Source organism: Ictidomys tridecemlineatus, chromosome 13 (assembly GCF_052094955.1).
Source record: "Ictidomys tridecemlineatus isolate mIctTri1 chromosome 13, mIctTri1.hap1, whole genome shotgun sequence".
Classification (NCBI taxonomy): Eukaryota; Metazoa; Chordata; class Mammalia; order Rodentia; family Sciuridae; genus Ictidomys; species Ictidomys tridecemlineatus.
Window position 1 is genome coordinate 25828046 of NC_135489.1, and position 258138 is coordinate 26086183.

Genomic DNA, 258138 nt, shown 5'->3' on the forward strand with positions numbered 1-258138 from the left:
CATTATCCATTATAAATATGCAGTTAACAACCTGATGATCTTGTTGATTTTGAATCATAAAACCTCCGGTCATACTTCTACAGTTTCCCTAATACCTTAAGACAAGAAAAATAAATAAAACATGGACCATCCAACCAAAGCCAACAGGGCACCAGAGCATGGAATTCTGTCTGCCCTTTCACTGTGGGCTGTCTTAATGTTTGTCCAATAGCAAACCAAAGCTTCTGGAACTAGCCAGACAGCTTTATGGTAAGGAAGGCATAGCAAACCAGCACATTCTGATTTAAGAGTTCTAGTTTGGTTCGGTGTCATCTGAGATGCAGAGCATAAGTTAGCAGACAAACATGGAAACAGGAAGATGCTTTTATATATACCTTTTAATAATGAAACTGCACTAAAAATGTCTTCCCTTCAGGGTGCAGTAACTGTCATTTTACTTGTTTGAAAATTATCTGCCTGTGTGGCACTCGGGTCATCGTTCTGTCTTTTGTTTTATTCCAGGTGCACACATCCACTTATTCTTGTTCTCTTTGTAAAATACAGCCTGCCACTGAGCACTTCTGACCTGCAGAAAGACTGCACACTGAAAGGGCTTGGGAATCCAATACAAAATCAGGTTCAGGAGAACCCAAGGACAAGTGACCTCAAAGCAGCATGGACAACCATGTAAAATAGACTGTAGCCATTCATTAGTGGGGGGAGGGGGGAGCCAACCAGAGCCGTCAATGCTTGTCGCATCTTTTGGTGGAACCAAAGTTTGAGTATTTGTGTTTTTAAAGGACAACCGAACCCAGAGCGTGGGAAGTGCTGTTAGCCAACTGGCTGGGTGGGACATCCACAGACGGTCCCAGGAAGTCTCAGTGCTGCGCACAAGGAGAGAGAGCAGCTCTATACAGTTGTCTTTTACTTTTGAAGAAGTGATTCTTAGTGGAAAGAAGACAGAAGAACTGTCCCGGGAGTGGGGATCGTGTTTCTTTTGACAGACTGGGAAGATGTCAGCTCTACAAACCTGCTTTTCATGGCAAACTGGACAGACACACGTGGCCCCTTCCTCTCTGGTCCTTTGCCTGCTGTATGAATGAAGATTGTATTCCTCTGGAAATATTTTACAATTTAATATTGAGTGTAATTAAGAATATAATCATGTTATCAAAAATGGTATTTAACTCTGTTGTAGTTTCTTTAACATTCATGTGGATAAAAAGTCTATAATAAAAAAAAAACCTATGAAGTAATGGTTGTGTTTGTGTAGTTAAGTGCACATTTGCTTGGGGGAAACTCATGAAAGTTATTATATTTTACAATTATTTTAGCATAAAATGTTTGAATAAATTATTTTTAAAAGTAGAATTCCTTCAAAAATGATTACTAAAAGCTAAATTAGCCTCTCGCTCTAATCAGCATATGGAGACCTCTCCATCATGTTAGGATCTTTGTATAGGTTAAGTGATGTTCTAAATTCCTGCCAGGTCTTCCAACACTGTCAGGGAGAGAGTTGATGTTGTGACATTAAAACTAAGTCCATGCATTCATGTTGTGCCATACATTCAGCCTGCTGGATAGGATAAATAGAAGCATCAAAATAGTGACCCCCTTGCAGTCAAGATTTCTAAGGGAACTCTGTCCTGCAAAAAAAAAAAAAAAAAGTCCACTGTGAACAACCTCCCAACCTGAAGTTACCAAAGACTATCCTAACTGAAGATGCATCTCAATACTGACATCCTTTGGCAGATTTCAAAAGAAATTTAAAGGGCAACGCCATGATATTTAATACATTTCCCCCACCAACTCTATTATTATAAACTAGCCAATGAAGTTCCACAATTTACCTTTGAGCTACATAAATGTCTTTATCTTGGCTACCACATTTCGTTAGCTTTTCATTACTGTAATAAATATCTGAAAAAATCAACTTATAAGAAAAAAAAAGTTTGTCTTGGCTCATGGTTTCAGAGGTTTCAGCACTAATCTGTTGGCCATGCTCCCTTTGGGCCTGTGATGAAGTAGTGCATCATGGTGGAGAGTGTATGGAGAAGGAAACTGCTCACCTCACGGCAACCAGGAAGCAAAGAGAAAGATAAGGGGTCAGGGTCATGTTAGCCCTCCAAGGGAATGCCCCTAGTGACCTAACCTCCTTCCACTAGGCCCTACATCTTAAAGTTTCCACCACCTTCCAAAAGCTCCACAGACTGGCCTCCACTGTTGAGAATATAAAACTTCATTGATGCTTTCCAGTTCTCCATCTAAATCCTAAGCTCCAGATCTCTCCAATCTGCACATCTCTCTCTGGGGTCATTCAAGATCCAAACTACAGTACACATTACTAAGGAAGGAAGAATACTCACTTGTGATTTTCTTCCTGTCTCATGAAGGATGAGAAGACGCATCAGGGAAGGGCTGTAAACCAAGTACTAGAATATGAGGACAGGTTTTTATTGCCTGCTAGAGGAAATTAATATGCAGATGCTGTGACAAAGGATATTCACTCTGAGCTACTCTTCCAGGGCTTGGAATGGCACATATTTTTAAAACTAACCAAAAGTGTCATTCTTTTATTTCTAATACAACTTTAAGTGTCTCAGAGTTATTAGAGCACAAATATCAGTAAATGATTTTACAGCAAATGGGAAACTAGAATCAGATAAATCAATAGCTATGTCTCTAGAGTCCTGGAGTTGTTAACCATGGCATAGCTCTGAATTGGGTTAACAGCCATGTCCGGTGCAGATAAGACCGTTGGCTTTCACTGTTGAGACTATAAAACTCCACTGATGCTTTCCAGTTCTCCATCTAAATTCTAAGATCCAAATCTTTCCCTGCTTAATATCTCACCCTGAGGGCTAGAGGAATCCTGAAGTCCTTATTCCCATAGCCTTAGAACTTCGTTTCTTAAAACATTTTTATCCGGCCCAGTCTGTGGGCTGCTACAAACACAAGAACCTAAATCTCTTCCATGCAACCATAAAGTGATACACTTTGGGAGATCCAACATATGACGTGGAAATGTGTCATTTACTCCTGCACATTTTCTCATCAAGGATAGTGAACACCTTTCCTTATTCTTGTAATGCTCAATGCTTTTAAGCTGGAACAGAAAGAATTTCTTCCTAAAGCTGGATATGACTGGGTTATCTGAGCTGTCTTTTAGAAACAGACAGGACATCCATCTAGACTGCTGCACGGAGCTAAAAATAAAGCCACTCTTCAGAAGGACGAACAAAATTCTTGGCTCTCCAAAATGACAGCAGAAAAATGCTGTGCTCTTTTCTTTGACTATTTTGTCAGGACAAAATTCCAAGGTCAACCCAAATACTAGCTAATGAAGAATATAAACAATGCAAACAAAATTCTCTATTTTAATTTCAAATTAAATTAGAAGATCAAAAAAGACCAGAGCAAATCAAAGCCAAAAAAAAAAAAAAATCTGGCCCAACCAATAAAGTCTTTTCTGTTGGGGCAAACTAGACATTTCAGACTGATGCCTTCAATCCTCAGAATGCCTGAGTAATTGCATGTCTGTTTGCCACAGGCAAGGAGAGAGGGACATCACATCCCAATTTCCTAAGATTCTGCAATGAGTGTGGCTTCAGCTCTGTGGAAAACAGAAGGAGAAAGTCTGCTAGCTACAGGGGATATGGTCAAACTGACAGGAGCTCTGTCATTTAAGAATTAAGACAGCTTTGATCAGAGAAAAGCAACACTGTGCATGGTAAGAATGTGTGACCATGTCATCTAATGGGGCCCTCTGGCAGACCCCAGGCCCCAGGGGGTGAGTGCCTTGGTCTCCCTCTTCCAAGATAAGTGCACAAAGCTGGTTCACCCTACAAGGGTGAACAGACACCCCAAACCAAGTTTATAATTCTACCCTCTTTGGTGGGGAGATCAGGGGTATTTCAGCTCACCATCTTCTGCTAATCTTTAGCATGGTTTCTGTCATATTGTAGCTTCACAAAGCATTTTTTTGCCAACTGAGTTAAGGGAATCTCATTTATTTTATTTGAGTCAATCTTCGTAGCAGATCATTCTATTGTTATTGTTCCGAATTTTCTCTCTCAAAGAACGTTGACATTTCATTTGGTTTCAAGTGACCATATGTGGCAAATTGCTAGTTGCCATCCATTGGTATCCACACTCAGGTGGCAATGTATTTAAATAAAGACTGCCTTTCCTGGGCTTACCTGCAGTTAGATGTGGTCATTGACTGTGTTCTGGCCAATGGGATACAGGTAGAAACAAGGAACTTTTAGGAAGGTCTCTTCAAAAACAGTTGATTCAGTTAAGAAGTGTTTCTTTATTCCCTTCCCTTTCCTTATATGTGACATATTGGTCACAGTGATGCAAAGCTGACTAAAATATCAGGTAAAGATACAGAATGAGGATGGATCTAAATTTGGTCTGCTTCCAGGGCAAGACACGAACTGGGTTGGCAAGGTACATTGTCCAAAGACTTAATGGATTCAGTGTAATACAAGCAGAGATGTGACCAGGTGCATAGGCAAGATCCAGCGAGGAAACAGAGCTCAGCAGGGCTGGCAAGCTCAAGAGCAGTAGGTGGTTGGTCATCATTATTCACAACAAGGAGATCCTACTACTGTTTGCATGGCATTTGTGGGCAGCTTCCAGCCTTGAGAAAACACATCGCTGAGAAGAAAGTGGGGTGACAAGAAGTAAGCCCAGTCCTAGACTCCAGGATGTGATAGGCAGAGAGCTCTGGCTCAGGGGCACAGAAGTTCAGCAAGGTAAACTTGGAAACTCAGGTGACAGCACAGGAATCCCAAGATTTGAGCTGGTAACCTCCACACAGGACCAGGAGAGAAGAGCTAAGACTTTCTGTATGCAGCCTGACTCCAGTCTTGATTTGAACTCTGAAACTGAGCTGCAGTTTGAGGAGGAGGGATGGGAAGTAAACTGATTTGACTTACCACAAAGGGTGCTGGAAAACTCTTGAGAACCAAAAACACCTTCCTGCACATGGCCATGTACTTCCATGCCAGGACGAATATACAGATAATTTAGAAATAGTAAATTCAAGTTACCTAAAGTAAATAATCATTCTGAAAAACCTTGATTCTGTACTGAATTAAGAATTTCCCTGAAAGCATTGTTAACGCCTAGAGTTTTCAATAATAAAACTCATCCAACTTTTACATCATCTCACTATTAAGGACAGTGGCTTCCTGGATGACTGTTAATGATGGTTTTCTTTATTATATTTTAGACCATTTAGCAAAGTTTATTGATTTATATTTCCTTGTAATTAGTTGTAGTGATTAAAATAGCTTTTATGGCTCTCTAGAGATTGTCTTTTTAAAAGAATTGACATTTCCCCCAAATTGTGTGCTTTAAAACATGGTTAAATACTGTTTGAATTCAGTACTAAACCATCATTGGTGAAACTGTGATTTTTATATGTTCTTTTCTCCTCCCTCTACTTATCTGGCACTATAGTACAATTACTTGGCAGCCAATAATAATAACGGCAGCCAACTTTCATCAAGTGTTTACAGGAAGCTGAACATTGTGCTAAGTGTCTTAATGCATTATTTCATTTAATCCTCCCAACAACCCTATGAAGTAGGGATGATTTAATTGAAACTTGGAGTTAAGGCACTCAGTGCATAAGTGGCAAAGCAGGAATTCCAGTATAGGGCCACTGTGACTTCAAAATCTCTGCGTTTAACCACTCAACTCCACTGCTCACTGCCAAATGAACCAAGCAGAAACCTATCTACACAGAAGTGTATCAGAAGTCCCCAGGTTGACATCATTTGAATGGTGCTGGAAAATCTCTTACCAATCTCACTTGAAGCTGAAATTCGATGCTTACATGATTACTGAAAAGATAAACACTCAAAGACAGTGTTACTCAAAAAGTAACAAAGAGCTAAAAATATAATCTCTTAGAAGAAAACATATGAGCATATCTTCTTGAACTTGGGGTTACATATAACATCAAAAGCACTGGAGAGGAAAAAAAAGAGGTAGGTAAATGGAAAGTAATGTACAAGGATTCCAATTTCCCCACATTTTCACCAACACTTGTTACTGCCTGTCCTTCTGATAATAGTCATCTTAGTGGTGTACAAGAGTATTTGATTATGGTTTTTGACTTGTATTTACTGAAAGACTCTTGGTGTTGAACATATTTTTATGTGCATATATTTTCTGAGGAAATGTCTATTCATATCTTTTCCTATTTTTTAGTTGGATTCTTTATTATCAAGTTGTATACCTAGATGAATTCAGTACTAAGCCATCATTGGTGAAACTGTGATCATTTATATGATTTGCAAAATACTGCTACATATTACTAGTAAATGCCTAGAGATCAAAAGCAGATTGGTGGTTTCCAGGGTCTAGGAGGAAGGGAAGAGTTAAGAGACCCCTCTAATGAATACAGAGCTTTCTTTTGGAGTAATAAAAATGTTTTGGAAATAGAGAGTTCCGAGTTTTCATAACAAACCAAATGTCACTGAATTTGTACACTTTAAAATGATTAGTTATGTGAATTTCACCTCAACACAAAAATGCTTAAGAATAAGTATACCAAAAGATGTGTAAGACCTGTACACTGAAAAACTCAACATGCTGGGTGCAATGGCTCATGCCTATAATCCCAGCAGCATTGGAGGCTGAAGCAGGAGGATCATAAGTTCAAAGCCAGCCTCAGCAACTCAGTTAGACCCTGTCTCTAAATAAAATACAAAATAGATTTGGGGATGTGACTCAGTGGTTGAGTGCCCCTGTGTTCAATCCCTGGTACCCCTCCCCCCCAAAAAAAACCCACCTCAACACATTTTTTAGAGAAGTTTAAAAGACTTTTAAAAACTAAGAAGGAAATTGTGTACATGTATAAATATGTAACAACAAATCCCATCATTGTGTACAACTATAATGCACCAATAAAAAATGTGAAAAAGCCTGGGGTGTATATCATGGACATGAGGTAAAGAACTTATTATTGTTAAAATGTCCATTCTCCCTAAATATATTCATAGATTGAATTCAATTTCAATCAAATTCTCAGGAGGACTTTTGAGAGGAACTGTGAAGCTGATTCTACAGTTTAAATATAAGTACAAAGAATCTAGGGTACTCAAAAGCATTTTTGAAAAATAAGAACAAGGTTTCAGGATTTTACATTACCTGATTTTAAAGCTCACTATAAAGCCATCACAATTATCACAATGTGTAGCCTGCTTTAACAAATGGCATAAACACCCTGAAACTGAGTAAAAAGTCCAGAAATAAGATTACTCCTACATAGTCATTTTATTTTTAACAAAGATGCCTGAGTAATGGAGAAAAAAATCTTTTCAACAAAGTCATGCTGAAATAATTCTGTATCCATCATGAAAAAAAAAATAGAAAACTTCAACTCCTATCCTATACCTTTTATAAAATTTAATGTAAAACTGATGATAGGCCTAAATATAAGAATTAAAATCATATAGCAAAGTCAAGTCTAGTGGTATACAACTGTAGTCCCAGGTAATTGGAAGTCTGAGGCAGAAGGATCACTTGAGCCCACAAAATCAACTCTGGTCTGAGCAACATAGTGACACTCCATCTCATGACTATGAGACAAGGTAAAAATTTCTTAGACACACAAAACATTAACTGCCAAAAAATATAAATTAGATTAAAATTTGCTCAAAATTAAAATTTGCTCATCATAAGTTACCAGTAAAAAAAAAAAAATGAATGTGCAAGCCAACAACTGAAAAGAAACTCTGCAAAACATGTCTAACAAAGAACTTGTATCTAGAGTACACAAAGAACTCCTTCAACTTAATAATAAAAAAACTTTTCAATCCAATTTTTCTTCTTTCTCTCTCTTTAAGCAGTGCTGGAGGATCAAACCTAGGGCCTCACACAGCCTAGACAAGCATGATGCTACTGAGATACATCCCCATCCTTTAAACAAAATTTTGTTAAATCAATCTTTTTTTTTTTTTTTTTTTAGATGGAGTCTCCCCACATGCCCAGGTTGGTGTTTAACTCCTGGCTCAAGCAAATCTTTTGCCTCAGCCTGCTGAATAGCTGGGGTTCATAGATTGAATACAATAGAATTGAATACAAGTGCAAGCCACCACATCTAGCTTCAATTTCTTAAAAAAGAGCAAAGTAATTGAATAGAAAGTTCACAAAAATGTACAAATAATTCATATACATATGAAAAAGGGATCAACATCATTAATTATCAGGAAATGCAAATAGTTCCACAATGAGCTACAAGTATATCTAACAGAATGACTAAAATGTAAAAGATTGACAACAGCAACTTCTGCTGAATCTAGGTGGTAGGCATGTGGGTGTTCCCTTCAAAATTCTTTGCAATGTGTCTGAAATTTTCATGCAACAAGGATAGAATGGTATGGTAGCCCCAATTTTCTGTGTATGCTAGTCAGGAGTTACCTGTATCTTCTTTGCATTCTCCACACATATATTTTAAATTCCCCTCACATTCTTCTGGATATTTTCTACCATGTTGGGCTTAGAATTCATAAAAAGACTCTTTGAGATATTTCTTCTACTAACACTGAATGAAAGAAGTTGAGAGTTTTCCCTTTCATAATGTCCTCAAGTGAATCATTGTCAGTGTTAAATCTCTTCTTGAAGGAACCAATAGTGTATTAGATTCCCCATATAGACTGATGTCTGGTGAATTTGTCACCATGGCTTGCTCTGACTGGTGAGCATGTAGTGCAGGTTCCAACTCATAAATATGGGCTACTGTGACTCCTCTGCTCAAGATAAAAGTATGAGTAAGGTGGGAAGATAATTCATAAATGTACATCAATAAGTACTTTCTTTATTATTTCAAACATACTTCTATCCTACCCAGAGTCCAAACAATTCCTCTTCTTATGGACTATTTTCTCCTGTGAGTCCTGATGACCCCTTTTAGTTCTGTGTCTTGGCCAATATCAGCTGCACATTGGAATCTTATACATCTTATATCTGGGTTTCACCCCAGAGACTCTGATTTAATTGGCCTGGACTGCACTGGGTGGGGGGGGCATGCGAATGTTATAAGCTCCCCAAATATTTCTATTATATTGTTGAGGCTCATATCTAGATCCTCTCAAGGTTCATTATCTTACTTGGAAGGTGAACCTACAATAACCACCCCTTGACAAACAAATGCTGAGCACACCATTCATATTAATTTGTAACAGTCCCGGTTTTGCTTATGTCTATGTCTACACACATAATAAAAACGATAATTTTTGTGTTCCTTGCTTAGGGAAAAGAACATTAGAAGAAAACCATGTGATTTTTTTCCATTATTTAGAGAAAGGAACACTATTTAATAATAGAAGAGGTTTGCACATCCCTCAGTCTCCAAATTCTTCTTAATATCTATATTCATTCTTCCTGATATATTTTGTTTTTTTCCCCTACCTCTGCCCCCAAGTATCTTTGTATCATTGACTCAGTGAAGATTAATAAGGCGATATTTATAAAGAGAGATCTTTTCTTTAATAAGCTACATAAATAACAAGAGACATAAGGAAACCCTTGGGAGATATGAATTAATTCTCAGAACTCCTAAGAGGTTTTCTTCCTTTAGCATTAAGTAACAATGAAGGAAAAACTCTTGACAACAACAGATGGGTGCTCCATCTTCTGGAACAGAACTTTTTATTCTTAGCTCTCGATAAGCCAAGGCTAATTGACCCTTGCAGCTATTCCAGAACTATATGTATTGAGACAATATTCTCAAATATCCAGGGGCTCAAAAACCAGTACTAGCAAAAAGAAATATAGTCTTGTGCCTTGTACCACCACTTTTACCTTGAGAATTTTTGATGCTACCTGTCTACAAAATAAAATCCAAATCTTTACCTGTTGTTCAAAGCCCTGCGTAATTCAGACACAATCTACATTTTCTATCTCGTATCAGGACTCTTGTCCTAGGCTGGCCTTCTTGCCTTTGTTGACAACATTTGTCCATTGAGAAGGTCCTTTCCCTCTCTTCTTCCAGAATTCCACCCAATTCTCAAGATATTCTTCAAGTCTACTCCAGACCCTGGTTCTCCAGACTCTTCTCTATATCTTGTAAGGGCACTTGGTTTTCTGTGAGAGACTAACCTTGCACTTGACTGAGTTAACTCCCCTGCTGGGTGATATGGCCTCAGGCATCCATGCTGCTAAACTGCCCCTCTCTTCTAGGGTTCCAGTGACTGTGTCTTCCCACCAGTCATCTTCCTACAGCCCCATGGGTGGAGCTATGCTCACCTGTTCCTTTGTAATATAACCCCTTGCCCTGTTTAGGATAGAATCTTCCATGGAAGTGCCTTGTGTGTGACCCCTTCTCTTACTGTGCACTTGGGTGTGGCCTACCCAGGTGTCAGTCAACCTGCTGACAGTGGACATCATGAAGATAGACTCAGCCCCCTGAAATCTGACCCCTTGCCTCATTTGAATAGCTTCTCCTCAATTAAAGGGGTCAGCACGGGCTCTCACTCTCTTTCTTCCTGTGGACCCTTAAGGTCAGAGGAGCCGTCACAGCGACCCCAAAGAAAAAGGTATTTGGGTCTCTTGTGTGGTTATTTTGCCCAGTTAGCCCAGTTCAACTGGATTGACCCCTGAGCCTGAACAGAAACCCAGCAGTTTTCTGCACTAGTCATTTGGCACCCATTGGGTGCTTGCTGCTTTGAGTTTTTATTGCTCTTTCTGTCTTAGGTGTGCACAAGAGACTCTAAACTCCTTTAGGGTAGGAACCGATAGCCCCTGTCCTACCTATGCTCCTCTTGGCTTAGTAAATGCAGCGCTAAGTGTTTTCCAATGCAGATGACTTGGAGACCTTATGTACTCTCAACTTGTGTACAGGCTATCAGAATTTGGGAAGACCCAGCCTACAGAAAAGTGGCCAGCCAAGCTGCTCTCCTTCCCTAGCCATGCCAGGTTCATGATCACCACCTCTCCCCTTCACAGACTCAGTCTCCCCTCTGCTTATACTTAAAAATGCTTCTTGACTTTTGATTTTCCAAATGTTCTATAAATTGGCTCCAGATGCAGAATAGGTTTAACCCTGCCAACGCCAACAGAGGATGGGCAGGTAGGTGTTTGTACAGAGTTATTGGGCTTAAGAATAAATGGACTGACCACAGTCTTTCTTGATCTCTGTCTTCTCTCCAAACTCGCTTTCTCCCTTCCCTCATTGCCAATTCCTTTTATTTTCATTCTTTGCAGATTTATATGTTCCTTGGAACCTAGCTTTTGTATCATCGGGGGCTACCTATAGCTTGATTTTGTATTGGATCAAATGTTTGTGGTTTCACATTTTGTTGTGTGACTCCTGATTATACTTCTTTTGTTTCTTATTGGGAAAAAAAAGGTGTTTTTTTCTTTAAAACCATATTTGTATTTAGGGTAAATTAAGAAATGTTTAATCAATAATTTAAGTAACAAAAATGATGCACTCTCAGTCAGTGACTTTATCAATATGAAAGTTTCTTTCTTAGGTAGAAAGAAATCTTCCTAGCTCTCCATGGGATCAATTCCATCCAACCAGCCCACAGAGGAAAAGAGAGGCTGCAGAGAAGACTTGTTTTTTTTTTTAAATTATTATTATTAACTGCCTTAGCCTGAAAGCAAAATTTAAATTCGATTGGTCAAAACCCAATTGCACAGTCCCACCTAATTGTAGGGAACTCTAAGAAATGTAGACATCTGGTGCACCTGGGAAGGATGCAGTTGGATGCTAAGGAAGACCATCAGTGACTACACCTCATAGCACCTGCGTTTTCCACCTGCTTTCTCATTTTACCTACTAATGGGGATCTATTTTAAATTTCTTTCTTTCAATAAGAGATTTTTATGGAGCACACTGACTTGTTTTCATTTGGACCAGTGCTTTGTGGGAATGTGGCCTATCTCTCATCTAAGATTCTTTCCACTGACTGCTTGGTCTAGTTCTGCCTTTCTTATCATTTGTTTTCTTGTTTCTTTCTTTCTTTCTTTTTCTTTTCTTTTTTTTTAATCAGTGTATTGCTGGAGCACATTTTCAAACAACTTTCTCAAAAATGATACATAAAACTGATCTTCATTAGAATATTTCATGAAGGCCTTTATTAAATTTATTGTGGTTATCACTATTGCCTAAAAGTATGCACAAAATAGGTACTTGATAAATATTAGCTGTTTATGTGAAATCTTTCTGAGTCTTTTGCATGTTTAAAAATCTTTTCAAAGCATAATTTTTGCTCAGAGAATGTTCATTCTTGCTTTTGTTTTTAAAATCTTTATTTCACTCTATTAGTAGATCATTTAGCTATTGATTTTTAGATTCAGAATTATTTTCCTTCAAAACATTAAAATAAGTATGCTATTGTCTTTTACATTTGGTACTGGTTGGCTCTTATTTCTTTTCTTTTCCTTCCCTCCCTTCCTCCCTTCCTTCCTTCTTCAGTGCTGGGGATCAAATTCATCCTTACACGTGCTAGGCAAGCATTCTACCACTGAGCTACACTCCCAGACCTTGTTATTCCTTTCTCCCTTGAAGCTTTCAGAATCTTCCTATTATTAGACTCTTTGAATTTCATAAGGATGGGTGTAGGTAATAAATTTTTTTAAAAAAACTGTTTATCTGAATTAATACCTACTAATTTTTTATGAACACTCTTATTCTTTTCATCTCTGGAAATTTTAATCTATTATTTTTTGGTCCATATTCCTGTCCCTATGAAAACCCCATTTTTCTTGTTTTCTGTAGCCATGTTTTACTCTTAGAGTTTTCTTTATCTTCCAGTGTAAGTTTTTAGAGGACTATAAAGATTTTAATTTTGAGAATTCTTTTTCTTTATTCCTATAAAATTCCAAAAATTTTGCATAAATGCCACTCAAATCACTTTTGCTTTACTATTTTTTTTCTTAAATTGTCTCTGTCCTTTTCTGAGGTTAGTTTTACTGATTTTTCATCTTAACCTTTCTTTTTCACTTTGCTGGCTTTCATCACCTGTCCTGATTGCCTGTCCATATTTAATAGCAATGAATGCAAGTGCATAGTTATATAATTGATGTGAGGAGAAATATCTAACTGGAAACTCCAGGAACTTATGAAAGTGTAGAATCATCAGTTTAACTGTTAAATGGTTTGGACTAGTGAAGCTATCTGTCTCCCAAATGACAAAATAAAAACAGCCCTACTGTAGAGCAGCAGTGTTCACATTAGGAGCCTTAGCTCCTAAAAGAAATCCCTTTCAGTCTTGCCCAAGGCAATGACAGACTGTCTGCCATCTTGTCCAAAGGGGTTTGGGAGTCAATGCTGGGAAAGCTGATTAGTTCACATACAGATCATCAATTAATCCACCTATTTTCAGCTCTGCTTTTTCTTCTAGACTTCTGTTGCATCCACTGGTTCTGAATCAGGAGTTTTGGGGCAATTCTTCAGGACAATGATGTCCACTTTCACTGCGACCCTTCCATGGTTCATTCTGGGCTAAGATTTTATCCACTGTAGGTCATCCATCAATATGTTTCCTTCTTTTTTTTTTTTTAAATCTTGAAGAGATTGTTGAAATTGCTTGTGTTTCTTCATATCTTTATCTTTATAAGTGCATTTTTCTCTTTTTAATCCTTCATAGCTTAATAAAGTCTCAGAAAGCAATGCAGAGAAATACATGTACTTGGTGCACCATCTTGAACTAGAAGGCAATCACATATGCTTAAACATCTTGATGTTTTTGATGATTAGTTAAGTTTAGGAGACTTTGTTCTAAACTATACGTTTTTCTCATGTTCCCTGTTTTTTAAGCATTGAGAATCTACTGTCTTGTAACTCCCTGCATTTGATGACCCGCTTTTGTTAGTAGTTGATCCTTTTAATCAGAGCAGGAGTGTGTCTGTGATTTGGGCTTAGCCTACTGTACCTCAACCACCCCTTTGCATGATGTAAGGCACATTGTAAAAGTTCATTAAATTATTGTTGAATAAAACAATTAGAAAATGAATGAATGAGTGATATGTACTCAAGTTAGTAGTTCCTTTATGTTTTTAAGTTCTGATTTTATTTACTCAGGTGGTATTTTTTAAAAAAATAAAATTAGCTCAATATAGCCATTTAGTATTAATATCCTTTTAAAATAGATGCGGTGACTCATTTTTATCTTTTAAAAAATTTTCTATTTCCAAGAGCCCTATTTCCAGAAACACTTCCTAATGTGCAAGCTTTCAACTTAAAAATGGCTTCATTTGAGTCTCCTACCAGAAATAGCTTGTATGAGTCCAAAAACATGAATGAGACATTTCTTGTGGGATTTTCCTATTTTGGTCCAATGCTGACCTCAAATAGAATCCATTTGGGTAAATTCTGCAGCCATAAGCCCATTTAAACTCAAGGCTGCTATGTAAATAAAAAGGTTAAAAGCAAACATACCTCAATCATCATTGACTCATATCTCAGACACAGACAACAAAACAAATAGATCTATGAAAATATATTAGCAGGATAAAAATGTTAAAAACCATAATCCATTTTTGTCAGTCTTCAAAGTGAATCTAAATTTTTAATACATAACATGCATCCTCTTTATCTTCATGAGCTATTTTTTAATGTTTGCAGGAATTGAGATGCTGACATTTAAAATAAGAAGAGAAAGAGAGCAAAGTCGATGAATTTTTTGAAGAATTATTCTAATATTTGATTTGTGAAAAAATATTTTTTAACCACATAACTGATACTTCTTCATTATTAGTGGAAAGATTCAGTCAGTTTAAATAGTAGCTGCTTTCTTCAATCAGCAAGTGTTTTCTTTTTTTTTTTTAACAGATGATTTGAGTATTATGTACCACAGAAAAGTCGAACAGGAATGTAGGGGATATGATCAGCATAATCCAGAACGTGGGAAGCTCTACAGGAACAAAGGACCCAGTGCTCTCAACAAAAAACTCGCTTTCATTATTTGGTTTGAGAAGAGATACTCCAGCTACTTTGGGGACAATGAATAGCAGAAAAACAAGAATGGAAATAAGGAGCCTACCTTATTTCCATTGTGGTAGGAGGCTACCACACTAACCTACACAAGAGATGATAATGATGGCTTGGACCAGGATTTTAGCTGATGATTTTAGTAGGAAGTGGTCAGCTTTAAATATAAGTTGTCCTAGTCCATTTTGTGCTGCTATAACAGAATACCACCAACTAGGAAATTTACAATGAGAAGAAGTGTGTTTTCTTATGTTCATATATGAATATATGACCAGTGTAACTCCACATCATGTACAACCACAAAAATGGGAAGTTGTACTCCATGAATGTATGATATGTTCAAATACACCCTACTGTCATGTATAACTAAAAAGAACAAATAGAAAAAAATTTAAAAAGAAAAGAAATGTGTTGCCTCAATAGTTCTGGAAGATAGGAAGTCTAAGATTGAGGGACCAGTGGTTAGGGACATCTTGCTTGGTTATCCCATGGCAAAAGGGCAAAGAGAAGGTAAGAGAGCAAGACAGCCTGGCCAACTTGCTCTTTGAAAATGAACCTGCTCCCGAGATAACACATCAATCCATTCATGAGGGCACAGGCTCATGGCTTAATCACTTCTTAAGGGTTGCTGCTTCTACTGTTGTTACAAGGGCAATTAAATTTCAACATGAGTTTTGGAAAGAAAACTGAAACCATAGCATGCGTTGAAGTGAAAGTTAACAGGATTTGCTGGTGGATGATATCTAGAGGGTGAGAGAAAAAGAACCAATGATGATTCAAATAATTTCCCCCTGAACCACTGGAGTCACCATTAACTGAAATAGAAGAAGTAGGTTTCAGAAGTAAAATCAGGAGTTCAGTTTTGGGCAAGATAAGTTTGAAATATCGATTAGGCACTCAAGTGGTAGTGAGCTGGAAACATGCCCCAAGAGCTCCTGAGTGAGTTCTGAGCAGGAGACATGAATTTGGGAATCTTCAAGGGATATCAATGTTTTAGGCCATTAGTCTAAATTAAAATAAAGTGAATGACTGTAGAATCAGAAGAGCCTGCTGCTTCTAAAGCACTGCAGAACCAACAGCACTAAAATTGAGTGACTTAAAACAATAAGCACTTATTCTCATGGATCTGTGATTGAATGAGTATTGATTGGTCTAGGCGGGGAGGAGCTACGGTGATTTGGATCTGCTTCACAAGCCTCTCCTGAAGCTAGTAAACTAACCCAAGCTTTTTTTTTTTTTAATGGAAATATAAGAAACATGTAAGACCTTTTGAGATGTCATCTCAGAACTGACATATTATCACTTTCTCCTCATTTTGTTGGCCAAAGCCAGTCTTATAGCTGAACCAAAGTTGTAAGTTAAAAAGTAGCAAAGTTATAAGTAAAAGACATTGACAGTGGAAAGGGTAAAAAAAATTGTGTTCAAGAACATAATCTCTCAAAATGTATAAGGGACTGAGTCCCGGAGCATTTTAACTCTAAAAGGTTAATCAGAGGCCATATGTGAAGATCCTCGACCTAATCGTAACCATTGCTCTCCCATACCTAGGGAACCAGTTGGTTATTGAAGGCATCAGTTCTTTGATTCTGTTAAAGCAATGAAAACACTGATTCCATATTAATAGTTAAAAAGAATGTCTTTGTCAAGATGGCCTAAAATGCCAAAATGGGCCATCTATCATCCCAGAGAGAAAAAACAAAACAAACCCAAATGAAACACCTCGAAGAAAAAAAAAAAAAGATAAGGAGACATCTGTATCTAAATTTAGAAGAACAAAGTTCATCCCCAACGGAAGTATCTCATAGGATAACTAGCAGAAATGCTTAAATCCTTATTAAACAGACATCAGAAGCTCAGCGTGAAGCAGCAAGTTCTAACTTTAAATGAACCACAACCATTAGATTTTGTTTCAAGCTTCTAAGATTCAGAATATAAATTAAACCTATTTTTCTTTGTTTTGAAGCAGCGTTTTCTTCTGTGATAGCTCTTATAAATATATGATAAGATCTTCAGGCTTTTGAATGTCTTTAGAAGTAAAGGCATCAGAAGAACAATACTTTTGAAGTATATAATCTGTTACAGCTTAGACTACAAGCCTAGACTTTTGAAAAATAATGAATCAGATAGCCTGATACTAGCACAAGTATACTATCTTATAAACTGCTTTTGCTAGATCCGGAGATTTTTTTTTTTTTTGAGCTTGAAGGAGCTTCAGATATGGTAATCATCTAATTTTATAGATGAAATAACAGAAGTTCAAAGAGGTTAACCTGATTCTTTTGACAATAAGAAAATCAGATCATGTGACTTGTAACCCAGTGTCAGCGTAAGGAATAACTGTGGGAGACTCTACTCCTGCCTTCACTCCATTCGTACCGTAATCTCTAGCTGTCATCTATTTTCTGTTGCTGTAACGAAATACCTGAGACTGATTAATTTGTAAAGAAAAGAGGTTTTAAAGCTCAAGGTTCTGGAAGTCCAAGAGCATCATGCTGACATCTGCTTAGCTTCTGATGACAGCCTCTTGGTGTAAAAGAGCAAGCAGCCACATGCAGAAGAAAGGTAAGAGAGAATCAAGGAAAGGTAAATTCACTTTATAGCATCCAGATCTTGTGATCAACTACTTCATTTTCACAGAAACTACATTAACACCTTAATGAGGATAAAGCCCCCTAATTACCTTACAAATATACCACCACTTCTTAACATGGTTACATGGGAACCAAGCCTCAACATGTTTGGGCAGGGACAAACTATAACCTCCCCGCTTTAACGCTCTTCACCACGTAAGAATTATAATTGCACAATGAAAACGTCTAGACAAGTTCCCCTGGCTATCCTTTCCTTTACTCATCCCAATGTAGACATCCTAGAGTGGCCATTCTCCATGTTCAGAAATAACTTTTCTTCACTATTGTGGATTCAATGATTGTGTGCCTGCAAAAATCCACAGGTTGAAACCTTTGCCCCCAATAGTATGGTATTACAGGTTCAGTTTTTAGGAGATAACTAGGATGAGATGAGGTTGTGATGGTGGAGCCAGTGTTCATACAGCCCAGGAGAGCTTGCTTCCTCTACACCTTGTGAGGATAAAATGAATCAGCCAGCACAGGGAAAAAGCCTGTACCAGAAGCTGATCTCAGACCTCCAGCCTCTAGAACTGGGAGAAATCCATGCCTATTGGATATCCAGTCTCTGGTATTTTGTTATAGCTGGCTTAACAGACTAAGAACCTCACCATCGTCAGTGTCTGGAGTTATAGGGTCCTTGAAAAACTGGAGGATTTGTTGATATCCTACTGTTTCCTTTATTTTATCTTCATGTGTCTATCTACCTGACTTGCACTTTGGACTAGATTTTGGAGCAAATGTTTATTTACATCTGTGGGAAATAATATATCTCTTCTTCCTAACTAGTTGGCCTATTTAAACCTAATTTCTTCTTGGGAGTTTAATTATTCCTTGTTCATTCAGGTTCTCTTCCAGCACTAGCAACACACAGGCTTCCACAGTCTGGAATTGAATGTGGTATTTTTCTCCTCTACTCTCTTAGGGAGCCTTAGGAATCATCTTCAGGAAGTGATTACATATTTGTTCTCAAACCATCTATGGAATTTAAACTAAAGTAACTCAGTCTCTTACTATACTGTCAAAGACAAAGCCAGAAATTAGAATGATAAGGGCATATTTTAATCAGTAATATACTATTGGAGGGCCCAGTGTGAATTGAACTCAACTCCAGAGGTGACTGGAGTTTGTTGTTGTTTGATACCAGGAATTGAATCCAAGGGTGTTTAACCACTGAGGCACATACCGAGCCCTTTTTTATAGGTTATTTAGAGACAGCCTCTTGCTGAGAGACTTAGGGCCTCGATAAATTTTGAAACTGTCTTTGAACTCATGATCCTCCTGCCTCAGTCTCCCAAGCCACTGTAATTACAGACGTGGATGCTGCAACTGACTGTTTGGGGGGTGGTTTAGGAGGTAATAAGGAAGGGGGACATGTGGGACTCAATAGTCAGGCAAGTGAAATATTTCAAAGGGCTGGTCAATGTAAATGCAATTAGGCCAGCTCTGTCTGCTAGCTGGCAATTATTGAAGTTAGGATCCTATCCTCCCAGAGAGACAGGGAGACAGAAGCCCTGTCCTTTCTGGTGGTTACATTTTAAAGGCATGTTTGTCAGGTCCTTGAAAATAGTTCCCAAGTTATAGAAGGTACAGATACATCTTAAAAAAAAGATTGATTCACAACTGTAAGCCTCTTTCAGTAAGTGCAATAAGAAAGGGTGATCAGAGGCCTGCCTATCCTTAGATGTAGGCTATAACAATTTTTATTTTATTTTTTTGCAACCTTGAGCTTTATCAGGCAAGCACTTTAAATAGGGTTAGGTCATCTGGGAATGCAGCATTGAACTGTTAGAAACAGTTAAAACTGTTCATTTGTTGTGACAGTAAGTGGGTGGATGGAATAATTTGTGTTGAGATTATAAAAGTTCTAAGCCAAGATGGAGACCCAGTCCAGAAGAAGGCTTAGAGGACCCTAGCTAGAGTTTGGTCAAGGTGAGGATATCTCTCACTGAATCATGTTTCATTCATTCATTGCCATGCTAGTGATAGACGCAACCTGATTTTCTCTCAAAATTGGGAGCCATCTCGCCACAAAGCCATGAAAAGCTAATTTCGGCTTTACTATAAATTACTGCAAATTCTGAACCTGCTTGGAATGCCTGCCGGTGCCTTGAACTCACCCATGCCTGGCTCTCTGTCCAGATAGCAGCCCTCTCTGAAACTTTAGTGACACCTCATAAATATTGGCCTTCACTGGCCAGACAACGACCCTCTCTGAGGCTCTAATGATCCTCATAAATTCTGATGTTGGGGCCAGCAAAAAAATGTAAACTACCATTAGTGTTATGCTCCTCAGAGTTCTGTTATCTGTAACCCCCCTTTGTGTAATTTTCTGGGCTATAAAGCTGAGCTGCAGGAAAGCTACTGCTGCTGTCTTGTTCCTGTGGTTTTGGGAGGGAGAGGCAGCCCGGCAGGTCGAAATAATAAGCTTGCTTTAATTTGATTTCAATTGGAGTCAGTGGTCTTTTCTTGCGTCCTGGTCTAACAGCTAGGAGTCAACCAAGGGCCTTGCACAAGCTAGGCAAATGTTGCACTACTGACCTACATTCTCAACATTTATTTTTAATTTTTAAAAATGTTGTCAAAGCCTCTATTTCCTCTTTGGTAAAATTTGGTAAAATATGAACATCTCATGTAGCTCTTGGGAGCATCTGGGTCAGCACTGTTCAGTAGAAACACAATGCAAGCTTCATATGTCATTTATATGCACTCACAGATAAAACTTATATAAGTAAAAATAGATGGCAAAATATTTTATTTACCTCCCTATATTTTTAATGTCATTTCAATATATAATCAATATTACAAAATTATGAGATATCCTCCATTTTTGTTTTTGCTCTAAGTCTTTGAAATCTTAAACTTGTGGTCCCTCTCAAGAGGGATCAGCCACATTCCAAGCGTTCAAGAGCCACAAGCGGTCGCGCCCTGTGACGTAAACGTGGAAGGTTCTAAGCCACACGGGGGCGGAGCTTTGCGGAGAGCGCGTTTTGGGCCCCACGGGTTCCCGTAGGAGAGCGGGGGTGGTGGCGGCGCCACGTCCGCTGCGGCGGCGGCGGCGGCGGGAGAGGGTTCAGTTGGGCCTCGTGAAGGCTCCCGGTGACCATGGCCTTTACCCTGTATTCGCTACTTCAGGCAGCCCTGCTGTGTGTCAACGCCATCGCCGTGCTGCACGAGGAGCGCTTCCTTAAAAACAGTGAGTCATCGCGAGGCTCGGGTTGTGGGGCGGCAGACTCGAGCCGACGACGTGCGGGGCAACCTGGTTCGCGACCGGCAGCGGCCCTGGGCGCTGCTCGGGCGAGGGGTCGGCTTCTTTGGAGGGTTCCTCTCACCAGCGCTGAGCTCAACAACCAGTGGACGTTGAACAGACCCCCGCGGGGTCCAGGGTCAGGGCTGGGAGGGGATACTGCCCCTGCCTGCCATTAGTTTAGCTCAGTAATTGCAATTCCCTGTGACCGATTTTAATGGTCGAAAAGCTGGGGTCTGAGTTTTGATCAAGAGTTGGGGATGGAGGAGTGGGCGTGGCTCATGTTGGAGCTTTGCTAATTGGGAGGGTGGACTGGGCTTTGGGATAATAAGAAAGGGAAAGTGTTGGAGTTATCAGGACTTCCAGCTACCCACGTTCCAAGAAGTTATTCAGTACAGCTGCAGGGACCTCACAATCAAGCCATCTCCATGCCAGCCTGGGCAGGCAAAATTGAGACAGGATACTGCACTATGTGAATCATTTGTGACTGTATACAACGTGCATCCGTGTGAATCATTGAAACTCAAAAGCACGGCCCAGATTGATTCATTTCACTTATCACTCAAGAAGAGATTTATTGACCATAAATTGTGCCAGGCCCATGTAGTTGGAGCTGAAATTAGAGCCGATAACCCTGCCCTTCTAGTGGAATTTAATCTAAATAAAAACGAATGAGCATCAAGTATGCAGAATAAAGAGACGTGCAGGTTGATAGTAATTTGTGAATTTGGAAAAACTTATTGGAGGAAATGTGTCTAGCTGAAATCTAATGAGTAAACCTTAACTAGGTGAACCGGAAGGGTTGGAAGAAGTTGAGAGGAAGGAGAGCTGTATGCAGATGTAGAGCTGGTGTGAAAATGCTGAGGCAGGTAGAAACAGTCTTAAGCAAGGCAGTGAAACTCATGACCAGATTTTTGTTTTTGACTATCCCTCCAGCCACAGTGTGAGGAAAGATTAGAATCCAGAAGGCTGGATGTGGGAAGAACCCTTCCAAATAGCACAAGTAGACATGGATGGGTGCAAACAAAACAAGAGCAGATACTTAATGTAGCAGTAATTATGTGCAGGATCTGTATCAAGTACTTTACATTTACTTATTTGTGTAACCCCAACAGCAGTTCTGAGACAGTCATTGTTTTCATTCCTGCAGTACACATGGGAAATCTGAACCACAGAGGAGGTAACTTAAGATCACACAGGTAGAAAATGGTGGAAATAAGCATTCTGACTTCAGAGTCCATCTCTTTACCACTGTACTGCATAGAAAAGAATGTGTAATCATGTTATGTTATGTCTGAAGAAGACATGTTGAAGACTTAAGCATTGGTATCTGTGGCTGTGACCTTATTTGGAAACAGGATCTTTGCTGATGTAATCAAATTAAGATAAGGTCATTCTGGGTTAGGTATGGAGCCCTAGATCCAATGACTGGTGTCTTTATAAGGAGGGTGAGATACAGAGGCTCACAAACACACACGGAGGGAAAAAGACCATGTGACAACAGAGACAGAGGTTAAAGTGACGTGGCTACAAGTCAAGGAACCCCAAGATTTCCAAAACTACCAGGTGTTAGGAGAGAGGGAGGATGCGATTATCCCCAGAGCTCCCAGAGCAAACCAGTCCTGTTGGCACCTTGATTTTGGACTTTGGGGCTTCTAAAAAGAAAAATTTCTGTTGTGGTAAGCTTAAGTTTGTGGTACTTTATTACAGGTAGCCCTTAGAAACCAATACAGATCAAGAGATATTTTAAAGGTAAAAAAAGGCAGAACATACTGTTGGACATTGAGAATGAGAGAGGAAAGGATAAAGTCAAACATGTCTCTTAGTTTTCTGGCTTAAGCTACTGAATTAAGGATAGTACCTTTATTGTTAGAAAGTATTGGAAGAAAATTGGAGGTTTTGGAGTGGCTAAGGAGGTAAAGGTTAATGAAGTAAGTTTTGAACTGCCTGAGTTTCAGGTTTCTGTGAGATATGCAAATGGAGATATAGTATAGACATTGGGTTTAAGTCCATAAAATAAAACATAAGCCAGAGGGGGAGACTGAAATTTGAGTTTGTCAAGCACAGATGATAAACAAGCCATGTGAATAGATAAAATTATTCAAGGAAGGAGTAGAGTACAAAAATAATCCATGCTCAGGACAATCCTAGAATCTCCTCTAGTATTTAGTGTTGAACAGAGGTAGAAATGCTGGTTTGAGGAATTAGTGACAGAGAACCAGGAAAACCTAGAACTGGGGTTTCAGCAAAGTCAAAAGAAGGTATGAAGAAGGAGGGATAGTAGCATGGTTCAATGTTGCTGAGGTGCCAAGTTTGATAAATATTGAAAAGCTTCCCAAGGATTCTGGGTAATTGGGATCATTGATGTCTTTTAAGTTATAGCAGTGGGTAAAACCCAGATGGGAATGGGCTAAGAAGTAAGTGGAAAGTAATAAAATGGAGGCAACAAGATTATCCAGTGTTATCATTAAGTTGGAAGAAAGAAGAAAAGATAGCTTGAGGGAGGATATATTGTGGTGGTGGTTCAATTTGCTTTTATGCAGGAAGAGCTAGAGATGTTTCAGCAGTGACAATGAGAACTATCCAGCTCTCTTCAACAGTCAGTGCTTGGAATAAGTGGGAGATAGCAGGGGTGACCAATGAGGTGAGAGAGAGGGGGGGGGAGGGAGGGGGGAGAGGGAGGGGGAGGGGGGGAGGGAGGGAATAAGAATGAATGTGTTTTATAAGGGAGAAATTCTTTTTCTTTTATTTTTTTTAAGAGAAAGAGATTTTTTTAATAATTATTTTTTTTTAGTTTTCGGCGGACACAGCATCTTTATTTGTATGTGGTGCTAGGGATCGAACCCAGGCCGCATGCATGCCAGGCGAGCACGCTACCGCTTGAGCCACATCCCCAGCCCCAGGAGAAATTCTTAAGCAATGTGTAAACCTTAATGGAATCCTAGTTCAAAAATATTGACTGTAAAAGTCATTTTAGGAATGTTTGGTGAGATTTGAATATGGCCTAAGTACTAGATGACATTAAGGAATTACTGTAAATTTTTTTAGTATGCTAATGGTGTTATGTAGGGAAATGTCCTTAGTTTTCAACATGCATACTGAAATATTCCAAGTACCTAAGCAGAGAAAAACTGAAGTATATATTTCAAAAAGTGAGCAGTTGGCCAGGCGTAGGGGGCGCATATCTGTAATCCCAGTGGCTCTGGAGGCTGAGGCAGGAGGATTGAGAGTTCTAAGCCAACCTCAGCAATAGTGAGGCACTAAGCAACTCAGTGAGCTCCTGTCTCTAAATAAAATTCAAAATAGAGCTGGGGACGTAGCTCAGTGGCTGAGTGCCCCTGAGTTCAATCCCCAGTACCCTGCCCCCCAAAAGTGAAGTTGTTAAATTGAGTAATAAATGTTCTAAAACCTTCAAAATTAAAAGTAAAGAAAGAATTGCCAGTGGAAAAGATCTGGTAGTGAGAATAAAGTAAAACATCAAAGAAATGGAAGGATTCTGAAAAGGTAGAAGAGGGATGGATGTAAGTCACAGGCAGAGTAGATGGCATTAAGTAGGAACTAGGGTACTTCCTTCATTGATAAGAGATAGCCAAAAAAGGGAAGTTTCCTAGATTTGATAGCAGAAGAAAAACTTCCAGCAAATGGCCAATTACTGTCAGCTAGGTGAAAGGGAAATAGAAGTGAAGGTAGCACCATATCCCTGTTGTCTCTAGCTTTCAGCCTAATGGAGAGATAGATGTTAAAATAATGACAGAAATGGATTGTTGTGTCTGGGAAAAATGCTTTGAAAGAAGCAAACTGGGTACAAACACATAGGAATGTAAACTGGATAAATAACAACAATGTTATTCCATTTAAAGCTGAGTCCTGAATAAGAATAGGAATTAGTTCATGATACCTTTAAGACTTTCAAGTCAAGATGTCTTGAAGGCATTTGAATATACAAGTCTGATACTCAGAAGGATGTCTATGCAGGACTTCTGTTTAGGGATTTTCAGTACTGAATAGTAATTTGAAATAGTTGGAATGAAGATGGCCTTACAGATACAAGGATAAAATTCTGAAATTACTCATTCCTGTTAGGGTTCTTGGTTGCATGCAAAGAAACTGATTTCTGGCTGATAGAGCAGAAGGGAATTGAAAGTTTTTTGGACAAGTAGAACAATAAAACAAGCTAGAGAGTCCAAATTCAGATTCATTTTTTACCAACACTTTATGATAAAGGTGATATAGTGAAAAGGAATGTAAATAGAGCTGGTGTCTAATATATTGTAAAGATGGCCCTTTCAATAAATGATTCTGGGTTAAATGGATACCCCCAAAGAAATAAATGACTCTTGTGAATCTAAATGGGAAAGGTAAAACAAAGCTAAAAGAAAGCAAAATTTTTCTTAAAGGGTCACATTATAAATATTTTAAACTTTGGAGGACAAGAGGCAAAATTGAGACACATACACATATATAAGTATATATGTCTATAAATATGTACTTATTTATTTTAAACACTTAAAATGTGGAAAATTGGTCTCATTATATTGTATGCATGTATGAATATATAACACTGAATCCCACCATTACATACAATATAATGCACCAATAAAACTTATGAAGGGGGAAAGCCTCCAAAGTGTATTACAACCTCTGATGACTCTTCTAGAGCCAATCAATATCACGACTTTTACAATACCTGCTGGATTTTATCCTATGTTTGCAATGTCCTAAATAATGTAATTTAGTTTGATCTGCTTTGCATATACATATTTATTGTACGTATTTGTGCTTTACTTCATTTGCTAGTAAGATGTCTATAGGGTTCATTTAGCTAATTGTGCATAGTTGGGAAATGTATATTATACAGAGTAAAAACAATTTGCTCAAAAAAAATAAAAATGTGAAAACTATTCTCAATGGAGAGCACTTTGAACATGATGGACCTACCTGGGCCTACTTTCTAATGAAATAGCTATAACTGGAAAAAATAATTTTTAAATTGTTATGGTTTGGGTCTGGAAGGTCCCCCAAAAGCTCATGTGCTGAAGATTTGGTCCCTAAAGCCACAATGTCCAGAGGTGTGGTTTTAGGGAAGTGACTAGATCATGAGGGCTGTAACCTCATTAGTTCATTTGATAGACTAATAATTTGAATAGACTACTGGGAGGAGGTGGAAACTATAGGCAATCGGGCATCATTGAAGAATAGATCACTAGAGGCATGCCCTTGGGGACTATATCTTGTCCCGGGCCTCTCCATCTCCCTCCTGCCCCTGGCTGCCATGAGTTGAATAGCTTTCCTTCACCATCCCCTTCCATCCTAATGTTTCTGCCATGGAGCCAGCTGACCATGAACTGAAACCACAAGCTAAAATAAACTTTTCTCCTCTAAATTGTTCTTGTCAGGTATTTTAGTCACAGTGATAAAAAACTAACACAAAAACTAAACACTCAAAGCTTTTGGGAATTCTCATAAGACCATACATCAACTGAAGAACTTTTAAAAACATTTATTAAATCTCAGAACAGTGACAGTCTCTGGCAATTGAGTCTCAACCTGTTCTCCTCACTGACCACACCCCCCCTTAAGCAAAATAATAATAATAATATAGTGAAAATTAATGAAATAAAGTGGAAAAATAATAGAATACAAAAACTAGTTCCTTAAAAGGATGAACAAATTTGATAAGCCTTTAGCTAGACTGACCAATAGAAAAAATAGAAAAGATTAAAATTACTAAAATCAGGAGAGAAGAGGCATCTTTATTTTTATTTTTTTATTTTTTAAAGATAGAGTGAGAGAGAGGAGAGAGAGAGAGGGAGAGAATTTTTAATATTTATTTTTTAGTTCTCGGCGGACACAACATCCCCGTTGGTATGTGGTGCTGAGGATTGAACCCGGGCCGCACGCATGCCAGGCGAGCGCGCTAACGCTTGAGCCACATCCCCAGCCCAAGAGGCATCTTTACTGACCTTAGACAAATGAAGAGGACAGCTATATGCCAACAAAATAAATAATTTTAAAGAAATTGACAGATTCTGAGAAAGATTGAAACTGACTTAAGAAATAGCAAATCTGAATAGATCTATAAGAGATGGAACTAATAATTTAAAAACTTTCCATAAAAATGTCCAGTCTTCAATGCTTCATTCTACCAAACATTTAAAGAAGACTTAATACCAAATTTTCACAAGTTATTTCAAAAAATGAAGAGGAACAAACATTTTCCAATTTATATCATGAGGATAGTAATAGTTTCATTTGAAAAACAAAGACATCACAAAGTACAAATATAAATGCAAACATTTTCAACAAAATACTGGCATATTAAATCTAGCACAGTAGGATTATTCACCAGGACCAAGTATAATTTTTCCCAGGAACACAAGATTAGTTCAGCCTTTGAAAACCAAATAATATATACATTATGTTACTAAAATAAAAACATTATTAAATTAACCAAAATAATATGGTTATTACAATAGATACAGAAGACGAAATTGATAAAATCCAATTATCATTCATGATAGTATTTATCAGACTAGAAATAGGTGGGAACCTCCTCAATTAGATGTAGAGCCTCTCTGAGAAACCCCTATTTAACATCATACATACTGATAAAAGACTGAATGCTCTTCTGATCAGGAATAAGATAAGGATATCCTTTATTGCCGTTTCTACTTAGCATTGTACTGGAGATTCCAGACAAGAAAAAAGAAATGAAGAGGCCCGTATTATGAGGTTGAAAAGATAAACTGCCTCTGCTTACAGATGATATAGTCTTATATGAATGGAAAATCCTGAAGAATCTACTAGAAAGTTATTAGGCTAATAAATTTGATAAGATTGTAGGATAGAATAGTATGTAAAAATCAGTTGTCTTTCTGTACATGAACAATTGAAAATGAAATTAAGGAAACAATTTATACTTAGGAATAAATTTGACAAAAATACAAATCTCATGAAAACTGCAGGGCATTTTTAAAAGAAATTAAAAGTTAGAGATTTTTTTTCAAGAATAACTGTGTTGGAATCAAACTAAAAAGTTTCTTCACAGCAAAGGAAACAATAACATGAAGAGAGAGCCTACAGAATGGGGAAAAAATCTTTACCACGCATACCTTAGATACAGCATTAATCTCCACGATATATAAAGAACTAAAAAAATTTAACACCAAAAACAACCCAGTCAATGAATGGGCTAAGGAACTGAACAGACACTTCACAAAAGAAGAAATGTAATCAATCAACAAATACATGAAAAAAAGGGCAACATCTCTAGCAGTTAGAGAAATGCAAATAAAAACTTCACTGAGATTCCATCTCACTCCATTCAGAATGGCAATTATCAAGAATACAAGGAACAATAAATGCTGGTGAGGATGTCGGGGAGAAGGTACACTCATACATTGCTGGTGGGACTGCCGATTGGTGCATTCACTATGAAAGCAGTATGAAGATTCCTCAGAAAACTTGGAAAGGAGCCACCATTTAACCAGTTATTCCACTCCTCAGCATATACCCAAAGGACTTAAAATCAGCATACTGTAGTGACATGGCCACATAAATGTTTATAGTAGCTGAATTCACAATAGTTAAGTTATGGAACCAACTTAGGTGCCCTTCAACAGATGAATGGATAAAGAAATTGTGGTATATATACACAATGGAATATTACTTTGCCTTAAAGAAGAAGGAAATTATGGCCTTTGCCAGTAACTGGATGGAAATAGAGAATATCATGCTAAGCAAAATAAGCCAATCCCCAAGAACCAAAGGCTGAATGTTTTCTCTTGTATGTATGAATGCTAATTCGTAATAAGGGGAGAGTCTAGGGAAGAATAGAGGTACATTGGCTTAAACAGAGGAGAGTGAAGGGAGGGGAGGGGGTAGGAGGGTAGGAATGATAGTGGAATGAATCTGACATTATTACGCTATATGCGTAATCATTATATATGATTACACAACCTATGAAACTCCACATCATGTACAATTAGAAGAATTAGAAATTATCTTCCATTTATGTATGTTGTGTCAAAATGCATTTTACTGTCATATATAATTAACTAGAACAAATTTTTTAAAAATTAGAGTTTTTTATTATTAAAGGTAGAGACATCTCATGATGATATAATCTTGTTGAAATGATAGTTCTTATTACAGATTTAATGCTATGTCTGTCAAAAATCCCAATTAGCTATTTTGAATAAACTGATAAGTTGATCGCAAAGGAAATGTAATGGAACCCAAATAGCCAAAACAATCTTAAAAGAGAAGAACAAAGTTAGAGCACTCATACTTTCTGATTTGAAAGCTTTCTACAACTATAGTAATCAAAACAGTGTGGCATTGGCATAAGAATAGACATACAAATCAATGAAATAGAATTTAGTATCCAAAATTAACTTGTTACACTTATGGTCATTTCAAGGATCCCCAAAACAGTTCCAAAGGGAAATACTGGTACTTCATGAGTCTGATGAGGGACAACTGTCCAGAATATATGAAGTACTAATTCAAAATGATACATGAGCTAGTTGGATATGATAAAGTTCTAAGTTAAATGGGGTTGATATATAAGACATGTGCATTAATTCATTTCATTCCTTTCCCACCACTGATTTAGGAAAGTATAGATTTGTGTGATGTCCATAGCATCTCAGATTTTCTAGAATAGCCTCAATCATATATTCAAAGCCATTGTCCCAATAAACCAATGGTTCCACATGGAAGTATATGCAGAATCATTAGAGGTACATTTAAAAAATATAATGCCAGGCCTTACTCCAAACCTTTTTTCAAATTTTCTAGAAGCCAAGTTCAGCACTGTGTCTTTTCCAAAATTTCTTCAGGTGATTGAGACTTGTGCCCCTAGGTGAAAACTTCCATATTTCCACTTTTACCCAGAGGAAGCATAGAAGTATTTGCCTGAGCATGTGATTTGAACATGGTCTTAGAACTAAGGGAAAATACCACAGTGGCTTATAAGCTCTTGTTATGAGGTATCTAAATACATTTTAAAATATTTCAAGTTGCCGCAGTCCAGCCGCAGCAAAATAACCCGGGGGTGGGGGGGTGACGAGCAACTTGTGTAGATTGATACAGCAGGAGTGGGAGCTGTTTATTGTAGGACAGGAGGGGTATTTGTACATTCCACACAGCTTATCTAATTAACATAAACTAGATACAGCAGTCAACCAATAAGGAATCTCCAGGTGCCATCCAGACTTGTTTACACCCTAACATCAAGTATTTATTAAATATTGTTTATATGAGCTTTTAACTCTTGTTGCCTAGATTTCTGTAGCAGCCTATTCAATGGTTGCCCTGCCTCTAGTTTTTCTATGTAATATTCAGACTCCTTGGGTGATTTACAATCCCTCCACAGGGTGTCCCTTCCTCACTCTTTCCCCCTCTTTTCCCCTCCCTGATATTTGCTATGCAACATTCTTCCCATGATGTTCTTCCTCACTGCTGAGCCTTTATTCATACTACACTCTGTCTACAGTGACGTACCCTCTTTTTTAACTGGCAACTCCTCAGCCTGTCCTTTCAAGACTACTTCTTGGCATTCTCTCTTCCACAGACCATCTCTGACCTAACTTCATGGGCCACAGCACCAATGCAGTTTCTTTTCTGCCTCCTCTAGTAGACTGAGAAGGATTCTTTTATCTTTATAGTTCTATCAATCAATGGGTGTTTTCTGAATAACCAAGTAACTTTATATTATCATATTTTAGCAATTCCAGATTTAAAGGCTATGTATTTATACAACTAATTTAGTCAGTATTTTGGTAATAGTACACAGAAATGCATTGTTTCTTCTAGTTCTATACAATAATATTAATAAGAAAAAAATAACAGTGGATTTTAATGTCTGCAAAAATTGTTTTTTACTAGAGTTTTGTGGGGCTTGGTATCAATTTGACAAATATTTACTAAAACCAGTTGTAGGTTACATATGATTACATACAATTCAAAATAAATATTAAGCAGTGTATTGGTCAGCTGTGCCTGCTATAACAAAATATCATAACCCAGAAATTTATTTTCTGACAGTTCCGAAGGCTGGGAGTTCAGGATCAGGGTCCAAGCATGGTCCAGTTGTGGTGAGCGCCTTCCTCCTGGCCAGTAGTCAGCCCCTACATGGCAGAGATGTCATTCTCCTGTAAGACTATAGATGTATTGGACTAGGACCCCGCCCTTATGACCTCACTTCATCTTAGATTATCCTTTTTGAAGACCCTGTATCCAAATACAGTTAAATTGAGGTTTAGAGTTTCAACACAAAAGTGTAGGGGGAGTGTAAGACACCCAATTCAGTGCCTAGCAAATGGTTAAAATATCATAAGCTATTATTTGATTCAAGATCTAAGTGCTTCAGATTAATGTAAATCATCTAGAGTTTAGAATGTCAAAGTTGTGTGAGCTAGAGCAGTAGGGAGAATTCTTAAAAGGGTAGATCTTAGTAATTTGAGTTTGTTTAAATTGTTTTGTGTTTTGATTGAAACTTTTTGGCTAATTCATGTCCTTCAGTTATGGAATATTTTCTGTCAATATTTCTTTAATTGTTTCAGGTTTTTTTCTTCTGTCTTCTGGAACTTTGATTATTTTGACAGATCAATGCTCTAATTTTCTTTAATTTTGCTTTGTATTATTCTACTTGATCTTTCAATCCCTTCTTTTCAACTACGTATCCTAATACAGCCAGAGCTGCTTCTTGGTCCCCAAATGTTGCTTTTTTTTTTTACAGGATTTTATTCTTGTTTCTTAGTTACAGTAGTTTTTCTCTAAGGATATTGTTTTTTAAAGTTTTCTTCTACATCTTCATTCTCTCTTCCTTGGTCTCCTTTTCTGTTTTTTGTTTCCCCATTTGTTTTGTCTTTGCATGTTAAGAATGGTTCCCTCTTAGTTGTGAGTTCACCTTTAAGTGTATAGCAATAGAAGACTTGTTGGAAGCTCCATGTATGGTCAAGTCTTGTTTACTGATGAACAAAGAAGATGATCACCAAAATCTGAACAAAGAAGTTGGCTATTTCACTGAGGTGAAACCTCTCAAGTGTCAGTACCTGAAGCCTTTCTTTCTGAGTAGCTGTCCAGTTTCTAGAGTGATTTTCTAGCTCCTTGCCTGCAGAAAGTGAGCCTTATACATTCAGACTTACCTGAGAGACAAGCAGTGTCTTAACACTTTAGTCTTCAGACTTTCTTCTTTTATACCTTTCTGAGATACTCAAGGTCTAGAGCTTCTGTTTTGGTCTCTGCTGAATATACAAGAGAATAGAAGGGGGAACAGAATGTTCTGTTTTGTGTGTAATATCTCTTAAGTGTTCTTTGCTGAGTGTAGACTTAATGAAAGTAAACACTCAAAATCCATTTTTTCCCTTTGGTTAATTAACTGAATTGCTGGCATAAATCTCCAGGTCTAATGGGTAAATTTATTCCATGACTTAAATTATTTCTAAAACCTGTTCCATTGAGCAGGTGGTATTGAATACTTGTTGGTGACACCTGAATTAGAGATGGATGATCTTTAGTTTGGAATGTGGCCCTGCAGCTGGACCAAGAAAATCTACCAAGGAATGTTAGTTGATACTTACTTTATATAAATAACTAAAATATTTCATACTTAGAGATGATGTTCTTTCAGCTTAACAAAGAATTGGTGTATGAGTTAAATTTGAGCCTCTAAAAAGATTTTTTAAAAATCAATTGAAGGCAATCCCATTTTTCACATGCCATGAGTCATACAAATTTTAAAAGAGAAAAGAGACTTTGGCCTGATGGCATTTTTCATGTAAAACATTACAACACACCTTCATGTTAATTTAGTGTCAGGACATTACCCAAGTCCTCACTCTACTGAGGAGAAATCATGGCAGGATCTGGTGGGGTCTCCGCTGAATATACAAGAGAAGAGGAAGGGGAGACAGAATATAACAGCTCTGACATAAACTCTCAGTGAACCTCATTTTTATCCCAGTGCCCACATTGACATTTTTAGGGTTTTCTCACTTTTCCAGGGCTCTCAGAATGAGTCATATCAGGTTTTTTTTTTTGGTTTGTTTGTTTATTTATTTACTTCATTGTGTATTCCTCTCAGAGTTTAGGTTTCAGTGTTCTCTGCTTAAATCAGTCACTCTTTTTCTGATTTTGATTGATTTCACTTGCCTGGAGACTCTGACTTGTTATCTTGTTTCTTTATTGCTATTTATTTGTAGAACTTCTAAAAAAAGATATGAATAAAGTCTATATGCATCATATTTAACCAGTACCTTACTGCTTTCATATTGTGCAGAACTTTTATATTAGGTTTATAAGAGTGAATCTATTAACTAGTTGGAAAATTACCCTATTCCCCTTTCTCATGGATATTTTCCTATAGCAATTACATAGTTAGGAAGATGGAACAACTGATAGTAGTCATTTATGTGCATGTATGACTCGGAAGACTAACATGAAATAGTTTTTACCGTGCTATAAGTACTTGAAGGTCAATGTTACATCTTTGACTTAGATTACAAAAAGAGCTTTGCCACATAGTGAAGAATACTCATTCAGCTACTTCTTGTCTGAAAGAAAGAAGTTAAATTTAAAACTTTTTTGGTATCAGGGATGAAACCCAGGGACTCTTAACCACTGAGCCTCATCGCTAGTCCTTTTATATTTTATTTTGAGACGGTCTTGCTCAGTTGGTTTTATGTAGAAAAGGCCTTGCCAATTGCTAAGGCTAGTTTTGAATTTGTGATCCTCCTTCCTCAGCCTCCCAAGTTGCTGGAATTACAGGTGTGCACCACCATGCCCAGCTTCAAACTAATCTTTTAAAAGATGGCTAATGAGGGTTCAAGGTTAGCCATAATAAATTTTAACATAGTTAATCATCTTTATGTTATACAGTTGGCTGGGGAACGGACCAGGGAATTGGTGGATTCGGAGAGGAACCAGGAATTAAATCTCAGCTAATGAACCTGATTCGATCTGTAAGAACTGTAATGCGAGGTAAGAAGAAAGACTTGAAGAGCATTTTGAAGTTTTAATTTTGTGGTTTAAGTAACAAAGCTCCTGAGTATGAATAACTATTGCATACCCGTTTTGTAGTAGAATTTTTTGATTTTCTCTCTAACCCAGCTTTACTCTTGAAAGTTACTGGCTTCTTATTAGTTTGCCTAAGAAAAAACAATTACACAAGCTTGAAGTTTTATAATATGGTGCATTTGCTAATGTTCTCTTTTATAACTATTTACAACATGATAATGATGACATATTGTATTTCCTTCTTTCCTTTTTAGTAGTTGCTGCTACTCAATTTTTTTCCTGATTTTTCTTTATAGTAATGAACTTCTGTTTTTCCTTTGCAGTGCCATTGATAATAGTAAACTCAGTTGCTATCGTACTGCTTTTATTATTTGGGTGAACAACAATGGGAGAAATGGAGACCCAGAAGAAGAGATGCCAGTGAAGTTATTATTTCAGTCATTACTAGAATATTCATTTCTTAGCAGGCTGATATTTCACTTGACAAAAATGTAAAATTTAAAATAAAACCAGAGTTTCTATTTATCTGACTTTTTTTTTGTTTTTAAATACTGCACTTGCAGTTTAATTACAGAAAGATCAAGTCACCAGAGGTGGTAGCTGTCCAAGATTGAAATACATCTGATTACTGGCTATTAATAACAGTTTGTGCTATGGTAAAAATTGTTTAAAGGGTACAAGACTCTCTCTCTGGGTTGTTTGTTTGGGTTTTTAGATGTTTTTCTCTCACTTCTCAGGGATGAATTTTTTTTCCAAAGTTTTGAAGTTCCTTGTGACTTAGTTGTGATGTGAGAGTAATTATCCCCCTAGATTAAATTTAAAGAATTTTTAAGTAATTATCACATGTAAATGGTAAATAAGTAATTTGGATAATTTAATTTTAAACTGTTGGTTAAATAGTCTATATGGTCTTGTTATGAAGAATTAAAATTTATACATACTATAAAGGATAATACTCTTTGATTTCAGGGAAAATTCTAATTTTATAAGTCACCTGATGATTGTGGTCTCAAGTTCTTTTTATGCATTTTATTAATTGGCCTGAATAATGAGATCAAGCCAGTATCCGAATTTTCATTGGTAGAAAAATCTGTATAGAAATGTCTGTACCCTTTTTACAATGATGATGACTTATTTTATAAAATCAGCATAAATATTAGCCTGCAATATCAACCCTAAATAATCACAACTAAACCATCCTATGTAAGAAGACTGTTTATTGTGAAGCCTTTACCTCCCAAAATATTATCATGTTTCCATTTCTTGGTGGAGCAGCACATTAGAAAGTGTGATTCTTGATTCTTCATTCTGTCAATAGAGCATTCATGCTAGATGTTGTTTTTTATTTTTTGTTTATATGTCTTGAATCATCTTGTAAGGTTGTTTGCTTATCCCATAATATGGTTTTATGTAGAAAGGTTTAAACTATGTAAATGGTTTTTGTGAAAATTATCAGTTATTTTGAAGGGGTGGAATGGCATCTTTGTTGATAGAACTTTTGTAAATAAAGTTGAATTTTCAAATCAAGCATTTGTTTTTGTATTTTAGCATAAGCCTGTCAGTATTAATTATACTAATCTGTTTTTTTTTGTGTGTGTGTGTGTGTGTAATATCTCTTAAGTGTTCTTTGCTGAGTGTAGACTTAATGAAAGTAAACACTCAAAATCCATTTTTTTTCCTTTGGTGAATTAACTGAATTGCTGGCATAAATCTCCAGGTCTAATGGGTATTACTCCATGACTTAAGTTATTTCCAAAACCTGCTCCATAGAGCAGGTGGTATTGAATTACCTATTAGTGACACCTGAGTTAGAGATGGATGATCTTTAGTTTGGAATGTGGCCCTGCAGCTGGACCAAGAAAATCTACCAAGGAATGTTAGTTGATACTTACTTCATATAAATAACTAAATATTTGATATTTAGAGGTGATGTTCTTTCAGCTTAACAAAGAATTGGTGTATGAGTCAAACTTGAGCCTCTTAACAGATTTTTTAAAAATCAGTTGAAGGGATTCCCATTTTTCACATACCATGAATCATACAAATTTTATTTAAAAGAGAAAGAGACTTTGGTCTGATGCTGTTTTTCATGTAAGACATTACAACACACCTTCCTGTTAATTTAGTGTCAGGATATTACCCAAGTCCTCACTTCACTGAGGAGCAATCATGGCAAGGCAGGGTCTGAGTATTCTGCAGCAAAGTAATTGAAAGTAAAGCACTGGACATCAAAATATTTCACCTCTGGAAGCCACTTATACAATCCCAGTTTTAATGTGGCCAAAGGGAAATCAACATACTTTCAGGTAGTGGTCCTGATTTTCCCGAGCAATTAGAATTCAGAAACCATAGGATCTTATTTTAGTAGACTAACTTAAGTGCCTGATTGCCTGCTTATATCTTCCCCCTTATCTCAGGATTAACAAATTTGTGATCATTCTGAACTCCAAATATCATGTTTGTGGTCTTTATGTGTTCAGGCCTTATGTCTTTGTGCCTCTGAACTATCTGAAGAGCCTTGGCTCTACTCTGTAGATACTAATAAAATCTATACCCTAATCCTTAATCAAGTACAGTTTTCAAATTTTGGTTATAAACAGAAGAATCAGATTTACAAAGAAATTCCAAAATAGAACTATAATATTTAAAACATGAAGGCAGACCCATTTTTAGTTGAAGTTGGGCTGGGTTCCAAAGGCCCACTGTTTAGCCCCCTCTTCCTTCCAAGCTTCTCAAGATATTCTCCAAAATTCTAAATTCTCAAAAATACGGCTAAAAGTATTTTTTTAAATTCTAGCTTTAGATCTATCAGGAGTAGAAAATGTGGTATGTGTTCAGTAGGTACAGGCAGTCACTTGGGTTTATATGTGTATGCACTCAAAATGAGAGAGAGCAATATATGTGAATAGTAAAAAAATAATAGGATATTACTAATGCCAAGCAAAACCTTTTTACCATTTCACTCAATGCAAACAGACTTTCTAAGATCTCAGTAATTTAAGGGTTGCCTCATCTTTAAATTTGCTTTCTGAACAGCAGCTGGAAAAATATGGGGAAAAATTTGTGACCAATTTTTTTGACCAATCTTTGATATCTTCAGTGAAAGATAAAGAGATGTCCACCCGAAGTAAAATGGTTTTGGTGAATTAAATCACTTTCTCATTGATTTATTAGTTTAAAGGTTATTACCAAAATAGTTTTGTTATGCAACAATATAACTATTTTACCAAAAATTCCCTTGCTCCAATTGTTCATTAGAGATCATGTTATGAAAACATTTGCAATGACCTGGGACACCATGGACTATGTCCAAGGGTATTAATAATGATCAAGATAAGTTTTGGAATCATACTGTTTTTACTGTAGTTCATATACTGTTTCGTTTTTGCTTTTTAGGGTAATGGGGATTGAATTCAGGAGCACTTGACCACTGAGCCACATTCCCAGCCCTATTTTGTATTTTATTTAGAGACAGGGTCTCATTGAGTTGCTTAGTGCCTCGCCATTGCTGAGGCTGGCTTTGAACTCAAAATCATCCTGTCTCAGCCTCCCGTGCCATTGGGATTACAGGCGTGTGCCACCATGCCCGGCTCATATACTGCTTTATGTCTCCACTCCTTTGGGGGTTTTGCCCCATCTCTTTTCCAAATTTAGCTTTTCCTTTTTGAGGCTCCATCCTTTCATTGCTCATCTTGCCCTTTGACAAGAAAAGCCTTTTGAAGAGGAAGCAGTTAAGTCCAGATAATATAGTCAGTGACCCCACAGTTTACTTGATTGTTCAAGCCTGGAACCTAGAGATTATTTTAAGGCCTTCCTCTCCCTTGCCCCCAATCTAACGTATCACAAATTTCTGTTTTACCTCTGAAATCTTGCTCCCCTGCGAACAGGCAAGTGAAGCCCGAGGAGAGAAAGCAGAAGGGTGAGAAAGCTGCCAGCAAGGTTATAGAATGGCTGGTGTGAGAAACAATGGCTGGTGTCTTGCCTGTGATGGTGGGTAATGGAGACAAGAATAAATGCCAGATGCTTTTCAGTAGCAAAGGAGGAAATGACAAATTGGACACTGGTTGTTTCATGGAAAGTGTCTAGCAGGCGAGTTCTGAGTTAGCCCTCGGGAATGCACAAGAAATGAAGCAAGCAGAGACTGTTACCCAACAATACTTGGTTAGCAATGGTCTGTGAGATGGAAAACGGCTCCTGAGCAAAGGCAGAGGTTTTGTTTTCCGTGGTGCATCCGGACCCAACCGGCCGCGCCCCTGCCGGAGCGGACCCTTAAAACAACGTCCCCTCTTCCCCGGGGCGCGGTTTGGTGGAGACCCCCGACAGTGGGAGTCTCAGGCCCAGAGCCCCAGCCGGATGGGAGGAGCCCGGGGCGGGACTTCCGGCGCGGCCCGCGCCCAGTGTCCGGTGTCCCTTGGGCCGCTGCTGGCGCGTGAGACGGGTTGCGGTGCCCTTCGTCTGTGCGGCTGGGTTGGCTCTTGACGACCGCACGCGGAGTGGGGGTGAGGAGCTGCTCGGAACGGAAGAGAAAGAAGTGGAATTAGGAACGATGGCGGCACGCCTGTTGGAAGAGGCATTTCTTGTGACAGGGTTGGGAAAATACCGACGGCGTCTCTAGACCACTACCCTCCCTCCAGGCCGGGCCCAACCCAAACTGCGCGCCCGACCTGGGAGGACGTCACACCCGGTGGCAGCAGCCCCTCGGTTGCTGCCGTCTGCGCGTGCGCGGTTCAGGCACGTGCAGTGCGCGGCGTCTCCCACCCGGTGGTGACTGCAGTGGAGGGGCTTGAAGCGCCTTCCCTGCAGGAGACGGGGATTGGGGACGGGGCGCGGGGTATCGATGTTGGTTCGTACTGGAGGATCCAGTCGTAGGTCCTTACAGCTCCGAAGATTAGATTCTTGAATTCAGTCCACTTTTATTGAGCGTTAAGTGATGCAGTGGAAATGGCAACATAGTCTCTTTGTGCAGAGCTCACAGTTTAGGAGAGGGCCGGGCAGATAACCAGGATAGAATGATGCTGACAGTGGGACCATTTGCGGCACCTAACCCTACCCAGAAGAAAAGGAATTGACCAGAGGGAAAGGAGGATGGAGTGGGGTAGGAGTGGTAGTATTTAGGGAGTAAAAGTGATTTCAGATAAAAGTCCATTGATGGGGGAGGTGCACTGCAGATACCCGAAAGTCTCGGGTGTCAATCCATTTACGACAAGAGTTTGAAAGAAAAGAAAAAGATGTATTGATTTGCTAGCAAAGAGGAAAGGCGGGGCCTCCCAGAGACTGAGTCTCCCTGTCAGTGGGAACATAGGGCTTTTAAAAGAGAAACACAATGACCGGGATCTAAATGTTATCAGTAGATATGTAGTTAATTAGTGTCCATTAAGTATCCTTGAGAGAGCCTTTGTTCCAGTTGCCAGGTTTGGAGTTTCTTTATTCTTGTGGGCAGTGACACTTTCCAGGCAGCAAAGGACATTGTATCCTGGGTGGGAAAAATGTTAGTCTTGTTTTCCCCAATTGCTGGGGAAGGGGAGGGGGAAGAAGAAAAAGTAAAATCAGTTTTAAAATAAGTCACCCAAGGTTGAGCAGCAAGGTTTTTAACTCAGCATAAAGTGGACCCCAGTTACAGTGCCTTGGAACCTGGGTGTGGAAGTAGATAAGTGAATTGGAGAAGAGGACTCTGTACTCCAGTGTATGCTGTTCACACTTTAGCCTGAGGGCATTAGGGAGTGACTGGAAGAGTGAACTGGGGAGTAACTGAATAACAGGACATTTACTGATTACAGTGATTCTAGGCTTTTGTGTATACCATACAGGGAAGGAAAGAGAATTTTTACTCCCTAGAGCATCTAGGAGGCATATTCTGAAGAGCATCAACCTCCCAAGAGAATATTTTTCTTAAAATTTCTTGTTTTATCTTAAGTATTTACACAAATTTTGAATTATATGCCCCTGAACATATTTATATTGATGTCCTCTGGAATTCTCAGGTTGTACTAATGCTCTCAGACCTTGCATTATATTTATTCTGTGATTTTTGTAGCCCTTGAAACATCATCATGTGCTTTTCCTCCCCTACCCCCCAAAAACATTACCCACCCTTTTCTAAGCATGGAACACTGTTGACAGTAATTTACAGGGATTAATTTCTATAATACTCTTCAGTTATTAGAGGTGTTTTTCTAGGTTAGCAATAAAGAAACAGGCTGAGAGATTAAGGAAATTGCCTAAGTTCACATAGCTAGAGAGTCAGGATTCATACCCAGGAGTTTACCTCCCTTATTCTTGTACTTTGCTACACTATTGCATTCCAGGGAATGGATTCATGGCTGGAAATAGGAGATGGAAAACAGAAAACATTTAGGAAGTTGACAGGTTAGACAGGAGATGATTTCAAACCTGAGGTAGTTTTAGTAAAGATGATGAAGAGTAAGTAGATTCAAGACTGAAGTGATTTGGCGTTGGATTGCTGGTGCTGTCATTTGCTCATAGAGATTGCAGGAAAACGAAAGCAGCTTTGTTGGATTAAGATGCCCTTGGGATATACAAGGGACAGCTGTCCTCTGAAGTACCTAGAAGAGTTCCTCTTGGGATGAAGGGAACACACTTTTCTTTGCATTGAGAAGGTACCATCAGTTGTTTATGGCTCTTCTAAGGGATGTTCCATATAATTCATTCAAACTATGGGAAGTGGTAGATGTGGACCCAAGAGAAATGAAAAACATGGACTGCCTTTGAAGCCTTTATAATTCTTTTGAGGATAATACTGATGTTTTATAATTAAGAGGTGACCCTCCATATCTGCAGGATATGAAACCACACATTCAGTTGACCATAGAACAAAACTCTTCCCCCCCCCCGCCCCGCAAAAAAAACCAAAAAACTGTACTGAATACATATAGGCTTTTTCTTGTCATTACTCCCTAAACAATATAACAACTATTTACATGGTATTAAGTATTACAAGTAATCAAGAGATGATTTAAATTATGCAGGAAGATGTGCATAGGTTGTGTGCAGATACTATATACCACTTTATATATGGGACTTGAGCTTTCTGTTGACTTTGGAACCAATTCCCTGGGGATACTGAAGCATAATTATATATTTTACCAAACACTAATTTCATGGTTCAGGTAATGAGTATTAACAATGGTTTGGCTGAGAATACAGATCATGGAGGAAATGGTTGAGAGCTAGTGAGATCACCTAGAAAAGTAAATGAATTTTGAAGTTCGAGTGGTATACCAGAGTTTTGTTCTAGGTCTTGGTCAATCACTGTCAAATATGTGATATTTCAAAAGAGCCATTTTAGAGTTTAAAAAGAATGATCTTTGGGACTGACAAAGAACATAGGCCTTTTTTTTTTTAATGTTTTGGAAACATTATGCCTATATGAATGCTTTTAGTAAGGATTAAAACTATCAGAATTTATTAGGACAGTTCCCAGGCAGTAGTTGGACAGTTTGGATTTTTATTTTAATAAAGTATAATTCTTACTGTTATTTTTCAGTCTTGTTTCTATTTTGTTCTTTTATTCACTTTTGGGTGATTTTATAGCACCTTTTAGGTGTTTCAATAAAAAAAGTTTTTATTGAATATTAAGTGTTTCATAAAAGTTGGGTTTTGAGAAAAGCAATTTTATGTTCCTCTTATATGAAATGACAGTGCTATGTCTTCATTTTGTTCATCTTTTTTTGTGGTGCAATTAGCATGTTTAAAATTGAAGAACCCTTTAACTGATAAACATCCAAATGTAGACCCTGGAAACAGTCTTGGCTTTTGACTTGCAAGCTGTTTCCCCACGAGGCAGGAAACAGTTGATGCCATTGTTGATATAATCCTTGATTTCAAGATCACAATAAAGACCATGAATAGAATAACATAAGGACTATTGTAAAAGGGATGATTTTGTAGTTGAAACTTGATTAACTAAAGCTCCTATATATATTTTTTTTTTTTTTTGGTCTCAGCACTTTTTTTTTTCTTTTTCAGCAGAGACATTAAAGACAAGTAGAATCAGGGTTTTTCTTAAAATTCACAATGACTTGAGACTGGGAGTTTTTTATGCCAAGTGTATAATAATTGTCCAGACTAATTTTTATAATACAGTTATGTAAATATAGAAATGATTGACTAAAACATAATAAGACTATTTTTTTGTGTGAAATATATATCATCTATACAAAAGTATCTATAGCTGTAATTTCTAATAATTATAGTAAAATTAAAAACACCTATACACTCACTATAAAGATTGAAATGTAAAACATTGTCAGACCTTAGAGGGTCTCTTTGTACTCCTCCTGGTTTGCACTTGCTCCCCGTCTCCCAGAGAAAGTCACTATCTTAACTTTTTGATACTCATTTCCTTCTTTTTTTTAATGTTATTGCCTATCTGTTCATCCCTATTTTTTAATATTATAGGAAACCATACCATGTGAATCATTTTGTGACATATTCTATGGTTGATTTCTGAGAGTTGTCTAAGATGATGTGTGTAAATTTACTTCATTCATTTCCATTGCTTTTGGTATTCTAAACATGAATGTACCACAATTTATTTACCCATTCTGTTGCTGGTAGACATTAGTGTTGTGTCCAGTTTCTGGCTGTATACCAGCAGTACTGCTGTGGACGTTTTGTTTCTGTCTCATGGTACTAAATGAGAGAGTCCTTCAAACTTGTAATATCTGGGAGTGGAATTGCTGTGTTGTAGAGTATTAGTGTTGCCAAACTAATTTCCCAAGTGTTTATAATGGTAACAAGATCTGTGAATTCCTGTTGACAATATGTTGTATTTTCAGACTTAATAATTTTGCATGTCTGTTGGTTTGGTGTGGTGATCTCATTGTGCTTTAAATATGCATTTCTCTTTATTACGAGTGGATTTTGAGCATCTTCATGTTATTTACTAATGAGATTTGTTCTGCCCCACTTTCCCCCGAGAGATGCTCTAAACCAATAAGAACTTGCCCAAAATGCAAAGCCATCACTACTATTAGGATCTGGCCCTCTGGCCTCCCCCAGATCCTCACACAGTTTTCCAGACACTGGATTCTCAGAGCAAGCTAAGGAATCACCCAGAGCACTCGCCTTCTCTGTTGCCGACAAACAAATCATCTCCAAGCTATCTTTAAACAATGCTATTGTTTCCTTTGCTCATGAGCCTGCAGTTTGGGCAGTACTCAGCAGGGATAGCTTGACTCTGCTCAACTCCACCTTGCTTAGGGTTGGTGGTTTGATGGCTGGGGCTGTAATCATCTGAAGCTCATATAAATATCTAGTGATTGATGGTTGGTTCTGGCCATCAGCCAAGACCTTCATTGGACCTATTGACTGGGACACAGGGGCATTCATCCAGTAGGCTCTGTGCTTCAGTGAGATGATTCAGCCCATGATGGCCAGCTCCAAGGCAGAAACATCATGGCAGAAGGGCAAAGCATGTTCTGTCCCAACGGAAGATTCCTTTCGTAAATGTAAATGTAAAGCCTTAGCAGAGGGGAAGCAGAGAGACAGAGCTCAATTGTGTTCTTTCATAGTGTATGTTGAGGTCTTACTCCATTTTTCTCTCTGGTCATTTGTCCTTTTCTTTATAATTATAGTTTGTATTTCCTGGAGTCTTGTCCTTTCTTACATGTTAAACACTGTTCTGAATATTTTCATTCACATTCTGTTTATACATAGTTGAAACATAGTTGAATTTATCTGTCTTTTCCTTTATGGTTTCTGCTTTTACATCTTGTTTTAAATAGCCTGTCCTGTCCTCAAGTCATGAAAATACTCTCCCGTCTGAAAGTTTGTTTTACCTTAAACATGTGGTTGTTTAATTTATTTAGAAAAAAAATGTTGAGTATAGTATGATACTAATCATTGGCCAGTACTTTCCAGCAGTTTGCTTCTGTTCTGAGGTTGACGGTGGTTTTATTTTGTATGTTTGTTCTTTGTGTTTGGAGGGAGATGGCTGACTTTGAATGGGAGCAGGGTCTGGGGACAATGTTTAGCAGAAATGCTAAAAGCCAGAAGCTGTGAAGAAATCAGGGGTCATCTTTGCTATCCCTCTAAGTTGACAGGACTGAATGTAAGGGAAAACAGTTATTTCAAAGGATAGCACAGTTCGATCTGGAGTTTTCCTGGCAGCCTTGGGAAGTTGGTCCTAAGGGCATTAGCAAACCAGTGTTGAAGAGGAGAAAATTAGGGATTTGGGGAGTCATGCCACACCTTGATTCTTCCAACTCAGAACTCCTAAGCAATAGGTAAAGCTCAAAGCTTCATCCTGCCTTTGTTCCTGTATAAGGAGAATCACAGGCCCAGAGAGGGTAAACTTGGCCATCCACAAATAATGAATTTGAGGCAGAACCTGGCCAATCCTTAGTCCTGATAACTGCTGGCTGCAAACCCTCAAACGCATCTCAGAGAGAGAGAGTTGGGCAGGAGAGGTCTTCCTCCCACCGATCTTCTGTCCCAAAGGAAGATTCCTTTCGTAAACTACTCAAAAACTCTTCCCAGAACATTTCTCCCAAATCTTTGGTAATTGTCTGCTTCCACCTCCCAGGTTTTTTCTAACCGACTTTAATCCTTTCCTTCTGCTTCTAATTTTAAAGAGGTGGCTCTTCTAGCTTTGCTATTATACCAGAGCTAAACACATAGTAAGTGCTTAGTAAACATTTGCCCTATAAGGATCCAAATGAATAAGGCAACTTAACAATACGGTGAGGATGAGCGTCCACCTTAAGATCCAGCAAGACCCCAGAGAAATGTTCACGCGTGTGTCCACCAGGAGATGTGTGCAAGGGTGTTTACAGATGCACTTTGTGGTATATAAGACTACCTGAGTGTTCATGATTAGGAGAGCAGATAAATAAGTTAGGGTGTATTTATACAATAGAATACCATACAGCAGTGAAAATATATGAATGTAACTACGTATGATAGCATATACACATCTCACAAAGATAATGTTGAGTGATAAAGCAAGTTGCCAAGTGTACACTGAGTATCCTTAGTATAAAGCTTTGAATATAAAAAGTCAGGAGGGTGGCTACTGTGGGAAGGGAAAGAATGGCAGTGCGTGAGAAGAGGTATAGGGAAAACCCCAGCTTTATCTGCCTCATTTCTGAAGCTGAATAATGGGGAAATGGGGTTGTTGTAATATCCTTTCTATTTTTTGGTATGTGTAACATACTTCCTTATGAAAACAGCCAAATAAGAAAAAGAAATGACTGAATAAATGGGTTAGTTTTTTAAAAGTATAAATCAATCCCATCCTTTTTCATTAGCTCCCATGCTATTCTTGCCTACACTTTATTATCTTTAAACCACATTTATCTTATGTTCTATAGATGCTATAGCTCACAATAGAAATTATCTAAATGGAAAATATGCAAAAGGAAAGTTGTAGATTGTAAGGCAATGAAAATATCTCCTTACTTTAAAATTGCTATGAAACTTGAAATTTCTTCCTTGGTGACCCGTAAATACTGGTAGCTCCTTAGCCACGTGTGCCATTTGGGGACATAGCAGTGGAGATGGGCAATTAGAATATTTTTAATTATACATAACTCATGATGAGGAAGGTCTTGTTGAAGTCGTGCTTCTACCACCCATTCTTCAGAACAAACATATCATTCTCATGTTTTAAAATAATTATTCATCAAAGAATTACTTTAAGAAACCTGAAAGTAAGCAATAATATCTCTTATATCATTTCTTTTTCTGTAGATGTAATTCAACCTTTTTAAAGTAAGCATTACACAAGTTTTATAGATCAAATTTTGAGTTTTTGATTTTTAAAAACATTTCTTTTTCCAAAGGCAAGCAGCTTAACACTAAGCAATATCTTTCTGGATGTGAATGATATTTTTGAAGACTTATCAGTTTTTAATTGTCCATTGTTTCTGAAGCTGTATTTTTAATTTCATTTGCTCTCTCCTAGGGAATGAATGATGGCAGTTCGCCGTGCATTAAAAGCTGTTTTGGTAGATCTCAATGGCACACTTCACATTGAAGATGCAGCTGTGCCAGGCGCACAGGAAGCTCTTAAAAGGCAAGCTATCCTCCAGGTTCAGCTGACAAATATGTTTGTAAGTGCCATTTTACCAAGGCAGATCATTAGCTAAATGGATGGCCTTAAGATGGCATTTCACCAGCTTACCGTATATCTAGGAACTGCCTTGGGTTTAGCGAGAAGATGTATGCATTATAATATCCTTTGAACATCATTGTCTAACCCTTTATTAGGTCTGGACTTTTGCTGTAGTCCCTTTGTTCTTTGTGTGTATCTTTCTAAGTCAGTAATGTAAATTCAGGAATGAAAACTCAAGTTTCTAAAATGTGAAATAAGTAGCATTAGAAAAGTCACAAATAAATTCTGGAATCAAAATGTAGCACACTCACATACAAGGCATTTTCTGCCCCCTCTAGCTTTACCTAACATCTAACATTGAATGTGCTCAAATAAATTTTGATTACGGGACTTGGAATTCTATGGGATATACAATAAAAGCATGTTCAAGTGAACTGAATGTGTATGTTTGCTTCTAGTTATCCTGAAAAAAAAAAATACCAGCAAAACAGAATAAATAACTGGCATTAAGCATCTTCATCCTAAAAGAAAAAAATTAGGGAGGTTTTCAAAATCAGCAATACTTAGCATTTGGTGCCTATCATTTTCCAACCTTAAGATGTTCACTATATGCTGTTAATCAGAAAATCTGATGTCAAGTATCACAGCACTAGGAGTTAGGCAAAAGATTGACACAAGACTTTGTAGTCTCCCAGAGAGGTTACTTTCCATTTGGAGAACCAAGAAATACAAACAGATTTGTGTATCAATTTCGTTAGGAGTTATGATGACATTTTACAGGTAGAAAAATGATGAACAGTGAGTGTATTGCTTAAAGCCCAAAGAAATCAGACACACAGCTGTATTTTCTCTCACTGCTTGACATGCTCTTGCTCAGAGTTAGGCTTTCTGGAAACAAAGATGAATCTCTGTTGATGAATCTGCTCCTGTGGACAGAGCTCTTACTGCTTTAAAAAATGAGCTTTCTGCTCTGGACTGCAAGAAGTATTTTTGGTGAACAGTGACTTTTCTAAAGTAGCTCTGTAAACTCTGAGTGTTGCCGTTCTTCAGAGGCAGGAGCCGACACATTCTGTCACAGGCACTGGCAGGTTTCCCTCCTGGAGAAGTCACTGTACTGGTACTGCCAGTTTGGTTTCTATAGAAACAAATAGACTAAAGAAAGTTGAGGGACCAGTAAAAGTTTTTTAAAGAAACTCATTAAAAATGATGTGGTTATTTCATACTTACTCATTTTTAGGATAATAGCTATGTAGAAGTAATCAATTTCTTTTGTAAAGTAAACCACCAAATTTAATGTGTTTTGTAGAAAAGCTGCCACACAGATGTTATAGAGGTAATCATGATTACAGGGAATTATGTAATCATAAATGTATTTAATGCTCTTTTAGGCAAATACATAGAAATCTCTTTTCTGCTTTATTTGGCTTGGTTAGTACTTTCATGCCTTATGGCTTTTGGGGGATTGATTTAAATAAAAAGCAACAGGATGTTAATAAAGAATTCTAAATTAAAACTAAATTCAAATTATTTTTAGATTTTTGAATTGAAACATTGTAAAATAAGAAAAAAATTTTCCATTTTTAAAGAAGGCTAAATGAATTATTTCTCTGATATCATGCCAGTTTGTTTCAAAAGCGAGCCATGGAATCAGATTAATCTTGCATGTAGGTTGTTCAAGGGGAGAACCTCTTTTGATATATAAAAAAAGAATGTCTTTTCGAGTTGTCCAGGTAGTTTCTGTTTATAAATTTAATAACTCATTAGGGCTTAGGCAGTGTCCATTAAAATCCTGAGGCATCTGTTGTCTTAATATAGGTGATCATTATCCCAGGACACAGAAGATTTCTGTCTCAGCCCTTTTGCTTGCTAGCTGTATAAAGCTAAGAGGTCACTTCTTAGGCCTCAGTTTTCTCTCTTTAACAAAGAGAAGGTTGTACCAGTAGATAATCTCTAAGATAACATTCACCTCTTATACTGAATAACATTCACCTCTTATACTGTACTGAGTACAGTGTGGCTTTTCACTTGTTTACTAAACCTTGCAGTATATACAAAGTACAGAAGGCCTCAAAAAAAGGTAAAAGTAACCTTTTCTGTCTGACTTTGCTGTTTTTAGAGGTGATAACTGCCCACAGGATGTAGATAATTTATAAGCTTTCTAGGCAAAAGAAAAAACAAAAACTAAAGAACTTTTTATCCATAAACATAGTAACCTTTATCTTCTGACATTTGGCACAGTTCTACCAAATTATAAGGTTTTATGGGACGAGGATGTTAAAAATTTCCCATTGACTCCTGAATTTTCCTTTTCCAGGTTACGCAGTTCTTCTGTAATTGTTAGGTTTGTGACCAATACAACCAAAGAAAGCAAGCAAGATCTTTTGGAAAGGTTGAAAAAACTGGAGTTTGATATTTCTGAAGATGAAATATTCACATCTCTGACTGCAGCCAGAAGTCTAGTAGAGCAGAAGCAAGTCAGGCCCATGCTGCTGGTTGATGATCGGGCATTACCTGATTTCAAAGGTGGGAGAAAGTTGGAAAAATTTTAAAAATTAGTCATAACTACTTAAAAATCATTCATAAGGAGTGTTTATTCTGATTTCCATCTGTTATTGAAATGGTTGACACTATGGATAAGGAGTTTAAATATGAATTGGTTTTTCTCAAACCTTTTTTGACCATAATCTACAATAAGGGAAACACATTGTATAGTAATATTGTGTGTGTGTGTGTGTGTGTGTTCATGTTACTTACTGTATGAAGTATGCTTTATTTTCCATTTGTTGTACTTAATTGTTTGACTTTGATGTTACTTAGAGCCCTCCAAATTTGTTTCATGATCTATTGATGGATCATGACCCCCCAGTTTGGAAAAAAAAAAAAGTTCAGCATTATTTTGAGTATTATAACCCTCAATCCTGGAGCCCCTCTCTAAACTTGATTAAGTAAGGTAAACCAAAATCTCCTCATTTAAAAATAGATGTCATGCTGGATAGTACAGAGATTATGTAGTGCAAAGTATTTTTCAACCAAGAAAAAATAAAATTGCTTTCAAAAGACAGATTACAGCTTATTTTTTTGTAGCTGATACTCAGATCGGAATGACAGAAAAATAGATATGAATATGTTCGCTAAAAATATCATGTGATAACTTTACAGATAATGATTAGGGAAGCTTAGTATATACACTGGAGTAGGACCTCCACAATTGTACTATTGAAAAAATATACCAGTGTATCAATTAGAATTATTACTTGTAAGAAACAGAAACCAACTTTGGCTGAATTAACTGGCAATAAATGTATTAGGAGGATCTTACTACTGATGAGAATATAAAATAACATAGCTCCTATGGAGAGGAATTTGATAGTAACTAACAGAATTACATATGAAACAGTAATTGGTGGAATCTATCTTGAGATATAGTTACAAAACTATACAATGACATATGAACAAAGTTATTCATTATAGCTTTATTTATAATAACAGAAGATTGAAAACAACCCAACTGTTCCTTGGAAGGGACTGGTTGAATAAACTATAGTATAGACACAAAATGGAAAGCTTTGTATCTGAAAAATAAATAATGACAAAGAGTTCTCTCTCCTGATATGAATGATGTGATGAGTGATCTTCATAGGATATATTAAGTGAAAAAGTGAGGTATAGAAAACCTTAACATTTTCTGTTTAGGAAAATCAGAAGGAAATTAAATATATATATTTGTCTTATATTGGTAAAAGGAAGCCAAAGAAAGATAAATAAAAGAACACTAAAAATGGTTATCTAAAGGGGAAGAGAGGGTAGGGAGGGGGTCAAGAGAAGAACCTTCTCTAAAATGAGCTTAACTCTACATCAAGTTGGTGATGTAACCACTCAGAAAGAATTACTTCACATGACTTGACAGTGTTTTGACCTGTTCATTTATTTTGGGATAAATTTTTAAGGTCAAAACAACTGCAAAGAAAGCTTGAACTATGTTCAGTAGTCTTATTGTTCTTAGTAATATTGGTATTATAACTTTTTAAATTAGAGATATGGATAAAACAAAGTAGTAACTGTTCAGTTATGACTCAAAGATTTTAAACGTAAGAAAAAATTACAAAAAAATAATAAAAAGGAGATACGAATATAAAATAATCAAGTAAATTAAAAGCTGAGTATTCCTAACTAAATTGAAAATTTCATTACTAACTCCTTTATTCTTGTACTGAAAAAATACATCTCATCTAGAGCTTCTACTGAGAACATTAGAAGCAGTGATAACCCAGTGCTCAGACTGTGGTGCCTACTATTATTTCTCACTATAGTTCTAGCTTAGCTTTTAATATAAAAAGCTAATATAAGCAAGGAAACTACTAAGATTGATGAGGTCATGTCTAAAGAACTCTGGAGCCAACCTGCAATGATAATTTGAGCATCAAAAAGAGTAATGATTGCAGGGGATTGAAACACATATATAAAAAGGCATGAGTTCAAAGTGATGCTCAGCCCCACAAAACTCATGGGTCACTGTTAGAGACTGCTAGGGAAGTAACTCATTACTCTGAAAGTTGACAAATTAAGTATTTTTCTAATCTTCCCTGTTGAGCTGTATTTTAGGGTAACCAAATATTTGTTGAGGGTAACTTCTTTATAGTAGAATTCCAGCCAGGAATGCAAAAGAAATGACAGAATTAGAATGTCACCATTTGGCAAGGAAATAGATAATATCATCAATTGTTTTTATAGCACAGCTGAAGGGCTGAGGGGGATCTTCAAAATGGAGGGATTTGGTGATCAACCTTAATATCACTAGAAGGAGAATAACCAGAATTCTTGTGCTTCGTGATATAATAAGAAATGTATCGCATTGGCTATGAAATAAACTTCCTAAAAAGTATATGTGACAGGGCCGGGGTTGTAGCTCAGTGGTAGCGCACTTGTCTCGCCCATGTGAAGCACTGAATTCCATCCTCAGCACCACATAAAAAAAAAGGTATTATGTCCATCTACAATGTAAAAAAAAAAAAAAAATATATATATATATATATATATATATATATATATGTATGTATTTTTTTTAAAGTAGATGTGAATCAATGAAGACTCTAGATCTAATTTCCAGTATGCAAGAAAGATCAGGGTAAAGGAACATATTATACTGTAAATAATCAGCCAAATCCAGAATATGGGGCCTTCTCCAGGATTAATGATCTAATTTTACCAATAAAGGGAAGGAATGACATTTTAGAATGAGAAATAAAAGATAAAAATCAAATGCAACATTGGGCCTTGTTGGGATGCCAGTTTAATATACCAAAAGACATTTTGAGACATTCAGATACAGACCAAGTATTGGGTAATGTTAAAAATTATTCACTTTTTTTTTATCGGTTGTTCAAAACATTAAAAAGCTCTTGACATATCATATTTCATACATTAGATTCAAGTGGGTTATGAACTCCCATTTTTACCCCAAATTCAGATTGCAGAATCACATCGGTTACACATCCACATTTTTACATAATGCCATATTAGTAACTGTTGTATTCTGCTACCTTTCCTATCCTCTACTATCCCCCTCCCCTCCCCTCCCATCTTCTCTCTCTACCCCATCTACTATAATTCATTTCTCTCCTTGTTTATTTTCCCATTCCCCTCACAACCTCTTATATGTAATTTTGTATAACAATGAGGGTCTCCCTCCATTTCCATGCAATTTCCCTTTTCTCTCCCTTTCCCTCCCATCTCATGTCTCTATTTAATGTTAATCTTTTCTTCCTGCTCTTCCTCCATGCTCTGTTCTTAGTTGCTCTCATTATATCAAAGAAGACATTTGGTATTTATTTTTTAGGGATTGGCTAGCTTCACTAAGCATAATCTGTTCTAGTGCCATCCATTTCCTTGTAAATTCCATGATTTTGTCATTTTTTAGTGCTGCGTAATACTCCATGGTGTATAAATGCCATATTTTTTTAATCCATTTATCTATTGAAGGGCATCTGGGTTGGTTCCACAGTCTAGCAATTGTGAATTGTGCTGCTATGAATATCGATGTGGCAGTATCCCTGTAGTACGCTCTTTTAAGGTCTTCAGGAAATAGTCCCAGAAGGGCAATAGCTGGGTCAAATGGTGGTTCCATTCCCAGCTTTCCCAGGAATCTCCATACTGCTTTCCAAATTGGCTGCACTAGTTTGCAGTCCCACCAGCAATGTACAAGAGTACCCTATTCCCCACATCCTCGCCAGCACTTGTTGTTGTTTGACTTCATAATGGCTGCCAATCTTACTGGAGTGAGATGGTATCTTAGGGTGGTTTTGATTTGCATTTCTCTGACTGCTAGAGATGGTGAGCATTTTTTCATGTACTTGTTGATTGATTGTATATCCTCCTCTGAGAAGTGTCTGTTCAGGTCCTTGGCCCATTTGTTGATTGCGTAATTTGTTATCTTATTGTCTAATTTTTTGAGTTCTTTGTATACTCTGGATATTAGGGCTCCATCTGAAGTGTGAGGAGTAAAAATTTGTTCCCAGGATGTAGGCTCTCTATTTACCTCTCTTATTGTTTCTCTTGCTGAGAAAAAACTTTTCAGTTTAAGTAAGTCCCATTTGTTGATTCTTGTTATTAACTCTTCTGCTATGGGTGTCCTATTAAGGAATTTGGAGCCTGACCCCACAATATGTAGATCGGAGCCAACTTTTTCTTCTATCAGACGCAGAGTCTCTGATTTGATATCTAGCTCCTTGATCCACTTTGAGTTAACTTTTGTGCATGGTGAGAGGAGGGGATTCAGTTTCATTTTGTTGCATATGGATTTCCAGTTTTCCCAACACCATTTGTTGAAGATGCTATCCTTCCTTCATTGCATGCTTTTAGCTCCTTTATCAAATATAAGATAGTTGTAGCTTTGTAGATTAGTCTCTGTGTCCTCTATTCTGTACCATTGGTCCACCTGCCTGTTTTGGTACCAGTACCATGCTGTTTTTGTTACTATTGCTCTGTAATATAGTTTGAAATCTGGTATCACTATACCGCCTGATTCACACTTCCTGCTTAGAATTGCTTTTGCTATTCTGGGTCTTTTATTTTTCCATATGAATTTCATGATTGCTTTATCTATTTCTACAAGAAATGCCATTGGGATTTTGATTGGCATTGCATTAAACCTATAAAGAACTTTTGGTAATATCGCCATTTTGATGATGTTAGTTCTGCCTATCCATGAACTGGGTATATTTTTCCATCTTCTAAGATCTTCTTCTACTTCTCTTTTTAGGGTTCTGTACTTTTCATTGTATAAATCTTTCGCCTCTTTTGTTAGGTTGATTCCCAAGTATTTTATTTTTTTTTGAGGATATTATGAATGGAGTGTTTTTCCTCATTTCCGTTTCAGAAGTTTTGTTACTGATATACAGAAATGCCTTTGATTTATGCGTGTTGATTTTATATCCTGCCACTTTGCTGAATCCATTTATTAGTTCTAGTAGTTTCTTTGTAGACCCTTTTGGGTCTTCTAGGTATAGAATCATGTCATCCACAAATAGTGATAATTTAAGTTCTTCTTTTCCTATTTTTATGCCTTTAATTTCTTTCGTCTGTCTAATTGCTCTGGCCAGTGTTTCGAGAAGTATATTGAATAGAAGTGGTGATAGAGGGCATCCCTGTCTTGTTCCAGATTTTAGAGGGAATGCCTTCAATTTTTCTCCATTCAGAATGATGCTAGCCTGAGGCTTAGCATAGATAGCTTTTACAATGTCGAGGTAAGTTCCTGTTATCCCTAGTTTTTCTAATGTTTTGAACATAAAGGGATGCTGTACTTTGTCGAATGCTTTTTCTGCATCTATCGAGATGATCATATGGTTCTTATCTTTAAGTCTATTGATGTGGTGAATAACATTTATTGATTTCCGTATATTGAACCATCCTTGCATCCCAGGGATGAATCCTACTTGATCATCGTGCACAAATTTTTTGATATGCCTTTGTATCCGATTTGCCAGAATTTTATTGAGGATTTTTACATCTAGGTTCATCAGAGATATTGGTTTGTAGTTTTCTTTCTTTGAGGTGTCTTTGTCTGGTTTCAGAATCAGGGTGATGTTGGCCTCATAGAATGAATTTGGCAGAGCTCCCTCTTTTTCTATTTCCTGAAATAACTTGAAAAGTATTGGTATTAATTCTTCTTTAAAGGTTTTGTAAAACTCCGCTGTATACCCATTCGGTCCTGGGCTTTTCTTGGTTGGTAGTCTTTTGATTGCTTCTTCTATTTCATCCATTGATATTGGTCTGTTTAAATTGTGTGTATCCTCCTGACTCAGTCTGGGCAACTAATATGACTTAAGAAATTTATCGATGTCTTCACTATCTTCTATTTTATTAGAATATAGGTTTTCAAAATACTTTCTAATTGTCTTCTGTATTTCTGTAGCATCTGTTGTGATATTGCCTTTTTCATCCCGTATGTTAGTAATTTGAGTTCTCTCTCCTCTTCTCTTCGGTAGCTAAGGGTCTGTCGATCTTATTTATTTTTTTGAAGAACCAACTTTTAGTTTTGTTAATTTTTTCAATAGTTTCTTTTGTTTCAATTTCGTTGATTTCCGCTCTGATTTTAATTATTTCTTGCCGTCTGCTGCATTTGCTGTTGTTTTGCTCTTCCTTTTCTAGGGTTTTGAGATGAAGTGTGAGCTCATTTGTTTGTTGGTTTTTCCTTTTTTTGAGGAATGACCTCCAGGTGATGAATTTCCCTCTTAAAACTGCTTTCATTGTGTCCCATAGATTCCGATATGTTGTGTCTGTATTTTCATTTATCTCTAAGAATTTTTTGATTTCCTCCTTTATGTCTTCTGTAACCCATTGATCATTCAGAAACATATTGTTCATTTTCCATGTGATGTAGGATTTTTCCTTCCTTCTTTTATCATTGATTTCCAGTTTCATTCCATTATGATCAGATAAAATGCATGGTATTATCTCCACCCCTTTATATTTACTGAGGGTTGCCCTTTGGCATAATATATGGTCTATTTTTGAGAAGGATCCATGTACTGCTGAGAAAAAAGTATATCCACTTGATGATGGTTGATATATTCTATATATGTCAGTTAAGTCTAGGTTATTGATTGTGATATTGAGTTCTATAGTTTCTTTATTCAACTTTTGTTTGGAGGATCTGTCCAATGGTGAGAGAGAGGTGTTGAAGTCACCCATAATTATTGTGTTATGGTCTATTTGATTCTTGAACTTGAGGAGAATTTGTTTTATGAACGTCGCAGCACCATTATTTGGTGCATAAATATTGATAATTGTTATGTCTTGTTGGTGAATGGTTCCTTTTAACAGTATATAATGTCCTTCCTTATCCCTTTTGATTAACTTAGTCTTGAAGTCTATTTTATTTGATATGAGGATGGCCACCCCTGCTTGCTTACGAGGATCATGTGCGTGGTATATTTTTTCCCAACCTTTCACCTTCAGCTTGTGTATGTCTTTTCCAATCAGATGTGTCTCCTGGAGGCAACATATTGTTGGATTTGTTTTTTTAACCCATGTTACCAGCCTATGTCGCTTTTTTGGAGAGTTTAAGCCATTAACGCTTAGAGTTACTATTGATATATGGTTTGTACTGCCAGCCATGTTTGATTATTTATCTTTTTTTTTTTTTTAATTTAGTTTGTTTCTCCATGATTAGCTTTCCCCCCACCCACTGTCATTACCGAGGCACTTCCCACTGATGGTTTTGGTTGTTGTTTTTCATTTCTTCCTCGTGTAGTGTTTTGCTCAAGAGGCTTTGCAATGCTGGTTTTCTGGCTGCCAATTCTTTTAGCTTTTGTTTATCATGAAAGATTTTTATTTCGTTGTCGTACCTGAAGCTTAATTTTGCTGGATACAGAATTCTTGGTTGGCATCCATTGTCTTTCAGTGTTTGAAATACGTTGTTCCAGGATCTTCTCGCTTTCAGTGTGTGTGATGAAAAATCCGTTGTTAACCTTATTGGTTTACCCCTGAATGTAATCTGCCTCTTTTCTCTTGTAGCTTTTAATATTTTCTCTTTGTTCTGTATATTGGACATCTTCATAACAATGTGTCTTGGCATTGGTATACTGTGATTTTGTGTGCTCGGTGTCCTGTATGCATCTACAATTTGTATATCCGTTCCCTTTTTTATTTCTGGAAAGTTTTCTGTAATTATTTCATTCAGCAGGTTACTCATTCCCTTGGTTTGAATCTCTGTACCTTCCTCTATCCCGATGACTCGTAAGTTTGGTTTTTTTATGTTATCCCATACCTCTTTGATGTTTTTCTCGTGATTTTTTACCAGCTTTTCTGAGTTGGCTAGACTCTTTTCAAGATGATATATTTTGTCTTCATTATCTGACGTTCTGGCTTCTACTTGTTCCACTCTGTTAGTGATACTCTCAATTGAGTTTTTAATTTGGTTTATCGTTTCCTTCATTTCTAGAATTATTGTTTGATTTTTTTTTATAATCTCTGTCTCCTGATAAAGATGCTTAACTTCTTCTTTTATCTGTTTATGTAATTCATTTTCATTGTGTTCTTTCACTGTTTGGATTTTCTGTCTCATATCCTCTTTAAGGTTCCATTCCATCTGTCTAAGGTTGAGTTCTTTATATGACCATTTTTCTGATGACTCTAGGTCCTCCTGAATATTTAGGCTGTCCTTCATTGTTTGTATTCCTTTTCTTCCTTGCTTTTTTATGCTGCTCATGTTACTTCTTGTTCTGTTTGACTGCTGAGTTACTGTTTACTCTTATAAATTTATTTGATGCTTGGGAGGAAAGGTATTAGAAGGGAAGGGAAGAAGTCACTAAAGAGAATGAGAGTAAACAGGTAGAATTCAAGGAAGAGGGAATAAGAAAATTGAAAAGAAATGAGAGGACAAAAGAAAAAAAATAGAAAATAAAGAAAGAAAGAAAAAAAATTTTTTAAATAATAATGATAATAAAAAAATGAAAATTAAAATTTAAAATAATAATAATAATAAAATTAAAAACTTTAAAAAAACAATTTAAAAAAGAGTTAAAGAACAACAACAAAAAAAAATGAAAATGAAAGAAAAAAAACTCAAATTAAGAAAAATAAATAAATAATAAATGCAGTCATAGAGTTAGATTAACTTCTCTTCCAGTAGGTGGAGCTGTGCCCACTGGGCCAAGCTTCTTGTCTCAATAGGTGGGAACCAATCACTGTGCAGCAGCTCTTCCTCTCAGACTGGGAGGGTCTCCAATCCTGAGTGCCTAGGGCCTTCTCTTGTGTTTCCTCAAGCCAGGCCCTGCTCACCTGTGATGCTCACCACAATACTGGCTACATGCCAGGTCTGCTGCTCCTGGGAGCCCTGTTTTCATGAATGCCTGGGCACACTCTCCCTGTTTGCCTCCCTCAGACCCTAAGTTTGTAGAGCTTGGGGCTGAGAACTCCCAGCGAATTTGCTTGCCCTCCGGTAGCCACGCCCCCGGTAGCTGGTGCAAGGGACCTCAGTTGTCAGCACTGGTGGGAACGGTAGCCACGAGTTCCACGCCTCGAGTCCCACGCCACTCCTGATTCCCTCGGTCTGGCTATTGTGCTCACGGGAGAGCTGGGAGGGGCCCTTAAGTTTTCCCCGCTGTGTGGAGAGGCATGGCTAGGGGATTACACACCTGTTGCCGCTGATTTCAGTGAAGTTATCTCCTCTGCCCATGACGTCAGTTCTCTGCCATGGTGGTATCCCATGCAAATGGTGACCGTTCGTTCCCTTTGCCAGGTGACCAATGCAATGGGTGGGTCCTGACTGTCTCTCCCAAGCCCCGTTTCAATCCTGTGGCCACTGCCTATGAAGGCTTGGTTGGCTTTTACCTCTGTAAGTTCAGAAGGGCCGACCAGTTATTTCAGCGTGATCGTTAGTGCTGAGTCACGAGAAGCAGGAGAACCAGAGCTTGAATGCAGCCGATCCGGGCTCGGTGTGTGTTCCGAGAGGCCCAGACTGTTCGCCCCAGATCCACGTCAGCTCAGCATTGCCTAGTGTTCCTGTGCAAACAGCATTTAGACAGTTTACGACTCCCTATGCCCGCGCAGCTGAAGGGGTCAGAGACTTGATCTCTCCGTGCCTGCTGCCATGTTGGATCTCAAATTATTCACTTTTTATGTAATAATGTTACGGTTTTTAAAAAGTCTTTATTGATTAGATATATACTTAAGTATAAATGAGTAAAATGACACAATATCTGGTATTTGTTCTATAAACATTTGCAAAAAAATTGTAGGGGATGTTTGGCAAAATATTGATGGTTGCAAAAGCTGGGTGCTGTGTGGTATATCAGAACTTATAACGCTAGTCTCTCTACTTATATATTTTTGAAAATTTCCAATGCAGACAAACAAAAAGCTGTTTAGGTGACCCACTGAACTGCCAAGGATAGTTGGAGAGTTAGTCTTAAGGGCTATGCAGCCCAGAACAATGTACACCATTGCCCACAGAACTGACAAGGTGCCAAGGGAGTATAGAAAGCCTCTGGTATCCTCAGCCTCTGTTGTGAGAGTAAGCTCCACCCCTTAGCACTCCAAATGAGCTGATGAGTTCCCTAATTGTGAGAATGGCATGAAGAAACTGGGCAACCAAAAATAATGACAAGTATCTCCTACAGTGTACATATTTATGTTTCTGGACAAGCTGAAGGACTATAGTACAATGTTTTAATCTGATTTTTTTCTTCTTGACTTCAGATAGGTAAGAAATATTACAATTCTGATTCCAAATTTGTGCTAGAATTGGAATATATAAGCTTCTGCTTCTCCTTGGTCTGAAAGAAATTTATCATTCAGTCTAGGACTATACTTGCAACATTTCTATATACATAAAAATTGCCAAGGTAGATGGATTTTTGAAGGGAATGGAGATAACTTTGCCAATGTGGAGCATCTTTGCTCCAGTGGTGGATATAGATAATAAAAAAAATTGACACACGTGTACCCACAAAACCCTTTTATTCTTACTGTAGTCAACAATTTTACTTTGTTCCTTCAACAATTTAACCAACTTCTTGATACTTGTGGCAACTAGTAAGGAGGAAATTGGAAAACTTGGGCATCTGCAGGCAATAAGAGAGGCAAATAGGAATTGGCATATGGATAATCCACAGAACTTTTAATCAGACTTTGAAAAACTGTATGGTGAGTGTGCACGTTTAGTTGTCATATCTGACATCCTGTTATCAGATACCAAGGCCTTACAACATGCTTTAATTGTAAAATATGTGAAACTAAAAGTAGATGAAAGGGCTGGGGATGTAGCTCAGTTGGTAGAGTGCTTACCTCACATGCACAGGGCCCTGGGTTCAATCCCCAACACCACAAAAGAAAAAAAGTTCTGAAGAGTGGATGAGGCCTCATGTATAAAACTGTAGAATCTGCAGTACTTTCCATATTCATTGTGAATGTGTTAACCTTGACAGTGTCAATTAGAAAGTCTAATTTCCCTTGCCTCTTAGATTCTCAATTCCTCATCAGTTGCTATTGATCTGCTGGCTCCTAAGGAACTCGTAGCTGTTCTTGTTGATTGTAATCAGTAAAGCATTTTGAAGTTAGAAATTACTTGCTTGAGAACATCAAGTTACCATTTTCACTTCAGTTACTAAGTAGCTATGAGAATATGGAAAAATATTAGTAGCCCTTTCCACCTTCTTGTCTTCAATTCTTTCTCTTTCACTTTCAAAGTATACTAGCAAGACAATCTCTTAAACTTCAAATATGGCTGAGCAAAAATGTCCAGTTAATTGATTAAAACTACTTTGTTATAAAATGTGGCATTGCTTTTAAATTTGCAGTTTTTAACCGTTATTTTTTCTACTCATAGGAATACAAACAAATGATCCTAATGCTGTGGTCATAGGACTGGCACCAGAACATTTTCATTATCAAACTCTGAACCAAGCATTCCGGTAAATCTATTTTTTAATTTTTCACCTTGTCATACACTCCCCCCCCTTTTTTTTTAAAGTCTTTTTCACCTAAAGTCTTATGTGTTTTAGTTTCTGGCTGCCTAGATTGTACATAAGGACAGACATCTTCAAATTACTTTAAAGTCAATATCAAATAATATTGTTTAATATTCTTAGTTCTGTTTTTTTTTTTAAATAATCAGTATGTTAAAATGTGATGATCATTAGGGTTTTTATGGTTCGTGAAATCAATATTCTGGAGTAGAAATTCATAATAAAATTTCAACTCTAAAGCTAGCAATTTTATCTTGTATTATTACTCTTGTGATTCTCTTCTGACTACATAAATCTCTGCAGATATCGTCCAGGCTAACCTAAAAACAATAGATGTATTTTCCCTCCAGGGAGAATCCAGGCAATGGAAAAATTCAATGGAAAAGATCTGCACATTTGATCACACTTACAAAGGAATTACTCAGTGATAATGATAATCTGACCTGGAATTGTGGCAGTAGGGATGAAAAAAAAATTTGGATAGTGTCCTCATGATTTGCTCTATGATTGGGTTGGGATGGTGAGGAAGAGTGAGTTAAGAACATCAGATATCTAGCTTCAGCAAGTGAATGAGCACTCTATCTGGGCTCTGGGAAATGATGAGTGGTTGGGGCCATTTGGCCTCTGAGATATCCAAGTGGAGATACATCATTGGCTGTTGGCAGAAGAAGCACAGTTAACAAATAAGACATGTGAATCTGTTAGCGTGTGCATTTCACCTACATGAACTTCTTGCTGCTACTTCCAAAAGAAAGACTCTACATGTTTTCATTCTTCCTGAGATAATTTGGATCCAAATTTACTTGCAGATCTTCTTCCTTGAAGTTTTCATATCTTGGCTTTTATGTCTTGTCAAACCACAAAATACTGTAAATTTATCTTTGAATTTATGACAAATTAATAGTTCAAAATTTTGCATAGGGATATATATTTTTAATGGCATAGTAAATTTTGAGTATTTAACTATAAAAATATTATTTTTAAAATTCAATTTTTCTTACTAGAACAAGGATCTCTAAGAATTGTTCTTTCTTATATTTTTTGTAGAATTCATTTTTGATGTATATATCCTACAATCAGAATATTTGTAGGAAACTTTAAAACACAATACCAGGTTCACACATGTGGCTGCATTATTTGCTGAGATCTTAAAAATGGCTAGCCTCATGTAAAATCTGTGTGGCCAAAAATAGCACTTTGAGGACAGCCACCTTTTTCCTATGTGCATGGTCATTTTTGATACTCAGTTAATGGAAACCACAACTACTAAATGCACTTTCATTTGTGATTCTCTTAGTGTGGTATTCAGCCTTTGTTTAAAACTAATTTACTATAATTATTGCCTGAACTTTCATTGCTATACCAGATTGCTTAAAAATGTGCTTTAAGAGTATATGGTATTGGGTAGGTATGGCGGGAAATACCTATAATCCCAGTGACTCCGTAGGCTGAGGCAGAAAGAAGACAAGTTTGAGGCCACCTTCAGCAGCTTAGCAAGACCCTAAGGAACGTAGTGAGACCCTGTCTCAAAATAAAAAATAAAAAGGGATAGGGATGTAGCTAGTGTTAAAGCACACCTGAATTCAATCCCCAGTACCAAAAATAAAAAAAGAGTACATGATTTTAAAATTCCTTTTGCTTCACTTACTTCTATTATCCTGCTTTAGTTTCTTAGAGAATTCCTGTCTGCTCCTCAAATAAGGCCTACAACTATACTAACCAAAGTCAAGTCAGTATTCACTTGAAATACAGAATCTACATTATTATGCATTATTTCTTACTTCTGAATTTACCCCTGCTAACTTTAATTCATTCTCTTAACCACAGAATTCAAGGAGAAGGTATTGATTGATTTTAGCTCATAATTTGGGAAGGACATATTTAATAGGAAGTTAGGAGGTCTCTGTCTTAGATGAATGCTAGACTCAGGGTAATAAAAATGTATGTTGACATAATACTGTCTTTGTAATTGCTCGGATGCTGCTAATTAGTATACTTTCCTAATATTGATTTTTTCAAACACCACATTTTAAAGCATTACAGTGTACTTATAGGTCAACTCTAATTTCACAAATGCACTTAACAGCTGAGTGGAGAGTTAACAAAGATTTTAGGTCTCGCCCTTCTTTGCATATTGATGTTTCCACAGAGACTGTGCCTTCCAACCAGTGATAGCAGCTGTTTCGATTGTATGTAGCAAATATAGTCATCTCAAATGAACCAATGATTAAATTACTATTCAGGTTGATAATGAGAATAAACACTGATGTTGAAGCCCATTGGATAGCTGCTTTGAGTGCCAGTTTCAGGGGCATGTTTGTTAAGGCAGATAGTCAACCTTCAAATATCACTACCTCTTTCACTGTGTTTTTAATGAGCAAACACTTCCAAAAGTGCATAGTTCAGTGCATCTATACTGTGCAAAGTATGTGACCAGATAAGTCTTAAATGCCTGAACAAAATTGGGAGTGATTTTAAAGAATCTTGGGAAAGAATATGAACCATTTATAGGAATAAATTCGATTTGGGTTTGGATTGTCTAAAACATTCAAACACTAAAAGCCTTTAGTAGCTTTTTCCCCTTTTATCTAATGCTAAAAGAATAATGTCATGAATGTTCACATACCTATCAAGCCATTTTAAGAAATAGAAAATATCAATATTTGATATCCCTTACAAATACTTCCCCAATTTCCAAACCATAAGTAATAAGATTTTGAATTTAAGTGTTCTCATTTACATGCATTTCTTTACACTTGTGATACATATATGTAGATATCCCTAAACATAATACAGAATTATTTTTGCATGTTTTATACTACTAATATTCATCAGTCTACAACCCTAACAATACTATGTAATTCATCAGTATGAATAACCACAGCTCTAGTTCATTGATTTTTTTCATAGCAGTATTACTAGCTTATACCAAGGTCTTTTTAAAATCTTCTGATCTGAGTAAAAAAACCCAGAGCTGGAGCATTTAAATAATGGACCAATCATAAATTAAATTTAATGATCACAGTTAGGAGGAAGACTATGTAGGCAAAGAGATTTCTTAATAATTTTACCCAAACTTGGTATTAAGACTAAAAAATATCTAATCCCAAAAATAATATGACTTCATTGTGGAAAAGTTTTAGTGCTAAAAAAAAAAAAAAACTAAAAAACTAAAAACTATCTAATCCTGTCACCTAAAGAGTATCACTGTAAACATTTTAGCAAATAACTAGTTTATGTGTTTCTATGCACATACATATATATACACACAATAATATAAACTCTGTATAGGCTATGCAGTGACTTGCATTTTAGCAACCCAAAAATATATTATGTATGTTTTCTGTACTCTTTATTCTACAACATTTTTTATTCCTATAGCAAATTCCATTAAAAAACAAATAAATTGTTTGGCCATGAGTTTCCTATTGTTGGTTTTATTCAGGTTTTTGAAGTTATATTTGAATTTCTAAGAATGTGTCTGTTGAGTATTTAAGTTTTTTCCTTATTTTTGCCCTCCAGAAATATAATTCTCAAGTCAAAAGAGTTTTGAGAAAACCCTGCATGGGATTGTTTAACCTAGAAAAAGGTTCAAGGTTTTTTTCCCTAAATTAAAAGCAACTGATCACCAGCTTCTAGAGGAGCCTATTAGAATGTCCTTGTAGCTGAAGATAAAGGGCATCACAACTGTCACATTTAAATACACAGGGAAGCCTGTTTTTTTTTAATTTTTTAAAAAATAAATGACAACAGGATGCATTACAATTCTTATTACATGTATACTGCACAATTTTTCATATCTCTGATTTTATATAAAGTATGTTGACACCAATTTGTATCTTCATATATGTACTTTGGATGATGATGTCTATCACATTACACCTTCCTTGCTAATTCCCTGCCCCCTCCCTTTCCCTTCCACCCCTCTGCCCTATCTAGAATTCTAGATAGGGAAGCCTGTTTAAAAATGCTGCTTTGAAGCTTTGTGAATGATGTCTTTCCTGCGATTATTAAAGGGTCTGAGGGTGCTTCAAAAGTCATAGATGAACAGAATTCCATTATTTTTGGGTTTGGGGATGACATACTTATCATAAATGGTTTCTGTTGAATGTTAGATTTCTTGCTTAGGGGCATCTATTTCTTTTAAAAAAATAACAAGTTTAATTACTCCAGTAAATTTAATTCTTTAGTAAAGGAAGAAGAGAAAGGGAAGGGGAAAAACCAACAGTAATGGCCTCTATTATTACTGCATTTCTATAATAACTTCTGAATATTTTCTGAGTGTTTAGAACCCTGGAGGTGAGGAATTTCAGAACAATGTGGCAGAAGGGCTCAAATTAGAAATATTTATGTGGGCTTTTTCACTTTTGAAAGAGCTAACTGCTATGCAGTCTTCTTAATTAAAGTCCAAACAATAAAAATAAAGTACTTTGGAGATGAGAAGTTGTTTCTAGACTTAAGTGCTTGAGGTATTTAAACTTTCTATTAGTACATGGCAGAGAATAATTTTATGTACAAATTTGAAAGTCAGCATACAAAATTAAGTTGAATAACAGAATCACCACCATTACTTTGTAATTTGTGGATAAATTCTTTTTATTAAATATATTTTTAGTTGTAGGTGGACACAATGCTTTTATTTTTATTTATTTATTTTTATGTGGTGCTGAGAATCAAACCCAGTGCCCCACTGGTGCTAGGCGAGCGCTCTACCACTGAGCCACAACCCCAGCCCCTGGGGATAAATTCTTTTATGATTAAGGCAGCTCTTGCTACTCTCTAAATAAAGGTTTCAGGGGGAGTAAGTTACAAAAATACATTTTGTTACTGATTTTTCTGAAGTACACAAATTATACAACTCAGTAAAATTTTATACATAGATAATCTATGTACCCCCCTTGTGTTCATGATAAAGAACATTCCCATGAGGGCTCCCTTTGCTAGTCTGTCCACTCTTCCCCAAGAGAACTACTGTTCTGACTCCATCAGTATTGCAAGTTCTTGATCTTCACATGAATGAAATCATACTATGGTGACATTGTTTTTTAATGTGTCCTGCGGTTATTGGGCTCTGAGTTGCTTCCAGCTTTGCTCTTATGAATACAGCTACTATGAACATTCTTCTACATGTCTTTGAGAGACACATGCATTCAGTTCTTTTGGGTATAGATCTGGAAGTGAAATTGCTGGATAATAGGATAGATAATTGTTGAGCTTTTGGAAATATTGCCAAACAGTTTTCCAAGGTGACTGTACCAAGCTATACATTCTCACTAGCTACAAATGAGAGTTCAATTATTTCACATTTTCCCCAGAATATTAACAGTCTGTGTAATTGTGGCTATTGTTTGGTTTAGATAGTGGTGTACTAAGTTTCAATTTGTATTCCTCTGATGAGTAGTGCTGAAACCCTTTCATATACTTGTTGGACATTGGATGTTTTCTTTTGTGATGTACCCAGTCAAATTTTTCATCCTTTATATTGTATTATCTTTTTCTGTTGATTTGTAAGTTTTTTTATGTCTTATAAATGTCTTTGTTTGAATATATGTACTCAAGGTATTTTTATTTTTATTTATTTATTTTTGTACTGGAGTTCACAGAGGCACTTAACCACTAAGTCATATCCCCATCCCTTTTTTTAAAAAAAAATATTTTTTATTTAGAGACAGGGTCTCCCTGAGTTGCTTGGAGCCTCTAATTTGCTGAGGCTGGCTTTGAACGTGCCATCCTCCTGCTTCAGCCTCCCAAGCCATTGGGATTACAGGTGTACACACTGCACCCAGTTCTACTCAAGTATCTTCTTTCTACCTATGGTTTCCCTTTTAATTCTCTTAAGAGTATGAGAACATGAAGTTCTTGATTTTGATGGAGTACAATTTGTGACTATTTTCTTCTCTTATACTTTGTTTACCCCAAGAACATGAAGATAAGTCTCATGTTTTCTTCCATAAGCTTTATTACCTTACCTTTATTAACAATTAGATGTAGTATCTCCTTGAAGTTTTTTTTGGGAGGGGTACTGGGGATTGAATCCAGAGGTGCTTAACCACTGAGCCACATCCCCAACCCTTTTTATATTTTATTTAGAGACAGGGTCTCGCTATGTTACTTAGGGCCTCTCACTAAGTTTCAGAGGCTGGCTTTGAACTCATGCTTCTCCTACCTCAGCGTCTTGAGCTCCTCGGATTATAACATGCACCACCTAGTTCCCCTTGAGTTTTTACGAATTGTATGAGGTCACATTTTATCTTTTTCCCATAGGCATCTAGTTCCAGCAATATTTATTGCAAAGATCCATTCTTTACAACTGCAAGAATGGGATCCTAATTAGAATAAATTATATTCCATGTTTGTATATGTCAAAATACACTCTACTGTCACGTATGTCTAAAAAGGACAATAAAATAGTGGAAAAAAAAGATCCATTCTTTACCTCCCACTGAATTGTAGTTGTCCTTCTGACATAAATTAAGTAACCATATACTATATTATGTGGCTTTGTTCCCAGTATCTTGATTACTATAGCTTTACAATAATTCTTAATAGCTGTCAGGGTACATCCTTCAACTTTATTTTTCTTTAGGATTACCTTGACTGTTCCACATGCTTTGCATTTCCATATAAATTTTGGAAGCAACTTGTTGATATCCATCCAACATTTAAAAAAAGTTTGCTGGGAGTTTGATTGATACTTTATTGAATCTGTGGATATGGTAGAATCTGCATCTGAACATAATGTCTTTCCATTTGTTTATTTATTTATTTATTTTACATGATCTCATCAGTGTTTTGTATTTTTCAAAGTATGGGTCTTAGACATATTTTATTAAATTATTCCTTGTATTTCATGTTGTTTGGTGCCATTGTAAGTAGTACTTCACTAAATTTTATTTTCATTTTTGTTAATATGTAGAAATTTCATTGGGATTTTGTATATTAACCTTGTATTCAGCAACCTTCTTACATTTCCTTGGTGATTCCAGTGACTTATTTGTAGAATCTTTGAGATTGCATTTTCTACATAGACAATTGGGCTTTCCATTAATAATTACAGTTTTACATTTCTCTTTCCACTTCTTATATTTTTCTTTTTCTTGCTTTATTGTAAGGTCAGGATCTCTACTATAGTGTTAAATAGAAGTGATGATAGTAAGTAGCCTTATCTTATTTCTGAATTCAAGGATAAAACTTTAATATTTTACCTCTTTTAATATTTTGTACCAGCTCACTAAGCTATATGAATATATTTGCTTTTCACTTTTGATCCTAACCAGAAATAGCAGTGTTGAGCTTGTCTTAGATCTTCTGTTTTGTCATTTCATCACTTCTCTCAATATATAGTATTCTCAGAAGATTTCTATTTCATGGGGATCATAGAGTCCCTGAAAACTCAGTGTATTTTTTCAGTAATTAATGAAAGAATGACTGCATCAGTGTGATATTAGAGGGTTTCAATTAAATATTAAATATTAATAGATATTATTAAATTAAATATTAATAGAGTTTTCCTTTGATGCTTTTTATGATTCACTATTGTTTTAATTTAAACTTTTGTCATTTGTGTTTGTATTTAATTTTTTTTTAGTTGTAAGTGGGGCAAAATATCTTTATTTATTTTTATGTGGTGCTAGGATCGAACTCAGTGCCTCATACGTGCATGGCAAGTCCTCTACCACTAAGCTACAGTCCCAGTCCTTGTGCTTGTATTTTTGATAAAAAAATACTTGAATGTTAATACTTTGGCAGTTCTTGTTCAGTGATTCTCATTTGGCAATGCCTGGAGACACTTGGTTATCATAACTGACAAAGGGTACTACTGGCATCTGGTGGATAAAGGTCAAGGTGATTTATGAAACAGCATTTTCTAGCCCCAAATGTTAGTAGAACTGATACTGAAAAGCCCTGATGTAGTTCAACCCCTTCATTTGAAACTGAGGCCCACAAATATGAAGTGAATTGCTGTTACCTATTTTAAATAGTGTAAGGACTGTATATCCCACATTTACAAATAGTTGTCATTATTGTGAGAAACATACTGTGAGAAGGTCTGCTTGCATCCATTGTCCCTGTTAGCTCCCAGGACAGTATATATTATTCCCTGTGTTTTAGGCAGGGTACTGGGGCATACAAAGGTTCATCTGTTAACTAATTTATTCAATAATCATTTTGTGAGCAGTGCTAGACCTTTTTTTAAAAAAAATGTCAAATGCAGTGACTGCATTGTGGAGATTATATATTCTAGTGAAGAAGACTGATCAGACAGTTGGAAAGGATTGAAAATTATGACAAGTGATATGAAGGGAAAAACGGGAGGGATGAGATAGAAATGAAATGTGAGGAAGAAGTCCGCTTTATTTAAATAGGGAGACTGGAAATGGCTTCTTTGTTGTACTGAGATTTAGCTGAGACCTGTCAAATGAATAGAAGAAAGTTATGTGAAAAGTATAGGGCCATTCAGGTGGAGGGACCACCATGGGGGTTGAAGCAGGAAACAGTTTGATCTTTTTTTAGGAAATAAGAGCAGACAGCTGTGATTGGAATACAGTCCACAGTAGGGAAAATGACTTGAGATTGGAGATGTGGACACAGTAGGTGCAGGAAGATAGTGCAAGCCCCACAAGCCATGCGAAGGACTTTGAATTTTATGCTGTTTGCAATGAGAAGTTATTGAAGGATTTTCAGCAGGGGAGCAACATGGTCCCATCTGTGCTTTTTAAAACTCCTGCTATTGCCTGTACAGTAAACTGGAATAATAGGACAAGAATAATGTCCTATTATTGGGAGTCTATAGCAGCAATTCAGGTTGGAGAGTAAAACAGATTTGAAACATTTAAATTTTGTTTTGAAATTATAAATTACTGGATTTGATGATTAACAGAGATGTGTGGATGGTGAGGGAAAGTGAAAAATCAAGGATAACTACTAGGTTTCTGGATGAATTTTTTGGGATGGAAAAGATTGGGGGAGGAACACTTTGGGAGAGTAGGGTGAAAGAGACCCGTTAGTTTGATATTGAACAGATAGAGGTGTCTGATGGTGACTTAAGCTGCAGGATGATTTCATTTCTACATGCTCCACCTTCAGCAGAAATGGTGGCAAGTTGATCACTTTCCTTGAGAGGTTAAGTTATTTAGAAAGATAATGGACTGTGTGTGGAAGAGGGCTCCACTGGTTTTCTTAAGTTCTGGGTTATAGCACTGGCTCTAGAGCTCCCTGGTTGGTACCACTGAGCTCAGCCAGCGTCTCTGGATGGTTTCTTCATCTGTGAAACGGGGCATGTTGGCCTAAATGTGCCTTAAGTTTCCTTGCAATAATGTTTTGTGGCTCTGAATTTAAATTATCTCCATGGCTTTTTCTCTCATTGCAATTGTGGTCCTGTTCCCTGGCTAGGAATTTTTAGCTTACCTGGAATTTATAGCCAGAGATTTGGTGTCAGACCTCTTTTTGCATTTTTCCTTTGCTTCTTTATACTCAACAGGCTTATATATTTCCTGCTGATGTGTTCCTTCTGGTAACAAAACCAACTATTTGTTGCCTGTTTAGTATGTAAAACCACTACCAAGTATTGGGGTGTCTATTTCTAATATTTTTTAAATATTTAACTGTGAAAGATTTTTTAATCTGTGCCCTATGAAATGTTTCCCTTTTAGTTCATCCTAAATATGCCTCAGCTCTTCCAAGATCCAGTGAAGCTTATGCTGTGCAGAGAACAGTTAAGGCAGGAACCATTGCCCTGAGAGATGCTCTTCTCTGGACTAGTGCAGAACCAGTTCCCACTTAGGAACGCACTGTTCCAGCCCTTCCAGGGAAAACACAGAAGTGCTGCCTTGGAATTAAGTACACACATCAATCAGGCTGATAAGTCTTATCCCCAGTTAATATATAATAAAATATTAACAAAGCTAAATCAAATGAGTTTTTAGTTTAGCTATATAAGTGGAAAGCAATTTTGAGGTCTGTTGCATAAAGAATTCCAGTTCCGTGGTAGAGAAGCAAATAAATGGGATTGGGGTGGGGTGAAAGAGGGGGATGGATGAATCACCCATTGCTAACTCATTGCTATCAGCTGTGGTTAAGGCCAAAGGAGAGGCTTTGCAGATTTCTTAATGCTGGATTTCAAGGTCTGCTTTCAGAAATAAATTTGTATTAATATTAGTGAACAAATTTGAAGGATCTGTGCTGTGAGCAATTTGTAGTAACTAACAGTAAGTCCTTGTAATAGTCCAGTATGGGTTTTTACTTAATAAAATATTTAATCACAAATGTCTGAATTCTGCATCTCCCACAGGAAGTTATTTCCATGCCCACTGACAAGAATAATTCAGCAGTTTCATAGTTGAGCGCTTAATTACTCATAATTGTGAAGGGTAAGAAGTGATGAATTCTTCCTCCATGGACATACTAAATATTTTAACTAAGTAGATGACTTAAAGTAAATTAAGCTAGTGAGGTCATTTATTCCGTTGGTTTGGAGCAGTTTGAGAAATATATCATGTCCTGTATTCCATTAGATAATTATTTGTGCATGACTACTTCTGGGTGACTGAAGGTGACATTGTTGGGGTGAGTGGCAGATCTGGGGGTGAGAGGCGAGTGTTAAGTTCACAGAGATTTGTTTTGTTGTATTTTACTTGAGTCACAAAGGAAGATCCTTAGCTATATGTTGAGTTTTGTTATCAAACTGACAGGAAAACTACACCTTTGTTTGGTGTGAGAGTTGTTTGTCCTCTATCGGAATCAAGGAAGGGACTTGACCGCAGGCTGTCCCCTTAAACCTTGTCAGTATGTGCTTTGGGAAGATGGCCTTATTTGCAAACACCATTGAAAGCAGTTAGGTACAATGAAGGGGTGAAATTACATGCAGAAACTCGGTAAAAAAAAACAAAAACAGTTAAATAAATTTCTGAAGTAAAAAGAAACTTACATTTTGGAGGCGAGGAAACAGGAATTCAGTATTTCTGAAGTGCACTTCCTAAGTTGCCTCAGCAACAGTCTAGCAGCGTTTTCAGGCTCAGGAGCCTCCTGCTTACCATTAGGGAAGGCTGAAACAACACGTCTCATTAAGTTAAGCCTCTTCCCTAGAGTGCCTTATTTAGCTTTAGTTCTCTTAATTCTCTTTCCCTGGTGATTTGGGTAAAGTGTCTGAAACCACGAAAGGTAAAAGGTTGAAGCAATCCCAAATTTAATAATCTATCACCTTTCTTTAGTGTATCTGAATGTAATTCCCAGCAGTTCTTCGTGAATTCATTAGAAGACAGCAAGTCATTAAAAGTTAATAAGAAACTATTTGTTTCTGTGAGTGTGAGTAAAACCACTTCGCCAGTCTGACATTCTTTTCCAGTTATAAAAGCCTTGCTTTTAGCCAGTTTTTGTTTTTCTGGTCTCTCTAGGTTACTCCTGGATGGAGCGCCTCTGATAGCGATCCACAAAGCCAGGTATTACAAGAGAAAAGATGGCTTAGCCCTGGGGCCTGGACCCTTTGTGACTGCTTTAGAGTATGCCACTGACACCAGCGCCATAGTAGTGGGGAAACCAGAAAAGACGTTCTTTTTGGAAGCATTGCGGGGCACTGGCTGTGAACCTGAAGAGGCCGTCATGATAGGAGATGTAAGTAGAAGAGCCCAGGAGATGCCCTGCACTCACCTCTTTGCTAGGACGGCTGGCTTTGAAGCACTGCTTTAGGGAAGTGGACTTTTTGTTACTCAAGAGAAAAATAGTCAGAAGCAAGCTTTCCTGTAGATGTTTGACAGTATTCTTGTAAGCATTTGAAATTTTGATTGTTTTTGACAGTTCTCCAAAGTGTGAGGGCATGTATAATTTTAAAAAATGTTTATATTGCAAGTCAGTTAAATGCTTTACATTTTTTTTTCTGAAGAAAATCCCTATCAAACCTAAAGTATTTTGAGCATTATGCAGAGAACAAAATATAACTAAAGACTTTTATAAGTAGTGATCCTCCAGCCTCAACCTCCCCAGCTGCTGGGATTACAGGTGTGTGCCACCATGCCCAGCTTCCTTCTTATTTTCTTTTTCCCATTTCCCTTCCTCCTCTCCCCATCCCCATTTCTTCAATGGGCAAATTTGACTATAATGGAAAAAGCTTTTAAGTAAGACCTTAAACAAAGAGTTTGACATTCTGAAGGTAATTTCTAAGGGTCATTGTTGAACAAACTTTTTGTGGAAAAAAATCTTCTTTAGGCATAATCTGAATGAATCCTGCTTGTACATATGAGATAGCAGGACTGATTTTCTTTTTCTTTTTTATTATTATTTTTTTCTTAGGACTGATTACTTTACCAGGCCTTGGAATTTTAATTGCCTTGCATTCATTGTTACATTCAACCAAGTATTTATTTATCTTGTTTTATATTCTGTTTTGGTGGGTTTCTTACTATTTTGTTAGTTTTGTTTCGTTTTGTTGGAAAAGGTCTTACTATGTTGCCCAGGTTGGCCTCAGACTCCTAGGCTCAAATGTGATCTTCCTGCCTCACTCCCATGTGCTGGGAGTAAAGATGCACGCCACTGTGCAGGTGTGTTTATCCCTATCTTGAATAAGAATTGGACAGGGGAGCTCCCTTTACAGATTGATGTGTGATTCCCAAATTTAGTGAAGTAAACATAAATAGTTACAGTCTGATTAAGTATACTGCTTTGATTTGATCCTATCTATTATAGACAATTGGATGGAAATTAAGAGTAATATATTACGAGGGCCACTAAAAAGTGATCTTCTAAATCGAGTTCATTCACTGTTTACAGCTGAGTTATTCACTGTACAAGCTGTCAAATGCATAGAATGCTTTTTTCCCGGTGATCTGTTTTAAGAAGAGATAGGTATACTTGTGGCAAGGCATAGACTCTTCACTGTTGTCCGTGTTCAGTTACTGGAATTCCTTACGCTAGTGTTTGCTTTCCACCTCAGCAGCGCTTTCTTCTCCAAATATGGTTCTCCTCCTCAGAGTATTTCATGTGGAGTCACCCCTTTTCACCTTCTCCTCTTTCATTTTGAAAATAAAAAGCAGGGGATTCCAAGTGGCGATCCCATCCTAATTAATTGTTGGCAGAGTGTGTTGGCAAGCAACAAAAGACTCTGGACTAAGTGCCTTTTTCTGCTTTTCCAGGATTGCAGGGATGATGTTGGCGGGGCTCAAAATGCTGGCATGCTGGGCATTTTAGTAAAAACTGGTAGGTATCTTCTGTATACCTTTCCAAATGCCTTTCCAAAAACAGGGTGGTAGAGTTCACAGTTGCCCAAAGAATAGCTTTTGTCGAAATGGTAGAACTCTGGGCTCTAATTTTCTTTCTACATGAAGAAAAATGAAATGGGCTTAGGATTAAAGGGAAAAAGACCACAGGGGTGGGGGGAACATGCTGCAAATAGGTGGGAAGATCAGGGCTCGAGGCCTGGTAGTACCTGCCCTGTTCACCATGTTGGAATGGAGCAAGGACCATGAATTGTGGTGCTCTGAGAAAACATTTGTTTTATGCCAGCTATCTGATGATAAAGTTGATTTATTTAAGAACTGGTCATCTGTGTGCTCTGATCCTCTATCTTCATGCTTGCATTTTAAAAAATATATACCAGCTGGGTGGGCATGACACACACCTGTAGTCTCAACAACTAAGGAGGCTGAGGTAGGAAGATCGTAAGTTCAAGGCCTGCCTCAGCAACTTAGATTGTCTCAAAAAGAAAAAAATAAAGAATACAATAACAGAAAAAAAGTGGCCTACTCTCAATTTTAATCCTCAGTACAGGCTAGAGTTTGAATAGAGTTGGGGGAAGGTGGTGTGAAAATATATACATACCAGCACACGCATAAAAAACTTCTTTATTTTCATTTACTGTTTTTGTTGACCAAAAGCTTAGGAAGTATTTCCTACACTAAAATTAGGTTTACTTTATATGATCTCTCAAATTTTAAGAAAAAAGAAAGACCTTCTTGGAGACGATTCACCTAATATGACATATTTTTTTTAATATTTTTTTTTTAGTTGTGGTTGGACACAATACCTTTATTTTATTTATTTATTTTTATGTGATACTGAGGATCGAACCTAGGGCCTCGCACAATCTAGGTGAGCGCTCTACCGCTGAGCCACAACCCCAGCCCCCAATACGATATGACTGATTCAGTGTCCTGTATTCTGGTCTCATTTCTGTGCTGATTTGCTGTGTGAAACTCTGGTCATGGCTCTTTTCCCTGTGGGCCCTTGAATCTCCTAGTTGAGGATCCCTTAGGTAGTCTACTTGTAGTCTCTTCAAGGTAAAGAAGAAACAGTCATGGGAGTTGTGAGAGGGTCAAATATTTTTGCATGGGGAAACTTAATGGGTTTTTCAAAAGATAATGAAAGGTTCCCACCCCACCCTCAAATGGCACCTGCTGAATTCAAAACTAATAGCACATAATAATGGGAAATCTTGTCCAAGAATTGCCATCAGGTTTTTGTAAATCAAATAACACATAAACAGTTGTGTACACATCTCTGAGAGCTCATTTGCATAGTTTCATGTGATGGTAGTGAAACTATTTAACAGACTGTTCAGAAAAGGTAAAATTGAAACATAAAAGTCATAGGAGTTTTACCATGGGAAAATCTTTTAGAGAAAGTGACTATGACCTGAGTTCAAGAAAATTGTGATTGCGGAAAAGTTACTTTAAAATTAAAATGGGAAAATCTAGATGGAGCTAGAGTTGAATAAGAGGTACAGAGGGAAACCCCACATCTGCTAGAGCCTGAGCTCTGGAGTGGGCCCACCGATAGTAATACCAGTCACTGCAGGATTAACACAATGTCTTTTTACATTTCTCCATCAAAAGGATTGTCACCTACCCGGGAATGTTATGGCCCTGTGATGTAAGTAGCAAGAGGAAGCATTAACCAAGTCAGGAAACACAGACCACATCATCCTCTCTGCGTCTTTGTTCTCACTGTTCTGCCTTCAGTTTTATCCCATTAAGGGATCCTCAGATAACTATTTTTGCTTGTGGGTATTATTCCCATAAACATTTCCTTTCTTGAGCTCACATAGCTAAGGATTTATACCATCTATCAAAACTGGACCTGTGCAGTATCGTGAGTGGCCTGTGTGAAAAGCATCCAGTTAGTCTTAGGCTAACAGCCTAACGGTGAAATCTAAAATGTGTAACTAATAAAGCAGCTAAGTCTATCTCATTTCTATGAGATAGAAATAGGCCCTCTTGTACCATTGGGTTTTTGGTCACAAAAATCCAGAGTAAGCCCACTGTTCTAAAACTGTGAGCTCCATTGATAAAATTTAGCCCAGTACTATGGACAAGCACTGGGCTTCACAGTGTTTAAAACTACTAAAATATTTTAATTCATATTCAGTAAGAAGTACTATTTATGGATAGTCTTGAGCAATTTTTTTCAATGGGTAGCATATGGTAGATACATAATATACATTTTTTAGTTATTTTTAATAAAGATTTAAAATCTTAATAAGGATTTTGACTTGTCCTAACCAGAATTCATCTCTGTTTAACTTATAAAGTAGTCATGTAGAAAGAAATGAGCTTGCCCTTTGTCTTATAGCATCAGCATGGCTTCCTAAGTCCCCCCTGTTCATTTATTCACTCACGGAGGCACAGGCTGCTGCAGTGAAGTCAGGCCAGGGATGCTGCTTCATTCCTCTTGCTGACATTGAGCACCTGCTGTGTACAGGCTCCGTGTGAGGTGCCAGAACTGGAACATATGCTTGGGCCACTGGTATCATCTGTACTTTGTAGAGACCTCACTGGCAAAGCCAGACAAGCAGAAACATTCTAGAAGCCCTTAACTCTGTAGTTAAGAAACTTACTTGCCCCTTACACCATAGATCTAGGAAGTAGGTAACACAGCAAGTTATTTATTAACATACCTATGAGACCAAGCAGAAACCTTGAAGAGCAGCTTATACTTAAAGGACTTAAGCTTGAGGTGGGGGTGGGGGAAACGGAAACTGCCAGTAGAATTTTCCATATGGATCATGCTATGGAGAAGTGACTTGAGGGTGCTAGAGTAAGTGAGGTATATGCCAATTACCTAGATGTACATTTAATGCTGATTTCTTTTTTTTTTAAGAGGGAGAGAGAGAGAGAAGGAGAGAATTTTTTAATATTTATTTTTCAGTTTTTGGTGGACACAACATCTTTATTTTATGTGGTGCTGAGGATCGAACCCAGTGCCCCATGCATGCCAGGCAAGCGCGTTACCGCTTGAGCCACATCCCCAGCCCTGATGCTGATTTCTTCTCTGAAACAAATCAGTCAGTAGGATAGGATAGTACATATCTTCTCCAGCACAGTGCAAAGATGTGGAAGTGGGGTTGAGGTTTCAGGCTTTGCGTTTGCTAGGTAAAGCCCTCTGTTTAGTCAGCTGTTCATCACTGTGACCAAAATATCTGACAAGAATTTAGAAGAGGAAAAGTTTACTTTGGGCTCACAGTTACAGAGACTCAGTCCATGGTTGTCCAGCTCCATTGCTGTGGGCCTGAGGCGAGGCAAAACATCATGGTGGAAGGACGTGGCAGAGGAAAGCTGCTCAGCTCTTGGCAGCCAGGAAAGAGAAAGAGAGTGCACACTCACAGAGCCAAGGACACCCCCAACCCCCATCGTGACCTGCTTCTTCCAGCCAGGCCCAGCCGGCCTACAGATAGCACCCCGTGGTCCACCATTCACTGCTCCACTGATGGGGTTACAGCTGTCGTGATCAAACCCCTTCACCTCTGAACATTCCTGCGTGGCCTAACATGAGCTTTGGGGAACACCTCATATCCAAACCATATCACCTCCTAAAGAGGGAGTTGTAGAAAAGGTGGGCCTGTTGTTGGGGCAGCTGGATTTAGGCAGAAAAAAATTGAATAAAGCAGACAAATAAATAGCAGAGATAACAGAAAATGGAATGAGAGAGCAAAAATATAAGTGCAGATAAGTAGCCTCCTTCCTGTGGTCCTCCTGCAAACCCCCCCCACTTCTCTTTTCCCTGCCCACCTCTTCCCATTACTCCCTCCCTCCTTTTATTCATTTCATTTATTCTTTTAAAAAAATATTTAGGGAAGGTGTGCTGGTGTTGATGTTTGTGCTGGGAATCTACTGGGGCACCCGACAGACAGTCTCTGCTCTGAGGAAGCTTACAGTCCTTTAGATGCGAGGCAGACATTAAACAAGCAAATGCATTGTTGCACGCTGCCATAAATGTGGAGGCAAAGAACAATGTTCTAGGAGAGAGAGAATAACAGGGAAGAGCTTTTCTGAAGGGCACTGGGGCCTGAGAATTATATTTAAATAGGGACCATGCACCATCTGATTCACATGTGTGAAAGCTCTCCATAACCACTGTAGTGGAATGGTTCCTCTGAGTTGGGGTGTCGAGTTGTGTGCCAGGCCCAGGAACAGCAGGCTACCTGGAATTCCAGAGTCAAGAGAGTCTGGCAATGTTCCTGTTACCTAATGCCTACCTGCTACCCTGCCTGGCACTGCCCTGGGAGCACCCATTACTTTCCTTTCTCCACCCCCAGGCTTCCAGGGTAGAGACAGCAGCACGTTCCAGTCACCCTCAGAGCCTACAAGGTCTCTGCCCTCCAAGATACGAATTTCTATTTAAAATCATTGATTTAACATCCTCTCTATCTTAAGGGGTGGGGTGGGGAAGGAAAGTAATTTCATTAGTGGTGATTTGAAGGGAATCTTAACCACCATGTGACCTGTGATTGTCCCTTGTGAGCAACCAGAGGACCTGTGACAACACTGAATGTGACATTTCTTTGAACTGCCTCCTTGCATCCTGAAACCTCAATAAAAGGTGCTTTAGGGGATGTGGATCCCCTAATTTACTAAGTAAATGTAAGGGTGGACCTGTGCTGGCCAGGTGCTCAGGGGGCATGATTAATTTAGCATTCTAGTAGTAAGCTCTGTTCACTGGCTTTTCCTTCATTTCAGGGAAATACCGAGCAGCAGATGAAGAAAAAATTAGTCCACCTCCCTACCTAACTTGTGAGAGTTTCCCTCATGCCGTGGACCACATTCTGCAGCATCTCCTATGAACCCTCCTGTGAATGTGAAGCAACTTGACACACAGCTTTCATTGTCTGGAATAGATCCCTTACCAACTTGGTGCAGCATCAGTAGCCACGAACCATTCAGAGCTGATTATGCTTTAACCCTCTTTTATTGTGCATTAATTAGAAAGAAAGGTATTGAATTGCATCCAGCTACTAAGCCTTGCTAATCTCTTTTGTTTTATTTTGTAAAAGAAGATGAGACCCGAAGAAAAGAAAAGCTGAGATTTTATGCCATTCCCTCTAAAATATTCATCAGGTTCGCAGGGCTGGGAGAGAGAAGCTCCAATGGGGAATGGTGTTCTCTGCTGTCTCCTGCTGGAAATCGGGAGGGGGATTCAGACTGTGAATAAAGTTGAATGGTGGTTTGTAAATTATAAAGTGATGCGTTGAAAGGTGCATTAGCCTCATGTTTTGAAATTGAGTTCAACTGTGAGACCTAGCCAAAGAGCCAAGTGGAGTACAAGACAGAGGCAGCAAAATGAATTGTCCTTCAGACTGTCGAGTGAATTTACTTTAACAGATGTTGAAAACTAGATTTTCTGTTGAATTCCCAGCATGGGTGACTTCCTTTCTCTTCATTAGCCAGAGATGACTAATTTAAATTTAGAACCTGATTTTAATTTAAAATAATATTTCCATTAATAACCTATTCATTGCAGATACCTATTATACTGTGTAACAGTTGTTTTGGAAATTTTATGTAAAATTAAAACTATCAGTATTTTACAGATGTTTTAATTAGACATTGTTATTAACAGGAACAGTGCAGAAACTAAAATCAAGCCTTTAATGTCTTATAGACCATGCATTTTTGAAGTTAGTGTCCACCAGGGTCCTATTAACTGTACATTTGCAAGATTTCATTATTTTTGCCTCTGACACTATGGGAAAAATCTTTTAGAAGCTATTGGGACAGATTCAAGCTTTTATGTACTTGGTTACTACAGCTGTAAAATGAAATCTCGTCTTGTAGCATGGATTATTCTTCTCATGTTAAACCCACCCAAATGAAGGGGACTAAGTAGGTAATGATTTTCCTAGTGCATTTGCATACTGTGATAATCCTGGGCCTTTGCAATTGTTTTACAGGGCTCTTGGGCATTGAATTATTAGAATGTAATTGTACATCATTGTAGTGTTCACCTTATTGAAGTGCACGCTGATGTTAATGAGCTTCGGGTTTTGATGCTTGTTTAGAGATCAGCTCGGTCTTGGATGGGAGGGAGCAAAGCTAAATAAATGATAGTTGGGCAAGCACTTTTCTTGTTTTTGCAAAAGCCCCAACTTAATACTTATGTCTAGAAGCAAAAGACAGACATGGAATGACCAAGCCCCCAGGTCAGCAGGCTGTATGGAGTGGCTGTGAGCAGAGCTTCTGGAATCCCACCAGCATACACCAAGCCCTCTGACCTTGAGCAAGTCACCTTACCTCGCAGGCCTCCTGTCTTTATTTGTAAAATGGGGATAATGGCAGTGCCTACCACACAGGGTTGCTGTCGAATATTAAATACTTGAAACACATTTAAGTATTTAGACTGGAATGGGGCAGATTAAGTGCTATGTGTCTGCAGTGGTGCCGAACGGGTGAAGGGACTATCTGCCAGTAAGGGGCTGTCTCTGAGAGAGTCTTCCTGAGGATTAAAGGAGATATGATGCTGCACTTGGGCAGTCTCAGGGCAAAGCTGCAGCAGGAGAAGCCCAGCATGCAGGTAGAAAGCACTGCCTGGTGGACAGGCCACAGTCAGCTTTGACTTTGACTTGTGCACTGGAGTTAGGGATTCCTTGCCTAGGAGTTTATCAAATGTTTGCCAGTTGCCGTGTGCTAACTGGTGTGCTATCCCTGATTTTTATGGGAAGCAAGCATATAAGAAGGGTTTTGCCTTGATCCCTTCTAATCAGGAGCTAAGGAGAATGCACAAGTCAGGAACACCAGGAAGACAACTCCTGTATCTCTGATGTCTTCCCTGCCTGCAGACTGGAGCAAGATGCAGCCTCCTTCATCCCCAGGTGGCACTTCTTATATTGCCCTTGTGTCTTCACACTTCTCTTCTCCCCACCAGACAAGGCTGAGTCATTTTCTATACTTGCTGCAACACAGGCGATCAGTTATTGAACCAATAAAACTAAATACTACAGGAATGTAATGCTGGAAGGCATAGCTTTGGTGGGGGCATGGAATGTTTCAATGTAGAGTTACTGCCTTAAAGATGCATATCAGGGAGGCTGCATTTGACATTTGGAAATAATGGAGTTGATATCTGGAGACAGCTTAAAGCTAAGGCAAGACCTCATGATGGATCAGGAAGTTAAACAGTCGCAGGCATAAGTGAGACCTGAGCAGACATACCCGCCCCAGAGAATCGGCTTCTGCCCTTTCCTCCATGTTTGAGATGTTTATTTAACAAACATGGCTTGCTAAGTGACCTGTCCACAGAGAGGTCCATGGAGGCAAATAAAAGTCTCATCTTAGATCAAAATAGCTACAAATACTCCAAGTGTTAGTCTTAGCTGGTTATAGGCCACCTTGAGCCTCACAGAGGAAGTACAAGTAATTCAAGCATCTGTAGAGTTTCCTTCTCCACCCATCCCACAATTAGAGGATCTTCTTGTGGTATTGACCACAAGGACAGTGTCTGTATAATTTTTACTGTAATCCTATCCTGTGCCAGGAAAGGGACCAAGTGGCTGACACCTTGGTTCTAGAAAAGTGATGAGAATACCCACTGTCAGGAGATGGCTGCAGGGCATGCGCTGTGAGTTGGTGTGCAGAGGACCGGGAGGCTCCACCGCTTTTCTCGCACCTCTCCGTTGCTGAGGCTGGCTTTGAACCCAAGATCTTCCTGCCTCAGCCTCCCAAGCCACTGGAATTACAAAGCATGCACCACCGTATCCAGCTAGTTAAGAATTTTTAAAATACATTAATCTGTTTCACCAAAGGCTCTGTCTTGAGTGGTAGACACCCTTTTCATACTAGCAGTTGTTTACACAGGGCCTTGTTTGCATTATCACGCTTAGTTGGTCTAAGTCACAAAGGCCTTTTCAGCATAAATGCACAAGGCCTTTACTGACTTTATTACACCAGCCACCAAGGCCTACTAGCTGAAAGCATGTTACTCTCTTTAAGGAGCAGTAATGAGGCACCCGGAGTACCAGAAATCATTTATCATAACAAACTGCTTATCTCTCCATTTGAGTACCTTACATTTTCCAATGCTCACCTTCATGTCATACGCATCTAAACTGTTTGTTTCACTGGCTGATGTAGCTGAGAGAATCATATTTATATTAAATGCTTGCTGGGTAAAGCATAAGGAAGACAGTGGAATGCTGCTCTGACTTCTGTGATGTCAACCTTCTAGGTGGGGAATTGAAGCATATAAAAATACATCTGACAATATGCAAAGGGTTCTAACAAGTTCAAAATGGTGTGTAAGTCCTCTAAATGAGAAGTTCTGTGCAGCAAGGTATGTGCTATGGAACAAAAGTCACAAATTCTGTGAAGCAAACGCTGCTCAGATAGCTTTGACCTAAGCCATTTAAAAAAAAAAAAAATGTTCATTCATTCAATAGCAGCCCAGAAAGTACCACAGTCAAGGCTTATATTTGAGGAGGGTAAATGGACAACAAAACACATGCACAAATACACGACTACCTACTATAATGAGAGATTCATATAATGACAATTAAAACCAATAAAAGGGAGGGGTGGGATAATCTGGTAATTCCAGATAATCCCAGGTGCATCGGATAAGGCTTCTGATGGGAATGAAGTGTGAGATGAATGTGAGTTATACAGGCAGGTGGTCATCCTTAGTTGTTGACATTTGAGAATCAGGAGATTCAAGTGCAAATCAATTACTGGGTTTTCTAGGAAGATTAGAAGATCTGGCAATGTTGGACCAAATTCCCACATTCATCTGAGGTTGAATCATTCATTGCTGTGCCCTTCACAGTTTCCTTCATCCCCAGTTCTCCAGACCCCCGTCTGTCTTGAAGAACCACACTCAGCTTATTTTACTCATTGGGTATCAAGTTCATTGTTTCTGTGGGTGTTTGAGTCATGACCTCTTGCTTTAGAAGAAAATAGCACACATGGATAAAGTCATTTTTCACCAATAGCCAACTTCCTATATAAATTTAAATATATGTGTGTGTGTGTGTGTGTGTGTGTGTGTGTGTGTGTGTGTGTATTTGTTTGTTGAGATAGAATGTTGCTAGGTTGCTGAGCCTGGCCCTGAACTCAAAATCTCCCCGCCTCTGCCTCACAAGTGGCTGAGACACTTTCAATCCACTTTCCAAAAAATAACTAGATAGACTCTATAGTACATGACACATAAATATGTATTAGTTGGTCTTTCTCAAAACTCCAGTAAAATACCAGAAAATAAATAAAGAAGTTATAAACCCACAAGATCAACCAACAACAGAATGTCAGAGAAGACGTCTGTGAATAAAGAGATGATAATTTGGATAATGGAAGGAAGACGGGTATTGATCATTAAAATCAGCACAAAGAAAATACAACTAAAATGTATCCAGTGGAACAAACTCAAAGACTCGTCTTCGAGGCAACAGGTAGCAAGGAAGAGAGGTTGAAAGCAGGTTAAAGGTGAGGAATTGGCTAAAAGCTGATAAATGTATTTGTTGGAGTTCCAGAAACCTTTCCCTGCTGAGCAGCCAGATGACCACCCACCCCTGGGCAAGGCAGGAGTGTGGAGGTTTTCCATTATACTCTAGAAACATGGAACCATGCAAGTTAAGGCCTTGGGGACAATGGGCATGATTATAGGCGAGGATGGAACACAGGGCTGAAAATGGGGATTAGGTGCAAATCTACTTACCAAGGTGCAGTTCCCCCAAGACTAGCAGGGACCAAGGGAGTAGTGAGGGAACTGAAAGTTGACCTGATTGTCCATTTAGAAAAGAATACTGATGAGTATCTGGCAGATTTAGGAATGTGTTGCAAGAAAAAAATAAAAATGAATACTTAGAAAATCTTTCTCTTCAAAATGAAGATCCCAGTTCAAAAACGAGCAATGCTACAGGATATTGTTCATCAAAATTTTATGGAGTCTAATTGTGAGAAAAGTCTCCATTGCCTGACCTAATAGCACATATACATGTAATTGAAATCTTCAATACTTTGCTGACATCTATGATGAAAAATTAATGAACATGTCTCATATTTCCAAAACAATAACAGTTGTCCAAATTAATCCAGTGTTCAAGAATAATCTCCTTTTCTGTTCTAATCATGATGTTCTTTTCCCACTTGTATTAATAACCTAGAGGACCTCTGCAATTACCTCTGTGGCCAGGTCAGGATAAGTGTGGTTTCAAACAGACTCAAACTCTCTTTGCCAAGCCAAGTATCTCGGAGTGAGGTTCTTTGCTGAAGGTTTGGTATGAGCCAGCACATCCAGAAAGTCAGCAGTGGTCACTGTTTCCAATTGGATCCCAGGAAAATGGGTACTCTCTAGATGAAGACAATAGCAACAGCACAACCGTCGACGTCATGGCACTGGGGCACTTGAAAGGCTAGTAGACCTTCTTTCAAGACCATGCATACTGCAGCATTCTTTTTAAAAAAATTTTTAAATATTTATTTTTTTTTAGTTTTCGATGGGCACAACATCTTTATTTTATTTTTATGTGGTGCTGAGGATCGAACCCAGCGCCCTGCACATGCCAGGCGAGCACGCTACCACTTGAGCCACATCCCCAGCCCACTGCAGCATTCTTAATGGTTAATGCAGTACAGCAAGACTAAAGAGGACAGTGGAAGAAAGTCTCTACTGTGCAATTACCTTAGCTCCTAAAGTCCAGACCATCCCCCCAAATAGTGACTTAAATGTATTGCTATCAAAGCATTATTTAATATTTATACAGTGTCTCAAGTGGCTCCATTACAACATCAGTGTGTGCCAGAGAAGTAACAGCCCAAAGCCTAAGAAGTTTATCATCAGTGGGCAAAGCAGACCCCACACTAGGCACCCAAGGAGATATTGAGTGCAGGGGGATGATTTCACCAGAGCCTGCTACAAGTGGAGAAGGCCACCAAAAATAGGCACCTGGCTCCATCTGCTGGTGAGAGTTGGAATTTTAAACAGACATTTCTCTGACAGATCACCTTCACTGGTTTCCCAGTCATACCTGAATGGTGATTTTCAAGTATACTGAAGATCTTCCTCACAGGCCTCATGGCTGCTTCCCTGCAGACCAGCTTAATGTCTGAGCCAGAGTAACCCTCAGTCTCCTGAAACAATGGCAAAGCCAGCCATTTGTCAGCAGGCAAAATGTGGGTGGCAGTTATGGTTTGACAGGCAGGACCCACCATCCCTGGTTTAGATTCTGTTGGCCTCAAACAAACACTGTACACAGAGTCCTGGGTGGTAATGCAAAAGATGCTTCTACAATGTCTGGATAACCTCAACAGCTGGGCAGCAGCTTCCTAACTCCATCCAAATACACTGTAAGAGCTGGCAGAGGACTGGGCCACCAAGCTAGTCTAACGGGGCCCTTGGGCCCAAATCCAAGGATAGTCAAATTTGGTAGGCATTTTTGTTCTTGTAAATTTTACAGTTCCTGCCTTTGAGGAACCTCAGAGAACATTATGTTCAAATATCCACCCAAAGTAGGTAACATGGTTACAAAACTCTGAGAATGGTTCACAATGGGGGGAAAACAACCTGTACCCAGAACTTGTCTGTTTGGAAAGATTCATTTCATCATCACATCTGTGACTTGTCTGCTAACCATTTTACAGACGGAGACATTGAAGTTCCAGAGTAAGTGACTTCCCTGAGGTCACAGCTAATAAGTAGCAGGGCCTGGATTTGACCATAGATTAACTGTGTCCAAATGTCATGCTATTTCCACCAGCTTGAATTGCTTCTGTTTGAATGTTCACAGATAACAAGGAGCTGATTTTTTTTCCATGAAGAAGAGGCCCACTGCATTGTGGGGCAGTTTGGATCTTTTCTATGTGTCTCAAGAAAGCTGCTTCTTAAGTGACCCTGTCTTAGACTGTCATGTACGTGTTGGACCCTCGACCAACACAAGGGCTGCCCACCTGGCTCAGCTTGCTGTACTCCAGCTCTGTGCGCAGCTCCAGGGCTCTGCTCTTGCTCACGGGGGGCAGCCAATGGTGGATCATGGCCTGCCTGGCCTCTTGGCTGGGGAGATCAACCAAAATCCTCTTCTCCAGACGACGTAACATGGCACAGTCCAGCTCCCTGAAATTGCCACAGAAACAGAAGAAGTAGGCAGGGCGGCAAATACACTTCTTAAGCAACAACTATAATTTCTACTTTTTGCTGTTATTATTTATTGATTTTTAAATTTTTTCCCCTTTTTTTGGTACTGGGGATTGAGCCTGGGGTACTTAATCATCGAGCCACAACCTTGGCCTTTTTTATTTTTTATTTGAGTCAGGGTCTTACTAAGTTGTTTAGGGTTTCACTAAGTTGCTCAGGATATCACTAAGTTACTGAGGCTGGCTTTGAACTTACCATCCTCAGCCTCCCAAGCCACTGGGATTATAGGCATGACAACCGTATTTTCAGAACAATTTAGCACTGCAGGAAGCAATTTTGCATTTTAACTGTCACTTTACATCTGTGCCTGAGTGGATAGGACAATTACATCGTGTTTGGAGAAAGAATGGTGAAAGGAAGAAAAAAAGGGAAGGAAGAAAAAAGAGAAAGGAGATAAATAAAGGAAGTAGTAAGAAAGAAAGAAGAGGGAAATGGGGAAGGGAGTGAAGGGGGAACAAAGGAAGAAATTTTAAAACTTTCCATGTAAAGGAGGTAATTTTATGTGACAGTGTAGGGCAACTAACAACTAAATTGCAGTTGGAACAAGAATTCTTAAACCTGATCTTGCCAGTGAACACATTATTTCTGACAATAATTTGGCACTCTGGGAAGTGCAGTAACTCTTCCCCAAGTCTCACCCATTCTGGAGTGAACAGCCATCTCACCCCAGTGCTCCGGTGAACTCAGCACCAATATACTCCTTCCTGGGTGCCCAATGCCGACATGGCCCTTTGAGATTCTCTGGGACCAGGTTTATGTAATTTTGCATTTGCAAACCATTTCCCTAACTTCTTAATATGAGATTTACAAGAAAATAAAAAAGTAAAGTAAAACAAGGAAGATCTATATACCTACCATCTTGATTCAACAACAGTTAACATTTTGGCATATCTGCTTCATATTTTATCTGTGTATTCTTGCTAAATTATTTCAAAGTAAATTACATCAAGAAATACCATCCCAAAATTATTTAGGATGCATTTCTCAGAAAAAGGACATTTCCCCACATAGGTACATAGTTGTGACACCTGGCAAAACTGACCCTGATTCCATAATGTGTCTATCACTCAGTCCATATTCAAATTTCTCCAGTCATTCCAGAAATATCTTTTATAGTTTATCCAACCTAAATAGTTTATCCAATCTAAAGAACATGTACTGCTTATGGTTATGTCTTTTAAATCTCTTTAAACTCTAAACCAGTCTCTTTGCCCTGGTCTCTTTTTAAAAAGATCAGGCTGATTGTAGTAGGTCTCACATCCTGGTTTTGTCTGGTATGTTACTCATGGTGTCCTGTTAATGGTTCCTCTGAAACTGTCCTCTAAGAGGGAAGTCAGATATAAAAGCTTAGTTAGATTCAGGGTAAACATTTTTGGCAAGCATATTTTTTAGTGATGCGTTTATTCACGAGTGCGTGTCACTCTGTTAGTGACGGAGGTTCTGGTAACCGACGTCGTCTGGTGACGGTGAGGCTCTCCCTGATGAAGGAGACATCTTCTCCTGGCAAGACTTAAGGATTCTACATACGAGACTTTGGGTCCATGTGAATACCCAGTTCCCATCCTCTCTTAACCAGTCGTTTGAGCACCCGTTAATGAGCTGTCTTTGAAGCAATTATCTCATGAGAGGTTACAAGTAGTAATTTAATTTTTTATCATTCCAAATATATTATTTGGAATCATTATGGAATTGTATGGCACTATTATGTAAATTAAAACTTCTTGTTAAATGGAACTATCTGGACACTGTGGATTAGCATTTCTATTATTAATAATTAATTCTGAGGTTGAGTCTGTGAACTCCCCTGGCCCATCCCTGGTTGTGAGGATTGAACCCAGGGGTGCTCTATCACTGAACTTTTTATTTTTTATTTTGAGATAGGTTTTGTTAAGTTTCCAAGGCTGTCCTCTAACTTGAGATCCTCCTACTTCAGCCTACAGAGTTGCTGGGATTACAGTCCTGTGCCACCACACCCGGCTCCTATGAACTCTTTATATATTAAAATGTCAAGCTCCTAAAAGGGCAGGTTTTCTGATTTACACACTAGGGAATGCCTGTGTGTTGATCCTTTGATAAGGAGTAACAATGGAAACATCATCACCAGATATTTGTCATTCACAAAAACACTGAGCATGTCCATTCCCTTCTATTTTTCTTACTCTCATTCTGAATTTATGTCATGATATTTTCCTTTAAACTGGAAGAGTGAAACATACTTTCAGGGAGCATATCTGAACCCTAAATTACAGTGAGCAGATTCCTTAGAGATTGTGTCTGTTCTTCACCTGTTAGCCCTCTCACCCTGACTTGAGAATCTACAGCCCAGCAGTAACAGGACCTATGTCTTCTTTTCTGCATTTGTTTTTTTTTTTTTTTTTTTTTTTATCAGCTTTACCCTGTTGGAACTCATCCCACATCAGGATCCAGGCATCTCTTCCCCTCACCATTTTCCCTCTCCCAAGGCCAACATTTATGCTCAAGAAGAAGAAAAAACTATGCTTCACAGGAGAACATTCATGACCTTGTGCTCTAATTCACAACGTGTATGTCTTTGCTTCAAATGGCTCCTCCTTGTTCACACACAGACACCAAGAGAGATGCTATTACTTTGGATCGGTCAGTACCCCTACCACACTGGCTTTTCAATATACTGAGCATCACCCCTCCACCTAATCAAAATAGATCCATTGTCCTTCAACTGAAGGCTGTTCCAACAGAAGGCCATCTGTGACATAAAGGTTGGAATGGAAACACTTCATTGTGGATGAATTTTAAGATTGCACTTAAACTTGAGGGACAATGAGCACAGTCACCTCTACTTGCTCCTGAAACACCCAAAACAATACTGAAGGGTTTTGGAAGTAGCATAACCTACAAAAGCAAAGAAAAAAACTATCTGGGATCCAAAGTCCAGAGGGTCTGACACAAAAAGAAAAATTAAATCTTCAGGATGGTGAGGTGAGAACCCAGGATCTCTACACATGAAACACAGCGAAGGCTCACGGACCTCAGAGCCTGGCCCGCTGGGCCTCTGCCCACAGCTGGATAAAGTGTAGCATCCCCAGCCACATCAACAATTTACATGTACCCCAAAGCCTTACACCTGAGCATCTGTGTCAAAAACTCCAGGTACCTGCCTCAGCCCTTGGCCAGTCTGCCCTGCTCTCCCATGGGGTTCCTGGAACAAGCCCCACTCCAAATTTCAAATTTCGAAAGCAAATACAGTTCAAGTTTGTTTCTTCAATAACAGGAACAGTAAGTGCAGAGGACAATTTGAAGTTCAATTTGAAGCTGGTAAGAAGGCCCGGGAAGACCTGTTTTGCAAGGAGATGAAATTGACAGAATGACGTATCTGAAGGTACGAGCATCAGCACGGACAGCGCTCACTTCTTCTTGTCTCCACCTGCTGCAGAGCGACTTCTTCACAGGAAGACCAGAACGCCCCAGGAGCATCAAGTTGTGCAGAGGGAGGTGGGAAAACAATCCCTCACCATAGATGCCTGTATTGATCAACTAATGCCCTAAAGCAAGAGATTCACCTCAAAACGGCTTGTGGGCACAAAATAAGTGCAACTCTCTGACAGCCAGGCCTGATGAATGCACTTTTAATGACATCAATAATAATACAATCATAAAAGGGAGGAAATAAAGGACAAATGGAATGTACCCAGGAATCATTCTTTATGCCAATATATTTATATAAAAAATGTAACTTGTGGCAACCAGAAGATACTCCCCTTGGCTCCAGCACTTTGATTTTTACACTAGTTATTCTGTTCTCGTGACTCCCTTCTTCTTGGCCCTTCCATCACTGAGAGGTCAGGACCACTGGCGAGCATGAGAGATAGAACATGCGTGACACAGTGAGGCTCCCACACCTCAGAGCCTGGCCACTGGGCCTCTGCCCAGTGCTGGGTAAAAGGTGCAACATTTCCGGCCACATCAACAGCCTACATGGACCATTTGAGCACCTGCACCAAACTTTCAGGTACCTTCCACAGCCCTTAGCCTGTCTTCCCTGCTGGACCATGCAGTTCCTGGAATTTAGAAACCAAATATAACTGAAGTTACTTCCTTCAATCGTCTACCCAAATTGGAATCATTTTTATTAAGGTCCAGAGAAAGTGCTTTGTACCCAGTAAAGGTTTTTGGTTTATTTTAATGTCTGTCATCAAAAATTGCTCTTTCTGTATAATTTTATGTTACGTATTATCTGTACTGATATAGGTGTTGGCTATATTGGTAGCTCATAGTTATTTGTGTTCACATCTCAGGCATTGTCTCATCTGATCAGTTTCCAAAGACCAAGGATAGAGGACCATATGTCTTGGACTCCCCATCTCTCCACCAGGCAGCACACTCAATGGTGGCTCAAGAAGTACTTTAGAGGGATGGATGATGAACTTTAGGTGCAGGGCTGCTGGCGTTTTATAGAATGGCCTGCTTTCTTCAAGTCCTGGAGTTTTTTAAGAGGGTGAATATCCTTGGTTGGAGATTGGCAGCACTTCCTAATCATCCTCAGTTACAATGAATGAAGAAAAGCCGCATCAGCTTGGGCAATGAGAATAAAACACTGTATTTTCATCTTTAGTGAAAATCATAGAAACAATGAGACTCTGAGATGATCCATCCAACGCAGCTGGCTGGGCAGTGCTTCTGAAGACGATTTGAAAGACGCAAGCTCCGGAGGCTCCCTTCCCACTCTGAGCAGTGAGCTCACAACACAGGACAAGGGAATCCAGCAGAAGAGTCTGGAGCAATCAGCACAGGTGTGGCCAGTGATGCATGGGTTAAAAGTAATGTTTTTGTGTGATGAAGAATGCAAATGATTTCCCAATACTACAATATCAATTATAAAGATAGTTTCCCCAGTTACTGTTGCCATAAAATTTATTCCCAATAATTGAGGGAAAAACATTTGAAGGCTTTGTTTCCAGTAAAAAAGGTGAACCAGATACCCATAAATCCCCCATTAGGCCTATCATCCCAGCAGCTAGGGAGGCTGAGGCAGGAGAATCTCAAATTCAAAGTCAGCAACTTAGCAAGGCCCTAAGCAACTCGGCAAGATCCTGTCTCTAAACAAAATATAAAAAGGGGATTAGGATGTATCTCAGTGATTAAGAGCCCCTGGGTTCAATCCCTGGTACTAAAAATAAAAATAAAAAATAAATCCCTCATTATAAAGTCCCCTGCAAAGCTCAGTTAACTACAGGAAACATTTTTTTTTTCAATGCACAACTGAGCCCACAGGAGGCAGGGCCCAAATTCTCAAGGGCCAAAAATGAAGAAGCAGAAAATCAGAATTGAGCAGTTGATGATAAAGCTATGGCTGATTTGGAGATGTTTGCCTCGTGATTACAAAAAAAAAAAAAAATGGGTTTAGTTTCAAAGGCTTAGAAGGCCTTGGGCCAGTTTAAGTTGGGAAGTGGAGTCAAAGCCACCACACAAAGCAAAAGCCCAGGAAGGCACAGGCCTGCCATGGAAGGACACCTCCCCATTAGCAATGGAAGGCATCAAGGAAACTGGCCTTGGACTGGGAAGACTTCTCGGAGGGTCAAGCCTCTCAGACCTGCCCGCATTGCCCTGGTCCAAAAGGTCTGAAGCTGAGAAATTAGCTGAAAGTGGTTCTAACACTGACACAGTCCAAAAAATTGACCTCCATAAGGGACAGGGGGAGAGTCCACTTCATTAAAGTGAGTTCACCATCCAAAATGACAACACACAACCACCACCACAAATCAGAGTCAACAGAAAAAAAACAACCATGGAAATGCACTCCACCAATGCAGAGTATCAAATAAGCTATATTTAAAATGCATGAAGAGGTAAAAGAGGGAATCCAACATATGAAAAAAAGACTTTCACTTCTGGACATGACAGAGGGGTCCCTTCCGGAAGCTCTAGTCCATCCTCAGACAACAAAAATCCCTGGATATTGCACACAAATAACAGAGGGAGACAACAGAAGGTGAAAAGAGGTCAAGGACCGTGGCACTTAAGAAACTACTTGGCAGTGAGGGCCCTGGTCTTGTTGTTGTTTTTGTTGTTTGTTTTTTTTTTTAAATATTCCTAATATGTGCTGGAGAAACATATAACTTGGAACTCAGATAAAAATATCCCAAGAAAAGAACTGTTCTCCCTTGCCATAAGACCAGGAAAAGGAGATCTGGCAGATAGAAAACCTTTCTATAATACCTGCTCTAACCCATTCCAACACCAAAGGCAACCCTCATCCACTTTGGAGCATCATGGGACCCAGCTGAGGGCTGAGACATGGGAACAGGGAGGAATAGGTTTATCAGATGGAAACCATATTAAAACCTTCCAGAAAAAGTAAATTCAAATCATACAGTGAAATTCTATGTGGGATTAAGTAGGTTTTCAGAGTTGTCCTCAATATCTCAAGCCTAGAAAAAAAAAAAACCAGCCAGAGAGCAACATTCTATCCACACACAGCACAATCACATTTCGGTTAGTGGGTGTGTATTCTATACACATCCATGCACACACCAAAAAGAGTATGGAAGGATTTATATTATTCTCAGGGTGTCGTTACAGGACTATTCACTTTCAAAAAAAAAATACTAACATACATAATGAATATGTTTTACTTTAATAAATAGTTGGAACAATAAAACATTTTCCCTCTTGGGAAAATGAAGTTACTACAGAAGGATACACAGGCAATAAAAACAACTAACCAAACCATTTTCACCAGGAGTATAGAACACAAACATAATAAGGCTTGTCATGGTGAAATTATGAGTATTTTTTTTACTAGTTCTCAAATTTTCTATCAAAGACTTGAGAAATTTTATAATTTTTAAAGTTTTTTTTTAAATTTATGGTTCACACATAAGTCTGCATCCTATTAAGAAGAAAAAGCAATGTCAGAGTGGGCCAGTTAGGAAGCTATTTGGATCTGATGGAATCAAACAAACTGAGCAAGGAGTGAATGGGGCCAGGCAAAGCCACCGATTAGAAACTTCTTTCTGGTCGGTCACCTGCTGCCCCACTGGACCTCCCAAATCCTGCCACTCCTTTGTCCTGGTCGTATCAGTAACACCTGGAGCCATACGTAGAAGATCATGGACTTGATGCGATGGGGGGACAATTTCCAGGAAAACAATCTGACCACTGTAAGCACAAAAATGCTGCAAAAGATGAAACCTTGGTCAAGGACTGAAAGCAATTGTAGCAACAGATGCTTCCATCAGACCAGGCAACATTAATGTAAATCCATGACCCCCAAAGGGTTGTAAAGGAGCACTGGCCTTGTGAGTTGGTCCATAATGAAGGATTTGGGGTCAAATAAGTGTGAGGTGTGAAAAGTACTGCTTTGTCCTTTCTCATTTTGGGAGAGTCACCATGCACAGTGGCATCTTGAAGACACACAGCCATGAGTTGAGGGAAGCCAGCTGAACTTTTGAGGTTGGCATCTCTGGAAGTTTCAAACAGATGGGTAGACCCTGTTTCGGCACGGTGCTTACCGACCACATTTGGAGACTGTTGATCCAGTCAAGGCTCAAGGCTAACAGGTAGGACCTAAGAAGGCACAGCTTCTCCTGGAGCCCAGAAAAGCCTGGTGATTGTGGAAAGGACCAGGGTTCTGTCTACAGACGACTCTGATTGCAGGCATGTCTTAGCATGGAAATATGTTAGCAACGAGGGAGTCCCTAGACCAGTTTACACAGGTGAGAGAAAGGCAGCCAGGTTGGCGATATTCCTTGGGGTGCTTCAAATCTGACTGAATAGTGAGTAAGTAGAAGTCAGGCAGTAATGCACGGGGTCGGGAGGCCGCTGCTCCCCAATGTTCCCCCAAACACACCGAGACAATTCCACTCCCAGTGCAGTTATCTCTTGGCTCTCATACTTTCTCCTAAAAGTTAGAAGAAAGTTCTCTTTTGGTTTTTTGATCCAGTGCTTGGTCATACCAAGTATCTGATTTTTAAGAGTGTTCCTGAAGTTTCTAGCTCTTTTCCAGTGCTACCATGCTTCTCACCTTATTTGTACAAACTACCCGAGAGTTAAGTAGACATCTAAAGATGGCATTTGCCTTAATGGCCTATTCAGTACTTGGTTTCCCTCTGGACTCCCAGGCCTGAGTTTGTGAATATTGAACAATCAAGGCTGGTCAAATTAGCCCTAATTGTGCTCTCGCTAAATCCCTTACGTGGCTATTACTTTAAGTGGTAATATTAAAGATGCAACATTTGTTATGTCTCTTATTGCTTATTTACACATCAGATGACACAGATGAGCTGTTATTTCTTGCCTCCTTGCCCTCTCTGAAATGCTGCAGACGTGGGAGGACTCTCTACTCAGAAGAGAAAAAGGCCATGCACCATCTCACTACAGAGAACAGGAGAAACGACTGCCCCTTTGAGACAGAATGGATGTCTCCAGGGACAATGGCAAGTAAGCAAGCAGGGAAGGAGAGCCTCGTGTCCTCCAAGGGGCTACAGGTGAGAACCAGTACGGACAGGAAGTACTTCCTTTGGAATTTTAAGGCTGAGTCTTTACATACTCTGGTATGGTTTGGTTATTTTCCTGCAGGACAGGCTACTTGAATCAGGTAAGTCTCTCCCCCCATCTAAGATCCTGAAGCCAAGAAATAGTCTGTTTCTATATTCTTGATAAAGCATATCTGTTCTTCATAAAATCTTTCCTTAGAGAAGGACTTTGGCAATATGTCACAAGGGATATTTTAAAAATAATCTAGATCCTTTGATGAGTAATCTAATTTCCCCATGTCTATCCTAAGAAAACAGCCAGGACTTTATTCAAAGGTTTTTAAGCAAGGAAGTTCATTTCAGTGTTATTTATAATAAAGTTTGGGAGTATCATATATGTTCAACAGGAAAGGAATGATTAACTAAATTATGGTATATTCACTTGTGGGAATTTTGGCAGCCATTACAAAATCCAATTTTCAAGGATTATTTAATGACATCGGAAATGTCCTTACTATAAAGTTAAGTAATGAAAGAAGGACACTAGTGGGAATGCAAAACTGTACAACCTCTATGGATAGAAATTTGGCAGCCTCTACCATAATTTCATACACATTAACCCTTTGGCCCCAGAAATTCTACTTTCAGAAACCTACCCCAAAGACAAACTGGCAAATACACAAAGTGATATGCACACTTATTCTTGAAGAATTTTCTTTAAGAGCAAAAGGGTAGGAATAAGCCAGATGCCCATTATTAGGTAACTAATGAGATAAATCATCATATACACAAAATGGAGCACGATGCAGCCACCAAGGGAGTTAAGGAAGAACTTGTGCACTTATCTGGAACCATCTCCAAAATATTTTGATATTGTATTAAGAGAAAAAAATCAAGATAGAACAATTTGTATAACATGTTGCCTTTTGCTTAAGAACACCAAGTTCAGTTATTTTATGGGATTCTTTAAAAAACTTGAAAGTTTAGCTGTGAAACATGTAACAACTTTCCTCTATGTATTTCCTGGCAATTCTTTCCACAAGTTCAATGATTACCAACTGGGGTGATTTTGCCCCTCAGGGACCTGGTAATGTCTGGTGATGTATCTTGGTTGTCACAACCTAGGGAGCTTCTAGTGGGTAGAATCCAGGGACACTTCTACACATTCTACAACTCACAGGACAGCCTCTATGACAAAGAGTTATCTGTCTCAATTGTCAGCCATGCGGAGGTTGAGAAAGCCCGCCTTAGCTCTTCCTCTCAATTAGGCCAGATTTGTACCATTTTCCTCATCAGAATGTTACTGTCAGCTGGAGATGGTGGCCCATGCCATAGTTGACTATGTTTTCCTACTGCAGAGTGCTACTGCTCCCAAATAAACTTACTAATCTTTGCTGAATTTTTCTTTGTTTGTTATTTAGGTTGACAGAGGGAAGGAACTCATGGCCATGGCTGGGAGAAAATACTTACAAATCATATATCTAGTAGAGGACTTGTATCCAGAGTATACTTACTCAAAAAAAGAAAGAAATTTTTACATAAACAAAAAATTTGAAAAAAACATTTCTCCAAAGAAGATGTGCAGTTGGCCAATAACTACATGAAAAGATGCTCAATGTCATTAGTCATCATGGAAATAATGCAATCAAAAGCACAAGATACCACATCCACTTGGATGACTGTACTATACTCAAAAAGAAAATAACATGCATTCATGAGGATGGGGAGAAATTGGAATCCTCATCCATTGCAACAGGGAATGTGAAATGGTGCAGCCACTTTGGAAACAGTCTGCAGTTCCTCAAATGATTAAACATAGTTACCACATGACCCAATAATTCCATGCATAGGTATAAAATAGGCAAATCTATAGAGACAGAAAATAGATTGGTGGTTGCTTAGTGCTGGGGGTCGAGGAAGAATGGGGCAATGGCTAATGGGTAGAGTTCCTTTTGGGGGCAAAGAAAACTTGGTTTAAAATTGATTGTGGTAATGGTTTTAAAAATCCTATAAATTCACCATAGCCAAGCACCACATAATGATGTTTCAGACAATGGTGGGATGCATGTATGACAGTGGCCCCAGGAGAGTGTAACTGAGCTGAAAATTCCCACTGCCTCGTGATGTCATCATATTATCGTGTGATTCAATACTCATGTGCTTATGGTGATGCTGGTGTAGACAAGCCTACTCCATTGCCAGTCATATAAAATAGAGCACGTAATATTACAAACAATACTCAATACTTGCTAATGATAATAAATTTACTGATTTACATATTTAACATTCTATACTGTTTTGGTACTGGGGATTGAACCCAGGGGCACTTAACCACTGAGTCACAACCTCAGCCCTTTTGTATTTTATTTAGAGGCAAGGTCTCACTGAGTTGCTTAAGGCCTCGCCAAGTTGCTGAGGCAGGAGAATCACGGCTTTGAACTTGTGCACCATTGTGCATGGCTCTATTCTATACTTGTTATTATTACTTTCGAGTGTATTCCTTCTACTTTTTTTTTTTTTTAACTTGGCTGTAAACAGTGTGCTATTTCACAGGCAGCCGCCATATACATCTCTCATTTGCCAGGTCTCCCAATTGCATCCAGAGCCACACTGAATGATTGACCTAGGTTTGTGTAGTACACTCAATGACATTCATACAAAAACAAAAATCACCTAATTTTGCATTTCTCACAACATATGACATGGTTATACTTAACACCATTAGACTGTTCCCTTTAAATGGGTGAATTGTGCAATATGTGAGTTATATGTCAATAAAGTTTTTTTTAAAACTCACAAAACTAATGGAATTATACAACGAAAGCCATGAAATTATAGTGATAACAGAGGGAGGGAGGGAAAGAGAGGCTTATGCTGATCCATTGGTCACTGGGGAGGTGGCTAAGATATCACCTTGAAGCTCTCAAAATCAAAGAGGAATAATGCTGCTTTTCTAGTATGAACTATACTGCAAGGTAATCTAGTAACCCTGCTGATGAGGGGGAAGTTCTTGTTGTAGAGAATAATCCCATAATTCCACCTATCCAGCAGAAGGGATAACAGAATCACATCCAGAGTGAAATAATGGATTCTGACAAAGACCATCAGTGGATACTGAATCATCAGTAGGAATGTATAGCAGAGGAGTCAGATGGACACACCTGTGCCCCCAGGCCAGTCTCAGAAAGCCAAAAGTGGAGGAACCAGCCATTGCAAACCTCTGGACAGACGCAATGTAATGTACACTGTGTTGCCTATGAAGTAGATTTTCCCCAAAAAGCCTATTAATGCTGAATCTGATCAATCTAGTTTTTAGTCTAGAGTAATTACAGGGATAAGAACAGCAGCTAACTACTACCATGAGGATTCAATGAGCCAAATCTAGGAAGTGTGGACATTCTGCAGGACAATCTCCCTAGCATTCAACAAGCCAATGGCAAATGGCACATGGGGAGTGAAGTCTGTTTTAGATTAAAAGAGATGGAAGAGTATAACCAATTACAAAGTGCAAATGTGTTTGGTACCAGTTCAGTAACTCAACTGCAAAAAGACATTTTCGAAACATGCCCATCCCAGTGGACTCTCACGGTCACCCTGAGGCTTAGTAAAGTGGTTATGTTCAGTCCCATCTCAAATGGATGAAGGAGATTCCTTCCCTAAAGGATTCCATTCATCAAATCTCATTTATCAATTATAACAAATTAGGTTTAAAGATCTTTATTGGCTTTGAGATTCCAGGATCAGGTAACATATCATAAAATATAGTAAGTGTTCCAGTGAGCTCAGCAGAAGGGGCTGATTTTTATAGATAAAGGTTGAAGAAAGCAGAAACAAAGAATGAAAAGTGGATTGATCATTTCAAAATCACATTTTTTTTTGTTTCTTTTTGTAAAGCAGAGATGGGGAGCAGAACAATAGGAAAGCAAATGGTTAATATCACATTACTTCAATTATTTTTTAAATTGTTTCTGTTCTTTTTTTTAATTTTTATTTTTTAGTTGTATACAATTCCTTTATTTTGTTTATTTAGTTTTATGTGGTGCTGAGGATCGAACCCGGCCTCGAACATGCTAGGGGAGCGCTCTACTGCTGAGCCACAACCCCAGCCCTTACTTCATATTTTTAATTATTAAAGCAAATTAATTTCATCCTTATACCAATCAAAACTGTCTAGTTTGGGAATTTGGGTTAGTATCTCTATCTCTTGATTTCTCAAAAGGGCAGATTACAGCTCAGTTCCAGTTTGGTGACTTGGAATTACCATGGGTGACTCTATTTTGATTTTTAGTCTGGTCTATTTAGATCCATGCAGGAGTTTAGTCCAAAATAATAGCTTACAATAATTTTTACTTAAATTGATATTTAAATGACAGTTCTCTGTTTAACTTCACCTTAATATTGTGTGTAAATATTGATACATCTTCAAAATGTAACATTCAAAATTTTCTATTGCTTTCTATGTGAACATAATACCACACTGCTTATTTTCTTTAACTGACATGAGTGGCTTTGGTTGCTATCAGAACAGAACCTGTTTTACAGCCACTGGGTCACTGCTGTGAGTACCACTCTTGTCATGAGAGCAAAGCTCCTAACACTTGAGAGAATAATGTTTGTTTTTGTTCTGGTTTTTTTTTTTTTTTTTTTTTACATTTTGAAAATAATTGCTCAACACCTAAGCACGATAAAGTCTTATAAATGCATAGGGAGGTGGAGCCAATTTTAAATTATGAATACATTTTAAACAACAGATTGCATGTGAATGCCATGATTTCTTCTCAGTGAATTCTTGTTTGGGATCCCAGATGATCAGCATATACTATGAAAGAGTTTTCTCTTTTTATCTTTGAATGTGGAAAAAGAGATGGAGAGTGAGGGCAGGTGGGCAGGTAGAGGCAGAGTCACAAATCCCAGCTCAGTACAACATTGCTGTTGACTTTGAGTAGATTGACCTCTCTTGACTTTGGCCCCCCTCTGAGAATTGGAAAAGCAACATTTCCTTTATCTGTCTCCTGCCTCACCTGTGGCTCTTAAAAAAAAAGTATGTGAAAATATTCTTAAAACTATAAAGGGACTATAATTATTTTTTAAAATATATTTTCCAAGTAGATATTATTTTTCCCTAGTCAACATCTCTTATTTCCCAATTCCACCTCTGGAATTGTTCTTAAACCACTCTGAGATGCAGTTTGAATAAAAGACACTGAGAGTAGATTATATTTTCAATTAGAGATTATTTAGCTTTCTGTTTACTGTACAACATGAAAAAAAAAAGATTTTCCTCCTAAAAGTTTAATTTTTGCCGCAGTCCGGCTGCAGCAAAATAACCAGGGGTGGGGGGGGTGTGACGAAAAACTTGTGTAGATTGATACAACAGGAGTGGGAGCCGTTTATTGTAGGACAGGAGTGGTATACATACATTCCACACAGCTTATCTTAATTAACATAAAATAGATACAGCAGTCAACCAATAAGGAATCTCTACACTTAATGGTTTGCTGGCGTTACTTCACAAACCACTCCCTCTGGCAAAATGCCAGGCGCCTTCCAGACTTGTTTACAGACTCTAACAAATTTTCATGCTGATAAAATCCAAACATTATTTCTGGAATATTCTTTGAGACCTGGAGATTTGAAGCCTTTGAAAGTACCATGCCAAAACCCTGCTTAATTTAAACATAGTATAATCATCCCTCTGATTCCAAGAGGGATTGGTTCCACACCTCCACGCCCTGTGGATACCAAAATTTGAGGATGCTCAAGCCCCTTATATAAAATGGCACAGCATTCACACATAGCTCATGCATATTCACCTACATACCTTAAATCCTCTCAAGATTATCTGTAATACCTAATGCTATGGAAATGCTAGGTGAGTCACTGTTAGATAATATTGTCTAGGAAATGATGACAAGAGAAAAAAATCTGTACATGTTCAATCCAAACATAATTTTCCCCCAACATTTTCAATCTGCAGTTGGTTGAATCTGTGGCTGCAGTACCAGTGAGTACAGAGACTGACTATATATAATTTAGCTTTAAACTCAAAATGTCCATTTTAAATATTGCCAGCGGTAGCCCAGGCCTGTGTTCTATTAAGGCAGATTCCTTCCTGGTACAGATAGCAAGGACTGGGGCCATGAGCAGTAAGCCTTCCAATTAATCTTCCAGGGCTGGAACCAAACAACTAGGCTTTGCCTAAAGCAATCACTATAAAATCTTCACCTGTACTTAGTGGCTCATGAAAATGTATTCAACATGTACTCTCTTGATTTCTTACCATGGCAGGTTAGAAGCTGCTAAGACAAACACGAGATCTTCTGAGCGTGCCAGCCCATCCATCTGCACCAGTAACTCTGTCTTCATCCGAAGGCTTCCTTCATGTTCTCCCCTATAGAGGGACAAAAAAGACATGATTCTCTCAAGTGGCAGAGGTTTTGACCTCATGACAAGAGTGGCATTCACAGCAGTGACCCAGTGACTGTTCTGATAGCAAATGAAGCCATTCAAGTCAGTTAAAGAAAATAAGCAGGGTGGTATTATGTTCACATAGAAAGCAATAGGAAAAAAAGTAAACAAATAGAATGATGGTATTTAAAAGAAATCCAAAGATTAGCAGTGACTTGGAAAATAACTGAAGGGTGAACAGTGCCAATGTGTAGATTAAATATAGCCCGGCTATGTCTACCTGCAGCATCGTTTACTGCTTTGAAAACTGGAATAATTAAGAATAATCTCTTTTATTTATATGGTAAGCATAAAAGCACTTTCACACAGTATTACTTTTAGTATAATTTATAGATCTAAATTTTTCAAGAGAGGTGAATTACTATACTGAATCTGCTTTGTTCTCTTCTAATAAGAGGCAAGATATTGACATAGAACCTGTGTTTTCTTTGCACAGCAGAGTGGAGGCACTTTTCTGTGCAAATTTGCCCTCTAAGCCCTCTATTGCCTGAGATGTTATCACTAAGAAAGAACAAGTTATAAGAACCCAACCAATTCAAACTGGATGGAAACACTGACCACATTCAGCAGACTCTCTTTCCTCTTCACTTGCATAGATTTAGTTAAAAGTATAAAAAAGTACCTTTCTTGGGCAAAACGGCATTCAGCTTTCTGTGCATGTACGGGGTGGCAACTCAAACTAAGTACAGTGTGAGTATTCTTTATTTAAAATGTTTTGATCAGAAGTATTTCGAATTTCAGATTTTTTTTGAATTTTGGAATATTTGCATATACATAATGAGATATCCTGGGAAAAGGACCTGAGTTTAAACATAAAGTTAATTTGTCTTTCATGTATACCTTGCACACATAGCCTGAAGGAAATGTACTCAATATTTTTAATAATTCCATGCGCGAAACAAACCTTCATGGTGTAGAATTTTCCACTTGTGGCATCATGTTATAGCTCAGAAGTTTCAGGTTCTGGAGCACTTCAGATATTACATTTTCAACTTGGGGATGCTCAACCTATCTAAGGCTTCTTAGGATCTATGCCTCTTAGTACACAACTATCATTTCCTAAGAGAGAAGGCTCTTTTATGGTACAGTTATATGTTTATTTAGCATTTGCCCATAATTTTGATTCTTTCACTTCAGAGTACCTGACATTACTTCCTGACTCTCTGAAGACTCTAGCTTTAGAATCTTCAAGCTTCAGACAAGGAAACTGAAACTCAGGGCAAAACTTGGAGCCATCAATGCTGTGGCGACCCTGGGGGAGAAAAACCTATACGGCAAACATAAGAGCTAGTGCACAGGTTACCACTGCAGGGCAGGGCACATAGGGCTTGTTTTTGCAGGGGGGGAATAATTATGGGATGGTCAGGGGCTCTCTGCTCCTGGCAGGTTCCATTTAGAGAAGCAGAGTGCCGAAGCCTGCGGCTGACAAGCAATGGTTAAACCATGGAAAGTGTCCCACTTCAATCAATTGCATGAATCTCAACTGACTTGGGTGCATCCTCATGCTTGATTTTCCCTGCCGGAAAGATGACTTACAGTGCATAAATGTCATAAATTATATTCTAGTTATATTTTCAACAAGCACAACTATTATGCTTTTCATTACTATTCTGCGTTAATGGTAGACTATTAGAGGTCATTAATAAATGCAGCTGTGTTGAGATTTTCCAGACCTTTTTTTTGCAAGTCAGGAATGCCAAAAATAATGAAAAGTTTCAGAGAAAAATACCTCTGATCAAAGACAGAAAGACTTCAAATCAAGCAAACAAACAAAAAGAAAACCCTACTTAGCCTTTTGAAAGCATAAACAGAGGCTTATTACAGTCTGAGAAGTGTTCCTTCCTGCTGGGGACATTAGCTGACACTTAATCTTTACAAATAACATATGTGACATATTTAAAATCAGACATGCTGAGCCGCAACCTGATGTCAGAGAAACAGGGGCTTCCTGGCCTCTCACACTGACAAGGACCGCCTCCAGGGAGTGAGATACAGACTTGGCCCATTGCAGGAGCTGAGTGGGCAAGCCCCATTCCCCACGGGCAGCCCTCCGGCTCCAGAGGAGGGGGTCACAGGCAGCTATTTTGAGCCAGTGGGACCACTGTGGCAGCCTGGGATCCTGGGACTGGACGATCTTCAGGCCTCCGAACCACTCTGTGGGGTGGGGGGAAGGGAGAATGATATTTCCTCCGGTTATAAAAACTACTTAAATCAGCTATTCAGTTAACAGGATCTAATTTAAAGACCTTTCCATGTGTCTGCAGAAAATTTGTGGGCTTATTAATAGGCTCATTCTGCTGGTAAATGTCGATGGGCTTCCGACCATCAAACACACTTACAAGAGGGGAGAAATGATGACCAAAAAAAACCCCGTCTGTTACCCAGGAGCCATGCCTCTCTGACTCATCACCGACTCCAGCTCGTCCAGGAAGATCGTGGAGGGGGCGTGATAACGGGCAAGTTCAAATAAAACCTGGGTGGGGGAAAAGCAAGCCAAGTTCAAATTCATATACTTAAAGTCCTCATCATGCACATAAGTCAAAGTCCTCAGACGCTCCCAGAGACTAAAAGCTTAGAATGACTTTAATAATACGCATTCATTCTGCACTCTGTTATTTCACAGTAACTTTATAATCATTACCGTTATTTCTCCCTACTACCACCCCAGGGGGTGGGATGGTCCAATTATTTCCATTTATCACCTGATAAAATTAGAGCCAAAGAGAGTGTGGGGTTAGTTCAAGTTTACTAATCATAAATGGGAGAATTGAAGAGAAAACTCAAGTTTCCCTTGGTTGGTTAATGTGGAGGACACCCTGCCAATAGCATGTTCCATATAGACACAGAGCCTTAGGATTTGTAAAATCATTTCATGGTTTTTCACTTAATCTGTGGGGACAATAGGAAGGTCTTTCTCAGAAGGAAAGGGAAAGGATAGGGTTCCTGTCATGGTTGACAGGGCTGAAAAATTTTGCCCCTTTCTGTTTCCTAAATTCCTCCACACTGCTGCTTGGTACAATCAGGTACATAAAGGCAATTCTTGGTTGAGTAAGATGTGCTATTCCAAGATGAAATATTATAAACTGAACAAGAACAGGAAAGCAACCAGCAAAAGAACAGACATATAAAAACAAAATAAAGAGCTCTAAAGGGAGACATGGCGGTGATGAAAACAGTATAAAAATCTAAACCTTTTTTTTTTTAAACCCTGAAACTGATCTCTTGAGCACCATATACAATTCTTCACTGGTTGATCGGAGAAAGCAGAAGAGATTTAGAAAAGAATAGAGATTCTTTAATAGCCACGGGGGATTTATTCTCTATGTCACTTAGCACTAGCAAAGCATCACAGAACAAATAAGAGAGGAGGGGCTCAGGAAAAGCTGGATTGTGGCTTTCCAACAGCAGCAGGTTATCCCTCACAGGCCTTCTTTCCTGGAGTGGGGCATTCCTCACCTTTGTCATTGCTAGGGGAACGGGTACATGCAAGGCCATGTGTCACCTTTTTCCTTTCAGAGAATCTCAGTCTAATGACATGAGAGAATCAGGGCAATGATTGGACACTTGCCTCGAATGCTTTTTAAATACACTGGAGCCTACCTAACTGGAAGAAAGTAAGTTTTTCTTCCTTGTCTCACAAAGGAAAGCCCCAGTACATCTGACATTGAGGGTGATTACTACAGCATTGATCTTCCCAATGGAAAACAGAACATTAGAACTATGTGATTTTTAAAGAACTCACTCAGGAGCAAGAGAACAATCGCCTCAACTAGATCAACTGCCACCCAGTTGCAAGGAGAGCCACATCGAGAGCCTAGGTCACCGTACTGCTCATGTCACTGTTCTTCCCACTCCCAGAGAATAAATAGAATCCTGGGTAAGTGCTTCTGGAAGCATTAGTCTAAAATTTTCAGAGGTACTTGGAGGAAGTTAAGTCATACAATTGGTGGGAGGCAGTGAAAGATGTAAGCACCAACAGGTATATGCATTTGCTAAAGAGATCACTCAACTATTCGATAGTGCTCAACTCCTAAGAGGCATGAACATTAGAACAAGAGGGAGGAACACAGCCCAAAGGTTCCCTATAAATAACTCTTAATTGGAATAGAAAGAGAAACAAATGTCAGGAAAAGCTTCTCTGACTTAGGGGAAGGTCCTAAAGGGCTTTCTTTATCTGAATGCTTCACAGGAAAGGGCTTGACAGCATGACCAAGGTTTTCTAGGTGAGGATCTCGCCAAGATTTCCAAAAATAAGGATAAGGTTTCCTTTGTGTTATGTTTTTTTTTCTTTTTTGGGAGTGGGGGTACTGAGGATTGAACACAGGAGTGCTTTACCACTTAGCTACATCCCAGCCCTTTATTTTTGTATTTTGAGACAGGGTCTCACTAAATTGCTATGGCTGGACTTGAACATGAGATCCTTCTGTCTCATCCTCTCAAATCAATGAGATTACAGGTGTGTAACACCACACCCAGCAGGAGAAAACAAAGTAATTTATAAAAGGAAAAGAGTTTAGATCCTTCAAGGTTGGCAGAAGTTACCTATTTGTCCTTGGATTATTTTTTTGAATATTCAAGTAAAAATGCACTTCATTAAAAAATATATTCTAAACCTATAAAAGATGCTCAAACTCATTTCAAATCAAAGAGGAACATACAAGTACTAAAATACCGAAATGCATAAACACTGAAACATTATTTTTCACTCAGATTGATAAAGATTTTTTAATTTTTGATACTACACAGTATTGGTCAGAGTGTGGGGAAGCAACTCACACGCAAAAACTATCAATGGGCCTGTAAGTTACTACAATCTTGTGGGTGAGTAATTTAGCAATCAGTGATGTTCATTCCCTCTACTTTGTAGCAATTGCCCTCTGTACTAACATGCACAGACATGTGTATAGGAGACTGTCCTCTTAGGTCTGTTCATAATCACAGAAGACTGGAAGCAACCTAAATGTCCATCAGTAAAAAACAGGTTAAAGACACTTGGTACATCCATGCAATGAAGTACACCATGTAGACATATGAAAGAATGTTTTTAAATATAATAGTCTAGAACCATATCTAAGTTATTTTGTAAAGTGTTGAGAAAGCAAGGTCCAGAAGGCAATGTATAGTGTATTCTTACTTGTATTTAAGAAGAAAGAGAAATACACAATAATGTTAATAAAAGTATATATGCGTGTTCTGGAAGGCTATGCAAGCATCAGAGTTCACTCTCAGAGTTCTAACAAAATAATCCTGAAGCAAAAGCAAACTTTAGCTAAATAAAATGCCCACAGAGAGAGTTCTAGTTAATTGACTTTTTTAATCAGTTCATCATTAAATAATAAAATCCATTTAGCTTCAAACTCTGTTAAAAGTATTCATTTTATAAGAATATTCATAAAATATCAGAATATAGTCTTCTGCCTAGGTAAGTCTTATCTGGGAAGTACAATGAATCTTTCTTTAAGAATTTGGCAATGTCTTGTGTCTGTGGCTCTAAATACCACTCTTTATGACAGGAGATGAATCTAAGTAGATTCTGGGGTACGTCTTTTAAGGGTTTTGTTGTTACTCAGCATACAAAAGTGAAATATCTCCCCAAAGGCCTCAGACTACATGGATTGCAGTTAGTTGAATTTCAGCTAATTGAAATCCAGTGGACCATAATCCCGTGGAAATAGCAAATGTAGGAACAGACAAATACTAGCCCCATTTTTGAACTTGGCACTAAGTTAGACTCAAGGTAAAGATCAAGGTAAATGTCAATGAATGTTTTCACAAATTATAGCCCTGAAGGGGTGATAAGAATATACAATGGTGGCTTTGGTGTGGCTCAGTGGTAAGGCACTTGGCTCCCACATGTGAGGACTGGGTTCGATCCTCAGCACCACATAAAAGTAAATGAACAAAATAAAGATAAGTTAAAAAAAAAAGAATTACAAACACATACACAAGTGAAACAACTTGAAAATAAAATCAAAACAATAAATAATAGGTTATGTTAGGTAAATCAATTCTTTTAAAATATTCCATTATGACTTTCAAGTAGACCATAATCTTTTGGAAATGAGTCATTCAAGGGAACGTAATTTCAGAGTAATATTTTAGGGTAATTTCTTTTCAGAAAATACATAATACTTTATATTCACTTAGTATTGATTACTTATCAGTCTTCTACAAAAAGCAATAGTTTAACAGGATTTCTGGAAAGGATCCACCTTACATTGAGGCATAAATCACAGACACAAATTCTCTTAAAGTGACTGACTGGAAGATATAGTAAATTTTTATAATGTAAAATGTGTCCAAGACTAAGAATGAAACATTGTAAAGATTGATACAACCCTTTAAGGAAGGTTAAAACCCTCAGGCTGTGAGCACAGTGCAAGAGATTTGCTCAAAGCATCTGAAAGAATAATTAAGTTTTAAGCCTCCTGATTTTTCTATAGAGTACTTGGCATAGGAATGAACATACAGTGGTAGCCTCTGAATAAATGTTGACTGAAACTACTGCACATACTTAATAATGAATATTTCCACAATAGGCCACTTCAGAGATCATTCCCCCACCCCCAGGTTCCATTCCTAAGTTGCATCAATCAAAAAAAAAAAAAAAAAAGACTGTTGGTAAAATTCCAAAAGAAAGGAGATCATGTTCTGCTGATGAAGCAAGATTAACAGCCACATAAAATAGTCAACCCATTTCCCCAGCTTTTGGTAATCAAGACCCAGGACAAAATCTAGCACAGGTATCATCTAAAAACAAGTAAGCTTGAACATTATTTTTTTTCGGGGGGAGGTGTGCTGGGAATTGAACCCAGGACCTTAGTGCATGTGAGGAAAGCACTCTATCAACTGAGCTATATCCCCACCCTCCTAACACCATTTTATTTGCACTGTATTCTACAAGAACTTGTGTATTAAAAAGATACAAAATTAAGGATTCCTACCCGAACAAGTTTTTCGGAATCCCCTCTCCATTTGCTGACAATGGTAGATGCAGAAATGTTAAAGAAGGTTGTTTTACATTCGGTGGCCACAGCTTTGGCCAGTAAGGTCTTTCCTGTACCTAGAGACACATGGGGATAAACATGAGCCGATGCTTAAACTCCAGTTTCCCTGACAGGCGTAAGTCAGGCTCACACAGGGAAGAGGCAGTGGTCAACAGCTCTCAACTGCCCCAGTCCTCAGGAGGACACAGTAGCAACTCATCCTCTGCACACACACTTCCTACCAACCCAGAAATGGGAAGCTGTGTTACCTGGAGGGCCGTAAAGCAGTAGTCCTTTCCAGGGGGAAAGAATTCCTGTAAATAGCTGTGGATACTGTGGGGAAAAGAAACAGGGAACAATGAGGAGGTTTGGTATCAAGGCACCAGCTGGTACCCCCTTAGCACAGAGAATTGGTACTGCTAGAGCAAAACACAGCCCAACTCTACAATTCAGGGATTCCTTTTGTTTGTTTAAGATCTGCTTTTCTGTATATATTATTTATCCCAATTTTATTTCCATGCTGGATAAGAATGATTGAACCTGTTTGTGAATTCTAAAAGAGCAATCTTTTTTTAAAGAAAAAGAAAGGCCTATATTCCCCTCCAATATAATAGTTTTTTTAAAAAAAATTTATTCTTGAATCATAATTATACATAATAGTGGGATTTTTTGTTACAAATTCATACAGGAGACATTTTTAAATCAATACTTATTTCTTACATGCACAATGTCATTTCTCCTATAGTTCTATGTGTAGAATATTTGGCTATCTTTTTAAATTTTTATTAATTTGTTCTTTTTAGATATACATGACAGTAGAGTGTATTTTAACATATTATACAAATACATGGAATATAACTTATTCTAATTAGGATCCCATCCTTATGGTTGAACAAGATGTGGAGTTACAATGGTTGTGTATTCATATACAGTACTTGGCAATCTTTTGAATGTTGTAAAACAAGTAAGATCTAGAAGATAAACAATAGAACAGGGGTGGGGGACACACAGTGGTGCAATCCTGTAATCTCAGCAGCTCAGGAGGCTGAGGCAGGAGGATCACAAATTCAAGGCCAGCCTCAGGAATTTAGCAAGGCCCTAAGCAACTTAGGGAGATTCTGTCTCAAAAAGAAAAAAAAAAAAAAACTTGAGATGTGGCTCTGTGGTTAAGTGCCCCTGGGTTCAAGCCCTTGTACATAAAACAAAAACCAAAACAAACAAAAACCCACAAAAGAACCCATAATAAAGGTGTAAGTGAGTGAAATACAAAGCTCTGGTGAAGCCTGAGTTAGAAGTGAGAAGCAGTCAGGTGTGGAGGCAGTCAGGTGTGGAGGCAGTCAGGTGTGGAGGCAGTCAGGTGTGGAGGCAGTCAGGTGTGGAGGCAGTCTCCTGGAATCCCAACTATCCAGGAGGCTGAAGCAGGAGGATCACAAATTTAAGTCCAATCTGAACAACTTGGTGAGACTCATCTCAAAATAATTAAAAACAAAACAAAAAAACTTTGGGGGTGTCACTCATTAGTGGAGTGCTTGCCTAGAATGTGTGAGGTCCTGGGTCTGATCCTCAGCAGCAAATAAATAAATAAATAAATAGGGATCATTCAGTGACAAATACTTGAGGAGAAACTGACTGCAGAAGGGCATGCATGGACCTCAGTGAGCCTCTTCTTTAGTTCAAATAATCTGGGCAGTGGGTGGGATCTGCAGAGAACAAGGGGAAGGAAAAAGAATAGTAAAACTGCAGCTGGCTCTTAATTTCTTGCTAGTCCTGATGTCAAATCTGAATATCATCCCATGCCAAGTTTAAAATGCTGTCACACATCCAGAGAATTTCAATGAGATGTTCTATCCTTTCTAAACGTTTTATACCATGCTTCTACTTGGAGGAAAAGATGAGTAAATTTCTATTAACTTCAAACACCAAGGTATTTCTTACTCCCATATCTGAAGTCAGGAAGAATGAGGGGGAAAGACAATCAATTTATTGATTTTTGTCTTCTTAGAATAAAAGCATCCAAAAAACAAAGGCTTCATGGGCTCCCAGGTAAGAATAAGTAGGTTATTCAATAAAATGATTCTGGCTGCAGGAGATTATAGGACATGGCCACAGACTCTTTGCAGCTCTTGCCATGAAGAGGTAGAATCTGTTTCTCCACCACTGGATCCTGGGCCTGGCCTTGTGACTTTGGCCAATGGGACATTGGCAAATATAATAAGAAACTAAATAAGTATAAGAATAGCAAATTTAAGCAGTGTAAGAAGAGATATGAAAAATGCTAAGCACATAGGCCTTGCCCTTTCTTACCTCTTTCTGGGAGCCTTCTGTGAACAGGACTGGACTCCTTTGCTAAGGGAGAGAGGCCCCAACTGACCCACTTATCCCAACCTTTCCAGTGTCTCTGGCTGATGCCCTGAACATATGGTTGAGCTGGGTCAGCAGCACCATATGAAAAAGAGAAGAGCTGGCCCAGCTGCCAGCCCAAACTGCCAACCTTCAGAATTATAAGACAATAAATGGTTATGGGGCTGAGGCCCTAAGTTGTGCCTTATACACTCTTTGGGTCTGTGATGCAGCAAACACCATGTGATTCCCTGACCTCCTCCTTATCCTGTTTGGAGAGAATTGTTTTTCTATTCTTCTACCTGTTTTGTGAGCCATGCAGAAATTTGTCAGGAATATATAATGAGCACAGCTTTCTGGCTCTGCTGGCTCCTGTCTGGGAAGGTACTGTCTGCCCTTCACAATCGGCCCAAACAATACTGGTAAGGGAGCACCTATAGAAACCCTGTGAGAGGTCCTCTCCTACCAGAGCTATTTCTTTTTTTCTTTTTCTTTTCTTTTCTTTTTTTTATAGGAAATCAAATTACTTTTTTATTTGTTTGCAGTACGGGAGCTATTTTTACCATACTAAGTTTATTTTTAGAGAGGGAGGCTCATTGGAGCCAATGTGTAGTGGCTGACAAATCAAATATACAAGACAGAGTCCTAGATCTTCAATGATCATATCAAGCAGACATCTGCTTGGAACCAATATGAGACATGAGTTTAAAGTGTCCAGAATAGGCTAGGCCTGATGCCTTAGTGTTGACAAAGTGCTGTGACAGGCACCAAGTTAACTTGTGGACAGAAAAATCATCCTGGCCTGTCCTTCCTGAAAGGTGTGTGACACACAGCTTGTCCAATGGATAATGAGCAGAAATACCCCCACCCCCACCCCTTCCATTCTTACCCTTATAGGATACACAACAGCTTCTTTCACTAGCTGCTTGGCTGCATCCAGTCCAATAATGTCATCCCACTTTATGTTTGGATTATGGAGATAAATGTCCTGCAATGCACATTTGATCATTTTGTTAAAACTAATTTTTTTCCTCCATAGCTGTAATAAACATGGGAGCAGAGAACTTGACTTACAATAGAATATAAAGGGCTGGTGATCAAAATTTTTCATATTAGATATATGTATATGTATACATTGTAATTTGGGGTTAGCTCACCAAAGGGATATAATGAAAATATTCAACGATTTTCCCTGAAAAAGATATTGATGATATGATTCTTTTAAAAAGGAAAAAAAAATCTCCTAACAATGGACTCTGTCTTCAGTCAATAACACACCATGCTGATTTATGACCATAATCAAAGAAGCTACAGAATCTGCCTTAAAATTACACTAATTTTCACTGCAAAACAGTTCCTTATAGTTGCCTGACTTCTCTCTTGCTCTTTGATCTGGCAAACACTTTGTTAATTTGTTGCATAAAAGAGATGATGCTCCTCTGAAACCAATTTCTCTTTTTTCCCTAGTGATAGCTCCCTACTTTCAGCAGGAGCAATTGCTTCTGCAAAATTCAAGGAAGCCGACAACCGAGCCAAAGCCGTCCCCTCTTACAGGAGAGCCCTGTAGCAACCATCGAGGGTAATCAATTAAGGTAGCTTTTACTGATAACTAATTTACAGTTTTCAAACTCCAATTTCACAAGACGCCTCAGAACAGCCACTCAGGGGCCTTTCTGTGTAGGAGCTATTTCAGGCAAACAATGTCTAGGGTGTTACATTAAAAAAAAAAAAAAAAAAAGCCTCCTTTCCAAAAGTCATGCAGAGTGACTGTAGCATGAATCTGGAAACTGCCCTTTTATTTATCTAACATGAGCCTTTTTTTAAGTATATTTTTAAAATGTATTAGGCATGTTAAATGTATTAGCCCTACCCTGCTCCCCTTCATCGAGTTTCCCCCAACACAGCAGTGCCACGTCTAAGAGGGAAACTATGTATAGAAGTGGTTTGGCTCATGTGTAATGTGCGTGATCCATTTCTGGATTGGATGACAGAGAAAGGACTCAGTCTTCCAGAACCTTGGGAGGCCCACCCTGTCTTTCAAGTCTGTACCTGCAGGAAGCCCACCGGTCACTCTCATTCTTATCTCTGCCCTTTCTGCAGGACATCTTTGCATTTGCTGAGGCTTCGTCTACCTTGGTATTCAAGGCATCCATTGAGAATAATATTTCTGGCCCTTTTCTAGAGTTGACACTGAGTTCCACAAAATAGTGTTTAATTTCCCAGCCCCAGTTTCTCCTCTATTATTCTGAAGTTATCAGTCAGATAACTGGTATCAACAGGCCTCATCAGGTGGTCATCTCTCCATGCCTGGAAGTATTCAAGCAGGGGTTGAATGGCCATATCCATGGGTTCCATGGAGAGGATTCCACACGGAATCCTCACAGGTCACTTCCTATCTGTAGCTCTATCTTCAGTCAGGTTATTCTTTTGCAAAAATGGTAATGAGTCTATTGAGTTTTTGTGAGTCTAAAAAATATTTTGCTCTACTCTCTTGTGCATACCAGTCACCACAATATGGCCCAAACCCCCATCTCCCCTCATTGGTAAAAATCTTGTAGCTGACCTTCCCTCTCAATTGCTTTGTCATCCATCCACCTCACTGCCACTAGTACAAATTATCTGCAGGCACATTTGATGACCCCATCCGCTGAGAACATCAGTCAAAAGATCCTCGTCTCTAGAGGCCAGTTCCTAGCCCTAGTACTGCTTGGGTGCCCCGCCTCAGGAACCCTGCATCTGCAATCCCATTTCCTTCTACTCTCTGCTTCTTACTTGGATTCCCAGAAACATGCATAAGTGGTACCATTTCACTTAGTTGTGCTTTTACCCTATCTTCCTCTCTTTTTCATTGAGCTTTTTCCTAGTGTCTTCTTTCCCCACAATACCCGTTCTTCATGCTCAAAGTGCACTTGCCCACATGACCAGAAACTCTTACAGGCAAGGACTGTGTCTGACCTATCCACCTTTGTGTTTCCAGACCTAGAACATGCCTAATACATTTCAAGCCTCTCCCTGAACCAGCCTTGATTTCAGTCTTCAATTAAAAACAAGATCAGTGGAAACTGAAAAAGAACCTGGACTAGGAATCCATTCTAATCCCAGGAAACTCATTCAAAGTCACCCAGCTAGAACGAAAAGGATTTTGAAATCAAATGCTGGTCAACTTACTCCAAAGCTTATGTCATTAACCATCAAGCTTCACTGCCTTTATTTAGATTCTGAGGCATGAGCTTGAGAAGTCTCTAGTCTGGGTGGTAAAATCTTTCGTTACTAATCTGTTTTTCATGGAAATTTCCAGTTATGAGATCATCGGACTCTCAATCTCCCTATGTGTTTGATTTTTGAAACAAAATGCAAATATGTTCTTTCCTTCTCTAAGAGGCTTCTTTCCTTGACTCTGGGCCCTGCTATAAAAACCTTTCACCTGTCCCTTCTTTCTAAGTCTTTTTGTCTTTGGGTTTTCTTGGCCTCTACACTGAGATAGTGGGCTTTTTATATTGTAATTTTATGATTCTATAATTTATTTATCATGCATTATTGTGCCTCTAAACAATATGAGTGCCTTCGCAAGTGGGGGCACTTTATAAATAAATGATCATATTTATTGTTATTAATAAAAGAAGCAGCCCACAATGCTCTAGGAGCCCCAGTTTGCCTCGGTAAATTTGTGAATTGAACAGCGGAGCTTACCCGGCTCACCACGGCTGCCAATTCTCGCATCTCACTGTTCATGCCAATAAATGCACTCAGAGGTTTCAGCAATCGTTCCTGATGAGAGGAACAGAAAGGCTCACATTACAATAGTGCTTCATAATTTAGGAAGAAAAACAGGATCTTGGCGAAACAAATGGTGACAGGCTGCTATGACCTCTGACTTGATCACAAGCTTTCAGTGTACCCAAAGTGCTGAGGATGCTTCCAGGGTCCCCCTGGATTTGGGCAGTTCGAGAGCTGGATGGCACATCTTGGCCACTTACCGAGGGGTCTGGGTTACAGTCGAAGGTGTTCAAGGCAAGTTCACCAGTTGCTCCTCTGATGGCGTCTGTGAGAAGCCCTCGGAAGTCAATGATTGGGCCCTGAAAGGGAGCTATGGTTATTTCTGCCATGAAGACATGCAAGATTATCCGTTGTGGCCCAGTCTCAGCAAAACAAACCACATCTATATCTCCTGGTACCTGGGGCAAACTTAATGGCAGGCTTTAGAAAAACCTGCACTAATACTGAAAACAATGATGACCTGAAATTGGGGCACTGTGAGGAAACGGTCAATAATTCTTAAGAATGAAGTTGATTTGAATAAAAATTCACCAATGCTTTCCCCATTCCTAGCACATGCCATCTGCTTTCCCTGTCTAGTCTCATTCTTTTAAAATGTGACCAGCAGAGGAAGAACTCACTGGTACAAGAGAAGAGCCATGTCCTGTCTGCATGCCTCTCTCAGTAGTGCCTGGTACAAAACGGGTGTACAGGACACTCTGGGAGGATTGTTTCTGATTCTTGCAACCTCTCTGCTAGTGAAGAGTGACATCCTGGTTTTGCATGTGTGGAGGCAGGCAGAGGATTCAAGTGATTCGCCCAGGGTGGTAGAGCTAAGTGACTCAAGGCCAGGATTCAAAACCATATACCTTCCAAATCCACCCTGTCTCTCCTAGAGTCAGGAGGGCAAAGCAAAGATGCAAGTATTTCCAGTAGTCAACGTTCACTGTTTATCATGTGACAGACAGGCCCTGTACTAAGGCTGTCCTTTCATTATGATGGGCATGACAATTATTTCTTCAAGTTTGGAGAAATTATAGGCAACTTGCCCAAAGTCACACAGCAGGGAAATGTTGTGGCAGAGTGTACCCCGCAGGCTGACTCTGAAGCCCCTGCCCTTAAGCATAGCACACTTGTGAAATTCAGTGTGCTGGGGAGATCCTGAAGCCAGGGTCCCTATCGTGGCAAAGACAGACCCACTGGGGCTCACCCCTGGGTATACACCCTCATTCAGCCTGTGTGCACTTAAAACACTGGGGAGAAAACCATTCACATTTCACCCCAGGACATTTCTGATGGAGAAAGAATTATAGCCAGACTGTTTGCAAGGTTAAGTGCTGGGTTAAATCGCCCCTTCCTTGTGAGCCAATCAGAAACGTCCGTTTATATCAGTGTAAGCATTCACAAAAGAAACCAAAGCCACAAAAGACTGCCAGGCACAAAGGGACTGAAAACATGGCAAAAGCAGAGAGGGTGAAGAAGGAAACCTTGCTTTCCGGGGGGACATTGACTCGAGTGGCATCATCTCCAGCAATTGCCCAGATCATTGGGGCCCTTAAAGGAAGTCAGCTCAGGCCAAGGGGGAAGCACCCCTTGATTTCCAGGGAGAGGCTCCCTGCCACCCCTTCTCTCCCTCTCTCTCTCTCTCTCTCTCTCTCTCTCTCACACACACACACACACACACACACACACACACACACACACACTAGTTTGCCAGAAGAGCTGGCCAGAGCTAAGTCAGCAGTCCACAGTTTCAGATCTGACTTAAGATTGAGGAGACTCCTGAAGAACCCCCGCCCTGGAGGGAGCAGTCAAGTGGAATGTGGTGCTTTCCACTCCCAAAGGACATGGCAGAGCTGCCTTTTGACTGCATTCACCCAGCCTGGGTCTTCTCTCTTTGAGAAACTCTCATTTACAAATCCAGACATGGCATTCATAATGACAAGGGCAGACGTATCTATCAAGTGAGGTTTCCTGGTCCACGTGGAATTCCACGTAAACCTGGAGCCACATCCCCAAGGACCAGGGTGACTGCTATTCAACTACCTTGTCAGAGTCTAAAGGAACGAGCAGGAGGCCACAGCTCAGGCAGCACCGCCAGCCAGTGTTTATGGTGATACTCCACCCCTTCCAAACCCTAAGTGTATTACAAATAAGGAACAAAGGAGCTCCTTGGAGATGGGGCAGCTGGCTGCAGACCATTTCTCCACAAAGGCAGGAACCCATTTTCTCATTCCCATGCAGCACTCTTACCAGTGTACCTCACAGCCAACATTTGATCATGAGGTTTTAACTTCCCTGTTTGACAAAAAATACTGCCTTGTGTTCATTAAAAGACCCCCCCCCTTCAGTGTCCTGAGTTCCACTTACTCTTCGTGGGTGGGCACTTTCCTCTCCACTGTCTTTGTGGATTCTTGATATGTTTAAGCCAAAGTCAGGGGTCTCCATGTGAGTGTTATTGGTGCCCTGAGGACAGAGGGACATGGTGAGCAGCCAGCTGTGGGAGCTGCTTAGAGTTGCCAGTGCCCCTGACAAAACCACAGGCCAGGTATCCTGTCAGTGGGGAGCCAGACCTGTGTGTTATTTAGCCACATCTGTGACCCAGTGAGAGGAAGTAACTCTACCTGTGTCCTGAGGGAAGCCTTGAGATCCCACAGGCCATGAGCTCCGAGCAGCTTTTCCAGTGGAGGAAATAGCTGTGCCTCAACCCGTCCCCACTTGCTGACTGGTCCTTTGTCCTGTGCCAGAACGTCTGTGGCAGGTCTGGCCAAGTCTGGAGACACAGCAAGATCAGCCAGCCTCCTGTGTGACTGGCCTGTCCCAGGTCACCTCTCCTCCTCCTGAGTCAGTCCCAGGAGGCCACAGCATAGACCCTCCTTGAGGGTAAGGGATTCCTTTTCACCAACTGAATCTTATGATTATTCCTTTCTATTCAAGGAATCTTCTAGCCAAGAATCTTGGGCATTGATTCTTTCCCATTCCTTTTCTGGGTTTCTATTGCTCTTCTTTCTTTTAAAGCTGGGAAAGTTTTGTCCTAGTTAAGAAGGTTCTAGATATGGATCTCCTGAGTCAGAAGGCATTGATTTCCCACCTATCAGGTTCTTTCTTTTTACTGTCTTTTCCTCCTCTAGAAATTTCAGTATGGAGGTCTGGGATAAGCCCAACAGGAGATTCTGAGATCCAGTCACACTGGAGATATCCCTGGTCTCTACTTAAGAACCCAAGGATATGCTTAGATACACTGAAGTCCTGTCGCCTGCAGTTACCTCAGCTGGGAAGCTGGAGCTCTGCAATTTCCAGGCCCTACCCTCAAGCCCCTCTTTCCTGCACTCAATCTAGGGGAAATATGGGGGGTGGGGGGAGACAGGAAGGAGCCCTCCTGCTCAAATTAAGAAACACTGGAGAATCTGCAGATTTGTCTATGGTTTTCATCCAGCATAGTAAAAGTCTACAACTTTCAGAGAATTCCACAATTCAATTAAATCATATAGCAATTTTTAAAAGATAGGGCCTCAAAATTTTATAAAAATGATATTTTTTTCTTGGGCTTGTTTCTCAGCTAAGTGTAAAACTACCAACATCTAGCAAAGCCACCTCACCTGTTTTGGTTGCTCCTTGTTGAGAGATTTGTTGTCCCCCATCTTCCCTGCCATGGTTTTGGATCGTGGCCTCTGTTGATTGATCTTGGGAAGATTTTGACAACTGTCACTCATCATCCTAAGGAAGGGAACAAAAACCTTGGAGGAGATTATTCTAAACACTTAACCTGAGGTAAATAAACATTTTTTTAGTAATCTAGAGCACACAGAGAAATTAAAGATCCTATTTAGATAGGTTTAAAAAAAATGGGGCTGGGTGACACACAGCTGTAATCCCAGCAACTCAGTAGACTGAGGCAGGAGGATCACAAGCTCCAGGCCAGCCTTAGAAAATTAGTGAGAACCTATCTCAAAATAAAAATAGAAAAAGATCAGGGATGTTTCTCAATTACAAAGTGGCCTTTGGTGTAATCCCCAGGACCAAAAAAAAAAAAAAAAGTAAAAATAAAAATGGAAAATAGAATTCCTTGGGTTCTCTGTGTGCCAGGCACTCAGTATGGGACAGAAATTTGCTCCATTCTTATAAATAGCAAAGCCAGGAACTGGGCCTGGGTCTTTTACCCTACGAGGCCCACACTCCACATGCTACATGGCCTAGAAAGACAGCATCAGTCTATGCAATTATTTGCAGTAAAACCAGAAAAACTAACAAACATTGGTCCATGTTCTGGACAGATGTAACTTGAGGGTATCCCATGGCTGAGCCCACTATGGTCACATGACCATAGTTTGGTATTGCTGGTAGTTGGCCATGGAGAGGCACTAGAGATTCTTCTAGAAAGATCCCACATACTCCCAGAGTTGAGTTGATCACGACAAATTATTATTCACTCTACCTTCTGGTCTTCCCTCCACTTCTTGGTGGTAAATTATTTTCTCCTGTGGCAAAACAAATATTGGGAGAAAAGGAAAGAATTTAATCTTAGGAGACAAAGTAGTTTTGGGTACATTTCTCCTTTTACATCGTTCTAAAAGTTTGTTTTACAGTCTTTTGGACAAGATACTCAGTCTGATCTAGTGAGAAGTGAAATTGCCAAGGAGGAGGAAAAAAGTCAAGCTCCCAGGCATCTCCACACAAAGACCTCAAGTCCTCAGACAGGAAATATGGTAGACAGCGCATGCCATAAAGGCAACTCCAATTCAGGTTGGCTTGACAGCTGCCATTTCATTGAGTTTTCATGAACCTGACATCATGATGTGATAAAAAAAATTATATCTATTTGCTGGGGTGCAGAGGAACCCCACAAAAATTATGTGAGTCTGGTAAGAAACACATAAGTTATACTCTCCTAGTTTACCTTAAAATCAAAACACGGTGTGCAAGATCACAGGAGAATGTGGGGACCAGGATGACAGCCAGCCATCTAGAAATCAGATCATGTGTCTAAGAGTCCTAGCAGCCCTGTGCTTAGGAGGCAAGGCTAACTCAAGGTCCATACCTAACTAATGGCCAAGAAATCCAAGCTCTGAACCCTGCATTGGAAGGAAGCTCAGACAAAATACCTCTCAGACCCCTTTCAGCTCTGAGATTCAGGCTTGGGCTATTTTTAAATGACGTTCCTCTCTGTTTCCTGGTCCCTACATGAAATGTTAAAGTCTGTGGCTTAACAAGTGCCTTGTAAACAGGACAATGATCTCCCTTGGTTTATAATTACTTCCCCCACTTACAGACTTCTAAGTCAATGTTACTACAAAACCTAGAGCCCTGGCTTTAGATCTCCCCTCCAGCCAACCTCCTTGAATGCTAACCTATATCAGGTCTTTGCATTATATTGATCATTATCTGGATTGATGGCTTTCAAAAGCATTTCATTATCTATACATGAGCTATTAGCTTCACCAATACTCATTTTCATGTTATTTTCAAGATAGATAATAGGTCTTCCTAACAAGAAAAAGTCTTTGTCATTCATCCTCTTCCAAAAGCCCACTCTGTCTCTGCAGAAATTAATGCTGGTCTTATAAAGAGCACCTGCAGTACTCTTGGGTTTTGCTTTCATTGTCCTAAGACATACATTCCTCAAACAAATGCCAACATGACTAAAGGGACGTCAATATCCAGATGGTCGTGTACAGGTTGTCTGCTCTGGATCAAGAGGCTGCATGATCTTTCTGGTCTCCTCTTACAGTGCAGGGTGCAGAGTGCCATCTATCTGACAACGATGCAATAAAAAATTTATATCTAGAAAATAGTCATGTACCTGTATCTGATGCCTTTTTAACAATTTTGGGGTATTTCTGGAATTTTACAAAATAATAACTCTCATATTCCATCAAAATAGTTTCAAGATCAATGTTGTCACAAACTTCAAAGCGTCGTAACCCCAGTTTGGTTTCTTGCTCCAAAGCATTGGCTGCATCAATATATCTGGTAGTTTTATAGAAGAAAAAATAATTAACTTTGGGTACAAAAAAAAAGGAAAATAGGCGTTACAAGTCCAAAGAGACTCAATACAGAGAGTTAGCCTTAAATAGAACAGCAGATGAAAACTAGAATATGTGAGGTTTTTCTAGAGAGTAAGGACCTTAGACATGTTAAGTTCACCCAAATATGTCTTTCAAAACAGTTGCCTCTGGAAGCTTCATACTTTCACAAACGATGTCATCATTGCTCAAAAAATTTTAATTTGCTTTAAAGTCAAATAAGTGAGTCAACTAAATGTCTTATAAATTATTTTTATTCATCTTCAGCCAAAAATGGGTTTGCCTAAATTTCTTACCTGTTTATTTACAAGTATTCATTTTAGGTAATATTTGGAAATTGTTAAAATCCAAATTCAATCCCCAAAGGAAGATTTGTCTCCATTAGGACAATTCAAAGCAATGTGTCATGAGCCCTGAAGGAAATCCCAAGCATAAGTCAATGAGTATCACTGAAGAAATTTAGTGTGAGAAGATGTCATCTGCTTGGACGGGTATTTCCAATAATTTGAGTTAGTCAAACATTATACTAAAGGTGCTTCCACGTGTAAGTAGCTTCATCACCACTGTTCTGAACTGTCATTTTTGACTTGTTTTGTGGTAAGACTGTCCAATGTAAGTGGATACCATGAGAAGCAAGGACTCAAAAACCTCTGAAAGTAGAATGACTCTCCAGGTCTCAATTCTTAGTTATTAATTTCTTTTTAAAACTAATGATTTTCTCTTTAAACAGTTTTCACATGTGCAAATACACATAAATTACTATACATTTTCAAGGTCTTATCCAAGGACCTCAGGTTAAGAATTCCTGCTGCAGGGAGGCGCTGGGGTTGTGGCTCAGTGGTAGAGTGCTCACCTTGCACATGCAGGGCCCTGGGTTCCATCCTCAGCACCACATAAAAATAAATAAATAAAATATTTATGGTAAATAGTATGGTGTCCAACTAAAGCTAAAACATAAATATTAAAAAAAAAAAACAAGAATCTCTGCTACAGGTTAGAGTTTTTTCTCTTTGATTCAAACCTGGGAAGGCAAACTTTCTTTTTTATTATGTCCTCTTCTCTCCACAAGATTCAGGTCAATTAGAAAATTTATTCTTTAAAGAGGTTGCCATGATTATTGCCAATGACTTTTAAATGTATTTATCTCTCTCAAGCTATTTTTTTTTATACTAGGAATTGAACCCAGAGGTGTTTTACCACTGAGCCACATCCCTGGCTCTTTTAATTTTTTATTTTGAGACAGCATCTCAATGAGTTGCTGTGGGTCTCATTAAATTGTTGAAGCTGGCCTTCCGTCTCAACCTTCCAAGTTGCTAGAATTATGGGTGTGCACCCCTGTGCCTGGCTCTCAAGCTAATTTTAAAGAATTCACAAACCACAGTCAGTCAGTTGACTGGGGAGTTAGTCAGCCTATATACTATGCTGTGTCTTAATTCCCATTTTACAGGGATTGAAAACAAAATATGTTTTTAAAATAAATAATTTTTTTTAGTATAAAGTAATACATGTCCATTTAGGAAACAACTAGAACATACAGATAAGTCAAAAGATGCTCAGAGATGATTCAACATCTTTCTGTCTTTTAAAATGACTAAGTTCACGTATGCACCTATAAAGCAATAAATAAACAAAGAAGGAAGCTAAGGACATGCACTTTAGGTTGCTTGTAGTCCTTACTAAATCACATTGCATTCTGAACTATTTCCAGGATTGTGGAATTTTGACTTAAAATTTTCTAGAAAAGATGAGTGCAGGCCCCATGCTTCCTAGGCTAATGATCAGAGGAACAAATTTGCTTCTGCGGGTTTCTAATATATTCTTTGAGCTGGAATGAGTTCTGTCATGGCACCACTTGGGTTCTTAGTCAACAGAGTGACAGGACAGAATATCGGAAAGAGCAGTAGGCTACGAGTGGACCATAGCATGTAAGACTGAACCAGATGCAGGAGAAAGGCTGTCACATCATTCAGGCCCCAGAGGCTGGATGTGTGGGACTGAAGACCAGCATCCATGACCTCCAGAGTCTGCCTTCACTAATTCCCACTTGCAGATTCAAATGCTGGTCTTTAAGGGTTCCACTTGTGCCATGCCCCTTCTTCCTCTGCACCTCTGCCTGTCACACTTTTTTATGTATATTCTACATATCTATCAAATCCTGATCACATCACCTCTGCAAGACTTTTCCCCGTTGGTCATTCCAATCTACAATAATCTGTTCTCTTTGCTGAATTCCCAGAACTTCACTTAGGAAATATACATATTTTTTTCTTTACATTGACATGTCCTTTAAAATACCTATTGTTCACTTTTCATCTTGATAACCCACTCTTTCACCCACTTCCCTGCAGGTCTCAGGAAAATTATCAGCTCAGGTAGAATTTTCATTGATTTGAAATTTAAAGTGCCATCTAGTGGCCAGTTGGGGAAATGCATATGTTTTAAGCGGTATACAGTAAATTCTGGCCATAATAAAAACTGAAAAAGAGTTAGTTGTACTGACTTACTAGTCTTTTTGTTTCTACAGTTCTTATTTATGAGACAATTTCTTGAATGCAAAATACATTGCAATAAAAATCAGGGATTGTCTGTGTAAATATATTTGTCTTGCTTTCTATTCTACCCATCTACATTCTAGTAAGTTCCTCAGTGGTTACTCAGATGACATTTATTGAACAACTATTAATATTATGCTCATAGTTCTGAGTCCTAGCATGATGAGTCTAAGTTTCATATGAGCCAATTAATCTGCAAAGACAGCATTCTCAAAGTGTTCCATAGAAAAATAGTCTCTAAAATAGTCTCAGGAAAAAAAAAAAAAAAGGTGTTCCTTGGCCAAGTTTGGTTTGCAGAACCCTAAATACCTAGTATGTTAGCACAGATACTCCCTCTGCACATAGCAAATCAGATGGTTTGAGAAGTCCTGAAATAAGGGGGCTTGTTTACCTTAGTTTAACCTAAGTTCACCTGAGTACAATATTAATTTAAGTAACACTTTTTCTCAAAATTATTGTTTCCAATGTTCTACACACTTCTGGGTTCTTTAGATAGAACTGATAGTCCATCAAAAGATGATGTAAAATGGACCAAATCCTCATTCTATATGTTTTAAACCATGTTGTATATAAAAATGGTAAAATCCAAACCCATCTCCTCTATAGTAAAAATAGCAAATGCTCATAGGAGATTACTTTGTGTCAGGTACTATTCTATTCTAAGCATGGCACATATTTAATTCTCATTAAACATGTGGTCTTGGACTAGGTAACTAGATTAACAAAGAATAGCAAAGATAGATTAGCAAAGAACAGAGCAGGCATTGAACATAAAAATGGACTGGCTTCTGCTGGCCATGGTGCCACATGCCTATAATCACAGCTGCTCAGGAGGCAGAGGCAGGAGGATCACAAGTTCCAGGCTAGCCTCGACAACTTCGTGAGAACCTGTCTCAAAATAAAAATAGTTGAAAGGGCAGGGGATGTAGCTTGGTGGTAGAGTGCTTGCCTCACATGGGTGATGACTTGAGTTCAATCACCAGCACCACACACAAAACCCAAAGTCTAGCTCCAAAGTCTGTGCACTTACGTAGGAAGCTTTCCCTACCTTAATGAGCCACATACTCATGTCTTAGAGTAGACACCTGGCACTTTCTCCTATACTGCCCCTAGATTTGCTTTCCTTAGGGACTGGAGAATAACTCAGAACAACCCATGGACCATCTCATACTGCTTGGCTCATCAAATTCAAGAATATCCTGACATTGCAAATGGCGACATAGAAAGGACTGAAATCCAGGCCTGTTCTTCTCAGTTTATTGCTTTCTCCCTAATGCTATGAGTGGATACAGAAATTCAGCTGTTGAGCATCAGTTGATGGCCGGCCCACTCATTTCTCTGGTTTAAGACTGTTGGTGATGGGGAAAGAATTGTTATGATTTGGATGTGAAAGTTCACATGTAAGACAATGCAAGAAGGTTCAGAGGAGAAATGACTGGGTTATGAGAGTCTTAACCCAATCAGTGAATTAATCCCCTGATAGGGATTAACTGAGTGGTAACTGCAGTGGTAGGGTGTGGCTGGAGGAGGTGGGAATTGGCAAGTGGCTTTGGGGTATATACTGGTATCTGGCAAGTGGGGACCTCTCTCTCTCTCTGCTTTCTGATCATCATGTGAGCTGGTTCCCTTTGCCTTGTTCTACCACCATGATGTTTAGCCTCATTGGGGTTCCTGGGGAATGAAAATGGCTGTCTATGGACTGAGACCTCTGAAGCTGTGAGCCCTTAAATAAACTTTTCCTCCTCTACAGTTGTTCTGGTTGGGTTTTTTAGTCATAGCAGTGAAAAGGCTGACTAAAACAGAATGAACCATTTTCTCAATAAAATTTAGATTCTAAACATCAAAAAGTGACGTCTGATAAAACTGTGTTTCAAAGTAAGTGAGGGTGGTGGATGTTTTTGTGTTAAAGACATTGTAGTAATTTCATCACCTTTACTAGGGGAGAAAAGTCATTATCAAAATTTTGATGTTAAGTCACATTTTGCAGTTAAACAGCTTACACAATTAAACAGCTTACAACATTGTCAATTAAGAGAAAAAAAGTAAGTCAACAACAAAGTTTGTTCAAGGTGTAGAGTGACCAACATGCATGCATCTTAAATTTAAACAAAACCAAAACGAAACCTTGAGTTTTTCAGTGACTTAAATAATAAAAGAATGCTTAAATACACTTACAGAAATTTCATTTTTTTTATTTTAAAAGACTACCTTTTTAAAAAAATCTCAAAAAACATGGCCCACACATATTTTGATTTTTCAGAGGTGACCCTGAATCAAAAACAAATCTCCAATATTTTAAGGAAAAAAATAATTAAGAAGAGAGTCATTGCATTTCTATGCTATCTTTAAACCTGAAGAGGAAAGGAGAAGTATTTTGTGTACTAAGTAGATCTGTCAATAAAGTTTTCAATGCATAATGTGAAAAATATGTAGGTAAATGAGACAATGTAAGTATGTCGAACGACAAGAAGACAAGAACGACAAGAGGGAAGAATAGGTGAAACATAGAGGATTTTTAGGGCAGCAAAATAATTCTGTATGACAATGTCATCATGGATGCATGTCACTCTGTATCTGTTGAAATGAAGAACTAAGTGAGGCACACTGGCGCAAGCCTGTAATCATAGCAGCTTGGGAGGCTAAGGAAGGAGGATTGGGAGTCCAAAGTCAGACTCAGCAAAAGTGATACTAAACAACTCAGTGAAACCTTGTATCTAAATAGGGCTGGGATGTGGCTCAGTGGTCCAGTGCCCCTGAGTTCAATCCCTGGTACTCTCTCACAAAAAAAAAAAAAAAAAAAAAATCTCAGAACTGTACAACAGAGAGTAAACCTGATATGAACTATGGACTTTAGTTAATAACAATGTATCAAAATTGGTTCATTAACAAATGTACCCTGTCAATTCGAGATATTAATAGGAGGGTTGGGAGTGTAGCGCCCCTTCTTATAGGCCCTGGGTTTGATCCTCAGCACAGCAATAATAATAATAAGCTTGCCTGGCATGCACAAACCCCAAAGCCACAAAAAATAATAACAATAATGATAAAGGAAGCTAGGGGAAGGAGTGGGTGTGTGGGGACTCTACCTTCTACTCAATTTTTCTATAAATATGAACCTGCTCTTTTAATTGTGGCTGGAAAAGCAGAGGTCAGAGAAAGAGAGGATCATCTCTGTAATGTTCGTAATGTGACATACCCTTCTTGTGTTAAGTAATGCAAAATCAAAATGAGAAGATTTTTTCGGCGTGCTTCCATCCTCATCTCGCACTGTGAACAAAGAAGAAAATTTAGATGGAATGACAAGACCTAACCCGGCTTTTATAGCAATAAACCCTTGAAGGTTACAGCAACCTGTCAAACCAAGCGGCATGACATAAAGGCTGGGAGCACACTGAAGTCTCTAAGGATATATAAAGTTGTTTTCCACCGTCTTTTTCTTCTCAAAGCTGCTTTCTGAATTGTAAACTTCAGGGACAATGATTTGAATTAGGATAGCACTTTACCAGTTGAACTTCCTGTCAAGCTAATTGGCCTTTTATTGCTTACAACTAGGAAGAGACAAATATACTCCTGCTATTTGGATCAGGTTAAGGAAAGTGATTATAAAAATAAACCCATGAGCCAGAAATCAGCTGTGACAACCTGCACTTACCTGCCACTATATCTTTAATTTGCTCAGAGTCCCACCCAGTCCCTGCACAAGTGCAGAGAAGAACTCCAATAAACCTTCTAGGGGTGACTGCGTGGCTAGACTGCATGCTGAGGACATCAGAGGCCATACAACGGAAATTCCAGCATAATAAAGTCCTTATTCAAACCAGATGCATTTGCACCTTTATTCCCAGTGTTAATGTGCTGTGTTTAGTAATCTGGTATCACAAATTCTCCTGAAATGCATCACAAAATACTTCATTTGATACTTCCTTTAATTGAAAATAACTATATCTAAAGAGAACACAGATGAGAACTGGAAAAAATTAAAGTCCCAAAATTTGTCATGAAATATATATACAAACACTTATGTGTGTTTGTGTGTGTGTGTATGTACACACACACACACACACACAATTGAGAACTTCCTAAAAATAATTTTGTAATAAACATGCATCTAATTATTTTAAAAATTAAATAGTAATAATTTTATGGTAGTCTTTTTTTAGCAATACAAAAGATAAATATTTATTTAGAACAAAACTTTTTAACAATTGATTTTACATTCTAAGCCACAAGGAAATAGCAAAACATATAGCAAAAGAAGACAAAAACTAAAAAGCAATGTACTGTCTTTTCTACTTCAACTTGATAATACTTAGTTGGCCCATGCCCTCTTGCTTGGCCTATCTCCCAAGTACGTTTTACAGTTAACAGCTCACTCATAACTGGTGAACGGCCTTTCTCCTGAGGGTCATGAGGTTTCTGATGAGCTCCAGCTAGCTCCTTCTGTAGGGTTTCTAGCTACTGAGGCTAAGGTGCAAATGTAAACCTTTGGTAGGTGTCTTTACTCAGGGGCACCCCCGTTTCTCACTGGTGTCAATGAATGAGGAAGGAGGAGGCTTCCAAAGGACCTTGCACATTAATTCAGATATGACCCTCCAGGGAGCAATGAATGCACCATGGAGTTTGTGCCTTGGTCCCTTCCCTATCTCCCAAATATTCCAAAAACCCTGCCAAACCTTCTCTTTCTGTTCCCTCCCCCAGATTGCTCAGCTTTGCTCTGGGTTTGTCACTGTGGAGAGAGCAGACTTTCTGGGCCCTCAAGTGTTGAGGAAATTGTTGTGAAGTGTGAGAGGTAGTGGGATGAGCACCGGGCTTGGAGTCTGGGGACTCTACTATGGGCTGGCTCTGGCACGCAGACAGCTATGCAACTTTGACCCAGTCATTTAATCTCCAGATGAAGCTGAATGAGATTTCCAATCTCATTCAGCTTCATCTGCTGAAAAACCAAGGAATTGGTCTAAACCAACTCTGAGGTCCTTTCCAAGCAGGAAAAATTCTAGATTCCATGATTTTATGAAAAATGGTTTCTGAGCCACCGGAAGAGCTGCCACAAAGTCCATGCATTTTTATGCCATAAGAAAGGCCCTCAGCCACCATTCAGAGCTTATTGGTTCAGATTATATACACTTCTAACAACACTGGTTCCACAAATTCTCAGACCTCAGAGATTAGAAGCAGCAAATTAAAAAGGGGACGAGGGAGAGCTGCAGAAGGTAGACACTCTGACAGAAGCCACGGTCAACAATGTTTTCAATTCAACAAACACCGATGGAGCGCCTACTGGTGTTGGGCCCCACACCTGAAGCTGGGGCATAAAGATGGGCAAAGGCAGCCCAAAGGGTAAAAATCCGGGAAGAAAAAAAGGTATAGGGAGGGGCCAGTCAAAAGTACAAGAAAAAACAAAACAAAACCCCCAAAACAAATGGAAAAAAAAGGAATTAAAAAAACCTTCAAATACAAAAATGAAAATAAATTTTAAAAAGGGTGGGGGGCGACATATCTGCACACTACATTTCTGGTAAGAGCCACCAATTCGGAACAGCCTGAAATGGAGTAAACTCGGTTTAAGAAGGCATAGAGATGTCTCTGGTAGGTTTTAAAAAAAGATAAAAAATGGTTTAAAAAAAAAGTTTTGGCAAGAGGGGTAAGCTGGCTGTGTGTTCACCCTGGCAGGCGGGTGGGTATTCAGTGGCCCACCATGCGGGTTAACTGAGCCGCCACGGCATTGTGAACTGCTTTGGGTCACTGGGCAAAGGCGTGTCCCCGCTTGCCACAGAGGTTGCACACGATGCCCTTCCGGCAGTAAGGGCTCGGGTGTTCCTCTTCCCCACACCTGAAACACCTGTCCTGTGTGCAGCTGCCGCTCATATGGGTGCAGGAACCACACTTGAAGCACGTCTTGGGCTGCCCCTTGTACCAGCTGTTCCCCCTCTCGGCTTATGGTAGTCTTTATTGTGGTAAAATGTATGTAACATAAGGTTTACCATCTTAGCAATTGTAAGTGTACAATTCAGTGGAATTAATTGTATTCATGCAGTTGTACAACTATCGCCACCATCCACCTCCAGAACCTTTCCATCTTTCCCAACTGACACTCTGCCCCTAAACGTGAATTCCACATTCCCCACCCCCCATCCCCTGGCAACCACCCTTCCACTTTCTGCTTCTGTGGATGTGCTTATTCTGAGTCCCTCAGTAAATAGACTCATACGGTGTTTGCCTTTTTATGTGTTTGGCTTATTTCACTTAACATAATGTCCTCAAGGTCTATCCATGTTGTGCCATGTGCCAAAATTTCCTTCCTTTTAAGGCTGAAAATAATATACTACTATAAAACTTGAAAGAAAAGCAAATCTGCCCTATTCCATTACCTCACCACTCACTCCCTAGAGAGAATGATCTTAATTATTTTAGCCATTTCTGCTGATATTTAATCCCATACATCTAAATAATGTCACAATTTTATGACATATGATTTAAGTATAAACTATTCACTTCCTATGTGGGTAGAAGAGAATTAAGCTGTTTTATACCCTTCTTCTCCTATCCTTCCCTTATAGTTAAATCAATATTCAGTTATTGTATTATTAGGATCAGGTAAATATCACTCACTGTTGAGCCAAATATTTCTATGATTATTTTCCTTTTCCATACAACAATATTTTGGGGAGCAGGGAACACTGGGGATTGAACCCAGGGGTACTTAGCCACTGAGCCATATCCCCAGCCCTCATTTGTATTTTATTTAGAGACAGGGTCTTGCTGAGTTGCTTAGGGCCTTGCTAAATTGCTGAGGCTGGTTTTGAACTCTCTATCCTCCTGCCTCAGCTTTCTGAGCCACTGGGACTATAGGTGTGTACCACTACAGCCAGCTGCAACAATTCTTTTTGAATGAATAATTACTTCATTTTTATTGGGTTACTTTCCACATACCTATTACTAGTTACCAAACACCAACAAGTTATGTCCCTTTTCCCGCCATTGATTACATCAGATAATGTGTTCATTGCACCCCCAGCCCCTCCACGGCCTCCCTCCTGGAGCCTCTGCCTTCCATCTGTGCTCCTGGATGAGCTTGTTGTAGGGACCGATGCTACAATTTCCTTTGTAACTTTCCTTAGTCAGATTCCCTAAAAACTCAGGTTTCCCTTTTCTGGTCACTCCATTGTTTTAATAGCACACATTCTTTTGAGAAAAGATGGATGGAAAGTAAATATTGTTAAATATTTGCATGCCTGAAAGTGTTTTATCCTTTAAATTTGATCATTTAAAAGGGCATGACAAGGAGCCAGGCACAGTGGCACAGGCCTGTACTCCCAGTGACTTGGGAGGCTGAGGCAGGAGGATAACAAGTTCAAGACCAGCCTCAACAACTTAGTGAGGCCTGAGCAACTATGCAAGACCCTGTCTCAAAATAAAAAGGGCTTGAGGTGTGGCTCAAATCCCCAGTGCCCCCCCAAAAAAATTCCCAAGGTCATGATATTATCATATTTTATCCTGATGCTTGCATATAATGAGTCCCCCTCCCCCCCACACTTCTATTAAAAAGACAAAGCTACAACAAATCCAGTTTTGCAGATTTTTCTTAATGATTCTAGAATCTATCAGCAGTCTGGATCAAAAAATGGTTCAGAATGTCCTCCACCTCACCATACGGGAGGTTATATTAGAGAAAAAGAAGTGATGTACAGAAAATGGAAGTGATTTACAGAGAAAGCCCATTGGTTGCAGCTTGCATGTGCTTTACGTGAACACAGTTGGAACTGGCTGCTTGTGATTCATTGAACTTCAGTGCTTGGTTCAAGACTCAACTACTCATGCAGTACTTACTTGCTTGTTCACACATCAGCTTAGGGTATGGTTCCCTGTGTACCAAGAAACCTTTAAAACAAACTTAAAATGCATAAAGTCAGATTTCAACCAAACTTCACATTTCCCTGGAAGCTTTTAGGATCTCATTTAGATCACGAAATTACTTTCTTTAGTTTGAGTCTTTTTTCAATAACTATATCAGCCATAGTTAGAAATTCCCACATTCTCATTCTTGGGAAGGTTTTGTTTTATTATTATTAAAAACCCCAGACTCTACAGGAGCTATGCCTTTTTTCCTGAGAGCTGGTCCATTTGGTGCCTGTACTGGGTATCTATACTCTCACTCTTTCTAATAAACTCCTGTTTGCACTCTGTGTGACTTGATGAAACGCCTCCTGTGGGATCACAAGCATCAGTGCATCCCTGGGATGACTTCGGTCCAGAGTTCAGGTCTCTAAAACACTGATACCTCAATAAAAGAAGATATATTAGATGGCGAATAAGCAAATGAAAAGAAAATATCATATGTCATCAAGGAATGGCAAATTAAAATAACAATGAAAAACCCAAAACACCGACAACATCAAATGCTGACGAAAATATGCCGGTGGGGATGTAAAACAGTGCAACCACTTTGGAAGAGTTTGGCACTTTCTTCAAAGACCAAATGTGCTCTTAGCATCTGAGTCAACAGTCACACTCCTTAGCATCACCCAAATGAACCGAAAGCGTATGTTCACAAATCAATCTGCTTACAGATGTTTATATCAGCTTACTCATTAATGCCTCAAACTTGGAAGCAACCAAAATGTCCTTCAATAGGTAAATGAATAAGTAAACTATGGCACATCCAAATAAGGGAATATTTTTCAGTGCAAAGAAGAAAACGAGTTATCAAGCCATGAAAAGGCATGAAGGAAATATAGATGCATATTAGTAAGTGAAAGAAGCCAATTCGAAAAAAGGCTACATACTGTGTGATTCCAGCTCCAAGGCACTCTAGAAAAGGCAAAATTATGAAGACAGTTGATGAATCAAGGATTTCCAAGGGCTTGAAGGAGGGAGCGATGAACAGGAGGAACTCAGGATTTTTAGGGCAGAAAAACTATTCTATTAGGTGATACTATAATAATAGATATATATCATTTGTCCAAACCTACAGAATATGTGTAACAAACACTAAGAGTAACCATAATGGAAAATGGACTTTGGACAATAATAATGTGTCAGGGTAAATTCATTGATAGATCAACAGGATGGTGACAACGGAGAAAAGGCAGCGGCAGGAGGTATTGAGAACTCTGCTCAATTTTGCTCTGAACACAAAATTCTCTAAAAAGTGAAGTATTTTTTTAAAGTAATAAATTGTTTTTGAACAAATTTGTCAGACTTAATGAAGTTGACCCCAGGTATTGATAGAGATTGACTCCAAGACTCCCTCCCCCGACACTCATCTACCTGCCATAGATGCCAAAATTTGAGGATGCTCAAGTCCCTTATATATAATGATGTAATATTTGCCTATAACCCACACGCATACTCCTATGTGTTCTGAATCATCTTTAGACCATTTTTAATAACTGCTACCATGTAATGCTATGTAAATTGTTTTATTGTACTGTTTAGGGGTTAATGACAAGATAAAGGTCTGTTCTCGTATAGTAAAGACAATTTTTGTCCTAATTATTTTTGGTCCTTGGTTGGTTGAATGCAAGGATTTGGAACTCTTGGATCAGTGAGGTTCACAGCACATTTAAAAGAATGTTTTCTCCTTCAAAGTAATCCCTTGGCAGGTCCTATCATGTTGTTCAAAGCATTTCTGAAAGTCCTATTTTAAAATTGTTTTCAATATAGATTTATGATGAGTCTTTCTCTAGTCCAAATTTGAATCCCAGTCTAAGATATTGTAAAGTAGGTCCTTTTCGAATTAGTATTGGACATCAAAGGCTTCCTTTTTTTTTTCTAATTTGATTCTCTTCGCCAATAGTGCCATCTAGTGTAGTAGGAGAGGGGAAGCACTTGATGAAATTTAGAAAGTTCCAAAGTGATTTTGTTTGAATAATAAAGATGATCATTATTATAACATTCAGTCCAAATCAAGTTTTCAGAAGAAAAATATAATGCTCATAAACAGAAAGACGTGATTCTGCAATCTGCATTTGGGGTAAAATTGGGAGTTCATAACCCACTTCAATCTAATGTATGAAATATGATATATTAAGAGCTTTGTAGTGTTGTGAACAACCAATAAAAAAATAAAAAATTTTAAAAAAAGAGTCTAAATTAAAAAAAAGATTGATATTCTATGTTTCTAAATGTATAAATTCTCATACCCGTATATATGTGTAATAAGAATTGTAAAGCAAAAAAAAAATACAAGTATATGGGGCTGGGGTTGTGGCTCAGTGGTGGAGCACTTGCCTAGCATGTGTGAGGCACTGGGTTCAATTCCCAGCGCCACATAAAAGTCCACCAACAACTAATAAAATATTTTTTTAAAAAAATATGTATAAAGACATGAATTGGTGTGAACATACTTTATACAAAGATATGAAAACTTGTGCTTTATATGTGTAATAAGAATTGTAATAGTCTCCGCTGTCGTGTATTTTAAAAAATAAAATCAATTTAAAAGAAAAGAATTGAGAGGGAAACCTGCAAAAACAAACAAACAAACAAACAAAAAACAACAACAACAAACCAACAGCAATTTCAGGTAGAGCTGCATGCCTAATTTTAATCATTATAGATTCCATTTATTTCATTCTTTTTATTGCTGAAATAAAAGCTTCTACTCTGTGATTAAGAGGCAAAAAAACCAAAAACATAAAGAAATGAGTTATCCAAACAAAAATTCACATACCCATGCTTGGAGTTTGGATTCAGGAATTTTAGAGGCTAAAAGGTACATGGAGACCATTGAGTGTCAGAAACTCCTGATTCAGAAGAGTTAAGAACATTAGGAAGAAGCAAGATTGGGAGCAGAACCCCAGATCCTGGGGCTGATTTCTTTCCCCCTTTATGAATTTCTCTTCACTCTTTGCTCTACCTCTTTATGTTCTCTTTAGATCAAAAGAGCTATTTTAACTTGCCAAAACCTGACTGCCAAATTAGCCAAAACCAAACAGCTGTGGTTTGCTATATGGTCTTCCTTAATTGCCACGATAACAAATGAATCGTGTATCTCACAATTCTTCAAGTCTAGTCTCACACAATGTTAGTGACTATTTTGAACAACGACTGGCTAGACTTCCTTCAAAAAATGAGTCACCTGGGGCTGGGGTTGTGGCTCAGTGGTAGAGTGCTTGCCTAGCAGGTGTGAGGAACTGGGTTTGATCTTCAGTACCACATAAAAAATAAATAAATAAAATGAACATTAAAAAAAAGAATGCTTAAAAAAAAGAGTCACTTGCTGCAACAGGAGTAGTGTATTCCATAGATTATACCTTGTAATTTCTGAATATCCATAGGCCTGCTATAAATAAAGCTAATCTATCCCACATCTGTCTGTCTATCTGTCTATATATAGAAAGATCTATGTGGTATACTGACTTGCCCATGTCTTATCATCTTCACACCCATCCACAGTTAGGGGGTCTGGTTTGGTGCTCTGTACCTCACACGGGGCAAAGCCTGGGAAGCACTTTGCAAGCAATGGGGTGCTATGCCAATTTAGGGACAGTGACTGGTGGATGCACAACAGCTGTGAGTTGCTTTGTTCATGTATTTCCACATCTCTCCAGCCTCCACTCTGGACGAAGTTGCTTTTTCCTAATGTCAATAAGTACTTATGCAAGTGTTCTCTAAGACTGGGTTGCTGAGAAAAAAACATGCAAAGAGTACTTGAGTTGAGCTCCCCCACAATGTACATGCTGCACTAGATTTGGCTGAATTTCCTAAAGATGAGGAGGATCTGGAGAAGGCCAGAAAACTCATTAGAGGGACAAAAAATAGATTCTGGGACAGATGTCTAAAAGGGGCTTGGGGCTGGGGATGTAGCTCAGTGGCAGAGCACTCACCTAGAAGGGACAAGGCCCTGGGTTCAATCCCCAGCACTACAAAAAAATAAGTTAACGGGTACAGAGTGTTTTTGAGGGGCTGATGAAATTTGTTCTAAAGTTGATGGTGGCTAAGGATGTTAACTGTGCATAATACTAACAGCTGTTGAACTGTATATTTTAAATGGGTGAGTTGTATGGTATGGGAATTATAGCTCAATAAAGCTGTTTTAAAATGCAAAAAAAGAGGAGGGAGGGGCAAAGAAAAGAAGGTAATAAACTTGTTAATAGATAATAAAACGAGCATGGGCATTTTTTTAAAAAAAATAAGCTTAATCTAATTTTAAAATAAATTATTATTTACCCCAAAATATAGTCAAGACTGAAAATGGAAATCATTCTATTCAATATTTTGAAGTTGTTCAATGTAGAAACGGTCGAGGTAAAAAGAACTGCTTACCAGTCACACCACCCTCAGAGCCTGCTCCTCATCCCCAAGATAGCCTGGCTCTATTTTGGCTTGTGACAATGACCTCCTTTCCTTACTCTGCTTGCCGTACTTCTTACTCTGAATTTTACCAAGCTTGCTATACCGAGGTGACCATAGGAATGGACTCACCAGAGAGAAAACAAAACACAAGGTCATCTAGATCATTTCTCTTTAGTTTTTATAATAATTTGTAACCCACATAAAAACTGAAAATACCATCTTAAGTATTGTTAGTACTTCTTTGGTTCATTAGTATGAAAAAAAAAGCTTCCTCCAATAAGAACCTCAAATTTTTATGATGTGCCTGTTTCCAGCACTTGGAAGACTGAGGCCCAAAGGTTCAAGACCAGCTCAGGCAACTCTTTAAATGAACCCATGGATTCTAAAAAGAAGTAGGAAGGATATAATTCTATTATTCTCCAGCTCAAGATCCCATCTCAAAAATAATAATAACCATAATAAAAATCTCAAATTGTCAAAACTTCAGAAATTTCTGCATTTTTAACATCATAAATCGACAAGAATATGTAGTCAGATACCATTGTTGAAAATATAAATTCTACAACGTTTCATAGAGCAAACAGTTGACTTCACAGCTTCCATACCAAAACTTGAGCTGGAGCATTAGAGAATCATGTCCTTCACACTTCTTTTACATCTGCAGTGCCAGCGACCTGGGGAACACACTTGATCAGGACCAGTAGGAAGGCATAAGCTCTAACTCTTGGGGTGTTGTAGTAGCCATCTTTATATCCCTGTGAACAAAACAACTGACAAGACCAACAAATAGGAGGAAAAGTTGATTATGGGCTCACAATTTCAGAAGTGCAGCCCATTGTTAGGCAGCTACAGCACTTTGAGCCCGAGGAGAGGCTCAACTCATGGTGGCCAGGAAGCAGAGAGAGAGGGGAAGGGGCCACAGGGAAGAGGCCCCCTTCCAGGTATGGCCCTAATAATCCACCTTCTCCAGCCAGGCCCCACCCATCCACCACCCAATCAATCCATTCAAACCAGGATGAATGGATTAGATTACTGCTCTGGGAATCTAATCACCTGCATTAACATTCCTGCATTAACACGGGACTTTGGGAGGGTATGCCTCAGATCCAAACCAAAAATATTTCCACAGTTTTGTTGGGTTTTCTTTTTCACTAAAATCATAAAGTTTACCAGAATCTTTACTTCTATGTCAGATGATAGGGAATGAAAAACACCTTTTGGTTCAGTCATGTTGAATCCTGTTTGGTAATGAGGCCATTCAGAAATGGCTTTTACATTTTGGAGACTGTGAAGCAGCTTGTTCCTAGGGTGGCCGGGCCTTGAAATGATAATGTGACTTATTTTCAGACAACTTGGATGGAAATTCACCATTTATTAAGAGCAGAAAAAAGGTAGAAATGAGAAGACACTCAAATACCTAGCACTAAATATTTAAGACAAGCTTCTAGTACTTCATACACAGAACACGGTCTTACAGACTTGTTAATTAAAAGTGTAAAATTTTCCAGATTTACATCTTTCCACCCATGCCATTCAAATTAGCATAGAAAATCATCTTCTGAATTAAAAAACTAAGAATGAGCTACCATCAAATGGTTGATTTAAACTGTTAAGAGATGGTGAGCCCCTGAAATGGACACAATTAGATGCTCAATTAATTTCTGTCTACCAAAGAAAGGAGGCCCAGAAGTGAACATCTAATCTAGGGGTCTCATTTGCCTGTTTCAATAATCTGACTGTTTACTTCTTCCTTCATTTCCTTTGTGGGCTATTGTACTACAAAAATGCCTCCATTATCAGATTCAAAATTGAATCCTATGATACTGTAGCCTGAGGAAAAGGAAGCATTGAATATCATTCCCAGTTTTAGAACCAGAAGATATTTAGGAAATGTTACTGTATATACACCACATGCAACATTAGTGCTTTTAATTTCCTTTTTACGGGTGCAATGGAGATTAATTTGCATGAGCTTATTTCAATTTCTATAATGAGATCCAAATTTTGCACTGAGCTTTCTATCTCAAAAACAAACAGTTAAAAAGGGCACATCTCCTCTTTTAAATGTTTTTATTGTAGTTCTATTCTATAGCCCCTGCATCTAATATTCACTTAAAAGCTTGAATATATATACCCATAGCTTCTAATTTGTTTGTTGCTTCCTGACTACCTCCCTATTCTACCAGGAAACTTCCTAAATTTCGAAGGCTGCATAACCTCACAAAATGCTAGAACAATCTAAAAGAGTGCTTGAAAACCCAGGAGAGAGATTTACTGCATTTAATACAAAGCTGGGATTGATCAAGCATGCTCAGGGACAAAAGTACAAGTGCTCCATGAAAAGGACATTTGCTTTTAATCATGACTCTGAATTGGTCATAGAATTTGGTACTTCAGAGAGGAAGTGAAGAGTCTATTGAAACACAGGGGACTTTCCATACTATATTATTGATATTAAAGATGGAACAAGCCAGGTGCATGCCTATAATCCGGAGTACCATGTCCGGTTATCTAATAAAGAAACAAAGAAAACCACACCCACCAACCCAATTCCCTCAAGAATAACCACTGGCATTGGCATCCGAAACAGAGAAACAGACCAAGAGAACTGATCTGACAACCCAGAAACACTCCCCCAAGCCCATGGAAATACGGCGGGAACACGGATCTAATAAGGGTCTTGGGATAAACCACAGGACCCTGACAAATAAGAATGCAAGCTTTCCTTGTGTGTGTGTGTGTGTGTGCACACGTGCGCGCGCAAGCGCACACACACACATACACACACACACGGGGCCACACACACAAACACACTCTCCCTGACCAGTTTCACATGCATTCCAAAACATAAAGCAATCAAGAAAGAAGATGTTTTGGAGAGACTGAGAGAGATGTCTCTGTGTCTGGAAAGGAGAAGGATGGAGGCTGTGAAAACCACTGAGTTGCCAAGGGTAGGATCCATATAATGACCCCCCACCTGCCTTGAAATGAGGAATTCTAAGAAAGGTACATTGGTGCACACCCAGAATTTCAACTCCTGGGGAGGCTCAGGAAGGAGGACCGTTTGAACCCAGAAACTCTCGAGAGAAGCCTGGTTTGTAGAGGGATGCCCCATTTTCCAAGCCACAACAGCCAGGCCAGGAGGCTCACAGCCCTTCTCCCAGCAGCTCACGCCTATAATCCCATCAGCCCGGGAGGCTGAGGCTGGGGCATCAGGAGGTCAAATGCAATACCTTTAGGAACTCACTGACAACCTCTCTCAACAGAGTGCACAATAGGGTTTAGGATTGGGCTTACTGCAGGAACGCTCCCATATTTGATATTTGGTACCCTCACCTAATAGATATGAACTTAATCAAATAAAACAGATGTACAGAATAAAATTAGGAAATTTGTGTTGATAAATGATTCCATATCTGGGCACCGTGGCATATTCATGAAACCCTGTGGCTCAGGAGTTTGAGAGTATAGGATCAAGAGTTGGAATCCAGCTTCAGGAATTTCTCAAGGCCTTTAAGCCACTTACTGACATCCTCTCTTTACATAAAATATTTAAAGGGCTGGGGTTTGACTCAGTGGTTTAGCACCCCTGGGTGGTATAGAAAAGTTCCACAAGTTTTCTGCCATCCTTCGGGAATTAAAAAGACCCTGTTTTAATAAAGGGGGATTTGGGGTCTGGTTTTTGGTGTCTGGTGACGTATCTCAGTGTTATAGTCCTTCCCTGACTTGTGTGACACCCTGGATTTGATCTCCAATTAAAAAAAAGGCAAGAAAAATGCAAAAATACGTAAGTGTTGGGCAAGGTTATTATATAACTATAATTCATGTAACTCTGGAAGCTTCTCCAGCCACTAGGATTACAGGGATGCACCCCCACCCAGCATCCTAAAGCATTCCTTCTGCCTAACTGGTTGTTACCAGATTGAGTTCTTTATGGGATTCAGGACTGGGGCTAAGTGCTGGGAGGTGTTCAGCTTATGTTTCCCTGGTAATTGGTCTTCCCCAACTTCATGCCTATCTAGCCTATTTATGTGCCACAAATTGGCATTAGGAAAAAATTCAGAATTGTGGAACTCTTTCTTTGCATATTTCTCTCCTCTCTGTGACTCTTTCTTCTCAATTCTAGCCAACCCAGTCTTGCCAAACCTCAATCTGTCTCAGCAAACTCCTGTGCTCTTCTTAGGCTTTCTTTCCTGTGCCAGGGTCCAGTGACAGCTTCCCAGACCTTCTCTCGTGGCCACATTGTCCTCAAAATCTATAGTCCCATTTTCTAGTTTTTTTTTTTTATACTACAGCAAGATAGCTAGTTTGATACTAGCAATTGCAGCTGAGAGCAAAAGAATATATCAATTTTAAAAAATGTTTACAAGATTTTTCTGGATTATGAGATTTATATTTTAGGGAACCACTATATATATATATCCTTCAACAGACAAATGGATAAAGAAAAACTAATACATATACACAATGTAATATCACTCAGCTTTAAGAAAAATGAGATTATGGCATTTGCAGGTAAATGGACCGAATTAGGGGATATTATGCTAAGTGAAATAAGCCAATCCCCTAGAAACAAAATCGGAAAGTTTTCTCTGGTAAGTGGGTGCTGATCTATAGTGGGGGGTGGGTAGGGAAGAATAAAGCAACTTTGGATTGTGCAGAGGGGATTAAGGGGAGAGGTGGGACATTGGGATGGGAAGGACAGTAGAATAAGACAGACATTATTATCCTGTATACATGTATGATTACACAACTGGTGTGACTCGGCATCATGTACACCCAGAGGAATGAGAAATTATGCTCCATTGTGTACAATGTGTCAAAATGCATTCAACTGTCATGTATAACTAAATAGAAAAAAAATTTAATGGAAAAAAAAAGGCTGGTAATGTTGCTTATGGTAAGTGCCCCTAGGTTCAATCCTTCCTTGATACCAAAATAAAAAACCCACAGGGCTGCAGCAATGCTCAGTAGAGAAGTGGTTAATCTTCCTGAGAAAGAGCAGAGTGAGCACTGAAAACATGAGTTACTTAAAACTCAGCTTAGCTTTATGGTGATTTAGAGTTTGTTTAATTAGTATTTAGAACTCCACATTGTTTATAGCTATTGGTATTTCAATAGATGCTTAAATGTTTGAACATTTAAAGTTTAATAAGCCAGAGTTCTTTGAAGAAAATCACTGACATAATGACATTTTCAATTATTCTGGGTTTTTTTAGGGCCTAGCAATTAATAAAACTCAGGTATTTAATAACACTCATTTTAAAACATTGGGCCACTTCATTAATCAGCAAATAATTATAGTAAAATTTTTTATATAAAAGGCTCAACCTGGGCCAAGTTGCAACTTTTGAAGAGTATACAAAATGACAGATGAGAATAAAAGTGATTTTGTTTCATGATTATTTTGTGTGCACATGTGAGTGTATAAATCAATTACAGCTTTCCAAATCCACTCCTTTCATTGATGCCAATTATTGTTTGTTTGTCTTTAATTGTGTGGTCAAATTAAAAATACTGTGAAGCAATGCTCCTCACAGGTTGTTTGGGCTTAGAGCCTTTGAGAGGATTCTTGCCTTCAGGCTGAAAAAAACAAAGGGGCAGATATATGCAGATCCTATATAGTCTTATCTTAATTAAACACTAAATTTTAAATACAGGAAGAGAAAACCCTTTGTTCCAAATCTTTGCTACCCAAATATAAAAACAGTTTCGCAGGCGTTTGTAATACAAACTTGCATTAGTAAGAGTTCTGAAAGAGAAAGGAACCAGTAAGATACATTTCTTTGTACATAAACACAGTCATCCCTTGATATTTAGGGGTTGGGCCCAGAGTCCCCCACAAATATAAAAATCTGTGGATTTCAGGGCTAGGGTTGTGGCTCAATGGTAGAGCACATGCCTAGCACATGTGAGGCACTAAGTTTGATTCTCAGTACCATATGTAAATAATAAATAAATAAAATAAAAGTACCATGTCCATCTACAATTAAGAAATAATAATCTGTGGATTTCAAATCATAAAATGGCATAGTATTTGCACATGACTTCTACGCATACTCAAGTATACTTAAAATCATCTCTAGGTTACATATACCTAACATAACATGTATGTTATGTATACTGTTGATACTGTATTGTTTGAGAAATAAAGGGAGAAAAGTCGGTACATGTTTAATTTCTTTTTTCAAATATTTTTAACCCATGGTTAAATATGGATGAATCCATGGATGTGGATCCTACAGATCCAGGATCAAGATGACACCCAAAATTAATGATCACAACCCCCACTTGGAAACTATTAGATCAGAATCTTCATTTTTAAAACATCCCATGTCTTTAATGCCCATTAAAAACTGAGAAGCCCTGCAAAAGCAAGATCAGTTTACTTTTAGAAAAGAAACTTGCCAGGATCCTTGCCCTAAGGAATGTATATAGTTCACTGTGGAAAGAACCTATAGGTAAATATTCAATTGTGGGTTCCTAGGATAGGATAATATATCCTAGGACAGGATGATGGGGTGATAACTCCTTGACACATCAAGGAGGGGCACTTCATCAAACTAGTGAGGGGGCTGGCCAAGTAAAACAAACTCAGAGCCTAAAGAACTTGAACTTAAGGGTCAGAGAAAGAGAGAAGATCATCAAGGGGCCCAGGAAGAAAACAAGAAATCTAGAAAACTAATGTACCATGAATATCAAGAAAAGAGGGATTTCCTAACAACAATTATAGGGTCTGTTTCCATGCATGCGTTGCTCCAAACACCAGCACTGTGTTTTAAAGAAAGGGCACAAATAGTGGCTATCATATGAAGTAATGAATAAATGTATACCAAGCTAGTGTTAATCAAGTGAAAACTAGGATGTGAAATCAAAAGCATCTAATTGGGTCTGGGGATATAGCTCAGTTGGTAGAGTGCTTGCCTCACATGCACCATGCCTCTGGTCCAATTCCCAGCACCACCAAAAAAAAAAAAAAAAAAAAAAAGCACCATTCATTCTCAGGCTCAACTGTCCATCCCTTCCCAAATTCAAACAAATAACCATATTTAAAATGAAATCTGAATATATAAACACACAAATGACAAATGTGTAACTTGAAATCAACCAAAAACAATAATAAAATCATCTTTTAGTTATAAACCGTATAATAGTCCATTTTAAAATATTCACTTTTCTGGAACCATCCCATAAAAGACCAATTAGTACAATTCTTAGTACTCAGTAGGCAATAAACATATAAATAAAACATTTCTAAAGATCATTTATCTCGGGCTGGAGCTGTTTAGTTCAATGGCAGAGTGCTTGCCTAGCATGTGTGAAGCACTGGGTTCGATCCTTAGCACCACATAAAAGTAAACATACAAAATAAAGGCATTCTGTCCATCTACAACTACAAAAAAAAAATCTGGACTAGGGTTGTGGCTCAGTGGTAGAATGCTCACCTAGCATGCATGAGGCACTGGTTTGGATCCTCAGCACCACATAAAAATAAAATAAAGATATTGTGTCCACCTAAAACTATAAAAAAATTAAATTAAAAGATCATTTGCCTCTGCTCCCTCACCAAATCACATTAAAATTGTGGTAAAAGAATAAAAATCTACATGGTGCACACATGCAGTCCCCAAAATTCAGGAAGCTGAGGCAGAAGGATGGCAAGTTTGAGGCCAACTTGGACAACTTAGTGAAACCTGTCTCAAAATAAAAGATAAAAAGGGTTGGATAGTTCAGTGGTAGAGTGCCCTTGGGTTCAATCTGCAATACTGGGGGGGGGATAAAATAAAAATAAAAATTGCATGGTGTGGTGCTGTACTCCTGTAATCCCAGTGAGACCAAGGAAGGAGGAGGATGGCAAATTCAAATTCAGCCCCAGCAATTTAGCAAGACCCTGTCTCAAAATAAAAAAAAAGAAAAAAAAAGTGCTAAGGAGTGATATTGGCCAAATTATATTGTTATATTGTGTACTATGTGCATGTATGAATATGTGACAGTAAATCCCATCCGTATGTACAACTATAACACGCCAATAAAAATGTGAGAATAAATAAATAAGAACTGGGATTGTAGCTCAGTGGTAAAGTACTCCTGAGCTCAATCCCAGTACAAAACAAACAAAATCTATAATCCATCAAAGACAAAGAATCCAAAAGAGAAAGAGGAAACAGACACATATGTCAATAAAATTGAAGAACATGACAGGTGCCAACTGACTTAGGAAAGCAAAGAAAGTTGAAAGCAAAGAAAAACAAATTAAACACCAACATCTACAAAGGAAGAAACCAACAAGAAGCAAATAGATCTATGCAGGACTCTAGGAAATAACAGGAACCAGGAGGACCATGTAGCTGTGGAGTTACCAGCCACTGGTAAGGGCAGAAGTAAGGACTTAAGGAGCAGGCAGACCACACTGTAACAGCTTCCCTCCCACCTCAGTCAGACGGCAATCCCTCCCCTACTCTGGCATAAGATTGGAAGTTCACTCTCAGAAAAACTGAGGGAGACCTACCAATACTGGCATTTGGGAATCCTCCAGTGACAAGGTCCATGACGACCTGAGCATCCTGTAGAGAAATCCACCTTTACCAGACAAGCTCCTAAAACACACAGATTCTACTTAGCTTTGAGATGTCTCATTCTTAAAAATAAATGGGTAGCCAAGGATCAGAAACTTTTAAGGAAAGCCTTCTACATGAAAGACAGAACCACAGTGGGGAATGCAGAAAGGAGATTGAATGGAAACACAAAATATGAGGAGCCAAAGGCGACCAAGAAAAGAAAAACAGAAGCCAGGCACTGTGGTGCATGCCCCTAATTCCAACAGCTGAGACAGGAGGATCACAAGCTCAAAGCCAGACTCAGCAAAATTGAGTCCTAAGCAACTCTGTGAGACTCAGTCTCTAAATAAAATACAAAACAGTTCTGGGGATGTGGCTCAGTGGTTGAGTGTTCCTGAGTTCAATCCTCCTCGGTACTGAAAATAAATAAATAAATAAATAATTGAAGCCCGATTTTAAAGTTAAACATTCAATGAATAGGAATTCCAGAAAGAAAAAAAAAAACATTGTTTTGGGAAAAAAAGGGATAAAATTATCTAAAGAAGTAATACAATAATTTTTTTCCATAACTAAGAGCATGAATCTCCTTGATTTAAATGACCTTTAACTTCACACCAACACTGAGAATGAAAAAAGAATCCTCAATAGCTTTAGAAAAATTCCTAACTCAGGGATGCAAAAGAGAAGATTCTAAAAGCTTTTACTGAAAAAAAAAAAAGAAAGAATAACATCAGACTTCTCAGAATCACTACAAATTAAAAGTCAATGCAGCAAGTTCTTCCCAACTGAGATGAAATTAATTCCACAGTGGCACACATCTATAATTCTAGCAATTTGGGAGGCTGAGACAGGAGGATCCCAAGGTGAAAGCCACCCTCAGCAATTTAGCCAGGCCCTAAGCAACTTAGCAAGGCCCTGTCTCAAACACACACACACACACACACACACACACACACACACACACACACACACACAAAGGGCTGGGGATGTGGCTCAGGAGTTAAAACCTCTGAATTTATTCCCTAGAACAAAAATTTTAAAAATAAATAAATAAATGAGAGAAGACTATTATACAGTTTTGTACATACACTTTACTTCACAGGTATCTTTTCTCAGACAGTTACCAATTGATCACTAAAAGAGGGATATAAGAGCCAGACATGGTGGTGCACCCCTGTAATCCCAGCAGCTTGGGAGACTGAAGCAGGAGGGTCCGGAGTTCAAAGCCAGCCTCAGCAACTTGGCAAGGCCCTAAACAATTCAGCAAAACCCTGTCTCTAAATAAAATATTTAAAAAGGGCTGGGGATGTTGCTCAGTGGTTAAGCACCCCTGGATTGAATCCCTGGTACCTAAATAAATAAATAAAATAAAAGAAGGATATAAGGAAAGAAGGAGGAAGATGGGAACTGAGGAAATGGAAGGCAGTAATACAATAATTTTCCAGGAAAGAATGAAAGGAATTTTCCAGGGAGAAAATTGTAGAGCAAGTCCATGGAACAACCACTGCATACAGCAGAAGACGTGGGAGATCCAGAAAGTCTGTTACAAGGCGGGGAGGGGGGAAATGAAACTTGAAAATCATCTGATGAGCTTCACCATCTTGAAGGAAATTTTATAGTTCCGTCAGAAAGTTTGGGAAAGAAGTGGTATCAAATATATAGACAACCAAGCTAAAATATAAGGCATTTGTTAAGGTATGACTGAGTCCTGTCCTGAGTTCAATAAAAAATAAACCATAGTACCTATATAGCTCAGCTGTAAATTATATTCACATAGTCAGATTAATGAAAGTACTGAAAATTGACTTCACAAAAATTGTGATAGAATTTCTGTCTTAGGAGAATGGAGGGAAGAGAATATATTCATGGTGGGAGGAGAAGTATGGGGATGATCAAAGAGACCTAAGTGCTCTTCCTTCATATAAGTGAGTAGACTGAGAATGAGAAAGCAAGTTTCAGAAATATAAGCATGTTTTATTTTATTTTATTTATTTATTATAAGCATTTTTTAAAAAGAAGCTGCTGAAAGAGGCCAAGTGGTTGCTTCCGGGGAGTGGTAATTGGGGAGCAGGATGAGGGAAGCAGGGGAGTCATTTCTTAAAACAGTTTTGTCAAACTATTAAAATGTTATACTATATGCTGACATTAGTTAAAAATAAAACTAAATTTGAAAAATAAATGCATCACTCAACCATTTAAGACAATAAAAATCAATCAAACAAAAATGAAATAGTCCAGAAATCCTACCACAGGAGCTGATGTAGGTGATCAAAATTCCCTGTAGACGGTTCTCTTTCTATCCTATTCACAGGCTCACCTTCTCCACCTCCCTCTTCTTCCCCTCTCCAGTTCCTTGCCCTTGACCCCAAGAGATCCCACCATCAAAAGCATACCTAAATACCGCTCTCAGCACCTCTAGGGACTACAACAAAAATCAGACTTGGGTCTCTGCTTTCCAGTTATAGGAAATCTGTTTGAGAGTCTTACATATAAGCAACACAGAATAATGTAAGTTAATCACGACTAAATACTCAACTATGTGGTACAGACTACATGGAGTTCAGAGCCATGCCATCTCAGAGAGAATGTGACTGCAGCTGTCAGAGACAAAGTAGACAGTGGTGAGGGAGAGCCTGGACACACGGTGGGATGTCATTGCAGAGCTTGGTAGGTCCTGTCAGGGTTTGCAGTTTTAAAAGATCCTATCTCGCCAGGTGCCTTGGTGCACATCTGTAACCCCAGCAGCTTCGCAGGCTGAGGAAGGAAAATGGGGAGTTCAAAGCCAGCCTCAGCAACAGCAAGGCACTAAGCAATTCAGTGAGACCCTGTCTCTAAATAAAACCCCAAATAGGGCTGGGGATGTGGTTCAGTGGTCGAGTGCCCCTGGGTTCAATCCCCATACCAAAAAAAAAAAAAATCCTATCTCTCCAGGCATAGTGGCCTACTCCTGTAATCCCAGTAATTTAGAAAGCTGAGGAAGAAGTATTGCAGCTAGTTTGAGGCCAGCCTCAGCAATTTAGCGAGGCCCTAAATGACTGTTTGACCCTGTCTCAAAACAAAACATATAAAGGGCTGGGGATGTGACTCAGTGGTTAAGCACCCCTAGGTTCAACCCCTAGTATCCTTCCCCCCAAAAAAATCCTATCTAGAGAGTAACATAATTTTAAGAAGATTACTTTGATCATTGGCTGAATAATAAACGGGAGAGAGGCAAAACCCAATAGAGATTAGCTAAGAAGTTATGAAGTGGTTCAGATGAGAGATTATGGTGGCTCAGATCAGGATGGCAGCTGTGAAACATGGATTATTACAGACACATTATACGAGTTGAATCAATTAGGTTTGTTGATGTCTTCCTTATGTAAAGGATGATGGGGAAGGACTAGGAGGAAAGAGCTTCAAATGACTCAGAATTCTGATTTGAGCAATTTGATGCATCATGGACTCCCAATACGAGGAGGGGAAGTCTGGACAAAGTATAGGTTATAGAGAAGATGATTAAAAAATAAGTATTGAACAAATGAAGATGCAGATACTTGACCTATTCACAGATATCTGACGTCTATGTCAAATACCAGGTGATTCATTGTCCTCCCCATCTTCCATCTTCAGGACATGCTCCTGGGACCCATCAAAGAAATCCAGTCTAGAGTTAGTTTGGAGGAGTTTTTGGTATATGAATAGTACTGAAGTCAAGAAAAATATGAGACCATTTGGAGCTATGGTTTTCAAACTCGGAGTGCGTGTTTACAATGCAAATGTCAAGACCCCATCCCAGAGTTTTTGATTAAATCTTGGTGAGGCCCAGGAATCTGCTTTATTAAAAGGCAACCCAAAAGATTCTGATGCATGTAATTTAAGCTCAGATTCAAAGGGGCTTTAAGTACAATTCATAGGTGAGAAAGTAGAAACAGCAAGTGTGGCCAACTCTTTCGAGAACTTGAAGAAAACTAGAGAAAGATTGGTAGGTAGTAGGGGATGCCAAAAGAGGGTTTTGGGGTTTTTAATGGTTTTTTAAAATTAATATTAGTCTTGTAAAAGATAGAAGACTCTAGAGTTCATAACCTTGCCTACATATTATAATCACCTATTGAGTTTTTGAAAATATTAATGCACAGAGCCCATCCCAAACTAGCAAATCTGAATTTCCAGGAATGGATCCCAGATATCAGTATTTTAACTTTTAATTGTTTAATTGTTTTCATTGCCTTCCCCACTCCCACCCCAAAAGCATTAATTTTTTCCCCCCCGCAGTGTGGATATATATAGCATGTTCTCAATTTATGTTCATTGTTGGAAAGGTTTCCAGGTAATGGCAGAGGATACAGACCACAGGAAGCCAGGGAAGATATTGTAAAGTTCATGTCATGGGCTGCGGTTGTGGCTCAGAGATAGAGAGCTTACCTAGCAGGTATGAAGTACTGGGTTTGATCCCCAGCATCACATAAAAAAAAAGAAAAAGCTAAATAAACCAAATAAAGTTCATGTCATCTTCATAGGAAAGGATTATAGTCTAGTTTCCTTGCTTGCAAATGGAGAAACTGAAGCCCCAGAGGGGAATTGAACGCCGAAGGTCCCTAGCTGACAGTGGCCAGTTATGACCAGGATTTTAATTCTAATTCCAGGTCAGCCTTTCCCCGCCTTTCAACAATCTCATTTGAACATTCCCCACACCCACATCAATATCCAGCCTCATAATACCTCCCCTTCAGAACTCCCTTTAAAGTCACAGGCGGACCCTGCTGTCCCTGTCATCACACCGGCCACCTCCCCTAAACCCAGATGCACAGAGCCCATTTAAGTGCAATTCAAAGGTGAGAAAGTAGAAACAGCAAGGGTGACCAACTCTTTTGAGAACTTGGAGAAAACTATACATATATCCCAAACTAACTCCAGACTGGATTTCTTTGATGGGTCCCAGGAGCATGTCCTCACCCCACCCTCCTCGCCCCAGATCATCTCCTCAAGCCCAGCCCTGGACTTCCACCTTGGGGCCTGGGGCCTCTCCCTGCGCTGGCGACACTAGCTTAGTGGACTTTGTCGCCATAGCAACCGGAGACACGCCAACCGGCCTGTGCAACTAGGGCTGAAAATTTCCCGGTACACTTTTGTTTTGTTTTGTTTGTTCCCCACATATGCTTTTCTTACCGCTTCCCGCGCCTGATGCGTGAGTTTCAGAGTCTGGTAAGAAAGCTCCATCAGACAGGCATTAAGTCCAAGAGAAGGGAGAAAAGGGGCCAGCTACTAGACTGACCAGTTCAGCTCCAAAATGCTGCTTCGGGAAACCTGATGCTTAGAACTAGCCCGCCCCTTTCGGATTGGGTAGGGCCTAGACAGCTCAGCCAATCACTGGCCACAGAAGGATTCTGCAGCGCAGCAGTCAATGTTAAACCAAGTTTTTTTCCTAAAGCTTTTGCAGGGACCAAGAGAGGATGATTACTAGAGCATAGGTCGGGGTTTGCAATTACTTTGTTTCTCTTAGTTCCGTCTCTAAAATGCAAGTTACCCAAATTTTTATTTTGGTAGTTATGCAGGCCTTTGTGACCCAGTGACTAAATGTTGACATCCCGCTGTCACCATTTAGGGTAAAGGTTTGAAGTTACCTCCTGATCTTTGAAATTGTCTATACATGGCCCAGACTGCAAGGATCAGCTATAAACCCTTTGGCTGTCAGGGACTTTCAGGAATGCAAACTCTACCTCTGAACTTTCCTTCCTCCAACTTCCTTTGCATCAATCAGAGCAGCTTTCATCAGGAATGGGTAAAAATGGACTCTAAGACTCTCTGCCTGCTTGCTTGCTTGATTTTACCTCCATGTACTAACCAATCAATGTTTTCAATGGCTTTCCCCCTTCTTTCACTGTGAATCCTTTTCTAAACCATCTCCTCATCGTTATCTTCAGGCTTTTCCATCCATTTTCTCCCCTGGAGATACAAAATATGCAAGTCTCCTCAATCTAAAAAAAAAAAAAAAAGATTCTCATAATTGTTGAACTGGATCTCCTCTCTCCAATTCACTTCTCAACACATTCTACCCCTATTTTTCTAGCGGGAGGGGGTATGAGGGATTGACCTTAGAGGCACTCGGCTATTCAGCCACATCCCCAGACCTATTTTATTTAAAGACAGGGTCTCACTAAGTTGCTTAGCCCCTCACTTTTGTCTCTGTAGCCAATGAGATACTTTTTGAAACAGTTCTTGCCAATAGTCCAAAACTTCCTAATTGGGAAATTGAGCTATAGATGGTTTACAATTCTTTTTAAAATTTATTTATGAAAAGTTGGACACTTATTTTAATTATAACTATTAGTGCATACTAATTGTAGGACTTTATAGGATTTCACTGTGCATTTTACAATCTTTGCCTTATTCCAAGTTGACTCATATTGAAATCAGTAACTACTTTCTTATAATAATAGCTATAATTTATTAAACATCTATGCTGTCTGTGGTGGTGCAAGCCTATAATTCTAGCAACTAAGGAGGCTGAGGCAGGAGGATCTTAGGTTCAAAGCCAGCCTCAGCAACTTAATAAGACCCTAAGCAACCTAACCAGACCCTGTCTCAAAATAAAATGTAAAAAGGGATGGAGGGCAAAGCACTTTGGTCCTTGGTTGGAGTAGCACCATTCTTTTGCTCAGCAGCTGGAGGTCTTCATTGCATGCAGCTTGGCGTGGAGGTCCGAGCAGCAGCATAAGACTTCAGCATTGATTAAAAAACAATGTCCTCCCCCACCTAAAAAAAAAAAAAAAAAAAGCCAATGGCCCAAACCAAGCAGACTACTCCAAGTCCACTGGTAGGGAAGCCCTCGAACCAGCTGCCAGGAAAAGTGCTCCTCCACCGGCAGGGTGCAGAAACCTCATTGCTACAAGACCAGGATACGGGAATCCACCAAGCTTTTCACCCCAAAGTTTTTTTCCAGAGGTAGTGAGAGAGATCACCCAGGAATTCAAAACTGACTTGAGGTTCCAGAGTGCAGGCTTTGGCGCCTTTCAGAAGCCTAGTCAAGAGGACATGGTGGGTTTATCTGAAGATATTAATAATCTGTGTGCTGTCCTCACTAAGAGAGTCACCATCATGCCCAAACACACCCAATTGGCTCACCAGATACGGGGAGAGCGAGAGCTTATGGAGTTTTGTAGTAAATTCTGTAAAGTACTTTGCTTTAATTTGTACTTTATTGTAAGAAATTGCTTATGATATGTTGTATTTTGTGCTTCACTCATTCCCTCCTTCACTCAGGGTGAATGCCAAAAGTGACGATTCACAGACCTCAGTGACGTCACCACTTGCTCAGGAGTAATTGGTTGCTAATATGGAGAAGAGGTGGGCGATACTTCTTGCTTCTCATGATGCATGTTTCTGTATACTAATGAGTTGTTGGGTAGCTATTAAGTTACTAGAATTGACAAATGTGTACAGAGTCCTTTTGCGATAAAACTGGTTATGAGTTGATCCAAGTGTTTAACAATTGGGGCTGTTAAATCTGACCATACATCACTGTGATACAGTGTAGAGGGTTTCAAGTGTGAAAATACAAGTTTTAACCCCAGTACAATTTACAGTTTACAAAAAAAAAAAAAAAAAGGAGGAGGAGGAGGAGAAAGAAAGAAAGAAAAGAAAACCTGGCAACTTTAGAGTACACTAGTGCTATTTTATATATTAGAGTGGCAATATTTTTAAATTAAATGTTTTACGTTTAAAAAAGGTAAGGTGGAATGTAACTCGGTGGCTACATGTACCTGGGTTCAATTCCTGGTGTGTGAGTGTGTGTATATATATATATATACACACACACACACACACACACATACATACATACATATATGCATGTATATATATGTTATATGTTTATGATTCTATTGTATAAGGCCAGACAGTGTGCTATGTGGTTTATAGGCCTACCTCACTTTGTGGTACTTCACATTTTATTGCATTTGACAGATATTGTGTTTTTTACAAATTGAAGTTTTGTGGCAAGTGTGGGGTAAGCCAACCTATTGAAACCATTTTGCCAACATGTGTTCTCTTTGTGTCTCTGTATCACATTTTGGAGATCCTCAAAATATTTCCAACTTTCTCATTATTATTTTACCTGTTATCATGATCTGTGATCAGTGATCTTTGATGTTTAATTGTTTTGGGGGCACCACGACCTGCCCATATAAGGCAGTGGATTTAATCAATAGGTGTTGCATGTTCTGACTGCTCCACTGCTTGGCCCTTATTCCTGGGCCTACTTATTCCCCAAGACACAAAAATATTGAAATTAAGCCAATAACCTACAGTGGTCTCTAAATGAAGTAGTTTAGGGACATCAAGATGGTGGAGACAGGATACAAGAAAAATACCAGCTGGAGTGCAAAACAGGGAGATGAGTCATGCTCTGTTTAGGTGAGCCCATTCCCATGAAAACTCCCAGCCACTGAGGGCTTGTCCCATGGCAACTCCTGCCACAGGTTCCAATCAGGCAAAATCAAGGAACCAATGGAAACTGTGTTTTAATTAGGCAAAAATTAAAAAACCAGCAGGGTGCAGTGGCGCTCACCTGTGATCCCAGCAAGTTCAAGGTCAGTCTCAGCAACTTAGGAAGGCCTTGTCTCAAAATAAAAAATTGAAAGGTTTGGGGATGTGACTCAGTGGTTAAGCACCCCTTGGTTCAATACCCAGTACCAAAAATAACTAAATAATTACTGGGAATGAGCACGGCAAGGTATATAATCAGGTCCATCGGGAGAGGATCAAGACATATAAAAGAAGAGAGCTGTTAGGAGGCCAGAGCCCAGAGCTCCATGCCCTCACCCCCACCCGCCCACACACTGTTACTTTCACTTTCAGTAAATCTGGCTTTGATCTTAACTTCTAGTGTCTTGCTCAGTTGTTTATTCTGGAAGCCAAGCAACTGGACCCCAGCTGGACACCTCACCCATATGGTAAGTGTTCAGGTAAAAGAAAGAGTCGTTGTTCACTAGTTTAAATTTAAAAAACGAGAAATGATTAAGATTAGTGAGGAAGGCATGTCAGAAGCTAGGACAGGCCAAAGCTAGACCTCTTGAACCAAGCAGCAAAATTATGAATTCAAAGGAAAAGTTCTTGAAAGTAGAAGTGCTACTCCAGCAAGTCCATAGAGAAAGCAAAAGAGCCTTATGGCTGATACTGAGAACATTTTAGTGATCTGATTAGAAGATCAAAGGAACCACAACATTTCTTTAAGCTAAATGCTAATCCAGAGCAAGGCCTTAAGTCCCTGAATTCAGTTCCATGAAGGCTGAGAGAGAGGTAAGGGAGCTGCAGAAGAAAAAAAGCTAGCGGAGGTTGGTTCCTTAGGAAAAGAGCTGGCTGGTGTTAGCAAAGGAGCTGGCGCCACAATTAAAAAGCGCAGGGCAAAGCAACCCGTCCTGGGGTAGAACTGCAGCAGGTTGTGGAGAAGCCCTCACTGAGGTGCCTGATGAGGGCCGCTGGGCTAACAGGTTTTTCCATGTAAATGAAACAATCTGCTACTGGGAAAAATGCCAGCAAGGACTTTCCTACCTGGAAGGGAGAAGATGTTGCCTGGTTCAAAGCTTCAAAAAACAGGCTGACTCTCTTGTTAGAAGGCCAGTTCTAGGAGCTTAAGAATTACACTAACTCCCCTATACCTGTGCTCCATGAATCTACAACAAAGCTTGGATGACAATGCATCACTTGACAACATGGTTTACTAACTATGTTAGGCCTCCCTTCCCCAGCGCTGACAGCCACCGTTCTACCTTCCATCTCTGTGAATTTAACTGCTCCAAGTATCTCATAGAAGTGGAATCATGCAGTATTTTTCTTAATTTATTTATTTTAATTAGGCATCTTTACAAAGTCATACAGTATTTATCCTCTTGTGACAGGATTATTTCACTTAGCTTCATTATTTCACTCAAGCTTCACCCATGTGTTAGGATTTGTCAGAATGTTTTTTCTGTTTGTGACGGGGTAATATTTCATTGTACGCATAGATTACACTTTGTTTATCCATCCATCAATGGGTACAGATTGTGGATTTTTAAAATTTTCATTTTGGGTGGTACTGGGGATGGAACCCAGGGCCTCATGCTTGCTAGGCAAGTGCTCCAACACTGAGCTACAGCCCCAACCCTCTGGATGTATCTTGAAGGAAGAGTCAAGAGAGTTGCTCCACAAACACCAAGGGACAGCTATACAAATTGCTATGCTTCAAAATTGTATAGATGCTGTTAGGTGGAACAAACTACTAACTTCATTCTGTAAAATAAACATATAAATATTTTAAGTCCATTGCTGACAACCACTGCTCAGAAGAAAAAAAAAGATTCTTTCCAAAACAATTACTGGTCACTTATAATGCACCTGACCACCAGAGAGCTCGGATGGAGATGTAAAATTGAATTAATGTTTTCATGTCTGCTAACACAACATCCATTCTGCAGTCCATGGATAAGGGAGTAATTTCAACTTTCAAGCCTTATTTAAGAAATACACTTCATAGGAATTCCTCTGATGGATCTGCTCACAGTAAGTTGGAAACCTCCTAGGAAGGACTTGCCATTCTAGCTGTCACTAAGAACATTCCTGTTTCATGCGAGGAGGTGAAAATATAAAATTGAACGAGAATATGGAAAAAGTTGATTTCAACCTTCATAGATGACTTCAATGAGTTTGGGGCTTCACTGCACAAAGAGATTACAGATTTGATGTAAATAGTGAGAAGTTGTGAGTGAATTGCTGAAATCTCATGATAAAAAATTAGTAGATGAAGAGTTGCTTCTTATGAGTAAGGAAAGTGGTAAAATGGCTTGTTTTTCTTTTTCTTTTTCCTTTTTTTTTTTTTTTTTGTATCCCCAGTGCTTAACCACTGAGCTACATACCCAACCCATTTTTATATTTTTATTTTGAAACCTTACCAAGTTGCTGAGGTTGGCCTTGAACTTGTGATCCTCCTGTCCCTGCCTCCTGGGTCACACGGATGACAGGGATGTGCCATCACACATGGCAGAAAGTGGTTTCTTGAAATGAAATCCAGTGAAGATGCTGTGAAGGTTGTTGAAATGACAGCGAAGGACTTGGAGTATTACATAAACTCGGTTGATAAGCACCAACAGTTTGAAAGGACTGACTCCAATTTTTCAAGCAGTTGTACTGTGGGGAAAATGCTATCAAATGGCATCATGTGCTACAGAGAAATCTTTCATGAAAGGAAAAGTCAATCAATGAGGTCAGCTTCAATGTTGTCTTATTTTAAGAAATTGTCACAGCCACCCCACCCTTCAGCAATCACCACTTGATCATGAGCAGCTAACAACATTGAGGGAAGACCACCACCAACAAAAAAGATTACAGCTTGCTGAAAACTCAGATCATTAGCATTTTATAGCAATAAAGTATTTCTAACTAAGGCATGTACCTATTATAGACATAATGCTAGTTCGCACTTCACAGACTACAGTCTAAACATAAGTTTTACATGGTTTAGATGTGATGTCCCCCAGAAGCTCACAAGTGAGACAATGCAAGAAGGTTTGCAGGAGAAAAGATTGGGTGATAGCCTTAACCTAATTAATGAATTCATACCCTGACAGGGATTAACTGGGTGGTAACAGAAGGGTAGGATGTGGAGGAGGTGGGAATTGGGCTGTGGCTTGGGGATACGTATTTGTATCTGACAAGTGAAGATCTCTCTCTCTCCTTCTGGCTCATAACAAGAGCCAGTTCCCTCTGCCAAACTCTTCCTCCATGAAGTCCTGCCTCACCTTGAGCCTTGAGGAATGGAACCTGCTGTCTATGGATTAAGACCTCTGAAACTGTGAGCACTCAAATAAACTTTTCCTCCACTAAAATTGTTCTAATTAGATCCTTTAGTTGCTGACTAAAACTTTGGGAAAACCCAAAAACTGTGTGTGACTCACTCTATTGCAGTATTCACTTTGTTGCAGTGGTCTAAAACCAAACCTGCAAAATTACTGAGGTATGCTTATACATCTAGAAAGTGCTGAAAAAACTATCGTCACTTTAGAATTCTGTATCCAATGAAAATATTCTTCAAAGATTAGGAGATTAGGAGGATAAGGTGTGGTGGTGAACACCCATAATTCCCTCTCCCCAGGAGGTTAAAGCAGAAGGATCCTAGTTCAAGTCTCCATTGAGTAATTTAGCAAGATCCTGTCTCAAACTAAAAAACAAGGCCAGGCATGGTGGTGCATGCTTGTAACCCCAGCCCTTCTGGAGGCTGAGGCAGGAGGCTGGAGAGTTAAAAGCCAGTCTCAGTAACTTAGTGAGGTCCTAAGCAACTCAGTGAGGCCCTGACTCTAAAAACAATATATAAAAGGGCTGGGGATGTGGCTCAGCAGTAAAACATACCTGGGTTCAATCCCAGATACCGAAATTAATTAATTAATTAATTAAAAAGGATTGGGTATGTAGCTAAGATAGAGCATCCCTGGTTTCAATCACGAGTACTAAATAAATACATAGGATTTTCCAAGAGCAAATGCCAGACACTGGGAAATGAGGAAATCGGAGCATGTCCTGAAAACAGATAAGGGAGCAGAGATGGTGTGTGGGAGGAGGTGTTGTCCTGACCCCCAAATTGCTTTCAGAGTTAGTTTCCTAGGGTTGAGATCTTGCTTCGGTTCTTTTTGCCACATCTTCCTGGAGTGTCCCACAGCATCCTCACCCCCTCATCTGGATACATAAGTGCCTGGGCAGTCTCACCTCAAACTGTTAAAATTCATTTAAAACAGAGCCACTCCTTTAGAAAGAATCAGCAGAGGTAGAAGCATGAGTTGTTACCATTAGGCTTCTCAATTTTCCCCGAGTACTGGATTTACTAGGCAAACACATTCTTTCTTGGCTGTCCCAAGGGGAAAAATTGCAACTTATGCAGTCGAGGGAACAAATAAATGTCCAAGTGTTTCAGCCACTTTCAATGCTTTATTCATTCAAATTACTGAATACAATTTTACTCTATAGGTCCTTAATCAAGAAAATGACAATCCTTAATGCTAGGCACTGCAATAGACATAATCAATTCACAGAAAACAATTCTAGATTAATTCTAAGCACTGTAAATAAACTTAATCATGGTTAATGCCAGACTTTTGCTCTGCATGTTAACTTCAAAAGTCGTAAGTCTTAGGTTTTAAGTCCAGCAGATGCACATTCACTCAAACCACATTAACCAGCTCCAAAACCAAGGCAGGCTTTTCCTGTCGAGGAGTGCATGCCTGGTTGAGGAGACGGTTGTAGGGAGAAGTTGCAGCTCTCACCAAGGTCCAAACAAGGTAGTGAAACCTGTGAGGATCATGAAAAGACTCAGGAAATGATCAAAAGTTCAGGGATGTCAGGTCCCAGACAAGTGCCCTAAGCACTAACTCCGAGCACTCACCTGGAAAAATACCATCCAGACATCTTCAAGAGCCCCAGGGCAGACAAACCAATTTGACTATTTCAAGTCACCTGGTGAGAGTCCAAGGAGGCAAGGCCAGTTTGGGACACTAGCAGCGCCTGCCTCAGGAAGACCCAACTTCCAACCAGCCCAGGACCCCAGGGGAGGCAGAGACACGCCCTCCAGCAGCAGCACCAGCAGCAGCAGCAGCAGCACAAGCAGCACCAGCAGCAGAAGCAGCACCAGCAGCAGAAGCAGCACCAGCAGCAGCAGCAGCAGCACCAGCAGCAGAAGCAGCACCAGCAGCAGCAGCCGCTTTGATGCTACAAGTGAGACTGCAGCAGAGGCCTCTTGGAACCCTGTTAGAGCTCACCGCGGGGCACCAGTGGCCAACACCAGAAAACCCAAGGCTAAGGAAATGCCCCCACTCTTGGCCAAGACCCTTAAGGACTACCGGAGAGTCATCTCCCGAAGATGAACTCAGCCCTTGCCTTGGACATGCAATCTCCAAAGGAGGCTTCAATCTCTGCCAAACGTGGACTCTCTGCCCTGTGCTTTGCGCGTGTCCCTCCCGGGAGAGCTCAATGCCAGTTCACTGCCTTTGTTTCCCTTCTTGTCACCTGAGCCCCTCCTAAGCCATGATGTTGATTTCGTGTACAAATCCCCCTGATTGCGTTTTAGACTAATAAAGGCCCCTCAAAGCTCTCAGTTGTCTATTCGGGAAGGACGGGAGGCTTTCTTAGACATGGCCCCAGGAGCCACTAGTTCAAGGACTGGTGAATCTGACTAACTGTGAAAACAAACAAACAAACAACAAAAAATAAATAAATAAATAAATAAATAAATAAATAAAATTACAAAATTAAAAAATAAAGAGCAAGGTTTGGGGAGGGGAGGGTGGTAAAGCACCCTTCTGTTCAACACCCTGTCCAAGGTGAAACAGCAGCAACAACCAAAGGCAAAGGAGAGACCGAAATTAAAAGTACAACAAGAAGAAGAAGAAGAACAAATGAGGACGAGCCAATGGCGGTGATGGGCGCCAGGGACGCCAACGGTTCAGGAGGCTCACAAAGGCGCGCAGAGAGTTCAGAGCCAGCCTCGGCCACTTAGGGAGGACAGAGCAACTCAGTGAGACCCTGTCTCAAAATAAAGTACAAAGCAAACCAAGACCTGCTAATATGCCTCAGGGGTTGAAAGCCCCGGAGTACAATGTCCGCTTATCTAATCAAGAAACCAAGAAAACCACACCCACCAACCCCACTCCCTCAAGAATAACCACTGGCATTGGCATCAGAAACAGAGAAACAGACCAAGAGAACTGATCTGACAACCCAGAAACACTCCCCAAAGCCCACGGGAAAACGGCGGGAACACGGATCTAATAAGGGTCTTGGGATAAACCACAGGACCCTGACCAACAAGAATGCATGCTTTCCTTGTGTGTGTTTGTGTGTGCCCTCACGAGTGCAGGAGCCCACACACACACACACACACACACACACACACACAAACACACTCTCCCCGACCAGTCTCAAGTGGATAGCAAACCATAAGGCAATCAAGAAAGAAGATGTTTCGGAGAGATAGATCTCTGTGTCTGGAAAGGAGAAGGATGGAGGCTGTGAAAAGTACCAGCAGCTCCCGCCTGTAATCCCATCAGCTCGCGAGGCTGAAGCAGGAGCGGGGCGAGATCAAGGCCAGCCTGTGGCAAAGCCAGGCTCTCATCTGCTCTCTGAGACCCTGCCTCTCTATAGAAGCCCAAAGGGGCCTGGAGGTGGGGGGCGGGAGTGGGCGGGGTTCGCTCCCCGGCCCAGTACCCCTTCGTTGGATCCCCCCAAAGGAACCAACCAAACCGCCAGAAGCGCTGAACACCATTCAGAAATGGGTTTTTGTATCCCACGGGCCGCCTGGTGCCTTGGGGCTCTTCAAACTCGCCCCCTCGGGCTGAGAGTCAGGCCTTTGGAGCCAATGGCCACCGGTTCATTCCAGGGATTCCCCGCCGGACTTCCTTTGGAGGTTCCTTCCAAGGAATCACCCTTGCCCTGTGGAGCTAAGCTTCCCCAATCCTCTTGGCTCTCCGGGCCTCCATTCCTGGGCTCCCACAGGACCTAGACTCCTGAGAGTCAGTTCCGGTTTCCCTGGCAAATCGCTGTCCCGGGACCCAGGGCCACAGAAGGCCGTGTCCCTGAAATTCAGTTTCCCCATGTGCCCAAGAGGGAGGAGACTAGTCCCCGAGTGGAGTCCGGTTTGACCGAGGCTCTAGCCGGGGTGGCCACTCCTGATTCGACCCAGGTTCTGCCCAGCCAATCCAGTGCATGGGCGGCGGGCGCAGAAGGGGACGGGGGCTGAGCCAGCGGGTGCTCCAGGAAAGAGACAGGTGGGCGGGGTCCTTGAGGGCGGGGCGGGGCGGGGCGCACACTCTGGCAGGGGGGCGGAGCCAGGGGCTCTATAAGGCCCAGGCCGGCCTGCCTCTGCAGCCTCATTCCTTCTGGGACAGCGCCAGGCACAGGTGCTTCCAGCTGAGGCCCGGCGCCCTGGGGACCAGAAGCAGACCTGCCCAGCGGCGCTCGGGGCAGCACCAGCGCGCCCGGAACAAGCGGCCAGCCGTTGCCAGGGCCCGGATACCCCGGCAGAGCGACAGCCAACCGAGTCCAGGGCCAGGGCCGAGGCCGAGCCGGCCACCGAGATGGCGTCCGAGGAGGTGCTGCTGCGGGCCGTTCGCAAGCTGCAGGGGCGCCTGGCCACCAGGACCCGCCCTGACAAGCTCCAGAAATACTTGCAGCAGCTCTCCGCCTTGCCCCTCACCCCACACATCCTGCAGGAGACGGGTGTCCGAAAGATGGTCAAGACCTTGCGCCACCACGAGCTCCTTGGCGGCCTGGCCAGGGACTTGGCGGCCCGGTGGAAGAAGCTGGCTCTTCTGGACGCCGACCCCGGGCGTGGTGCGCACGACTCCCAACTTGCAAAGGAAATCACGGACTCGGGCTCCCGAGAAAACTCCAGGGCCCCCAGCAGTGCCTCCCGCCGCCGCACCGGGCACGGACCCGAAAAGCACAGAGACCTGGAGGACTCTCGCAGACCTCACGAGAGGTCTCCCAGCCGTGAGAGGAGAGAAGACGGGAGCAGGAAGCGCCCCCGCCTGGCAGCGTGGCCTGCACCCTGGCGCTCTTGGGATGGCTGCCCTGCTCAGGCCTCCGGGGGGCCTACCGGTCCTCATCCGACGTCCGGGGACCACTCCGCTTCCCCGGAGGACACTGAGCCCTCCGCTCGTGGCCGCGTGCCTGTCGAAGGCCGGGATGGTCATTTTCAGGCCACCACGGGACTCCCGCCAGCAAGGGCCCTGCATGGACCCCGGGGGAAACACGACCTGCTGCCCAAAGCAAGAGAGACCGACGACCAACTCGAGGATCCCGACGGTAAGACAGAATCCATCTTCTCACTGGGACAGGAAAGGAGATGGAGCTCATGGAGCCCCAAGACAAGCGTGGGACCTGGCAGCAGGGAGGGGCCGACGGAGGGAGGGGAGGGAGGCAGAGAGGAGCCCAAATGTGGATCCTTCCAGTCAATTCTCTCTCCCAGTGACAGAAGGAGCCCTAGAAGGGAGAGAACCGTCCATCCAAGACAGCAGTCCGGGTGGTTGGGTGGTTGGGTGGTTGGGTGCGCGGAGGGGAGGGGCAGGGGAGGCATCCCTTCCCCCGCGAATCCAGTACCATCCTCTACCCAGAAAGTGAGCCCCCCCAAGCCCGGCTCCGCTGCTGAAGAACAGGCAGAGCGCCTGCGGGCTGCGGGCTGCTGACTTTTGCTTTCACGGTGGTTGGTGCTGAGACCCTTTCCGTTGTTTGTTTGTTTGTTTGTTTTTTAATTTTTGTTTTTGTTGTGTTTCCTCACCCCCCACCCCCCACAGACGGACAGCCAGAGGAGGAGTCCTTCGAGGCGCCCACTGTGTCTTTCGAGGCGTACCTCACGTATGATGAGCAGCCTGGGAAGAAGAAGAAGAAGAAGAAAAAGGTGAAGGCTTCGGCCGAGGCACGGAAAGCAAAAGCTTCCAAGAGCTCGAGCCAACACCTGGACTCGGAGGAGAACATTCCTCCTCTGGTGATTGCAAAGCAGTCGGCGGCGCCGCGGCCTGCCCAAGGCCAAGGCGGTCGGGGCAGGATGGAAGGGGTCTCCCGAGAAGCCGCTGCGGTGCTGCCTGGCACGCCGTCCCCCAGCCTGTGGGACCCACCCAGTCCCCCTCCTGATGATGAGTGCCCCGACCGGCAGGACACATCAACGTGGGCAGCGAACCTAGATGGGGAGGAATGAAGGGACAAGAGACACGAAGGGTGACAGCAAGACAAAAGTTCTGATCAAGCTGCAAACTTTTATTGTTCACACAGGGGTATTTATGGGCTGGGGATGCGGGGAGCTCTCTTATCGGCAGTTGCTAGAAGTCTTCACAAGGCGAGATAGCGCAGGATGTCTCAGGGAGACAGATGGCCGCAGGATGTCTCAGGGAGATGGATGGCTGCAGGGTGTCTCCCAGGCGAGATGTCTCCTAGGGGGCTGTTTCTTGTAACTGTCAGGCTATTCTTTGAAGGAGAACTCCCTTTTGGTCCCTGGCACTGTCAGGCTATTCTTTGAAGGAGAACTCCCTTTTGGTCCCTGGCATCTCCCCCTTACTTATATAAAATATATGACCATACCTTACCGGCCTATGTCTAATAGAGAAATCTTTAATTCTGTTACTTAAGGCTGGATAACCATACTAGCAAACATTAAGCCTACCTGTGTAGGTTAAAAATAAAGGCCTTAAACTAAAAACTATTCTGGCAATCCCTTTTGATGGTTATCAGGCATTCCTGTCTGAGAATCTCTTTTGCAGCTTCCAGTTTACTTATTTTTGGAAGTTACATTTAACTATTATTATCATTTAAAATGCCCAGGAATAGCAGTGTTTAGGCTTTGACTGTCTTTGCTAAGTGTTTAAGATGAAGCAAGTCAAACTGATTTTTGTTTCTACCTATTGTTAAGTCAGCTGAGTTACTCTGGAAATCCTTGGGAACTTCACAGCAGCTTCTCAGTTCTGCTAGTGCCATTTGCGCTAGGATGGGTCCAGGCCTTGCTTGACCATGTGGCTTCCCTTGGAAGCATCAGGGATGTCTCCCTTTTCTGATAACCCTCCTCTTCACAGCAAATGCACTGATTGGCTTTCTGTCCTCCACTGGTCTCATTAATCTCCCTGTTCAGGAGGTTATGTGGCCTAGGGTTGCAGAGCCCTTTGGAGAAGTCCCTTATTCCCTGACTCAGACTGACTCTGAGGGCAAGAGCCAAATATTGGTTTTCTTGGCCCTTTTAATTTAACTTTAATTTTAGAACTTAATCTTAAACATCCAGCAAATAAGTTTTAACAGCCTTATATTAATAGTACTGGGCTTTAATGTCTCTCTATCCTGTAGGTGATAACTCCTTATCTTAAATTAGCCCAGGTTGTGTGTTCTTAAATCAGTATCTCTGTAGAACAGCAACAAGCAATCCTTAGACCACCTATAAGCAAACTACAAACTAAAATTAACTAGGGTAAAAGCATATTTAGTTTATGTAATAGCTACCTTGAATTCTGGCAGAGTTATATATTATAATCCCCTGTTTGAGATCCTGGTAATCGTGACAAGAACCAACTTTTGGACACAACTTTTAAATGTACTGAAATCTGGTCTGCTTCTTTCATAGTCGCTCTCACATGTAGTGAGATGGGACATACAGCCTTATCTCAGGCAAGGCAGGGCTCTTTATAAATCTTAAGTACTATAGTTCTGAAGCTGATCATTTTATAAAGCCTTCATAAATTGTTGCTCAAGTTTACATGAACATTAGCTAACACATCACATCTACAACATGAACTAAAGGCTGAAAACTTCTACCCCCCCCTTTTTTTTTTTTTTTTTTTTTTTTTTTTAAGTAGCAAAGTACTTTTGTGTTGTACAATAAAACCTTCACACAGATTAGGCTCCCATTAACTAGAAAATACATTTAAATTGTATCTCAGTGTAAAGTAACATGGAACTTTACATATCTTATTGATAACAAATCCAGTTAGAGAACACAAATGATATAAATAAATCTCCAAGATTTTTTTTTTTTTTTTTTTTTTTTTTTTTTTGTTAAGCCTAAAATTACCATATAACTTCAGAACACCAGCTTGATATAATGCTCTTTTGAAGCTTCTACCTTACAGACTTCTATACCTGGAAGATATGAATTAATAGCACCATAATTACATTGATGATTTTATATTGACCAAGTTTAGCTCTTAAAGAAATAACATTACAATATTGAAGAAATAACAGTTGTTATTTAACCATAGTTGTATAATTTTAAAAACTTATACATATAACCAATTTACACAGACCTTTTTCATCACTTGCTTAAACCCTTTTGTTAACTTAATCATATAGACTTTTTTTTTTTTTTTTTTTTTTTTTCCACATTTTGAAATAATACTTGTAAATTTCTGAATTTAAGCAATTATTTTATAGACATCAACATTTTATTATTGAAAACCTAGAAAAACTTATAAGCTTAATTTTAAAGACATCTTTACTTCTATCTGTTTACCCAGTTTAAATTGAACCATTTGAATCACGTGAATCAAAGATATTTGGATCCCCTTTTTTTTTTTTTTTTTTTTTTTTTTTTTTTTTTTTTTTTTTCTGAGCGCTCTTTGTATATCTGCCAATTGTCATATAACTGCATAATATATGGACATACACACACACAGACATAGGACATACAACACATAACATGAGTGTAACACATACACAAGGCCTTGTAGTTTTTTTTTTTTTTTTTTTTTCATTGCAATGTTTAAAAACTCCACAGTTCATCAAAAATAGAACTGATCAGAAAGCATTAACTTGTCCATGAGCTCAAAAAATACAGAATCTAAGGAAAAAACAAGAGTCAAAATGACTGGCCAGTAATTAGTAAATATCATACAATTTACTTTTTGGTTTGGTCTTGTTTGTGTTCAGGTAAAAGGACACTTTTAAGAAAGGAGGATCTGTGGGGATGTAAACTTAAGAAATAAACCTGTGAGAAGGGTATAGCATCCTTTTAAATGTTGGCAGCGCGGTCTTCCATCTCCAGACGATGATAGTGAACCTGTATGGGCTTAGAGGCTAAAATATTAATCTGTTCTTTAATAAATTGAACCAGCCTGTTTATAATGCAGGGTCCTATGGACATTATTAAAAGTAAACCCAACAAAGGGCCTAATAGTGGAAGAAGGTAGGGTAAAAATCCATTAAGCCCAGTCCAGAGGGGATTTTCAAATAGTTCCCTTCGTCTCTTTTCTAGATCTTCTTGAAGCTGCTTAATTTTAGTCCGTACTATGCCTGATTTATTGGCATAAAAGCAGCATCGTTCCCCTAAGGCCAAGCAAACACCTCCCTGGTTAGCTGTCAGCAAATCTAAGCCTCGTCTGTTTTGAAGGACAACTTCTGCCAGGGAGTCTATTTGGTCCTGTATATCTTTAATGGTTCCTGATAGAGTTTGTACATCATCTATAAGTTGCTGAGATAGACGACGGTAAGAGTGTATAGCTGTGCCTAAGCCAGCTGTACCTGTGCCCACAGCAGCTGTAATTCCAAGGGTGGCAAGGAGTGGTAAGGCCTGTATTGCCCTCCTATGTCTTTTAACTAAGGTGTCTAGGCTAGGAATGGGTAGAGGTTCATCTCCTGGGACAATAGTTATATCAGGGAGTAATAAGGCAAGAACACAGCCACCGGTCCAATTCGCTGGAAGCCTGGGGAAGGCTGAGTTTCCTCCACACATAAAAACTGTGCCATTGGGGGGACAAAGAGATGGGGTGGGTGAGGAATAATTTTTTACTGTTGAGCAATTTCCAAAGGAAGTAACTCCAACATCAATATCATAGGTATTATTTTGCATCGCACCTAAAAGACATAATGTAAATGTGCCTATAGGCTGTACTTTAAAAGGAAATCCGGGTTGGCATGTATTATAATTGTCTATGATAGAATTTATAGGAACCGCCATAGGCATGACTGCCCCTGTTGTCATGCAGAGCCAGCAATCACCAGCAAGGGTGGGGTTGGAATTATTAAGCAAGGAGAAGGTAGTTCCCAAAATATCTAATGTATTGGTATCTAAATCTGGGAGCTGGGATTTAGGCAGCACTAAGGGATGATATGTGAGCTCAGGGATTTGTGGTTTCAAAAGTTTGATTATCTGAAGATGCTTGACAGCATCAGTGGGTCCTCCACCATCAGAGACCCCTGTAGGGGCCTTAATGGGCCAGCAGGAGGGTTTACCAACAGTGCCTTGGCATCCAGCTGACTGTAACTTGGTGTATATGCCTTCTCCTCCCCGGTCAAAGAGAACGGGAGTATAATGAATAGTGGTCCCCCTTGCTGCATGAGTTTTGGTTAGGGTGGCTTCAAAAAATTGTTCTCCCTGCTTGTTAACACAAATTGAGGCTGACACATAACAAGAGACATGCATCGCCTGGGTATGCGTACAAGTTGCAGAACAATTTTGGAGAGCTTTACTTGTACTGGGGGGAATAATCTTTGGCTTGTTAACACATACCCATTCAGGCTTATGAAATCCTCCGAGTTTATGGTCAACCTCAGCACGGAGGTAAGCCACCTTAGTCATGCAGTCAGCAGTCTGGGTCCAACTAGTGGGAGCCTGAGTCCAAAATCCTCCCCTGCATTCACAGGGGGGGCCAAAAAGGTACTTCCTGATGTTGGAAGGTGGAGGGCCAAGGCCTCCGTGTACAAACCTGTTCAACAGAAGTGCCTTAAGCAGGATCCTCACACAGATTATTGGCTGCATCTGAAAAAGAGGAAAATTTGTCCTCAGGGGGAGGGTCTCCGTCCCTGGGTGGAGGTAAGTCATGAACCTGTTTAACCAGGCGTTCTGGTAACCATCTTGGGGCTGCTTGCTCTTGGTCCAAAACACAAGCTGAGCCTCGTCCCCAGATGAGGACAGGATCTGGGCCTTTCCATTTGTTTGTAAGGGGATCGCGCCACATAACAGGGGGACGAACAGAACTGGACGAGGGATGCCAGTGTCTGTCTGCGGCCGAATGGCCTTCACTGTCTAGGGTAAGAAAATTAAGGGCAAATAATGCATGGTTAAGGCGATCCCTGGGAGTGGTAAATATAAGGGCGGAAGCCTTAAGGCGGGTTAGCCAAGTCTTTAAGGTAAGATGGGCACGTTCCACAATGCCTTGGCCCTGAGGGTTGTATGGAATTCCAGTAGTATGACAAATTTGCAAGGTGGCACAAAACTGTTTAAACTTGGCACTGGTATATGCAGGACCATTATCTGTTTTAATATGAATTGGTTTACCCATTATGGAAAAGGCTGAAACAAGATGGGAAAGGACATCTTTGGTAGCTTCTCCGGAATGTGGTGATGCGAAAATAAAGCCACTGAAGGTATCTATAGAAACGTGTATATATTTGGTTTTTCCAAATTCAGGAAAATGAGTGACATCCATTTGCCAAACCTGATTAGGTAGCAATCCTCGGGGATTAACTCCCAAGTGTTGAATGGGGAGGGAGACAGCGCAAGCAGGACATGCTTTTACTATTTCTCGTGCCTGCTGCCTGGTAATTTTACAAAGTAATCGAAGGCTCTGGGAATTTAAATGGTGAAGATTGTGTAACTCCGTGGCCTTTTGAACGGAGCCAACAAAAATTGGAAAGATGGAACGAGTTGCTGCATCAGCCTGGGCATTGCCTTGTGTTAGAGGGCCGGGAAGATCAGAGTGTGCCCTGATGTGTCCTAAGAAAAATGGGTGTTGTCTGGCCTGAATTAGCTGCTGAAGCTGGTGAAACAGAAAGGCCGCATTGGAAGAAGCCTTAATGGCAGGTGAAATTTCCAGCAGGGGCACAGAATGAGCAATGTAGGCACTGTCTGTATAAATATTAACAGGCTTATCGAAAAATGTTATAAAAACTTGTGTTATGGCAAACAATTCCACAAGCTGTGCTGACTGATAGACAGTATCAAAGATGGTAGGCTGATTATTGACAACAAAGACCGCACGGCCGTTACTGGAGCCGTCTGTAAAGACAGTAAGGGCTTGGGGAATGGGAGCCTTTTGAGTAATTTTGGGAAAAATAAATGGATGTAATTGGGCAAAATGTAAAAGGGGGTCATTGGGGAGGTGGTTATCAATTGTTCCCAAAAAGCCTGATAGGGCAATACCCCATTCATCCCCTGTCTGTAGTAAAAATTGGGTTTGGTCCTTAGTATATGGAATTAAAATATTATCAGGGTCTTTGCCAAAATGTTGTCGAGAAAGCAAACGACCTTTGATAATAATAGAAGCTACCTGAGCAGGATAAACAGTAATAACCTTGGAGGATGTGGTGGGTAAATGGACCCAAAGCAAGGGGCAGCCTTTATTTTTAAAATGTGGATTCCGCTGCCAAAATATTCCTGTGGGTGTATGAGGAGTATGTAAAATAACCAGAACCAGAGGCAGGTTATAGGAAATTTGTGTAACAAACTGTTGGGCAATGGCTTCTGTGACTTGGTTTAATGCCTGTCGTGCCTCAGGAGTAAGCTTTCGAGGGGAGGAGGGGTGGGAATCACCTCTCAAAATATCATTAAGGGGCAGAAGTACACAAGTGGGTAATTTTAAATATGGTCTTAGCCATTGAATATCCCCCAGTAATTTTTGAAAATCATTAAGGGTGTGAAGTTGGTCCACACGTAGTTGTATTTTAGGAATTTGGATCTGATTATCTTGAAGTTTAAGGCCCAAATAGGTATAAGGGTCTTGTGTTTGAACCTTATCAGGAGCTATCTGTAGTCCCAAGGTAGTGAGGGCTTTGTAAAGGTCCAAGTAACAATTATTAAGGTCATGGTTATTAGGTGCAGCAATTAACAAATCATCCATATAATGTAAAATATAAGTTTGTGGCCATCGCTCTCTTACAGGGTCTACTGCTTGAGCCACATATTTTTGGCAAAGACTAGGGCTGTTAGCCATACCTTGGGGGAGAACCTTCCATTGAAACCTCTGCATAGGGCCCTGAAAATTAATGCGAGGGAGACTAAAGGCAAAATAGGGTCTATCCTCAGGATGTAAAGGAATGGTAAAAAAGCAATCTTTTAAGTCAATAACCATTTTACAATAGTTTTTGGGAATAGCCACTGGTGTGGGAATGCCTGGCTGTAGTGCTCCCATTGGGCGCATAACTTTATTAACAGCACGTAAATCTTGTAAAAGGCGCCACTTGCCTGATTTTTTCTTGATAACAAAAATAGGAGTATTCCATGGTGAGGTTGAGGGCTCTACATGGCCGGCTGCCAGCTGTTCCTGCACTAACATGGAGGCAGCCTCCAATTTTTCTTGGGTAAGGGGCCACTGATCCACCCACACAGGAGTCTGAGTCTCCCAAATAATCTTATCTGCATGGGGTACAGGAGGGTCAGGGACCGACACTAAAAATCCGAATACCCAAGTCCATTTGTATCTGTTTTTTGTATGGGTTGCATGGGCTCAACCAGTCCTTGTCTCAGTCTCCCAAGGCCTGTACCAGGAACAAAATTCATACGAAGCATTTGATGAGTCACTATGGAATTGGGACTGGCAAGAATAACTTCCATTTGACTCAAAATATCTCTGCCCCATAGGTTAACGGGGAGGTCAGGAATGACAAAAGGAGTGACAGTTCCCTTATTACCCTCTTTATCAGTCCAGCTAAGAGCCCTAGAGCTGACCAGAGGATTTTTTGACTGTCCTATCCCTTTAAGGTCAGTCAAGGATGGGGTGAGGGGCCAGCCTGATGGCCAGTATTTTTGAGAGATAATTGTGGCATCAGCCCCAGTATCTAGGATTCCTTGGAAGTCCTTTCCTTCAATAAGTAGGGTAAGGGTGGGTCTATCGTGAGAAATGGGCTGAACCCAATACGCATCAGAGGAGCCCAGGGAGGCAGTGCCCCGAGGTAGGGTTTGGGCGGTGGAAGTGCCTCCTGAATCTAAGGGAAGGAGTATTAATTGTGCGAGTCTTGTTCCTGTTGGGATGGCTGCAACTCCATTAATAGCTGTGGCCAGTATTTTTATTTCTCCAGTGAAATCATTATCAATAATGCCAGGGAAGACCTGAACACCTTGTAAGGTAGTAGAGGCCCTTCCAAGAATAAGGGCACACGTATGAGATGGAGGGGGACCCATAATTCCAGTGGGTATTATCTGGGGCCCTTGCATGGAGTCTAATATTGTATCGGTGGTGGCACAGAGGTCCAATCCTGCGCTGCCTGGGGTGGCTCGTTGGAGGGAGGCAATCGTGGAGAAGGATTTTGAGGTAGGTTGGGAGTTTGGGAGGGAACAAACCTTATTGCCCCTAGGTTTGTCCTGGGGGAGGTCGGGGCCAGGGGCCGGCCCCGCAGGGAGTTTCCCGGGAAGCGGGAAGAAGTAGGCTGTCCAAGGGCATTTGTCTTAGATCTACACTCACTGGCCCAGTGACGACCTTTACCACATCTAGGGCAAGGGGTGGCTGGGGGCGGTTTAGCCCCGGTTTGAGGAGACACCATCCCTAGGCTTTGCTTGCCTGTCGGACACTCGCGTGCAAAATGGCCAGGCTGTTTACAAGTAAAGCAAGTACGTGAGCCAGGATTGCGAAAGGCCTTGTTAAAGGCAGCACCTATGGCCAGACCCATGGCATGGGCTGCACCCACCCCGGCACAGAGTCTAATAAAGTCAGAAAGTTCCCCTTTGTCCTTATGTGGTCGAAGAACATCCTGACATGCCGGGTTGGCGTTTTCAAAGGCAAGATGTTTTACAAAGGGGCTTTCGCTTTCGCTTGGTCCAAGCAGGCGCTCCGCGGCTAGGTTAAGCCGGGCAACAAAGTCGCTATAAGGCTCGTCAGGCCCTTGTCGGATTTTTGCCAGGGAAGTGGTAGCCGAGCCCTTTTGAGGGAGGCGTCTCCAAGCCTGTAAGCCAGCCGTCTGAATCTGCGCCAAAAGTCCAGCAGGGAAACGCGCCTGTTTAGGGTTAGTGTCAAAGGGCGCATTGCCCACTAGCTTAACATAAGTCCAGGATTTAGAGGAGGCCTTTGTTAAATTTTTTTGAGCAGTTTCCCGACAGTGCTCTTTGAAATCTGCATTCCATAACAGGAAGTCTCCGGCACTGAGGGTAGCTCGGGCTAAAAATTTCCAGTCATTAGGAGTAAGCCATTGTGCGCCGTGACTCTCTAGTAAAGCCAATGTGTAGGGCGCAGTGGGTCCATAGTGAGCACAAGCCTTTTTAAGTTTTTCAAGAAAGCGCAGGCTTAGTTTTTTGTAAGCACTCTGGGTTCCTTCCTGCCTAGGGGTGAACTCCTCATCCTCTGAGTCCTGATCTTCCTCTTGCCCTCCCCCCGCTTCATCCCCTTGATCCGTTTCCTCGGCTTCTTCCTCTAGATCTGTTTCCTCCGCTTTCTCCTCTTTGTCCTCAGCCTGGGCGGGCTTATCTGTCTGACTGCGGGTGACTGGGAAGGTGAGAACAGGCCGAGGGCGCGGCTTAGCCTTTGTATCGGATCGCCTTGGGCCAGCTCGGGTTGACTTTGTGCCTAAGGCTAATGAGCTGAGCTCAGAGACAAGGGATCTTAATTCTTTTAAAAGTTGGATCTGTTCCCGTCTATGTTGGAGGGACTCTCGCAAGGGAGCCAGATCAGGCAGGGGAAGTGGAGAAAAAATGTCTGAGGGGGCAGTTGGCCCCTGAAGGGCCGGAGCACAAAAGGCAGGAGGGATATATGAGGGAGGGGGATGTGTAAGTCCTATAGGCTGTGGCAGGGTCCCGAGAGGTGGCGGGTCTTCTGAATGGTAGCGAACTGCTTCCTTCTCCAAGGTAGCCTCCTCCCCAGGGGTCAATGTGTCTCCAGGATTTAAAACTGGATAAAGGCGGTTGGTAACCGTTGGAGCCTTATTTATTAGGGCGGGGTTTTGAGCGGGACCAGGAAGGTTCCCCGAGTCCTGGGGAGACTGAGAAGGGTCTATGTCTATATTAACTGAAGGGCATGCCGAGGGGGGACGAGAGGTCTTTTGCATAGCCTCTTCCCCAATCCTGACAAGTTTTAAGGTACCGTTGTCAAAGGGTGAACTTTTAAGAAGTTCATTAATTAAGTTCCAGTAAGAAAAGGTGGGAATAGGCACCTTTTCTGGGCCAAAGGATTCATAATAATCTTTTAAACAGTCTCCTACTCTGAGCCATCTTTTACCATCAATGGTCCCTTCAAGGGGAAACCACGGACACAATTCTCCTACGTATGAAAAGAATAATTTTAAGTCCTTTTTCTTAACACGCGCCCCCCGTGTCTTGAGGGCCTCCTTGAGGCCTGACAAAAACAACTCATGTGACGAAACTGCTTGTCCCATGGTGTGCCACTCACCTCGCGTCGTCCTCGCTCTCCTCCCGGATCTGTCTCTCGGTCGTGTCTCCGAGGCGATCTCACGCTCCCGCTTGGCCAAGTCTTCCCGGAGGACGGCGTTCCCCCTCAGTCAAAGGCTCGAGCCCCACACTGGGCGCCAAATGCCCCGACCGGCAGGACACATCAACGTGGGCAGCGAACCTAGATGGGGAGGAATGAAGGGACAAGAGACACGAAGGGTGACAGCAAGACAAAAGTTCTGATCAAGCTGCAAACTTTTATTGTTCACACAGGGGTATTTATGGGCTGGGGATGCGGGGAGCTCTCTTATCGGCAGTTGCTAGAAGTCTTCACAAGGCGAGATAGCGCAGGATGTCTCAGGGAGACAGATGGCCGCAGGATGTCTCAGGGAGATGGATGGCTGCAGGGTGTCTCCCAGGCGAGATGTCTCCTAGGGGGCTGTTTCTTGTAACTGTCAGGCTATTCTTTGAAGGAGAACTCCCTTTTGGTCCCTGGCACTGTCAGGCTATTCTTTGAAGGAGAACTCCCTTTTGGTCCCTGGCAGATGAGGATGCGCTGATGAGCTGCTTGGCACCCAGTGCAGCGGCGCTCTCTTCCCCTCACAAAGAGGAAGAAGCTGGCTTCACTGGAATCAGAACGAATTCCAGGACACCCGTGTACTCTGGTGGCAAACGGGACCATCTCGCCCAAACGACCTGGCTCCCACGGGGCAGCCAGGGAGTTGCAGAGCAGGGTTCCCTGTGGGAAGAGAGGGCGCTCCCGCATTCTCTTTTCGGGTCCGCTTTGGAGAATCGCACACCCGAGCAGCTGTACCACGCGGAGAGATGCCACCAAGGGACCGCCCAAGAGACAGATGGGCTCTGGAGACTGCACTGTGGCCAAGAATTTAAGGGAGAAACGCCTAAGGAGAACGAGTCCTGGAGGGAGATGTACCTGCGGCTTCAGGACGCCCGAGAGCAGCGACTGCGAGCACTCACCTCCCAAATACGATCCAGACATCCTCAAGAGCCCCGAGGCCGACAAACCAAGATGGTCTATTTCAAGTCACCTGCTGAGGTTCCAAGGAGGCAAGGCCAGTTTGGGACAGTAGCAGGGGCTGCCTCAGGAAGACCCAACTTCCAACCAGCCCAGGAACCCAGGGGAGGCAGAGACACGCCCTCCAGCAGCAGCAGCAGCAGCAGCACAAGCAGCACAAGCAGCACCAGCAGCAGAAGCAGCACCAGCAGCAGAAGCAGCACCAGCAGCAGAAGCAGCACCAGCAGCAGCAGCAGCAGAAGCAGCACCAGCAGCAGCAGCAGCAGCACCAGCAGCAGAAGCAGCACCAGCAGCAGCAGCCGCTTTGATGCTACAAGTGAGACTGCAGCAGAGGCCTCTTGGAACCCTGTTAGAGCTCACCGCGGGGCACCAGTGGCCAACACCAGAAAACCCAAGGCTAAGGAAATGCCCCCACTCTTGGCCAAGACCCTTAAGGACTACAGGAGAGTCATCTCCCGAAGATGAACTCAGCCCTTGCCTTGGACATGCAATCTCCAAAGGAGGCTTCAATCTCTGCCAAACGTGGACTCTCTGCCCTGTGCTTTGCGCGTGTCCCTCCCGGGAGAGCTCAATGCCAGTTCACTGCCTTTGTTTCCCTTCTTGTCACCTGAGCCCCTCCTAAGCCATGATGTTGATTTCGTGTACAAATCCCCCTGATTCCGTTTTAGACTAATAAAGGCCCCTCAAAGCTCTCAGTTGTCTATTCGGGAAGGACGGGAGGCTTTCTTAGACATGGCCCCAGGAGCCACTAGTTCAAGGACTGGTGAATCTGACTAACTGTGAAAACAAACAAACAAACAACAAAAAATAAATAAATAAATAAATAAATAAAATTACAAAATTAAAAAATAAAGAGCAAGGTTTGGGGAGGGGAGGGTGGTAAAGCACCCTTCTGTTCAACACCCTGTCCAAGGTGAAACAGCAGCAACAACCAAAGGCAAAGGAGAGACCGAAATTAAAAGTACAACAAGAAGAAGAAGAACAAATGAGGACGAGCCAATGGCGGTGATGGGCGGTGATGGGCGCCAGGGACGCCAACGGTTCAGGAGGCTCACAAAGGCGCGCAGAGAGTTCAGAGCCAGCCTCGGCCACTTAGGGAGGACAGAGCAACTCAGTGAGACCCTGTCTCAAAATAAAGTACAAAGCAAACCAAGACCTGCTAATATGCCTCAGGGGTTGAAAGCCCCGGAGTACAATGTCCGCTTATCTAATCAAGAAACCAAGAAAACCACACCCACCAACCCCACTCCCTCAAGAATAACCACTGGCATTGGCATCAGAAACAGAGAAACAGACCAAGAGAACTGATCTGACAACCCAGAAACACTCCCCAAAGCCCACGGGAAAACGGCGGGAACACGGATCTAATAAGGGTCTTGGGATAAACCACAGGAACCTGACCAACAAGAATACATGCTTTCCTTGTGTGTGTGTGTGTGTGTGGGTGTGTTTGGTGCCCGCACGCGTGCAGGAGCCCACAAACACACACACACACACACACACACACACACACGGCCACACACACTAACACAATCTGTCTGACCAGTCTCAAATGGATTGCAAAATGTAAGTCAATCAAGAAAGAAGATGTTTTGGAGAGATATCTGTGTATCTGGAAAGGAGAAGTATGGAGGCTGTGAAAACCACTGAGTTGTCAAGTGTAGGATCCATATAATGACCCCCACCTGCCTCGAATTGAGGAATTCTAAGAAAGGTACATTGGTGCACATCCAGAATTCCAACTCCTTTGGGAGGCTTAGGAAGGAGGACCGTTTGAACCTCGAAATTCGAGAGAAGCCTGGTTTGTAGAGGGATGCCCCATCTTTGAAGCCACAACAGCCAGGCCAGGAGGCTCACAGCCCTTCTCCCAGCAGCTCACGCCTATAATCCCACCCGCTCAGGAGGCTGAGGCTGGGGCATCAGGAGGTCAAACTAGCCTCATCAAATGCAATACCTTTAGGAGCTCACTGACAACCTCTCTCAACAGAGTGCACAATAGGGCTTAGGATTGGGCTTACTGCAGGAACGCCCCCGTATTTGATATTTGGTACCCTCACCTAATAGATATGAACTTAATCAAATAAAACAGATGTACAGAATAAAATTAGGAAATTTGTGTTGATAAATGATTCCATATCTGGGCACCTTGGCATATTCATGAAACCCTGTGGCTCAGGAGTTTGAGAGTATAGGATCAAGAGTTGGAATCCAGCTTCAGGAATTTCTCAAGGCCTTTAAGCCACTTACTGACATCCTCTCTTTACATAAACTATTTAAAGGGCTGGGGTTTGACTCAGTGGTTTAGCACCCCTGGGTGGTGTAGAAAAGGACCACAAGTTTTCTGCCATCCTTCGGGAATTAAGAAGACCCTGTTTTAATTAAGGGGGTTTTTGGGGTCTGGTTTTTGGGGTCTGGTGATGTATCTCAGTGTTATAGTCCTTGCCTGACTTGTGTGACACCCTGGATTTGACCTCCAATACAAAAAAAAAAGGCAAGAAAAATGCAAAAATACATAAGTGTTGGGCAAGGTGATGATATAACTATAATTCATGTAACTCTGGAAGCTTCTCCAGCCACTAGGATTACAGGGATGCACCTCCACCCAGCATCCTAAAGCATTCCTTCTGCCTGACTGGTTGTTACCGGACTGAGTTCTTTATGGGATTCAGGACTGGAGCTAAGTGCTGGGAGGTGTTCAACTTATGTTTCCCTGGTAATTGGTCTTCCCCAACTTCATGCCTGTCTTGTCTATTTATGTGCCACCAATAAGCATTAGGAAAAAGTTCAGAATTGTGGAACTCTTTCTTTGCATATTTCTCTCCTCTCTGCGACTCTTTCTTCTCAATTCTAGCCAACTTAGTCTTGCCAAACCTCAATCTGTCTCAGCAAACTCCTGTGCTCTTTTAGGCTTTCTTTCCTGTGCCAGGGTCCAGTGACAGCTTCCCAGACCTTCTCTCATGGCCACATTGTCCTCAAAATCTATAGTCCCATTTTCTAGTTTTTTTTTTTTAATAATACAGCAAGATAGCTAGTTTGATACTAGCAATTGCAGCTGAGAGCAAAAGAATATATCAATTTTAAAAAATGTTTACAAGATTTTTCTGGATTGTGAGATTTATATTTTTAGTGTTTAAAGTAAAATCCAATTAATATCATTTTTATAAAATAAAGCTATAAAGGGTTATTTTGACATCAAACATGAACATATAAATTCATATGTGTTTATTCTCAGTAGTAAAGAAAGAGGGGAAGGAAGGAAGGTAAAAAAAGAAGGAAAGAAGGGAAGGAGTAAGGAAGGAGTCTCATTAGGAAAAGACAAAGAATCCAAAAGAGAAAGAGGAAACAGACACATATGTCAATAAAATTGAAGAACATGGACAGGTGCCAACTGACTTAGGAAAGCAAAGAAAGTTGAAAGCAAAGAAAAACAAATTAAACACCAACATCTACAAAGGAAGAAACCAACAAGAAGCAAATAGATCTATGCAGGACTCTAGGAAATAACAGGAACCAGGAGGACCATGTAGCTGTGGAGTTACCAGCCACTGGTAAGGGCAGAAGTAAGGACTTAAGGAGCAGGCAGACCACACTGTAACAGCTTCCCTCCCACCTCAGTCAGACGGCAATCCCTCCCCTACTCTGGCATAAGATTGGAAGTTCACTCTCAGAAAAACTGAGGGAGACCTACCAATACTGGCATTTGGGAATCCTCCAGTGACAAGGTCCATGACGACCTGAGCATCCTGTAGAGAAATCCACCTTTACCAGACAAGCTCCTAAAACACACAGATTCTACTTAGCTTTGAGTTGTCTCATTCTTTTTTAATAGTTTTTTAAAATATTTATTTCTTAGTTTTCAGCGGACACAACATCTTTATTTGTACGTGGATCGAAATCAGGGCCACGCGCATGCCAGGTGAGCTCCCTACTACTTGAGCCACCTCCCCAGCCCAAGGTGTCTCATTCTTAAAAATAAATGGGTAGCCAAGGATCACAAACTTTTAAGGAAAGCCTTCTACATGAAAGACAGAACCACAGTGGGGAATGCAGAAAGGAGATTGAATGGAAACACAAAATATGAGGAGCCAAAGGCGACCAAGAAAAGAAAAACAGAAGCCAGGCACTGTGGTGCATGCCCCTAATTCCAACAGCTGAGACAGGAGGATCACAAGTTCAAAGCCAGACTCAGCAAAATTGAGTCCTAAGCAACTCAGTGAGACTCAGTCTCTAAATAAAATACAAAACAGTTCTAGGGATGTGGCTCAGTGGTTGAGTGTTCCTGAGTTCAATCCTCCTCGGTGTCATAAATAAATAATTGAAGCCCGATTTTAAAGTTAAACATTCAATGAATAGGAATTCCACAAAGAAAAAAAAAAACATTGGTTTGGGAAAAAAGGGATAAAATAATCTAAAGAATTAATACAATAATTTTTTTCCATAACTAAGAGCATGAATCTCCTTAATTTTTTTAAAATTTTTATTGTTAATTGTTCAAAACATTACATAGTTCTTGACATATCATATTTCACACATTTGATTCAAGTGGGTTATGAACTCCCATTTTTACCCAGTATGCAGATTGCAGAATCATATCGATTACACATCCACTGTTTTACATATTGCCGTACTAGTGTTTGTTGTATTCTGCTGCCTTTCCTATCCTCTACTATCCCCCCTCCCCTTCGCTCCCCTCCCATCTTCTCTCTCTACCCCATCTACTATAATTCATTTCTCCCCCTTGTTTTTTTCCCCCTTTCTCCTCACTTCCTCTTGTATGTAATTTTGTATAACAATGAGGGTCTCCTTCAATTTCCATGCAATTATCCTTCTCTCTCCCTTGCCCTCCCACCTCTCATCCCTGTTCAATGTTAATCTTCTTCTCATGATCTTTCTCCCTACTCTGTTCTAGGTTGCTCTCCTTATATCAAAGAAGACATTTGGCATTTGTTTTTTAGGGATTGGCTAGCTTCACGTAGCATAATCTGCTCTAATGCCATCCATTTCCCTGCAAATTCCGTGATTTTGTCATTTTTTCATGCAGGGTAATACTCCATTGTGTATAAATGCCACATTTTTTTATCCATTCATCTATTGAAGGGCATCTAGGTTGGTTCCACAGTCTAGCTATTGTGAATTGTGCTGCTATGAACATCGATGTAGCAGTGTCCCTGTAGTATGCTCTTTTTAGGTCTTTAGGGAATAGTCCGAGAAGGGGAATAGCTGGTCAAATGGTGGTTCCATTCCCAACTTTCCAAGAAATCTCCATACTGCTTTCCAAATTGGCCGCACCAATTTGCAGTCCCACCAGCAATGTACAAGTGTACCCTTTTCCCCACATCCTCGACAGCACTTGTTGTTGTTTGACTTCATTATGGCTGCCAATCTTACTGGAGTGAGGTGGTATCTTAGGGTGGTTTTGATTTGCATTTCTGACTGCTAGAGATGGTGAGCATTTTTTCATGTACTTGTTGATTGATTGTATGTCCTCCTCTGAGAAGTGTCTGTTCAGGTCCTTGGCCCATTTGTTGATTGGGTTATTTGTTTTCTTATTATTTTTTTGAGTTCTTTGTATAATCTGAATATTAGGGCTCTATCTGAAGTGTGAGAAGTAAAACTTTGTTCCCAGGATGTAGGCTCCCTATTTACCTCTCTTATTGTTTCTCTAGCTGATAAAAAACTTTTTAGTTTAAGTAAGTCCCATTTGTTGATTCTAGTTATTAACTCTTGTGCTATGGGTGTCCTATTGAGGAATTTGGAGCCCGACCCCACAATATGTAGGTCAGAGCCAACTTTTTCTTCTATCAGATGAAGTGTCTCTGATTTAATATCAAGCTCCTTGATCCATTTTGAGCTAACTTTTTTGCATGGAGAGAGAAAGGGATTCAGTTTCATTTTGTTGCATATGGATTTCCAGTTTTCCCAGCACCATTTGTTGAAGATGCTATCCTTCCTCCATTGCATGCTTTTAGCCCCTTTATCAAATATAAGATAGTTGTAATTTTGTGGATTGGTCTCTGTGTCCTCTATTCTGTACCATTGGTCCACCAGCCTGTTTTGGTACCAGTACCATGCTGTTTTTGTTACTATTGCTCTGTAATATAGTTTGAAATCTGGTATCACTATACCGCCTGATTCACACTTCCTGCTTAGAATTGTTTTTGGTACTCTGGGTCTTTTATTTTTCCATATGAATTTCATGATTGCTTTATCTATTTCTATAAGAAATGCCGTTGGGATTTTGATTGGCATTGCATTAAACCTACAGAGAACTTTTGGTAATATCGCCATTTTGATGATATTAGTTCTGCCTATCCATGAACAGGGTATAATTTTCCATCTTCTAAGATCTTCTTCTATTTCTCTCTTTAGGGTTCTGTAGTTTTCATTGTATAAGTCTTTCATCTCCTTTGTTAGGTTGATTCCCAAGTATTTTTTTTTTTTTTAGGATATTGTGAATGGAATGGTTGTCCTCATTTCCATTTCAGAAGATTTGTTGCTGATGTACAGGAATGCCTTTGATTTATGCGTGTTGATTTTATATCCTGCCACTTTGCTGAATTCATTTTTTAGCTCTAGTAGTTTCTTTGTAGACCCTTTTGGGTCTGCTAGGTATAGTGGTCATCCGCAAATAGTGATAATTTAAGTTCTTCTTTTCCTATTTTTATGCCTTTAATTTCTTTCATCTGTCTAATTGCTCTGGCCAGTGTTTCGAGAACTATGTTGAACAGATGTGGTGAGAGAGGCCATCCCTATCTTGTTCCAGATTTTAGAGGGAATGCCTTCAACTTTTCTCCGTTCAGAATGATGCTAGCCTGAGGCTTAGCATAGATAGCTTTTACAATATTGAGGTATGTTCCTGTTATCCCTAGTTTTTCTAGAGTTTTGAACATAAAGATATGCTGTACTTTGTCTAATGCTTTTTCTGCATCTATCAAGATGATCATATGGTTCTTATCTTTAAGTCTATTGATGTGGTGAATAACATTTATTGATTTCCGTATATTGAACCAGCCTTGCATCCCAGGGGTGAATCCTACTTGATCATGATGCACGATCTTTTTGATATGTTTCTGAATCCGATTTGCCAGAATTTTATTGAGGATTTTTGCATCTATATTCATTAGAGATATTGGTCTGTAGTTTTCTTTCTTTGAAGTGTCTTTGTCTGGTTTAGGAATCAGGGTGATATTGGCGTCATAGAATAAATTTGGAAGTTCTCCCTCTTTTTCTATTTCCTGAAATAGCTTGAAAAGTATTGGTATTGTGAAACTCTGCTGTATACCCATCCGGTCCTGGGCTTTTCTTTGTTGGTAGTCTTTTGATGGCTTCTTGTATTTCCTCAATTGATATTGGTCTATTTAGGTTGTGTATATTCTCCTGACTCAATCTGGGCAGATCATATGACTTAAGAAATTTATCGATGCCTTCACTATCTTCTATTTTATTGGAGTATATGGATTCAAAATAATTTCTAATTATCTTCTGTATTTCTGAAGTGTCTGTTGTGATATTGCCTTTTTCATCCCGTATGCCAGTAATTTGAGTTCTCTCACTTCTTTGTTAGCATGGCTAAGGGTCTGTCAATCTTATTTATTTTTTCAAAGAACCAATTTTTAGTTATGTCAATTTTTCAATTGTTTCTTTTGTTTCAATTTCATTGATTTCAGCTCCAATTTTAATTATTTCTTTCCTTCTATTTCTTTTGCTGTTATTTTGCTCTTCTTTTTCTAGGATTTTGAGATTTTTCACCTTCAGTCTATGTATGTCTTTTCCTATAAAATGCATCTCCTGTAGGCAGCATATGGTTGGATCATTTTTTTTTTATCCATTCTACTAGCCTGTGTCTCTTAATTGGTGAGTTTAAGCCATTAACATTTAGGGTTATTATTGAGATATGGATTGTTCTTCCAGCCATATTTGTTTATTTATGTTACTTAACATGGTTTGTTTTTCCTCTTTGAGATGAAGTGTGAGGTCATTTATTTGTTATTTTTTTCTTTTTTTAAGGAATGAACTCCAAGCAATGAATTTTCCTCTTAGAACTGCTTTCATTGTGTGCCATAGATTTGGATATGTTGTGTCTGTGTTTTCATTTATCTCTAAGAATTTTTTAATTTCCTCCTTGATGTCTTCTATAACCAATTGATCATTCAGTAAACTATTGTTCATTCTCTAAGTGATGCTTGATTTTTCCTTCCTTCTTTTATCATTGATTTCCAGTTTCATTCTATTATGATCAGATAGGATGCATGGTATTATCTCTACTCCTTTATAATTTCTAAGAGTTGCCCTGTGACATAATATATGATCTATTTTTGAGAAGGATCCATATGCTGCTGAGAAAAAAGTGTAACTGCTTGATGTTGGGTGGTATATTCTATATATGTCAATTAAGTCTAGGTTATTTATTGTATTATTGAGTTCTATAGTTTCTTTATTCAACTTTTGTTTGGAAGATCATCCAGTGGTGAGAGAAGTGTGTTGAAGTCTCCCATAATTATTGTATGGTGGTCTATTAGACTCTTGAACTTGAGAAGAGTTTATTTGATGAACTTAGCTGCACCATTGTTTTGGGCATGTATATTTATGATTGTTATGTCTTGTTGGTGTATGGTTCCCTTGAGCAGTATGTAGTGTCCCTCTTTATCCCTTTTGATTAACTTTGGCTTGAAATCTATTTTATTTGATATGAGTATGGACACTCCTGCTTGTTTCCAAAGTCCATATGAGTGATATGATTTTTCCCAACCTTTCACCTTCAGTCTATGTATGTCTTTTCCTATCAAATGCGTCTCCTGTAGGCAGCATATGGTTGGATCATTTTTTTTTTGATCCATTCTACTAGTCTGTGTCTCTTAATTGGTGAGTTTAAGCCATTAACATTTAGGGTTATTATTGAGATATGGATTGTTCTTCCAGCCATATTTGTTTATTTATATTACTTAACATGGTTTGTTTTTCCTCTTTGATTATTTTTTTCCTTTACTGTACTACCTCCCACTGTTGGTTTTCATTGTTATTTTACATTTCCTCTTCCTGTAATGTTTTGCCGAGGATGTTTTGAAGAGATGGTTTCCTAGCTGCAAATTCTTTTAACTTTTGTTTATCGTGGAAGGTTTTAATTTCATCTTCCATCCTGAAGCTTAATTTCGCTGGATACACAATTCTTGGTTGGAACCCATTTTCTTTCAGCGTTTGAAATATGTTGTTCCAGGATCTTCTAGCTTTCAGAGTCTGTATTGAAAGATCAGCTGTTATCCTGATTGGTTTACCCCTAAATGTAATCTGCTTACTTTCTCTTGTAGCTTTTAAAATTCTCTCCTTATTCTGTATGTTGGGCATCTTCATTATAATGTGTCTAGGTGTGGATCTCTTATTATTTTGCACATTCGGCGTCCTGTTGGCTTCTAGGATTTGGGATTCTGTCTCATTCTTCAAGATTGGGAAGTTTTCTCGTATTATTTTGTTGAACAGTTGCTCATTCCTTTGGTTTGGACCTCTATACCTTCCTGTATCCCAGTGACTTAAGTTTGGTCTCCTTATGTTATCCCGTATTTCTTGGATATTCTGCTCACGGTTTCTTAACCGTCTCGCTGAGCTGTCTATGTTCTTTTCAAGTTGAAATACTTTGTCTTCATTGTCTGATGTTCTATCTTCTAAGTATTCTTCTCTGCTGGTAGTACTCTCATTTGAGTTTTTAATTTGGTTTATTGCTTCCTGCATTTTTAGGATTTCTGTTTGTTTTTTATAACCTCTATCTCCCTGTATAGTTGATCTTTTGCTTCTTGGATTTGTTTATGTAATTCATTGTCAAAGTGATCTTTCATTGTCTGATTTTGCTGTCTAATGTCTTCCTTGAGACTCCAGATCATCTGAAGCATGTATATCCTGAATTCTTTATCTGACATTCCATCTGCTGCAGATATTACCTCTTCTAATGTTGAGTTGACCTGCATAGCTAGTGGTCCTTTCTTTCCTTGTCTTTTCATACTGCTTGTGTTTCTTTCTGCTTGGTGAAACAGTTGTGTTACTGAATTTTCCCCCTATATATTTATATTGCTCTTGTATAGTTGCAAAGTCTCCCTTTTGTGGAGAAAGACAATGTTAACAGTTCTCAATATCAATAGTACATCATCTAAGCACACGTTTTCCTTATTTCTACATTTATAGCTAGACTCTATGTCTACAAATGTTGGTTTCGATTATCTTTACAAATATAGTCATTAGTTTCATGAAATGCATAACATTTCTGGTAGCTTGAAGAAAACTGAATTTCAGGTGTAGGATGTTATGTTTATGGGGAAAGGAGTGAGGGTATGGAGTTAATCTAACTTAGTAACTTTGGAGAGCTCTAATCAATAGATGGGTAATTTATGGAAGAATGTATAGATTCAAATTCCTATCTGTATTTATAAGATTACCCTACTTATGAATAATAAAATTTAGGGGGTTGCAAGTGAGATAAAGGGAGTAAGAGGGAGGAAAACAAATAACAAGGAAAGGAACAGAAAAAAGAGAGCGGGACAAAGGAAATACGAGAAAAAGAAAAGAAATAAAAAGAGGGAAGGGAGGTGGGGCATATGCAATTCCTCTATAGTATATTATTCTGGTGATTCAGTAGTTAAAGACCTTTTTCATGCACAATTTTTGGTTTCACATATGTTGAGGTTGCAAGGACCCGAGGGGGAAGGGTAGAGGAGACTGGGTGAATGGCTGAAAAGAGAGAGAGAAGAGAGAAAATGAAAGAAAAAAAATGTCTCTCAGAACTCTGTTTTCATTTCTTCCAGTTGGTGGCATTGTCTATTCCTAGCTTGAGTCTCTGGGTTCAGGATGGTGGTGGTAGTCAGTGTGAGAGGACTTGAGCTTCCACCTGTGGCCTCTCTACTCTTATTCTCTGATATGTAAACCAGGTGCCTGATCCACTGCAGAACCTCACTGGTAGCCACACCAGCCAACCCTGTTGGTGGGTTTTAAGGGTTGGTGGGATTTTCCAAGATGAATTCCATCAGTTTTTCTCATGAGGAGTTTGATGAGGTGGGGGTGTTGGGGAAACCTTATGTTTGTCAAGAGCTCGGTCAGGTGACCCCACAGGCGGTCGGCCGGGCCCCTCCTCCAGTTGGAGTGGTCTGTCTACCGAACCGGTGGGAGGCTGGTTTCCTCCAACTGGGGAGGTCTGTCTACCACGCAGGCGAGCCGCTGGGCCTGTTCTCCAGGTCATAGTTCTGCCTACCGTGCAGGCATGGGCGACGGCTGGGCCCTTCCTCCAATTGGGGTGATCTGTCTACAGCGCCAGTGGGCCGCTGGGCCTGTTCTCCAGGTCATAGGTCTGCCTACCATGCAGGCATGGGCAACGGCTGGGCCCTTCCTCCAATTGGAGTGATCTGTCTACAACACTGGGCCGCTGGGCCCCTTCTCCGGGATGCACGGTCTGCCTACCTTGCAGGAAGCGGCTGGGAATCTCCTTGATTTAAATGACCTTTAACTTCATACTAATACTGAGAATGAAAAAAGAATCCTCAATAGCTTTAGAAAAATTCCTAACTCAGGGATGTAAAAGATTCTAAAAGCTTTTACTGAAAAAAAAAAAGAAAGAATAACATCAGACTTCTCACAATCACTACAAAATAAAGACAATGCAGCAAATTCTTCCCAATTGAGATGAAATTAATTCCACAGTGGCACACAATAATAAAGAGAGCAATTTGAGAGGCTGAGACAGGAGGATCCCAAGGTGAAAGCCACCCTCAGCAATTTAGCCAGGCCCTAAGCAACTTAGCAAGGCCCTGTCTCAAACACACACACACACACACACACACACACACACACACACACACACACGGCTGGGGATGTGGCTCAGTAGTTAAAACCTCTGAATTTGGGCTGGGGATGTGGCTCAAGCGGTGGTGCGCTCGCCTGGCATGCGTGCAGCCTGGGTTCGATCCTCAGCACCACGTACGAACAAAGATGTTGTGTCCGCCGAGAACTAAAAAATAAATATTAAAAAAAAATTCTCTCTCTCTCTCTCTCTCTCTCTCTAAAAAAAAAAAAAAAACTTCTGAATTTATTCCCTAGAACAAAAATTTTAAAAATAAATGAGAGAAGACTATTATACAGTTTTATACATACACTTTACTTCCCAGGTATCTTTTCTCAGACAGTTACCAATTGATCACTAAAAGAGGGATATAAGAGCCAGACATGGTGGTGCACCCCTGTAATCCCAGCAGCTTGGGAGGCTGAAGCAGGAGGGTCCGGAGTTCAAAGCCAGCCTCAGCAACTTGGCAAGGCCCTAAGCAATTCAGCAAGACTCTGTCTCTAAATAAAATATTTAAAAAGGGCTGGGGATGTTGCTCAGTGGTTAAGCACCCCTGGGTAGAATCCCTGGTACCTAAATAAATAAATAAAATAAAAGAAGGATATAAGGAAAGAAGGAGGAAGATGGAAACTGAGGAAATGGAAGGCAGAGACCACTGGAAAGAATGAAAGGAATTTTCCAGGGAGAAAATTGTAGAGCAAGTCCATGGAACAACCACTGCATACAGCAGAAGATGTGGGAGATCCAGAAAGTCTGTTACAAGGCGGGGAGGGGGGAAATGAAACTTGAAAATCATCTGATGAGCTTCACCATCTTGAAGGAAATTTTATAGTTCCGTCAGAAAGTTTGGGAAAGAAGTGGTATCAAATATATAGACAACTAAGCTAAAATATAAGGCATTTGTTAAGGTATGACTGAGTCCTGTCCTGAGTTCAATAAAAAATAAACCATAGTACCTATATAGCTCAGCTGTAAATTATATTCACATAGTCAGATTAATGAAAGTACTGAAAATTGACTTAACAAAAATTGTGATAGAATTTCTGTCTTGGGAGAATGGAGGGAAGAGAATATATTCATGGTGGGAGGAGGAGTATGGGGATGATCAAAGAGACCTAAGTGCTCTTCCTTCATATAAGTGAGTAGACTGAGAATGAGAAAGCAAGTTTCAGAAATATAAGCATGTTTTATTTTATTTTATTTATTTATTATAAGCATTTTTTTAAAAAGAAGCTGCTGAAAGAGGCCAAGTGGTTGCTTCCGGGAATGGTAATTGGGGGGCAGGATGAGGGAAGCAGGGGAGTCATTTCTTAAAACAGTTTTGTCAAACTATTAAAATGTTATACTATATGCTGACATTAGTTAAAAATAAAACTAAATTAGAAAAATAAATGCATCACTCAACCATTTGAGACAATAAAAATCAATCAAACAAAAATGAAATAGTCCAGAAATCCTACCACAGGAGCTGATGTAGGTGATCAAAATTCCCTGTAGACGGTTCTCTTTCTATCCTATTCACAGGCTCACCTTCTCCACCTCCCTCTTCTTCCCCTCTCCAGTTCCTTGCCCTTGACCCCAAGAGATCCCACCATCAAAAGCATACCTAAATACCGCTCTCAGCACCTCTAGGGACTACAACAAAAATCAGACTTGGGTCTCTGCTCTCCAGTTATAGGAAATCTGTTTGAGAGTCTTACATATAAGCAACACAGAATAATGTAAGTTAATCACGACTAAATACTCAACTATGTGGTACAGATTACATGGAGTTCAGAGCCATGCCATCTCAGAGAGAATGTGACTGCAGCTGTCAGAGACAAAGTAGACAGTGGTGAGGGAGAGCCTGGACACACGGTGGGATGTCATTGCAGAGCTTGGTAGGTCCTGTCAGGGTTTGCAGTTTTAAAAGATCCTATCTCGCCAGGTGCCTTGGTGCACATCTGTAACCCCAGCGGCTTCGCAGGCTGAGGAAGGAAAATGGGGAGTTCAAAGCCAGCCTCAGCAACAGCAAGGCACTCAGCAATTCAATGAGACCCTGTCTCTAAATAAAACCCAAAATAGGGCTGGGATGTGGTTCAGTGGTCGAGTGCCCCTGGGTTCAGTCCCTATACAAAAAAAAAAAAAAAAATCCTATCTCTCCAGGCATAGTGGCCTACTCCTGTAATCCCAGTAATTTAGAAAGCTGAGGAAGAAGTATTGCAGCTAGTTGGAGGCCAGCCTCAGCAATTTAGCGAGGCCCTAAATGACTGTTTGACCCTGTCTCAAAACAAAACATATAAAGGGCTGGGGATGTGACTCAGTGGTTAAGCACCCCTAGGTTCAACCCCTAGTATCCTTCCCCCAAAAAAATCCTATCTAGAGAGTAACATAATTTTAAGAAGATTACTTTGATCTTTGGCTGAATAATAAACGGGAGAGAGGCAAAACCCAATAGAGATTAGCTAAGAAGTTATGAAGTGGTTCAGATGAGAGATTATGGTGGCTCAGATCAGGATGGCAGCTGTGAAACATGGATTATTACAGACACATTATACGAGTCGAATCAATTAGGTTTGTTGATGTCTTCCTTATGTAAAGGATGATGGGGAAGGACTAGGAGGAAAGAGCTTCAAATGACTCAGAATTCTGATTTGAGCAATTTGATGCATCATGGACTCCCAATCCGAGGAGGGGAAGTCTGGACAAAGTATGGATTTTAGAGAAGAAGATTAAAAAATAAGTATTGAGGGGCTGGGGATGTGGCTCAAGCGGTAGCGCGCTTGCCTAGCATGCGTGCGGCCCGGGTTCGATCCTCAGCACCACATACCAACAAAGATGTTGTGTCCGCCGAGAACTAGAAAATAAATATTAAAAATTCTCTCTCTCTCTCTCTCTCTCTCTCTCTCTCTCTCTCCTCTCTCACTCTCTCTTTAAAAAAAAAAAGTAAGTGATAAAGAAGGTCTGTGTAAGTTTGTTAAAAAAAAAAAATAAGTATTGAACAAGTGAAGATGCAGATACTTGACCTATTCACAGATATCTGACGTCTATGTCAAATACCAGGTGATTCATTGTCCTCCCCATCTTCCATCTTCAGGACATGCTCCTGGGACTCATCAAAGAAATCCAGTCTAGAGTTAGTTTGGAGGAGTTTTTGACATATGAAAAGTACTGAAGTCAAGAAAAATATGAGACCATTTGGAGCTATGGTTTTCAAACTCGGAGTGCGTGTTTACAATGCAAATGTCAAGACCCCATCCCAGAGTTTCTGATTAAATCTTGGTGAGGCCCAGAAATCGGCTTTATTAAAAGGCAACCCAAAAGATTCTTATGCAGGTAATTTAGGCTCAGATTCAAAGGGGCTTTAAGTACAATTCATAGGTGAGAAAGTAGAAACAGCAAGTGTGGCCAACTCTTTCGAGAACTTGAAGAAAACTAGAGAAAGGTTGGTAGGTAGTAGGGGATGCCAAAAGAGGGTTTGGGGGTTTTTAATGTTTTTTTTAAATTAATACTAGTTTTGTAAAAGATTGAAGATTCTAGAGTTCATAACCTTGCCTACACATTATAATCACCTATTCAGTTTTTGAAAATAAGAATGCACAGAGCCCATCCCAAACTAGCAAATCTGAATTTCCAGGAGTGGATCCCAGATATCAGTATTTTAACTTTTAAGAGAGAGTGAGAGAGGAGAGAGGGGAGAGAGAGAGAATTTTTTTAATATTTATTTTTTAGTTCTCGGCGGACACAACATCTTTGTTGGTATGTGGTGCTGAGGATCCAACCCGGGCCGCACGCATGCCAGGCGAGTGCGCTACCGCTTGAGCCACATCCCCAACCCAGTATTTTAACTTTTAATTGTTTAATTGTTTTCATTGCCTTCCCCACCCCCACCCCCAAAGCATTAATTTCCCCCCCCCCCCCCGCAGTGTGGATATATATAGCATGTTCTCAATTTATGTTCATTGTTGGAAAGGTTTCCAGGTAATGGCAGAGGATACAGACCACAGGAAGCCAGGGAAGATATTGTAAAGTTCATGTCATGGGCTGCGGTTGTGGCTCAGAGATAGAGAGCTTACCTAGCAGGTATGAAGTACTGGGTTTGATCCCCAGCATCACATAAAAAAAAAAGAAAAAGCTAAATAAACCAAATAAAGTTCATGTCATCTTCATAGGAAAGGATTATAGTCTAGTTTCCTTGCTTTCAAATGGAGAAACTGAAGCCCCAGAGGGGAATTGAACGCCGAAGGTCCCTAGCTGACAGTGGCCAGTTATGACCAGGATTTTAATTCTAATTCCAGGTCAGCCTTTCCCCGCCTTTCAACAATCTCATTTGAACATTCCCCAAACCCACATCAACATCCAGCTTCATAATACCTCCCCTTCAGAACTCCCTTTAAAGTCACAGGCGGACCCTGCCGTCCCTGTCATCACACCGGCCACCTCCCCTAAACCCAGATGCACAGAGCCCATTTAAGTGCAATTCAAAGGTGAGAAAGTAGAAACAGCAAGGGTGACCAACTCTTTTGAGAACTTGGAGAAATCTATACATACATCCCAAACTAACTCCAAACTGGATTTCTTTGATGGGTCCCAGGAGCATGTCCTCACCCCACCCTCCTCGCCCCAGATCATCTCCTCAAGCCCAGCCCTGGACTTCCACCTTGGGGCCTGGGGCCTCTCCCTGCGCTGGCGACACTAGCTTAGTGGACTTTGTCGCCATAGCAACCGGAGACACGCCAACCGGCCTGTGGCGACTAGAACTGAAAATTTCCCGGTACACTTTTGTTTTGTTTTGTTTGTTCCCCACATATGCTTTTCTTACCGCTTCCCGCGCCTGATGCGTGAGTTTCAGAGTCTGGTAAGAAAGCTCCATCAGACAGGCATTAAGTTCCAGAGAAGGGAGAAAAGGAGCCAGCTACTAGACTGACCAGTTCAGCTCCAAAATGCTGCTTCGGGAAACCTGATGCTTAGAACTAGCCCGCCCCTTTCGGATTGGGTAGGGCCTAGACAGCTCAGCCAATCACTGGCCACAGAAGGATTCTGCAGCGCAGCAGTCAATGTTAAACCAAGTTTTTTCCTAAAGCTTTTGCAGGGACCAAGAGAGGATGATTGCTAGAGCATAGGTCAGGGTTTGCAATTACTTTGTTTCTCTTAGTTCCATCTCTAAAATGCAAGTTACCCAAATTTTTATTTTGGTAGTTATGCAGGCCTTTGTGACCCAGTGACTAAATGTTGACATTCTGTCGTCACCATTTAGGGTAAAGGTTTTAAGTTACCTCCTGATCTTTGAAATTGTCTATACATGGCCCAGACTGCAAGAATCTGCTATCAGAGACTGTCAGAGAGTTTCAGGAATGCAAACTCTACGTCTGAACTTTCCTTCCTCCTCCATCTTCCTTTGCATCAATCAGAGCAGCTTTCATCACGAATGGGTAAAAATGGACTCTAAGACTCTCTGCCTGCTTGCTTGCTTGATTTTACCTCCATGTATTAACCAATCAATGTCTTCAATGGCTTTCCCCCTTCTTTCACTGTGAATCCTTTTCCAAACCATCTCCTCATCATTATTTTCAGGCTTTTCCATCCTTTTTCTCTCCTGGAGGTACAAAATATGCAAGTTTCCTCAATCTAAAAAAAAAAAAATTCTCATCTTATAATTTTTGAACTGGATCCCCTCTCTCCCATTCACTTCTCAACACATTCTACTCCTACTTTTGTAGCGGGAGGGGGTACCAGGGATTGAACTTTAGGCACTCGACCACTGAGCCACATCCCCAAATCTATTTTATATTTTATTTAAAGACAGGGTCTCACTGAGTTACTTAGCACCTCCTTTTTGCTGAGGCTGGCTTTGAACTCCTGATCGTCCTGCCTCAGCCTCCCTAGCCAATGAGATACTTTTTGAAACAGTTCTTGCCAATAGTCCAATTGGGAAATTGAACTATAGTCGGTTTACAATTCTTTTTAAAATTTATTTATGAAAAGTTGGACTTATTTTAATTTTAATTATTAGTGCATACTAATTGTATGACTTTATAGGACTTCACTGTGCATTTTACAATCTTTGCCTTATTCCAAGTTGACTCATTTTGATATCAGTGACTACTTTCTTATAATAATAGCTATAATTTATTAAGCATCTATGCTGTCTGTGGTGGTGCAAGCCTGTAATTCCAGCAACTCAGGGGGCTGAGGCAGGAGAATCTTAGGTTCAAGTCCAGCCTCAGCAACTTAATGAACCCTAAGGAGACCTTGTCTCAAAAAATAATACATAAAAAGGGATGAAGGGCAGAGCAGTTTGGTCCTTGGTTGGAGTAGCACCATTCTTTTGCTCGGAGGCTGGAGATCTTCATTACGTGCAGCTTAGCGTGGAGGTCTGAGCAGTGGCATAAGACTTCAGCATTGATTAAAATACAATGCCCCCCTCACCCCCAAAAAAAGACAATGGCCCAAACCAAGCAGACCACCCCACCCCACACCAGCTGCCAGGAAAAGTGCTCCTCCTACCGGCAGGATGCAAAAACCTCATCGCTACAAGACCGGACCATGGCATTTTCAGAGATTCCAGGATACCCGAGTCCACCAAGCTTCTCATTCCGAAGATGCTTTTCCAGAGATGGTGAGAGAGATCACCCAGGATTTCTCTTTTTCTTTTTTTTTTTTAATTGGTTGTTCAAAACATTACAAAGCTCTTGACATATTGATTTCAAAACTGACTTGAGGTTCCAGAGTGCAGCCTTTGGCGCCTTTCAGAAGCCTAATGAAGAGGACCTGGTGGGTTTCTTTGAAGATACTAATAATCTGAGTGCTGTCCTCGCTGAGAGTCACCATCATGCCCAAAGACACCCCATTGGCTCACCAGATACGGGGAGACAGCGCTTATGGAGTTTTGTAGTAAATTCTGAAAAGTACTTTGCTTTAATTTCTACTTTATTGTAAGAAATTGTTTATGATATGTTGTATTTTGTGCTTCACTCATTCCCTCCTTCACTCAGGGTGAATGCCAAAAGCGAGGATTCACAGACCTCAGTGACGTCACCACTTGCTCAGGAGTAATTGGTTGCTAATATGGAGAAGAGGTGGGCGATACTTCTTGCTTCTCATGATGCATGTTTCTTTATACTAATGAGTTGTTGGGTAGCTATTAAGGTACTAGATGACAAATGTGTACAGAGTCCTTTTGCGATAAAACTGGTTATGAGTTGATCCAAGTGTTTAACAATTGGGGCTGTTAAGTCTGACCATACATCACTGCGATGGAGTGTAGAGGTTTTCAAGGGTGAAGATACAAGTTTTAACCCCAGTACAAATTTACAGTTTCAAAAAAAAAAAAAGAAGGAGGAGAAGAAGAAGAAGAAAAAAGAGAAGAAAGAAAGAAAAGCAAACCTGGCAACTATAGAGTACACTAGTGCTATTTTATATATTATAGTGGCAATATTTTTAAATTAAATGTTTTACGTTAAAAAAAGGGAAGGTGGGATGTAACTCAGTGGTTAAATATACCTGGGTTCAATTCCTGGTGTGTGTGTGTATGTGTGTGTGTGTGTATGTATATATATATATATACATACACACACACATATACATACATACATATATGCATGTATGTATATATATATATATATATATACACACACACACACACACACACATACATACATACATATGTGCATGTATATATATGTTATATGTTTATGGTTCTATATGTATATGGCCAGAAATTGTGCTATATGGTTTATAAGGCCTACCTCACTTTGTGGTACTTCATTCTTTATTGCATTTGACAGATATCGTGTTTTCTACAAATTGAAGTTTTGTGGCAAGCCTGGGGTAAGCCAACCTATTGAAACCATTTTGCCAGGGCTTGGGATGTGGCTCAAGCGGTAGCATGCTCGCCTGGTATGCGTGCAGCCCAGGTTTGATCCTCAGCACCACATATAATCAAAGATGTTGTGTCCGCCAAGAACTAAAAAATAAACATTAAAATTCTCTCTCTCTCTCTCTCTTTAAAAAAAAAAGAAAGAAAGAAACCATTTTGCCAACATGTGCTCATTTTGTGTCTCTGTGTCACATTTTGGCAATCCTCAAAATATTTCCAACTTTCTCATTATTATTTTACCTGTTATCATGATCTGTGATCAGTGATCTTTGATGTTTATGTAATTGTTTTGGGGGCACCATGATCTGCCCATATAAGGCAGTGGATTTAATCAATAGATGTTGCATGTTCTGACTGCTCCACTGGTTGGGCCCTCTTCCTGGGCCTACTTATTTCCTGAGACACAAAAATATTGAAATTAAGCCAATTAATAACCTACAGTGGTCTCTAAATGAAGTAGTTTACGTACATCAAGATGGTGGAGACAGGATACAAGAAAAATACCAGCTGGAGTGCAAAACAGGGAGATGAGTCATGTTCTGTTTAGGTGAGCCCATTCCCATGAAAACTCCCAGCCACTGAGGGCTTGTCCCATGGCAACTCCTGCCACAGGTTCCAATCAGACAAAATCAAGGAACCAATGGAAACTGTGTTTTAATTAGGCAAAAATAAAATAACCAGCAGGGTGCGGTAGCGCTCACCTGTGATCCCAGCAAGTTCAAGGTCAGTCTCAGCAACTTAGGAAGGCCTTGTCTCAAAATAAAAATTTAAAAGGGTTGGGGATGTGACTCAGTGGTTAAGCACCCCTTGGTTCAATACCCAGTATCAAAAATAACTAAATAATCACTGGGAACGAGCGGGGCAAGGTATATAATCAGGTCCATCGGGAGAGGATCAAGACATATAAAAGAAGAGAGCTGTTAGGAGGCCAGAGCCCAGAGCTCCATGCCCTCACCCCCACCCGCCCACACACTGCCTGTTACTTTCACTTTCAGTAAATCTGGCTTTGATATTAACTTCTAGTGTCTTGCTCAGTTGTTTATTCTGGAAGCCAAGCACCTGGACCCCAGGTGGACACCTCACCCATGTGGTAAGTGTTCAGTTAAAAGAAAGAGTCATAGTTCACTCAGTTTAAATCAAAAAAACGAGAAATGATTAAGATTAGTGAGGAAGGCATGTCAGAAGCTAGGACAGGCCAAAGCTAGACCTCTTGAACCAAGCAGCGAAATTATGAATTCAAAGGAAAAGTTCTTGAAAGTAGGTTAGAAGTGCTACTCCAGCGAGTCCATAGAGAAAGCAAAAGAGCCTTATGGCTGATACTGAGAACATTTTAGTGATCTGATTAGAAGATCAAAGGAACCACAACATTTCTTTAAGCTAAATGCTAATCCAGAGCAAGGCCTTAAGTCCCTGAATTCAGTTCCATGAAGGCCCAGAGAGAGGTAAGGGAGCTGCAGAAGAAAAAAAGCTAGCGGAGGTTGGTTCCTTAGGAAAAGAGCTGGCTGGTGTTAGCAAAGGAGCTGGCGCCACAATTAAAAAGCACAGGGCAAAGCAACCCGTCCTGGGGTAGAACTGCAACAGGTTGTGGAGAAGCCCTCACTGAGGTGCCTGATGAGGGAGGCTGTGCTAACAGGTTTCCATGTAAATGAAACAATTTGCAACTGGGAAAAATGCCAGCAAGGACTTTCCTACCTGGAAGGGAGAAGATGTTGCCTGGTTCAAAGCTTCAAAAAACAGGCTGACCCTCTTGTTAGAAGGCCAGTTCTAGGAGCTTAAGAATTACACTAACTCCCCTATACCTGTGCTCCATGAATCAACAACAAAGCTTGGATGACAATGCATCAGTTGACAACATGGTTTACTAACTATGTTAGGCCTCCCTCCCCCAGCGCTGACAGCCACCGTTCTACCTTCCATCTCTGTGAATTTAACTGCTCCAAGTATCTCATAGAAGTGGAATCATGCAGTATTTTTCTTAACTTATTTATTTTAATTAGGCATCTTTACAAAGTCATACAGTATTTATCCTCTTGTGACAGGATTATTTCACTTACCTTCATTATTTCACTCAAGCTTCACCCATGTGTTAGGATTTGTCAGAATGTTTTTTCTGTTTGTGACGGGGTAATATTTAATTGTACGCATAGATTACACTTTGTTTATCCATCCATCAATGGGTACAGATTGTGGATTTTTCAAATTTTCATTTTGGGTGGTACTGGGGATGGAACCCAGGGCCTCATGCTTGCTAGGCAAGTGCTCCAACACTGAGCTACAGCCCCAACCCTCTGGATGTATCTTGAAGGAAGAGTCAAGAGAGTTGCTCCACAAACACCAAGGGACAGCTATACAAATTGCTATGCTTCAAAATTGTATAGATGCTGTTAGGTGGAACAAACTACTAACTTTATTCTGTAAAATAACTATATAAATATTTTAAGTCCATTGCTGACAACCACTGCTCAGAAAAAAAAAAAAAAAGATTCTTTCCAAAACAATTACTGGTCACTTATAATGCACCTGACCACCAGAGAGCTCGGATGGAGATGTAAAATTGAATTAATGTTTTCATGTCTGCTAACACAACATCCATTCTGCAGTCCATGGATAAGGGAGTAATTTCAACTTTCAAGCCTTATTTAAGAAATACACTTCATAGGAATTCCTCTGATGGATCTGCTCACAGTAAGTTGGAAACCTCCTAGGAAGGACTTGCCATTCTAGCTGTCACTAAGAACATTCCTGTTTCATGCGAGGAGGTGAAAATATAAAATTGAACGAGAATATGGAAAAAGTTGATTTCAACCTTCATAGATGACTTCAAGGAGTTTGGGGCTTCACTGCACAAAGAAATTACAGATTTGATGTAAATAGTGAGAAGTTGTGAGTGAATTGCTGAAATCTCATGATAAAAAATTAGTAGATGAAGAGTTGCTTCTTATGAGTAAGGAAAGTGGTAAAATGGCTTGTTTTTCTTTTTCTTTTTCCTTTTTTTTTTTTTTTTTTTTTTGTATCCCCGGTGCTTAACCACTGAGCTACATACCCAACCCATTTTTATATTTTTATTTTGAAACATTACCAAGTTGCTGAGGTTGGCCTTGAACTTGTGATCCTCCTGTCCCTGCCTCCTGGGTCACACGGATGACAGGGATGTGCCATCACACATTGCAGAAAGTGGTTTCTTGAAATGAGATCCAGTGAAGATGCTGTGAAGGTTGTTGAAATGACAGCGAAGGACTTGGAGTATTACATAAACTCGGTTGATAAGCACCAACAGTTTGAAAGGACTGACTCCAATTTTTCAAGCAGTTGTACTGTGGGGAAAATGCTATCAAATGGCATCATGTGCTACAGAGAAATCTTTCATGAAAGGAAAAGTCAATCAATGAGGTCAGCTTCAATGTTGTCTTATTTTAAGAAATTGTCACAGCCACCCCACCCTTCAGCAATCACCACTTGATCATGAGCAGCTAACAACATTGAGGGAAGACCACCACCAACAAAAAAGATTACAGCTTGCTGAAAACTCAGATCATTAGCATTTTATAGCAATAAAGTATTTCTAACTAAGGCATGTACCTATTATAGACATAATGCTAGTTCGCACTTCACAGACTACAGTCTAAACATAAGTTTTACATGGTTTAGATGTGATGTCCCCCAGAAGCTCACATGTGAGACAATGCAAGAAGGTTTGCAGGAGAAAAGATTGGGTGATAGCCTTAACCTAATTAATGAATTCATACCCTGACAGGGATTAACTGGGTGGTAACAGAAGGGTAGGATGTGGAGGAGGTGGGAATTGGGCTGTGGCTTGGGGATACGTATTTGTATCTGACAAGTGAAGATCTCTCTCTCTCCTTCTGGCTCATAACAAGAGCCAGTTCCCTCTGCCAAACTCTTCCTCCATGAAGTCCTGCCTCACCTTGAGCCTTGAGGAATGGAACCTGCTGTCTATGGATTAAGACCTCTGAAACTGTGAACACTCAAATAAACTTTTCCTCCACTAAAATTGTTCTAATTAGATCCTTTAGTTGCTGACTAAAATTTTGGGAAAACCCAAAAACTGTGTGTGACTCACTCTATTGCAGTATTCACTTTGTTGCAGTGGTCTAAAACCAAACCTGCAAAATTACTGAGGTATGCTTATACATCTAGAAAGTGCTGAAAAAACTATCGTCACTTTAGAATTCTGTATCCAATGAAAATATTCTTCAAAGATTAGGAGATTAAGAGGATAAGGTGTGGTGGTGAACACCCATAATTCCCTCTGCCCAGGAGGTTAAAGCAGAAGGATCCTAGTTCAAGTCTCCATTGAGTAATTTAGCAAGATCCTGTCTCAAAATAAAAAACAAGGCCAGGAATGGTGGTGCATGCTTGTAACCCCAGCCCTTCTGGAGGCTGAGGCAGGAGGCTGGAGAGTTAAAAGCCAGTCTCAGTAACTTAGTGAGGTCCTAAGCAACTCAGTGAGGCCCTGACTCTAAAAACAATATATAAAAGGGCTGGGGATGTGGCTCAGCAGTAAAACATACCTGGGTTCAATCCCAGATACGGAAATTAATTAATTAATTAATTAAAAAGGATTGGGTATGCAGCTAAGATAGAGCATCCCTGGTTTCAATAACGAGTACTAAATAAATACATAGGATTTTCCAAGAGCAAATGCCAGACACTGGGAAATGAGGAAATCGGAGCATGTCCTGAAAACAGATAAGGGAGCAGAGATGGTGTGTGGGAGGAGGTGTTGTCCTGACCCCCAAATTGCTTTCAGAGTTAGTTTCCTAGAGTTGAGATCTTGCCTCGGTTCTTTTTGCCACATCTTCCTGGAGTGTCCCACAGCATCCTCACCCCCTCATCTGGATACATAAGTGCCTGGGCAGTCTCACCTCAAACTGTTAAAATTCATTTAAAACAGAGCCACTCCTTTAGAAAGAATCAGCAGAGGTAGAAGCATGAGTTGTTACCATTAGGCTTCTCAATTTTCCCCGAGTACTGGATTTACTAGGCAAACACATTCTTTCTTGGCTGTCCCAAGGGGAAAAATTGCAACTTATGCAGTCGAGGGAACAAATAAATGTCCAAGTGTTTCAGCCACTTTCAATGCTTTATTCATTCAAATTACTGAACACAATTTTACTCCATAGGTCCTTAATCAAGAAAATGACAATCCTTAATGCTAGGCACTGCAATAGACATAATCAATTCACAGAAAACAATTCTAGATTAATTCTAAGCACTGTAAATAAACTTAATCATGGTTAATGCCAGACTTTTGCTCTGCATGTTAACTTCAAAAGTCTTAAGTCTTAGGTTTTAAGTCCAGCAGATGCACATTCACTCAAACCACATTAACCAGCTCCAAAACCAAGGCAGGCTTTTCCTGTCGAGGAGTGCATGTGTGGTTGAGGAGACGGTTGTAGGGAGAAGTTGCAGCTCTCACCAAGGTCCAAACAAGGTAGTGAAACCTGTGAGGATCATGAAAAGACTCAGGAAATGATCAAAAGTTCAGGGATGTCAGGTCCCAGACAAGTGCCCGAAGCACTAACTCCAAGCACTCACCTGGAAAAATACCATCCAGACATCTTCAAGAGCCCCAGGGCAGACAAACCAATTTGACTATTTCAAGTCACCTGGTGAGAGTCCAAGGAGGCACGACCAGATTGGGACACTAGCAGCGGCTGCCTCAGGAAGACCCAACTTCCAACCAGCCCAGGAACCCAGGGGAGGCAGAGACATGCCCTCCAGCAGCAGCACCAGCAGCAGCAGCAGCAGCACAAGCAGCACCAGCAGCAGAAGCAGCACCAGCAGCAGAAGCAGCAGCAGCAGCAGCAGCAGCAGCACCAGCAGCAGAAGCAGCACCAGCAGCAGCAGCCGCTTTGATGCTACAAGTGAGACTGCAGCAGAGGCCTCTTGGAACCCTGTTAGAGCTCACCGCGGGGCACCAGTGGCCAACACCAGAAAACCCAAGGCTAAGGAAATGCCCCCACTCTTGGCCAAGACCCTTAAGGACTACAGGAGAGTCATCTCCCGAAGATGAACTCAGCCCTTGCCTTGGACATGCAATCTCCAAAGGAGGCTTCAATCTCTGCCAAACGTGGACTCTCTGCCCTGTGCTTTGCGCGTGTCCCTCCCGGGAGAGCTCAATGCCAGTTCACTGCCTTTGTTTCCCTTCTTGTCACCTGAGCCCCTCCTAAGCCATGATGTTGATTTCGTGTACAAATCCCCCTGGTTGCGTTTTAGACTAATAAAGGCCCCTCAAAGCTCTCAGTTGTCTATTCGGGAAGGACGGGAGGCTTTCTTAGACATGGCCCCAGGAGCCACTAGTTCAAGGACTGGTGAATCTGACTAACTGTGAAAACAAACAAACAAACAACAAAAAATAAATAAATAAATAAATAAATAAATTACAAAATTAAAAAATAAAGAGCAAGGTTTGGGGAGGGGAGGGTGGTAAAGCACCCTTCTGTTCAACACCCTGTCCAAGGTGAAACAGCAGCAACAACCAAAGGCAAAGGAGAGACCGAAATTAAAAGTACAACAAGAAGAAGAAGAAGAACAAATGAGGACGAGCCAATGGCGGTGATGGGCGCCAGGGACGCCAACGGTTCAGGAGGCTCACAAAGGCGCGCAGAGAGTTCAGAGCCAGCCTCGGCCACTTAGGGAGGACAGAGCAACTCAGTGAGACCCTGTCTCAAAATAAAGTACAAAGCAAACCAAGACCTGCTGATATGCCTCAGGGGTTGAAAGCCCCGGAGTACAATGTCCGCTTATCTAATCAAGAAACCAAGAAAACCACACCCACCAACCCCACTCCCTCAAGAATAACCACTGGCATTGGCATCAGAAACAGAGAAACAGACCAAGAGAACTGATCTGACAACCCAGAAACACTCCCCAAAGCCCACGGGAAAACGGCGGGAACACGGATCTAATAAGGGTCTTGGGATAAACCACAGGACCCTGACCAACAAGAATGCATGCTTTCCTTGTGTGTTTGTGTGTGCCCTCACGCGTGCAGGAGCCCACACACACACACACACACACACACACACACACACACACACACACAAACACACTCTCCCCGACCAGTCTCAAGTGGATAGCAAACCATAAGGCAATCAAGAAAGAAGATGTTTCGGAGAGATAGATCTCTGTGTCTGGAAAGGAGAAGGATGGAGGCTGTGAAAAGTACCAGCAGCTCCCGCCTGTAATCCCATCAGCTCGGGAGGCTGAAGCAGGAGCGGGGCGAGATCAAGGCCAGCCTGTGGCAAAGCCAGGCTCTCATCTGCTCTCTGAGACCCTGCCTCTCTATAGAAGCCCAAAGGGGCCTGGAGGTGGGGGGCGGGAGTGGGCGGGGTTCGCTCCCCGGTCCAGTACCCCTTCGTTGGATCCCCCCAAAGGAACCAACCAAACCGCCAGAAGCGCTGAACACCATTCAGAAATGGGTTTTTGTATCCCACGGGCCGCCTGGTGCCTTGGGGCTCTTCAAACTCGCCCCCTCGGGCTGATAGTCAGGCCTTTGGAGCCAATGGCCACCGGTTCATTCCAGGGATTCCCCGCCGGACTTCCTTTGTTCCTTCCAAGGAATCACCCTTGCCCTGTGGAGCTAAGCTTCCCCAATCCTCTTGGCTCTCCGGGCCTCCATTCCTGGGCTCCCACAGGACCTAGACTCCTGAGAGTCAGTTCCGGTTTCCCTGGCAAATCGCTGTCCCGGGACCCAGGGCCACAGAAGGCCGTGTCCCTGAAATTCAGTTTCCCCATGTGCCCAAGAGGGAGGAGACTAGTCCCCGAGTGGAGTCGGGTTTGACCGAGGCTCTAGCCGGGGTGGCCACTCCTGATTCGACCCAGGTTCTGCCCAGCCAATCCGGTGCATGGGCGGCGGGCGCAGAAGGGGACGGGGGCTGAGCCAGCGGGTGCTCCAGGAAAGAGACAGGTGGGCGGGGTCCTTGAGGGCGGGGCGGGGCGGGGCGCACACTCTGGCAGGGGGGCGGAGCCAGGGGCTCTATAAGGCCCAGGCCGGCCTGCCTCTGCAGCCTCATTCCTTCTGGGACAGCGCCAGGCACAGGTGCTTCCAGCTGAGGCCCGGCGCCCTGGGGACCAGAAGCAGACCTGCCCAGCGGCGCTCGGGGCAGCACCAGCGCGCCCGGAACAAGCGGCCAGCCGTTGCCAGGGCCCGGATACCCCGGCAGAGCGACAGCCAACCGAGTCCAGGGCCAGGGCCGAGGCCGAGCCGGCCACCGAGATGGCGTCCGAGGAGGTGCTGCTGCGGGCCGTTCGCAAGCTGCAGGGGCGCCTGGCCACCAGGACCCGCCCTGACAAGCTCCAGAAATACTTGCAGCAGCTCTCCGCCTTGCCCCTCACCCCACACATCCTGCAGGAGACGGGTGTCCGAAAGATGGTCAAGACCTTGCGCCACCACGAGCTCCTTGGCGGCCTGGCCAGGGACTTGGCGGCCCGGTGGAAGAAGCTGGCTCTTCTGGACGCCGACCCCGGGCGTGGTGCGCACGACTCCCAACTTGCAAAGGAAATCACGGACTCGGGCTCCCGAGAAAACTCCAGGGCCCCCAGCAGTGCCTCCCGCCGCCGCACCGGGCACGGACCCGAAAAGCACAGAGACCTGGAGGACTCTCGCAGACCTCACGAGAGGTCTCCCAGCCGTGGGAGGAGAGAAGACGGGAGCAAGAAGCGCCCCCGCCTGGCAGCGTGGCCTGCACCCTGGCGCTCTTGGGATGGCCGCCCTGCTCAGGCCTCCGGGGGGCCTACCGGTCCTCATCCGACGTCCGGGGACCACTCCGCTTCCCCGGAGGACACTGAGCCCTCCGCTCGTGGCCGCGTGCCTGTCGAAGGCCGGGATGGTCATTTTCAGGCCACCACGGGACTCCCGCCAGCAAGGGCCCTGCATGGACCCCGGGGGAAACACGACCTGCTGCCCAAAGCAAGAGAGACCGACGACCAACTCGAGGATCCCGACGGTAAGACAGAATCCATCTTCTCACTGGGACAGGAAAGGAGATGGAGCTCATGGAGCCCCAAGACAAGCGTGGGACCTGGCAGCAGGGAGGGGCCGACGGAGGGAGGGGAGGGAGGCAGAGAGGAGCCCAAATGTGGATCCTTCCAGTCAATTCTCTCTCCCAGTGACAGAAGGAGCCCTAGAAGGGAGAGAACCGTCCATCCAAGACAGCAGTCCGGGTGGTTGGGTGGTTGGGTGGTTGGGTGCGCGGAGGGGAGGGGCAGGGGAGGCATCCCTTCCCCCGCGAATCCAGTACCATCCTCTACCCAGAAAGTGAGCCCCCCCAAGCCCGGCTCCGCTGCTGAAGAACAGGCAGAGCGCCTGCGGGCTGCGGGCTGCTGACTTTTGCTTTCACGGTGGTTGGTGCTGAGACCCTTTCCGTTGTTTGTTTGTTTGTTTGTTTTTTAATTTTTGTTTTTGTTGTGTTTCCTCACCCCCCACCCCCCACAGACGGACAGCCAGAGGAGGAGTCCTTCGAGGCGCCCACTGTGTCTTTCGAGGCGTACCTCACGTATGATGAGCAGCCTGGGAAGAAGAAGAAGAAGAAGAAAAAGGTGAAGGCTTCGGCCGAGGCACGGAAAGCAAAAGCTTCCAAGAGCTCGAGCCAACGCCTGGACTCGGAGGAGAACATTCCTCCTCTGGTGATTGCAAAGCAGTCGGCGGCGCCGCGGCCTGCCCAAGGCCAAGGCGGTCGGGGCAGGATGGAAGGGGTCTCCCGAGAAGCCGCTGCGGTGCTGCCTGGCACGCCGTCCCCCAGCCTGTGGGACCCACCCAGTCCCCCTCCTGATGATGAGGATGCGCTGATGAGCTTCTTGGCACCCAGTGCAGCGGCGCTCTCTTCCCCTCACAAAGAGGAAGAAGCTGGCTTCACTGGAATCAGAACGAATTCCAGGACACCCGTGTACTCTGGTGGCAAACGGGACCATCTCGCCCAAACGACCTGGCTCCCACGGGGCAGCCAGGGAGTTGCAGAGCAGGGTTCCCTGTGGGAAGAGAGGGCGCTCCCGCATTCTCTTTTCGGGTCCGCTTTGGAGAATCGCACACCCGAGCAGCTGTACCACGCGGAGAGATGCCACCAAGGGACCGCCCAAGAGACAGATGGGCTCTGGAGACTGCACTGTGGCCAAGAATTTAAGGGAGAAACGCCTAAGGAGAACGAGTCCTGGAGGGAGATGTACCTGCGGCTTCAGGACGCCCGAGAGCAGCGACTGCGAGCACTCACCTCCCAAATACGATCCAGACATCCTCAAGAGCCCCGAGGCCGACAAACCAAGATGGTCTATTTCAAGTCACCTGCTGAGGTTCCAAGGAGGCAAGGCCAGTTTGGGACAGTAGCAGCGGCTGCCTCAGGAAGACCCAACTTCCAACCAGCCCAGGAACCCAGGGGAGGCAGAGACACGCCCTCCAGCAGCAGCAGCAGCAGCAGCACAAGCAGCACAAGCAGCACCAGCAGCAGAAGCAGCACCAGCAGCAGAAGCAGCACCAGCAGCAGCAGCAGCAGAAGCAGCACCAGCAGCAGCAGCAGCAGCACCAGCAGCAGAAGCAGCACCAGCAGCAGCAGCCGCTTTGATGCTACAAGTGAGACTGCAGCAGAGGCCTCTTGGAACCCTGTTAGAGCTCACCGCGGGGCACCAGTGGCCAACACCAGAAAACCCAAGGCTAAGGAAATGCCCCCACTCTTGGCCAAGACCCTTAAGGACTACAGGAGAGTCATCTCCCGAAGATGAACTCAGCCCTTGCCTTGGACATGCAATCTCCAAAGGAGGCTTCAATCTCTGCCAAACGTGGACTCTCTGCCCTGTGCTTTGCGCGTGTCCCTCCCGGGAGAGCTCAATGCCAGTTCACTGCCTTTGTTTCCCTTCTTGTCACCTGAGCCCCTCCTAAGCCATGATGTTGATTTCGTGTACAAATCCCCCTGATTGCGTTTTAGACTAATAAAGGCCCCTCAAAGCTCTCAGTTGTCTATTCGGGAAGGACGGGAGGCTTTCTTAGACATGGCCCCAGGAGCCACTAGTTCAAGGACTGGTGAATCTGACTAACTGTGAAAACAAACAAACAAACAACAGAAAATAAATAAATAAATAAATAAATAAATAGAATTACAAAATTAAAAAATAAAGAGCAAGGTTTGGGGAGGGGAGGGTGGTAAAGCACCCTTCTGTTCAACACCCTGTCCAAGGTGAAACAGCAGCAACAACCAAAGGCAAAGGAGAGACCGAAATTAAAAGTACAACAAGAAGAAGAAGAAGAACAAATGAGGACGAGCCAATGGCGGTGATGGGCGCCAGGGACGCCAACGGTTCAGGAGGCTCACAAAGGCGCACAGAGAGTTCAGAGCCAGCCTCGGCCACTTAGGGAGGACAGAGCAACTCAGTGAGACCCTGTCTCAAAATAAAGTACAAAGCAAACCAAGACCTGCTAATATGCCTCAGGGGTTGAAAGCCCCGGAGTACAATGTCCGCTTATCTAATCAAGAAACCAAGAAAACCACACCCACCAACCCCACTCCCTCAAGAATAACCACTGGCATTGGCATCAGAAACAGAGAAACAGACCAAGAGAACTGATCTGACAACCCAGAAACACTCCCCAAAGCCCACGGGAAAACGGCGGGAACACGGATCTAATAAGAGTTTTGGGATAAACCACAGGACCCTGACATACAAGAATACATGCTTTCCTTGTGTGTGTGTGTGTGTGTGTGTTTTGTGTGCCCGCACGCTTGCAGGAGCCCACAAACACACACACACACACACACACGGCCACACACACTAACACAATCTGTCTGACCAGTCTCAAATGGATTGCAAAATGTAAGTCAATCAAGAAAGAAGATGTTTTGGAGAGATATCTGTGTATCTGGAAAGGAGAAGGATGGAGGCTGTGAAAACCACTGAGTTGTCAAGTGTAGGATCCATATAATGACCCCCCACCTGCCTCGAATTGAGGAATTCTAAGAAAGGTACATTGGCGCACACCCAGAATTCCAACTCCTTTGGGAGGCTGAGGAAGGAGGACCGTTTGAACCTCAAAATTCGAGAGAAGCCTGGTTTGTAGAGGGATGCCCCATCTTTGAAGCCACAACAGCCAGGCCAGGAGGCTCACAGCCCTTCTCCCAGCAGCTCACGCCTATAATCCCACCCGCTCAGGAGGCTGAGGCTGGGGCATCAGGAGGTCAAACTAGCCTCATTAAATGCAATACCTTTAGGAACTCACTGACAACCTCTCTCAACAGAGTGCACAATAGGGTTTAGGATTGGGCTTACTGCAGGAACGCCCCCGTATTTGATATTTGGTACCCTCACCTAATAGATATGAACTTAATCAAATAAAACAGATGTACAGAATAAAATTAGGAAATTTGTGTTGATAAATGATTCCATATCTGGGCACCTTGGCATATTCATGAAACCCTGTGGCTCAGGAGTTTGAGAGTATAGGATCAAGAGTTGGAATCCAGCTTCAGGAATTTTTCAACGCCTTTAAGCCACTTACTGACATCCTCTCTTTACATAAAATATTTAAAGGGCTGGGGTTTGACTCAGTGGTTTAGCACCCCTGGGTGGTGTAGAAAAGGACCACAAGTTTTCTGCCATCCTTCGGGAATTAAGAAGACCCTGTTTTAATTAAGGGGGTTTTTGGGGTCTGGTTTTTGGGGTCTGGTGATGTATCTCAGTGTTATAGTCCTTGCCTGACTTGTGTGACACCCTGGATTTGATCTCCAATACAAAAAAAAAAAAAAACAAGGCAAGAAAAATGCAAAAATACATAAGTGTTGGGCAAGGTGATGATATAACTATAATTCATGTAACTCTGGAAGCTTCTCCAGCCACTAGGATTACAGGGATGCACCCCCACCCAGCATCCTAAAGCATTCCTTCTGCCTGACTGGTTGTTACCGGACTGAGTTCTTTATGGGATTCAGGACTGGAGCTAAGTGCTGGGAGGTGTTCAACTTATGTTTCCCTGGTAATTGGTCTTCCCCAACTTCATGCCTGTCTTGTCTATTTACGTGCCACCAATAAGCATTAGGAAAAAGTTCAGAATTGTGGAACTCTTTCTTTGCATATTTCTCTCCTCTCTGTGACTGTTTCTTCTCAATTCTAGCCAACTTAGTCTTGCCAAACCTCAATCTGTCTCAGCAAACTCCTGTGCTCTTTTAGGCTTTCTTTCCTGTGCCAGGGTCCAGTGACAGCTTCCCAGACCTTCTCTCATGGCCACATTGTCCTCAAAATCTATAGTCCCATTTTCTAGTTTTTTTTTAATAATACAGCAAGATAGCTAGTTTGATACTAGCAATTGCAGCTGAGAGCAAAAGAATATGTCAATTTTAAAAAATGTTTACAAGATTTTTCTGGATTGTGAAATTTATATTTTTAGTGTTTAAAGTAAAATCCAATTAATATCATTTTTATAAAATAAAGCTATAAAGGGTTATTTTGACATCAAACATGAACATATAAATTCATATGTGTTTATTCTCAGTAGTAAAGAAAGAGGGGAAGGAAGGAAGGAAAAAAAGAAGGAAGGGAGGGAAGGAGTAAGGAAGGAGTCTCATTAGGAAAGTGTTCCTGGTTGTCTGATCAGTTTCCCTTTCTTGGTCCAAGTACAGGACAAATGTGGCTCAACAGCAGTCACAGCATTTTAAAAGAAGCCTGCAAGCCAGTTGTGGTGACACCCATCGGAGGCAGGATGATGGCCAAGTTCAAAGCCAGTCTCAGCAAATTAGCAAGACCCTAAGCAACTCAGTGAGATCCTGTCTCTAAATAAAATATAAAAAAGGGCTGTGGGAAGCTATCCTTCTCCTCAGTTTATACCCAAAGCTCTTAAAATAAGCTTACTACCCTGATGCAGTCACATCAATGTTTATAGCAGCTCAGTTCACAATACCTAAACTAGGGAACCACTATATATATATATATATATATATATATATATATATATATATCCTTCAACAGATTAATGGATAAAGAAAAACTGATACATATACACAATAGAATATCTATCACTCAGCCTTAAGAAAAATGAGATTATGGCATTTGCAGGTAAATGGACCAAATTAGGGAATATTATGCTAAGTGAAATAAGCCAATCCCCTAGAAACAAAAGCAGAATGTTTTCTCTGGTAAGTGGGTGCTGATCTATAGTGGGGGGTAGGTAGGGAACTTGCAACTTTGGATTGTGCAGAGGAGATTAAGGGGAGAGGTGGGACACTGGGATGGGAAGGACAGTAGAATAAGACAGACATTATTATCCTGTATGCATGTATGATTACACAACTGGTGTGACTCGGTATCATGTACACCCAGAGGAATGAGAAATTATGCTCCATTGTGTACAATGTGTCAAAATGCATTCAACTGTCATGTATAACTAAATAGAAAAAAATTTAATGGAAAAAAAAGGCTGGTAATGTTGCTTATGGTAAGTGCCCCTAGGTTCAATCCTTCCTTGATACCAAAATAAAAAACCCACAGGGCTGCAGCAATGCTCAGTAGAGAAGTGGTTAATCTTCCTGTGAAAGAGCAGAGTGAGCACTGAAAACATGAGTTACTTAAAACTCAGCTTAGCTTTATGGTGATTTAGAGTTTGTTAAATTAGTATTTAGAACTCCACATTGTTTATAGCTATTGGTATTTCAATAGATGCTTAAATGTTTGAACATTTAAAGTTTAATAAGCCAGAGTTCTTTGAAGAAAATCACTGACATAATGACATTCTCAATTATTCTGTTATTTTTTTGTGTGGAGGGGCTAGCAATTAATAAAAGCTCAGGCATTTAACAACACTCATTTCAAAACAATTTGGCCACTTCATTAATTAGCAAAGAATTATAATAATTTTTTTATATAAAAGGCTCAACCTGGGCCAAGTTGCCACTTTTGAAGAGTATACAAAATGACAGATGAGAATAAAAGTGATTTTGTTTCATGATTATTTTGTGTGCACACGTGAGTGTATAAATCAATTACAGCTTTCCAAAACCACTCCTTGCGTTGATACCAATTATTGTTTGTTTGTCTTTAATTGTGTGGTCAAATTAAAAATATTGTAAAGCAATGCTCCTCACAGGTTGTTTGGGCTTAGAGCCTTTGAGAGGATTCTTGCTTTCAGGCTGAAAAAAATAAAGTGGCAGATATATGCAGATCCTATATAGTCTTATCTTAATTAAACACTAAATTTTAAATACAGGAAAAGAAAACCCATTGTTCCAAATCTTTGCGACCCAAGATAACAACAGTTTCACAGGCGTTTGTAATACAAACCTGCATTAGTAAGAGTTCTGAGAGAGAAAGGAACCAGTAAGATACATTTCTTTGTATATAAACATAGTCATCCCCTGATATGTAGGGGTTGGGCCCAGAGTCGCCCACAAATATTAAAATCTGTGGATTTCAGGGCTAGGGTTGTGGCTCAGTGGTAGATCGCATGCCTAGCACATGTGAGGCACTAAGTTTGATTCTCAGCACCATATGTAAATAATAAATAAATAAAATAAAAGTACCATTCCATCTACAACTAAAAAATAATAATCTGTGGATTTCAAATCATAAAATGGCATAGTATTTGCACATGACTTCTATGCATACTCAAGTATACTTAAAATCATCTCTAGGTTACATAAACCTAACATAACATGCATGTTATATATACTGTTGATATTGTATTGTTTGAGAAATAAAGGGAGAAAAGTCTGTACATGTTCAATTTCTTTTTTCAAATATTTTTAACGCATGGTTAAATATGGATGAATCCATGGATATGGATCCTATAGATCCAGGGTCAAGTTGACACCCAAAATTAATGATCACAACTTCCACTGGAAACTATTAGATCAGAATCTTCATTTTTAAAACATCCCATGTCTTTAATGCCCATTAAAAACTGAGAAGCCCTGCAAAAGCAAGATCTTTTCTTTTCTTTTAGAAAAGAAACTTGCCAGGATCCTTGCCCTAAGGAATGTATGTAGTTCACTGTGGAAAGAACCTATAGGTAAATATTCAATGGTGGGTTCCTAGGATAGGATAATATATCCTAGGACAGGATGATGGGGTGATATCTCCTCGACACATCAAGGAGGGGCACTTCATCAAACTAGTGAGGGGGCTGGCCAAGTAAAACAAACTCAGAGCCTAAAGAAGGAGAACTTAAGGGTCAGAGAAAGAGAGATCATCAAGGGGCCCAGGAAGAAAACAAGAAATCTAGAAAACTAATGTACCATGAATATCAAGAAAAGAGGGATTTCCTAACAACAATTATAGGGTCTGTTTCCATGCATGGCTTGCTCCAAACACCAGCACTGTGTTTTAAAGAAAGGGCATAAACAGTGGCTATCATATGAAGTAATGAATAAATGTATATCAAGCTAGTGTTAATCAAGTGAAAACTAGGATGTGAATTCAAAAGCATCTAACTGGGTCTGGGGATATAGCTCAGTTGGTAGAGTGCTTGCCTCACATGCACCATGCCTCTGGTCCAATTCCCAGCACCACCAAAAAAAAAAGTACCATTCATTCTCAGGCTCAACTGTCCACCCCTTCACAAATTCAAACAAATAACCATATTTAAAATGAAATCTAAATATGTAAACACACAAATGACAAATGTGTAATTTGAAACAAACCAAAACAATAATGAAATCATCTTTTAGATATGAACTGTACATTAGTCATTTTTTAAATATTCACTTTTCTGAAATCATCCCATAAAAGACCAATGAGTATGATTCTTTGTACTTAGTAGGCAATAAACATCTAAATATAACATTTCTACAGATCATTTGTCTCGGGCTGGGGCTGTTTAGTTCAATGGCAGAGTGCTTACCTAGCATGTGTGAAGCACTGGGTTCGATCCTTAGCACCACATAAAGATAAACACATAAAATAAAGGCATTCTGTCCATCTACAACTAAAAAAAAAAAATCTGGGCTACGCTTGTGTCTCAGTGGTAGAATGCTCACCTAGCATGCATGAGGCACTGGTTTGGATCCTCAGCACCACATAAAAATAAAATAAAGATATTGTGTCCACCTAAAACTTAAAAAAAAATTAAAATATCATTTGTCTCTGCTCCCTCACAAAACCACATTAAAATTGTGGTAAAAGAATAAAAATCTATACCAAGAATTGTGGTGCACACATGCAATCCCAAAAATTCAGAAAGCTGAGACAGAAGGATGGCAAGTTTGAGGCCAACCTGGACAACTTAGTGAAACCTGTCTCAAAATAAAAGATAAAAAGGGTTGCATAGTTCAGTGGTAGAGTGCCCTTGGGTTCAATCTGCAATTCTTGGGGGGAGGGGTGGATTAAATAAAAATAAAAGTTGCATGGTGTGGTGCTATACTCCTGTAATCCCAGTGAGACCAAGGAAGGAGGATGGCAAATTCAAATTCAGTCCTAGCAATTTAGAAAAACCCTGTCTCAAAATTTAAAAAAAAAAAATATATATATATATATATATATATATATATATATCAGATATATATATATATATATATCAGATATATATATATATATATATATATATATATCTGATATTGGTCAAATTATATTGTTATACTGTGTGCATGTATGAATATGTGTCAATAAATCCCATCCATATGTACAACTATAACACGCCAATAAAAATGTGAGAATAAATAAATAAGAACTGGGATTGTAGCTCAGTGGTAAAGTACTCCTGAGCTCAATCCCAGTACAAAACAAACAAAATCTATAATCCATCAAAGACAAAGAATCCAAAAGAGAAAGAGGAAACAGACACATATGTCAATAAAATTGAAGAACATGGACAGGTGCCAACTGACTTAGGAAAGCAAAGAAAGTTGAAAGCAAAGAAAAACAAATTAAACACCAACATCTACAAAGGAAGAAACCAACAAGAAGCAAATAGATCTATGCGGGACTCTAGGAAATAACAGGAACCAGGAGGACCATGTAGCTGTGGAGTTACCAGCCACTGGTAAGGGCAGAAGTAAGGACTTAAGGAGCAGGCAGACCACACTGTAACAGCTTCCCTCCCACCTCAGTCAGACGGCAATCCCTCCCCTACTCTGGCATAAGATTGGAAGTTCACTCTCAGAAAAACTGAGGGAGACCTACCAATACTGGCATTTGGGAATCCTCCAGTGACAAGGTCCATGACGACCTGAGCATCCTGTAGAGAAATCCACCTTTACCAGACAAGCTCCTAAAACACACAGATTCTACTTAGCTTTGAGTTGTCTCATTCTTTTTTAATAGTTTTTTAAAATATTTATTTCTTAGTTTTCAGCGGACACAACATCTTTATTTGTACGTGGATCGAAATCAGGGCCACGCGCATGCCAGGTGAGCTCCCTACTACTTGAGCCACCTCCCCAGCCCAAGGTGTCTCATTCTTAAAAATAAATGGGTAGCCAAGGATCACAAACTTTTAAGGAAAGCCTTCTACATGAAAGACAGAACCACAGTGGGGAATGCAGAAAGGAGATTGAATGGAAACACAAAATATGAGGAGCCAAAGGCGACCAAGAAAAGAAAAACAGAAGCCAGGCACTGTGGTGCATGCCCCTAATTCCAACAGCTGAGACAGGAGGATCACAAGTTCAAAGCCAGACTCAGCAAAATTGAGTCCTAAGCAACTCAGTGAGACTCAGTCTCTAAATAAAATACAAAACAGTTCTAGGGATGTGGCTCAGTGGTTGAGTGTTCCTGAGTTCAATCCTCCTCGGTGTCATAAATAAATAATTGAAGCCCGATTTTAAAGTTAAACATTCAATGAATAGGAATTCCACAAAGAAAAAAAAAAAAACATTGATTTGGGAAAAAAGGGATAAAATAATCTAAAGAATTAATACAATAATTTTTTTCCATAACTAAGAGCATGAATCTCCTTAATTTTTTTAAAATTTTTATTGTTAATTGTTCAAAACATTACATAGTTCTTGACATATCATATTTCACACATTTGATTCAAGTGGGTTATGAACTCCCATTTTTACCCAGTATGCAGATTGCAGAATCATATCGATTACACATCCACTGTTTTACATATTGCCGTACTAGTGTTTGTTGTATTCTGCTGCCTTTCCTATCCTCTACTATCCCCCCTCCCCTTCGCTCCCCTCCCATCTTCTCTCTCTACCCCATCTACTATAATTCATTTCTCCCCCTTGTTTTTTTCCCCCTTTCTCCTCACTTCCTCTTGTATGTAATTTTGTATAACAATGAGGGTCTCCTTCAATTTCCATGCAATTATCCTTCTCTCTCCCTTGCCCTCCCACCTCTCATCCCTGTTCAATGTTAATCTTCTTCTCATGATCTTTCTCCCTACTCTGTTCTAGGTTGCTCTCCTTATATCAAAGAAGACATTTGGCATTTGTTTTTTAGGGATTGGCTAGCTTCACGTAGCATAATCTGCTCTAATGCCATCCATTTCCCTGCAAATTCCGTGATTTTGTCATTTTTTCATGCAGGGTAATACTCCATTGTGTATAAATGCCACATTTTTTTATCCATTCATCTATTGAAGGGCATCTAGGTTGGTTCCACAGTCTAGCTATTGTGAATTGTGCTGCTATGAACATCGATGTAGCAGTGTCCCTGTAGTATGCTCTTTTTAGGTCTTTAGGGAATAGTCCGAGAAGGGGAATAGCTGGTCAAATGGTGGTTCCATTCCCAACTTTCCAAGAAATCTCCATACTGCTTTCCAAATTGGCCGCACCAATTTGCAGTCCCACCAGCAATGTACAAGTGTACCCTTTTCCCCACATCCTCGACAGCACTTGTTGTTGTTTGACTTCATTATGGCTGCCAATCTTACTGGAGTGAGGTGGTATCTTAGGGTGGTTTTGATTTGCATTTCTGACTGCTAGAGATGGTGAGCATTTTTTCATGTACTTGTTGATTGATTGTATGTCCTCCTCTGAGAAGTGTCTGTTCAGGTCCTTGGCCCATTTGTTGATTGGGTTATTTGTTTTCTTATTATTTTTTTGAGTTCTTTGTATAATCTGAATATTAGGGCTCTATCTGAAGTGTGAGAAGTAAAACTTTGTTCCCAGGATGTAGGCTCCCTATTTACCTCTCTTATTGTTTCTCTAGCTGATAAAAAACTTTTTAGTTTAAGTAAGTCCCATTTGTTGATTCTAGTTATTAACTCTTGTGCTATGGGTGTCCTATTGAGGAATTTGGAGCCCGACCCCACAATATGTAGGTCAGAGCCAACTTTTTCTTCTATCAGATGAAGTGTCTCTGATTTAATATCAAGCTCCTTGATCCATTTTGAGCTAACTTTTTTGCATGGAGAGAGAAAGGGATTCAGTTTCATTTTGTTGCATATGGATTTCCAGTTTTCCCAGCACCATTTGTTGAAGATGCTATCCTTCCTCCATTGCATGCTTTTAGCCCCTTTATCAAATATAAGATAGTTGTAATTTTGTGGATTGGTCTCTGTGTCCTCTATTCTGTACCATTGGTCCACCAGCCTGTTTTGGTACCAGTACCATGCTGTTTTTGTTACTATTGCTCTGTAATATAGTTTGAAATCTGGTATCACTATACCGCCTGATTCACACTTCCTGCTTAGAATTGTTTTTGGTACTCTGGGTCTTTTATTTTTCCATATGAATTTCATGATTGCTTTATCTATTTCTATAAGAAATGCCGTTGGGATTTTGATTGGCATTGCATTAAACCTACAGAGAACTTTTGGTAATATCGCCATTTTGATGATATTAGTTCTGCCTATCCATGAACAGGGTATAATTTTCCATCTTCTAAGATCTTCTTCTATTTCTCTCTTTAGGGTTCTGTAGTTTTCATTGTATAAGTCTTTCATCTCCTTTGTTAGGTTGATTCCCAAGTATTTTTTTTTTTTTTAGGATATTGTGAATGGAATGGTTGTCCTCATTTCCATTTCAGAAGATTTGTTGCTGATGTACAGGAATGCCTTTGATTTATGCGTGTTGATTTTATATCCTGCCACTTTGCTGAATTCATTTTTTAGCTCTAGTAGTTTCTTTGTAGACCCTTTTGGGTCTGCTAGGTATAGTGGTCATCCGCAAATAGTGATAATTTAAGTTCTTCTTTTCCTATTTTTATGCCTTTAATTTCTTTCATCTGTCTAATTGCTCTGGCCAGTGTTTCGAGAACTATGTTGAACAGATGTGGTGAGAGAGGCCATCCCTATCTTGTTCCAGATTTTAGAGGGAATGCCTTCAACTTTTCTCCGTTCAGAATGATGCTAGCCTGAGGCTTAGCATAGATAGCTTTTACAATATTGAGGTATGTTCCTGTTATCCCTAGTTTTTCTAGAGTTTTGAACATAAAGATATGCTGTACTTTGTCTAATGCTTTTTCTGCATCTATCAAGATGATCATATGGTTCTTATCTTTAAGTCTATTGATGTGGTGAATAACATTTATTGATTTCCGTATATTGAACCAGCCTTGCATCCCAGGGGTGAATCCTACTTGATCATGATGCACGATCTTTTTGATATGTTTCTGAATCCGATTTGCCAGAATCTTATTGAGGATTTTTGCATCTATATTCATTAGAGACATTGGTCTATAGTTTTCTTTCTTTGAAGTGTCTTTGTCTGGTTTAGGAATCAGGGTGATATTGGCGTCATAGAATAAATTTGGAAGTTCTCCCTCTTTTTCTATTTCCTGAAATAGCTTGAAAAGTATTGGTATTAGTTCTTCTTTAAAGGTTTTGTGAAACTCTGCTGTATACCCATCCGGTCCTGGGCTTTTCTTTGTTGGTAGTCTTTTGATGGCTTCTTGTATTTCCTCAATTGATATTGGTCTGTTTAGGTTGTGTATATTCTCCTGTCTCAATCTGGGCAGATCATATGACTTAAGAAATTTATCGATGCCTTCACTATCTTCTATTTTATTGGAGTATATGGATTCAAAATAATTTCTAATTATCTTCTGTATTTCTGAAGTGTCTGTTGTGATATTGCCTTTTTCATCCCGTATGCCAGTAATTTGAGTTCTCTCACTTCTTTGTTAGCATGGCTAAGGGTCTGTCAATCTTATTTATTTTTTCAAAGAACCAATTTTTAGTTATGTCAATTTTTCAATTGTTTCTTTTGTTTCAATTTCATTGATTTCAGCTCCGATTTTAATTATTTCTTTCCTTCTATTTCTTTTGCTGTTATTTTGCTCTTCTTTTTCTAGGATTTTGAGATTTTTCACCTTCAATCTATGTATGTCTTTTCCTATAAAATGCATCTCCTGTAGGCAGCATATGGTTGGATCATTTTTTTTTTTTTTGATCCATTCTACTAGCCTGTGTCTCTTAATTGGTGAGTTTAAGCCTTTAACATTTAGGGTTATTATTGAGATATGGATTGTTCTTCCAGCCATATTTGTTTATTTATGTTACTTAACATGGTTTGTTTTTCCTCTTTGAGATGAAGTGTGAGGTCATTTATTTGTTGTTTTTTTTCTTTTTTTAAGGAATGAACTCCAAGCAATGAATTTTCCTCTTAGAACTGCTTTCATTGTGTGCCATAGATTTGGATATGTTGTGTCTGTGTTTTCATTTATCTCTAAGAATTTTTTAATTTCCTCCTTGATGTCTTCTATAACCAATTGATCATTCAGTAAACTATTGTTCATTCTCTAAGTGATGCTTGATTTTTCCTTCCTTCTTTTATCATTGATTTCCAGTTTCATTCTATTATGATCAGATAGGATGCATGGTATTATCTCTACTCCTTTATAATTTCTAAGAGTTGCCCTGTGACATAATATATGATCTATTTTTGAGAAGGATCCATATGCTGCTGAGAAAAAAGTGTAACTGCTTGATGTTGGGTGGTATATTCTATATATGTCAATTAAGTCTAGGTTATTTATTGTATTATTGAGTTCTATAGTTTCTTTATTCAACTTTTGTTTGGAAGATCATCCAGTGGTGAGAGAAGTGTGTTGAAGTCTCCCATAATTATTGTATGGTGGTCTATTAGACTCTTGAACTTGAGAAGAGTTTATTTGATGAACTTAGCTGCACCATTGTTTTGGGCATGTATATTTATGATTGTTATGTCTTGTTGGTGTATGGTTCCCTTGAGCAGTATGTAGTGTCCCTCTTTATCCCTTTTGATTAACTTTGGCTTGAAATCTATTTTATTTGATATGAGTATGGACACTCCTGCTTGTTTCCAAAGTCCATATGAGTGATATGATTTTTCCCAACCTTTCACCTTCAGTCTATGTATGTCTTTTCCTATCAAATGCGTCTCCTGTAGGCAGCATATGGTTGGATCATTTTTTTTTTTGATCCATTCTACTAGTCTGTGTCTCTTAATTGGTGAGTTTAAGCCATTAACATTTAGGGTTATTATTGAGATATGGATTGTTCTTCCAGCCATATTTGTTTATTTATGTTACTTAACATGGTTTGTTTTTCCTCTTTGATTATTTTTTTCCTTTACTGTACTACCTCCCACTGTTGGTTTTCATTGTTATTTTACATTTCCTCTTCCTGTAATGTTTTGCCGAGGATGTTTTGAAGAGATGGTTTCCTAGCTGCAAATTCTTTTAACTTTTGTTTATCGTGGAAGGTTTTAATTTCATCTTCCATCCTGAAGCTTAATTTCGCTGGATACACAATTCTTGGTTGGAACCCATTTTCTTTCAGCGTTTGAAATATGTTGTTCCAGGATCTTCTAGCTTTCAGAGTCTGTATTGAAAGATCAGCTGTTATCCTGATTGGTTTACCCCTAAATGTAATCTGCTTACTTTCTCTTGTAGCTTTTAAAATTCTCTCCTTATTCTGTATGTTGGGCATCTTCATTATAATGTGTCTAGGTGTGGATCTCTTATTATTTTGCACATTCGGCGTCCTGTTGGCTTCTAGGATTTGGGATTCTGTCTCATTCTTCAAGATTGGGAAGTTTTCTCGTATTATTTTGTTGAACAGTTGCTCATTCCTTTGGTTTGGACCTCTATACCTTCCTGTATCCCAGTGACTTAAGTTTGGTCTCCTTATGTTATCCCGTATTTCTTGGATATTCTGCTCACGGTTTCTTAACCGTCTCGCTGAGCTGTCTATGTTCTTTTCAAGTTGAAATACTTTGTCTTCATTGTCTGATGTTCTATCTTCTAAGTATTCTTCTCTGCTGGTAGTACTCTCATTTGAGTTTTTAATTTGGTTTATTGCTTCCTGCATTTTTAGGATTTCTGTTTGTTTTTTATAACCTCTATCTCCCTGTATAGTTGATCTTTTGCTTCTTGGATTTGTTTATGTAATTCATTGTCAAAGTGATCTTTCATTGTCTGATTTTGCTGTCTAATGTCTTCCTTGAGACTCCAGATCATCTGAAGCATGTATATCCTGAATTCTTTATCTGACATTCCATCTGCTGCAGATATTACCTCTTCTAATGTTGAGTTGACCTGCATAGCTAGTGGTCCTTTCTTTCCTTGTCTTTTCATACTGCTTGTGTTTCTTTCTGCTTGGTGAAACAGTTGTGTTACTGAATTTTCCCCCTATATATTTATATTGCTCTTGTATAGTTGCAAAGTCTCCCTTTTGTGGAGAAAGACAATGTTAACAGTTCTCAATATCAATAGTACATCATCTAAGCACACGTTTTCCTTATTACTACATTTATAGCTAGACTCTATGTCTACAAATGTTGGTTTCGATTATCTTTACAAATATAGTCATTAGTTTCATGAAATGCATAACATTTCTGGTAGCTTGAAGAAAACTGAATTTCAGGTGTAGGATGTTATGTTTATGGGGAAAGGAGTGAGGGTATGGAGTTAATCTAACTTAGTAACTTTGGAGAGCTCTAATCAATAGATGGGTAATTTATGGAAGAATGTATAGATTCAAATTCCTATCTGTATTTATAAGATTACCCTACTTATGAATAATAAAATTTAGGGGGTTGCAAGTGAGATAAAGGGAGTAAGAGGGAGGAAAACAAATAACAAGGAAAGGAACAGAAAAAAGAGAGCGGGACAAAGGAAATACGAGAAAAAGAAAAGAAATAAAAAGAGGGAAGGGAGGTGGGGCATATGCAATTCCTCTATAGTATATTATTCTGGTGATTCAGTAGTTAAAGACCTTTTTCATGCACAATTTTTGGTTTCACATATGTTGAGGTTGCAAGGACCCGAGGGGGAAGGGTAGAGGAGACTGGGTGAATGGCTGAAAAGAGAGAGAGAAGAGAGAAAATGAAAGAAAAAAAATGTCTCTCAGAACTCTGTTTTCATTTCTTCCAGTTGGTGGCATTGTCTATTCCTAGCTTGAGTCTCTGGGTTCAGGATGGTGGTGGTAGTCAGTGTGAGAGGACTTGAGCTTCCACCTGTGGCCTCTCTACTCTTATTCTCTGATATGTAAACCAGGTGCCTGATCCACTGCAGAACCTCACTGGTAGCCACACCAGCCAACCCTGTTGGTGGGTTTTAAGGGTTGGTGGGATTTTCCAAGATGAATTCCATCAGTTTTTCTCATGAGGAGTTTGATGAGGTGGGGGTGTTGAGGAAACCTTATGTTTGTCAAGAGCTCGGTCAGGTGACCCCACAGGCGGTCGGCCGGGCCCCTCCTCCAGTTGGAGTGGTCTGTCTACCGAACCGGTGGGAGGCTGGTTTCCTCCAACTGGGGAGGTCTGTCTACCACGCAGGCGAGCCGCTGGGCCTGTTCTCCAGGTCATAGTTCTGCCTACCGTGCAGGCATGGGCGACGGCTGGGCCCTTCCTCCAATTGGGGTGATCTGTCTACAGCGCCAGTGGGCCGCTGGGCCTGTTCTCCAGGTCATAGGTCTGCCTACCATGCAGGCATGGGCAACGGCTGGGCCCTTCCTCCAATTGGAGTGATCTGTCTACAACACTGGGCCGCTGGGCCCCTTCTCCGGGATGCACGGTCTGCCTACCTTGCAGGAAGCGGCTGGGAATCTCCTTGATTTAAATGACCTTTAACTTCATACTAATACTGAGAATGAAAAAAGAATCCTCAATAGCTTTAGAAAAATTCCTAACTCAGGGATGTAAAAGATTCTAAAAGCTTTTACTGAAAAAAAAAAAGAAAGAATAACATCAGACTTCTCACAATCACTACAAAATAAAGACAATGCAGCAAATTCTTCCCAATTGAGATGAAATTAATTCCACAGTGGCACACAATAATAAAGAGAGCAATTTGAGAGGCTGAGACAGGAGGATCCCAAGGTGAAAGCCACCCTCAGCAATTTAGCCAGGCCCTAAGCAACTTAGCAAGGCCCTGTCTCAAACACACACACACACACACACACACACACACACACACACACACACACGGCTGGGGATGTGGCTCAGTAGTTAAAACCTCTGAATTTGGGCTGGGGATGTGGCTCAAGCGGTGGTGCGCTCGCCTGGCATGCGTGCAGCCTGGGTTCGATCCTCAGCACCACGTACGAACAAAGATGTTGTGTCCGCCGAGAACTAAAAAATAAATATTAAAAAAAAATTCTCTCTCTCTCTCTCTCTCTCTCTCTAAAAAAAAAAAAAAAAACTTCTGAATTTATTCCCTAGAACAAAAATTTTAAAAATAAATGAGAGAAGACTATTATACAGTTTTATACATACACTTTACTTCCCAGGTATCTTTTCTCAGACAGTTACCAATTGATCACTAAAAGAGGGATATAAGAGCCAGACATGGTGGTGCACCCCTGTAATCCCAGCAGCTTGGGAGGCTGAAGCAGGAGGGTCCGGAGTTCAAAGCCAGCCTCAGCAACTTGGCAAGGCCCTAAGCAATTCAGCAAGACTCTGTCTCTAAATAAAATATTTAAAAAGGGCTGGGGATGTTGCTCAGTGGTTAAGCACCCCTGGGTAGAATCCCTGGTACCTAAATAAATAAATAAAATAAAAGAAGGATATAAGGAAAGAAGGAGGAAGATGGAAACTGAGGAAATGGAAGGCAGAGACCACTGGAAAGAATGAAAGGAATTTTCCAGGGAGAAAATTGTAGAGCAAGTCCATGGAACAACCACTGCATACAGCAGAAGATGTGGGAGATCCAGAAAGTCTGTTACAAGGCGGGGAGGGGGGAAATGAAACTTGAAAATCATCTGATGAGCTTCACCATCTTGAAGGAAATTTTATAGTTCCGTCAGAAAGTTTGGGAAAGAAGTGGTATCAAATATATAGACAACTAAGCTAAAATATAAGGCATTTGTTAAGGTATGACTGAGTCCTGTCCTGAGTTCAATAAAAAATAAACCATAGTACCTATATAGCTCAGCTGTAAATTATATTCACATAGTCAGATTAATGAAAGTACTGAAAATTGACTTAACAAAAATTGTGATAGAATTTCTGTCTTGGGAGAATGGAGGGAAGAGAATATATTCATGGTGGGAGGAGGAGTATGGGGATGATCAAAGAGACCTAAGTGCTCTTCCTTCATATAAGTGAGTAGACTGAGAATGAGAAAGCAAGTTTCAGAAATATAAGCATGTTTTATTTTATTTTATTTATTTATTATAAGCATTTTTTTAAAAAGAAGCTGCTGAAAGAGGCCAAGTGGTTGCTTCCGGGAATGGTAATTGGGGGGCAGGATGAGGGAAGCAGGGGAGTCATTTCTTAAAACAGTTTTGTCAAACTATTAAAATGTTATACTATATGCTGACATTAGTTAAAAATAAAACTAAATTAGAAAAATAAATGCATCACTCAACCATTTGAGACAATAAAAATCAATCAAACAAAAATTAAATAGTCCAGAAATCCTACCACAGGAGCTGATGTAGGTGATCAAAATTCCCTGTAGACGGTTCTCTTTCTATCCTATTCACAGGCTCACCTTCTCCACCTCCCTCTTCTTCCCCTCTCCAGTTCCTTGCCCTTGACCCCAAGAGATCCCACCATCAAAAGCATACCTAAATACCGCTCTCAGCACCTCTAGGGACTACAACAAAAATCAGACTTGGGTCTCTGCTCTCCAGTTATAGGAAATCTGTTTGAGAGTCTTACATATAAGCAACACAGAATAATGTAAGTTAATCACGACTAAATACTCAACTATGTGGTACAGATTACATGGAGTTCAGAGCCATGCCATCTCAGAGAGAATGTGACTGCAGCTGTCAGAGACAAAGTAGACAGTGGTGAGGGAGAGCCTGGACACACGGTGGGATGTCATTGCAGAGCTTGGTAGGTCCTGTCAGGGTTTGCAGTTTTAAAAGATCCTATCTCGCCAGGTGCCTTGGTGCACATCTGTAACCCCAGCGGCTTCGCAGGCTGAGGAAGGAAAATGGGGAGTTCAAAGCCAGCCTCAGCAACAGCAAGGCACTCAGCAATTCAATGAGACCCTGTCTCTAAATAAAACCCAAAATAGGGCTGGGATGTGGTTCAGTGGTCGAGTGCCCCTGGGTTCAGTCCCTATACAAAAAAAAAAAAAAAAATCCTATCTCTCCAGGCATAGTGGCCTACTCCTGTAATCCCAGTAATTTAGAAAGCTGAGGAAGAAGTATTGCAGCTAGTTGGAGGCCAGCCTCAGCAATTTAGCGAGGCCCTAAATGACTGTTTGACCCTGTCTCAAAACAAAACATATAAAGGGCTGGGGATGTGACTCAGTGGTTAAGCACCCCTAGGTTCAACCCCTAGTATCCTTCCCCCAAAAAAATCCTATCTAGAGAGTAACATAATTTTAAGAAGATTACTTTGATCATTGGCTGAATAATAAACGGGAGAGAGGCAAAACCCAATAGAGATTAGCTAAGAAGTTATGAAGTGGTTCAGATGAGAGATTATGGTGGCTCAGATCAGGATGGCAGCTGTGAAACATGGATTATTACAGACACATTATACGAGTCGAATCAATTAGGTTTGTTGATGTCTTCCTTATGTAAAGGATGATGGGGAAGGACTAGGAGGAAAGAGCTTCAAATGACTCAGAATTCTGATTTGAGCAATTTGATGCATCATGGACTCCCAATCCGAGGAGGGGAAGTCTGGACAAAGTATGGATTTTAGAGAAGAAGATTAAAAAATAAGTATTGAGGGGCTGGGGATGTGGCTCAAGCGGTAGCGCGCTTGCCTAGCATGCGTGCGGCCCGGGTTCGATCCTCAGCACCACATACCAACAAAGATGTTGTGTCCGCCGAGAACTAGAAAATAAATATTAAAAATTCTCTCTCTCTCTCTCTCTCTCTCTCTCTCTCTCTCTCTCCTCTCTCACTCTCTCTTTAAAAAAAAAAAGTAAGTGATAAAGAAGGTCTGTGTAAGTTTGTTAAAAAAAAAAAATAAGTATTGAACAAGTGAAGATGCAGATACTTGACCTATTCACAGATATCTGACGTCTATGTCAAATACCAGGTGATTCATTGTCCTCCCCATCTTCCATCTTCAGGACATGCTCCTGGGACTCATCAAAGAAATCCAGTCTAGAGTTAGTTTGGAGGAGTTTTTGACATATGAAAAGTACTGAAGTCAAGAAAAATATGAGACCATTTGGAGCTATGGTTTTCAAACTCGGAGTGCGTGTTTACAATGCAAATGTCAAGACCCCATCCCAGAGTTTCTGATTAAATCTTGGTGAGGCCCAGAAATCGGCTTTATTAAAAGGCAACCCAAAAGATTCTTATGCAGGTAATTTAGGCTCAGATTCAAAGGGGCTTTAAGTACAATTCATAGGTGAGAAAGTAGAAACAGCAAGTGTGGCCAACTCTTTCGAGAACTTGAAGAAAACTAGAGAAAGGTTGGTAGGTAGTAGGGGATGCCAAAAGAGGGTTTGGGGGTTTTTAATGTTTTTTTTAAATTAATACTAGTTTTGTAAAAGATTGAAGATTCTAGAGTTCATAACCTTGCCTACACATTATAATCACCTATTCAGTTTTTGAAAATAAGAATGCACAGAGCCCATCCCAAACTAGCAAATCTGAATTTCCAGGAGTGGATCCCAGATATCAGTATTTTAACTTTTAAGAGAGAGTGAGAGAGGAGAGAGGGGAGAGAGAGAATTTTTTTAATATTTATTTTTTAGTTCTCGGCGGACACAACATCTTTGTTGGTATGTGGTGCTGAGGATCCAACCCGGGCCGCACGCATGCCAGGCGAGTGCGCTACCGCTTGAGCCACATCCCCAACCCAGTATTTTAACTTTTAATTGTTTAATTGTTTTCATTGCCTTCCCCACCCCCACCCCAAAAGCATTAATTCCCCCCCCCCCCCCCCCCCCCCCCGCAGTGTGGATATATATAGCATGTTCTCAATTTATGTTCATTGTTGGAAAGGTTTCCAGGTAATGGCAGAGGATACAGACCACAGGAAGCCAGGGAAGATATTGTAAAGTTCATGTCATGGGCTGCGGTTGTGGCTCAGAGATAGAGAGCTTACCTAGCAGGTATGAAGTACTGGGCTTGATCCCCAGCATCACATAAAAAAAAAGAAAAAGCTAAATAAACCAAATAAAGTTCATGTCATCTTCATAGGAAAGGATTATAGTCTAGTTTCCTTGCTTTCAAATGGAGAAACTGAAGCCCCAGAGGGGAATTGAACGCCGAAGGTCCCTAGCTGACAGTGGCCAGTTATGACCAGGATTTTAATTCTAATTCCAGGTCAGCCTTTCCCCGCCTTTCAACAATCTCATTTGAACATTCCCCAAACCCACATCAACATCCAGCTTCATAATACCTCCCCTTCAGAACTCCCTTTAAAGTCACAGGCGGACCCTGCCGTCCCTGTCATCACACCGGCCACCTCCCCTAAGCCCAGATGCACAGAGCCCATTTAAGTGCAATTCAAAGGTGAGAAAGTAGAAACAGCAAGGGTGACCAACTCTTTTGAGAACTTGAAGAAATCTATACATACATCCCAAACTAACTCCAAACTGGATTTCTTTGATGGGTCCCAGGAGCATGTCCTCACCCCACCCTCCTCGCCCCAGATCATCTCCTCAAGCCCAGCCCTGGACTTCCACCTTGGGGCCTGGGGCCTCTCCCTGCGCTGGCGACACTAGCTTAGTGGATTTTGTCGCCATAGCAACCGGAGACACGCCAACCGGCCTGTGGCGACTAGAACTGAAAATTTCCCGGTACACTTTTGTTTTGTTTTGTTTGTTCCCCACATATGCTTTTCTTACCGCTTCCCGCGCCTGATGCGTGAGTTTCAGAGTCTGGTAAGAAAGCTCCATCAGACAGGCATTAAGTTCCAGAGAAGGGAGAAAAGGAGCCAGCTACTAGACTGACCAGTTCAGCTCCAAAATGCTGCTTCGGGAAACCTGATGCTTAGAACTAGCCCGCCCCTTTCGGATTGGGTAGGGCCCAGACAGCTCAGCCAATCACTGGCCACAGAAGGATTCTGCAGCGCAGCAGTCAATGTTAAACCAAGTTTTTTCCTAAAGCTTTTGCAGGGACCAAGAGAGGATGATTGCTAGAGTATAGGTCAGGGTTTGCAATTACTTTGTTTCTCTTAGTTCCATCTCTAAAATGCAAGTTACCCAAATTTTTATTTTGGTAGTTATGCAGGCCTTTGTGACCCAGTGACTAAATGTTGACATTCTGTCGTCACCATTTAGGGTAAAGGTTTGAAGTTACCTCCTGATCTTTGAAATTGTCTATACATGGCCCAGACTGCAAGAATCTGCTATCAGAGACTGTCAGAGAGTTTCAGGAATGCAAACTCTACGTCTGAACTTTCCTTCCTCCTCCATCTTCCTTTGCATCAATCAGAGCAGCTTTCATCAGGAATGGGTAAAAATGGACTCTAAGACTCTCTGCCTGCTTGCTTGCTTGATTTTACCTCCATGTATTAACCAATCAATGTCTTCAATGGCTTTCCCCCTTCTTTCACTGTGAATCCTTTTCCAAACCATCTCCTCATCATTATTTTCAGGCTTTTCCATCCTTTTTCTCTCCTGGAGGTACAAAATATGCAAGTTTCCTCAATCTAAAAAAAAAAAAAAATTCTCATCTTATAATTTTTGAACTGGATCCCCTCTCTCCCATTCACTTCTCAACACATTCTACTCCTACTTTTGTAGCGGGAGGGGGTACCAGGGATTGAACTTTAGGCACTCGACCACTGAGCCACATCCCCAAATCTATTTTATATTTTATTTAAAGACAGGGTCTCACTGAGTTACTTAGCACCTCCTTTTTGCTGAGGCTGGCTTTGAACTCCTGATCGTCCTGCCTCAGCCTCCCTAGCCAATGAGATACTTTTTGAAACAGTTCTTGCCAATAGTCCAATTGGGAAATTGAACTATAGTCGGTTTACAATTCTTTTTAAAATTTATTTATGAAAAGTTGGACTTATTTTAATTTTAATTATTAGTGCATACTAATTGTATGACTTTATAGGACTTCACTGTGCATTTTACAATCTTTGCCTTATTCCAAGTTGACTCATTTTGATATCAGTGACTACTTTCTTATAATAATAGCTATAATTTATTAAGCATCTATGCTGTCTGTGGTGGTGCAAGCCTGTAATTCCAGCAACTCAGGGGGCTGAGGCAGGAGAATCTTAGGTTCAAGTCCAGCCTCAGCAACTTAATGAACCCTAAGGAGACCTTGTCTCAAAAAATAATACATAAAAAGGGATGAAGGGCAGAGCAGTTTGGTCCTTGGTTGGAGTAGCACCATTCTTTTGCTCGGCGGCTGGAGATCTTCATTACGTGCAGCTTAGCGTGGAGGTCTGAGCAGTGGCATAAGACTTCAGCATTGATTAAAATACAATGCCCCCCTCACCCCCAAAAAAAGACAATGGCCCAAACCAAGCAGACCACCCCACCCCACACCAGCTGCCAGGAAAAGTGCTCCTCCTACCGGCAGGATGCAAAAACCTCATCGCTACAAGACCGGACCATGGCATTTTCAGAGATTCCAGGATACCCGAATCCACCAAGCTTCTCATTCCGAAGATGCTTTTCCAGAGATGGTGAGAGAGATCACCCAGGATTTCTTTTTTTCTTTTTTTCTTTTTTTTTTTTTTAATTGGTTGTTCAAAACATTACAAAGCTCTTGACATATTGATTTCAAAACTGACTTGAGGTTCCAGAGTGCAGCCTTTGGCGCCTTTCAGAAGCCTAATGAAGAGGACCTGGTGGGTTTCTTTGAAGATACTAATAATCTGAGTGCTGTCCTCGCTGAGAGTCACCATCATGCCCAAAGACACCCCATTGGCTCACCAGATACGGGGAGACAGCGCTTATGGAGTTTTGTAGTAAATTCTGAAAAGTACTTTGCTTTAATTTCTACTTTATTGTAAGAAATTGTTTATGATATGTTGTATTTTGTGCTTCACTCATTCCCTCCTTCACTCAGGGTGAATGCCAAAAGCGAGGATTCACAGACCTCAGTGACGTCACCACTTGCTCAGGAGTAATTGGTTGCTAATATGGAGAAGAGGTGGGCGATACTTCTTGCTTCTCATGATGCATGTTTCTTTATACTAATGAGTTGTTGGGTAGCTATTAAGGTACTAGATGACAAATGTGTACAGAGTCCTTTTGCGATAAAACTGGTTATGAGTTGATCCAAGTGTTTAACAATTGGGGCTGTTAAGTCTGACCATACATCACTGCGATGGAGTGTAGAGGTTTTCAAGGGTGAAGATACAAGTTTTAACCCCAGTACAAATTTACAGTTTCAAAAAAAAAAAAAAAAAAAGAAGGAGGAGAAGAAGAAGAAGAAAAAAGAGAAGAAAGAAAGAAAAGCAAACCTGGCAACTATAGAGTACACTAGTGCTATTTTATATATTATAGTGGCAATATTTTTAAATTAAATGTTTTACGTTAAAAAAAGGGAAGGTGGGATGTAACTCAGTGGTTAAATATACCTGGGTTCAATTCCTGGTGTGTGTGTGTATGTGTGTGTGTGTGTGTATGTATATATATATATATATATATATATACATACACACACACATATACATACATACATATATGCATGTATGTATATATATATATATATATATATATACACACACACACACACACACACATACATACATACATATGTGCATGTATATATATGTTATATGTTTATGGTTCTATATGTATATGGCCAGAAAATGTGCTATGTGGTTTATAAGGCCTACCTCACTTTGTGGTACTTCATTCTTTATTGCATTTGACAGATATCGTGTTTTCTACAAATTGAAGTTTTGTGGCAAGCCTGGGGTAAGCCAACCTATTGAAACCATTTTGCCAGGGCTTGGGATGTGGCTCAAGCGGTAGCATGCTCGCCTGGTATGCGTGCAGCCCAGGTTTGATCCTCAGCACCACATATAATCAAAGATGTTGTGTCCGCCAAGAACTAAAAAATAAACATTAAAATTCTCTCTCTCTCTCTCTCTCTTTAAAAAAAAAAAAAAGAAAGAAACCATTTTGCCAACATGTGCTCATTTTGTGTCTCTGTGTCACATTTTGGCACAAAATATTTCCAACTTTCTCATTATTATTTTACCTGTTATCATGATCTGTGATCAGTGATCTTTGATGTTTATGTAATTGTTTTGGGGGCACCATGATCTGCCCATATAAGGCAGTGGATTTAATCAATAGATGTTGCATGTTCTGACTGCTCCACTGGTTGGGCCCTCTTCCTGGGCCTACTTATTTCCTGAGACACAAAAATATTGAAATTAAGCCAATTAATAACCTACAGTGGTCTCTAAATGAAGTAGTTTACGTACATCAAGATGGTGGAGACAGGATACAAGAAAAATACCAGCTGGAGTGCAAAACAGGGAGATGAGTCATGTTCTGTTTAGGTGAGCCCATTCCCATGAAAACTCCCAGCCACTGAGGGCTTGTCCCATGGCAACTCCTGCCACAGGTTCCAATCAGACAAAATCAAGGAACCAATGGAAACTGTGTTTTAATTAGGCAAAAATAAAATAACCAGCAGGGTGCGGTAGCGCTCACCTGTGATCCCAGCAAGTTCAAGGTCAGTCTCAGCAACTTAGGAAGGCCTTGTCTCAAAATAAAAATTTAAAAGGGTTGGGGATGTGACTCAGTGGTTAAGCACCCCTTGGTTCAATACCCAGTATCAAAAATAACTAAATAATCACTGGGAACGAGCGGGGCAAGGTATATAATCAGGTCCATCGGGAGAGGATCAAGACATATAAAAGAAGAGAGCTGTTAGGAGGCCAGAGCCCAGAGCTCCATGCCCTCACCCCCACCCGCCCACACACTGCCTGTTACTTTCACTTTCAGTAAATCTGGCTTTGATATTAACTTCTAGTGTCTTGCTCAGTTGTTTATTCTGGAAGCCAAGCACCTGGACCCCAGGTGGACACCTCACCCATGTGGTAAGTGTTCAGTTAAAAGAAAGAGTCATTGTTCACTCAGTTTAAATCAAAAAAACGAGAAATGATTAAGATTAGTGAGGAAGGCATGTCAGAAGCTAGGACAGGCCAAAGCTAGACCTCTTGAACCAAGCAGCGAAATTATGAATTCAAAGGAAAAGTTCTTGAAAGTAGGTTAGAAGTGCTACTCCAGCGAGTCCATAGAGAAAGCAAAAGAGCCTTATGGCTGATACTGAGAACATTTTAGTGATCTGATTAGAAGATCAAAGGAACCACAACATTTCTTTAAGCTAAATGCTAATCCAGAGCAAGGCCTTAAGTCCCTGAATTCAGTTCCATGAAGGCCCAGAGAGAGGTAAGAGAGCTGCAGAAGAAAAAAAGCTAGCGGAGGTTGGTTCCTTAGGAAAAGAGCTGGCTGGTGTTAGCAAAGGAGCTGGCGCCACAATTAAAAAGCACAGGGCAAAGCAACCCGTCTTGGGGTAGAACTGCAACAGGTTGTGGAGAAGCCCTCACTGAGGTGCCTGATGAGGGAGGCTGTGCTAACAGGTTTTTCCATGTAAATGAAACAATTTGCAACTGGGAAAAATGCCAGCAAGGACTTTCCTACCTGGAAGGGAGAAGATGTTGCCTGGTTCAAAGCTTCAAAAAACAGGCTGACCCTCTTGTTAGAAGGCCAGTTCTAGGAGCTTAAGAATTACACTAACTCCCCTATACCTGTGCTCCATGAATCAACAACAAAGCTTGGATGACAATGCATCAGTTGACAACATGGTTTACTAACTATGTTAGGCCTCCATCCCCCAGGCGCTGACAGCCACCGTTCTACCTTCCATCTCTGTGAATTTAACTGCTCCAAGTATCTCATAGAAGTGGAATCATGCAGTATTTTTCTTAACTTATTTATTTTAATTAGGCATCTTTACAAAGTCATACAGTATTTAACCTCTTGTGACAGGATTATTTCACTTAGCTTCATTATTTCACTCAAGCTTCACCCATGTGTTAGGATTTGTCAGAATGTTTTTTCTGTTTGTGACAGGGTAATATTTCATTGTACGCACAGATTACACTTTGTTTATCCATCCATCAATGGGTACAGATTGTAGATTTTTTAAATTTTCATTTTGGGTGGTACTGGGGATGGAACCCAGGGCCTCATGCTTGCTAGGCAAGTGCTCCAACACTGAGCTACAGCCCCAACCCTCTGGATGTATCTTGAAGGAAGAGTCAAGAGGATTGCTCCACAAACACCAAGGGACAGCTATACAAATTGCTATGCTTCAAAATTGTGTAGATGCTGTTAGGTGGAACAAACTACTAACTTTATTCTGTAAAATAACTATATAAATATTTTAAGTCCATTGCTGACAAACACTGCTCAGAAAAAAAAAAAAAAGATTCTTTCCAAAACAATTACTGGTCACTTATAATGCACCTGGCCACCAGAGAGCTCGGATGGAGATGTAAAATTGAATTAACGTTTTCATGCCTGCTAACACAACATCCATTCTGCAGTCCATGGATCAGGGAGTAATTTCAACTTTCAAGCCTTATTTAAGAAATACACTTCATAGGAATTCCTCTAATGGATCTGGTCACAGTAAGTTGGAAACCTCCTAGGAAGGACTTGCCATTCTAGCTGTCAATAAGAACATTCCTGTTTCATGCGAGGAGGTGAAAATATAAAATTGAACGAGAATATGGAAAAAGTTGATTTCAACCATCATAGATGACTTCAAGGAGTTTGGGCCTTCACTGCACAAAGAAATTACAGATTTGATGTAAATAGTGAGAAGTTGTGAGTGAATTGCCACAATCTCATGATAAAAAATTAATAGATGAAGAGTTGCTTCTTAAGAGTAAGGAAAGTGGTAAAGTGGTTTGTTTTGCTTTTGCTTTTGCTTTTTTTTTTTTTTTTTTTTTTTTTGGTATTCCAGGTGCTTAAGCACTGAGCTACATACACAACCCTTTTTTATATTTTTATTTTAAAACCTTACCAAGTTGCTGAGGTTGGCCTTGAACTTGTGATCCTCCTGTCCCTGCCTCCTGGGTCACAGGAATGACAGGGATGTGCCATCACACATGGCAGAAAGTGGTTTCTTGAAATGGAATCCAGTGAAGATGCTGTGAAGGTTGTTGAAATGACAGCAAAGGACTTGGAGTATTACATAAACTCGGTTGATAAGCACCAACAGTTTGAAAGGACTGACTCCAATTTTTCAAGCAGTTGTACTGTGGGGAAAATGCTATCAAATGGCATCATGTGCTACAGAGAAATCTTTCATGAAAGGAAAAGTCAATCAATGAGGTCAGCTTCAATGTTGTCTTATTTTAAGAAATTGTCACAGCCACCCCAGCCTTCAGCAACCACCACTTGATCATGAGCAGCTAACAACATTGAGGCAAGACCACCACCAACAAAAAAGATTACAGCTTGCTGAAAACTCAGATCATTAGCATTTTATAGCAATAAAGTATTTCTAACTAAGTCATGTACCTATTTTAGACATAATGCTAGTTCACACTTAACAGACTACAGCCTAAACATAAGTTTTACATGGTTCAGATGTGATGTCCCCCAGAAGCTCACATAGGAGACAATGCAAGAAGGTTTGCAGGAGAAAGGATTGGGTGATAGCCTTAACCTAATTAATGAATTCATACCCTGACAGGGATTAACTGAGTGGTAACAGAAGTGGTAGGGTGTGGCTAGAGGAGGTGGGAGTTGGGCTGTGGCTTGGGGGTATGTATGTGTATCTGGCCAGTGAAGATCTCTCTCTCTCCTTCTGGCTCATTACAAGAGCCAGTTCCCTTTGCCAAACTCTTCCTCCATGAAGTCCTGCCTCACCTTGAGCCTTGAGGAATGGAACCTGCTGTCTATGGATTAAGACCTCTGAAACTGTGAGCACTCAAATAAACTTTTCCTCCACTAAAATTGTTCTAATTAGATCCTTTAGTCGCTGACTAAAACTTTGGGAAAACCCAAAAACTGTGTATGACTCACTCTATTGCAGTATTCACTTTGTTGTAGTGGTCTAAAACCAAACCTGCAAAATTACTGAGGTATGCTTATACATCTAGAAAGTGCTGAAAAAACTATCGTCAATTTAGAATTCTGTATCCAATGAAAATATTCTTCAAAGAGTAGGAGATTAAGAGGATAAGGTGTGGTGGTGAACACGCATAATTCCCTCTCCCCAGGAGGTTAAAGCAGAAGGATCCTAGTTCAAGGCTCCATTGAGTAATTTAGCAAGATCCTGTCTCAAAATAAAAAACAAGGCCAGGCATGGTGGTGCATGCTTGTAACCCAAGCCCCTCTAGAGGCTGAGGCAGAAGGCTGGAAAGTTAAAAGCCAGTCTCAGTAACTTAGTGAGGTCCTAAGCAACTCAGTGAGGCCCTGACTCTAAAAACAATATATAAAAGGGCTGGAGATATGGCTCAGCAGTAAAGCATCCCTGGGTTCAATCCCAGATACCAAAATAAATTAATTAATTAAATAAAAAGGATTGGGTATGCAGCTAAGATAGAGCATCCCTGGGTTCAATCACGAGTACTAAATAAATACATAGGATTTTCCAAGAGCAAATGCCAGACACTGGGAAATGAGGAAATCCGAGCATGTCCTGATAACAGATAAGGGGGCAGAGATGGTATGTGGGAGGAGGTGCTGTCCTGACCCCCAAATTGCTTTCAGAGTTAGTTTCCTAGGGTTGAGATTTTGCCTTGGTTCTTTTTGCCACATCTTCCTGGAGTGTCCCAGAGCATCCTCACCCCCTCATCTGAATACATAAGTTCCTGAGCAGTCTCACCTCAAACTGTTAAAATTCATTTAAAACAGAGCCACTCCTTTAGAAAGAATCAGCAGAGGTAGAAACATGAGTTGTTTCCTTTAGGCTTCTCAATTTTCCCCCGTGTGCTGGATTTACTAGGCTAACACAGGCTTTCTTGGCTGCCGCAAGGGGGCAAAATTGCAACTTATGCAGTTGAGGGGACAAATAAAGAATGTCCAAGTGCTTAGGCCACTTTCAATGCTTTATTCACTCAAATTACTCAATACAATTTTACTCTATAGGTTCTTAATCAAGAAAATGACAATCCTTAATGCTAGGCACTGCAATAGACATAATCAATTCACAGCAAACAATTCTAGATTAATTCTAAGCACCGCAAAACACACCTAATCATGGCTAATTTCCTCTGCATGTTAAGTTCAAAAGTCTTAGGCTTTAAGTCCTGCAGATGCACACTCACTCAGACCACAGTGACCAGGTCCGGAACCAAGGCAGGCTTTTCGTGGCGTGGGGTGGATGCCCAGTTGAGGAGAGGGTTGTAGGGAGAAGTTGCAGCTCTCACCAAGGTCCAGACAAGGCGGTAGAGTTTGAGAGCTGTGAGGATCACGCAGAGGCTCAGGAAATGATCACAAGTTCAGGGATGTCAGGTCCTCATCAGGCTCTCCAGCTCGAGCGCATCCTAGTTTCAGCTGGCTGAATCCTGCTCATTAGCTCTATTATTTTGACTCCCCTTTCAATCCTTACCACCTGTCACCGGATTTCTCAGTGACATCATTTACCCTGAGGTCAGAAACATCTGGTCTGGTGGTCTCCACCCTGATCTTCTTGCCTTTCCCTCTCATCAGCCAAAGACAGCCTCCCAGGGGCTTTACTCTGTTTATAAGGGTGAGGGGAAATAACTTGTTTGAAGTCATATTGGAGGGCGTGCCTGGTGAGACTGCAGGTTTCAAACTAGAGTTTTTAAAATGCAGTGGTTTAGGCTCAGGGCTAAGGCCATCCTAACATTGGCCTTGTCACCATTGGCATTTGGGGCAAGATAATTCTTCATTTTAGGAGCTGTCCCATGCATTGGAAGAAGTTTCCCTTGTCTGTGTCCACTAGATGTCAGTAGCACCTCCCTAGATGTGCAAAATTGCCCCTAGATTAAAACCGCAGGTAGGAAGAAAATGATACAAGTCTTATGCCTAGATAATTAATTTCAAAATATCAATTTATTACTTCCTAAACTATTAATGCCCTCAGGGAAATAAGAACTCTGTGCTTTTTACAAAAGTTGTTTCTCTCCTTTTATAAAGCACTCGATTTTTAATTTTTTTTTATTGGTTGCTCAAAACATTACAATGCTCTTGACATATTTTTAAAATTTTTTCTAAACTGAGAATTGAATCCATGGATGCTTTACCACTGAGCCATATCCCAGCCCTTTTATTTTTTATTTTTAGACAGGGTCTCAGCTAAGTTGCTTAGAGATCCGCTTAGTTGCTGAGGCTAGTCTCAAAAATGTTGTCCTGCTGCCTCAGCCTCCTGAGTCCCTGGGATTACACTCAGCCTGTGTTCAACCATCAGTACCGCAAAAATTAAGCTTATTAAACTTATTGCTTAAATATTTGTTTAATTATTACCAAAGTAACAAAGCTGGGAATGTGTGGAACACCTGTAGTTCCAGCTAGTTCCAGGAAGGTCACAGGAACCCAGGAGTTCAAGGCCAATCTGGGCAATAAAGTAAGACTGTTCTCTTTTCAAAAAGTCAATATTTGGGGTTGGGGCTGTAGCCTAGTGGCAGAGTGCTTGCCTGGCATGTATAAGGCACTGGGTTCAATCCTTAGCACCACATAAAAATAAACAAATAAAATAAAGATGAGCTGTCCATCTACAACTAAAAAAAGAAAAAAAAGTCAACATTTGTAATTATTTGTGCCAGCACATGGGGCATATGCCTGTAATCCCAATGGCTCAGTAGACTGAGTCAGGGGGATCCCAAGTTCAAAGCCAGTCTTGGCACCTAGGGAGGTCCTAAGTGAAGGGAAAGCAAGGAATAAGAGTTGAGTAAGGGAGAAATGACAGAGACCAGACAGAGATACACATGAGTTTATTTGTCAGAGCTGACAAACAAAGGCCATCTCTCTATAGGAGAGAGAGGCAAAACAGACTTGGGGTTCTGTTGAAGGCATTCCACCTCCCACTGTCTTGACAAGGTCATAGTGAGGAGGGCAAGTGTTTGGCAAGGCTGCACTTGTGGGAAACCAAAACCATGAGACTCTTTTCTATGTAATTGGGACTTTTTATTTTATACTCAGCCTAACAGAAGGCATGAGTATACTTTAAATTCTAGATGGCCAGGAATATAACAGGTGGTTCATGACTTAAAGGCTGTTTTATTATTTCTCAGGACATTGAGAACAAAACAGAAAAATATCAACAATCATTCTGGGAAATGTTACAAGAACTCTAGGCACCACTATTGATTATATCAACTAAGAATCCAAGTTCATGTCTTCAGTCTTTCAAGCCTAAGCAGATAGTTATCATGCCTATCGCACTAAGCCCACCATATGTAGCCTGTTTAATTAAGGATAGGTTATGGTATTTATCCAGGGGAGAAAAGGTTATTAAAAATATATTTTCCTTCTAATAGACCCTCCTTTACTTTACACAGGGATTTATGATAAGCATAGTTAATGTTAGTGGCAGGGGGATTGACGTGCAGAGCCTGCCCTTTAGTTAAAGATTAGTAAGGCATTGGTGTACTTTGACGAAGGAAAAAGGAAACTCTCTGAGAAAGCAGCTCAACCAGTTTTATGAGAATAAATGTTGGCATTTTTTAGATGCTTTTAGAATATATTGTAAGATTGTTATAGGGGACTTTTAGATGGGATCTTAAGTACAGGTGTGTTTTAAACTTTAAAGGTTAATGACAGGTTAGGAGACAGAGTCTGGATACGTAGTTTGGCATCTGTTAAATAAGGAAATGTCAAATCCTGGGAAAATCTGGAAATTGTAAATTGGTGACACATTTTATTAATGATTCTGTACCCATAATGATGAGGAAAAAAAAAGAATAAAGGGAGACAGAGAGAAAGCAGCTGACAGTTCTCTCTCTGGAGATTGCTCCAACGGAAGGACTTCTCTTCTCATCCCTTGCATCAACAACACTCATCCTTCAGGACCCCCTGGACCCCGCTGGGGCAGGACCCTGGCAGGGTTCTGGACTTTTATGGGGCAGGCTCAGGGATTAGAGCCGGGCAGGTCGGGGTGGATATGAGGAGTGGTGAATCTTTCTCAGAAAGGCCCTTGGAGCAGAAAGTGTAATTTTTCTTAAAATGGCAGCTGTCACTTAAGGTGGCCATCCAGATGCTAAGCAAGGACTTTACATTTCCCCCTTTTTTATTTTGGGGCCCCTTAAGGGACAGGGGTATAGATCAATCTTTTGTAGCTTCTTCCTCCTGGGAAGGGGTGGTGTCTGGACCCTTGTTAGGAGGGCAGGATATCATTGAAGCAATGGCGATGCTGACTCTGGACAGCCCGATTTTGGTGAGGGGTTGTGAAACGTGAGTAACCCACCCGAGACAGAAATTCAACCAAGAGATTTTATTGGGGGACTGCCCAAAGGGGAAGAAAGGAGAGAAAGAGAGCAGCAGCCCGAGCCTGCAAGCTTCAGTGTCCTGTAACAAAAACTGGTTCATAGTTTGGTTAGAGATCCTTTGAATCTTGTCTTGAAAAAAATCTAATGACGCAGGGGGCAAGCATTAGCAAAGGGCCTGTGGCAAGGAGAGAGGTCAGGAAAGGAAGTGGAGAAGGGGGGTTACTTGGCTGCCATCCTCCCACAGAGGAGAGCTGTTGTTTCCAATGAGGGAGTGGCAAACAAAACATTAACAGGCAACATTCAGACAGTTTATAAGGCAAATACAAAATAAAAGTAACAAGAGCAAAAACGTAGTTAGTTTTTTGTTTTTTTAAAGAGAGAGTGAGAGAGGGGAGAGAGAGAGAGAGAATTTTTTAATATTTATTTTTTAGTTCTTGGCGGACACAACATCTTTGTTGGTATGTGGTGCTGAACCCGGGCGGCACGCATGCCAGGCGAGCGCGCTACCGCTTGAGCCACATCCCCAGCCCCAAACGTAGTTAGTTTGCATAAGGTCCTGTTGGAGTTGTTTTATCTTGTCTTTGACTATATCAGATTGATTGACATAAATACAGCATTTCTCCTGTAGGTATAGACAAAGTTGTTAGGTTGGTGGCAGTGACCTAGAACAAAGCAGCCCTTGAAAAAGAAACATCAATCAGGCACCCAATTAGGCACCGACAGAAATGCCTGTCAATCAGCGGGATCTCCCAGACTAACACCTGTCAATCAACAGGACCCCTGGCCAATCCTGGCATTCAGCTAACTCCTCTGACCAACTCCAAAGGGACAAAGGACTCTAAAAACACTTTTCCTGTCCCAAGCCCTTCCCTTCCTGCTGCAAGCCCCATAAAAGTCCAGTCTGATCAAGCTTCCGCTGGTTTCTTCTCAGACCCTTCTCTGGTGTACTCTGTCGGTCTAATCCAGTTCTGTCCGGGAATGATAACTCAAATAAAGTCTCCTTAGGTGGCCTTTTTAAATCTGCCTCCTTTGGTCCCTGCCCACCTCATCTGATTTTACAAAAGTCCGCCTTTCTCTGCTCTTAATAGGTCCAGTCCATGGAGGTTTTGTAGGACCACAGAGGTAAGGAGTCCAGTTGATTCTGGAAGGTTAGTATAGACTCAGCTACGTGTTGGATAGCCTCTATCAACTGATTGGAGAGTTGATGAAAATAGGTAATAAATGTGGTTACTCCCGCTATTTCTATGGCTAGGCCTGCTATAACCCCAGGCTAATAGGGAAACAAATTGAATAGCCCACTTGTGTTGAGGGCTCATATGAGTAGGGGCTTACCAATGGGCTATTTAGGCCTAGAAAACCTACTATTAAATGAGAGAAGCCAAAAATCTCTTGCCAGGAGGTGTGAGGGCTGAGAAGTCGTCCCAGTAAAAAGGTTGAAGAGGACAAGGCCTTTACTTGAGAATATAGATCTTTAACATAGCCAGAGTTATCAGGGGTATCAATACAATATTTAAATTTAAATGTCTGTAGGCTTTAAACTAACTGAAAACTTCTGGCTTTGACCCTTATATATTATTTCCCTGTTTGAGATTCTTGATCCTTATGAGGCATTCTTGTCTAAGAATTTCTCTTTTGTAGCCTCCAGTCTTACAAAATCTAGGGGGCTAACACAAGTGTAGTATATTTTAAGTTATATTATTTCTCTCTCTCTCTCTCTCTCTCTCTCTATCTATCTATCTATCTATATTTCAAGCCCAAGAATGACTGTGTTTTGGTTTAACTGCTTTTGTTAGGTGTTTAAGATCAAGCTGGTCAAAATTGACTTTGTTTCTATCTATTGTTAAGTGTTGGGTGCAGAGCAGGCTGAACTGTGTTGTCTGCAGGGCAGGCTGAACAGATGTTGGCTGCAAGATAGCCCACGCACTCAAACCTCCTTCTATCTGGTCCTTTATCACCTGTTAGTGTCAAGTCCCCCTCAAGGCTGAGCACTCAACCCCCCTTGGGCCAACAAGGCAGCTTACAGACCCAGAGGCCCCATTAGATTTGGGCTATAAAAACTCCCTCCTGCCAGGCGCCCCTCTCTCTCTCTCTCTCTCTCTCTCTCTCTCTCTCTCTTGCTCTCTTTTATCTTTCTTGTGCACGCTCTCTGTCTCTCTCTTGCTCTTGCTCTCTCCCTGTTCATCTCTTCTCTTCTCTCTCTCTCTCTCTCTCTCTCTCTCTCTCTCCTTCCTTCTTTTCTTTTTGTTGCACTGCTGCAATAAAGATCTTTTGGTTGCTCCTAGTGTTGTGGTCACTTTCCTTTCATTAAGAGTCAGCTGAGTTCCCAGGGGAGTCACTCCTGGGAAACTTGAGAGTAGCTTCTTGGGCTGGGGATGTGGCTCAAGCGGTAGCGCGCTCGCCTGGCATGCATGTGGCCCGGGTTCGATCCTCAGCACCACACACAAACAAAGATGTTGTGCCCGCCAACCAAAAAAATAAATATTAAAAAATTCTCTCTCTCTCTCTCTCTCTCTCTCTCTCTCTCTCACACACACACACACACACACACACACCTCTCTCTTTAAAAAAAAAAAAATAGAGTAGCTTCTTAGTTCTGCTAGTGCCATTTGTGCTAGGAAGAGTCCGGGTCTTGCTGACCATGGCTTCCCTTGGAAGCATCTGGGATGTCTCCCTTCTCCAATGACTGTCCTCTTCATAGCAAGTGCACTGATTGGCTTTCTGTTTCTCCAGGGGCCTCATTAATCTCCCTGATGGGGAGGTTATGTGGCCCAGAGTTCCAAAGCTCTTTAGAGAAGTTCCCTGGATTCAGACTGACTCGAGGGCAAGAGCCAAATATTTGTTTTCTTGGCTCTTTTAATTTAACTTTAATTTTTTTTTTAAAGAGAGAGGGAGAGAGAGAGAATTTTAATGTTTATTTTTTAGTTTTTGGTGGACGCAACATCTTTGTTTGTATGTGGTGCTGAGGATCGAACCTGGGCCGCACTCATGCCAGGCGAGCTCGCTACCACTTGAGCCACATCCCCAGCCCTAACTTTAATTTTTAAGTCTTGATCTTAAACATCTCTCAAATCAGTCTCACTAATCTTAAATTAGGAATATTAGGCTTTAACTTTAGTCTATAACCTTACAAGTCATTTACCCCTTTTATTAATTGAGGTCTGTATTATCCTATCTGTCCTGTAGGTGAGGCCTTTTTATCTTAAATTAACCCAAGTTGTTTCTTCTTCTTCTTCTCCTTCTCCTCCTCCTCCTCCTCCTCCTCCTCCTCCTCCTTCTTCTTTTTAGTTGTAGTTGTACACAATAACTTTATTTTATTTAAATGTGGTGCTGAACCCAGGGCCTTGCACATGCCAGGTATTAGACCAGGATGCAAGAAAAGACCACTGACTCCAATTAAAATCAAATTAAAGCAAGCTTATTATTTTGACCGGCCAGGCTGCCTCTCCCACCAAAAACCACGGGAACAAGACAGCCCTCCAACTTTCTTGCAGCCCAGCTTTATAGCCCAGAAAGTTACACAAAGAGGGGGGTTACAGATAACAAAACTCTGAGGAGCATAACACAAAGGCTAGCTTACATTTTTGCTGGCCCCACATCAGAATTTATGAAGGTCATTAGAGCCTCAGAGAGGGTCATTATCTGGCCAGGGAAGGCCAAGATTTATGAGGCGTCACTAAAGTTTCAGAGAGGGCTGCTGTCTGGTCAGAGAGCCAGGCATGGGTGAGTTCAAGGCATGGGCAGGCATTCCAAGCAAGTTCAGAATTTGCAGTAATTTATAGTAAAGCTGAAATTATCTTTTCATGGCTTTGTGGCAAGATGGCTCCCAATTTTAAGACAAAATCAGGCTGGGTCTATCACCAGGTAAGAGCTCTACCACTGAATCACAACCCCAGGCCCAGGTTGTGTGTTCTTAAAGCAATATCTCTGCAAAACATTAACAGGCAACATTTAGATAGTTTATAAGGAAAATACAATATAAAATTAACAAGAGTAAAAATGTATTTCGTTTGTGTAATAACTATCTTGAATTTTGGCTGAGTTATATATTATATCCCCTGTTTGAGATTCTGGTAATCTTAACAACAAAAATCAATTTTTTAAACATAATGTTAAGTGAACTGAAGTCTGGCCTACTTTGGAGTCATTCTGACATGTAGTTTAAGGTGGGAGACAGAGCTTTATCTCAGGTAAGGCAGAGCTCTTTATAAATCTTAGGTAAAGTGTTCAAGTTCTGAAGCTAATCTTTGCTTCTTAAATATCATTTTACAAAGCTTACATATATTGCTGTTTGAGTTCACATGAATATTAGCTAATACAATATGATATTATATTTAAAACATGAGTTTTAAAAAGGCTGAGAACTTTTAATCTTTTTGTGGAAAAATAGCAAAATACTTTTGTATTTTATAATTTTTTAAATTTTTTTTTAAAGAGAGAGAATTTTTTATTATTTATTTTTTAGTTTTCAGTGGACACAACATCTTTGTTTGTATGTGGTGCTGAGGATTGAACCTGGGCCACACGCATGCCAGGGGAGCACGCTACCGCTTGAGCCACATCCTCAGCCCTGTATTTTATAATATTATCCTTTACATAGATTAGGCTTTCATTAACTTAAATTGTACCCCCATGTAAAAAGTAACATAAAACTTTATATGTTATTGATGACACAGTTATAGAACATTAAATGATATAAATAAATGTCCAATAAAATTTATCTTTATAAGCATAAAATTACCATACAGCTTTAGTTTGGAGTTATGGGTAAATTAATGTTTTAATAACTCCTTGTCCTTTTAACACATAGATTAAGCTTTGCTTTATATCAGTACATTACCACTCGACCTTACATAAAAAACTTAAATAGCTTTGACTGTTTCATATATATGTATAACAACTTACATAGACCTCTTTATCACTTACTTAAACCCTCTTATTTACTTCATCACATAAAGACTTTCTTATCTAGAAACACTTTCTTTTTCTTCTATTTAGTATGGTTTTCATACCTAGAACCTTCTAATTTCTCTTTCCCATCTGTTAACCCTCTTTTCTGTTCACATTCTGAAACAATCCTTGTATATTATAAATTAAGGTAAATTATTTTATTTTAATAAAAAGAAATACTTTATGATATTTACAGTACTCTTAATTGGAACAGTTCAAACTTTTGGGCCTTTGTATATAGAAATCTTCTATAAACCTTTGTATATAGAATTATATATAGAATTGTACCTATTGAGAGTTTAAATTTTTAGTAACCTTTTTCCAGTGATGACAAAGCAACTTTACCCCCCACTTTTTAAAAATTTACCGATCTATGAAAACATCAATAATGTTACCCAATGGAATTCAAGGAGTTAAGAATACTTGGGCTGGGGATGTGGCTCAAGCGGTAGCGCGCTCGCCTGGCATGCGTGCGGCCCGGGTTCGATTCTCAGCACCACATACCAACAAAGATGTTGTGTCCGCCGAGAACTAAAAAAAATAAATATTAAAAATTCTCTCTCCTCTCTCTCTCCTCTCTCACTCTCTCTTTAAAAAAAAAAAAGAATACTTGATGATATATTTAACAGTTGGCCTTTTAACCTTATGAGTTAATCAGATGTCTAACAAACACATTTATGAGTAATCCCATGTCAAATCGATTTTACTTATTTTTATCAAGATATCAGACAAGTGTATTGAACAGTATTAGCCATTTCTTCCATGTTGAAGGAAAGTCCTAGATACAATGGATATTAGACATTTTATAGATATCAACATTTTATTAGTTCTTTGACCACCTAGAGAGACTTGTGAGTTAAGTTTAAAGACATCTTTACTTTCATCTGTTTACCCAATTTAAATTGAACCCTTTTAATTCACGTGAATTAAAGGTATTTGGATCCATTTTTTAAATTTATGAGTGTTCATTTTCAATCTGCCAATTTTGATATCGTGTACATGACATATGGACACACACACACATATGGACAGACAACACAATGCACAGTGTGCACACATACAAAAGTAAAGGCCTTGTACATTTCGCATGTAGAATCTCCATTGCAATGTTACAGAAGTTTAAAAACTCCATAGTTGAAAAAAAATAGAACTGATCAGAAAAACATTAACCTGGGTTTGTAGGACCAAATATATGAGCTCAAAAAATATAGAATTTAAGAAAAAAAAAAAAAAGAGGAGCTGGGGCTGTGGCTCAGTAGTAGAGCGCTCGCCTAGCACATTCGAGGTCCTAGGTTCAATCCTCAGCACCACATAAAAATAAGTAAATAAAATAAAGGCATGTGTCCAACTACACCTAAAAAACAAATATTTTTAAAAAAAAAGAAGAAAATGTCCTAGAAAAAATGACTGGATGGTAATTAGTAAAGGACCATACAATTTACTTTTTGGATTAGTATGAGGCTTCTTCCACTTACATTTTAATGTCAGTCCTGACATAGGTCTGGAAGGAGCTGAAGAAAATTGCTGTTCCCTAATCCTGTGCCACAATCTGACTGGGCACAAATAACCGAGCCGACATGAGGCACTTGTAGGTTCAAACAGGAACTACTTTATTGCCTGAACTCACACTGGCACTCCACGAACTCTCCCCGGGGGAACTCTCCGCCCTCCACCTGGCTCAGCAAGAACTCAACTGGAACTCCGGAGAACTCAAAAGTAGTGGGTGCTGGAGGCAGCAGAGCCGCCCTATTGCAGGACAGCAGAGGTCCATATACAACTGAATACAGAGCCTGCCCCAATCCAGCATCATCCAGTCACAGCAATTATACACAGCTTAACTTAATTATCATCATCCCAATGGCTCCCTGGTGTCACCTCTCAACCACTCCCTCTGGCAAAATGCCAGGCGACGCCCAACTCAGCCTCAGTGGTTTTTTTCAAAACCCAGGACCCAAATAAAAGACCACCTATAGAGTTAGCCAACAATAGGGATCAGCCACAGCTGTGAAAGCTCTGGCTGGGCCACCACATGGTAACCCTGGGAATGTCAGACGATCAACAGTCACTTCCCAGGACCCTTAGGTTGTTTAGGTCAACAGGACTCAGGGGTCTTATCTGAAATGTCCCATGGTAGGTGCAGAGAAGGCGTTGGGCAGAATGGAGGGACTGGTCCCACTATGGAATCTGGATCAGGGCCCTGAGATGCTCAGTGATCCTCGGAGAGGGGAGGGGGCACACCAGGGAACCCAATCCTGGGTTTTGGCAACAAAATGAAGGAAAAACAAGGAACAAGAGTTGGGTAAGCGAGAAATGAAAGACAGAGACCAGGCTGAAATACACCTGAGAGTTTATTTGTCAGAGCTGACAAATAAAGGCCATCTCTCTATAGGACAGAGGTAAAACAGGCTTGGGGTTGTGACTGTTATGGGGCAGGCTTAGGGATTAGAGCTGGGTGGGTCCTAATGCTGGCGGTTAAGGTGGGATTGGTATGAGGGAGTGGTGAGCCTTTCTTAGAAAGGCCCTTGGGCGGTAAAGCAAAATTTTTCTTAAAATGGCGCTGTCACTTAAACATGGTCATCCAGGTGCTAAGCAAGGACCTTACACTAAATAACTTAGGGAGATCCTGTCTCAAAATTAAAAAATAAGAAAACAGGCTGGGGATCTGGCTCAGAGGTTAGGTGCCCCTGGGTTCAATCCCCGTTTAAGAAAATATTATTGTTGGGGCTGGGATCGTGGCTCAGTGGTAGAGTGCTTGCCTGGCATGTGTGAGGCCCTGGGTTTGAATCTCAGCACCATGTATAAATAAAATAAAGGCCCATCAACAACTAAAAAATATTAAAAATATATATATTATTGTGACTCGGGTGTAACTCAGTGGTCAAGAGCATGAGTTTGGCAGACCTGGGGACAATCCTCAGGTGAATCTTGATGACATTTCAAAATTGTGGCATTTAATGTATGTGAAACAGAGCTCAAACTTCTTTGTTTTTTCAAGACACATTATTTTATAAAGTTTTGAAAAACACAGTTCAACTTCCATTGGAAAAAAATAAGCTATTCCACATTTTCTTTTAGCTATAGCAATGATATTTTATAAGGTAATTTCTGACTTTTTCCTTATTTTTTCAGAAAACAAAATTTTTATTTGTTCTTTTGAGTTATACATGACAGTAGACTTTTTTTTACACATATTATGCATACATGGAGTACAACCTCCAGTCTTCTGGTGTGGAATTACATTGGTGGAGATTTTCCTTTTTAATTACAAGCTTTTCCTTTCATTGGTCACACTCTTAAAATCAGTTATTCATTCATCAAGGCCCATCTCCTATTCCCTCCCCAGGTAACCACCTTGGAAATATGTGTTCACAACCTCATTTGTGTCAAACCAAAGCTTCTCTAGACATGCAAGAGCAAGAAGAAATTTTCAAGAATGACAAGAAATATACCTTCCTAACTGCAAACCTTGTGACAGCCACTATATGCATCTCTGAATATTTATTTTTAAAAAGTTGATCTTTTTATGTTGCTAAAAACATGAATCCCCATCTTTCTCTTAAAACTGCCCCTTGTTGGGCTGGGGATGTGGCTCAAGCGGTAGCACGCTTGCCTGGTATGCGTGCGACCCAGGTTTGATCCTCAGCACCACATACCAACAAAGATGTTGTGTCCGCTGAGAACTGAAAAATAAATATCTCTCTCTCTCTCCTCTCTCACTCTCTCTTTAAAAAAAAAACTGCCCCTTGTTAATAGGAAAAAAGAACATTTTAATCATACAGACATTATATGTTGCTACATATCTGTCTCTGCCAACAATCTTTGATAAGGAAGAATAAAGAGCTTTTACTGGATCTTATCCACATAGTGAAATCCATTCCCTTGCCATTACTGTGTCATCTTCCTTCTCTTTTTTTCCCCCCAGTGTGTCATTTGCTAATTTAAACCACAGAACCAGTGCTGTCCTTCCAGCAGTCACAGGTGGCAGTTCAGGTTTCTCTCTGGAGTGACGGAGGCTAGGGTTGGAATCCTGTACCAACAGTCACTGCTCCGTGATTCTAGCAAAGATGTTGGACCTGATCAACCCTTTTCTCTTCTTGTGTAAAATGGGAGCAGTAATACCCCCGCTTGGTGTCACAAGGATAAATGCCTGGGAAGGACAACCTTGGTCAAGTTTCCTTGATTGAGAGATTGTTTACTCTTTTGAGGAGAATGAATCATCAGCAAAACAAAAGAAACCTAACTGATTAGCTTTTTCAATGCAGGGAGTATATTTTACTATAAGGACAGTGGAATAACTTATGTCATCATGTCAGGTAAATATCGAACAACAAATTTTAAAAGCGCAGGCATTGGAGCAGCTTCAGAGACCTCAGCAGCTGTTCCCTTAACTTCAAAATGTCCTGCCATTTGCATGACTCATCTTCAAACTTCTCTGGCCTCCGTGTCATTCAGCTCAAACTTGCAAGAAAAAGAATGTTTCCCATGACTAACAGATGGGCTTTTCTCAGTTATTTTCAAATCAGATCAGTTGTGACTAGGGCATAGGATCTCATGATACAAATAGATCTGCAAGAGTTTATGGAGTAAGAGTGGAAGGCTGGTGTGTAACCCTCCTCCCCGCCAAAGTATGTGGTTCCATTGCTTGGAGACACCTGGCCACTGAGAGTGTTTAGTGGGTCTTAGTTATTGTATTATTATTGATAGAGTTCTCTGTAATTTTCAGCTTCCGTATTTGATTATACCATATTTACAACATTCTCCCCCTTTTAAATAAAAATAAAAGCACTCTTTACTTAGGAAATATTTATTTCATATCTGATAATGACCCAAACAATGTTCTTGGCAACAAACTCCCTGCCTTTATTGACTTTGCATCCCTTCCCTCACCTTCTTTCCTTGTTTTCACCCCTCCCTTCTTTTCTCCTCCCCTTTCCTTCCTGGTATGGTCTTACTGTTTCCCAGGTTGGGCTCCAGGTATCAAACTACCTAGTGATCCTGCTACCTCAGTCTCCCAAGTAGTTGGGACTTCAGGATGTGCCACCATTCACTGTTAGATTTTTTTTAATGAGATACAACTTTAAAAATTTATTAGAAGCCCCCAAATAGCCCTTGCAGATCCTATACACTTCCTCTCAGAAGTATCCATTGTCCTGATTTTGATATAGATCATTCATACTTATGTTTTTAAATTCCAATCACAAATGTACATATCCATAAATATACAATGTTTACAATTTTGAAAAGTTTATAAAGGGTCAATAACTTTTTCCAAATTGATTTTTTTTTCTATTTTCTTTTCTCCCCGTTCTTCCCTCACCCCCACCCCCACAGTATTGGGATTGAACCCAGAGGCTCTCTACACCAAGCTACGTCCCCAGTTCTTTTTAAATTTGATTTGGAGGCAAGGTCTTTCTAAATTGCCAAGGCTGGACTTCAACTTGTGATCCTCCTGTCTCAGCCTTGAGAGTGTTGGGATTCTGTGTGTATACCACTGTATCTGGTCCAACTTGATTTTTTTCACTTAACATTGTTTTTAAGATTTGTCTATGTTTTTTATATGTAGATATATTTTCTTCATTTTTTCTTACTTTATATGTAGCCATCCTTTTGCAGGAGTATATAATCATGTGTAATATATAACCATTCTCTTATTATAGATGAGTTCCATTATTTTATAGTTTTTCATTATTACAAACAGTAATGCAATAAAAATTTTTGTATTTGTCTCCTTTTGTACATACATACCCATGAATTTCTCTAATTTAGTACTTCCTTTTTAAGGTCACAGCACTGATAGCAAATATCAAATGTGTGTGCCATGTGGTAAACTTGAGGCAATTTAGGAACATCTATCTGGGGTTTGGTGAAAAAGATAGTTATTTTTTTCCTTATAATTGTAAAAAGAAAAATAAAATACTAAAGTATTAAGGAAATATAAAATTTTAAAAAATTGTTTTGTATTTTGAATACTAGGAATTGAATCCAGGAGTGCTTAACAATGAAACTGCATACCCAGACCTTTTTATTTATTTATTTTGAGACAGAGTCTTGCTGAGGTTGGCCTTGAACTTGAGATCCTCCTGTCTTGGCCTTCTGAGTTACTAGAATTACAGACATGTGCCACTGTAGCTGGCTAAAAGTTGAAATTTGAATAAAACTTTCAAATGAAAATCTTAAGTGCATTTCTGAAAAAAAATTAATAATTTAATGCTTCCTGTCTATACTTCCTGGTCAACTCGTTTAATGGCAATGTCTTTAAAACTTTTTTTTTTTTTTTGCTACTGGGGAATGATCCCACGGATACTTTATCACTGAGCTATCTCCCCAGTTCTTTTTGTTTTTTATTTTGAGACAGTCTCCTGCTAAGTTGCAGAGGGTCTCAGTTTTTTGCTGGGGCTGGCCTTTCAAATTGTGATCCTCCTGTCTCTACCTCTTGAATTGATGGAATTATAGGTGTGCACCATGCACATGGCCCAAATTCTATTATTTTAAATTTTTTGTTTTAGTTATTATTATTTTGTGTATATACGTGACTGCATGACCAATGTGATTCTGCAACCAAATTATTTTTTTAAAAAAACCTTTGTTTATTAATTAATTTATTAATTATTATTATTATTTTTTTTAGAGAGAGTTTTTTTTTCAAAGAGAGAGAGAGAGAAGAGAGAGAGAGAGAATTTTTAATATTTATTTTTTAGTTCTCGGCGGACACAACATCTTTATTGGTATGTGGTGCTGAGGATGGAACCCGGGCCACACGCATGCCAGACTAGCGCGCTACCGCCTGAGCCACATTCCCAGCCCGAGAGAGAAATTTTTAACATTTATTTTTTTTTTTTAGTTTTCGGCAGACACAACATCTTTGTATGTGGTGCTGAGGATCAAACAAACTCGGGCCGCACGCATGCCAGCGTGCTACCGCTTGAGCCACATCCCCAGTCCCTAATTTATTTTTTATGTGGAACTGAGGATTGAACCAGTGTCTCGCACATGCTAGGCAAGCGATCTGCCATTGAGTTACAGCCCCAGCCCCTGGCCCAAATTCTTGGTAGAAACAATTGACAAAAGAAATTTTATTTAAATTAAAATTTATTGAAGTATTGAAAATGCATAAAACCATTTTAATTCAAGAGTTGGAATTATATTTTAAAAATTGAACACATTTTCATTTCTATCATTGACAAATACAGGTTTGAAATTTCTTTTAATAAATGAGACAGGTTCTTATTTTTCATTTTGGTGCTGGGGATCAAACTCAGGTTCTCATGCATGGTAAGCACAATATTTACCACAGGCATACACTCCCAGTCCTAACTATTGCAATTAGTTCAGTGTTCCCATAGGCCCCTACCCAGTTCCCCTTTTTAATGCCTTATATTAATATGGCATGTTTGTCACAACTAATGAACAACTCCCAGGATATTATTATTATTATTTAATATAGTCCATGCTTTTTTTCAGATTTCCTTAGTTTGCATCTAAATTCACTTCCTGATAAATCACCTGATAAAGAGGTGAATGACAGGGCTGGGGATGTGGTTCAAGCGGTAGCGTGCTCGCCTGGCATGTATGCCCGGTTGGATCCTCAGCACCACATACTGAAAAACCAGCCTCTACCTCAGAGCAAAGCCTGTCCAAGGAAGGGACATCACCTTTGTCCTTGGAAAGACCCACAGAGCACTCCTAGGCACATTCCCACCCGGCTAAGTTGTTTATCTACAAATAACAGGAGAGATCTGCTGGCCAGGTGTCCCTGACTCAGTCAGGCTAGGTGGGGATCAATAGCAGCCCCCTAGCAGCCACCAATCAGCATGAGACAGGGAAATACCTGGGATGCCAGATGACCCTCCCAGTAGTTTATGGTGGTTGATAATGTGTTGGGAAACCTTGTAGTTCACGTACACCCCTTTTGGCTTAAACCAATCAGTTCAAACGAATCTCCCTCTTATAGTAACCAATCACCCCTACCCAACTTGTTCCCGCCAGTGAATGTGCTAATCATGTTGTTATTTGATTTTCCCGTGGTGTGTGATGATTTGCTATGATATATGTGAAGTCCCTGCCTTCTCCAAAGAATGTATAAAACTGCTGCAAACCCTGGGCTGGGGCCTCTCAGCATCACCAGTTGCTGTGTGTCCATTAGAAGGACCGAGCTAGCTCGCAATAAACACCTCTTTGCTGCTTACATCGATCTTGGTCTCTGGTGGTCTTTTGGGGGTCCCGAATTCGAGCATAACAATACAAACAAAGATGTTGTGTCTGCCCTTAACTAAAAAAATAAAATATTAAAATTCTCTCTCTTTTTTTTTTATTAATAATATCCTGCCTTTTTTTTTAAGAGAGAGTGAGAGAATTTTTTTTTTTTTTTTTTTTTTAGAGAGAGAATTCTTTAATATTCATTTTTTAGTTCTTGGTGGACACAACATCTTTGTTTGTTTTTGGTGCTGAGGATCGAACCCGGGCCGCATGCATGCCAGGCGATCCAGCTACTGTTTGAGCCACTTCCCCAGCCCAACCTGCCTTTGTTTTTGTTTTTAGAACTTTAATATTTATTTTTTAGTTTTCGGCGGACACAGCATCATTGTTTGTGTGTGGTGCTGAGGACTGAACCCGGGCTGCACACATGCCAGGCGAGCGTGCTACCGCTTGAGCCACATACCCAGCCCATTTTTTTTGTTTGTTTGTTTGTTTGGTTTTTAAGAGAAAGAGAGAAATTTTTAATATATATATATATTTTTTTAGTTATCGGTGGACACAGGATCATTGTTTGTTTGTGGTGCTGAGGATCAAACCCGGGCCGCACGCATGCCAGGCGAGCACGCTACCACTTGAGCCACATCCCCAGCCCTCTCTCTCTCTCTCTCTCTCTCTCTCTCTCTCTCTCTCTCTAAAAAATAAAAATAAAAATAAAATAACATTAAAAAAAAAGAGGTGAATGAACTTGAAGAAGCTCCTCACAACCCTCCTGGGTTGGGTTTTCATCATTTCATCATTTAATCTTATTTTCTGGTAACTTTTAAGTGATTACCATGCATTGTGTATGAATTATGTTAGCTTTCCCTTTCATTATTTTTTCTCTTATGTTTATTATTTTCTTAATTTCCTTCAGTTTATTTTTCTGTTCTATTTCTAGAAGTTGTCTGGGTCAACTGATTGTCAGTGTTATGGTTTAGATAGGAAGTGTCCCCCAAAAGCTAAGGCATGAGATAATGCAAGAAGTTTCAGAGGAGAAATGATTGGATTATGAGAGTCTGAACCCAACCAGTGAATGCCAATCCCTGATGGCATTAATTGAATGGTAACTAGAGGCAGGTGAGGTGTTTATCACCAGCTGGTCAGACTGGCTGTATCAATAACAAAGAAAACAGCTAAGAAATCTTGCAGCACATGAACATAAGTTTCTAAGATCAAGGGCAGGACGGTTTGGTGACCCAAAGGGTCAGCTCCAGTGCTGGATGAAGCAAAAGAGAGCACACACTGGAAACCCTCCTAGTTATTAGGAAAAAAAGACATTTGATAGAATATTCCATCCAATAAAGCAAGGGGTAGGGTTTTGAAGGTGGAGTCTTGCTTTGTGATGTCTTGTGGTCAGCAGATAAATTGACATCTTTGCAAGTCACACCCATCTCAGGTGCCCTGTGTGATCATTGGCAAAGAAGAGAAAAGGCACACTTGTGCTGCACAGCCCCCGAAAAGTGTAAGGCCAGACCAGTCCCCTTGTGTCGCTCAAATGAGCATAGCTTACACACACAGCCCATGAATGGCTCCCGATAGGCATGCCAGAGGAAGTGGTTACTGGGGGGAACTGGAATCTCTCTTTGTGCTTCTTGATTGCCATGACGTGAGCTGCTTCCCTCTGCCACACACTCCGCCATGATGTTCAGTCTCACTTGGATCCCTGAGGAATGGAGTTGGCTTTCTATGGACTGAGACCTCTGAAACCGTAAGTCTTCAAATAAACTTTTCCTCCCCTACAATTGTTTTGGTCCCATCCTTTAGTCACAGCAGCAAAAAAGCTGACTAATGTCAGATCAGGCTGTGCCACCGACCTAACAACTAAAACAGCTAGTTTTTTTTTTTTTTTCTTCTTACAACACTTTAAGGCTTAAGTTTTCTTATAACCATGATTTTAGGCAAAACTCACAAATTTCAGTATGTAGTATTTTCATTATCATTCAAGTAATTAAATTTTGTTGTGGTTTCTTTTTTGACCTCTAAGTTATTTAGAAGAGTACTTAATTCCAAATAATATACGGTGTTTGTTTTTTGGTAGCACGGATTGAACCCAGGGATGCTTAGCCATATCTCCAGATCTTTTTATTTTTTGTTTTAAGACAGGATTTTATTAAATTGCTAAGTCAGGCTTTGAACTTGTGATCCTCCTGCTGTATCCTCCAGAGCCACTGGGATTACAGGAATGCACCCCATCATTTCCTGATGTAAACAATGATCATTCTCCCCACTTTTCTTCTTTTCCTGGTGGTGCTGGAGATTAAACCCATGGCCTCATACATGCTAGGCAAGCACTCAACCATTGAGCCACATCTCCAGCCTGATTTTCTTGTTATCTATTTATTACTGATTTCTAGCTTAATTTTGCATGGACAATACATGTGTAGGATTTCAATTATTTAAAGTTTATGAAGTCTTGCTGTTTGGTTAGTATATGTCTGATTTATGTAAATGGCCTATATGTGCTAGAAATAATAAAGTTGTGCACATTATTTTTATACATTGGGTCAAATTTCTTAATTATATTATTCAAAAAATCTGTATCTTTAATGATTTTTTTCTTTTGGATCAGTTATGGAGATTTTTTTCAATTATGAAGATTGATGTGACAAAATATTCTATATTTCTTGATTTGTCTGTTTCTAATTGTAGTTCTGTATTACACATTGAGCTCATATTACTGCATGCATATACATTTAAAATTACTATATTATTCAGGTGAATTTGAAATTATTCAAAGAAGCCCCAACTATAGCATCTCCATCAGATAATTATAGGAAATATATAGTTTCTCCCAAACCAGTGGAAATATTCTGTTAGGTTCCTAAGTAAACATCTAGAAAGCTGACTGAAGGCCAAATTTTCATGCAGAATGATGAAGAATTTTGTTAACCCTTTACCTAGTGTTTTTTATCAGTGTGAAGAAAACTCAAGCCAAGCACAATGATGCACGTCTGTAATCCCAGTGACTTGGGAAGCTAAGGCAGGAAGATTGCAAGTTCAAAGCTAGCCTCAGCGATTTTGTGAGGCCCTAAGCAATTTAGTGAGACCCTGTCTCAAAATAAAAAATAAAAGGGCTGGGGATGTGGCTCAATGGTTAAATGTCCCTGGGTTCAATTCTTAGTACTAAAATAAACAAAGTACAACAAAAAACCCAACTGTTATAAATATCATCACATTACTTCTGCCTCACTTTCTTTTTCCATTAAAGATTCTGATTATTGTTAGACCTTTTTAATGGTATCTTCTATGTTTCCATTTTTTTCTCATGCAGTTTCCAATTCTCTAAATAGTCAATTCTAAATAGTCTTATAACATACGTTCTGGTTATTCTTTCAGAAGTCATGTATAATATTAGCATTATTACACTTACATTGAGTTCTTTCTTAAACTATTCTAGAGTTTCTATTAGGTTATTTTTATTCAAGATGTGTAAAATTTGTTACTATATATGGTCTGGGTTGTTTATTTATTTACAGTGCTGAATATCAAACCAGGTTGTCATGCACACTAGGTAAATGCTCCACCACAGAGCCAGACTCCCAGCTGATCTGGTCATTTTTGACCGAATATGGGTAATTTCTTTGAAGATTATTTGTAGGATATTTCTGATGTCTAAGCTATCTGGAGAAGATTTTTGTTTGCTCTGCCTGGTGCCTGTAGAATACCACTATAGAAACAGTTTACTCAGCATTCAAAGTTTGAGATTTTTCTGAATTCTGTAAAACTAGATTGCATTTTGTGGAAGTGCTGATTTACTTCTGGTTCATCTCTACACTATGGGATTTCATATTAAATATAAGGGCTATTTATTAGGCTTACCAACTTCTAGGGTCACTGGCTTTAGATTCTTTTTCTCTTGCTCTGCAATACTGTAAAAAATCACAGCTCTGTTTATGAATCTATTGTATTTTCACAATAGTATATTCCTTCAGGAAAAATGCTTGACTAAACTCCCTAGAATCTTGTTATCTTTAGTTTTAGCTGAATAATTCTTATATTGTGTTATGGTTGGATATGTGGTGTCCCTTAAAAGCTCATGTGTTAGCCAATGTAAGAAGGTTCAGAGGTAAAATGAATATAGAGTTATAACCTAATCAATGGTTTAATCCATTGACATGAATTAACTGGGTGGTAACTGTAGGCAAGTAGGGTATGACTATAGGAGATTGGTCCCTGGGGGCGTGCCTTTAGGGTTTATATTTTGTCCCTAGTAGGCAGAACACTCCCTATTCTGCTTCTTAGTACTATGTCCTTCCAACGTGATGTGTTCTGCCTCATCTTGAGACTAGAGCTATGGAGTTGGCCACCTGTGGACTGAGACCTCTGAAATGGTGAGCTCCAAATAAACTTTCCCTCCTCTATGTTGTTCTTGTTAGGTCTTCTGGTTACAGCAACAAAAAAGCTGACTAAAACAGTGGGTATTGCTTCTGCTTTTTAAAATCTAGGTTTTTATTTTTAGTCTTCAGCTGTGGACTTGAATAAAGTTAAAAAAATTATAAAATATATGCTAATATGAAATTATTCTTGCTTCTTTGGGGTAAAATTTACAGTTTATAAGTAATATTTAAAAAACCCTAATCTTTGTCTGGTTTTGGCATCCAGCTTATAATAATAACATGGTGAAAGAAGTAGAGAATGCTTCTTACTTTCTTAATTCTCTTGAGCAGTTTGTATATATTTCTTTTATGTTCTCATACTTACTCATATGAAAAGTAGTGTATTTGTTTACTGTAAAATCCCTGCAAGATCTATAATTGTGTCTATTTTCTAAATGTAAATGTTTATCTCCTTTATTTTCTTCAAAATCTTGTTAGAGATTTATTTGTAATATTTTCTAAGCGCAATGCTTTAACTTTGCCTTCCCTATTGTATTGATTTTACATTTCATTATTTCTACCATTGTTAGGTAGAAAATAGATGTCTCCCAAAAACTTATGTGGGAGGGCTGGGGATGTGGCTCAAGCGGTAGCGTGCTCGCCTGGTATGAGTGCGACCCGGGTTCGATCCTCAGCACCACATACCAACAAAGATGTTGTGTCCGCCGAGAACTGAAAAATGAATATTAAAAATTCTCTCTTTCTCTCTCTCTCTCTCTCCTCTCTCACTCTCTCTTTAAAAAAAAAAAAACTTACGTGGGAGACCACATAAGAAAGTTTAAAGGTGAAATGATTGGGTTATAAGAGCCTTAACCTAAACAGTGCGTTAATCCCCTGATAAGGATTAATTGATTGTTAACCACAGGCAAGTAGGGTGTGGCTAGAGGTCATGCCTTTGGGGTATAAATTTAGAGCCTGCATGGGCGAGTTGTCTCCCTTTGCTTCATGGTGCGAAGTCTTCAGCTGCTTTCCTCTGCCACACCCTTTCCACCATGATGCTTTGCCTCACTTGGAGACCCAAGGAATGGAGCTGTCTGTGGACTGAGATCACTGAAACCATGAGTGCCAAACAAACTTTCCTCCTTAAAATTGTTCTAGTCAGGTCTTTTCTTCACAGTGACAAAAAGCTGACTACAACAACTGTTGTCTTTCATTCTAACTTCAAATTTGTGTTACCTTAATTTTTTCTAACTTTATTCACTGGCTATAAATTTCCCTAAAGCAGTACTGTATATATGTCACACATCTGTTTTGAAGGAGGGTCTAGAATCTAGGTTATTAAACTCATAGTAAAAATCTGTACACTTTAGTAGCAGTGATAGGTTAAAGTATAGGAAGAGACTTTGCAAATAAATGCATCAGAGATATGTAAAAAGAGGCATATAAGGAAGATAACAAAATAGAAAAGAACTAAAGAGCAATCATACATTTCAAAGAAGGACTGACATTCAATATTATCAAATAATTTTGAAGTTAAATAAAACAGTAAAAATGACACTTAAAAAGTTATTAACTAGCCAGGTGCAGTGGCGGAAGCCTGTAATCCCAATGACTTGGGAGGCTGATGTAGGAGGATCACAAGTTCAAAGTCAGCCTCAGCAAATTAGGCATTAAGCATCTTAGTGAGATGCTGTTTCAAAATAAGAAAATAAAAGGGCTGGGGATGTGGCTTAGTAGTTGAAAGTCCCTGGATTCAATCACTGGTACCCAAAGGGAAAAAACAACAACAACAAAAAAAAACTACTAACCACATTCATTGTAGGTGAATTTGAAAAGTTGGATAACTGGCAGTTTTGTTAAAAGTTAACCATAGTTTCTTTTTTTTTAATATTTATTTTTTAGTTTTCAGTGGACACAACATCTTTATTTTATTTTTATGTGGTGCTGAGGATGGAACCCAGCACCCCGCGCATGCCAGGTGAGGGCGCTACCGCTTGAGCCACATCCCCAGCACCTAAAAATGGTTTCTTTATGTCCCATCAACTCTTAAATATTTGAAAGAAATCAAGTCATAGGCCAATAAAATGTCTTGTACAAGAATGGTTACAGTAATTTTATTTATAACAGTGAAAACATGGAAACAAGATGTCCATTAACAGAAGAACAAATAAAGAGATTGGGATCCATTCATACAATGTAATACTAGTCATCATTAAAAAGAAATATGTTACACATATCAATTTGATTTCTTTCAAATATTTAAGAAAAGAGTTGACGGGGCATAAAGAAATCATATGTTTAACTTTTTACAAAACTGCAGGTTATCCAACTTTTCAGACTCACCTACAATGAATGTAGTTAGTAAATTTTTTTCTTTTGGTACCAGTGATTGGATCCAGGGGCTTTTAACTATTAAACCACATCCCCATCCCTTTTTTTTAAAAATTTTGATATGTGTAACATATCAATTTCAAATATACTATGCTGAATGAAAAAAAGGAAGAGTACACACTGTATGATTTCACTTATTTGAGATGTTAAAATATGAAAAACTAGACTATAGTATTAGAAATCATATCAAAGTTTGTTTCTGGTGGGAGGTTTGACTGGGAACAGGCAGCAGGGATCTTTCTAGAGGTGACAGAAATGTTCTGTATCTTGACAAAAATTATTCTAAACAGATTAAAGAGTTTACATAAGGCCCCAGCATTTCACTATATGTAAAGTATAAAAAAATTAGTGGCAAAGATCTGATTGAATCTTGTTTGATGGTAACATGTCCAACATAGTATGCTTTCAAATCTTATGTTTAGACTCTTCAGAGTAAAATGCTGGGGAATATAACTTAATAGATTTATTGTTTAATTTCCTCAGTAATTAGTTTTAGTAACAGTTAAGACCACACACTATCTACAAAGTACAAAGAAGTGAGGAGATGTGGTTAGAAATAGATGTGTGCTTGGTAGAAGAAGAAAGGTAGAAGGAAAACCATATGGGAGGCTTGAGTTTGGCTATAAGGGGAAAGGAAGTAAACAGAAGGAAAAAATAGATGTAAAAATCAGTAAATTCTGATGGGTTCAGAGGTAGGAAGGGAAAGGATGAAAATAACTGGTGCTTGGAACCAAATTCAATATTCCATGCTTGGTTTGATTAGGTTGCTCTTTTCTTTTTTTTTTTAAATTTAATTTTCAGTTGTAGTTGGACACAATACCTTTCTTTCTTTCTTTCTTTCTCTCTCTCTCTTTCTTTCTTTCTTTCTTTCTTTCGTCCTGGGGATTGAACCCACAGCCTCCTATGTGCTAGGCGAATGCGCTACCACTGAGCCACTACCCCAGCCCCAAGGTTGCTCTTTCTGATGTTACTCAGAATAGCATATGTTTCTTAATAATTCTTCTCAAAAGAATGCTTTTTTCCTGTTTATATATTGATCAAAGTCAACTAGTTTAGACAAAATATTTAGATATAAATCAGCTATTTAACTATTTAGATATAAAAATAATTTTCACTAAGTTTATAAAAGTATACTCATAAAACTGATTTCATTTAATCCTCTAATATCCTGAGATCTGGTATGATTATTTCTATTTTACAGATGAGAAAAATCAGGATGAAGCTGGGCTCAGTGTTTCATACCTGCAAATCTAGCTATTCAAGAGGCTGAAGCAGAATTGAAAGTTTGAAGTTAATCTGGGCATATTAAGACCCTATCTTAAAATAAAATTAAAAAGGGACTGGAATGTAGCTCAGTGGTAGAGCTCTTACCTAGCATACCTGAGACTCTGGTTCAATCTCTCTGGTACTGCAAAAATAAAAATAAAAAGATGATAAAACTGCTCAAGTTACACAGCTATTAGATGGAAAAGCCACTTCCGATGCTTTTGACTTCATGCCATTTAAGCAGGTAGACTAGCTCAGTAATTGCCTAAAGACTCAATCCATAAAGTGTTAAAATATTGTATCATTGGAATTTTAAGGAGGAAAAAATTTGTAATGTAATGGAATTCCTATGGTAGAAGAGTTCTACTTGTGGTATTTTCATATGTGGGCTATCCTGGGTGGTGAGACTGCTGTATGTTTCCCCTTTCCTACTGTTCTCCAAGGGTGTTATGCCACATTATAAGATAACTGGACCTAAGGAAGTGCAGGTATTTTGATCTGTTTTTGCAGCACTGGAGATCAGATAAGGGACTCACCCATAAGTACTCTACCTCTGAGCAATATATTTCAGCCCTTTTAAGAGTCTTGCTAACTTGTCGGCATTGCAGGCACACAGCACAATACCAGGTCAGCTATTTTTTTTTTTTTGATGAATAGGATATAAAATCTGGATTGAATTGAATTGCTCACAATAGAGAAGACGGTTATTTTTTTTACTCTTTCCATTCAGGCTTTCCTTTAAAAACAACTGTTAGGGAATATAGTTCAGAAAAGGCACCAAATTAATAATCTGGTTTTTGGGACATAAACTAGCATCCTGTAGCAGACTCTCTCTCTCTCTCTCTCTCTCTCTCTCTCTCTCTCTCTCTCTCTATATATATATATATATATATATATACACATACACACACACACATTTATATATATGTGTGTGTGTGGTACCGGAGGATTAACCTAGGCCTCAGGCATGCTAGGCAAGAGCTCTACCACTGAGCTACACACCCAGCCCCATATATATATATATATATATATATATATAATTTGAAGTAGGTTCTCACTAAGTTGCTGAGACTGGCTTTCAACTTGCAATCCTCCTACTTTAGGCTCCTGAGGCATTACAGGTCAGATTTACAGGCCTGAGCCACTGCCTCCAGAAACTTTCAAAGTCTGTTAAACATGTTTAAGTCTACTGAAGTATAAATTAAGGACTAAAGAAAATAAACAAGAATAAGCCAAACTGAGATCACAAAGTTAATGGTGAAGAATCAGTGTTAGAACCTAGACATTATTCATTTATTTCTTTATTTCTTAACTATTATTCCTTAGACATTTATCAGTCATCACAATCTAGTGGGTTTAACTTTTTTTTTTTTAGAACCAGGGATTGAACTCAGGGGCACTCGACCTGAGTTTCTTAGTGTCTCAGCATTGCTGAGGCTGACTTTGAATTTGAGATCCTCCTGTCTCAGCCTCCCGAGCCACTGGGATTACAGGTGTATGCCACAATGCATGGCTGGGTCTAACTTTTGATAAGCATTTTAAGTGGTTTTATTATATGTAATAAACAATTACACAAATACCTACATAGCTAATATGGAAACATAAAAAGTTCTTTATGGAAGGTCATAATGATGCTGGATACTAGGAAATTTGACTTGGTAACAACGAAATGAATTCAAGTCATAGGAGTACAAATATACAGACAAAACCTGTATTGGAACCTTGATTTGGGTAGGGAGACAGCTTCCACAAGAAAGTGTCAGGGCAGCTTCATGGAATAAGAGAGTTAATTTATTGGTGGCTTGCAGAGGTGGGGTTTATATATGTTGATTTGGCCTTAAGGTGCACTTTCAACTTATTTGAATAAATTAACTTTTGCCCTATAAGAATAAATTAACTTGGGGAGGCACTAAGCAACTCAGCAAGACCCTGTCTCTACAACAGGGCTAGGGATGACTCAGTGGTTGAGCATCCCTGGGTTCAGTTCTCAGTATCAAAAAAAAAAAAAAAAAAAAGAATTAAGTGAAAGCAACCTGGCTTTAACTATGTACCTGGTACTGTTTGAGGATGGATAAATGGATAACATTTGGTTATGTGACAAATTGTGAATTAAGTGAGACATTTTAATTACTGTTATGCTTTAAGCCAAGGCTCACGAGTGTATTTGCTCTTTGTCCCTATAGTAGTCTCTGATGATATAGGATAGTCTATGAAAAGTTAAAATTACAAAAAATTTAGTTTGAAGATCTTAATTAGCTTTTCTCCATGATTCTCTAGGGCTGCAGTGCAATCAGACATTCAAGTGTAGAAAACAAAAGTGGCATCTTATTTGGTTATAGCATTTTTTTTTTTTCTCTTACTGGAGTCAGCAGGCCCTTGGAGGGACTGAAGCTCAAAACTCAGCTATTTATTGCAAATGTAGGCTCAGGTCAGGGTTTATGGTTAGATTATGTATTGGTGGTTTAGTGGTAAAGACTCAAGTAAGGAGGCACTCTATGGCCTACACTTACTATAACAAGGGGGATTTTAATTAGAATCGGTAATGTGAGGAAGGCAGTAGGTAGAAGCCAGATTAAACAGGGCCTTCTAAATCATAGTTATGCAGTTCTTCGGTGGTGGTGGGTGTTTCCCATTCCCACCCACCTCATCCAGGAAATTTGAACTTGACTGTCCAGTTTGACTCAGCATCTTCTCTCATCCTTTCTGAAGAAGTTACACTTAAAAGTTTTTAAAGATGAACAGGATCCATAGAGCCAAAGGAGAACGGGAATTCCCGTCCCAAGGACCAACACTTTGAGGTCTTCAAACCTGCAGAGGTGGAGGGGAGGTCTGCTGGAGAAACTGGAAATTGTGCTAAGTTGCTGTAATGAGTGGAGTGGGAAGAGGCAGTAGGTAGGAGCCAGATTAAACAGGGCCTTCTAAACCATATTGTTATGTAGTTCTTCGGTGGTGGTGGTGGTGGTGGGTGTTTCCCATTCCCACCCACCTCATCCAGGAAACTTGAACTTGACTGTCCAGTTTGACTCAGCATCTTCTCTCATCCTTCATTAGCAGCTGGGGGCGGGGGGCGGGGGCGGCCCCGTATCAAGCTTCCACCCACTGGTCAATTCCTTCTTTCCTGGCTCTCAGATTTCCCTGATTCCTTGACTTTTTATCAGAGCCCTTCTGGGTGC

General features: G+C 40.2%; 4 protein-coding genes across 9 annotated transcripts in view; 3 read left to right on the plus strand and 1 right to left on the minus strand.

The window, feature by feature from the left end:
* Window positions 1-1192, plus strand: part of Skor2 (SKI family transcriptional corepressor 2) — a 40807-nt gene extending 39615 nt beyond the window's left edge. Inside the window, exon 8 of the mRNA XM_078030069.1 lies at window positions 502-1192. The gene's annotated coding sequence lies outside the window, so the exon portion shown is untranslated. The remainder of the gene's footprint in view (window positions 1-501) is intronic.
* A 19427-nt stretch (window positions 1193-20619) lies between these two features.
* On the plus strand, window positions 20620-35362 carry Ier3ip1 (immediate early response 3 interacting protein 1). Its single transcript, XM_078030076.1, has 3 exons — window positions 20620-20761; window positions 33698-33799; window positions 34159-35362. Exons 1-3 carry the CDS (start codon window positions 20671-20673, stop codon window positions 34212-34214), a joined length of 249 nt encoding a protein of 82 aa, XP_077886202.1. The 5' UTR covers window positions 20620-20670; the 3' UTR covers window positions 34215-35362.
* Window positions 20623-79199, plus strand: Hdhd2 (haloacid dehalogenase like hydrolase domain containing 2). 5 transcript variants are annotated; one of them, XM_078030073.1, is made up of 7 exons: window positions 20623-20761; window positions 45762-45877; window positions 48231-48434; window positions 59740-59824; window positions 71272-71488; window positions 73003-73066; window positions 77821-79199. In XM_078030073.1, exons 2-7 carry the CDS (start codon window positions 45769-45771, stop codon window positions 77922-77924), a joined length of 783 nt encoding a protein of 260 aa, XP_077886199.1. In that variant the 5' UTR covers window positions 20623-20761; window positions 45762-45768; the 3' UTR covers window positions 77925-79199. The 5 variants fall into 5 exon arrangements, with proteins under 5 accessions (XP_077886199.1, XP_077886198.1, XP_077886197.1 ...); XM_078030072.1 differs by lacking the exon at window positions 20623-20761 and adding an exon at window positions 33698-33799; XM_078030071.1 differs by lacking the exon at window positions 20623-20761 and adding an exon at window positions 38201-38334.
* A 3839-nt stretch (window positions 79200-83038) lies between these two features.
* Window positions 83039-147965, minus strand: Katnal2 (katanin catalytic subunit A1 like 2). 2 transcript variants are annotated; one of them, XM_040273331.2, is made up of 16 exons: window positions 147840-147965; window positions 125033-125103; window positions 119062-119228; window positions 117697-117739; window positions 116861-116978; window positions 115632-115727; window positions 113483-113581; window positions 113196-113273; window positions 110395-110493; window positions 107435-107498; window positions 107124-107242; window positions 102561-102652; window positions 99992-100102; window positions 85015-85177; window positions 84096-84198; window positions 83039-83418 (listed from the first exon to the last, which is right to left on the minus strand). In XM_040273331.2, the coding sequence occupies exons 1-16, from the start codon at window positions 147888-147890 to the stop codon at window positions 83279-83281; spliced, it is 1614 nt and encodes a 537-aa protein (XP_040129265.1). In that variant the 5' UTR covers window positions 147891-147965; the 3' UTR covers window positions 83039-83278. The 2 variants fall into 2 exon arrangements, with proteins under 2 accessions (XP_040129265.1, XP_077886196.1); XM_078030070.1 differs by lacking the exon at window positions 147840-147965 and adding an exon at window positions 131585-131638 and having other exon boundaries at window positions 125033-125097.
* Window positions 147966-258138: the final 110173 nt, after the last annotated feature.

Excerpts from the sequence above, each read along its gene's own strand:
- Ier3ip1 (XM_078030076.1), top strand. The coding sequence starts at position 20,671 with ATGGCCTTTACCCTGTATTCGCTACTTCAGGCAGCCCTGCTGTGTGTC. Across the intron at positions 20,762-33,697 it reads GGAGCGCTTCCTTAAAAACA|TTGGCTGGGGAACGGACCAG; the intron begins GTGAGTCATCGC and ends TATGTTATACAG. Across the intron at positions 33,800-34,158 it reads TGTAAGAACTGTAATGCGAG|TGCCATTGATAATAGTAAAC; the intron begins GTAAGAAGAAAG and ends TTTCCTTTGCAG.
- Hdhd2 (XM_078030073.1), top strand. The coding sequence starts at position 45,769 with ATGATGGCAGTTCGCCGTGCATTAAAAGCTGTTTTGGTAGATCTCAAT. Across the intron at positions 45,878-48,230 it reads GGAAGCTCTTAAAAGGCAAG|GCAGTTCTTCTGTAATTGTT; the intron begins CTATCCTCCAGG and ends TTTCCAGGTTAC. Across the intron at positions 48,435-59,739 it reads GGCATTACCTGATTTCAAAG|GAATACAAACAAATGATCCT; the intron begins GTGGGAGAAAGT and ends TTCTACTCATAG.
- Katnal2 (XM_040273331.2), bottom strand. The coding sequence starts at position 147,890 with ATGGAGCTTTCTTACCAGACTCTGAAACTCACGCATCAGGCGCGGGAA. Across the intron at positions 107,499-110,394 it reads CTGTTGTGTATCCTATAAGG|TATCCACAGCTATTTACAGG; the intron begins GTAAGAATGGAA and ends TTTTCCCCACAG. Across the intron at positions 83,419-84,095 it reads ACTTGAAAATCACCATTCAG|AGAGTACCCATTTTCCTGGG; the intron begins GTATGACTGGGA and ends GTCTTCATCTAG.